Source organism: Hippopotamus amphibius, chromosome 4 (assembly GCF_030028045.1).
Source record: "Hippopotamus amphibius kiboko isolate mHipAmp2 chromosome 4, mHipAmp2.hap2, whole genome shotgun sequence".
Classification (NCBI taxonomy): Eukaryota; Metazoa; Chordata; class Mammalia; order Artiodactyla; family Hippopotamidae; genus Hippopotamus; species Hippopotamus amphibius.
This window is the reverse complement of record NC_080189.1, coordinates 185,978,839-186,240,485: the sequence shown is the minus strand read 5'-3', so window position 1 is coordinate 186,240,485 and position 261,647 is coordinate 185,978,839. Positions and strand designations below refer to the sequence as shown.

The 261,647-nt window shown below is 49.0% G+C and overlaps 6 protein-coding genes, 1 long non-coding RNA gene and 1 pseudogene across 46 annotated transcripts; 4 read left to right on the top strand and 4 right to left on the bottom strand.

The window, feature by feature from the left end:
- The first annotated feature begins 25,369 nt into the window (after positions 1-25,369).
- PPP1R13B (protein phosphatase 1 regulatory subunit 13B) lies at positions 25,370-116,318 on the top strand. Of its 2 annotated transcripts, XM_057730684.1 has the most exons (18): positions 25,370-25,630; positions 60,211-60,358; positions 64,932-65,051; positions 71,384-71,460; positions 91,789-91,890; positions 94,063-94,237; positions 95,041-95,237; positions 96,282-96,422; positions 105,389-105,569; positions 106,913-107,017; positions 108,786-108,955; positions 109,313-109,814; positions 110,946-111,712; positions 112,212-112,349; positions 112,417-112,550; positions 113,105-113,271; positions 114,241-114,440; positions 115,016-116,318. In XM_057730684.1, exons 1-18 carry the CDS (start codon positions 25,622-25,624, stop codon positions 115,055-115,057), a joined length of 3,375 nt encoding a protein of 1,124 aa, XP_057586667.1. In that variant the 5' UTR covers positions 25,370-25,621; the 3' UTR covers positions 115,058-116,318. The 2 variants fall into 2 exon arrangements, with proteins under 2 accessions (XP_057586667.1, XP_057586668.1); XM_057730685.1 differs by lacking the exon at positions 106,913-107,017.
- Positions 79,067-91,337, bottom strand: LOC130851128 (40S ribosomal protein S27-like; annotated as a pseudogene).
- On the bottom strand, positions 116,314-125,734 carry ZFYVE21 (zinc finger FYVE-type containing 21). 4 transcript variants are annotated; one of them, XM_057730686.1, is made up of 8 exons: positions 125,542-125,734; positions 120,142-120,192; positions 119,869-120,037; positions 119,470-119,545; positions 119,296-119,387; positions 118,739-118,792; positions 117,005-117,147; positions 116,314-116,894 (listed from the first exon to the last, which is right to left on the bottom strand). In XM_057730686.1, exons 1-8 carry the CDS (start codon positions 125,677-125,679, stop codon positions 116,859-116,861), a joined length of 759 nt encoding a protein of 252 aa, XP_057586669.1. In that variant the 5' UTR covers positions 125,680-125,734; the 3' UTR covers positions 116,314-116,858. The 4 variants fall into 4 exon arrangements, with proteins under 4 accessions (XP_057586669.1, XP_057586672.1, XP_057586673.1 ...); XM_057730689.1 differs by lacking the exon at positions 125,542-125,734 and adding an exon at positions 124,727-124,842; XM_057730690.1 differs by lacking the exon at positions 125,542-125,734 and adding an exon at positions 124,685-124,798.
- A 208-nt stretch (positions 125,735-125,942) lies between these two features.
- Positions 125,943-139,079, top strand: XRCC3 (X-ray repair cross complementing 3). Of its 7 annotated transcripts, none has more exons than XM_057730368.1 (9): positions 125,943-126,080; positions 129,075-129,191; positions 129,401-129,627; positions 131,520-131,657; positions 131,885-132,097; positions 134,552-134,706; positions 136,639-136,851; positions 136,959-137,005; positions 137,090-139,079. In XM_057730368.1, the coding sequence occupies exons 2-9, from the start codon at positions 129,115-129,117 to the stop codon at positions 137,340-137,342; spliced, it is 1,323 nt and encodes a 440-aa protein (XP_057586351.1). In that variant the 5' UTR covers positions 125,943-126,080; positions 129,075-129,114; the 3' UTR covers positions 137,343-139,079. The 7 variants fall into 7 exon arrangements, with proteins under 7 accessions (XP_057586351.1, XP_057586346.1, XP_057586352.1 ...); XM_057730363.1 differs by having other exon boundaries at positions 129,389-129,627; XM_057730369.1 differs by having other exon boundaries at positions 126,068-126,095.
- KLC1 (kinesin light chain 1) lies at positions 135,480-198,828 on the bottom strand. 18 transcript variants are annotated; one of them, XM_057730341.1, is made up of 16 exons: positions 198,569-198,828; positions 176,430-176,691; positions 174,416-174,646; positions 171,202-171,280; positions 170,513-170,738; positions 166,348-166,435; positions 165,623-165,724; positions 162,731-162,904; positions 162,485-162,584; positions 158,122-158,171; positions 157,966-158,033; positions 156,535-156,643; positions 153,417-153,578; positions 146,492-146,622; positions 142,390-142,456; positions 138,393-141,403 (listed from the first exon to the last, which is right to left on the bottom strand). In XM_057730341.1, the coding sequence occupies exons 2-16, from the start codon at positions 176,688-176,690 to the stop codon at positions 141,293-141,295; spliced, it is 1,959 nt and encodes a 652-aa protein (XP_057586324.1). In that variant the 5' UTR covers position 176,691; positions 198,569-198,828; the 3' UTR covers positions 138,393-141,292. The 18 variants fall into 18 exon arrangements, with proteins under 18 accessions (XP_057586329.1, XP_057586334.1, XP_057586324.1 ...); XM_057730344.1 differs by lacking the exon at positions 198,569-198,828 and adding an exon at positions 185,887-186,029; XM_057730342.1 differs by lacking the exon at positions 198,569-198,828 and adding an exon at positions 180,740-180,860.
- A 3,261-nt stretch (positions 198,829-202,089) lies between these two features.
- Positions 202,090-203,844, top strand: LOC130850894 (uncharacterized). Its single transcript, XR_009053046.1, has 3 exons — positions 202,090-202,197; positions 202,805-203,214; positions 203,620-203,844. It is a non-coding gene; the product is annotated as an uncharacterized LOC130850894 (long non-coding RNA).
- Positions 203,845-215,562: 11,718 nt separating this feature from the next.
- On the bottom strand, positions 215,563-244,641 carry LOC130850893 (cytochrome c oxidase assembly factor 8). Of its 10 annotated transcripts, none has more exons than XR_009053042.1 (7): positions 244,379-244,640; positions 231,425-231,622; positions 230,668-230,731; positions 226,558-226,713; positions 221,946-222,036; positions 221,409-221,805; positions 215,563-219,063 (listed from the first exon to the last, which is right to left on the bottom strand). XR_009053042.1 is itself a non-coding variant. In XM_057730372.1 (6 exons), exons 1-6 carry the CDS (start codon positions 244,496-244,498, stop codon positions 220,550-220,552), a joined length of 684 nt encoding a protein of 227 aa, XP_057586355.1. In that variant the 5' UTR covers positions 244,499-244,641; the 3' UTR covers positions 215,563-220,549. The 10 variants fall into 10 exon arrangements, 4 of the variants coding, with proteins under 4 accessions (XP_057586355.1, XP_057586354.1, XP_057586357.1 ...); XR_009053041.1 differs by having other exon boundaries at positions 221,409-221,727; XR_009053040.1 differs by having other exon boundaries at positions 221,409-222,036; positions 244,379-244,639.
- On the top strand, positions 244,579-247,881 carry BAG5 (BAG cochaperone 5). Of its 4 annotated transcripts, XM_057730360.1 has the most exons (3): positions 245,299-245,316; positions 245,958-246,065; positions 246,295-247,881. In XM_057730360.1, exon 3 carries the CDS (start codon positions 246,323-246,325, stop codon positions 247,664-247,666), a length of 1,344 nt encoding a protein of 447 aa, XP_057586343.1. In that variant the 5' UTR covers positions 245,299-245,316; positions 245,958-246,065; positions 246,295-246,322; the 3' UTR covers positions 247,667-247,881. The 4 variants fall into 4 exon arrangements, with proteins under 4 accessions (XP_057586344.1, XP_057586345.1, XP_057586342.1 ...); XM_057730361.1 differs by lacking the exons at positions 245,299-245,316; positions 245,958-246,065 and adding an exon at positions 244,579-244,824; XM_057730362.1 differs by lacking the exon at positions 245,958-246,065 and having other exon boundaries at positions 244,850-245,316.
- Positions 247,882-261,647: the final 13,766 nt, after the last annotated feature.

The window sequence follows — 261,647 nt, the reverse complement described above, 5'->3', positions numbered from 1 at the left end:
CGACCCGATCTCTGCAGCCACCTCTTTGTGGGTCAAGTTCTTTAAGATTTTAAGTGTGTTCTTAAAGCAACAGAGACTAATAAACAACTCGAATCCAGGGAGCCAGCCTGAGAGTGGACAGGGCCGCAGCAAGGATGAAGCAGGGCAGCTGGCCAGGCGGCCACTGCTCCAATCCAGGGGGCGTGGCAGCAGCACAGGTGCAAAGGAGAGGGCGGGCGTGGAGGGGACTCGGAGGGTCTGCTCCCCACGAGGCCCCAGCTGGCCTTCCCCGTGAGCACCCCACTCTCGGGCAGCAGGGTCTGGCTTCCCCAGCAGAGCCGAGAACAGGGCCGGGAGTCCTGCAGCAAGACCGAGGCAGGGCTGCCAGGCCTCCGCGGGGTCCTGCCTGAGTCCTTCTTCATTTCCTGGATTCTGGGAAGGCTCCCAGGGGGGCAGTGGGCAAGTCCCTAACAGGGTGTGCCCATCCTGCGCTCCAGGCAGCCCTTCCGGTGCCGCCGGAGCCCCGCAGGCAGCCGCAGCCTCTGGGAGTGTCTGGCCATCTGGAGCCCGGGGCTGGCTGGCGGGAAGGCCCCAAAGCCTCACGGGACAGCGGGGAGACGCCTCCCGGACACCAGGGTCACAGAGCAGAGCCCCACGGCTACTTGGGAAAAACAGGCGTGGCCGTGGCCATGCCCAGACTCCGGCCTGCCCCTCGGTGCACCCAGCCCTGACGGGCCCTTCCGGGTCTGAGGGCTTCTCACACACTAGCTTCCTAGTCCCTTCCCGTTGACAAGTTGGGAGTGTCCGAGGTTGTGCCCAGGCGGTGCAGACCGTGCAGTCACCCCGAGCAAGGCCGCACGGACTGGCCCCCCGACACTGGCATGGCAGCGGGGTACCGGGGAGGACAGGCCAGCTGGAGGGGAATTGCAGGGCAGGGGAAGGCGGCAGATTCCGAGGTGTCCGTCTCAGGTTTCTGGGGAGGAGGGGGGCAGGGCTTAGGGGGCAGGGCCGCAGGAGGGCAGGAAGGTGGGGGGTGTCCAGTTGGTTCTGGATGGGAAGAGTTCTGGATCAGGAGGCGGTTCTCGGAGGGGAAGGCTAGTGGGTGCCCTGGTGGTTGACAACTGGGCAGTCAGCGTTTCGGGTGACGGTGGGGGGTGAGCTGGGAGGGTGTGGAGAGTGAAGCCCAGCAGGGAGGCGGAGGGTCCCTGGAAGGAGACAGGGTCAGCCACCACCCTCTTCCCGAGCAGGCCTCTCTCAGCCAGCCGCCCCCTCCATTCAGCTGCTCCCAAAAGAAATGCCAGAGCAGCAGAAACACGGCGGGGCTGCAGCTCACCTTGGGAGGCCCCTGTGCCTCCCAGGGCCGTTCTCAGGAGAGGGCGGGGGAGTGGGGTCTGGGTGGGAGTCAGGCGGGCGGGGTCAGGGGAAGGAGGAGGAGGCGGGGCTGTGGTACCTGCCGGTGACTGCCCCGCAAGCCTGCTCAGTTGCGGGGGAGGAGCCCTGCGTGGGCACCCTGAGCTGGAGTCCGCCCGGGCCGGGGAGCTCACTCCCACACCCGGCTGCGCCCCTCAGCAGTAATGAGAGGTGGGCATCGCTGCCTGGGCCCCCACCTGGGCTGGAAGGACGGGGGAGCCCTTTATCCCAAAGGCTTCTCTCTCGGGGAGCCTAGAGCAAACAGGGTCCGAGGCGGACAGACACCGGCTTTCCCAGCTTCTGGCGGGGGGGGGGGGGGTCTGCTCAGAGCGGGCGCTTCTCGGGGTCCCTCTGCGAACCTCAGAACTACACATGGGGGTGATGCCACCACAGAGCCGCAGGTCCGGGCCACCTTTAAAGCAAATGTTCTAGAAACTATTTCACGGCCCCCAAAAGGCAGGTCCCTCGGTTACCTCCGACGGAGGCCCAGATGCCAAGAGGCCGCTGTGGTGAATGGACCCCTCTTTATTCCAGCTTTATCAGCTAATGGCAGCTAAGAGTGATTTTACACAAAATAACGTCAGAGGTAATTGCTCCTGGGCACAGCTCCCAAATTCCAACCTGAAACCAAAGGCCAGATGCGCCCGTTAATCATTAAACCCCTGGAATGGGCACTGAGGCTGAGCGGCAGGGAGAGGCTCCTGGCGGGGACCCAGCGGCAGACCCTGCCCCGCGGGGGAGGGGCAATGCTGCCCCGATGAGGGAAAGCTAAACATTGTCTGATCCGGCACCCGGACGGCAAACAGGCCTCCCATTGTCTGTCAGGAAGCAGGTCACGGTCACGGCCCAGGCTGCACCCACCTGAGGTCAGGAGGAAGGCCCAGGGAGGCGGAGCATCCTGGTACCAGGTGGGTGGGATGAGATCTGGGGGTGAGAAGGGGGGGCTTGCCTCTACTGCCTTCCTCTGCACCAAGGGACGTTCTCAAGGAAGGTCTTGCATGGCACAAGGGCTTAAACCATGTAAAATGGATGGGTCTACCTGAGCACCAGCATAAGAAAACCTAGACTTGGCAGCAGAAAGTGAACGTGGGCTGCCCTCCCAGGCGGTCAAGAGTTTTGGATTTATACTCTGAGAGGCCCGGGCTCCGATCCCAGCGCTGCCACATTCTAGCTGTCATGTGATGTCTCTAACCCTCAGTTTCCTCCCCTGTAAGATGGGGACATGGTACCTGACCTCACGTCATTGTGAGGCTTAATAAGAGGATGCGTGTGAAACACAGAGCTTCGTGGCCTTGGCACAGGGTGAGTGTCAATAAGCAGCAATTATTTTTTAATCACGTTATGATCACAACAGGGTTCTGATCCTTTGCAAGATGCTCCCCCAACCTCAGCCTCCCACCGTCTGTCAGTGTGTGTTTGCACACGGATGTTGGACAGCGTTCAGGTTCAGTGTTTGGGGCTGCCTGAGGGTTGGGGCTGGCGGGGGGGCACCAGTGACCTTGCCTCCCCAAGGCTGGCTCAGAAGTGATTGTGAACAAATGTATATATATGTTTTTTACTTTTTTTGAAGTATAGTTGATTTACAAAGTTGTGTTACTTTCTTCCCTACAGCAAAGTGATTCAGTTACACATATATACATTCTTTTTCATATTCTTTTCCATTATGATTTATCACAGGATATTGAATATAGTTCCCTGTGCTGTCCAGTAGGACCATGCTGTGTATCTATTCTATAAGCAAGAGTTTGTGTCTGCTCGTCCCACACTCCCAATCCATCCCTCCCCCTTGGCAACCACAGGTCTGTTATCTGTGTCTGTGAGCCTATTTCTGTTTCATACGTAAGTTCATTTGTGTTATTTTTTAGTTTCCACATATAAGTGATTTCATATGTTTGTCTCTGTCTGACCTACTTTACCTAGTGTGATAGTCTCTAGGTCCATCCATGTTGCTGCAAATGGCATTATTTCATTCTTTTTAATGGCTGAGTAATATCCCATTGTATATATATGTATACCACATCTTCTTTATCCAACGAATACATATTTTTACATATAACAGCTTTATTGATATTAACTCACCTAGCATAAAACGCGCCCTTTTAAAGTACCTGATGCTGCAGGGTTTTGCGCGTTCACAAGGTTGTGCATCCATCACTTTTATGTTACTTTCCTCACCGTCATCACCCCACAAAGCAAGCCTGTACTCATTAGCTGTCTGCTTCTCCCTCCCTCCCCTCCCCAGCAGCCCTGAGCATCCACAGCTCTACGTCTACACAGCTACGGATTTGCCTATTCTGGGCATGCCACGGAAACAGAATCGTACAATATGTGGTTTTTTTTTTTTTTTTTTTTTTCCTTTTGGCACACGGGCTTAGTTGCTCCGCGGCATGTGGGATCTTCCTGGAGCTGGGATCGAACCCGTGACCTCTGCGTTGGCAGGCGGATTCTTAACCACTGCGCCACCTAGGAAGCCCTAATATGTGGTTTTGTGTGTGTGTCTGGCCTCTCTCACTCAGCATAGTGCGTTCAATGGTAAAGGCTGTCTCAGTACTTCATTCCTTTTTTACAGTTGAATAATATTGCCTTGCATGAACAAACTGCATTTTGTTTAACCATTTGTCAGCTGCTGGATATCTGAGTTGTTTTCCCCTTTTTGGCCATTGTGAGTCCTGTTGCTATGAACATTTATGTACAGGGTTTTGTATGGACACGTTTTCCTTTTTTTTTTTTTGGCCATGCATGCAACATGCGGGATTTTAGTTCCCCGACCAGGGATGGAACCCGTGCCCCCTGCAGTGGAAATACGGAGCCCTAACCACTGGACCACCAGGGAATTCCCATGGACACATGTTTCATTTCTCTTAGGTATATACGTAGCTGTGGAATTGCTAGGCTATGTGGTAGAAAGAATGTTATTTAAAGTCACCAGAAAAGCACTAGAAGAAGAAAAGGAACCATGTGAATATGAAAAGTAGGAGGGCCATGTACAGTGGACCCTCGAACAGCATGGGTTTGAACTGCGTGAGTCCACTTACACACGGGTTTATTTTTCACTCAATACGTACCGTAGCGCTACCCAGTCCAAGGCTGGTTGAATCCTCGGTGGTGGAACCTCAGAACAGAGGCCCACCTGTAAAGTTATGCTGGGATTTTTGATTGCACAGGATCTCGGTGCCCCTAACTCTCTCACTGTTCAAGGGTCTACTGTGATGTACTTGAATTTCCACCTTTCATGTTGAGGAGTCCATAGTGTCTGAAACTTGGCAAGTCAGAGACGAGAGGTAGACGTGGCGTGTGAAGCTGCAGGGGCCACTGTGGGCCGCCCTAAGCTGCACGAGACAGAGGAGCAGCCCTGGGGAGGGCGGCTGGGCGGGGAGGTGGGTGAGTGCTGTGTGGCTTTGCAGCATGTGCACCTCTGTGTCATTCACCGCGATTGTCAGTGTGTCACTTGCAACAAAAAGACACTTTGTTAATTACAACATGTTTGGAGTCAGAGAGCTGAGAATGTAAGTTAGCAGGAAAACCGGGCTCCGTTTACCATTTGTCAGGAACACAGTAGGAGAGGAGGCAGCTCCGGCAGCTGGCTTTGCCTCAAGATACCATCTGCCTCCCTCCCACTTCCCCCACTAGTCCTGGGTCCATGCCTAGAGCCAGGAGGGGGAGTCCTTGCCTTCTCCCAAGGGAGAGCCCTCCAAACCCTCCAAGGCAGCTCTTCTGCTTCTCTGAGGCTTGTCTTCTGCAGGCTGAGCTTCACCCATCTCATCAGCTGTTTTATGAACAGGCTCTGTGATCCCTTCCTGACCAGGAGTCTTGGGGCACTTACAGTGTGCAGGGAGGCAGGGATGGTCTGCTGACCTCTTTTGGGAATATGATATCTGCTCACCTACCCACCCACCCACTCATCCATCCATCCACCCACTCACCCACCCACCCACCCATTCACATATCCATCCATCCACCCTTCTAGTCACCCATCCACCCACTCACTCATCCATCATCCACCCATCTACCCAGCATGGGCAGACCCCAAACCAATTGTGAGGAAAGTGTACTGGCAGATTCCGCCTTGTGGAGACAACCTTCTCACCCAGCTATAGTTCCAGAAACCTCCATTTACCCTTGAAAAACATCAGGACCTCTCAGGTGTAAGGGGCTGGGGGTGAGTGAGATTCTGCCCTCGTTCTTGGAGGCCCCACCCTGCTCTGGGAGAAGGGCCCCTCCTCAGCTTCCTGGCCCCTCAGGGCTGCAGGTCACAAAGTAGGAAGACTCCGTCCTAGGTCTTATAGCAAAAGATCCTTGTCGCCGAGTTGGGCCATGTTGCTAGAGACCTACCCGTGGCACATCTGATTGGCCTCCTGCATGCCTGGCCTCAGGGACAGCTAAGACACCGTTTTTGGGAGGTCCTGGGTTATGTCTGGGAGGGGATGACAGAGTATGACTCTCGGAGGTGAGAAATTAAACTGGGGTCCTCTCTGGGAGGGGGTACTTTTGAGGCGGGACTGGGGGATGGGCAGGTTTAGAGAGCTGAACCAGGGTGGGCAGCGGGGAGTGGGAGGGGCTGGGTAGAGGCCCTGGCCAGGCGCGATGTCTGCTGCGGATCCTCCCAGGGCGGGGGCCTGGGAAAGGCGGAGGCCAAAGCTCTCTTTATCGTCCACGTTGTCCCTGTCACCACGTCTAGGACAGAGGATTGGAGGGGAAGGGGTGGCTATGGGCGGGGAGGGCCCGGCGCCGTGCGGGAGAAAGAGCGGCAGGACCCGGCCTGGCGAGACAGAAGCCCCCAACGGGAAGGGAGCGCGGCGGGCAGGAGGGGTCCGCGGGTCTCCGAAAGCAGGCCCCCCTCCGACCCCGCCCGCCGAAGCCACGCCCACGCCCGAGACCACGCCCCCACCCAGTGTCGGAGCATCATCTGACCTCTGCAGCCGCCCCGGGCGGCCCCACCGCTCTGGCCACCCTCCTTCCCTGCCCGTCCGCCCTCCGCGGCGTTGCTTCCGACCCCAGCCCGGGGTGTGACCACCAGGACAACAGAAGGTCCAGGGCTGAAGAGGGTCGTGGGCCTACCCTCATGCCGGCCCCAGGGAAGCGCTCCCCGCGCTCCCTCTCGCGAAGGAGAGTCTGCCTCCTTCAGGACAGGATGCTCCATCAGGGCAGCAGGACACAACCTGGGCAGGTGCGCTGCTTGGAGCCCTTCATCTGGACCGCCTCTTGGGGACAGGAAGCCCTGTCCTCAGACATGGGACAAGAACACCAGCCATGGCCGTCACAGTGGCTACCATGGGGACTGCATGCACCTACTGCTCCAGTAACCGTGGTCCTACCTGTCCAGAGGCCATGCTCAGGGAGTGTAGTCCCAGAACGCAGCTAGCAGGTGATCAGAATCAGCAACAGGCATGGGAAGGTGTGCTTGGTCCAGCTGGCAGCAAGACGACGCAGAGCACAGGGCAGAGGGCAGAGGGTACTGGGGCATGGGACTCAGAACAAGGTTTGGAGGACAGAAGACCCTTCCAGGTTGCATGGGCTGTAAGAGGGTCCTGCCTGTGAGCTACAGAGCGGGGACTTACCTGGTCAAGCCCCTCTGGCCTCAAAGCTGGTTTGGTCCCTGGGGCTGGGTTGGAGCTGGGGGGTGGGGGCAGGGAAGAAGAGCCAGTCATGTGGCTCCAGCTGTCTTGGGGCAGAAAGTTAGGCTTGACCTGAGACTCCACCTGCCCAGTCAGAGGCCCAGTTCTGTGCCCCTCGTGCCATTCCGACCAAAGCCACACTGTTTCCGCTGAAGTCGTCTGAGGCCCAGGCCTGGGTGGGAAGAGTTGGACGGTGGAGCCTCAGGAGCTCTGGTTGCTAAGAGACAGTTGGAGGGAAAGCTCGTCCTAGGATGTGGCCCCAGCAGCAAAAGCTCTTGGGAATATCCCACAGCAGCCCAAAATTATCACAGGACACACCATCTCACACCCAGCCAACTCACAGATGCCACCACACGTGCACACCCAGGGCCAGGAAAGCCATGCTCAGCCCAGCAGCTCAGCCCAGTCTGGGAGGCCCAACCACATTCGGACAAGACAGCACCACCACCTCCTGCCTGGGGGACACCCCACTTTTCCCCTCTTAAAGGCAGTCCAGATCCTGGAGGCAGAGGTGGAGGGCCTTGAACACCACACACAAGAGGTAGGACTCTATCCTGCAGGCAACTGGGAGCCAGAAGTCAGGGTGGACTGGTCAGATCTGGGTTTCCGCAGGCTGCTGTGTGGACACTCTGGAAGAGTGTGGTTGGGGATAGGGTGCCCAATGAGTGACACTGGTGTCTGTGAAGAGGGGAAGTAGGGGCCTGGGCTGAATGGGGACTGACGGGCTGTGGCAGTGGAGCTGGAGGCTGGAGAACGTCAAGGCCTCCGGCATTCTCCCCAGGATGCCTGGGGGTGGCTTGTACCTCCAGGAGTCTTTGGGGTCCCTGTCCTGTTCCCTGGAGACCCAGCAGAGCCGGTGTTGCTCCGCTTCCCAGAATCCCTTTGTGGAGTGTGACTTGCTCCACTCCTACCCCAGCCGCCTGGGCTGCTGTGGACACCCAGACCCCTGAGCTCCTGTCTGGGCAGGTGCAGGACGACACAGCAGTGTCCCTACGATGCTTGTCGGCCTGAAACTGACCTGTAACTGCAGCTCCTGGAGCTTTCCGGAACCCAGATCCCTACCTGAGATCAAACCAAAGACCTGGTTTAAGGTCCCTCACTTGGCTTGCAGCCTTCCGACACTGACCCACTTCACTGTGTCCTTGGGTCTCCCCCTGATTCCCTGGGCTTCGGCTTTCCCATCTGCAAAATGAGAGGGACAGAGATGGCTCACTCACCCTCACTCGCACCCCGTGCACTTCAGGGTGCCAGGCCCTTGCCGAGTGATGGGGTCACGGAGGGGTGCAGACACACTGGAGGGGTAGACTAGGAAGGTGACACTCCAGACAGTGGAGACGGAGAAGAGGCGGGGGGAGGAGTTCAGGGCGGGGACATGAGAGTGCTCCTGAGGGCTGGAATGAGGCAGAGCCTTGCCCCTCCCTCGCCACCCCAGCACCCAGCACCAGCTCTTGCCCACAGGCCTGGCGGATGAACAGATAAGTTGTCATCAGTAGCAGCTACCAGTAACCACCAATAGGTGTGAAGCCTATGGAGCTACAGAGGCCTGAGTCATTGCAACTTAGTTTGCCTTCCAGCAGTGCACACCTGGGCCTTAAGGTAAGTCTAAGTTTCTCTAATTCATAAATGAGGAAACGGAGGGTCCGAGTGGTGCATGTCGGTGGCTCTAAGCCCAGATGGGGCAGGGGTGCAGCCCTGGGGGCCTGCGTGGGCAGCGTGCTGAGGACCCCTCCCTGTAGCCCTGGGCAGCCAGTCTGGAGAGGCTTTGGAGTAAAGCCTAGGGCCACCACTCCCAGGCTGTGGGAGTCTAGGGCCCAGCCCATACCTTTCCTCTGCTCTGCCCTGAGTTTTGGAACAGGAAGTGGAGCCAAGTCTCACACCCCCCTCCCGCTGCCAGGCTGTGTCTGGTGGCTGTTAGGATTTCAAGAGATAAAGCCTAAGTGCTTAGCCCTCACAAGGTGAGAAGGAGGGTGGACCAGGGACAGCTTTGCAGAGGAAGATTCTAACCAGAGAAGGTGGAAGCAAGGGCATCCTGGGGTCCGGTGACAGCAGGAGCAGAAGCACAGGGGGATGGGCGGGAAGGTGAGGGAGTGACAAGGGGGAGGCCGGAGGGGAGCGGGGCCAGCCCCCAGAGGAGCTGGAATGGGGGGCCCAGAGGATGAGGAGCCGGGCCCCTTCAACGCATCCTCCACTCCCCGCCCCCAGGTCAGCAGCAGGTCAGTTCTGTGTTGAGCTCTGAAGGGACCACCAAGGAGGCCTGGGGCATCACCACCTCCCAGACTGCACACCGCTGTTGTTTGCCCACAAGGCCAGACCCCAGAGCAGCACACTGTGCCCAGCCAGGACCCAGCTTGGTCGGTGGCCCCCAGCCAGGAAGGTGCAGGGATTGGGGGACCAAGGACCCCAGCTGGCTGGTGGGGGATATGAAAGTCCCTCTGAGATGAGAAATCTGGGTCCAGCACGTAAGCAGAGGGATTGTTTTCTGGCCTCACAGGCCCTGAGCCAGCGCCTGCAGGCCCAGGCATGACTGCCGTCCTCCAGCCCTCCTCCCACCCAGCACTGCCCGGCGCCTCATTCGGCTGGGCCCTGGGCAGAGCGGCTTTGCTGTTGGAACTGCAGGCACAGGTGCTGCTGCCCGCAGGTGTGGGAGCTCCTCGGCTGTGGGAGCCCCCTCCTGCAGGTGTGACCTTGGGTGGCAGGTTATCTATCCTCTCTGGCCTCCGTTTCCTTATCCATCAAATGGGGCTGTGGTAGCAGTACTCATTTCCCAGGGGCAGGAAGTGGTGAGGATAAAAGATAATGTGTGTAAAAGCACCCTCAGGGAGCTGACAGAGGCAGACTCACACAGCCATGAAACCATGGCAGAGTTACCTGACGAGTCTGCTCAACCTCTGGTCAGGTCACCAGGCAGCAGGAGGTGCTGGGAAGCTTCCAACAGGCAGGTTCTGGAACGCAGGCCATGGAGCGCTTTACCTTTCCTCCAGGAACAGGTCCCAGTTCCTCCTCTTCTACAGGGCAGGGTGGGTCCTGGCCCCTCCTTTGAGCCCTGCAGTGCTCATCTGGGCCTTTGGCACTGAATGGCTGGAGCTGCTCACCGCTAGGCGTGGCCTGTCACCCTCAGCAGAGAAGGTCACCTGCGCAGTCCCTGTCCTGGGGCCTGTGCTGCTTTTGGGGGGGCGGGACGTGAATCCCTCTGTGGCCCCTCCCCTGCTTGGGAGCAGCGGGTAGCACTCCGGTCCTTTCAGAGGTACTATCCCCAAGCTGCTTCCTCTCAGGATGAGGGAGGTGGGCGTCACCCTGCCTGCTGAGGCTCTGGAGCTGCAAGTTCTGGCGACACTTGGCCTATATAGTTCAGCCACCCCAGAGCCTAATTCCAGGAACAGTACAGGCTCTTGGCAGAAAGCTTTGCCAGGGCTGGCACTCCCCAGCCAGCTTCTCCAATCTAGACAAGCACACAGCCAGGGGTGTGTGACCTGTTAGAGCCAGAGGCTCTGCGGACAGGCGGGCGGAGGCTCCGGTTCAAGTCCCCGCCAGACACTCGGCACCTGTGCGGCCTGGGGCAAGTCGCTCAACCTCTGCTACTCCTTTCACCCACCTGAAAGGTGGGAGTGACACGTGTAGTATCTTTCTCTGAGAGTCATAGTTTTACCAGGTTGGCAAGTACCTACAAAGAAGCCTGGCCCTTAGGGCTAAAACTCTGAATTTCAAAGGAGGGGCAGGGCTGAGAAAGGGCAAGGGGCTGCTCAGACAGGCTGCCACTTTCCAGAACTCCACAGCACCGAGGGACTGACAACAAGCCCACAGGGGCAGCAGCAGGGTGAGATACAGAGCCCGAGAGTCCAGCACTGGCTTGAAGGTGGAGAGCAGCGGGAGGTGAGCTGGCGGGTCTGAGCAGGCTGCAGTGGATGCCGTCAGGAAGAAAGCCTGTCCATCCACTCATTCATTCATTCACTTTGTTGTTCATTCAGTCTATTTATTGAGCATCTGTAATGTGCTGGGCAGTGTTCTAGGTGCTGGGGAGATTTCTCCCTGCCCACCCCCCGACCCTCCCAGCATCTGTTCCAGAGGTGAGAGGCTTTCTCTAGTTGTGGCGACTGGCCTGGCTACTCTTCGTTGCAGTGTGTAGGCTTCTCAGTGCAGTGGCTTCTCTTGCTGCAGAGCACGGGCTCTAGGCGTGTGGGCTTCCGTAGTTCTGGCACACGGCCTCAATAGTTGTGGCTTGCAGGCTCTAGAGTGCAGGCTCAGTAGTTGTGATGCATGGGTTTAGTTGCTCCGCGGCATGTGGGATCTTCCCAGACCAGGGATCGAACCCAAGTCCCCTGCATTGGCAGGAGGATTCTTAACCACTGTGCCACCAGAGAAACCGGAGAGGCACGTTTTAAACAACACATACAATGCCAGCGGGAGTGCAGGGAAAGGGTGTGCCAGGCCTGGGGGAGAGGGAGCAGGGGTGGCCTCACTGATGAGACAGAGCGAGAAAAGCATGTCCAGGTCCAGCTTCACGGACCAGCATAGGGTCTCACCCCAGGGCTTATGCTCTGCCCGCTGTCCTGAGAGTCTCGATAATTTTACCTTCGAGTGTGTATTTGTAAGTGCAGTCTGACGCCCTGGGGACTGGAGCCAGGCTCACTAACACGCAGCCTTCCTTCCCACTGTTTCCCTGCCTCTTGGCTGCCGGCTCCTCCGCTGGCTGGCGCCCTGGACCCTACCAGAGCCACACCAGCCCAGAACTGCTGGCACCTTCTGCTCCCAGTGGGAACCTGCGCACAGGGAGGGGCGGGGGCAGTCACACACGCCCCACGGCATCTCAGGGTAGGACATAGAGGTGGCCACCCCTGCCCCAGGCTGGAAGCTACACAGCATGTTCTATAGATTTAGCTGTTCTTGTATAGAGGTTGTCACCCCTTGGGGGTCACCCATGGGAAGGGGAGAATGCTTTTCGAATAGGGGTTACTCAGCAGCCTGTGACTTGTGGGTACAGCAAGGGTGTGACCCAGAGACCCGTCAGGGTCTGTGAGTTCGTGGCAAGCATCCCTTTGCCCCAGGGAGTGCAACATTAAATAACAAATAAAAAGCCCTTGGCAGGTCAAGAGAGAGACTCCCTCTTGGAAGGAGAAAACCTTTCATATTTTGGTATATTTAATGATACTTTTTTTCCCTGCTCTTTGAACGAGGAGTCTCACATTTTCATTTCTGCACTGGACCCCACAAGTTACTGAGCCAGCTCTGGTCATGTGGAATCTGGGAGGACTTCCAGGCAGAGGGAAAAGCAAGTACAAAGGCCCTGAGGCAGGAGTGTGGTTGGTATATTGAGCGAGGCAGCTGGGGAGGCTGGGTTAGAGTAAGCAAGGGGAGAGCTGCTGAGCACAGGTTGAGAGAGGGGACGGGACGTGGCATTTGTGTCAACCCTACAGGCTGTGGAGGGACTTCGGCTTTTTGCTGGGTGAGATGGAGAGCCAGTGAGAGTTTAGAGAGAAGAGGGAAATGATCTTATTCATTTTATTTATTTATTTTATTTTATTTTATTTTTGGCTACTTTTGGTCTTCTTTGGTGCTCTCAGGCTTTCTCTAGTTGCGGGCGCACAGGCTTCTTGGTGCAGTGCTTCTCTTGCTGTGGAGCACGGGCTCTAGACATGTGGACTTCAGTAGTTGCAGCACATGGGCTCAGTAGTTGTGGTGCATGGGCTTTGTTGCTGGGATTTTCCTGGACCAGGGATCAAACCCGTGTCCCCTGCATTGGCAGGTGGATTCTTAACCACTGTGCTACCAGGGAGGTCCCAAATATTTTTCTTTTGAACTGTATAATTTGATGAGTTTTTAAACATGTAAATAGTCATGTAATCACCACCACTATCAAGATATAGGGGGAGTTCCCTAGTGGTCTAGTGGTTAGGATTTGGCACTTTCATTGCCGTGGCCGGGGCTCAATCACCTCTCGGGGAACTGAGATCCCTCAAGGCGCACAGCACAGCCAATAAATAAAAAATTAAAAATTAAAGAAATGCCTGGTTTAAAAAACAAAATACAGAACACTTCCATCATCCCCAAAAGTTGCCTCAGACCCCGCTGCAGTCAGTTCCTCCTCATATTTCAGAACTACTGATCTAATTACTGTCATGATATTTCTGCCCCTATAGCTTTTCCATAATGTCATAGAATCATACAGTATGTAGTCATTTGTGTCTCAATCCATTCACTTAGCATAATGCTATTTTTTAAATTAATTAATTTATTTTTTGGCTACATTGGGTCTTCGTTGCTGCATGCAGGCCTTCTCTAGTTGTGGCGAGTGGGGGATGCTCTTTTGTTGCAGGGCACGGGCTCTAGGTGCATGGGCTTCAGTAGTTGTGGCACTTGGGCTCTAGAGAACAGGCTTAGTAGTTGTGGTGCACGGCTTTAGTTGCTCCATGGCATGTGGGATCTTCCCAGACTAGGGATCGAACCCGTGTCCCCTGCATTGGCAGGCGGATTCTTAACCACTGGCCCATGAGGGAAGTCCCAGCATAATGCTATTTGAGATGCATCCATTTTGCTGTGTATACCACTTAGTTTGTCCCCATTTATTGCTGGAATCATATTCCATTGTATAGAGGTACCCCGATAACCATTTGAATGGAGGTTGGGTTATTTCCAGTTTGGGGTTATTATGACTAAAGTTGCATATGTGCAGGTCTTTGCATACAGGTTTTTGTGTGAACTTATCATTTCTCAAAGGTAAATGACTAGAAGTGTGACTGCTTCTTATTTTATACACACACACGCACGCGCGCATGCACACACACAAATACCAAACTGAGAGCCCAGAACTCAACACACCTATGGTCAATTAATCTATGACAAAGGAGGCAAGAATATACAATGGAGAAAAGACAGTATCTTTAACAAGTGGTGTTGGGAAAGCTGGACAGCTCCATGTAAATCAATGGAATTAGAACACTGCCTCACACCATATAACAAACATAAACTCACAATGGTTTAAAGACCTAAATATAAGACATGACGCCATGAAACTCCTAGAAGAGAACATAGGCAAAACATTCTCAGATATAAATCATAGCAAATATTCTGTTAGATAATTTTCCCAAGGCAAAAGAAATAAAAGCAAAATAAACAAATGGGACCTAATCAAAATTAAAAGCTTTTGCACAACAAAAGAAACCATCAACAAAATGAAAAGACAACCTACGGACTGGGAGAAAATATTTGTAAATGATGTGACTGACAACAGGTTAATATCCAAAATATATAAACAACTCATAAAACTCAATACCAAAAAAACAAATGACCCAATCAGAAAATGGGCAGAAGACCTAAATAGATGTTTCTCCAGAGAAGACATGCAGATGGCCAACAGGCACATGAAATGATGCTCAACATTGCTAATTATTAGAGAGATGCAAATCAAAACTGCAATGAGGTGTCACTTCACACCAGTCAGACCGGCCATCATCAAAAAGTATACAAATAATAAACGTTGGAAAAGGAAACTCTCCTACACTATTGGTGGGAATGTTAATTGATGCAGCCACTATGGAGAACAGTATGAAGTTTCCTTAAAAAAACAGAAATCGAGCTACCATATAATCCAGCAATCCCACTCCTGGGCATGTACCCAGAAAAGATGAAAACTCTAATTTGAAAAGATACATGCACCCCAATGTTCATAGCAACACTATTTACAATAGTCAAGACATGGAAGCAACCCAAGTGCCCATCAACAAATGATTGTTTTAAGAAGATGTGGTACACATATACAATGGGATATTACTCAGCCATAAAAAAAGAGTGAGATATTGCCATTTGCAGCAACATAGGTGGATCTAGAGATTATCATACTAAGTGAAGTAAGTCAGACAGAGAAAGACAAATATTATATGATATCACTTATATGTGGAATCTAAAAAATAATGCAAAAATAAAAATTAAAAAATTAAAAATAATGCAAATGAATCTCTATATAAAAGAGAAACAGACTTGCAGATATAGGAAAAAAACTTATGGTTACCAAAGAGGAAAGGGAGAGGGGAGGCATAAATTAGAAGTATGGATTAACAGATACAAATTACTACACACAAAACAGATAAGCAACAAGGATTTACTGTACAGCACAGGGAACTAAAAGAATGTACACATATATGCACACATATATATATAAAAGAAAATGCTAAACTTTTCCAAAGGTGCTGAACTGTTTTGCATTCCCAGCAGCTGTGTATGAGAGTTCCAGGTGCCTCACCTCCTTTCCAGCACTTGATATTGTCAGTCTTATCATTTTAGCCTTCGTAGCAGGTGTGTGATGGTGTCTCATTGATGACAACCAACGAGGATCTTTTCATGTGCTTATATGTCATCTATATCTCTGCTGAAATGTCTCTTCAAAATCTTTTACTCAGTTTTTATCGGGTTGTTTGTCTTATTATTGAGTGGTAAGAATTCCTTGTGTGTGCTGGATACACGTCCTTTATTAAGTTTCTATTTTTGCATAACTCTGTAACCAAAGCCGTAATAAAAACAACAGTGATACTAATAAAGATACCAACACAGGGCTTCCCTGGTGGTGCAGTGGTTGAGAATTCGCCTGCCAATGCAGGGGATGCGGGTTCCATCCCTGCTCCAGGAAGATCCCACATGCTACGGAGCCACTAAGGCCGTGGGCCACAACTATTGAGCCTGCGCTCTGGAGCCCGTGAGACCCATACGCCACAATTACTGAAGCCCGCGCACCTACAGCCCATGCTCCGCAACAAGACAAGCCACCGCAATGAGGAGCCCATGCACCACAATGATGAATAGCCTCCGCTTGCCTCAACTAGAGAAAGCCTGCATGCAGCAACGAAGACCCAACACAGCCAATTAATTAATTAATTAATTATTTTTAAAAGATACTAACACAGCCATTTAGCCTTTGGCATTAGCACCTAAAATCACAGCTAGTCTCTCCACTTTAGGCTTAGCCTTCAGGCTTCTGCTTCCTCCTCGGAGACGTCGACCCTTGAAGACGTTCATCTCTAAAAGAGACCAGTTTCATCAACAATAAAAATACAACCTAGAGGTAGCTTTCTTTATCCATCAAAGACAAAATATTTCAATATGAGGGCATGTCTTTGCAGCTTCTTCGGTCGCACACTCGGCTTCCCTGGACAGATTGAACATGGAAGGGAGTGAAGTGGTCCTACACTACACTATTCTTGCACTAAGGGAAGACCTTTCTGTGGGATTTTTCAGCTTACCTAATTTTTTAAGGCCTTCATATAGTGCTAAGGCCCTCTATTTATTTATTTATTTATTTAGCTGGGTTGGGTCTTAGTTGCAGCATGCAGGCTTCTCTGTAGATGTGATGCACGGGCGCCAGAGTGCACAGGCTCAGTAGTTACTGCTCAAGGGTTTAGTTGCCCCTCCGCATGTGGGATCTTAGTTCCCCAACCAGAGGTCGAACCCACATCCCCTGCATTGGAAGGTGGATTCTTAACCACTGTCCCACCAGGGAAGTTCCCCAAGGGCCCTTTTTTAATTGTTGGAATTCTTGCCCCTGCTGACTTCAAAAACATTAATACACTGGGAAAAATTGCATAAGAACTACCAGACTTCCGGGTTGTACCGCTGCCATGCCCCTGCCTACCAATCACCTGTGAGCTAATATGCATTAGTAAAACACATGTTGTAGCAAAACAGCCTGTACCCAGCATGGCTCAGCCGAGAACAGTGTTTACAGGGCTACAATAATGGACTCCTGAATACTGTTTAAACCAGAAGTATGATATAACTGTGCTGTGAAGAGGGAAAAGGTGTTTTGAGAGAGGGCAAGTAAAGTTGATGAATTCTCATCTGTCACAGTAGAGGAGCAACCAATAATATCTAGAATTGAAAACTCAGAAAATAACAGTATAGCATAATATTTATAAATGTGAAGGTCTCTCACACATGCACACAAAATAAAAGGGTTGAAAGCGGTCGCCCCTGGGGCTTGTGAGTCAGAGATGGGCCTGGGGGTTTTTCATCAGAAGCATTTGCATACTGTTTGCCTGGTTAAAAGTCAAGTCTCCGGACTATTTTGATAAGAATATTAATTAATTTTAAACATAAAGTGAGGTATTTTGTCCAAACAGAACTATTTTTGCACGTTTGGGTTTTCGAATCGGAATTTGAGTCCGGTCTTTCTGACTCTAATCAGCATATTATGAGTAGAGAGCATTAGAAGCCAATTGGGGAGGTGACCAGCAAGTGATGGGCTGTGACCTCTGTGTGTGTGTGTGTGTTGTGTAAATTCCCCTTCTGGCCCAGTGGGTCCCATCTGTCAAGACCAATGTTCTCCAGCAAGACTCCCTCATGGCCTTGACATGCTCTTCACACCTCATTCAGCTGAACCGCCCCCCTTGCTCAGCCAGGCAGGCTAAGGAGTGGGCAATTACCCTTTAGGGTCACTAGGAGGCATGTCCAGTGTCATCCTCATACATTTGGAGGAGTTTCCGGAACTTGTCCAGAGTTGTCTCAGGCACCCCGGTACAGATGGTAGCAGTCAGTCACGTTCTCTCCACATATCAAGAGGGCCAACCCTGCTGCCAGCTGCCTTCTTCGGGGTTGGCAAAAAGAACAGATCACCCTGTTCCGGCTTGTGTTGTGTTGTGTCTGTGTGGAGGAGGCTGCGGTGGGGGGAGAGAGAAAGTGAGAGAGAGAGAGAGAGAGGGAGGGAGAGAGAGAGGGATGGGGGAGAGAAGGCACTACTTCTTAGCTGATGCGCGCTTTTTAAGGTCAGGCTGGCATACCTGGGCATCCAAGGCTGCAGGTCTGTGGATGAGAACAGTGGCTCTGAACCAGGGACCCTCCTGGTCTGGCAACAGCATCTCACCCAGTTCAGGGTAACAGCAAATACCCGTTTGGCATTCACTGTGTGCCACACTCATCGTTTTATGTAATCTAGACAAAAATCCTTGAGGAAGGCACTATTATTATCCCCATTTCACAGATGAGCAAACAGAGGCACAGAAACTTTCCATAAGTTACCCAAAGTTACACAGCCAGACCTAAATAGCAGGTGGTCTAGCTCCGCAGTCCAAGCAGATAGGTTCTATGTGAAAGCTCATTTGCTTAACTTCTTGCTACAAAATATCCAAGTAGTTATTGAATTGGATTCTAAACTCATAAAACAATGGAAAGTGTGTATAGAAGGCAGGATTTAGCTTCAGAACTGTGTCTGAATCCCGGCTCCTCGCCTGGGGAGGCCCATCTCCAGGGCACCCACAGGTTCCTGGCACTCAGAACCGGGTGCATTGGCCCAGTGAAGTGCCCTAGTGGGAGGTCAGGGGGCCTTGGACAGGCTGTCACTTGACCGAATGTCATTGCTCTCAAGGTCAGGCATCCCCTTGGTGACTCTCTTTTTTCATTTGCTGGTGACCTGCCCCCCTGCTTCCCTCCAGCCCTAGGAATGGTAACTACACCCCCCCCCACCCCCGCTGGTCCTAGACGCTTACACTCTCCCTCTGGTTCCCGTACCCCCGCGGCCCTGCCCCTTCGGTAAGCAGTCCCCTTTTGTAAATAATCCTCCTGGAATTTCCCTAATTCGCGGAAGCCATCTGTTTTCCCATGGGACCCTGACTGATGTGACAGCATCATGAATAATGGGGGAATCTGGAAGCACCTGAAGCGGGGGCGGGCAGGGGGGCAGGGCTGATTAGGGGACCCTGCACAGCGGCTGGGCGCCAGGGGATGTATCCCGTGGAAAGGATGTTCCGAGAGTGGGGGAGGGAATGCCAAGGGTAGGATGCTTGGGGAAGAGCAGAAGACTGGAGAGAGTAAATTGCCCAAATTGCATTCCGCCACGACTTCCAACAAGCTCCCTGCGGGCAGGGAACTGCAGCCTGGTAGCCTCAAGTCCAGCGCGGAGGACGCAGTCAAGGTCAGAAATGAATGAATTCTCTCCTTCCCACAGGGGCCCTAGGCGGATGCCAGGAGGACAGGAGAACGCAGCTTAGGCCTCAGACCAGGGCGAGGGGTGTGTGGGGGGTGTGTGTGTTGCGGGGGGGTTTGTGTAGTGGGGTGTGTGTGCCTGTCTCCCGTCCGGCTTAGCCAGGGCGCCTGGTGGACCCTGTCCGGCGGGAGGCCCCGCCCGCCTGGGGAAGCCCCTCCCTCCCGGGGCGGGGCCGGCGGCGCAGGCCGCGCCCCCCCCTCCCCCCCGGCCGCGTCCCGCTGGAAGAGCGCGCCTGGCAGCGCGGCGGCGGGGCGGACTCGTGCTCTGCCAGGTTCGAACCCCCGGCACCGCAGGTCGCCGCCCCTGGCCCTGCACGCGGGGCGAAACCGCTCTGGGCTTCAGAGAACACGTGTCTCACGAGGTCCCCGCAGAGATGCGCCGAGGCTTCTGTGCGGGGAGCACTGGCCGCGTCCTGGGCGTGTGGCCGCCTCCCGCCCGGGCGGTGACCCCGGGGCAGCGACGGGGGCCTGTGTGCGGGTGAGCCCCCGCGCTGAGGCTCGCTGGCCTGGGCGGCGGCAGCGGGGCCGCGGGGTGCTGCGACGCGGCGGCGGACACACCCCCTCAGCGCGGAGCACGAAAAGCGCATCGCTGGCTGCGTTCCTATCAAGTTCTTTTCTAACCTTGATCTCCAAAAAGATTACTTTTTTAATGCCCCCGAGGAGCGAACGGAACCACGACTGGTTCGCAGCCAGGGTTTGTGGAAGCAGGTTACCCCAGGAACCGTGGGGGCGGAACACGAGCCTCCGTCCGCACGGTCCCCACCCCCACCCGAGGGGGACACAGGGATGGTAGGGGTGGGGGGCGGCCTTCGGGCGGGGTGCGAGAGGTAGGAGTTGACCTGGGGCGGGTGGAGGTGGGCGGACTGCCCCGCAGGGGGAAATGAGCCTGGGGAGAGAAAGGCCCAAACCCTCAGGAGTTTAACTATCCCCTGCCCCCTGGAGGGAGCCACTGAGGAGGTCCCACTGGGGCAGTGGGGAGGTATAATTTCCACATTAGAAACAGCCCCTTAGCAGAAAAGAGGCTAGATGGAGATGAGCAGTGAGGGTGGTTCGGGTGCTGTGGGGCAGGGGAGAAAAGGGATGGGGTAGGCAGCGGTTGAGGGTGGTGGACAGAGAGAGGGAGAGGCCCAGGCCATGCCTGCTGCCAGTCTGGAGTGCTGGATGAAGGGCTGGGTGGGGTGTGGGCTCAGCCTGGTCAGAGGAAGAGGAGTCCTGAAATGTGGCCCTTCGAGGATGGCGTGGCAAAGCAGGACATCAGCACTGGGCCTGCTGGTTCCTGCTTGCTAAGTGTGCAGGGGGCTCTGTGGGCACCAGACAGCTCGGTCTGAACCCCAGCCCCCCAGCCTTGGGCATTTCGAAGCCTGGGGGCCATCCCAGGTCCTTCCTTTCACTCCTTCCCAAGTCCCACCCTTCAAAGCACATTCCAAATGGGACCCCCTTCTCTGCATCCAGCACCTCCACCTCATTTCCTCCTAAAGGGCCCTCCTCCCCCACTCTTGCCACAGGCCAGCCAGCCTCCCCATGGTGGCCACTGGGCACTGGAAAACACAGATCTAGTCTCTCTACCCACCCAGAATAATATCCAGGCTCATGGCCCACAAACCCAAACCAGACCTCACCTCCCTCCGTTCTCCCCTGCTGCGGCTGCTGAGCCCCCAGGGCTGCCCTTAGCTCGTTCCTTTCTCACCTGCTCTCCCTCCCCCCTTCACACACCCCTCCCTGGGAGCCCCAGAAGGCTGCCTCCTCAGTATTCAAGTCCCATCTCAAATGTCACCTTCTCCTGGCAAAAGCAGCTGTCTCTGTCACATTAATCTGGCTTTATTTCATTTTTTTTTAAAATAGGCTTACGAGCATTTGAAGTTATTTTATTTGCTTGTGTGCTTGTTTATCATCTTCTCCCTCACCAGAATATAAGCTCCATGAGGACAGGGACCATGTCTGTCTTACTCAAGGTTGTGTTGCCAGGCCTGGACCAGTGCTGGGCACATGGGGGAAAGCCAGTGAGCACTTCTTCCCTAAATGAGCCCACAGGCCCCTGGGGGAGACAGGTATGTCTCCAGGCCTAAGGTAGCAGGTTGTGAGGAGTGAGGCAGGTCTAAGTAGTCTGGGAGAAGGTGGTAGAGATGAGGTCTCCTGGGGGGAATCTGCAAAAACCTTAAAGAAGAGGAAGGATTTGAATTGTGACAAAAGCAGGTAGCACTTCTTGAGGAAATTGGCAAAAATACTTTTGTAGGCATAGGGTCCTGGAGGAGGGGAGGGCCTGGCCTCTGGATGGCTGGGGTATAAGATCAGGTGTGCGGGAATTCCCTGGTGGTCCAGTGGTTAGGACTCAGCACTTTCACTGTCGGGGCTGGGTCCGATCGATCCCTGGTTGGGGAACTAAGACCCCGCAAGTCAAGCAGTCAAAAACAAACAAGACAAAACAAAAACAAAAAAACACACCAAAAAAACCCCACAAAAACAAAACAAAACAAAACAAAAAAACAGGTGTGATGCTGGGGTCATTGGAGATTAACCTGAAAAGGTAGACTGGGGCCAGGCTATGAAGTGTCCGGTTAGGAACTGAATTGTGTCCCCCCAAGATTCCTATGTTGAAGTCCTAACCCCTAACATACCTCTGAATGTGACTGTATTTGGAGATAGAGCCTTTACAAAGGTAATCAAGATTACATGGAGGTCATATGGATGGACCCTAATCCAGTAGACTGATGTCCTTATAAAAAGAGGGGGAGACACCAGGGCTGTGTGCGCAGAGGAAAGACCACGTGAAGAGCTGGAAAGAGGGCAGCCATCTGCAAGCCAAGGAGAGAGGCCTCAGAAGAACCCAGCCTTGCCAACACCTGGCACTGGGACTTCCAGCCTCCAGAACTGTGAGAAAAGAAATTTCTGTTGCTGAAGCTGCTCATGCTGAGATCTTTTGTTATGGCAGCCCTAGCAAATGAATACAGGTCTTAAGATTGAAATTTTTTAAGTTGAAACGAATACAGCTCTTAAGATTGAAATTGTTTAAGTTTAAATTTTTTATTCACCTAGTTCAAAAATCAAACAGAAAAAGTGATAGTGACCAGGTGATCAGGTCAACATCAACCGTGAAATGGCATGTGCCTCTGGTATGATGTGATGAAAATGGCATTTTACTGCTGTGATATTCCTCCAAAAATCCCATAAACTCCATCTAATCATGAGGAAAATATCAGATAAATCTCAAGTGAGAAATAGTCTACAAAAAACCTAACCAGTATTCCTCAAAATTCTCACCATCATAAAAAATAAGGAAGGTCCTTATTTTTTAAGGACCTGTCACAACCAAGAGGAGCCGAAGGTGGCATAATGACTAAATGTGATGTGGTGTCCTGGATGGGATCCTGGACAAAGGACATTAGGTAAAACTAAGGGAACCTGAATAAAGTATGGACTTAGTTAATAAGAATGTCTTGTTAATGTTCTTAGTTAATAAGAACCAATGATATTGGTTCATAAGTTTTAACGAATGTACCACACATATAAGATGTTACTAGTAGGGGAAGCAGGGTGGGGGCTGGGGGAAGGAATATGGGAACTCTGCATTATCTTTGCAAGTTTTCTGTAAATCTAAAACTACCCTACAGTTTATTTTTGAAAAGTAATAGTGAAAATTCTCACTCCTATTTCTGCTTCTAATCCACCCAGTTCCCACTCCCAACTGCAATCGTCACTTTATTAGTGTTCTGGATCCTTCGAGAATTCCTTTATGCAAATATGAATCTATACTGACTTTCTCCCCAAATGGGTCTTTTATTTGCTTTAAAGAGTACTTAATCATTTTTATATAAAATAGTTCAAACATACAAAGTAGAGAGAAAAGGACAATGCATCCCATGTACCCATCACCCAGATTCAACAATTATCAAGAATTTGCCGAGTGAAGTGCCCTTAAGCTATCCTTCCTGCCCCATGTTCTCTCTCTCTCTTTTGCTGAACTGTTTGGCTAGTGCGCATCTCTGAACAACCTGGACATCTTCTTACACCACCCTAAAAACCACATCCCACCATCAACAGTGATTCCTGAAAGGTCTCTTATGATCTTTAATCTGGGTGATGTGGAGACACAGGGCTTCGCAGGGTGTGGGTGTTTGTGTGTGACCTAATTATATCCATGTGTGGGATGGTTTGGGCGTGAAGGAGATCAGATCAGTGAGGCCAAGTATGCACGCCCTTGGTCTAGATACCAGGTGATGGGGTCTGATGCTTGGAGCTTGCAGCAGGATGGAGAGGAAGAGGAGGAGGAGGATTAGCTGGGGAGCCTCTGAGGTGGGCCACTGACCACCCTGGCTTCAGATGGATACCTGTCTGGAGGACAGAGGGTGCCTGTATGAGGGCAGGGCAGCTGCCACTGTCTGTGCTCATAGTCCTGCAGGCAAGAGTGGGAACCCAATGGCCAAGCCTCCCCTTCAGGGGAGTGAACTCACTTTGACCACCTCATCCCAGGTGGCACTTCTCTGCCGTGCCTTGGCAAAGCCTACCCCTTGCCTGGCTTAGTGAACCAGTACCCACTCCTTCATGACTCATGACCCTAGCATGTCAGAGTTGAAAGACCCTCAGAAATCATAGAATCTAACCTCTCCCTGGTTAGAGACGGGGACACTGAGACCCACAGAAGAGATGCAAGTTGCTTAGGGACACACAGGGAGTCAGAAGCAGAGCTGGAATTAGAACCTAGGTCTCTGACTTTCAACCTAGGATCTCCCGTTACCTAGAGCTTCCTCTTCTCTCCAAACCCTGCTCCCAGAAAAAAACGTGTCATTAGCCATTGATGCCCAGTGTGTATGAATTAAAAAATCCCTGCATAATCCCTCTCCCAGGGAATTACCTGGGATACGTTTGTATACTAAGCCTGCTTGCTAAAGATAAGCGTAACTGCAGAAAACTATTTATGGAGCAGCTCCCATGGGCTACAAACTGTGCTAGGAGATTTTCATACGTCTGAATCTTCCTAAATCCCATGAGGCAGGTTTATTATTTCTGTAATCTCCCATTATAGAGATGGGCAACTTGAGATACAGAGAGAAGATGTAATTTGTCTAAGATCATACTGTGAGGGCGTGGCCAAGGCAGTGTCTGTCTAACTGGAAAGTCTACACTCTTAACCACTAACCCCCTTGGCCCCTGAAGATGAGGCCAAGAAGAGGATGGTGGTTTCTGCCTGGCCTACTCCCTCTTCGTCCCCCAGCCCCACCGAGGAGCCTCAGGCCCCTCAAAGGAGCAGACAGCCTAGGGACAGCCTCTAAACACCACCTGCTGTCATCTCTAAGGAGCTGGGCCATTCCCAAAGTGGTTTTAGGGCCGTAAACAGACCCCTGTGCTCTGGATGCTCCAGGAAGTTTCGGAGCTGCCTGTGGAGTGCATCAGTCGCCATCTCATCTCTGTCAGGGTTCGCGTGGATGGCGCAGTGTGGACGGCACAGAAAAGATGCCTGCCCGTTGGGAGGCCTTCACTGAGGGTCTGCTCAGTCCCAGCGCTGGGCTCTGGGCACGTGGGCGGCCCTGTCCTGCCCTCTGTTACTCGGGCGTTCAGACCAGAGGGGGTGGCGTCACGGGGAACAGGGCTGTGAGGTAAGACCCTGGAGAGGAGGAATGGGCGCTGCCCCGGGGCGTTTGAGCATCGAAGGATGCTGGCACAGGTGCGCACAGGCGTTCTAGGCCGGGAGTATCGCCTGCGTGGAGAGCCAAGGCTGAAGAGCGGCCACGTGCCCGGGAAGGTCGGCTGGCCCGTGGGGAAAGGGCACCAGCAGTCGCAGAAGACGCGGGGAGGTGGTGGCGGCGCGGAACAGGTGCCCGGAGGCCGTGCACCACGCCGGTTCGTGGGTTCATCTTGAGCAACGCGGAGCCGGGTCACCAGCATGGTTCCGGGCGCACCCGCACCCTTCCAATCCGGCCCCGGGCCTGCAGCCCCACGCGGCGCCGGGAGCCGGGGGTCAGGACGCGGTCAGAGCCGGGCGCGCGCGCCGCCGCCGCCGCGGGATGCGCCCCGGCCCGGCCGGCCTCCGGGAGTCGGGGTTCGAGTCTCGGCCCTGCAGTGGCTCGCCGCGGTGTCCCGGCTGGGCCCTCCCCTCTCCGGGCCGCGGTTTTCCCACGCCCCAGGCCTGCGAGAGCCAGTGACCTCGGCCCCGCACGGCCAGGAACCCGCAGGCCGTCACGCGGGGCGGGGCAGCGGCCCGGCTTCCGCAGCGCGCCCGCCCCTCCCCCGCCCGCCCGCGGGAGCGCGGACGCGCTCGTACCTGGCCGCGGCCGGGAGCGAGGTTGGGCGGGCGGGGCCGGGATGCCCCGCCCCCGGACCCGCCCCCAGCGCAGGCGGGCCAATCGGAGGGGGCGGCTGGCCCCGTGTGGGGCGTCGCGCTGGGGGCGGGGCCTGCGGGGGCTGAGGAGAGACCGCGGGCAGGCGGCGGGAGGCGGTCGGGCGGAGGCGGTGGCGACGACGGCCGGTCCCGGGACAGCGACGCAGCGCGCCGGCGGCCGCGACAGGGCCAGCCAGGCTCCGCAGCCCGCCGCAGCCGCCGCCTCGCCGTGAGGGCCCGAGAGCGAGGCGACGGGCGCGCGGCCTGTGAGGGCGGCAGGAGCGGCGGGCGCGGCGCCGAGCGTCCTGTCAGGCGGCCGAGGGCGTCGCGGACCCGCGCCGCGATGATGCCGGTGGGTGCGGGCGGCGGCGGCTTCCTCCGCGGGCGGCCGGCCAAGCCTCCTTCCTCCCGCGGCCCCCGGCCCCCGGGGCCCGCGCGAGCCCGGCGAGCCGGGCGGGCGGGGAAGGAAGTGGCCTGGCGGGCGCGCCCGGCCCCGGCGCCCCCCGGGCGGGCAGGTGGGGCGGCGCCGGCTGTCAGCGCGGGCCGGGCCGGCGGCCGGGGGTCCGGGGGCCGCCTCGGGGTCCGGGCGCGGGGGCCGGCGTGGGAGGGGGCCGGTCCGGGCGGGGCGGGGGGTCGTCCCCGGGCCGGCGCCCCCTCGGCCGCGACGCGGCCCTTCCTGCCGAGCCTCCCCGGCCGGGCTGTCGGAGAGGGGAAGCCGGAGGTGAAATTGGAGCCGGTGGGTTTTCCGTCCGTCCTGGCGGGGGGTCGGGCGGGGTGGCGTGTGGCGCTCGCCGCGTTTCAGGGTCTCCGGGCGCCTCTGCCCCCCGCCTGACATTTGCTGGTGTCGTATTTGGAGTCGGCCGTGTGGGCACCCCCGTGTGGTGTTCCCACGCTGGAAGCCCACATTTCTCCGTGGTCCTTTCCTCATTCTGGAATCCTGTTGTATACAGGAATCTACTTAGGGGGTGGATTTAGAGAGCCATTTTAGGAATTCCCTGTTACCGTGCCTTCGAGATGTGTACATTTTGCGTTAACCGGCCTGTTGTCCCGGTGTTTTGAAGGTTGAACTAGGTTCATTTGTGGTGGTGCCGCCTTTGTCCTGCCCTCAAGGATGCGTGCTGCTAGAAAGAAGACAGTGCTCATTAAATTTGCCATTCTCCTACTCCACCTTTTCCTTCACCTGTAACCTGAATAGCAATGAGTGCTGAATTATAATTTTTCTCATCTGGCTTTTTGTGAAGCGAATGTCATGACTTATGAAAAAATGAAGGGCCGGTGGTACCCAGTTGGATGTATTGATTTTCTGAGTGCCTGTGTATTAAAATTCTCAAACACGTTTATAGTAAAGTAACAACAAAATTGTTCTGTTAGCGTACAGTTTCTACATTGAAAATCACATTTCAGAAGGAAAGTACCATTTCTCTGCATTTTCTGCTTGAATGCTATTATTCTGCTATGCTGCACCCAAAGACATTTAGAATTTTTTCCCCTGATCCTTCAAGTCATTTCCTGTCGCTTGATAATCTCTTCTCCCCTGTTTTGATCTGATTCCAACACATGGTGTTTGCAGAGTCTTAAGATTTGACCTAGTTGATCCTTAGATCCTTCTTTGACCTCAGAGCTTGTTCTATTTCTAAACGTTTGGTTATAAAATGAATGATTGTCTTGTAGTGGAAGGAGAACTGGATGAGCATCAGAAGATCCAGAATCAAGTACTGGTTCTGCTACTTTTTAGCAATGTGACCTTGAACAAGTCAAGGTCTCCAAGCCTGGAATTACCTCTAAAGTTAGGGATAAGAACATACCAATATCTGAGGGCTGTCCTGAGGATCAAAAAGGATGATGTGTCCAAAAGTGCTTGTCAAACAGAATGCCATGCAAATATTTATTGTGGTTAATACAGCTTGGAACTGTCAATTTCTAATTTTAAAGTCTGCAAGATAAGGCATTTGGAAACAGCTCCCTCCCTAATGCTCACTGGCTAGATTTGGAAAAGGCATTATGGTGTTGTGGAATTTTGAAACCACTTTTAGTAAAAGCCTGTAGTAGTTGATACCATAGTAATATTGAAGGAGATCTGTACAATTTGGACTGATTTCATCATTGTATGTATGGTTTCATTTTAAATACCCTGTTAAGAAATTTGGCTTATATTTTACATGTTTCCATTCAGACATTTTACTTCTGTACTCCACATGGTAAAAGTTTCTGGTCTCTACCTTACCAGGTTTCCACCTTACCAGGTTTCCTTTTTAAGAAGTTTGCTTAGCTGGCAAATGGGAAATTTCTTTATGATACTCATAATAATCAAATACTGTTTTTAGAAAACAGGCCTATTAACTATTTAAGACACTGCTTTTTTTGTTTTTTCATTTTATTTATTTATTTATTTATTTTTTGAGGTACACCAAGTTCAATCATCTGTATTTATACACATATCCCCGTATTCCCTCCCTCCCTGGGCTCCCCCCCACCCTCCCCGTCAGACACACTGCTTTTATTTTCAAATGCCTTCTAGAAATAGATGGTATTTCTCTTATTCCCTCTTTTGTGATCTTTACTTTTGTATTTCCTTCTTGTTCCCTAAAAGTTCTACTTTTAGGATTGAGTCCTTCCTCTATAAATGTAGTTGGGGTTGGTTGTAAATTAATTACAAGTTTTAAGAACACACCATTCTTAGTCGATACTATCTTCAACTGTGTATCCAAGATATAAATGATATTTTTCTTTATTGTGTATTTGGTGTTCATCTTCATCATCGTGAATCATCAAAAGAAGATTAGATCATATTTTGCATAGTTTGTATAGAGCAGCTCTACCCAATAGGAATGTAATGAGCCACACAAATGTGATTTAAAAATTTTTAGTAACTGTGTTTTTAAAAGGTGGTATTTTTAATCGTATCTTTTACTTAACTCAGTATATCAAAAATATTATTTTAACATGTAATCAATATGAAAAACTTATTAATGTGATATTTTACTGGGTTCTTTTGGTACTAAGTCATTGAAATCCACTGTGAATCCAGGGTAAATCCAGGGAAATTTTACATAGATAGCACACCTCAGTTCAGACTGGGACATTTCAAGTGCTCAGTAGCCATGTGCAGCTAGTGGCTACTATATTGAACAACACAGGTTTAGAGTATATTCTGTTTTACTTATTTGAGAATTGGCAATTAGTGTGTAGTGGCTGTTATAACTTTTAATTGATCAGATGGCTTACTGCAGCACCCAGGCTTTCAGCTGTTGGAAGTAAGTATCTGCCCATGTTCTCATCTGACACAATAAGGTCTTTGTAGAAGTATTTGATTTGCCTGTTACACAGTGTCATGACAGTCTACTTTAAAACAAAGTTATATTTTGGAATTTTCCCTTATTAAAATATCATTGTGTTCTTATATGTGTGGTCATTCAATGGAGGACATTTTAAAACTGTTTCCCAATGGGAAAAAAGGGCTATATTTTAAAGGTTACTTGTTGGCTGGTCCCTAAGGTCTAGACCTGAAATCACTTAGGCCATACATAAACAACTTTGATAGAAATAAGAATTTTAGTAAAAGCGTGGATCAGAGCATGAAAAGGCTGCAAACCTGCCTTGATCATTTTTTTTTTAATTTATTTATTGGCTGTGTTGGGTCTTTGTTGCTGCACATGGGCTTTGTCTAGTTGCGGCGAGCGGGGGCTACTCTGCACTGCGGTGCGCAGGCTTGGCGTGGCGTGACTTCTCTTGATGCAAAGCATGGGCTCTAGGTGCGAGGGCTTCAGTAGTTGTGGCACATGGGCTCAGTATAGTTGTGGTGCACGGGCTTAGTTGCTCTGCGGCATGTGGGATCTTCCTGGAGCAGGGATCGAACCTGTGTCCCCTGCATTGTCAGGCGGATTCTTAACCAGTGCGCCACCAGGGAAGTCCTGATCATCAACATCATTTTTGACTGAGAATGGACATTTTGCAGCTGTGAGACTTTCTGTGCACAGGTGGAATATGTCTGGGAAGTGGCGCTGAGGATACTTTTTTCTCTTCCAAAGGACTGTTGACTTGAGTAAAGGAAGTTCTGTGGCTCTGAAGTGTGTTTTATTTGTAAGAAAGGCACTCTACTCTGGTGGTAGTGTCTTGGTAATGTTAGCAGTGGAACTCCTTACCTCCAGTAGACACCACGCAGTGTGACTAGTTGATTCCACTCATTTCTGTCCTAGGAGCCCTTTCAGCGTATTCACTGTGGGCTGTGGGTTACATTAGTTTGTGTTTAATATTTAGCTCTCATTAAACAAACAGTCACTTGTTTCAGGTATTCACTTCCCAACAATGCAGAAAATATTTTGACGTTCTGGAATAGGTCTTTCACTTTTTAAACCATCAGCTGTCATATAATTGACAAAACAACAAACTGGAAGCAGGGAGGCTTAGGTTCCAGTCCCCACTTGTAAGTAACTGTGTGACATTTGGACTTAATCTCTTTGGGCCTCAGTTTCTCACCTGTCAAATGAGTTGGTTCGGGTGGTTTCCAAGTGTTTTTGGTTGGTCTGGTAGTTGATATATAGTAGATACTTTCAGGAGGGTCAATAATATTCACATTGGCTGCATCAAAGATTGACACAACCTGACACTTGTTTTGGCAGCCTTTTGGTAAACTCATTCACCGCCCAAGTACCTTTGTATGATAGAGCTGTAGAGGAGCTCAGTGGATGCTCACTGTTATTGTTAACAATTAAGTCATTTGATAGGCTTGAATTTACAGCTTAACTCAGTAAACAAAACACGGAGGACTGGAGGAGTTTTTTTTTTTTTTACATTCTGGTTTCTTTAAGACAAAAATTACGAACATAATATTACCATTTAAAATAATAAAACTATTTATAGCCTTTGGAGTGCCCAAAAAATTCACAAAAGGAAAAGCAAAGCTTTGATGTGTAGTCTATAGGGGTTACCATAGTCTATAGGGATAACTCTTTTAAAGGCTGCAGGATTAAGTACAGCAGTAAGGTTTTGCAGCTAAAAAGCAACTCCTGCAATTCAGTTTAGAAATAGCGCTCCGTGAGTGGGGTTTGTTGTCATGTGCTGAAGTGCTTCACCCTGTAGGTTTTGTGGTGGTGTCTCCATTTTTATGGAGAACTGAGACACAGGAAGTAAAGAAACGTGGCTAAGGTCCCCCAGCTAGTAAGTGGTAAAACAAGGTTTGAAAACAAACTGACTCAAAGCCTTTGCTCCTAGCCTTTGTGCCAGTCACTTACTTGCTATGGTCGAGGCACTTTGCTAGAGGTGCTAGTAAATTGAATTGGGCTAAATATTTTCCCCTGATGCTTAGCTCGGATGGAGCTTACTATTTAAAAGAATCTCATGGTGAATCTTTTTGATAAAAGGCGATAGTTTTTGCCATCTTGAGTTTGGGGACAACTCTGTTTTAAATGTAAATGTGTTAAATGTGTCCTTCCTTTCTCAGCATCCTACTTTGAAAAGTCTGTGCCAGCATATATGCCTAAGAGTTACTTAGAATTTTTAGCATGATAGAAACTTAAAATATCACCAGGTTACTGTATTGAAATTATATAACTGGTTGTCAACATGCATTTTTGTGTGTTTGCACAGATGGGCAATAGCTTCTCAGCAAAAGTTCGGTAGGATTTTGATGCCTTGAAGTGCTGTTGCCATAGTTATTTCACAAACTGTGGTTCTAGGGCTGAACAGAGGAATGGTGGTAATCAGGTTCTATTGTGACACTTTCTTGGCTTGATTGCTTTTTTTTATTTCACTGCAAAGATAGTCGTATGACTGTTGTTCATACTAATTGGTAAGCAAAAGCTGCTGTTACTGGATTTTGTAAAATAAAAATCTTTGCATGGTGACATCATACAGAACAATAAAAGACTGGAAAACGAGGTATAGTTTGTTTGTTTTTGTTTGGCTGCACGGCATGTGGGATCTTAGTTCCCCAACCAGGGATCAAACCCATGCCCCCTGCAGTGCAAACGCAGAATCTTAACCACTGGACCACCAGGGAAATCCCAAGGTAGCTATAATTAAAATTAATAAATGACATTCAAAATATTAGTGTACAGTTCAGAACAGGGTCTTGCTAGCAGTCCTGTTAGTGTGTCTAGAGAAAATGTTAACTGAAGTCTTGACAGAATCATGATTTATAACATATGTTGTGATTGTAATGATTGTAGCTCAAGCAAATGCAAAGGCCCTGTGGTAGGAGCATGCCCAGCATATGGAGAAACTGAAGGAGGCCTGTGTGGCTGGATCAAAGTATGTGAAGGGGGAGAGTGGAGGAGATGAAGTCAGGAAGGTGATGGTGGTGAGCGGATGGGTTAGAATCTTGCAGGGCCTTATGAGTTATTATAAAAGCAGGATGTGGAGAGAAATTTCTTTTGGAAGAAATGAAACACAGTGGTTTACTTATTGTATCATAAGTAGTTCTGAATAGCAGGCATTGCCCAGGTGACTTCACTGTAGCAGGTAAGAGTATGGGCCCTGGTGTCGGTTGGCTTAAGTGTGGATTCTGGCATCACCATTTATTGGCTGTCTGACTGTGGTAAAATTACATGATCCCTCAGTTCTTTGTCTTTAAACTGAGAAGAATAATAATAGTAACCTTAGGGTCATTAGGAGGGTCAGGTGAGTTATTACAGGGAAAGGTGCCTGTTGTGTAGTGAGTGCTCAGCAAATGTTCTGTGTAATAAGTTTCGTTTCTTCTGGAAAGCTTTCTCACCTTTGCCTTGGCCGTATACGCCAGTAGAGGCATTCAACCTGGTGTATCTTTGTTTTTTAAAGATACAATTCAAATACCATAAAAGTAACCTCTTAACGTGTACAATTTAGCAGTTTTAAGTGTATTTACGAGATTGTACAACCTTTGCCCACTATCTAATTTCAGAACATTTTGCCTGGTCTACCTTTGCAGTACTGTAGTGCAGCCTGAAACATTTGCTTGTGTGACTGGTAAATGTCTTTCTTGTCCTAGACTATAATTTTAATGGCGGCAGGAGCCATCTCTTTTTATTTACCATTTACCACCAGTGCCTATCCCAGTGACTGGCCACATAGTTGATATTTGGTGACTGTTTTTTTTAAATTAATTAATTTTTGGCTGCATCGGGTCTTAGTTGCAGTACCCGGGCTTCTCTCTAGTTGTGGCGCACGGGCTCAGAGTGCGTGGGATCTGTAGTTGCATCCCGAAGGCTTAGTTGCCCCGCAGCATATGGGATCTTAGTTCCTTGACCAGGGATTGAACCGGAGTCCCTTGCATTGGAAGGTGGATTCTTAACCACTGAACCACCAGGGAAGTCCCGGTGACTATTTGTTGAATGAAAGAAGGTATGATGTGGAAAGTAGTGTCAGACCCCATTGTGAAGATGTGTGGGTGTGCTCTAATGGGGTTTGCCTTTGATCCCATGGGTGATCAGAAACCGCCAAATGTTTTTAAAAAGTGGAGTGATGTTATCAGATTTGTATGGTAGAGGGAGAATTCTGGAGGCTGGAGGCTGGACCATGGAGTAAGGGAAATTAAAAAGAAACAGGAAGAACAGTTAGGAGACCAGTTGGTGCAGGTCAGACTTGACCTGAAGGTGAAGGGAAAGATCCAGTCAAAAGGAGGTAAAATAGATGTGATGGAGTGAGAGGGTGTGTGAGAGTGTGCGAACATGTGAGTGTGTGTACTGATGTGTAAGTGTGTGTGGTTGAGAGGAAGGAAGTACAGTGGCTGGAGTTGAGGATAACAGATTTATTGCTTCAGCAGCCGGGCTTGTCTTTCCTGTAACTAAGACAGAGAACACATGAGAAGGAATAGGTTTCAAGGGCTGTAAGGGAATGAATGAGGTTTGTTTTGGGTGTGTTGAGCTTAAGATGCCTGCTATATCCAGGAAGATGTTACTCTTAAATCTTAAGGTACATTAAATATATTAAGTTAAATCATTTGCACTATATTAAGTGGTTTTTAATGTTGTATGTTTGGTGTTCTAGATTATTGCCTGAGCACTTGTGGCACGCCACACACGTACGTCATCCCTTGTACTTGTCATTTTCCCTGATCAGCCCCACCCTGAGCCCCCACTAGACACAGCTTCGTGGGGCAGCGGCTGGCCTGGGCCTCCTCCATCTTTGTGGAGTTTACATGCACACTTTTTATAGTGGCGTAATCTGTGCTCTGTATTGATAGTTTGTGTTTTGCTTTTTGCTGTATTGCATGCTTTTATTTCTGTCTAATGGTAGTCTTGAAAATAATATCAGTAAATAGTAAACTCTCAAATGATCAAAATATAGACAGATTTTAGTATTAGAAGTAGAAATGAGGTGAGATTTTGTCAAAATGTGAAGAAAGATGAAGTAAAATTTCACAATGTTAGGATTAACAAAAGAAAAACCCAACAGTAAGAACAGAGAGAAATACAGATGTAAAACAAGGGGCATAGTGGTTAACAGCTCAGACTCTAGAGCCAAGACAGTCTGGTTTCAAAGTCTAGCTTTGCCACTTACCAGCTCTGTGACCTTGGACAAATTATTTAAGCTCTTTATGCCTTATTTTCCTCTTTAAAATGGGTTTAACAGCAGTATATTTAAAAAGGTGGTTGTGAGGATTGTCAAGTGCTTAGTGCATTCTGTTAATGTATGAAATAGGCACTCAGTAGTATCTGCTCCTCTTAAGTTTTCTCCAGCAGCCATAAGGCCTCATGGCAGAGAGGATTTAGCCAGAAAAGGATGGTAAGTGCACTTTACCCCACCTAGGTAGAATGCCTATGTTCTTTCTACTGAGAGAACTGGGTGGTAATTGCAAAATCTGTCAGGTTGATAGGACAGAGAGGGTTGGTTTGCGTTTCTTAGAAATGAAAGTTTACCTTCTCTTCCCAGTATCCTGTTATCCAGACCACAGCTCAGAACCAGCTCAGATCACTTCATTCAGTGTTCTGTCAGTGAGCAGAAAAGCTCACCCCCTTCTTTCTGGTCTCTACCTAGTGGGCACATTCCAGGCCACCCTGTATAAAATGCCCCTCTCTGACTGCGCTTCATTTCTCTTTATAGTGCTTATGTCCACCTGGCAGTTGTTTGTGAAGGCTTCATAAAAGTGGGGCTTCATTTTCTTTTCCCACTGCAGGATCCCCAGTGCTTAGGACACGCCTGCCTCTGGTCGGCATTCAGTAAGTGCTTGTTTACTGAGTGGCCTCAGCAGGCATTTAGGGCACAACCTTACATGCTGGGTCTGTGCCGAGGCTAGCAGGGTCCCTGCTCTTAGTGAGCTCACGGTGGGGAACAGTCACGTAAACAAAAAGTGCCATTATGGAAGATAAAGACTGTGTGAGTGGCCGAGCACAGGCTACAGACGGCAGGGCACGGTGATGAGTTTTCTCAACTGTGGGATATCGGGAATTTTCACTGAGGAGGAGACGTTTGAGTGGAGTTGAGAAGGATGAGAAAGAAGAGGTAGAGGTGATGGGGAAGGAATTTGGGGTAGAGGCCTTAATATTTGTGAGGCATTGAGATCTGAATTGGTGTGGTGTGTTGAGGGAAATTGCTTGGAGCCTGGAGCCGGATGAAGCAAGGAGGCTGGAAAGGTAGGTAGAGCTCAGATTCTGAGGGCCATGCATGACCTGCATAAGAGTTTGAACTTGATCCTGAGAAAGATATGAAAGTTTTTTTTTTAATTGTAAAATATACGTAACAAAATTTACCATTTTAACCATTTTTAAGTGTACAGTTCTGTGGAATTAAATACATTCACATTGTTCGGCAGCCATTATCACCATTCATCTTCAGAACTTTTTCATCTCAAACTGAAACTACTGTTGCAGAATTTTAAGGAGAGTTGTAAATGCTCCAATTTAAGTTAAAGTTGGCATTAAGTGTCTCGAATCAATGAGAAGAGTCTATTGGGATAGTCGAGGCAGAAAAGGGTCTCTCAGCAGTCAAAATAGCTGTCAGAGAATCATGCATTGACGCTAACTTGGAAGAGATCCTCCTTAGCCCTCACTTAACCTTGATTCGTACGTGTTGGGTAATTCTGCGTTACCTGGCTTCTACATCTTTAGATGCTGCACCCGAGGTTGCTGGGAGGGGCTGTGGCTGTGGGCAGACAGGCTGCTGGAAACCATAGAAAGAAACAGCTTTAAGAAAACCTGAGGTTGTGGTCTGAGGTCTGCGGGTGGGCATCCTGACCTCAGTCAGCCCCAAAGATATCACTGTGACATGTCACAGACTGCACACAGGATGGTGGTTAAAGGTCCTCATGATGACTGAGCCATCAAAAAAAAGAGTGAATAACATCAATAACGCAGACAACAGCTGCACACATTTTGTATGAGCTGTCCAGTAGAAACATGTGAGCCACATATGCAATTTTAAATTTTCTAATAGCCACATAAAAAAGTGAAAAGAAACAAGTGAAATTAATTTTAATGATATATTTTATTTAACTCACTATATCCAAAAATTATTTAAACGTGAAGTTAATTTTTTTTTTAGTTTTTATTTTTTATTACATATTTTTTAAATTTTTGTTGAAATATAGTTGATTTACAATGTGTTAGTTTCAGGTGTACAGCAAAGTGATTCAGTTATACATACATACATATATATATATTATGTTTTACATTTTCTTCCATTATAGGTTATTACAAGATATTGAGTATAGTTCCCTGTGCTATACAGTAGGTCCTTGTTGGTTATCTATTATGAGCAACCATCTTAATGTATACACAGTGCTGTTTAAATTGAAAACATATGAAAGCATTGTGGATGATTCTTTTTTTTTTGAAGTTAACGTTAAAACATGATTAGTGAGGTATTTTATTTTTTCATACTAAGCCTCTCAAATTCCAGGACACATTATATACATACAGCACATCTGACTTTGAACTAGCCACATTTCAAGTTCTCAATAGCCATGTGTGCCTAGTGGCCGTATCAAATGGACAGACAGCGTAGTTTCAGATTTTGGCTCACAGGGGTTAGATTCTCAGCTATTCAGAGAATGCTATCATTCATAAGAATTAATTCCTCAAGGATTGTACATGACTGATGTTTTATTTTAGTAGTTTTCATTTACTAATTTTTGCTTTTATATTAAAAAAACTATTGAGGTGTAATGCAGTAGTTAAAGAGCATGGATTTGGGGGTGGACTGTCTGGGTTTGAATCTCAACTATTTAAATTCCTACCTGTGTGATGTTGGGTGAGTTACTTAATCTCTGTGTCTTAGTGTCCTTATCTGTAAAATGGAGATCATAGTAGCACCTACCTTGTTGGGTTTTGTAAAGGATTAAACAAGTTATATATAAAGAATCTGTAACAGTGCCAAGTGCATAATAAGCACCATAGATGTGTGCTTTTATCCTCCAAATGTTTAGTATCTCCAAAATGTTAAATGATCTTGAGTCAGTACATTTGAAAGACATTTTTGCTCTGAAGACTGCTTGATTTAGTTAGGTATTTAACATGTTTTCACAGGTGAAAACATGTTAAATTGTAATTTTGTGAGGATACTTTCTAATTGATGTCTTTGGGTAACTAATTTTATTGTTTGCCTCAGCATTGAAGGTGCTTAACAACCACAGAAATAGTGTAATTAATAATTAAAGGATTTAGGATTATAATTAAAATTAGGAAAAGTTTGAAAGGATGATTTTATCAACATTTAATTACTAGTACTGTTACAGTTAAACTACTCTCAGAAATACTTTATCAGCCTCACTATGTGTGGGAAGACATTTCTTTTTTCCATCAGTATATTCTAACACTGAATTATTTTGAGAGTTTCACCTTATTTGTAAATAGAGTAGAAAAGAATAGCAAATGTAAAACCAAAATATAAAAAGATCGCTGTTTAGCACATGGAAGACATTTAAGAGGAGGTCCTTTATCACCTAGAGTGAAGCATGGCTGGAAACATAACCAAATTAGGGTATGGTTATTTAAATGTCAAGTTTTTGGCACAGAAGAAAGCAGTGCCTAATGGGGATTATTTAATCATGGCTGTTTTCATCTGTCATTGATTGGTGGTCTTTGAAACAGTTAAACAGACTCTCTACTTAGAACATAATCTCCATACACAAAAATAAACTCAGAATGGATTAAAGACCTAAATGTAAGACCAGATACTATAAAGCTCTTAGAGGAAAACATAGGTAGAACATTCTCTGACATAAATCACAGAAAGCTTTTTGATCCACCTCCAAGAGTAATGAAAATAAAAACAAAAAAAACACAAATGGGACCTAATTAAACTTAGAAGCTTTTGCACAGCAAAGAAAACCATCAACAAAATGAAAAGAAAACCCACAAAATGGGAGAAAATATTTGTAAATGAAGTGATCGACAAGGGATTAGTCTCCAAAACGTACAAGCATCTCATGCTCAATATCAAAAAAAAGCAAACAACCCAATCCAAAAATGGGTGGAAGATCTAAATAGACATTTCTCCAAAGAAAATATATAGATGGCCAAGAGGCACATGAAAAGATGCTCAACATCACTAATTATTAGATAAATGCAAATTAGAACTGCAATGAGGTATCACCTCACACAGGTCAGAATGGCCATCATCAAAAATCTATAAACGTGGACTTCCCTGGTGGCGCAGTGGTTAAGAATCCGCCTGCCAATGCAGGGCACTCAGGTTCGAGCCCCGTGCCAGGAAGATCCCACATGCTGCAGAACAGCTAAGGCCATGCGTCACAACTACCGAGCCTGCACTCTAGAGCCTGCGAGCCACAACTATTGAACCCGTGTGCCACAACTACTGAAGCCCGCATGCCTAGAGCCCGTGCTCCACAACAAGAGAAGCCACCACAATGAGAAGCCAGCACACTGCAATGAAGAGTAACCCCCACTCCCCACAACTAGAGAAAGCCCACACAGCAACAAAGACTCAACACAGCCAATAAATAAATAAACTAATTAATTTTAAAAAATCTACAAACAGATGCTGGAGAGGGTGTGGAGAAAAGGGTACCATCCTACACTGTTGGTGGGAATATAAATTGGTACAGCCACTATGGAGAACACCATGGAGACTCCTTAAAAAACTAAAAATAGAGCTACTATATATGATCCAGCAATCCCACTCCAGGGCATATATCTGGAGAAAACCATAATTCAAAAGGATACATGCATCCCAATGTTCATTACAACAGTGTTTACAATAGCCAGGACATGGAAACACCCTGAATGTCCATCAACAGACGAATGGATAAAGAAGATGTAGTACATATATACAATGGAATATTACTCAGCCATAAAAAAAGAACAAAATAATGCCATTTGCAGCAACGTGGATGGACCTAGAGATGGTCATACTGAGTGAAGTCAGACATAGACAAATACCATGATATCACTTAATATGTGGAATTTAAAGAAATGGTACAAATGAACCTATTTACAAAACAGAAGTTGAGTCACAGATGTAGAAAACTTGTGGTTACTGGGGGAATGAGGGGGATAAATTAGGAGATTGGGATTGACATATACACACTACTATATGTAGAATGGATAATTAACAGGGAACTCTGTTCAGTTACTCTGTAATGATCTATATGGGAATAGAATCTAAAAAAAAAGTGGATATATATTTATATATAACTAACTCACTTTGTTCTACAGCAGAAACTAACACAACATTGTAAATCAACTATATTCCAATTAAAAAATAAATTAAAATTTAAATTAAAAAAAAAAAGAACATAATCTGCCCACTGCCTGGCTCCCAATCACATTCTCCACTCCCCTTCAAGGCTTGCTCCTTTCGTCTCAGCCTGCGTGTTGCTTCCTTTGGGAAACCTCTGCTGGCGCTGGCATCTGGGTCAGGCAGTCCTTCTGTGGGGTCTCGTGCCACTCTGCAGTTTCCCACTGTAGTTCCCTGGTGTTTCCTCTCTGTCTCGAGGCCCCAGGTTCAGTTGGGGGGGGGGGTGTTGTTGAAATTCTGTGCCCCAAGCCTGACCCAGGGCCATGTTGGGCTCAGCAAAATTTTCCTAAATGAATGAATGAGTGACCTATAAGTGTGTCCAATTTATGTTATATACATTGTAACACTTTGCTTTATGCTAGGGGTTTTGGTTTTTTGTGTCTATTATACTGCAGTGTCTTGTCATAAAAAAACCCAGGAGTCTAATTTTAATCTTCTTACATGGTTATTTGCCTCTAGAATTGAACAGATCCTCAGATACCATTGTTAACAGAGAATATCTCATGGTCCAATTGGTTTCTGGTAGGAGTCCTTTTGGAGAGTTCCTGATAACAGATACTAAGGCTTATATGGGGTAACTGGGAGGGAAAATGGGATATTTTTATAGTAGCAATAACAGCTGCTTGTGCTTTTGGTAGTCTAGTCAAAGTAGCTAAGTTCCATGACTAAATTTAATGGAAAATTATCTTTTGTGTTTTACCAGTTTTTTTTGTTATGTAAAACTGTTATTAAAGTCTCTTAATCTGAAGCTTTAAGGCTAATGATACAATAGAAGAACCCATTTCTAGCAGTTGGTAGTGTATTGGCTAATATTTAGAGAAGTCTGCTGCTAGAGGTTACTAAGGTCAAAATTCTGCACCACTATGGAGTCAGGCAGGACAAGACTGTAAACTTAGGGTTAGTAGTTTTTTGGAGGCTCAAATAGACATTTAGATTTTTGCAAAATTTCACTGCCTTCATGTCTTGCCATCCCCCTGCCCAAGTAATACCTAGTAAAATCTGCTTACAGTGCCTGACACTTTGGTTTTGAAATTTTCAGTTTCTTATGGGTTGAAGCCTTGTTAGTTTGTCATAAAACCATGAATTACAATCTGTATTACTACAAGGCAAGGAGGGGTCCAGAATGAGTTACTACTAAGATCCTTTCCAGTGCTGCCTTCTTATGATGTTGTATTAGAGGTGAATAGAGGGGGTCTCCATGTGAAAGCCCTTTATTAGGGAAGCTCCGGGAGAAGCAGGTGGGCTTTGAGCTTGCGTTGCATGTGAATTCTGAGATGGAGAGAGGCCAAGTGACCCAGGCTGAGAATGGGAGGCAGTTCTATTCTGGGTATTAGATCTATACTTCCAGCAGATATGTTTGTGCCTCCATGATATGCCAGGGCACTGTGAAAGATACGAATGGCACAGGAGGGAAGATAAATGTGGTGCAGAAAAAGTGACTTTCAGCAGATACTTATACAACAAATATTTATTAACTTTTATTATATGCCAACGTAATGCTGGACATTGGATACTTAAAGACACTAATTCAGTATCTTCAGGGGGTTTGTAGTCTAGTTGACAGAAACATTCAGTACAGGTACCTTGTGGGACCAAGTGTTTGAGAACATAGACTTTGGAATTAGGTAGGCCTGGGTCCAGCCTGGCCCCCACTTACTATGTGATTTTTTTGATGTATATAAATTTATGTATTTATTGGTTGTGTTGGATTTTCATTGCTATGCTCAGGCTTTCTCTAGTTGTGGACAGCAGGGGCTACTCTTCGTTACAGTGTGCAGGCTTCTCATTGCGAAGCACCATCTCGAGGTGTTCAGGCTTCAGTACTTGCGGCATGTGGGCTCAGTAGTTGTGGCTCATGGGCTCTAGAGTGCAGGCTCACTAGGTACGGTGCACAAGCTTAGTTGCTCCAAGGCACGTGGGATCTTCCCGGACCAGGGCTAAAACCCGTGTCCCCTGCATTGGCTGGCAGATTCTTAACCACTGCGTCACCAGGGAAGCCCTACTGTGTGATCTTAAGTCACATACCTGTTGGAGCTCTCTCTCATCTGAAAATAGCAGTGCCCCTCTCTTGATAAATAATGGTGTGGCCATAGGGAGAAGTAATATATGGCCTAAAAAAAAGGAGTAGAACTGTGTGAATTCTTGTGGGAAAATGCCCCAAATGTATTGTTGGCTGAAAAATCCATTTTCTACTTAATGTGGTCTCACTGTAAAAAAGAAGAAAAGAGTTTTGTGGTGGAGAGAAAGGTCTAAAAGGAAATATACCAGCTGTTTAAAAGTGTCATTAGGAGGACTGTCTGTTATTTATTACATCTGTTGTTAGATGCTAAAAAAAAATTGTGTATGTTAATTTGCCACCTAAAAAATAAGGATAATAGAGTTAAAAAGAAAGCCTAAACGAAAAACAGAACCTTCTTTCCAGGATTTCTGGCAGGATTGAACAGCATCATGCATGAGGAGTGCTCAGCATTAGGTCTAACACAGTGTCAGTCAGTAAATGGTTGCTGTTACTTTTATTGCTGGACACAGCAGCTGAGGAGGAAGATGGGTGCTGGACGGCAGAACCCTTGAAGGTTGAAGTTAGGTTCTGTGGTTTGAATTTCCAAGGTCAGTTGATTCCTTGGATGTAGGATCTTGGTTGTCCTGTGCGGTCCTTGGTTGTCCCATGGGCCTCAGATCCGGGGACTAGGGTCCTTGTGGTCCATGAGCTTTTTTTTTTTTAATCAATTAATTTATTGGCTGCATTGGGTCTTAGTTGCTGCGCACGGGCTTTCTCTAGTTGTGGTGAATGGGGACTGTTCTTCATTGTGGTGTGCAGGCTCCTCATTGTGGTGGTTTCTCTTGTTGCAGAGCATGGGCTCTAGGCGCGTGGGCTTCAGTAGTTGGACACACAGGCTCAATAGTTGTGGCTCACGGGCTTAGCTGCTCCATGGCGTATGGGATCTTCCTGCAGCAGGGATCGAACCTGTGTCCCCTGCACAGGCAGGCAGATTCCCAACCACTGCGCCACCCAGGGAAGTCCCGGTCCATGAGCTTTTGCTGGCCTTGGCTGAAAGAGAAAGACCCACAGCTGGGTCAGGTGTGCCAAGCCCATCCCCTCTCCCCATTCTCTTCTGAGGATAGGAATAGTGTCTGCCTCATCCTGAAGGGAGGGAGAGAGATGGCCTGCCAAGCTGTGATATCTGTCCTAAAAGAGACCTGGGACCCTCATGGGCCTCGTGGGGTTTGAAATCATCCCTGGGTTTATATTTGGACCTTGAGCAGTGTATCAAGCCTCTCTTGACAGTGCTTCTTCATCTGTAAACTGGGGATGGTGCTCCTGCTTCTTTCACTTGCATGTCTTGAGTGCTTGTTTTCCTTGTTTCTGCTGGATGAAAGCTAGAAAAGAATTTTTTTGAGGTAGGATTGATGAGTCATCTTATAAGGCTTTTCATCTGCCGGTGAAGTAGATAGTTGGAATGAAATCTTCATGGGGAAAAAGAAAAACAAAGATGTATTCTGTAGTTTTTGTTTTCTCTTTAGTCCTGATTTTTAAAATATTTGAAATATTTGTTGCTTTGTAGTATTCTTCTCTTGGGAGTGTTTCGTTGCAGATGAAACAATATAGTTTTCCATAGGTGTGATTTACCCTGGGTGCCCGTACTGTGCAAGAGAACGTCTTGCTGTTTGCCTTTTGTCCTGGCAGTCTGTTTTGTTAGCTCTTTTTTTCCACTCAAAGTGGCCATGTTTGGTTCTTAACTCGATGGGCACCTCAGTTATATCCCAATTGAATGCCTTGGACTTACTTATTTTTAACAAATAGTGTTACTTAGCTTACATTTTTCAGGATCCCATTGATAGTCATGGAGTCATTTTCAAAATTTATTATAGGTTTGTTTTATGATCAGCTACCTTTTATAACTTGCACTTGATAATGTATTCCTGTGTCACTTTTGTTTCATGCTTCTCTTTTGTAATTTAATGTCAGTTCATTTCTATAATTTTTAAAGTTCTGGAGTTTTTCTAACTTTTGCAGTGTCCAGAGTTGTTGCCAGGTATTTCAATAAATAAGAAAAGGAGGAAGTTAGATTTGAGAGAATATTGTATGTCAGGCTTCTTGCTGGACATTTCACAGACCTTCTCATTCAATATTAAGTAAACAGTATAACTAAATAAACTGCTGAGAGGGAGGCAGCCTGCTGGGCTGAGACTCAAGAGACCTGATTTCAGTCTTGCTTTTGTTGCTAAGAAAATGTATTAACCTTGACAAATTATTTCCTTCTCTGGGCTTCTGCTTCCTCACCTGTAAAATGGGGAAAGGGTCAGACAAGGCTTCTTTCTGGCTCTAAGATCTGATGAGTGATCGTTATGACAGCGTAAATGTGAAACTCTCAGCATATCCCTTTTAATTGCATTGAACGCTTTGACGAATGGATTAAGAAGCAAGTGGTCACTTTAAAATAACTCAAATTAACAATATTTTTTATCTTTTTCCCCAAACAACGTTAGTGACTATTGGAAGAAAAAAAAAATTGAGGCACCTGTGTACTGTCCTCTCAGATTTGCAGCTTAAAATGTATGCTGTTCATAGGACGGGTATGAATGTTACCTTCGGGAATACAATATTTTATTTTTGTGTTAAAATATGGATCCTTGTGAGATCACTCTGAGTGCTGCGCCAACAATAATATGTTAACTATTTTCGTGGCCAGAGGGGGAAGAAAACTGTTTTGTGACAGTGTAGGGAGATAAGACCAAAGGAAAGATGATCTGTCAGCCCGAGCCCAAACAGTTGGAGCTTTCAACGTGGTACAGAGCTGGGACTTCCCTGTGTTTGCTGAACAGAGTTGCTGAGGCCCTTGACCCTGTGGGGTGGAGGGAAAGGGGTTTAGGTCTCCGTAACAGGATGATCCTGCTGCTGAAGCCTCATGAAGTGCTGGCCCTGAAGCAGGTTTTCTTGCTGACCTTTTCTCCCTACTTCCCTCCCACTTTTGTTTTTGTTTTGATTTGATTTTACGTGCTCTGTGCATGTTTGCAGGTAGGGGACTAGTCAAGGCCTGAGAGACAGTGTGCAGGCTTGGGAGCCAGGCAGACTTGTGTTCACATCTGAACTCAGCTACCCAGGGGCTGCTGTGCCTTGGATGAGTGCTGAACCTTTTTATGCCTCAGGTTTCTCATTTGTAAAACGAAAATAACTTTAGTAGCTGAGTTGATTTTTGTTGCAAGTACTTTCTAAAATCTTAGAAAAGGGACTTCCCTGGCACTCCATTGGTTAAGACTCTGCAATTCCAATGCAGGGGCACAGGTTTGATCCCTGGTCAGGGAACTAAGATCCCACATACCTTGTGGTGCAGCCAAAAAATTAAAAAAAAAAAAAAAAAATCTTAGAAAAGAGGGGGTTTATTGGAAGGATGCTGGCGGGAGAGCTGAACAACTGAATCTTAACATGGAGCAGGCACTGGGATGACTCTGGGGACCTTGGCAGCAGGGGTGGCGGGCCCTTCTCTGTGGCACAGCCTCTTTCTCTGAGAGTCCACATCCTCTCCATCAGCAGATCCGTCAGAGCTACCTTCACCATCTAGCCAGCTTCTATTCCGCACTACCTCCAGGATTCTCTCTCTCTGCTCGATTCCTGGGTTTGCCTTCTAAGGGGTCTTCCTGTTTCTATGCCTCTTCTCCCTCAGTCTGTTCTCAACAAAGCAGCCAGCCTGAGTCTGTAAATCATGATGGTAAAACATGCCCCTTCTTAGTGGAAAAGCCTCCAAGGACTTCCAACCTCCCTCTGAGCAGAAGCCAAATTAGGAGTTTACCTCTCATCTCCTACTCTTCTCCCCTTGATTTCTCTGCTCCAGCCAAGCTGACTCCTTATTGATTCTGAATTGTACCAGGCATTCCTTCTGTCTCAGGGCCTTTGCACTTGTTCCGTCTGCCTGAATGCTCTCCTGTCAAACTGTCTGTAGCCCCACTCTCTCACGTCCTCCCGGGAGGCCCTTTCCAACCACCTTCCTTAAAATTAAAATTGCCCTGTTCCCAACCTTCTTTGCCTGCTTTGCTTTTCTCCATAGTATACATCACCACCCACTATATGATATATGTTCTACCTACTTATTTTGTCTCTTTCCTCAAACTGTGATGAAAATTCCACAAGGGCAGGAACTCTGTCTGCTTTATCAGTGCTGAATCTCCAGTGCCTGGCACACAGTAGGCACTCAGTGCGTACTTGTGGAATGAAGAACATTTTTCGTCAAGTGGCTTCCTTAGTTTGAGTCCGCAATGGCAAGAGGGGTGGGCATGTAAAATAAGCTTGACCCCGACAACTTGCCAAGTGTGAGTCCCAGAGAAGAGGGGAGAGAATTGTCGTCTGAAAGCCATCCCAGTTGGGGTCTCTGAGAGTACGATGAGGACTAAATCAATTGGTGTATGATTGCCTGGTAGGGGCTGAGAAAATGTTCATTCTTTTCTCTTTCTGAAAACATATAACTTACTGACAGTATTAATACTCAGAAATACAGTCAGATCTCCATAATAGAGCTTGTTGTTTGGAAAGGTAAAAATTTGAATGTCTAATAATAAGAAAATTTGGGGCTTCCCTGGCAATCCAGTGGTTAAGACTTCAGCTTCCAATGCTGGGAGTGTGGGTTCGATCCCTGGTTGGGGAGCTGAGATCCCACATGCCTCATGGCCAAAAAACCAAACCGTAAAACCAGAGGCAATATTGTAACAAATTCAATAAAGACTTTAAAAATGGTCCACATCAAAAAAATATTTTTTAAAGAATTTTATTGAGATATAATTGACATACAATAAACTGCATATATTAAAGTGTACAATTTGATATTTTTTTTCTTATTAGTAATGTATAGATGGCAGTCCCAATTCCCCCTCCCCCCGCCCTCGCTTTCCCCTCTTGGTGTCCATATGTTTGTTCTCTACATCTGTGTCTCTCTTTCTGCCTTGCAAACCAGTTGATCTGTACCATTTTTCTATATTCCACATATATGCATTAATATACAATATTTTTCTCTTTCTGACTTACTTTGCTCTGTGTGACAGTCTCTAGGTCCATCCATGTCTCTACAAATGTCCCAATTTCGTTCCTTTTTATGGCTAAGTAATATTCCATTGTATGTAAGTAATATTCCGTTGTATATATGTACCACATCTTTATCCATTCATCTCTTGATGGATGTTTAGGTTGCTTCCATGTCCTGGCTATTGTAAATAGTGCTGCAGTGAACATTGGAGTGCATGTGTCTTTTTGAATTACAGTGTTCTTTGTGTATATGCCGACTAGTGGGATTGCTGGGTCAGGTGGTAATTCCATCTTTAGTTTTGCAAGGAACCTCCGTACTATTCTCCATAGTGGCTGTATCAGTTTACATTCCCACCAACAGTGCAAGAGGGTTCCCTTTTCTCCATGCCCTCTCCAGCATTTATTGTTTGTAGATTTTCTGATGATGCCCATTCTATCCAGTGTGAAATGATACCTTATTGTAGTTTTGATTTGCATTTCTCTAATACTTAGTGATGTTGAGCAGCTTTTCTTGCGCCTCGTGGCCATCTATATGTCATCTTCGTAGCAATGCCTATTTAAGTCTTCTGCCCATTTTTTGATTGGGTTGTTTGTTTTTTTGATATTGAGCTGCATGAGTTGCTTATATATTTTGGAGATTAATCCTTTGTCTGTTGATTCGTTTGCAAATATTTTCTCCCATTCTGAGGGTTTTCTTTTTGTCTTGTTTATAATTTCCTTTGCTGTGCAAAAGCTTTTAAGTTTCATTAGGTCCCACTTGTTTATTTTTGGTTTTATTTGTGTTACTTTAGAAGATAGGTCACAAAAAAGATCTTGCTGTGATTTACGTTAAAGAGTGTTCTTCCTGTGTTTTCCTCTAGGAGTTTTATAGTGTCTGGCCTTGCATTTAGGTCTTTAATCCATTTGGAGTTTATTTTTGCGTATGGTTTTAGGGATTTTTCTAATTTCGTTCTTTTACATGTAGCTGTCCAGTTTTCTCAGCACTACTTATTGAGGAGGCTGCCTTTTCTCCACATATTCTTGCCTCCTTTGTCATAGATTAGTTGACCATAGGTGCGTGGGTTTATCTCTGGGCTTTCTATCTTGTTCCATTGATCTATATTTCTGTTTTTGTGTCTGCACCATATTCTCTTGATTTACTGTAGCTTTGTAGTATAGTCTGAAGTCAGGGAGTCTGATTCCTCCAGCTCTCAAGATTGCTTTGGCTATTCAGGGTCTTTTGTGTCTCCATACAAATTTTAGGGTTTTTTGTTCTAGTTCTGTAAAAAATGCCACTGATAATTTGAAAAGGATTGCATTGAATCTGTAGATTGCTTTGGATAGTATAGTCATTTTCATAATATTGATTCTTCCAGTCCAAGAATATAGTATGTCTCTCCATCTGTTTATATCGTCTTTGATTTCTTTCGTCAGTGTCTTATAGATTTCTTAGTACAGGTCTTTTACCTCCTTAGGTAGGTTTATTCTTAGGTATTTTATTCTTTTTGTTGCAATGGTGAATGGGATTATTTCCTTAAATTCTCTTTCTGATCTTTTGTTATTAGTGTATAGGAATGCAAGAGGTTTCTGTGTGTTAATTTTGTATCCTGCAACTTTGCCAAATTCATTGATTAGCTCTAGTAGTTTTCTGGTGGCATCTTTAGGGTTTTCTGTGTATAGTGTCATGTCATTTGCAAACAGTGTCAGTTTTACTTCTTCTTTTCCAATTTGGATTCCTTTTATTTCTTTTCTTCTCTGATTGCTGTGGCAAGGACTTCCAAAACTGTGTTGAATAGTAATGGGGAGAGTGAACATCTTTGTCTTGTTCCTGATCTTAGAGGGAATGCTTCCAGTTTTTCACCATTGAGAATGATATTTGCTGTGGGTTTGTTATATATGGCCTTTATTATGCTGAGGTAGATTCCCTCTATGCCTACTTTCTGGAGAGTTTTTATCATAAATGGTGTTGAATTTTGTCAAAAGCTTTTTCTGCATCTATTAAGATGATCATATGGTTTTTATTCTTCAGTTTGTTAATATTGTGTACCACATTGATTGATATGTGTATATTGAAGAATCCTTGCATCTCTGGGATAACTGGCATATGATCATTTTAATGTGTTGTTGGATTCTGTTTGCTAGTATTTTGTTGAGGATTTTTGCATCTATATTCATCAGTGATATTGGCCTGTGATTTTTTTTGTGACATCTTCATAAGATTTTGGTATCAGCGTGATGGTGGCCTTGTTAGAATGAGTCCAGTGGTTAAGACTTTGCCTTACAGTGTGAGGGGTGTGGGTTTGATCCCTGGTTGGGGAGCTGGGATCCCACATGCCTCGAGGCCAAAAAACCAAACCATAAAAACAGAAGCAATATTGTAACAAATTCAATAAAGACTTTAAAAGTGGTCCACATCAAAAAAATTTAAAAAAAATTCAAAACTTATATGCAGCCTAGTGTAATGAATGATGGAATACCTAATTCTCTTTTCAAAAGGAATGGCTTTGAAATTTTGCAAACTGTACACAGGTTTTTATAAAGGTTCTTCTGGTATCTGAGCAGATCCAAATCTCAGGACCCAGGTCAGGTCAAGAAAGAGGTGAAAACAGAGCGGGAAGGCGTCGATTTTCTCTTTAGTCTTTGTTGGTAGGAATTTTTTGCCCAGAGTCAGTCTAGGCTATGGAGTACATTCATCTTTGGATTTTATAATGAATCTCTATTAATTTACTCTTTTGTATTCATACTTATAATGTTTTGCTTTTCAAAGGAACACATACATTATATATTTGAAGTGTTATCTCATTATAAAAAATATAGTTTATTTTATGTTTCTATCTGATAACTTTTGAATAGAGATTGTTTCTAACAGTTTCATAGGGATAAAGAACTTGAATAGTTGTGTGTGTTTGTTTGTTTGTTTGTTTGTTTTAAGGTGTTCACTGCTTTGTTCCTGAGCTATTCAAGTAGAAACTTAAGCTTTGGGGTCAGACACTTTGGCACTTCTTAGTCACGTGACTTGGAGCCCTTCAGTCTGTCTGCAGTGACACGATCATCCTAGCACCTAGCTCCGTAGACCTTTTGGGAGAGTTCAGTGATATAATGTAGGTAAACAAAGGGCCTGTCTGTGAACATAGTAAGCACTGAAATAATAGCTGGTTTTATTATTAATATATTGTAAAAGTCCTTTGAAGTTAAGTAGCTTGTTATAAACTTCATTTTGATTTTAAGCACCTAAGATACGTCTACCAGAAGAATTTGAAAAAAAAAATTGTAGCTCCGTATATGTTCTATTTCCAACAGTCAGTTTTCCTAAGCATAAAATATATGAACTTGGTATTTATTATGAAAACTTATTTTAAAACTTTGAGGTTTCACTTTTTAAAGTTGATGAAACAGGCAAGTCTTATTTTTTTAATTTTTAAAAATTTTATTTGTTGGTTGCATTGGGTCTTCATTGCTGTGCGTGGGCTTTCTCTAACTGCAGTGACTAGGAGCTACTCATCATTGTGGTGCTCGGGCTTCTCATTGCAGTGGCTTCTCTTGTTGCAGAGCACAGGCTCTAGGTGCGTGGGCTTCAGTAGTTGTGGCACATGGGCTCAGCATTTGTGGCTCGCAGGCTCTAGAGCGCAGGCTCAGTAGTTGTGGTGCATGGGCTTAGGTGCTCTGAGGCATGTGGGATGATCTTCCCAGATGAGGGCTCGAACCCATGTCCCCTGCATTGGCAGGTGGATTCTTAACCAGGAAAGTCCGTTTTCTTTCTTTTTTTTTAAATAGTGGGTTTTGTTTTCCTTTTCATAGTGATTTCTAGATTCTGGTTACAGTTGTTATTGAACAGTGCTAACACCAAACTTTTTCTTCCGTGAAACTCACCTAATTAGGTGAAACTTTATCCACCATGTCACTCTGCTATAACAGCAGTGGTCTGTCTTGTTTCATTAGGACATCTTATCATGGTTCATGGCATTAGTGCCTGAATTTAGATTCCATGAGGCCTAAGGGACCTGTATTGAAGTATTTTTCCTTTGTAAATGGCATAGATAATCTCTAGGCACTGGGACTATTGTTTTCTACATTTGAGTTTGCTTAGTTTTCTAAAGATGAGAAACATTTTGAGAATGGTAACTCAGCCCATTATAAGGAAATTCAAAATAGCATCATGGTTTTTAAGAGCTGACTCAAACCTGAAAGGCAAAATGGACAGAGTCATTTGTAGAGAGATAGGAGGGCTATTGGACTTACTTCTTCATAAACTGTATTCTTATTTTGTACAGATGATTTTGCTCTGGTGTCTATACACATGATTATATTAAAGTGTCCTTGACAGACATTACTAATTATCCTTGTTTTGAGCTTTGTTTTCTGCTGGCAAAAGGGTTAGTATCAACTTTTGGTGTTAGCAGACATGAAAAAACAGGATTTGTACAACTATAAATGTATTACTAGAGAAGAGAAAAATATATGCAAGGAAGTGATATTATATTTATTTAAAGTTGTTTCCATTGGGAAAAATATTTTACCGATTGTATAGGTTGAATAATTGGTATAGCTAGATATTTTTTAAATACAGCTTTATTGATATATAATTCACATCCGATAACATTCATACCTTTGACGTATACAGTTCAGTGGTTTTGATATACTCACAGGTCTGTGTAGCTGTCACCACTATCTAATTCTAGAACACTGTCATCACCCTGTACCCATTAGCAGTCACTTCCTATTCCTCCTCCCCCTCGTCCCCTGGCATCCACTAATGTACCTCCTGTCTATGGATTCACCAGTTCTGGACATCTCATGTAAATGGAATCATACAACAGGTGACCTTTTGTATCTGGCTTCTTTCACGTGGCAGTGTTTCTAACGTTGATCTGTGTTTGTAGCGTTCACATCATTTCTTTTTTATGATCAAGCAATATTCCATTGTATAGACAGATATACATTTGTTTATCCGTTCGTCAGTTTGAGCTGTTTCCACTTTTTGGCTGTTATGAGTAAGGCTGCTATAAACTTTTTTGTTCAAGTTTTTGTGTAGACATGTTTTTAATTCTCTTGGGTGAATAGGAGTAGATCAATGTTTTAAAAAATACATATAGAAATATATTTTCTTGAATTTTACAAAGAAATATATAAAAGAGGAAGCCTTATTCTGAGAATCGTTGGTACACCTAATTTAACATTTTGTAAGGTCAAGGAAATTTAATTAGAACATCTGTTATTGAGGTCGTCTTCACAGGTGCATAATTAGAAGAAGTGCATGGTGCTTTGTTCTGGCCCCCTTGTATGATTAACTTTGCACTTCAGATGGTTTCAGCTGTGGACACTACATAAACCTTGGTTAATTGAAAAGCTGTTTAATAATGGAGAGTATTGTAAGTACGAAGGTATTTATTAAAATTTTGCTGTTTTTATTTTGAAATGGTTTAGAGTAGTGGTTCAGACCATAGCTTTGAGTCAGTCAGACCAGGGTTAAATCATGCTCTGGCATTTATTAGCTTGGTGACCTTGGACAAGTTATTTAACCTCTCCAAGCCTCCTTTCCCTAATCTTTAAAATGAAGGGTGGTATTTGTCTCACAAAGTTAGTGTGAGAATTGACAATCTGTGAAGTGCATATCACAGTAGCTAGTAATAAGCCGTGATAAATGTTGATGGTAGTGCTTTCCCCCAGTGTAGTGATTTTTCATTTCATCCTGGTGGGTTTCATGAGGCCCTGAGAACAGTATGTCCGAAGCTTCTTGGACCATGACCCACACTAAGAAGCACCTTTTACAGGGCGAGCTAGTCTTACACACACTTATATATCTCTCTATATGGATATATGTAGTCAGAATTTCAGGAGATAGCACTTAACATTTACCATGTGTAGTGTAGTGTGTTTTTTTTAAATTTGAAATTAATAGACTCTGTTTTTTTGAGCAGTTTTAGGTTTACAGAAAAATTGAGCCCCAACAGTTTTCCCTGTTAGTAACATCTTGCTTTAGTGGGTACATTTGCTATAATTAATGGACTGATGTTCATACATGATGATTAACTAAAGTCCAAAGTTTACATGAGGGTTTACTCTTTTTGTTGTACAGTTCTGTGGGTTTTGACAAATGTGCAGTGTCATTTGTCTACCAGTAGAGTATCATACAGAGGAGTTTCACTGCCCTAAATAATTCTTTGTGCTTCACATACTCATCTTTCCTTCCACCCTCCACTCCTGACAAGCACTGATCTTTTTATTGTCTTCACAGTTTTTTCTTTTCCAGAATGTCGTACAGTTGGAATCATACAGTACGTAGCCTTTCAGACTGGTTTCTTTCACTTAGCTGTGTGCATTTAGGTTTGCTCCATGTCTTTTGTGACTTGATAGCTCATTTCTTTTTATCACTGCGTGATATTCCATTGTCTGCATGCACCACAGTTTATCCATTCATCTACTGAAGGGTATCTTGGTGACTTCCAAGTTTTGGCAGTTATGAATAAAAACCTACTATAAACATTCATGTGTAGTTTTTTGTGTAGATATGTTTTCAGCTCGTTTGGGTAAATACCAAGAATCTTAATTGCAGGATCCCATGGTAAGAGTATGTTTGGTTTAATAAGAAAGTGCCAGACTGTCTTCCAAAGTGGCTGTACCATTTCACATTCCCACCAGCAGGTTCCTGTTGCTCTGTGTCTTCGTCAGCATTTGGTATTGTCAGTGTGCTGGATTTTGGACATTCTGTTAGGTGTAGTGGTTTCTCACTATTTTAATTTGCAGTTCCCTAATGACCTCTGAGCATCTCTTCACATGCTAATTTGTTGCCATCTGTATACCTTCTTTGATGAGGTGTCTGGATCTTTTGTGCATTTTTTTGATTGGCTTCTTTGTTATTATTGAGTTTTTAAGAGTTCTGTATATATTTAGGACACAAATTCTTTATCAGATATGTGTTTTGTAAATATTTTCTCCCAGGCTGGTCTTTTTATTCTCTTAATACTGTTTATTGTGTTTTGTTTTTTTGGTTTGTGTTTGTTTCTTTTTTAAATTAATTAATTAAATTTATTGGCTGTGTTGGGTCTTTTTTGCTGTGCACGGGCTTTCTTTAGTTGCAGTGAGTGGGGGCTACTCTTCATTGTGGTGCGCAGGCTCCTCATTGCCGTGGCTTCTCTTGTTGCGGAGCAGGGGCTCTAGGCACGTGAGCTTCAGTAGTTGCAGCACATGGGCTCAATAGTTGTGGCTCATGGGCTCTAAAGCTCAGGCTCAATAGTTGTGGCACACGGGCTTAGTTGCTCCATGGCATGTGGGATCTTCCTGGAGCAGGGATCGAACCCATATCCCCTGCATTGGCAGGCAGATTCTCAACCACTGCACCACCTAGGAAGCCCGGAAGCCCTGTTTTTTTAATTTTTATTTTATATTGGAGTATAGTTGATTTGCAGTGTTGTGTTAGAATACTGTTTTGTATTGTTCTGCTCCATTAAAAAACAAAACTGGCCCTGAGGGCACTAACTGATTTTACAGCACATTAGTAGGTCACAACCTGTGGCTTGAAAATCAGTGTTTGTTCTGCTTCCATAATGTTCACATGGACAATTTCAGTAAAGCAACCGTCATTCTGGGCAGTGATTCCCAGCATGAATGAACAGCGGTGTCAGAGTGGATGCTGCCCTTTTCCTTTGAGAGGATTCATTAAGTGTTAGTGACTAGATTGAATCTGGTCAGCTGCATCACCTCCACACGTGATGGGTGTAATAGCATATCTAGGCATTACAGGAAGCTTCATGAGTTTTGCATTTCTACAGGGTTTTAGACAGGTTCCCTCAAAATGCGTATGCTTTTAGATACTGGAGGGATTAAGTAAGTAAGGTGAAGGGAAGCTAAGATGTATATTTTGTATTCCCAGGAATAGTGTATGACCAGATTTCACCAATTCAAGCTGGTGAGAGGAAATTTTTATATGATGGAATACATATTTTTAAAATATTAAGTTATTAAAGCAAATAAAAAGTGACAGACTAAACATAATTGATGTGGTTACTGAGGATCTGATTTAATGGTCATTTAACTGTATTAGTCTCTTATTATGAGTAGATACTACTCAAATATTTAAATGTATCTGTCCTCTCAAGAGTGTTAAATATTTATTTCTCATTTATTTAGGAGAATTTTTTCATTGATCTTTCTTCAAAGGCTAGTTCTAGTTCTTTGCCAAAATAATACGAATTCCAATTATGGAAACTGAACTTAATATGATCGTACTAAACTATTCGTTTATTTTCTTTGGAGTTAATTCTTTTCCCCAAAGTTTGCAGGAGTGGGGGTGGGACTCACCCCCTGGCACCCTGCAGCGCCACCTTGTGGAAAGAGGGAAGACTTTAACAAGGGCAGTTGGTGATATCTAGGTTTGAGTAAAATCTGCCAGCTATCACGTACATGTGTACAGGCTTCTGACTTTTACACTAACATTTAAAAAAATTTTTTTCCTTCTTCTCTCTGATGTGGAGTAGCTCAATGATTAGTGGGGTAAAATATTGATCTTTTTTCCTATGGAGACCTTGATGATAAAAACGCAGACACCTACCCTTTGTGACAACCTATTTTAAAAAGAAATTTTTTATATGCTTGGAGTTTATTGAGTTCCTACTATGTACCAGGCTGTACTCCTGGCACTAGTGATAAGCAGTGAACTAAGTAAAATCCCTGCTCTCAGGGAGCTTATTATGTTCTAGTGGGAGGAGACAGAGGATAAACGTATAAATAAATAATCAACATGGATCAGGTGGTGATGAAAGCAAAGGAGAAAAAAATAAAGCAGGGTGAGAGGCTAGAGTGAGATAGAGGAGTGCTGTTTTAGATAGGTTGGTAAGGTGAGCAAATGTTTTAAAGGCTCTGTTGTGTAGATTACTTACATTAGTGGTTGATACCTAGTGATTTTCTTTATGCAGCTCAAATGTTTTTGAGTGAGGATAAGGTGACCTCCTAAGTGATTTGATACAGTTATGCAGTTAGCTGCCTGCTAAGCTGCCTCCATCTTTCAGTTACTGATCACCACTTTTACTTTACTCAGGCGCTGAGTTAGAGAACACAAGTCCTGCCCTCAGTGGCCTTATGGCCATTCTGGGTTTTTTAACAACTTAAAAAAATACATATGTACAGCTTGAGACACACTTAGGTGATTTCAAGAGCAGATCATGGGTCACAGCTCACTTCTGTGAGTCACAAGCACTGTTCCAGTAGAGGAGGTAATCATGAAAACCATTGATAATTTAGTGTAAGAATGTTGTGCCAGAGATAACAACAGTCTTTTATAGGAGAGCAAACGAAGAGGCCTGACTCACATTGGGTCAGGATGGGTAGACAGTGGCATCGGGAAACACTTCCAAGAGGAGGTGGATGTTTGCAGATGATGGAGAAGGATGGGCAGGGTCTGTTAGCGTGACCTGTCTGAGCAGAGGGCATGAGTTTGAGGAAGGGCATATAAGCCATCTTTTTAAAAAATATTTTTTATTTATTTATTTATTTTGGCTGTGCCAGGTCTTAGTTGCAGCATACCGCATCTTTGTTGCGGCATGTGGACTTCTTTGTTGTGGCTTGCATGAGGGATCTAGTTCCCCGACCAAGGAACGAACCTGGGCCCCCTGCATTTGAAGCACGGAGTCTTATGCACTGAACCACCAGGGAAGTCCCTAAGGCATCTTATCATCACATGCTATACTTGTTACAGCACATAGTATAAATCTTTGCATGTTTTTCTAACTGTAGTTAACCAGATCTTTTATTTTCTAGGAAGAATAAACGTTAACTTCTTTTTTTCTTTGTTTTCTTTTGTTACTATCTACCTATCTATCTACCTACTTACCTACCTACATTGGGTCTTAGTTGTGGCATGCAGGATCTTTTTTTAGTTGCAGCATGCAGAATCTTTAGTTGTGGCATGTGGGGTCTTTAGTTGCAGCATGTGGGATCTAGCTCCTTGACCAGGGATTGAACCCAGGCCCCCTGCATTGGGAGCACAGAGTCTTAGTCACTGGACCATCAGGGAAGTCCCTTTCTTTGTTTTCTTTGTCTTCTTAATCCTTAACCCTATTGGGTTTCATCTCTATACATATTATTAAGAAAAAAAACAGCACTACCCGTTAGGTTGTCACATGCTGCCAATTGCAAGATACATTGTGATTTCAAAGAGAGTTTTTTAATGTGCACCTAGGATTAATACATACATTTGTGTTGGAGATTCTTCAGTTTTTTTTAATCTAAGGCAAACTTGCTAGAATAATTGTAGCAGTCCCATGCCTTTTCAGCTCTAATTTTAGGGGATGCTTTAGGGAAGTATGTGCCATCCAGGTCAATGCCAGCTTAATTTATCTCGAAAGCTTTTAAATCTGTAATGATTATAATGAAATTACCTTTGATTGAGTAGTAGAGATTAGGGGAAATGGATTTTGCTAAGATTAGGAAAGATAGGATTTACTAAAGACTATAAAATAGAATTAAAAACTGAAGTGATGTGTAGTGATTTTGGGGTAAGTTGTCTGGGAGTTCTTAGCTTTTAAAAATAAATGTTCAGACTCACAACTCTGCCATTCTTCCTCTCCTCCCCTTCCCCCATAATGTTGAACTTATTCATGAACTAATAATGTCTTGGTAATTTAAAAAGTGTCCCCAAAGAGTGTCATGCCATCATTCATTCTGACAACAGGTTCCTAAAGAATTCTGCTTTCTGAGCAGAGAAGCACAAGCTGTGCCTTACAGATACCAGTGTATGCCCGTGGTGGGTGGTGAGCACGCAAGACTGGTTCTGGCCAAAGGCCCGGCTTCCAGAAGCAGATGGTTGTGTGAACCTTCACTAGCTCACAGTATGGAGAACAAAGCATGGATCCTGTAGTAGGCACAAGGGGTACAGGGTGAGGAATGAGAAGGCTGAAGAACTGAGGGAAACAGGGCCCTCTCCTGGTTATTAGTGAGCTGTAGTTACAGCACTTAAAGAGAAGATAATTTTTAAAAATATTTTCACTGATTTGAAATTTTGATTTATAAACTGTGGTTTGGGAAAATATATGATTAAATCTTGAAAAGCATAGGCTATGAGGGGACTTCCCTGGTGGTCCAGTGGCTAAGGCTCCGCACTCCCAATGCAGGCGGCCTGGGTTCGATCCCTGGTCAGGGAACTAGATCCCATGTGCTGCAACGAAGACCTGCTGCAGCCAAATAAAAAACTTTTTTTTTGAAAAAAAGCATAGGCTGTGAGATCACATGGGAAAATGTTTACTGTTAGAAGTGTAAAATAAATGTGCAAATAAGAATAAAAGTACATTCCAGTTCTGGGGAAACTGGTATAGCATTAAGGCCCTTCAGTTCTGGATTTGCTTGCACTGGATCCAGGAATTACCTATTTTATTCCAGGTTCTATAGATTCTAGGCCATTTATGTTAGTATTTAAAAGACCCCCAACTTTTAAAAAATAAATTCCTCTGTAGGTTAGTGAGCAGCAATAACTGATTTTTTTCTTATAAAATAGAAATGTGTTTATAATATCCTAGAAGAACTGAAGGAAAAATGCTTGTTTATTGAACAGACTGGATGTATCTTACTCAGATCACGTGCAGTGTTTCCTCAGTTCTGTGGTATTTATATTTTGTGTGTCACTCGCGGAGTTGACCAGATTTCACGGTGCCTCCCATACATCAGATACTGATCAGGCACTGGGAATGAAAGATTCAAAAGTGAATTGCTTGGAGGCACATGGAGCCTAGTGAGAGAAGGAAACAGGTTAGTGCTGTGATGTAATAAAGATGTGTGTGAGGAGCTACTGGATCACAAAGGAAGGAGCATGTAGCCTCCCTGGTGAGAGGAGGTGGTGAAGGGAGGTTTTGCAAAGGTGGTAGCATATGAGTTGAGTTTTGAAGGGTGAACAGGACTTTACAGGCTAACAGAAAGGGCACTGGGGCAGAGGGACAGTGGCCTGAGAGAACGTGACTGGAGTTTGAGGAAACAAGGTTCGGTGGGGGAAGACGCTAGGGCTGGAAGGCAGGAAGGTTGTGAGGAATCTGTTTCCCGTGATAGGAGTTTGCAGTTTATCCTGTAGTCTAGGCTTTCTCAGAGGGTATTCTGTGGAAATCCAAGCCTCACAAGGGTCTCAGGGGGGTGGGGTGGGGGGTGGTAAGAGATTCACAAGTGCTCAGTAAAGAAACCAGTTTCCTGTTTATAAACCAGAAGAAATGTTTTGGGAAGGATTGCTATTAGAAGTGCAGGGCTCCTGAATATTTTAAGCAAGGGAATGACTTCACTTGATTTACATTTAGGAAATGAGCTGGCGACAGTGAAGGGGTTAGGTTGGAGTGAAGGGAGATTGGTGGCAAGGAAACAGTTCATAACTGTTACTAGTTTTGGTAATCTAATATCTGGCCATCAGTATAAAGATGTTTAATCTCAAAATGTAGGAATTTAGGGCACTTCTAAGAAAAAAATATTTTTTATATTTATTTGTTTATTGGCTGTGTTGGGTCTTTGTTACTGCGCACAGGCTTTCTCTAGTTGCGGCAAGCAGGGGCTTCACTGTGTTGTGTGGCCTTCTCATTGCAGTGGCTTCTCTTGTTGTGGAACACAGGCTCTAGGCACACAGGCTTCAGCACTTGTGGCTCGTGGCCTCAATAGTTGTGGCTCATGGGCTGTAGAGCACAGGCTCAGTAGTTGTGGCACGTGGATTTAGTTGCTCTGTGGCATGTGGGATCTTCCTGGACCAGGGATCAAACCCGTGTCCTCTGCATTGGCAGGTGGATACTTTACCACTGTGCCACCAGAGAAGTCCCAAGAAAAAAATGTTTTAACAGTGAACTGAAATACTTAGTTGACAGCCAAGATTTTGAGAGAATTTTGGGACAGATGCAGATTTTGATTCTGACTTTAATCAGATATTTTAAAAAATAAATTTATTTATTTATTGGCTGTGTTGAGTCTTCGTTGCTACGCGTGGGCTTTCCCTAGTTGCAGTGAGCAGGAGCTACACTTTGTTGTGGTGCGTGGGGTTCCCATTACAGTGGCTTCTCTTGTTGCAGAGCCTGGGCTCTAGGTGCGTGGGCTTCAGTAGTTGTGGCACATGGGCTCAAGTTGTGGAGCTCAGCGGGCTCAATGGTTGGGGTGCTTGGGCTCTAGAGCACAGGCTCAGTAGTTGTGGTGCACAGGCTTAGTTGCTCTGTGGCAAGTGGGATCTTCCCGGATCAGGGTTCGAACCCATGTCCTCTGCATTGGCAAGGCGGATCCTTAACCACTGTGCCACCAGGGAAGTTCCTAATCAAAGATTAAATAAATATTTTCTAATACTGTCTGATTAAAGAAACTCTTTGGTTTAAATTTTACTTTAGGAGTAACGTGTTTAAAAAATCCCTTCCAATACGATTTCTTGAATTCTTGGATCAAAGTGGTAGGGTTTTTTAAAGATTTTTTAAAAATAATGATGGACAATTTTTTTTTTTAATTTTTCAAATGCATTGTAATGTACCTTCATTTAAGGACCAATTTAATTTCTTTTACTGTGATATATTGTTTCTTCATCCAGTTTTAAAAAATAAATTGGATTTTTGGTCTTTCTGGTACCAATTTTTGGGAGTCCTTTATATATTGAGGAGATTGGCTTTTTATACGTAATATGAGTTGCAAATATTTTTCTCTAGTTTGTCTTTTTTGCTTTGTAAAAGATCCTTGTAATTACTTGAATATATCTTTTCTTATGATGTCTGATTTCTGAGTCATAGTTAAAATAAGGCTCTGTACTCCAAGGTTATAAAACGAAATTTACCCAGTTTTAGTCTTGGATTTTTAGTATTGTGATTTATATCTAAATATTTGATCTATTAGGAACTTATGTCTGCATATGATGTGCAGTGTGAATTCATTTTTTTTCCAGATGGGTATTTTAATTGTTCAAGCATCATTCACTATACAGTCTTCTTCCTTCTCAGTTTTGAGATACCTCATTCATCATTTATCATTTTCTGTTTCTGGACTTCATAACTCGTCCCATTTATCTATTTATGTGCTGGTGCCATTACTGTTTTGAGGCTTTATAATATCTACTAGTGCTAGTTCCCTTCTAATACTCCTCTTTTGGCATTTTCCTGACTTGTCTTACATTTTAATTTTTCTACATGAACTTTAGAATCAGCTTAACCTGTCCTGTAAGCATTTTGGCAGGGGGGAGTGATGTAGGGGGGAGTGGGGAGATGGGGGGATCAATTTTAATTTACAGATTAATCTCTTTATTGATTGATAACTCTAAGTTGTAGCTTTAATGTTTTCTCTTGCAGATGATATTAACCGTGTTCTTAAGCAACAATGAACAGATTTTAACAGAAGTTCCTATAACACCAGAAACAACATGTCGGGATGTTGTAGAATTTTGCAAGGAACCTGGAGAAGGCAGTTGCCACTTAGCCGAAGTGTGGAGGGGAAATGGTATGTATTAGGCTCTGTAAAGATGACTAAGTACGTGAAATCCAATGTTTAGTGAATGCAGAATATTGTTTCTGGTTCTTTGTTGTCTGAGATAATAAGGAATTGGGTAATTAAAGTAAAAGCTGTTTTATCACATGGGGATAGGATGTTATAAATGCTGTTTGCAAAAAGGGGTGTTATGTGATTTGACCCTCACTGTAGCCGTCTGGAACAAGCTGGGAAGGCGGGTCCAGCTTTTGTGTGAAGGCTTTCTGACATCACTCCTGACCAAACTAGAGTTCTCTGACCGCTGAGACCTTACAGTGTTTTGTTTGTTGCATGTCAGGTTGTTCACCTGCTTTTCTTTTTCCTAAGATAACTTGATGAAGACAGAAACATTATCGTGTTCCCCTGTGTACAAAACCTTTTAAATAGTAAGCACTTAGTAAATATTTGTTTATTACCAAGAAGAGTCATTGCTGGCTCTTACATTTAATGATTTGTCCACTAGCTGGGCAGAGAAGATCAGTGTAGGTGAAACAATTACTGAATACAGAAAAGTCTGTAAAATAACATGGACTCTAACGGAGGATGTACTAGGCGAGGGAAGCAGTGTGAAGGCAGGACAAGAGAAGAGTATGCACAAGGTATGCTCCCCAGACAGCACTGAGAGAAGGAGGCCCGGGAGGGTGGGGACCAGACTGGCAAGGTCTCCCTCTCCAGCAGAGGGGGCGGCCTTCACGCAGCGTGTGGAAAGAGGTGACTGTGTGCATACACGGGCCTGTGTCAAGAAGCACGAGAGTGGTCATTTAGGACATGTTGCATTTGAGGTGGACGTCCAGATGGACCTGTTTAAAGGACACTTAGGGATAATTGGTGAATTCTTATACTTTTTAAAAATAATTTTTAATTGAGGTATAATTGACGTACAACATTATATTATTTTGAAATGTACCACATAATGATTTGATGTTTGCATATATTGTGAAATGATCACCACAGTAACTCTAGTTAGCATCCACTACCGTACATAGTTACAGAATATTTTTTCTTGTGATGAGAACTTTTAAGATCTGCTCTCTTAGCAACTTCAAATATGCAATACGTATTATTAACGCTGGTCATCACACTGTACGTTACATCCCCAGTAAGGGTTCTTTATGTATTCTAGTTACAAGTCCCTTATTAGGGACTTAGTCCCTTATTATGATTTATAAATATTTTCTTCCAAAGTCTTGTGCTTTTAATGTTATCCTTCAAATACAGAGTAAAAACTTTAAGGATACATTGAGAGAAACTTGACTTTGATAAATGGTGGACTGTTACTCAAGTAGAGGTAAGAGGCCAGGTCCTCAGTTATTAGTCTGATAACAGCTACAGGAAGAGGCAGGTTAAGTAATTGTAGTTTTTAGAGGACTGATGTTAGAGCCTGGGCGTTCCATCATTGTTTGCTCTTCTCCAGCCTCTTAGCACTCTTGCTCTTTGTGGCTTGTGGTCACTTCTTGTTCCTTATCTGCCTCTTACATTAGCCTGGGAGAGCCCTAGCAGTCCCTGGCCGCTTGAGGATGCTAATCTCCCTCGTGAGTCATTCAGTTGGTGCTCTCCTTGGCTCCAAGGCCATCTGAAATCATAACCCGTGGTCTTACCTCATCAGGAACGAGACCTGCCTCCTTGGAGCACAGGGGGGTCACAGCCACTGCTCCCATTGTCTGGAGCAGTCCTTAGCACCCACCCACCTTTGCCTCTCATTCCTTCCTCGAATCTCAGAGGGTGTTAAGTGTCTCTCCCCTTTGCTTCAACACTGTCATTTTATTTATCAAAACATAATATAGTAGCTTTCATCTCTCTCTCTCTCATCAGACTGAAATTCCTGAAGCAGGGACGTGTTTCTTCACCGTCATACCCCCAGTGCCCAGCCTAGTGCTCATCGTAGGCCCTGAGTAACACTTAAATCTGAGTAAATTAGAGCAGCAAAGCGAGGTTTTGAAGAGATGGTGGTAGATGAGATTCAGAGGAAGGGGAAAAAGCACAGCCTTTCTCAATCCTTTTACCCCAGAGGAACGCTTACAGTAATTTTCAGATTTTGGAGAACCTTTGCATAAAAATTACTTCATCCATAGCACATGGTATCCTCATGTCATCAGTATTCATGAACATAGTACTCCAGTGTAATTGTCAGTGCTTTTGAGGATATTTCTCTGTGGATCTGTGTGTTAGTTTGCTCAGGCCGCCATAACAAAGTACCACAACTGGGTGGCTTAAATAAGAGAAATTTATCATTTTGCAGTTCTGGAGGCAAGAGGTATGAGATCAAGGTGTCAGCAAGGTTGGTTTCTCCTAAGGCCTCTCTCCTGGGCTTGTAGACGGCAGTCTTCTCCCTGTGTCCTTGTAGACATGGCCTTCCCTCTGTGTGTGTCTATGTCCTAATCTCTTCTTAAAGGGACACCAGACATTTGGACTAGGGCCCACCCTGATGACCTCATTTTAACTTATTACTTCTTTAAAGATCCTGTCTCCAAATAAGGTCATATTCTGAAGGACTAGGGGTTAGGACTTCAGCATGTGGATTTGTGTGTGAGAGGGCACAAGCCAGCCCCTGACAGTGTGTTAATCTGGCCAGCTTCTTAGCCTGTCCCTTCCTCACACAGGGTGTCAGCTCTAACGCAAATCAGGAGTGTAGGTAGGACCTTCGGTTTTTCTTTTTGTGATATTTCCTACTCGATTTTCTTTTTGCCTTACCCAGGAATGCCTGAACGTCTTATCATAGATGTCTCCATTACATAAGATGCTAATGAGGTATAGTATGCTATTAATATCACATGATACATGTGGAGTAGTTTTGTTTTCACTTTAAAACAGAAATAACACTTTAGTCTTTCATATTTAGAAAAGGTAGTGAAGCTTAGCTTGTTTTTCTTGAAGTTAATCTTAAAATTTTTTTTATTTATAAAGGGAAACAATTTTTTTAAAAACAACTGGCTTAAGGCAAAATTGAATTTTTAACTTTATAAAGTTATGCTCAGGCTTGATAGATTTAAGTGAAGATTGTAAATTGATTTTAATTAATGTGAAAAAAATTTGTAAGCCTAAGATGCAATTTTATGTAAAACTGAGTCTTCAACATGGGCCTCACAGCTATAAAATTAAAATATACATGTTTTTAAAAATCTTTTTTATAGGCCTATATCCATACAGAGTGTTACTCTCAACTAAAAATGTGGAATGATAATACATCTTTAGTGTTCAATTTGTGCTTGCTTTTTGCTATGCAAATACTCAGTTCAGAGTTGAACTAAGCACACACAGATTTCATTTTCAGCTGAGGTGAGACGATTTATGTCCTTGTCCTTGATGTTTGTTGAATAAGACAAAGCTTGCCTACACATGTAGGAAGATGATACAGCAGCAGCACAATGTGTGTTGCATTTCTGCGCATGGTGGGGTTTTCTTCCTCATGAAGTCTGGCACTTATCTAGGGCCGAGCAGTAAATCACACCTTGAGTGTACGATGAGGCTACAGCTCGCACAGTTCTTTCTCTTGACTGGCTGTTGTGTTCTCAGACTGAGCAGGAGGAGTCTCTCACCCCGTCGTGCCCTTGTGTTGAAAGGAGGGAAAATGCTATTCGGTTTTGTCTCGCTTCTCTCCCAGGTCAGGCCGTTTTCTAAGCCTCGCAACTTGCTGATAACCCTTCTCACTTTCAAGCACAAGCAGCACTGGGAGCATTCAAGAGTTCCTTTTTTTCCCTTCAAATTGAGATATAATTCACATAGCATAAAAATCCCCATTTTAGTGTACAACTTCATGGTTTTTAGGACATTCGTGGTATTGTACAGCCATCTCCAAACTCTGTACCTCTCCATTTCTTCCTCCCCCAGCCTCTGGCAACCACTGTATTACTTTCTGGCTCTATGTATTTGGCTATTCTAGGTACCTCCTATAAATCGGATCATATGTGACTTTTTGATCTGACTTTATTCACTTAGCATGTTTTCAAGATTCATCCATGTTGTAGCATGCATCAATACTGAATTCCTTTTCTTTGGCTGCAAACATCCATTGTATGATATACAATTTATTTATCCTTTCCTCAGCTAATGAACATCTGGGTCGTTCCCACTTTTTGGCTACTGTGGACATTGCTGCTGTGCACATTCCCGTCCAGGGGCTCGTGTGGGCTAGCTGTGCTGCCAGGGCGTGCGGTTGTCCAGCCTGTGTACATCTGATTGCCATCTGTAACATTTTAATGAATGACAAGATTCGGCCAATTTGTTACTGTGTTTCTTTGAAAGAGTGGGAAGTACGCTGCTCCGTGATAAATACGCTAAAGGACATTTTTTTCAGTGTTCCCCATTTAATGTTGCAGCATCGCTTTTACAGTTACTTCTTTGTGTTTATATGTTACCTAAATTATTTCCCGTTCATAGTCTTGATTTTATTTCATTAAAGTTAAAATTTAGTGCTTGTAATATCCTTGAATTCTAATATATATGTGTACATTTATTTAAAATTACTTTCATTGTTTACTGCTGGTGGGAGTCATTGGTCTGTTTCTGGGAAAAGTAAGGTTGCCTGTCTGCTTGTTTGTCTTCCTAGAGCGCCCCATACCTTTTGATTACATGATGTACGAGCATCTTCAGAAGTGGGGGCCACGAAGGGAAGAAGTGAAATTTTTCCTTCGACATGAAGATTCCCCAGCTGAGAGCAGTGAACAAGGTAGATAAGTGCTTTTCCCCCATTTGTTAATTTTTGCTATAAAAATTCAAGAAAAATAGGAATAAATATTAAAATGAACTATTCACATGATTTCCCCCCCTTGTCTCACAAGCGGTGAGAGGGAGAGTTGGTATCTCACGGTTTTTTTTGACCTCTGTTATTGCAGTTTTTGATTAGTTCATTCTTACAGGGTCCCAGCCCTTGCCTCCTCCTCAGAATCCTGAGTCAGTCACATAAGGCCCTGAAACATGTGAGGGGACCTGCTGTTGAAAGGGACTGGTTTTGATAAATATCACATGGGTGAAATCTTTAGATTTTAAGAATAAATGAAACCATGAAAGGATCATAAAAATTCTGGGAAATATATTTATTTATATATTTATATTGTGTGTGTGTGTGTGTATACATATATGTATATGAAGAGAGAAAAACAAGAACGAGACTTAAATGGGGAGTTCCCTGGTTGCCTAGTGGTTAGAATTCCAGGCTTTCACTGCCGCAGCCTGGGTTCAGTCCCTGGTCAGAGAACTGAGATCCCTCAAGCCGCACGGCACGGCCAAAAAAAAAAACCCCAAAACCAAAAACAAAGCGGAACAAGACCTAAGTGTAACTCTAAACCATAACAGAAAACACAAATGGAATTATTAAAGAAAACAACAAAAAACAAGAACCAAAAAAATGTCTGCACGGCAACAACCAGCCTAAAGCAAAGTCAAAAGACAAATTATAAACTGGGAAACAGCATTTATAGCTCATGGTACAAAGGGCTAATTTCCTTTATGTAAAATGATAAGGAAAAAAAAAACAGTAAAAAAAAAAATGGGCAAAATATACAAACATGCAGTTTTCAGAAAAGGAAATATGTATGGCCCAGAAATATAGGAAAAGATGTTCTGCCTTACTCCTAATAAATGAAATACAAGGAAAACACTGAGATTATCTGTTTCACCTGTCACGTCAGCAAAGATTAGAACATTTAATAACACAGTGTTGGCAGGGATGCTGAGAAACAGGCAGCTTTCCACGTGGTTGGCAGCTTCTGCAGAGGGCACTTGGCATTATCTGTTAAGCTTCCAAAAGCACAAAACCTTTTACCTAGCAATCTCACTTTTGCAAATTTATCCTAAAGCTGTGTCTGCACACATACAAAACAACATATACACAGTGTTACTCACGGGCACTGCTGGTAGGAGCAGCCTTCCGTGCTGCCAGGGTGGGTCGGCTGAAGAAGCTGGGGTATATCTCCTCTGTGCTCTGTCGCAAACTGCCTCCTGCACTTGTCACCTGAACCACAGTGTGCACACGTGCTGCCACCTGTGTAGCAGAGGTGAAAGGTAATGACGTGTTCTGTGTTGGCTTGTGTGTATGAAGTATCTTTAGAATGATAAGATAACATGGCTAGCTGGGGGGAAGGCTGCTGGGCAGGGGAAAGAGGGAGGGAAAATTGGTCATTTATATCTTTTTGTTCCTTTTGAATTTTGAACCATGGGAGTATACTACTTTAAGAAAGCGTTTAATGGAGTATAGTTGATTTACAATGTTGTGTTAGTTTCAGGTGTACAGCAAAGTGAATCAGCTATACATATACATATATCCACTCTTTATTAGATCCTTTTCCCATATAGGCCATTACAGAGTGTTGAATAGAGTTCCCTGTGCTACACAGTAGATCCCTCTTATTTTAAATTTAATTTATTGGCTGCATTGGGTCTTTGTTGCTGCTCGAGGGCTTTCTCTAGTTGCAGCGAGCGGGGGCTACTCTTTGTTGCAGTGTGCTGGCTCCTCATCCCAGTGGCTTTTGTTGCGGAGCACGGGCTCTAGGCCCACGGGCTTCAGTAGTTGTGGCTCACGGGCTCTAGAGTGCAGGCTCAGTAGTTGTGGCATATGGGCTTAATTGCTCCAAGGCATGTGGAATCTTCCCAGACCATGGATCAAACCTGTGTCCCCTGCATTGGCAGGCGGATTCTTAACCACTGCACCACCAGGGAAGTCCCTATACAGTAGATCCTTATTAGTTATATATTTTACATATAGTAGGGTGTGTATGTCAATCCCAATTTCCCATAAACTACTTATTTTTGAATTAAAATTTAAACAAAATAAGGGAATTTTTTTTTTCCGGAAAGCATATACACTTACAGTTAAGAAGGAAACCTTTGTTATTTAACAGTGATTGTGGATTACTTCTGGTATTTAAAAAAAAAAAAAAAAAACAGTGAAAGGACATCCTTTTGTAAAAAGAAGATTCTTTCATTGCAAGTCATCCCTCTTTGTTTTGGTTTTTGTTGTTGTTTTTTGTTTTTTTTGCCATGTCAAGCAGCTTGTGGGATCTTAGTTCCCTGACCAGGGATCAGACTGGCGTCTTCTTCATTGGAAACGCAGAGTCTTAACCACTGGATCACCAGGGAAGTCCTTATTTGTATTTTTAATTAAAGGACATTTTGCCTCTAGGATGAACTACTATCTGCTTTGAAATCATCTTTGCAGAGCTGTAAATATCATGCTGGTTTTCACAATGCGTCATTACTTCTGGTTCTTATTCCATTGGCTGCTGATCATCTGGAGTCAGGAGACCAAGGCTCCAGGCCTAGCTTGTCATCCGCTTTTACCGTAGAAAAGGGCCCTGCCCCCTGGGTAGACTCCTCCTCAGGAGGGTGATTAACCTAGCTGTCAGTTAAAGCTAAGAAGTTACTTTAACTTAGAAGTAACTAAGAAGTTACTTAGCACTAACTTAGTGCTAAGAAGTTACTTTAACTCTCTACTTGAGCACTCCAAATATTTTTACCCTCCCTCTCCTGGCTATACTTAAATTAAAAGTGTTATATTTTACTTTTTTTTTAAAGGACTTTTATTGAGATATAATTGACATACAATAAACTGCATATATTTAAAGTGTATAGTTTGATATTTCTTTTCTTATTAGTAATGTATATATGACAATCCCAATTATATTTTACCTTAATCAATATAATATGTGGACATAACCCTTACTGTCTGAGGGTGGGGGGGCCGGGGGGGGAAGGTCTTACTTTATTCTCACTCTGTAAGTCTGGAAGTGTTAGGGATACTTGAGAGAACTGTCTGGAGTCACGAGGAGGAGACAGCACTGACCTTCCAGTTGACCTTCATTGTCACAGTGGGTGCTGCTCGGTCTCGTTGTGCTGACGTGGCAAGTACACATGAGACGAGTGGTATGTGTTGAGCTTTGTGGTGTTAAGGAGATGAGGAGGTGGCACTTGAGACGAGGACCTTGAAGAGGGAGTCAGACCTGGAGGGGAGAGTGCAGAGCTGGTGCGTTGGAGGCAGGGGACCAGGATGAAGGAGGCTCTGAGGGGAGTGGTGACAGAGAGTACACCTTTCTCGCCCTGGGCAGGTACACAGGATCAGTCAGGATTGGAAGAACCAAATCCAATACGTGACTTTCATCACTTTTCACAACTTTCAGCTAAATCCCTGCTTCCCTATTTAAACCCCCTCAGCTTAGCTTTCATGGCATTTGTAATGGGACCCTGCCAATCTCCTCAACTTCACTGTCTCTTCTTTCTCTCTTCTACCACATTGTTTGTTGTGTATTCATTCCCTATCATGCCCTAACTCAGAATTCCGTCTTCCTCCAGCTGTCATGCCTTACCCTCTGCCCTTTTCCCTCTGCCTGTGCTTCTGCGTGTTCTACCTCTCTCAGAACTCAAGAAGAAAGGTGACAGGTAGAACAGCTCTCAGTAAGTGTTCTGTTCCGTTTTGTTTCTGTTCACTGAACTCCTCCTCCAGCTTGTATTCTAAGCAGCCAGATATGAAGGTCCGACTCATGTTTCCTCTCCACTCCCCACAGAGCTGAGGACAAGCCAGTTGTCACTGATATGTATTGTTTAAAAGGAGTTACGTTTGAGTGTTTATTGTCAGTAGAACTGTAAGGTATAACAAGAAGCAAAGGACATCCCCCACCTAAAAGAGTAGGAAGTCTGTATATGGAAGCTAGAGGAGAGTGTGGAGGACGTTTACTTCAATCACTGAGTACAGCCGGGGGAACATAAGCTTAGTGTGTAAAGTAACTCGATGCAGGTCATGTGCAGAGCATAAGCTAGAATCTGGGAGCTGGTGTGATGGAGTTTGGAGTGAGGCTGCCTGGGTTCAGCACCGACCCTGCTGCTTACTCAGTGTGGGCCATGGGCAAGTGACTTCACATCCCTGTGCCTCTGTTTCCTTATGTGCAGGGTACGTAGGGTTGTGGTGGCCGTTAATGAGGTGTCCTGGTGAAGTGCTCACTAAATATCAGCTCTTATTATTTTCTGACTCCAGAATTCAAGATCATCAAGTCTTTTCTTTACCATCAAAGATTAAGTGGCACTTGATATAATTTCAATGTTGCGTGTTTTATAGTATTCTAATTTGATGGTTCGTTAGAGGTAGCAATTGTAGAATATTAAATTAATCCAAGTACCTTATTTCTTAAAAATACTAATAACTAAGAATTCAGCTTGCCCTGTAAACTGATGGAGGCTAGTCTAGGATGTGTATGCATGATTTCTGCTGACAGAAGGTAAAGTGGCTTTGATGAACTGGCTGTTGTATGTTACGCGACTGTGTCTGGTCTCGTGCTCTGTCTTCCCCCTTTGTTTAACCTCCTCCTTCATTATTGCCTCCCTAAGGGCCCTTTACTGGCCCTTTACTGGATGTCACGTTCTTACTTGCCCCTGTCCTCCCCCATCAGATGTATTGTTATCTGTTTGTGTACCCGGTGGCTTTGCTTTATACATAAAAAGGATAGGATTTTTTAATTTTCTAAGAACCAGTCTTCGCTGCCTTGGGGTGATATCACTCTTATGGTTTAAGGTGAAGCAGTACTTCCATAATATCATTTTTCTTCAAAATTTTCAAAGTAGCAGGAAAGAAGTAGAAGAAAAATGTTTTTCTGTTTTTGGGGGGCTTCTTTTTTTAGCATTAGGTCCATGACCTGTTGAAGTCACTTGTTCTGGGTAATAAAGCAGGCTCGGGGAGTGATAATTCTCAGAATAGCATCAAGTAAAAGCTGGAGAGATGAGTGAAGTAGGAGGAAGCATTCAGCACAGACAGTAATTTATATGACATCAGATTCACATGGTACGAAGTACCACTGTGCGGCTCACTTTATTTTGCTCTAAAAATATGACAGGACTTAAGGAGAATATTTCCAGTTTAAATTTGAAGCCCTTAAAATTAAAAAACAATTTTTTTTGAACAAAGAAGAATTCAGAAGATAGTGTCTCATCTCATTTTTAACCCTATTAGTGAAGATCAGTTTTGTACGTCATTTTTTTTTCATTACTGGATATCATAAGTTCTAGTCTATTTTAGTCTCTCTTTTTTTAAAAATTTTTATTGGAGTATGCTTGATTTACAATGTTGTGTTTCAGGTGTACAGCAGTGAATCAGTTGTGCATATACATATATCCACTCTTTTTTAGATTCTTTTCCCATGTAGGCCATTATTTTAGTCTCTTCTAAAATAATAAAAGCTTTAATTTTTAATAAAAATTAATAGTGGTAAAATACACATAACATAAAATTTACCATCTTGATCATTTTTTTTTATATTTATTTATTAATTAATTTGGCTATGCGAGATCTTGGTTGTGGCATGCAGGATCTAGTTCCCTGACCAGGGATCGAACCTGGGCCCCCTGCATTGGGAATGCAGAGACTTAACCACTGGATCACCAGGGAAGTCCCATCTTGACCATTTTTAAGTGTTAGAAACTTCTTGATATAAATCAGTTTCATGATTCTGAAATAGAATATTAGAAAAAATTTTCATTTAAACAACTTTGTTTACAGGTTGATTGTAAAACATTTTTTCTTTCTTTTTTTTATATATTTTATTATTTTATCAGCTGCATTGGGTCTTCATTGCTGCACACAGGCTTTCTCTTATTGTGAGCAGGGGCTACTCCTTGTTGCAGTACACAGGCTTCTCATTATGGTGGCTTCTCCTGTTGCAGAGTACAGACTCTAGGCGCACAGGCTTCAGTAGTTGTGGCACATGGGCTCAGTAGTTGTGGCTTGTGGGCTCTAGAGCTCAGGCTCAGTAGTTGTGGCACACAGGCTTAGTTTGCTCCAAGGCATGTGGGATCTTCCCAGACCAGGGAATCGAACCCGTGTCCCCTGCATTGGCAGGCGGTTTCTTAACTACTGCGCCACCTGGGAAGCCCTAAAATTTTTAAACTGTACTAATTTTTGAGTTGTCCAGCCTGGTATTTTATACTTGTGTTCAATAAATATTTGAACAAGTGAAGAAATGATAAAATATTGTTTTTCTAGTATGTCTTTTAGTAAGTGTGGCCCTCTCATTTCTCTAGGTGGCCGTCAGACCCAAGAGCAGCGAACTCAGAGAAATGTAATAAATGTACCTGGAGAAAAACGGGCTGAAAATGGGGTAAGTAATGGTGAATTAAGTTGAAAATTTCTAATTGCTTTTTATAGGTACTATTGAAGTTGGGTTATAATTTATTTTGTTTATTTATTTACTGGCTGCATTGGGTCTTCATTCCTGCACGTGGGCTTCCTCTAGTTGCGGCGAGCAGGGGCTGCTCTTCATTGTGATGTGCAGACTCCTCATTCCGGTAGCTTTTCTTGTTGTGGAGCACGGGCTCTAGGCACGTGGGCTTCAGTAGCTGTGGCACATGGGCTCAATAGTTGTGGCTCACTCGCTCTAGAGCGCAGGCTCAGTAATTGTGGCGCATGGGCTTAGTTGCTCCTCGGCATGTGGGATCTTCCTGGAGCAGAGATTGAACCCGTGTCCCCTGCATTGGCAGGTAGATTCTTAACCACTGCACCACCAGGGAAGTCCCTATAATTTGTTCTTAAAGAATTATTTTTGGGGTAGTGCTAACCTAAAACAATAAAACAGCCAATTATTATACCAGCAAAACAAGTTTATTTGAGAACAGCAAAGAATTGCATTTCAGGACACGTAGCTATGGACAACCACATGCCACTCCTAAAACAAGGGGAAACTCTTTTCTAGAGGAGAAGGGGAGTTGGGAGGGGCTGTTACCAACTAAAAGTCTGTTGGAAGAAACTGTGAGTTTGAAGTATGGTGGCTTTTCATCGGCTGAGTTGTTGCCAGGCAAGGAGGAGGTCGTCCTTCCTGCTGCTGGTGGTGGTAGAGTGATGTTACTTCCTCTAGGGAAGCGCAGTACGTCTCTTCCTTTTGGGATCTGCACCAATATCTAGTGGTATGTGTGTGAGAGCTCCCCATTGTGGCCTCCTGACTCTATTTTTCTGAGGTTTCCCTTTATTTTCACAGTAGAAATTGTCATTTCTGTTGACTATTTCAAACATTTTTATGAAGTTTTAAAGCGGCAGTCACTGAATGGTAATGGTTTTATCAGTCCACACTGTGGCCTGTGCACTGGATGGTCTCAAGCAGAGCAGTGCCCTCCATGCCCTTTACTTGTTGCAGCCCACAGCATGTCCTAGAGCAACAGCTGCATGCCTCTGTGCTCATGACAATGGCCTGTCCCCTGGAAGCAGATGGTCTCGTCTCTAGACTAAGAGACAGGCAGGCAGACTTGCTTTGTATCTTCAGTGTTGATGTCTTGATCCTTCTGTCAGGTTTTTGTTTTTTGTTTTTTTTAATTAATTTATTTTATTGGCTGTGTTGGGTCTCCATTGCTGCACACGGGCTTTCTCTAGTTGCGGCGAGCGGGGGCTACTCTTCGTTGTGGTGCGTTGTGGTGCGTGGGCTTCTCATTGTGGTGGCCTCTCTTGTTGCAGAGCACGGGCTCTAGGCACGTGGGCTTCAGTAGTTGCGGCACATGGGCTTCCGTAGTTGCGGCACATGGGCTCAATAGTTGTGGCTCACGGGCTCTAGAGTGCAGGCTCAATAGTTGTGGCGCACGGGCTTAGTTGCTCTGCGGCATGTGGTATCTTCCTGGGGCAGGGATTGAACCCGTGTCCCCTGCATTGGCAGGCGGATTCTAACCCACTGCACCACCTAGGAAGTCCCCTTCTGTCAGGTTTTAAAAGACAGAGTGGCTGGTGGGTTGAAGTCTTCATAGGTGTCTCCAGGAGAGAGAGCTTCCTTTATCATACGGTATAGAGTTGGAGAATAGGCCTACCATTGATTATAAGTGAGGAAGTTTTCTAAGTAGAAGGGTTCTTTTTAAGAAATGCATGGTAAAAGAATGAGCAGAAATGAATGGGTGAATGAATGAGAGGACTTTTCACCATGGTCTTTTCTGGAAATTTTAGTAATAACTTTTCCAAACAATTTTCAGGCTAGAGAAACTGGCTTTTTCTGGCTCTGCCGCTCACTAGGTGTGTAGCCTTGGGCAGGTTAATCCCTGCCATAGTGCTTGGCACAGTTGTACACGGGTGAAAAACACGGGTCTGGAGTGTGGAGGGCCCATATTCAGACACTGGCTGCGGAACTTTCCAACTAGCTGAATTTGAGCAAGTTACTTTGCTTCTGTACTTTCCAACTTACTATTATTGATTTGTGATTTTGTGTCTTTTATTGGCTACCATTGTGACTTTAGTTGATATACTTAAATCTCTATTTCTTTGTGCAAGCAACTTTAAGCTGTGTCTCCAGACCTCCCTCTTTGTAAGATGAGGGTGTTAGCACCCCCTCCCTTTTCTCCGTCTCCCCTTCCCTTCTACCTTCCAACTTTTTCAGCTGTACTTTTATGTTGTCAGGGTTGATAATATTTGTGTACTTTTATCTAAGTATAATTAAGGGTTTTATACTTTGTTTATACATTGGTTATAAAGTTGAAAAACAATTTGATGGTGTTTATTATTTTAGATTTTTCAGATATTATGCACTGTAGAGCCAAGTGGTATACTAGATTATATTTTCTTCTTTTTGGTTCCAGTATCCTAATCCTTGTGCCACTTGAGGAGAACTATTCCTAATGTCAAGATTAAAGATTCTCCTTCCTTACCCTCCAGTTTCTAAAGATCATTCTACAATTCCTCTTCTTTTTTAATTAATTAATTTATTTATTGGCTGTGTTGGGTCTTCATTGCTGCATGTGGGCTTTCTCTAGTTGTGAAGAGCGGGGGCTACTCTTCATTGTGGCTTGTGGGCTCCTCATTGCTGTGGCCTCTCTTGTTGCAGAGCATGGGCTCTAGGCATATGGGCCTCAGTACTTGCGGCACACGGGCTCAATAGTTGTGGCCCACAGGCTCTAGAGCACAGGCTTAATAGTTGTGGCACATGAGCTTAGTTGCTTCGCAGCATGTGGGATCTTCCTGGAGCAGGAATCAAACCTGTGTCCCCTGCATTGGCAGGTGGATTCTTAACCTCTGTGCCACCTAGGAAGTCCCCACAAATCCTATTCTTATTCCTGCCTTCTGACATACTTGTCCACTCCAAATCTTGAGCCTCTGTGGGGTTCCGTCAGGCATATGTGCTTCAGAAAGTCTTAAGAAATAAAGGCCCAGGCCCCTTTGTCAGAGCTTTTGATTCAGCAAGTCTGGGATGGGCCTGGAAAACTCATCATATGGCTGTTGCTCTGCCAGGTTTGTGGACCTCCAGGTTACATGTACCCACTGTAGGAAGAGGAAATAAATATATTGAGTAGACTGTGTGTGTTGAGGCAGGGTGTGTGTGTATATGATAAAGCGAAGGGGCTGAGGAGGAAAGGATTCCAGTAATGTAATAAGGTGAGTTTCGATGTTTTGACGTGATGGGTCAGTGATCTTTTCCAGGATGAAGTTGTTTCTTGTTAACATGGAGATGATGTTTACATATCAAGAACAACAAAACTGAAACGCGAAACCAAAATTAAAACTGTGTTTGTAACCTTTACGTGAGCTTATAATTAGAGGCAGGTAGAGAGCTAGTGAGGAGGTGTAACTGTACCAGAAGCATGACATCTAAAGTGTTACTGTGTTTTACGGCACACACACCTGTCTTTTAAGCCTAATAATACGTTACCTTTGTGAAGCACTTGACTGTCTACAAAGCACTTTTATGTGCATTTTTAAAGTTAATGAGATGTTAAAAATATCTTCCTCCAAAAATGTTTCTTTGTGTGCCCTGGGTTGGACTGGGGGTACCTGGCATCTTCTGTCGTGGGCTGCAGCGGCCAGGGGCAGACCCAGCAGCATGTGGGTGGGAAGCAGACAAGGTGCGGAGGTGGTGTGATTCATGCCCTTTGGCAGCTGCTGAGGCAAGAGGCTGGGCAGGTTCTGCCCTCCCCAAATTGCAGGTCATGGAGTCAAGTTGTCTAAGCAATAAAGGCCCAGACCCCACTGGCAGAACTTGTGATTCAGTAAGTGTGAGGTGGGCCTGGAAGACTTCCTGTATGGCGCTGTTGCCCTGCCGGTTTGGGAACCTCCAGGTCATGTGCACACACTGTCATAAGCATTCGGAACTTCCTTTTCCAACAGCATTTTGAAGATCTGGTCTAACTTTATGATATAAAGGCAAATGGATTTATTCTCATTGTGTATACCTGTATTGGGGGTCCCCAGATCACCCCCAGCATCAGTGGTTTGCTCGGAGGACTCAGTAGGACTCAGCATGTAGTCGTACTCATGGCTGCGACGTCCTCCAGTGAGAGGATACAGAGCAAGAGCGTCAAAGGGAAGAGGCACATGGGGTGACATCTGCAGAAACCAGGCAAAGCTCCCAAGGGTCCTCTCCCAGTGGAGTCACACAGGATGCACTTAATTCTTCCAGCAGCTAATTGTGGCACGTGTGAAACATCCACCAGGGAAGCTTATCAGAGCCCTGAGGCCTGGAGTTTATTGGGAGCTGCTCCTTTAGGCAGCCTTTATCTAGCAAGCACGAAAACTCCAGACTCCCAGAAAGAAAGCAAGTATTTATCGTAGGTGTCCTGGAAGTATCAATAGTTCTTTTCTGTTCTCTCAGCCAATCAGGTTGAGTCTTTGTCTCTTTCTGCTTTATTCCTGTACATCCACTAAGTTGCCAAGGCCAAGTGATCCTGCCCCCACCCCTCTCCCATGTTTTCGTCTGAGAGCTTTATAGTTTTACCTCTTATATTTAGGTCTGTGTTCCATTTTGAGTTGTATATGGTGTGAAGTAGGGGGTCCAAATTTATTCTTTTGCGTGTGAATATCCAATTATCCCAGCACCATTCGGTGCAAAGACTATCCTTTCCCCATTGAATTGTCTTGGCACCTTTGTCAAATCAGTTGACTGTATATGTGTTTACTTCTGGAAGCATTTTAGTAATATGATCACTTAGTCTCCTTGTTTTCCATATGTTACGGAGGACTCAGCTGGGACTATCATCTCTCAGGCGAGATGATGTTTCAGTTGTCTAGAGAATAAACTTCTAGACTTCTGTCAGGGTAGGAGAGATCATAGAGTTGGGGAGGAGATCTAGGGATTTTACTGCTTCTTAAATATCTTTCACTCAGTCCGCTTTATTTTAGTTGCTTTACATTTCACCCCCCTCTCCAGTTACATGGTTTTGCCAATTCCTGAGCCTTTTGAAGGTTCTGTGATGTAACTGGGTTGTTTATCCAGTTCCACCTCTTCTTTCTTGAAGTGTGTCTCAGATCTGCTAGGTCAGTTACTTCTCATCCGTTCTCTCTCCAGCTTCCAAACATTCTTGTTATTTCCATTCCTGTTAGCCTGCTTTTGTGGTTTTATATTTTTTGATGTAAAAAATCCCTTTACTGTCATTCAGTGGTTTTGAGATATAATGAAATTACAATTAAATAATTCTCTGTTTTGAGCAGAACTAGGTCTGCATTTCTTTCAGTTTCTCCTATTGGGATTTGTTGAACTTACTGATTCTGAGGATTGGCATCTATCAACCTATCTGGAAAGATTTCTACTATTATCTCTACAAGTATTTCTTCTTCCACATGCTTTCTTTTTTCTTCTTCTGGAACTTTGATTAAACATGTTATAGCTTTCATTTTATTCTTAATTACTCGTTCAGATTTTCACTTTCTTTGTCTCTTTGTACTGTGTTCTGGATAATTTCTTAATATACATTTTTCAGTTAATGAATTGTGTCTTTCACTGTATTTATTTGGCTGTTAGTACATATAATGTGCTTTAATATTATTTGTTATGAAAAGACAAGGCACAGTGTGGGGGAAAATACTTGCAAATCCTATACCTGATAAAGGACTGTACTCAGAATATAAAAAGAACTTTCAAATCTTATTAAGAAAATAACCCAATTTTAGAAGAAACAGGCAAAATATTTGAATAGATGCTTCACTGAAGAGAAGGTATGTAAATGTCAAGTAAGCGCATGTAAACATGTTCAACATCATTAGTTTTTAAGAAAATACAAATTAAAACCACAGTGAGATACTGCCACGCACCCATCAGAATGTCTGAAACTGAAGACTAGTGATAGCAAGTGCTGGCAGGGCTGTGGAGCCTGGGAGAAACGCACATGGCTGCTGAGGATGTAAGTGGTGTGGCCTGGAACACAGTTGGACAGTTTCTTTAAAACCTGAACATAGGGACTTCCTGAGTGGTTTAGTGGTTAGGAATCTGCCTGCCAATGCAAGGGACATGGGTTCAAGCCCTGGTCCAGGAGGATCCCGCATGCGGCAGAGCAACTAAGCCCATGTGCTGCAACTTCTGAGCCTGTTCTCTAGAGCCTGAGAGCCACAACTCTTGAGCCCACGTGCCGCAACTACTGAAGCCCAAGCACCTAGGGCGGGTGCTCTACAACAAAAGAAGCCACCTCAATGGGAAGCCCGTGCACCGCAACAAAGAGTAGCCCTAGCTCACTGCAACTAGAGAAAGCCCGTGTGCAGCAACGAAGACCCAACTCAGCCAATAAATAAATACTTTTTAAAAAAATTGTATAAGCTCTCACTAAAAAAAAGTTGGACATAAATCTGTTATACGACCCAGGAATTCTACTCTTAAGTATTCACACAAGAGAAAGGAAAGCAGATGTCCATATAAACTTGCACATGGATGTTATAGCAGTTTGATTTGTGGTAGCCAAAAATCTAGAAAAAACCCTAACGTCTGTTAACAGGTGAATGGACAAAAAAACCCTGTTATATCCACACAATGAAATATTCCTGAGCAATAAAAAGGATTGAACCACTGTTGCATGCTACACCATGGATGGATCTCAAATCATTACACTGAAAGAAAGGAGCCAGACAAAAGAGTACACACCGTATGGTTCCATTTATATAAAATTCTAGAAAGCGTAAACTAATTTCTAGTAACAGAAAGCAGATCAGCGGTTGCCTGTGGACCTGGGATCTGGGAGGAGGTGGGAGGGAGGGATTACACAGGAGCACAAGGAGATTTTGAGGGTGATGCGTTTGTCCATTTTCTTGATTGTAGTGATGGTTTCATGGTGTGTACGTTTGTCAGAACGTGTCAGATGGTACACTTCAGATATGTACAGTTTATTGTATGTCAACTACAATAAAGTGGTTTTAAACATTCATTAAAAATTTTCAATTTAGAGGTTTTAATTGGTTCTTTTCCACCTCTTCTTGGTTACTCTTTGGTCATATTTTAAACTTCTTCTGTTTCTTTAAACACACTAAACATAGTTATTTTATATTCTGCAACTGATAATTTCAGTATCCACATAGGTCTCTTCTACTGGCTTTAAGTCATGGGTTATGATCTTTGTGTGCTTTGAGTTTTGACAGTGAGCTGCTCATTTTCCTTGGAATTTGACTTGCGAGTATTTTTAAGGTCTGGATGAAGGTGGGATTTTCCTAAGAGATTTGCATTCGCTTTGGTCAGTAACTGGGCATGCAGATAGACTCACTCTGTGGTCCCCTTTGTGCGTCTTGAAGCTTGCATGAGGGCTGTCCAGTGTCTACAGATTCTTAGGAGGGTTGTCCCCCTCCACTCAGACTGTGATGGAGAGAGGCAGGTTTCCCCTGTGGGTTTGAGGGTGTTTCTCACTCACTCACACTGAATCAGGGTCCTGGATGTATGTGGACGTCCCCTGTCGGACTCTCCACCCTGAGTTGGTCTTTGTCTTTCTCTCTCTCTTTTTTTAAATCCAAAATGTGTTTATTAGGATGATTTCCCATTCTTCTTGATTCAGGGTGCTTTTAGTGCTGCTTCTGTCTGAAGGAGCATCCTTCTGTAAGGCTTGCTTTTCCTCTTGTAGGCTGGCAGAGGACAGTAGAGCAGCCGGCACACAAAACCAGTGTTTGTGCATGGCTGGAGATGGTGGTGATTTTATAGCATCCTGGACATTTCACATCCGTGCAGTGGCACCTCTGCACCAGGCGCTTCTTCTTGTGTTTCCTGTTCTCTCCTGGAGAGGGGTGTGGAGATCCATTGCAAGAGGCGTGTTCTCTGGGAGGTCGTCACCACAGGGAAGCCGTCTCTCTCTCTCAGCACCAGGCTTCAGTAGCTCCAGAGGGCACGTCTTCAGGTGGGCACAAGCCAGCTTTGATGTTTCCTCATTGCCCGGAGCTTCTGCTGTCTCTTTATTTTGGCGTCTGTAGCTTCCTTCCTGCTGTGTCAGCTCGGTGATGCTTTTAAAAATAGGCTTTTATGTTTTATCTTGCCATTTAGATGTTGCTATCAGGAATTTAGCTCAGCGTGTTTTGTGGGCCACATTGTTAGAGACAGAGCAGTTACCATCGTGCTCAGCTTGTAGTGCTCATGTGGGGTGCAGTTGGCTTCTTTCACTGGTGTTCACGCTCTTTGATAGCCCTGTTCTCCTGGTGATCTTTCTAGCCCCAGCTGCTCCTAGCCACTTGCTTAGGGTATACATGGGGTTAAACCAAACTGAATGGATATCAGTGAATTTTAATCATAAGAGTGGTTCACGTATAGGATAAAGTAGCATGTTGGAGTAGTATTGCAGGGGGTGGGAGCTGGTGCATGTTTTAGATATGTAATTGACTCTTATTAATGTGTGAGACTTAGTAATTTTTTTAATACGAAATATGCCAGCTCCAGAATACAATGAGATGTTAGAGGGTTTCAATTTTATTGAGTATATTATATGATAAAAATAAGCCTACATGTTTATAATGTATCTTGATATCATTGTCACCTACTTTTTTGTTTGCTAACTAAGCAAGTAAAAATACTCTCCAAACCTGAAACTTTATAACCTTGGAGAGGTAGGAAAAAAGAGGAATGATTTAATGTTCTAGAATATTATGTGAGTATGAATAGATTTTGGCCTAATTATTTTGTCAGCTTTATTTTAAGGATGTTTGTCATTTTTTAAAAAATATTCATTCATTCATTCATTTATTCATTCTGTTTTGGCTGCACCGGGTCTTAGTTGCGGAACGTGAACTTCTTAGTTGTGGAACGTGGACTTCTTAGCTGTGGCATGTGGACTCTTAGTTGCAACATGCTTGTGGGATCTAGTTCCCTGACCAGGGATGGAACGCAGGCCCCCTGCGTTGAGATCATGGAGTCTTACCCACTGGACCACCAGGGAAGTCCCCATAGGGGTGTTTATCACCTTTGAAGTGACATGATACTTGAGAATCCAGTTATACTTTAAGAAACTAGTTATGATTTTAAACCAGTATCTTGTGATGATTAAGTCACAAGATGGGATACTGGCTGTTTGGTCTAATTCTTCTTTATTTCTTTTTTTTTAAATTGAGAAATAAATGTACAGAAGAATGTGTAAAACATGTACAGTTTATTTTTTATTTTTTTAATAAATTTCATTTTTTATTTTTGGCTGTGTTGGGTTTTCGTTGCTGCATGCGGGCTTTCTCTAGTTGCGGTGAGCTAGGGCTACTCTTTGTTGCGGTGCACGGGCTTCTCATTGCTTCTCATTGCAGTGGCTTCTCTTGTGGAGCACAGGCTCTAGGAGCGTGGGCTTCAATAGTTGCAGCACTCAGGCTCAGTAGTTGTGGCTCTCGAGCTCTAGAGCGCAGACTCAGTAGTTGTGGCGCACGGGCTTAGTTGCTCCGTGGCATGTGGAATCTTCCCAGACCAGGGCTTGAACCCGTGTCCCCTGCATTGGCAGGCGGATTCTTAACCACTGCACCACCAGGGAAGCCCCTGTACAGTTTAAAGAATTACTAAGGAGACACTCAGGTAACTACCACCCAGGCTTGGAAGTCCTCTTTTATTCTTTTTAAAACAATTCTCTCCCATTTATTTGTTTATTTGTTTATTTATTTCTTTATTATTGCAGCAAGTTGATTTACAGTGTTGTGTTAGTTTCAGGTGTTCAGCAAAGTGATTCAGTTATACACACACACACACATACACGCACATGTTATTTTCTACAGTCTTTTCCACTATAGGTTATTATAAGATATTGAGACTTCCTGGCGGTCTAGTGGTTAAAACTCACTGATTTCATTGCCAAGGGCCTGGGTTCGATCCCTGGTCAGGGAATTAAGATCCCACAAGCCGTGCAGCACGGCCAAAAAAAAAAAAAAACAACTATGTATTGAATGTAGTTCCCTGTATCCAATTTATTTTTATTTTAGATAGACCAAAGACATTGTAAATGTAAGGAGTTTGACAGTGGCTACTTGAAGTCTACCTCAGATTTCACAGAGAAAGAACAGGTGTTTCTGGAAGGAGGTGTGTAAACATATAAACTACAACACAGTGTGAGGAGTGTGGTGAGAGTAGGATGAGGCACCACAATAACAGGGAGGATCAGACTAGATTATTGAGGTGGCGACCAGAGGCTTCCGCAAAGACAGGGAGGAAGACGTGGGCTGTGTGGCAGCAGAGAATGTAAGAGCGGAGCCAGGGCACAGGAAGGTGGGGCGGTGCTGAAGAGGGAAGAGAACTGGAATGCCCGCCCCAGGGGCTCAGAGCCTGGATGTATCTTGTAGGGGGTTAAGTAAGAGGAAGACAGAGTCAGCTGTGTCTCAGAAGGATCCCTGAGTGTCAGTGTGTGTGATTGTGTGTCTGGGTGCAGGTGGAGTGGGACTTGAGGCAGGGAGCGTCGTGAGGCTTTGCCTGCTGTGCTTTACAGCAGGGCCACAACCACTTGAATCTCAGAGAGACTTACTTTCAAAGAAAATATTTGAAAATAAAAATTTCAAGGTTATGAAGATATAAGCTCAAAAGGCATCCTGTTACCTGTAAACTACAAGTTAAAGAAAATGTCACTTGAGATGCAAACATAAACAAGAGGAGTTATTATTAGCTCACAGAATGATCTTTCTTCAAAGAAATCTTAAAAGAAACATTTGTAGGACAGTGTTACCCTCCAAGAAAAGAAGTTCCTTGAAAATCATCTTTCAAGCAAAATGATCAGACCTGAGGGTTTAAAATTAGTTCTTCTCCTCTTATAATTCATTTATATCTGCTGACATGAAATTGTTCCAAGAAAGCCAAAGATGGAGTTACGCTTTTTTAGACTTCCTCTGGAATAATATCAGCAGTGATAGCCAGGCCTCCTCAACCATCCTGTCTTCCTCCAGGAAGCCCTTCAGTGTCACTGGGCAGGTGACAGGCAGGTGACAGTAGTCCATTTTGTCATTTCTCATAGTCTTCCAAAAATAGTTGCCTAGAGGTCATTCTTCTCTGTATTGTTTTAAATTATTGTGTACTAGAATCAGGATGTCTTTAGCTTTTACATTTTTCTAGGGGGGTGGGAAATAATCCTTTCCTGTTAGATTGAACCATATGAAATAGTTGATTTTGACCATTTTTTGATCTGCAAAAACAGCATTTTTGTATGATTTGAACTAATAATTAAGAAATAGTGTCTAGTAGAGTATCTACCCTTTGATACAATAAATATACTGTTGGTTAGGAGCAATCACATGTGCCTGTGCTGCAGCCTGGTAAGAAGAAAAACTCGCGGGCAGTACCTCCTGTGCAATGGGAAGAGCATCTGGCTTGCTGTCAGGAGACCCGGGTTAAGATCCTGGCACGGGTACTGACTCAACTGCTGGAGTTTGGGAGATCCGGCCAGCAGCTGCACAAGAGACTCAGCTTTCTCATCCTAAACTAAGCTTCTTTTCCCTCATAGGGTTTTCATACACATCAACTAGGATAACTGTAAACTCAAGCGTATATAAACATCTGACATATAGCAAGTGCTCATTACATGTTGTTAAATCTCTAGAGTTTCATATCCATTAAAAAAATAGAGTTCTGTCCCATGTCTGGAAGTGATGTCAGATCCTGCATGTCAGAACAGTTGTGTTAGAAAGTCCTTAGACGATCAGGAAAAACTTTAGGAAGCAGATGGCATTGCCACTAGATCTTCAAGGATAGAGAGGGTTTAGGAAGTAGGGGAAAGGCATTGTGGAAAGAAGGAAGAATGTGGGCAAAACTCTGGGGGGTGGGAAAGGGTTGCTTGTGGAATGGGGAGGCAGGCACAGCTGTGAGGGAGATCAGGAGCTGAGCCACAGCTCCCACTGGGCACGGTGGACTCGGGGCAGAGGTGGTGCAAGAGCTGTTGGTGAAAGTCCAGAGTTGAGGGAGGAAGCCCGGGTGGGGAGGAAAGGAAGGGGTTTGATTTCAGACATGTGGAAGCTGAGATGCTGGCAGGGCGTACAAGCAGAAGTGTGAATTTGGCCATGGGAACTCTGGATCTAGAGCTCCTTTGGAGAGAGGCCAGGGGTGAGTGGCTAGGCTCACCAGTGGGTAAACTGCTTTTTCCTATAGACTAAATACAAAAAGAAACTTGAAAGCTTAGGGAATTTACTTTTTTCCCAAATAATATTACAGTGATGTTCTTGTCTACTTTATAACCAAAAATGAAGTTATTTGGTTGAGTATTAAAATCAGCATATCACGATTAAAGCTGACATCTAAAGTGGCCCATTAGCTGATAGGTGTTTAACTGCTGACAAAATGCACTAGTCTTTGCTTTTAACTGATTACCAAGGAGTATGTGTTAGGTGTGGAGGGAGAAGCAGTCTTTATAGTGAAAGCTGCTATTGACTGCCCTGTTATCTCACTGTCTTAAACATAAGCTCGTAAACCTCTCTTCTTAGGATTGTGCCAGTGCTATTGGGAACAGCCAAACTCCTCTAAGTAGTGAAGGATAGAAGTCCATGGAGTCTTCTGTTTTTTTTAAGATTTGTTTGTTTATTTATTTATTTGGCCGTGTTGGGTCTTCGTTGCTGCACGCGGGCTTTCTCTAGTTGTGGTGAGTGGGGGTTACTCTTCATTGCAGTGCAGTGGCTTCTCTTGTTGCAGAGCACAGGTTCTAGGCACATGGGCTTTAGTAGTTGTCGCTCGCGGGCTCTAGAGCGCAGGCTCAGTAGTTGTGGCGCACGGACTTAGTTGCTCTGTGGCATGTGGGATCTTCCCGGACCAGGGATCGAACCCGCGTCCTCTGTATTGGCAGGTGGATTCGTAACCCCTGTGCGAAATCCCTGTAGAGTCTTTGTGAGGTTTCACAGTCAGTGCATGTGGTGGTTTTTAAATATGTCTGCACGTCGTTTAACATGCCTCCCTTCAAAGGTGGAGCCTAATCCCCTGCTCTCCAAGACTTAGTGACTTGCTCCTTACAAACAGAATGTGGGGAAGGTACGGTTGTGTGACTGCGAGGCTAGTTCATGGGAAACCAGCTCTGGGGGAACCAGCCTCTCTTGTCACGAGGACACTGGAGCAGGCAGCTCTGAGAAGGGGCCCACTTGGAGGAGAACTGCGGCCCCCCACCAGCAGCCAGCACCAGCTTGGTAGCCATGCACGTGAGCCACCTTGGAACCAGATCCTCCGACCTTAAAACGGCCACAGCCCTGCCTGACATTTGACTCCATCTCAGGAGGAATCTCCAGCCAGAACTGCCCAGTCACACTGCTCCTGAATCCTTCACCCACAGAAACTGTGAGCCATGGTGAATGTGTACTGTTGTTTTAAGCTTATACCAAGGTTAGGTGTGATCTGTTACTCAGCAATAGAGAGCAGACGCATGGCCTGTGAAATAGAGAATGTGGGACTGTTGATTCCCAGACTGTTTTCACAGATATAAAATAAATGAGTTGAACGCTGAAGTCATGCTGATAGAAGTAATAACACAGGAATACAGTTGGAACATGAAGTGTCATGCGGTGACAGTGTGTCGTATTTGCGAAAGGAGGAGGACGAGACTTCACAGTAGGCGTGGCTGGTGGAGAGGGATGCAAGAGAATTGTTCTTTGGAATGACTGAAATGTGAATTCTTCCTTTTATATAGTTTTCTTCACCAATTTTTCGACTTTTGGCGATAAATGCACTCAAACTGAACCTAAAGTTATAGAACAGGAGAGCATCTTCAGGGTAACAAAAGCTAAACGAGAGAGCATTTCAAAACAGATAGAGGCAGCCCTGTGCACAATAGAGCAGAGGGTGGAAGAAGGCGCCCCTCAGCCTCATCACTTGGCGCGTGTGCTCACAGCGCACGTGGGGACTCATCAACCATGATGCGCGCTCCAGGGTTGGGCCACGTCTCTTCTCTGATGAGGAGCAGCTGAGGTGAGTAAATTGGTGACTGTTTATTTGCTTGAAACTAATGTCACAGTATCACTTCTCATAGAGCATTTATTTATTGTGTTCTTGGATGAGTCATTATACCAGAAAACAATTGTCTGGAAAATGGCGTCATTTTTTTAGAAACTGTGATGGTGAAGAGTCATTAACTGAACAGATGCTGTGTGAGGTGATGAATCCTTTTGTTTTCATAGGTAAAACTGCAGTCTTGATAGTTTTTGGCATGTATTGGAAAAACACATTTGGCACATGTTGACAGAATGTTTTCAGTAGTACATTAGTTGGGATATAAAACTAAATCTTCTTGCTAATATTTGGAAAGACTAAAAAATTCTACAGAACATGTAATTAGAGACTTAGGATGGAAGATGAGTGTATTGCATAATTGTCTACAGTGGTTTGTTTTGAGACACTTTATTATATGTTTTTAATAACTAAATTATTGTAACACCAGTTTCAAATATATATATCAAAGACATTACCTGAGGAGACAAAAGTACATTTGACTAAAGCCATGTTATCAACTGACTTGTGATCTAAAGCTTTTAACTACAATTATCAAGTGAGTTGTAGTTGTTTAATATCTAAAAAACCTAGTTCTGATAGCCTGTTTGTCAGACATATTTTATTTTGACAGATGTCTGAGTCATGATTCATACACATAATTAGTACAAACAAGGCATTAGCCTGGGAAATATGTAACTTTCGGCAAATCTAGCTGGTGTACTTATTGAAAATCTGATCAGAATGTGTTTGGGGGTGATAGCTTAAAGACATTTTTATGCTTGCTTCTTTTCATTATTTATCAAAATACCATTTATATGGAATTCTTTCTTCACAAGGAGGTTAACATTTTATTTTAAAAGAGGATAATTAAAATTTAAACCCTAACAACACCAAATGTTGGCAAGGATGTGGAGAAGCTAGAACTCATATATTGCTGGTGAGAGTGTACTTTGTATACTTTGTTTACTTTAAAAAAATTTTTTATTGTTTATTGTTTACAATAAACTGCATATATTTAGAGTGTACAATTTGGTGTCCCAGTCTCCCAATTCATCCTCCCCCAACCCTCCCTGCTTTCCCCACTTGGTGTCCATATGTTTGTTCTCTACACCTGTGTCTCTATTTCTGCCTTGCAAACCGATTTTGTACCATTTTTCTATATTCTGCATGTATGTGTTAATATATGATATTTGTTTTTCTTTTTCTGACTCACTTCACTCTGTATGAGTCTCTAGGTCCATCCATGTCTCTAAAAATGTCCCAGTTTCATTGCTGCTGGTGGGAGTATAAAACGATGCTTCATTTTGGAAAATAGTTTGGCAGTTTGTGTAAGTTAGACGAACACTTAACCACACAAACCCCGCCCCAACCCCGCGTGTTCCACTTCTTGACATTGATGACGCACAAGAAGCCAGAACATTTGTCCGCGTGAATACTGGTACATGAATGTTCAAGATGGCTTTATTCCTCATAGCTGAAAAGCGGAAACAAGCCAAATGCTCATGCGCAGATGAAGAGGAAAACAGACTCTGTTCTATCCATACGACCGAAGGCTGCTTGGCAGCAGAAAGGAACAAGCTCCTGATACAGGTAGCAACGTGGATGACTCTCTAGAACGTTGTGGTGAATGAAAGATGCCAAACAAGGAAGTGATCCCATCTCTGTGAACTTCTCGAGGACACTCAGGACTCGGTGATGATTGTAGCACAGCCGCCACCACCCCAATGGCTGGTTTGGGGCAGTGGCCGGCGGAGTGGGGGGTGGGGGTGGGAGTGGAATTGAGTGGGAAAGCACAGTGGGGAGCTTTCTGGGGTGATGGAGGTGTTCTGTCTTGACTGGGGTGGTGGTTACACTGTGATGTGCATTGGTCGGAACTCATTCAGCAGTATACTTTAAATGGTGTGTTTATGGCCTGCTCTATTAAAGTAAACGTGGGGACTTCCCTGGTGCTCCAGTGGTCCCACATGCCGCGGGGCAGCGAAGCCCAAGCGCCACAACTAGTGAGCTCACATGCCTCAACCAGAGAACTTGCATGCCGAAAACTACAAAGCCCATGCGCTCTGGAGCCTGAGCACCCCAACTAGAGAAGAGAAAACCCGCCCGCCGCAACTAGAGAGAAGCCTAGTGCCGCAACGAAAGATCCCGCGTGCCACAACTAAGACCCAACACAGCCAAGTAAATAAATAAATAAATAAATAATTTTAAAAACTTTTTTAAAAATAAAATTAAAAAATAAAAAATAAATGTGAAAAACTTCACTGTCTATTTCTTAAACTAGCCTGTTGTCGTTTCATTTTGTTAACTTATTACCACTATGGATGTTTTTGAAGTTTTGTGTCTGAAATGGATTAGAATATATGCTTATCAATTTTTTAAAAGTTGCTAATCTTAAACTTAGGAACATAAAAATTAGAAAATCATGGGGTTTTTTTTATTATGAGTGTTGTGAGATTATGTGTGTGCATGTGTGTGTGGATATATTTAAACAGCAAGTTCTATTGTCTTACATGGTTTCTAGGGATCAGGAAATCAGGGCATGGCTGTGTGGTTCAGGGTCTCTCATGGCATTGTAATCAAGATGTGGCCAGGATCACAGCCATCCAGGGCTTGACTGGGCTGGAGGATCTGTTTCCAAGCCTGTGAAATGATATTTTTATGAGGAATTTCTGTAAAGTCAGGAAAAATAACGTAAAGAGGGTTTAGCTTCTCATTTGGATTCGTTGTTTTGGGGTAGGAGGTTTTAAGAGGCACTGTTTTCAGACCCACAGTGCTCATGATGGTTGGACCTCAGGTAGCTAAGTGTGGTGCTGTGAGACATTCTGCTTTTCACTCCGGGCTGAGCAGTGCACTTTGACAGCAGTGCCTGGTGCTGCTCCACGTCCTCGTTGCTACGCTGGGAAAATGCTCTTTGTGTTTCACAGTGAGAATATAAGTATGAAGAACTGAGCTCAGGTTCTGTTCCTCAGAGTTGAATTTGGTGGGTAACCGCATTGCTTCCCGTGTGAGATTCTTATCTCATTTGGCAGAATAGAGGCTCATTGAAAACAGGGAGGAACTGCATTTTACCTTTCTATTAATTACAGCGTCTGGGATTATATCTGGCATATCGAGGGATCAAACAGGCATAGTACTCCAAACAAACAAACAGACAAACCCACCTCATTGTCCTGTAGAGAACGCCCGGTGCTGGTCCTCCTCTGTCTCTTACTCACGCTGGGGTCTCGAGCACGTGGTTTTGTTTCTTCTTTTATGAAGCTCCATTGCTACTGCTGCTTATAGCCTTTCCTGGCAGACAGGAGTCAGAGGGGAGGTGATAGGGGCCCAAGGAAAAGTGGGTTCATGAGGTGCTGGGGAAGATCTGTGAGGCAGGTGAAAGGGTGAGGAGCATGGACTCTCGTTAGGAAGACAGAGTGAAAAGGAGTCTGGGCTTTGAGTTTGAGACGATGCTGCCTCTTGTAGGTGTGTGATCAGGGTGTGGTGAAAGGATGCAGAAATAGAGATTAACTTATAAATCCGATCCGCAAACGTCGCTCATTGGTCGGCGCCTGTGGCCACATGCTGGTGCAGGCGCTGTGGGCACCGGCTGCACTGGGGCCTGGGGAGGGTCAGTAGCCAGGGGTGGCGGACACGTTTTCTGTCAGGTGTTTTGTGTATAGTGCAGTACAAGTGTTGTAAGAGGAATAATGGCTCTTAATTCATTGTTCCTGCAAGCAGATTTGTAGAACCTTGGAGAAAGAAGGGGATGATATGCCCAGAAAACTGGTTGTGAAGGCTGGGGGTGAGAGGCTTCTGGTTTTCTCTGTGCTTGTTGGGGGTAGGGGTGGGTGGGGAGTGAGTTAGACCTGGGCAGGGGAGGGGGCCCTGTTTGTGATGGGAGATGGGGGATATCTGTTAGGCTGGAGAGCGAGCCACGTTTGATGGGAACATAAATACCGGCCTGGAATCCAGAGTCCAGGTGGAATGTTCGCGCAGGAGGGGACCCTGAGCCCTGGGGCCCCAGGCAGCAGTCCTGCTGGGAGGATGTTGCAGCAGGCGGTAGGCTGGGAAGCTCTTTCCTTTCTCTGGGCCTGTATTTCAGAAGCCTGTCGGGCTGTTAGGAGAGATCTTTCCCACTGGTTTTACTCGTTGTGGAAGTGACTTGTCCTCTCTGTGACCCGGAGTTGAACTTATCAGATAACTATCGTAATGAGAGACCTCGATGTGCCCAAGGGAACAGGAGTTGATTTCTTCTTATTAGCTTCAGTGAAAAGAAATAAGCGAGGAGTCAGGTCATAGGTTTGTCTGAATAAATTGAGTTCATATGGAGAATTTTGAAATGTGCCTGTGGGGTTTAGTTTACATGGAGAGAATGCACACTGATAGGCCTGTCATAAAAGGATGAAATTTGCATCTAAGGTTTTTGTTTTCTTAAAACACTCTGTGCTATCTGCTAAATTTTCACATTGAATAAATTAGGGAATATGTACTAAAGTGTAAAATGTTGCATATCTGTTGATTTACAAGTTTATGGTAGCTTGTGGTTTTATAACCCATTTAAAATACAATTACATTTCACAGGTGTGTTCATTCTGAAATAATTCACTGAGCTGAACACTGATTTATACAGTTTTCTGTTTGTGATATCTATGTCAATAAAATCTTATTAAATTATGATATATATTAGTATATACATAAGATACAATACCTGAATTACTTATGGCAATAGAGTATGTCTTAGTTTTATAGTTAGAAATACACGTATGACACAACACATACAAAGAGCTCTCTCTTGTTTACAGGTAAGAATAGCAAAATACCTATTCTCTGTCCTCTTTTCATTGTTATTCTAAGCCATTGGTGAGGAGGGGAGACCAAAGAGATTGGTTTGTTTTTTCTTCAAGTTGTAAAATTATGAAATTAATGTAAATTGAAAGATTTGTTGCATGAACTTCATTTTTCTCTAGTCAAAAATATGTTTGAGTAAAGTTCTGAAAGTTTCAAAAATACCTTTTGTTGTGGTGATTGGAATATCTCAGTAGCTGGAAATTAGAATCCTTTATTAGTATTAAAGCAGAAATCTGGGGCATTGTGACAGTTCTGCTGGGCATTTTTGTAGAGTGAACAAATCTCTTTTAAAATGATGTTTCTGTAACTCGGCAGTTTACAATATCTAGTTTTGAAAAGGGGTTTGCTCCACATTGCTTTCTCGGGATCTTAGTTGAACAGTTAAGACCACTGAACAAATCCTGATTTCATTTCGAGGAGCCCAGAATGGGCTTGAACACCATACAATTTGGGGAGGACTGGAGCTGGAGGAACAGGGGTTGGTACCTCAGTGAAGAATTACAAGAGGGCACAAGGGTGGTGGAAGGTGGGAGGGGCTCTGAGAGTACAGCTGAGCCCAGAGGTAGAAAGTGGAGCTCTGAGGAGGGGCCGTGCGCGTGTGTGGTTAGCACAGCTGGGGCTGGAAGAGGTCGGAGGAAGGCAGACGTGGCTGGGATTACAGCTCTGCCCCTTTGTCAACTCTGTGCCCTTAGCCATGTCCCTTCACCTTTCTTCCGGGATTCCTGCCCAGTGTGGGGCTCATCTACCTGACACAGAGGTTTGACATGAAGTTGTGTGATACAGGGTATGCAACATGTCTGGCTTATTGCGCACGCACGAAGTGTGTGCTTAGTAAAGAGCGTGCTGTATGAGATGGTCAAGAACAAGCCTCTGCGTCCTGCTTTGTCCATGCAGACTGTCTGACCTGTAGCACAATTTGAACTTCTTTCTCTCTGCTAATTTTCTCGTCTGCAGAATGGGGACATAATAATACCTACCTGAGAGTGTCATTTTGAGGCTTAAATGAGTTCATAAGTGGAAAGTAGTTGCTGCAGCGCACGTCCGTGATGAGTGCAGTACGCGTGCTGGGTGTAGTTGGGTCTTGAACGAGGGGGTGGGGACATGCTCTCAGATACCGCCAGTTGCCCCTCCTCCAGATGTGTTACCTTTTTGTATTTATTTTGCATAGATAATTCTCTGTCAGTAACGGGGTCAGTCTTTGGTGTGGGCCATACCTATGGTGTTTTTAATGAGCTATTGGTATTTTAGAATCTTTTATGTATTTCAGCTTCTTGAGACCAGGTGGCAGTGAAATGACATTTGTCCTTAGGTGTCCCCTGCACATTTTTTATATTGTGTATCTGTAAACATTTGACATCCCTGTTTACTCAAATAAATTTAATAGAAGCAGTCAACAATTAGGAAAAGTTGTAACGAGAAAGTAAACTAATTTATGTTCTCCTAATGTCTAGGGAACCTATTTAAAAATCTTGATGTGTGTGCGTTCTGACACTGGAGAATATGATTATGCAGACAGACACGCATTCAAGTGTGAGTGTGTCTTGTCCCTTGCAGGTCGGGAACCCGCGTGTGGAGCTCACCCTCTCAGAGCTCCAGGATATGGCAGCCAGGCAGCAACAGCAGATTGAAAACCAGCAGCAGATGCTGGTGGCCAAGGTGAGTTACTCCAGCAGCGGTGGGAGATGCTCACAGGTGTGCTCTTCATCGTTCCTGTAGATCACATGACTAACCCTTGTAAGTAGGACCATGCCACCACGCTGGTAAATACAGTGTCTTTTTAATTATCTCTTCTGTAATAATAAATGCGTACTGCAGCTTCTTGAAGTTGGGAAAGTATCAGAACAAGAGCATCTGACCCTTGACTTGCACACAGAAACCCCCGGGACAGGAAATGGTTGACCTTACCCAGTTGTAGATAAAATTTGGAAAGGAGGCTTTTCATTGTTCCCTCCTTTTTCCTCTGGGTATGCTTTCTTGGCTGGTGTAGTCGGCATTAGTATTCTAGAGGAAGCCAGTGACCTGTGATAAGACACTGGTCAAGGGCCCCAAAGACGGTGGCTTCCCTTTGTCCCTCCTGCGAGGAATTGGTTTGGTTTATTTTGGTACAGGGCATCATCAGCACTCATTATGTACACTGAGGACTAGACTTAGTGCTGCAACTCTGTCACAGGATTTGAAACTGTTGTCCACTCACAGTGAGGCGAAACAAACCAAGATGGAAATGTTGGAGTTTGGAAAAGAGAAAGGTTTATTACAGGGCCAAGCAAGGAGAACCAGTGGCTTGTGCTCAGAAAATCCAAACTCTCCAATGGTTCTCAGGGAAGCGTTTTTATAGGCAAAATTCGTGGTGAGGGCTGCAGGATGTGTGACTTTCTTCCATTTGGTTGGTGGTGAGGTCACAGGCTGATGTCTGGAGTCACCATCCTCCACCTGCCTGGGGGCCTTCCTTCCTGCAGAAGAGCTCAGATACACTGTTATGTGTCTCCCTGGAGAAGGAACCAGGACCCTGTTGTTTCCTGACTGCTCCTCCTTCTCTTATTTCCCTGGTTAGCAACGGAGTCTGCCTTTTGGAGCTCAGGGAAGGGGTAGGAGTCTGAAGCCTTTTCCTACAAAGCAGAAACTAACCAGAAATGGGGAGGCAGAAAGGCTTTTCTACCCAGGACAGCCCCACAGGGTCCTGCTTGTTTTTAAAACTTCTCTAAATAATGGTTTAGTCTTGGACTAAAAAAATCAGACCTATCACCCATGCCTGCTGAAAATGACTCATGTTCTGATGACCGTAAATGCTCTGAAACTGCTGTAGAGAGAATATGTTAACATCACGGCCTAGGTTCTTAACGCTTTTCTCCGTAGAGAGATTTTCTTAAAAACCAAACGTCCGGTTCAGCTTTTCTTCATTTATTGAACGACCATGTAATTCTGTCCACTTTTATGTAAATAATAGTTTAAATTGGACATGTTTTTAAAAGTTGTCTTACAAAGTTTATTGGATTTACAAGAATAAAGAACAATTTAAAAAGCTAAGTAAATTGGAAAGTATTTTCATCCCATTAATAACATTTCTAAGATGGAATATACATGGCATTATGTCATTATAAAATTTTCTAATTCTACTTTTTATTTTCTTTCCAAATATTGATCCAAGAGTATTGCTATTTTAAAAAATCTTAGTTATTTTCAGCAGTGTAACTCACAAGTTAATGCTGATTTTTACGTACTTAAGCACATATTCCCTTCCCTTAGTGGGCAGTGTGTAACGACTGCGTGGTCACACTTAAGCCTCTCCTCAGGTGTATTTTATGCATACAGATGGGACCATGAGTAATGCTGACCGTTATCCTTAAGGTATGCTTTGTAGGGCAAAAACTGTTGAAGAGTATCACATATATTTTTGCTGTAGGATTGTCCTGTACTTGTTTGACTATAACATGTTTGATTACTTTTGAAGGAACTAGTCCTAAAGAAAACAAACCTTTCCTCGAATGTTCCTGTCACTTAGCAGATGAGAGGTTCACCTCCTACTGCTCACCTTATCTCTTTTCAATATCATGTCCTCTGCTGGTCCGTGCTCATTTCCTTTAGGAGGTTAAATGAGGGACCCTGGGAAGCCCCTCTGTAGCAGCAGGAAAGCTGGTCCTGACAGCAGGAAGCTTAGGCTGCTGGGGCTTCACATGCAGGATGGAGATGAGGGCGTTTCTAGCATTCCTTTTAACATTCGTTAGGATAGGAGATGCTGCGGGATCCACTTAAACTGTTTTTAGAGTACAAAAGTTACCATACGTTTCTGTTTTCAAAGTTTCAAAGTCAGCTGTTTTCCTCTCTCAATAGGAACAGCGTTTACATTTCCTAAAGCAACAGGAGCGCCGTCAGCAGCAGTCTGTTTCTGAAAATGAGAAGCTTCAGAAACTGAAAGAAAGAGTTGAAGCCCAGGAAAACAAGCTGAAGAAGATCCGCGCCATGAGAGGACAAGTGGACTACAGCAAGGTCGTGAACGGCAACCTGTGTAGGTGCTGCGTCTGCGGACACCCGCACTCCACAGGCGCCCACACTCCATGGGCACCCATGGACTGAGACAGAGGCCAGCTTCGAGATGCCTCAGCACAAGCTGATGTCAGATCTTGCTGTAGAAAAGCACTAAAGCTTTGCTCTGTCATCTGCATCTAACTGGATGGGTTGGTTAGATTAAGAGATCTTAGAAGATCTTTTGCTGCCTTAGCATGTAGTAGAGAGATGCCTTTGTTACCTTGGTTGCAGCCGCCCTTTGGACTGGGACTAGGGTACTCTTGAGACTCAACTCATTATGAGGGTCTGTCTTAATTGAAGAGCATAAATTTTATCTGTGTATTAAGCAAAGAAATGTTCACTTTTTATTTTTGGGTTCATGGATTGTTACTTTATTAATTGATTCTGTTAGTGCCTACTTTATGTCACAGTGATAAGCAAGGTAGATTTGGATGGTCCTGCCCTCACAGAGCCTTTGGTCTCTTTGGTGCATTGAGATTCTTAAGTGGCTTAACCAAGGTAGCTTTTGTACAAATTGCCCTAATTTAAAAATATTCAATAGTTAGTGCAAACTAATTGTTTCTCGTAAGAGCAGTCACATTATGTGTTCCAAAGGCTTGTTGAAATGTGTTTTGGATTATGGATATTACAACTTTCTCTCCAAGGTCTGGCACTAGATGACGCTAGAGTTGAGTTAAATGTGTAGAAATGAAGAAATCAGAAAACAGAAATAGCAAAATACAATGAAAAGAAGCGTATCAACTAAATTATGGGGTTTTTTTCCTTATTGGTGTGAAATTACAGCTGCTGAAATAGAGAGGTTCAGTGCCATGTTCCAGGAAAAGAAACAAGAAGTACAGACTGCGATTTTAAGAGTTGATCAGCTCAGTCAGCAATTGGAAGATTTAAAGAAGGGAAAACTGAATGGGTTCCAGTCTTACAATGGCAAGCTGACAGGACCGGCAGCAGTGGAGCTGAAAAGACTGTACCAAGAACTACAGGTAACTCACCTGGGTCTGAGGAATGATTATATTAAAACTTCCTAATCTTGTGGGCTTTCTTTTTTTTAATTCAATTTTTAATATTTGGCTGCACGGGCTTTCTCTAGTTGTGATGAGCAGGGGCTACTCTTCATTGTGGTGCACAGGCTTCTCAGTGCAGTGGTTTCTCTCGTTGTGGAGTGCAGGCTGTAGGCGCCTGAGCTTCAGTAGTTGCAGCACGTGGGCTCAGTAGTAGTTGTGGCGAGAGGGCTCTACGGCCCTCGGGCTTCAGTTGTTGTGACTAACAGGCTCTAGAGAGCAGACTCAGTAGTTGTGGTACACGGGCTTAGTTGCTCCACAGCATGTGTGATCTTCTTGGACCAGGGCTCAATCCTGTGTCGCCTGCATTGGCAGGTGGATTCTTAACCACTGCACCACCAGGGGAGTCCATATTTCCAACTTTTTGACCGCAATCTAGGTTAAAAAAAGTACGTATTATCTCCTGTCTATACACATATGCCAGCATGTATGTGCTAGTACATGTGTGCATCTAAAAGAGTTTAACAAGACAAGACCTAAGCTTCTGTGTGCAGTGCATTCTGATGTTTTCTGTTCTCTATTTCATTTTTTTAAGTGCTGGTTACAGCCCATGAGAATAACATGAGAGCATTGTGCTTGGTGACCTGGCCATCCTTGGGGCTGCTGCTGCCACGTGGGGTGGACTGTGGGCAGAACAGACCCTTCTCCTTAGGTCACGGAACACCTTCCTCACCCCTGCTCCTGGGGCCACAAGCATGGTCTCCACGGTCATTGCTACTACTAGTCATTCCACTAGTACACTTTGAAGAAGACATGTTTGCAGATATTTGCTCTTTTTTTGTTCCATAAGGAATATGTTCTGGCTTCATCTGTGCTATACTTGTAAAATATTCAGCACATGGGATGATGCCTTAGTTCACATAAGAACTAAATGTTGCTTTTTTTCTCCTTTTTTGATCCCCCAACAATGAGAATTTGACCGTTTAATTGATACAAACTATAAATGTTGTGTTTTCTGTTTTGCAGATTCGTAATCAGCTCAACCAGGAACAGAATTCAAAGCTCCAGCAGCAGAAGGAACTCCTGAATAAGCGCAACATGGAGGTGGCCATGATGGACAAACGGATCAGTGAACTGCGTGAACGTCTTTATGGGAAAAAAATTCAGGCATGTGAAAAAGAAACTATTTCTATGGGATAAACTACTAAAAATGGTTCATCCCCGAAGTGTACATCTTCACTGTAATAGCATTCTGCTCCCCCGTCTGCCATAGCTGACAAAACACACTGGCCGTAAGCCACAAAAAACTGACAGTAGAAGGCTCTTGTTCCCAAAGACACAGTTGTTTCCTGTTGTGTGGAATCAAAACTGTCCCATCCGCAGCCACGGGCTGCTGTTCCTCACTGTGCATTCTGCCCAGGCAGCTCTGTCTCCCCTCCACTGGGGGAAGCTTTGGCCCAGGAGTTGCAGTGCCCATCTTAAGCTGTGCCATGTGCAGAAATTCCTTGACCTTGTGTAGCCTCATGTCCTTGCTCTGAACTGAGAGTTACTGTAAGGGATCTTAGCACTAACCCATGTGGAAAGGCTTTGTAAACTCTCGAGCAAAGTGCTATAAAAGGGGCTAGTGCTTTTAAAAACCTTTATTTGGTATATTTTGAATTTTAAAGGTAATAAATACTCATTGGAAGAAAGTTAAAACAGTACAGAAATATTTAAAGGAAAATGTGGAAGTCCCTTCCATCCTTCTCATTCTTCAGGGATGATGGTTGTTAATGGTTCCAGTCCTTTGCTTAATATAGACAGAAAAGTGTTCAATTTTTAGTTGAAATGGAATTATAGGAATTATATCATTCACACTGTTCTGTACCTAGTCTTTTTTTTTTTTTTTTTTAACTGCAACATGGGTATCTTTCCAGGTCATTACCTAATTCCTTTTGTAACTTCTGTGTAATACCCCATGTCCCAGGGGCTTGTGGTCACATTACTCAGCCCTGTTGTCAGGCAGGGTGTCCCCAAGTCTTGCAGTCACTCTCGGTGCTTCCCAGGCATGGGCATAGCTGGGAGCTCGTGGGAGGATAAGGTACTGCTGGGTGGGGGGTGTCTCTGGCTGGATGTAGCACTTGATGTCCCGCCAGTGGTGCTCAGGGTTTGTGGGGAGCAGTGCCTGAGTGGAGAGCTGATTGGCACTCTGCCCCAGGAGTGGAAACGGAGCAGGCAGCCAGGTAGCTGGGGCAGTGCCCCCAGAGTCCCCTTATCCAAACTCCGAAACTGGTGCTTTCACAGTTGACAGGTGCCCTCTTGTCATCTCCTGCTGCTCTGCAGGTGGCTCTCAGGAGGCGAGGTGCAGGCCTCAGGGGCTTCACCTGGTGGGATGGGTTAGGCGGACGCTAGAGGCAGAAGGGTACTGCCACTTCCAGGGGCGTTGTGATCAGGGTCTCAGGTGAAAAGTCTCTTATTTACAAATCTACACTTTTTTTTTTTAAACCAGAGTGCTTAAAGGTCAATGATTAATCTGTATAACACCATGATCTCAGATAATGGTTTCCTTTTTCTCTTAATTAAGAACACAGAGACCATGGAAGAGGACACGTGCCCGTGCTCCATGCTTGCTTATGTTACTGTCTTAGTAGTGGCAGGTCAGTCAGGGGTCTCTGGAGAACTGAATCAGTTCTCTGTGCACATGTGTGGAGAGACTGACCAGTCAGTCACCTGATTGTAAGGAATTGCCTCATGCCATGTGGAGGCTGGCACATCCCAGAACTGCAGGCGGCCTGCAGCCGCAGACCCGTGAGCTGTTGATGCTGCAGCCTGAGTCTGCAGGCAGAATTCCCTTCTCCTCTGAGGCCTTCAGCTGACTGGATGCACCCCACCCACATTATGGAAGGCAGTCTGCTTTACTCAAAGTCTGTTGATTTGAATGTTAAAAAATACCATGACAGCAACAGCTAGACACGTCTGACCAAGTATTTGGGATCACAGCCTAGCCAAGTTGATGGGTAAAGTTAACTGTCACAAATGATTACATAAATATCACCTGTTATTCCACCTGATACTTCAGGAGATCTCCTTGAAGAAGTTGGTGCTTCTGCAGAGATGTGTCTCCAACCCAAAGGTTTTAGGCACCTTTGAACAGTTGTCAGAATCATGGACCCTTTCCACAAAATGACACGTGCTCTTGCATGCAGAATTTTGCAAACCACTGTAGGATGGGTGTGGCGCTCTCACTTAGAGCCTGTCTGGGGAGATCTGAGGGTGTTTCTCTAGTCAGATCCCTGTTTTGCATGCTTTTGTTGTTGGGCAGTGTCATGTAACCAGTGTCATTGGCTGTGGCCTGGTGTCCTTGCTGAGAACAGCAGAGCTGCCTTTAGAGAACTGGTCAGAGTCTCACCTGGTTGCAGACCCTGTCACTTTGTCCTGCATGGCTCATTCAGTCCTTACAACAACCCTTATCCTGACTCTTCAGACATGGGCACAGAGGTTCAGAAGTGTTAAATCACTTGCCCAAGGCAGCACAGCGAGTAAGTGGCAGAGCAAGATTTTAAGCCAGGCTCAGAGCGCAGGCTTTGACGATGCCTCTGTGCCCGCCCAGGGAAGGGAGTGCATTCCCCAGGTGAGAGAGTTGTGTCCACAGAGGGGCCCTGGGGGGCTGCTCTGTTACACACTCAGCTCCTGGTTTTTATAACTCACAAACAGCAGGGGGCGGGGGGGCTGTTCAAAGAGCATCACTCATGAGACTGTGGGTTGAGGCCCTTTTTTTTTTTTTTTTTTTTTTTAAAACAATAAACTGCATATATTTAGAGTGTACAATTTGGTATCCCAATCTCCCAATTCATTCCCCACCCCCCAACCCTCCCCGCTTTCCCCACTTGGTGTCCATATGTTCGTTCTCTACATCTGTGTCTCTATTTCTGCCTTGCAAACCGGTTGATTTGTTCCATTTTTCTAGAGTCTGCATATATGTGTTAATATACGATATTTGTTTTTTTCTTTCTGACTCATTTCACTCTGTATGACAGTCTCTAGGTCCATCCATGTCTCTACAAATGTCCCAGTTTCATTGCTTTTTACAGCTGAGTAATATTCCATTGTATGTATGTACCACATCTTCTTTATCCATTCATCTGTTGATGGACATTTAGGTTGCTTCCATGTCCTGGCTATTGTAAACAGTGCAGCAATGAACGTTGGAGTGCATGTGTCTTTTGAATGATGGTGTTCTCTGGATATATGCCCGGTAGTGGGATTGCTGGGTCATATGGTGGTTCTATTTTTAGTTTTGCAAGGAACCTCCATACTGTTCTCCATAGCGGCTGTATCAATTTACATTCCCGCCAGCAATGTAAGAGCGTTCCTTTTTCTCCACACCCTCTCCAGCTTTACTGTTTGTCGATTTTCTGATGATGCCCATTCTAACCGGTGTGAGGTGATACCTCATTGTCGTTTTGATTTGCATTTCTCTAATAATTCATGATGTTGAGCAGCTTTTCATGTGCCTCTTGGCCATCCGTATGTCTTCCTTGGAGAAATGCCTATTTAGGTCTTCTGCCCATTTTTTGATTGGGTTGTTTGTTTTTTTGATATTGAGCTGGATAAATTTATATATTTTGGAGATTAGTCCTTTGTTGATTCGTTTGCAAATATTTTCTCCCATTCTGAGGGTTATCTTTTTGTCTTGCTTATAGTTTCCTTTGCTGTGCAGAAGCTTTGAAGTTTCATTAGGTCCCACTTACTTATTTTTGTTTTTATTTCCATTATTCTAGGAGGTGGATCAGAAAAGATCTTGTGTTATTTACGTCAAAGAGTGTTCTTCCTATGTTTTCTTCTAGGAGTTTTATAGTGTCTGGCCTTATTACATTTAGGTCTTTAATCCATCTTGAGTTTATTTTTGTGTATGGTGTTAGGAAGTGTTCTAATTTCATTCTTTTCCATGTAGCTGTCCAGTTTTCCCAGAACCACTTATTGAAGAGGCTGCCTTTTCTCCATTGTATATCCTTGCCTCCTTTGTCATTGATTAGTTGACCGTAGTTTACCTCTGGGCTTTCTATCCTGTTCCATTGATCTATATGTCTGTTTTTGTGCCAGTACCATACTGTCTTGATCACTGTGGCCTTGTAGTATAGCCTGAAGTCGGAAAGCCTGATTCCACCAACTCCATCTTTCCTTCTCAAGATTGCTTTGGCTATTCGGGGTCTTTTGCATTTCCATACAAATCTTAAAATTTCTTGTTCTAGTTCTGTGAAAAATGCCATTGGTAATTTGATTGGGATTGCACTGAATCTGTAAATTGCTTTCGGTAATATAGTCATTTTCACAATGTTGATTCTTCCAATCCAAGAACATGGTATGTCCCTCCATCTGTTTGTGTCGTCTTTGATTTCTTTCATTAGTGTCTTATAGTTTTCTGAGTACACGTCTTTTACCTCCTTGGTTAGGTTGATTCCTAGGTATTTTATTCTTTTTGTTGCAATGGTGAATGGGATTGTTTCCTTAATTTCTCTTTCTGATCTTTAATTGTTGGTGTATAGAAATGCAAGAGATTTCCATGTGTTAATTTTGTATCCTGCAACTTTACCAATTTCATTGATTAGCTCGAGTAGTTTTCTGGTGGCATCTTTAGGATTTCCTATGTATAATATCATGTCATCTGCGACCAGTGACAGTTTTACATCTTCTTTTCCAACTTGGATTCCTTTTATTTCTTTTTCTTCTCTGATTGCTGTGGCAAGGACTTCCAGAACTATGTTGAATAGTAGTGTGAGAGTGGACATCCTTGACTTGTTCCTGATCTTAGAGGGAATGCTTCCAGTTTTTCACCATTGAGAAGGATATTTGCTGTGGGTTTGTCATATATGGCCTTTATTATATTGAGGTAGGTTCCCTCTATGCCCACCTTCTGGAGAGTTTTTATCATAAATGGGTGTTGAATTTTGTCAAAAGCTTTTTCTGCATCTATTGAGATGATCATGTGGTTTTTATCCTTCAATTTGTTAATATGGTGTATCACATTGATTTGCGTATATTGCAGAATCCTTGCATTCCAGGAATAAACCCCACTTGATCATGGTGTATGATCCTTTTAATGTGTTGTTGGATTCTGTTGGCTAGTATTTTGTTGAGGATTTTTGCATCTAAATTCATCAGTGATGTTGGTCTGTAGTTTTCTTTTTTTGTAGTATCTTTGTCTGGTTTTGGTATCAGGGTGATAATGGCTTCATAAAATGAGTTTGGGAGTGTTCCTTCCTCTGCAATGTTTTGGAAGAGTTTGAGAAGGATGGGTGTTAGCTCTTCTCTAAATGTTTGATAAAATTCACCTGTGAATCCATCTGGTCCTGGACTTTTGTTTGTTGGGAGATTTTTAATCACAGTTTCAATTTCATTACTTGTGATTGGTCTGTTCATATTTTCTATGCCTTCCTGATTCAGTCTTGGAAGGTTATACCTTTCTAAGAATCTGTCCATTTCATCCAGGCTGTCCATTTTATTGGCATATAGTTGCTTGTAGTAATCTCTTATGGTGCTTTTTATTTCTGCGGTGTCCGTTGTTACTTCTGTTTCCTTTCTAATTTTATTGATTTGAGTCCTCTCCCTCTTTTTCTTGATGAGTCTTGCTAGAGGTTTATCAATTTTATTTATCTTCTCAAAGAACCAGCTTTTAGTTTTATTGATTTTTGCTATTGTTTTCTTTGTCTCTATTTCATTTATTTCTGCTCTGATCTTTATGATTTCTCTCTGTCTACTAACTTTGGGTTTTGTTTGCTCTTCTTACTCTAGTTTCTTTAGGTGTAAGCTTAGATTGTTTATTTGGGATTTTTCTTGTTTCTTGAGGTAGGATTGTATCACTATAAACTTCCCTCTTAGAACTGCCTTTGCTGCATCCCATAGGTTTTGGATCGTTGTGTTATCATTGTCATTTGTCTCTAGGTATTTTTTGATTTCCTCTTTGATTTCTTCAGTGATCTGTTGGTTATTTAGTCGCGTATTGTTAAGCCTCCATGTGTTTGTGTTTTTTACAGTTTTTTTCCTGTAATTGATTTCTAATCTCATAGCGTTGTGGTCAGAAGAGATGCTTGATACGATTTCAGTTTTCTTGAATTTACCAAGGCTTGATTTATGACCCAAAATGTGATCTATCCTGGAGAATGTTCCATGTGCACTTGAGAAGAATGTGTAATCTCTTTTTGGGTGTAATGTCCTATAGATATCTATTAAATCAAGCTGATTTACTGTGTCATTTAAAGCTTGTGTTTCCTTATTAATTTTCTGTGTGGATGATCTGTCCATTGGTGTAAGTGGGGTGTTAAAGTCCCCCACTATGATTGTGTTACTGTCAATTTCCTCTTTCATAGTTGTTAGCATTTCCCTTATGTATTGAGGGGCTCCTATATTGGGTGCATATATAATTGTTATCTCTTCTTCTTGGATTGATCCCTCAATCTTTATGTAGTGTCCTTTCTTGTCTCTTGTAACATCTTTTATTTTAAAGTCTATTTTATCTGATATGAGTATCGCTGCTCCAGCTTTCTTTTGATTTCCATTTGCATGGAATATCTTTTTCCATCCCCTCACTTTCAGTCTGTATGTGTCCCTAGCTCTGAAGTGGATCTCTTGTAGACAGCATATATATGGGTCTCGTTTTTTGTATCCATTCAGCCAGTCTGTGTCTTTTGGCTGGTGCATTTAGTCCATTTACATTCAAGGTAATTATCAATATGTATGTTCCTATTACCATTTTCTTAATTGTTTTGTTGTTGTTGTTTCTGTAGGTCCTTTTCTTCTCTTATGTTTCCCGCTTAGAGAAGTTCCTTTAGCATTTGTTGTAAGGCTGGTTTGGTGGTGCTGAATTCTCTTAGCTGTTGCTTGTCTGTAAAGCTTTTGATTTCTCCATCGAATCTGAATGAGATCCTTGCTGGGTAGAGTATTCTAGGTTGTAGGTTCTTCCCTGTCATCACTTTAAATATATCATGCCACTCCCTTCTGGCTTGTAGAGTTTCTGCTGAGAAATCAGCTGTTAACCTGATGGGAGTTCCCTTGTATGTTATTTGTCATTTTTCGCTTGTTGCTTTTAATAACTTTTCTCTGTCTTTAATTTTTGTCAGTTTGACTACTATATGTCTTGGTGTGTTTCTCCTTGGGTTTATCCTGCCTGGGACTCTCTGCACTTCCTGCACTTGGGTAGCTATTTCCTTTCCCATGTTAGGGAATTTTTCAACTATAATCTCTTCCAGTATTTTCTCAGGTCCTTTCTCTCTCTCTTCTCCTTCTGGGACCCCTATAATGTGAATGTTGGTGCATTTAACATTGTCCCAGAGGTCTCTTAGGCTGTATTCAGTTGTTTTCATTCTTTTTTCTTTATTCTTTTCTGCATCAGTGATTATCACCATTCTGTCTTCCAGCTTACTTACTCGTCCTTCTGCCTCAGTTAATCTGCTATTGGTTCCTTCCAGTGTATTTTTCGTTTCAGTTATTTCATATCTATTGCATATCTCTATTTGTTTGTTCTTTAATTCTTCTAGGTCTTTGGTAAACTTTTCTTGCAACTTTTCGATCTTTGCATCCAGTCTTTTTTCAAAGTCCTGGATCATCTTCACCATCATTATTCTGAATTGTTTTTCCGGAGGAGTGCCTATCTCCTCTTCATTTAGTTGTTTTTCTGGTGTTTTATCTTGTCCCTTCATCTGGTACAGAGCCTTTTGCCTTTTCATTTTCTCTGTCTTTCTGTGGCTGTGATTTTCAGTTCCACAAGATGAAATACTGCTGCTACTGCTTGATTCTGCTGTCTGCCCTCTTGTGGAGGAAGCTGTATAGGAGGCTGGTGGGTGCTTCCTGATAGGTGGGATCGATGGTGGGTTGGGCTGGGTGGGTGGAGCTCAGTAAAACTTTAATCCAATTTGGTGGGTGGAGCTCAGTGACACTTTAATCTGCTTGTCTGCCAAAGGGTGGGGCTGTGTTCCCACCCTGGTGGTCCTTTGGCCTGAGGCGACCCAGCACTGGAGCTTACAGGCTCTTTGGTGGAGCTAATGGTGGACTCTGGGAGGGCTTACGCCAATGAGCACTTCTCAGAACCCCTGCTGCCCGTGCCCCTGTCTCCTCGGTGAGCCACAGCTGCCCCCCATCTCTGCAGGCAACCCTCCAACACCAGCAGGTAGGTCTGGTTCAGTCTCCTATGGGGTCACTGCTCCTTCCCCCTGGGTCTTGGTGAGCACACTTTTTTGTGTGCCCTCCAGGAGTGGAGTCTCCATTTCCCCCAGTCCTGTGGAGGTCCTGCAGTCAAATCCCGCTGGCTTTCAAAGTCTGATTCTCTGGGGATTCCTCCTTGCATTGCTGGACCCCCAAGTTAGGAAGACTGATGTGGGGCTCAGAACCCACAGGACTTCTGCAGTATAACTGTTCTCCAGCTTGTGAGTCACCCACCCAGCTTTTATGGGATTTGATTTTAATGCGATTGCGCCCTTCCTACCATCTCACTGCAGCTTCTCCTTTGTCTCTGGATGTGGGGTGTCTTTTTTGGTGAGTTCCAGTGTCTTTCTGTCGATGGTTGTTCAGCAGTTAGTTGTAATTCCGGTGCTCTTGCAAGAGGGAGTGAGCACACGTCTTCCTGCTCCGCCATCTTGATTCTTCTCCCATTTCCAGTTTTCTTCATTCTTTCCTGTAGATTCAGATTTCCATCTGACATAATTTTCCCTCATTAAAGATCTCCAATTAGCATGTCTTGTCAGGTATACCTGCTTGATGGTGGACTCTAGGTCTGTTTAACCTCGATGGTCATGTTAGACAGCAATATGACAGCATTGTTAGGTTTTGGTGAATCTCAGGCCATTTTGGTAAATGCCATCCTATCCGAAGGCAACGCTATACACTTCTTATTTCTGTGATCCTTTTTTTCCGTGGCTCTTGCTCATAGGGTGCTGTGTCTGTAGGCCTGTCACCCAGGACTTCAGGCCAGAGTTCCTAGTGGGAAAATTGAGGCCCTTTTTTGAAGTCTCGCCCTTTCTAGATACCAGTCTTCCAAGTTGATGGAGCTTCCTGTGTATGAATTATTGAGTGTGTGGTTCAGATCTGAGCAGTCTGTCACACTAGGCTTACAAATGTCTCTTAGTTGAGAATCTCGACTCTCATTTCTTCCTGTGTTACAGCTGAGCCGTGTGAATGGCACGTCGTCACCACAGTCGCCCCTGAGCACGCCGGGCAGGGTCGCAGCCGTGGGGCCTTACATCCAGGCTCCCAGCGCCGGCAGCGGTTCTGGCCCCGGAGACCCCGTAAAGCCCCAGTCTCTCACTATCGCCTCGAGTGCCGCCCACGGAAGATCCAAATCGGGTGAGTGGCCTGGGCGCTCTGTCGCGGTGAGCGTAAGTGAGCAGGGAGGGGAATGTGGTGGTGGGGGCGGCAGCCGCCCTCACGTTGCACTCCAGCCTCTGCCGTGTGTCCTCCGAGGCACCCTGTCCTTCAGGGCAGCGTCAGGGGCTGTGTGCCGCCATGGTAACGATGATCCCAGAGCAGGAACAGCTTCTCTTTTCTGGACTCCGTGTCCTTACCACGCAGCTTCTCCAAACACAAGACCTGAGCCTCTCACTGCAGCCCGGCTGCTGCTGGTCCTGACACAGCTGCAGCCCAGGCAGAGGGCTGCCTCCCCATCAACAGAGCCCTGCAGCTGCTCTGCCTTCCCCACCCAGCACGGTCTCTGTCCATCAAAAAGTCCACCATCCATCCCTTTGGCCCTTGACCACCCTGAGTTGTGCGGTGTGACTGGACTCGGGCCCCCGCAGTGCCACGCCTGTGCATAGCTGTCCTGAGGACATGCGGTCCCTGCAGCACCCCAAGCTTCCCAGCGGAGTGGAGAGTCTGCTCTCCTTCCTCAGAGGGAGACGGCTGTGTTTTAAACTGATGCATGAGATGCCAGGGCTTCTTGGCAGTGAGGCTGTCTGTAACGGGGGCTGGTGCGGAGCGCAGGTGCACACGGCAGCATCCCATCCTTTGTGACAGCAGTACTGCTGACCGCGTCAGGCCTGCATTTGGAGTACTTTTCTCAGGTTTGGTGGTGGATTTGTGCTGGGCTCCTGCACATGTTCTCGTCTTGGCACCTGGTCTGAGCACAGGTGCTGCTCCCACTGGAGGACCCAGGGCTTGCTCTGACCCCGGCGGGAGGAGGCGTCCCCAGCCCTCGTGGGCCACGTGCCCCAGCTCAGGTCTCTTCGTGGCTGTGTCGGAAGCCACGTGGGGTGCGTGGTTGGTGTGAGTGAAACTCTGATGGCAGCTTTCTTTGATGAGCTGCTGTGTATAGTTTGAGCCGCCCGGTGGTGGGGCAGGTACTCCGCCTTCCCCATGGCAGAGCCTTAGCATGGTCGGCTCCTGCTCTGCTCAGACGCTCCCCATCTGCTCCGAGCTGAGGCTGGCTCGGTTCCCCCCTTCTCTGTGGGTGTGTGCTGCGCCACCTCACAGAGGCTGCAGGAGAAGTCCCCACGCAGGGCCCGGAGACCAGGTCCCCCGGAGGCTTAGCAGTAGCCTCGCTGCTTCTCTGTGCTGTGAGGTGGGTGGGCACAGGACACCTGTGTCACCCCCACGCTGGGGGCAGTATCTCGGCCCAGATGTAGAGCTGGGGTGAGAAATCTGCCAGGGGAGACTCTAACCGTGCTGTCGGCTGTCCTTCCGGTGTCACACAGATGGCCATGGTAAACCCAGAGTGACCAGCTCGTGGACAGTGTCAGACCTCGACGTCGGGCCTGACTGCAGCTTGTCACAGCGCCCCGCAAGCTCGTTTGCAAACCGTATGTTGGCTGCCAGGCCCGGTGGGAAGCTCTGGTGACACTGCCAAATCAGCAGTTGCTGTTCTTCCAAACTGACAAAGGCCTGCTCCGGGCATTCAGGCTTGAGAAAGGAGCCACATAGACATAATCGGTCCCCGCCTTCAACAGTCAGGTGTGACGTTTGGGCTGGGTCGAAACACCAGATCATCCTCAGGAAGGGTTTGACAGGTGCTGGCCCAGCATGGGTTCTTTGGTTTTGTTTTTACAAAATTAAGATCATTTTCTGAGTTCATTATGAGGCTTTTAGTTTTATTTTCAGTACAGGAATTTCCCATCATACTTGCAGGTGATTGTCCCTTTAATAATAAGAATAAATGATCTTCCTTCTGTACCTCCTGCCTCATCCTCAAGAAGGGAAATTCCTAGTCCCTCTCCAGCCCCTTTGTGCCTGACTGCCGTGAACTCTCCCTTGGCTGTGGCATTTCAGGAGCAGCTGGCGGCCACGTTTCCTGTGACCCCAGCCCCCATGGCCAGCCCCGCCCTCCCTCCGGAGTCGTTTCCCCCTCAGCCTGGAGTTTGCACTTCAGTGCATCCTTCGTGAACCTGTGCATCTCTGGTCTGATGCAACCACGGGGGCATAAAAGCACACACACGTCTTGCCTGGCAGAGCCCGCCCAGAACAGAGCAATGGTTTGGCCTAAGGCCTGGGAAGGCCTCACCAGGGCCCTAGCAGCTGGGCTGGTTGCAGCGATGCAGGAACTGAGCAGAGCAGCAGTGGGCCCAGCGGGCGGGCAGTGCTGCTGCCGCCGCCCGGGCACTCAGAGCCCCTCTCATCCTCACTGCACCCACGCTGCCTTGTGTGGCTGCGAGCAGAGTGGATTGAGGGTGGGCACGTCCTGTTTTATGAGTCGCAGGTTTGGGCTTGAGCACAGCTGTCGTGAGGGGGAGTGACTTCCCTGCTCCTCCGAGGTTGCCCCACCTGCCTGGGCGCTGGGGGTGTTTCCCACCCTAGTCCAGCCCCGCGCGCCACGGAGACGAGCAGGAGCCTGAGCGGGGCTTAGATCTAACCCCACGGCCACGGTGGGTGAGCCTGGCTTACGGGAATGCCCTGCACCCTTTCTCAGTTTGGAAAATGCTGTGTTGAAAAACATACCTTTTCAGTGGCTTTCCCGAAAACGCTGGGTTGACTGGCTTTCTAATCACTGCAACAGAATGATAGCCTGCTACTCCAATCACTGGGAACTTGTGCTGGCCTCTTGCGGTCATGAATTATTTTAAGAGGATGGAAATTTCTAACAGATTAAAGTCAAATTTTTCTTTTAATACTGGAAGCAGTACAGGTCAAACCTGTTATGATGTCGAAAGATAAATTTTTTTATTGCTATATGCAATTCTATTTGTAAACTGTTTGAAAACCAGGTGCCAGCGGTTATTTTCTTCATTGGTGTTGATGTAATGGGTTTGACCTGTATTTCAGTGGGGGCCAAGAATGTTCCTACAGTCCTCTGGCCCCTCGCCCGGGTTGGAGCAGCCCTGTGCTTGGTCATGGACTCTGCACACCGGACAGCCACGCGGGCGCGGCGAGGCGGTACCGGCAGAGGGTGCCCGTGGTCGTCTAGCCCGCCGCGGCCGGTGTACCGGGCGGGGGTGCTCAGCTGTGTGGCTGACGGAGCTGTGGCGGAGCGCGATGCCCCAGAGGGGGGCTTCTGCTTCTGGCAGGGGGTTATTCTTAACGTTCGTTCAACTAATTTCAAGAAAAATTGTACTTAAATGTTCTGTTCTTTTCAAGCCAATGATGGAAACTGGCCAACGTTAAAACAAAATTCTAGCTCTTCGGTGAAACCAACACAGATGGCCAGTGTGGACTGGAAGGACTCGAGCATGGAGGGGACTCTCAGGCAGGGGGCCGTCTCCAGCCAGCCTGTGCCCTTGTCGGCCCTGGGAGCCCCGGAGAAGCCGGTAGGCCGTTTGTCTTTGTCACAGAACTCAAGCTCCTAACCGACTGCATCCTTGCTCAGCCCTCGTCTTTATCTGAGGGGTAGGAGGTGTTGTTGGAAGATTAATCTTCTTGGGGTCCAGATCGTACCCAAGTCTGAAAGGGTTCATGGACCCAGAGCACCTGAGCTGGGTGCAGGTGTGAGGCCTTTGGTCAGGGCCGTTCACCCTGCTGTTTGACCCTCATGGCCTGCCCCGTGCCTGGTCCCAAGCCCATTGGAGGGATTGTAAGTCCTACTTTGTGCTCTTGTGACCGTGGATGGAAACGTGCTTCACTTTTCAAAGGATGACTTTGTCTTTCTTTTTATCATCTAAATTTAGGGCGTCGAGATTGGTAAAGTGCCACCCCCCATCCCTGGTCTCGGCAAGCAGCTGCCTCCAAGCTATGGGACGTACCCGAGTCCTGCGCCCGTGGGCCCGGGCTCGACAAACTCCCTGGAGAGGAGGAAGGAGGGCAGCTCGCCCAGGCCTGGCACGGGCCTGCCCAGTCGGCAGAAACCGGCCCCACTGCCCCCTGCAGGTGGCCCCCACCACCCGGGTTCCTCACAGCAGATTCAGCAGAGGATTTCTGTGCCACCGAGTCCCACGTGCCCGCCAGCGGGGTTGCCCACCTTCCCAGCTGCAGACGGCAAAGCTGAGCTCCCGCTGACTGTGGCCGTCAGGCCTCTCCTGGCTGAGAAGGCATCAAGGCCACAGTCCCCCAGGAGGGGACCCCAGACAGTGAACTCAAGTTCCATATACTCTGTGTACCTCCAGCAGGCCACACCACCGAAGAGTTACCAGCCAGCGGCGCACGGCACCTTAAACAAGGCAGTTAAAGCAGGTACGGTGGGGCTGTACGCTCCTCCTCTTGGGACTAGGACGTCATCCTTTTCCTTCAGAAAACGTTACTCCGTATCCTTACTTTCTGGGCCACGTGCTATGTAGGAGTAAACTTGATTCTTACGTGGTGTGGCCTTGGCATCTGTGTGAGATGGGGATGAGAGGTGGCGTGCACAGAGCACTTCTGCAGGTGCAGCACAGCTCTCCAGCTTCCTGCCTGAGTGCCCCACTGCCCCTGTTGCTCAGGAAATACAGGTCTTGGAAGGCTGGCGTTTCAGAATTTCCTCCTTCTCCTGCTTCATAGTAACTGGTGCAGGATCTCTCTGGGGAGCTGGCATAGTGGGGGCTCTGCCTGGACCCGATTCCCCCGGCCTCCTAGCCGTAGCTGAGCCAGGCCCCTGGGCGAGTGATGCAAGGGGAGGGTTTTGCTGACGTGGGGTCGTCTCCCAGAGCCCGCAGGGGAGAAAAGCCCTGGTTTGGGTGAGGGGACATCGGCTTCGGGCCTCCTGGGGAGGCAGGGGTGAGAGCAGAGCCCGGCTCCCCACACGCGGAGGCTGGCGATCCCTCCCTGTGCAGCAGGACCCTGGGCATCGGGTCTGGCCGGGGCCTCCCTAGACGTTCTTGGGTGTGGGCTGCAGGCTCCAGAACCTAGTTTGAGAATCTCTAGGCAGGCCAGGCCACCTCACGCCCAGGGATCTCCCCGGTGGGTGTGGCGGCACTGACCTGCGGCAGGCTTTGCCTCACGGGGCCCCCAGGAGAACCTTCCTCTCTGAGGTGGCCTGTGTTTTACACCATTCTGCTTGGTCCCAGGGTCACATGGCTTCTCCTTGGCCAGGAAACAGAGAGCGCCTGTGTAGGGCAGGGAGGCAGGTTTGCAACGTTTTGGGTTTTTTTTTCCATTCGAAAGAGCCCCAGTTCTGTAAAAACTGATAATTTAGAGACACTCCACCTTTCAGAAGGAGTTGGTGAGGTTGTGTGAGTAGTGGGTTCCTTTGGAATTTAATATTGGGACTTACATCCCCAGCGGCAGAGTCACAGCCTCTGTAGGAGCCCATCTCTGTCGTCAGAGGTGCTTGATGACCAGGCCCCAGACGCCACAGGCTGCTGAGGGCCTGTCCTCTGTGTCCCCCAGTGTATGGTAAACCTGTTCTGCCGTCCGGCTCCACATCCCCGTCCCCGTTACCATTTCTTCACGGGTCACTGGCTACAAGCGCCTCGCAGCCCCAGCCGCCTGCAGAAAGTGCTGAGAAGGAGCCAGAGCAGGACAGCCCTGCCGCGCCCGGAGACGGGGCCTCCGTGGAGAGCCTGCCGCGGCCGCTCAGCCCCACCAAGCTCACACCCATCGTGCACTCGCCGCTGCGCTACCAGAGCGACGCCGACCTGGAGGCCCTGCGCAGGAAGCTGGCCAATGCGCCGCGGCCCCTGAAGAAGCGCAGCTCCATCACCGAGCCCGAGGGCCCTGGCGGCCCCAATATCCAGAAACTGCTGTACCAGCGCTTTAACACTCTGGCCGGGGGCATGGAGGGCACCCCCTTCTACCAGCCCAGCCCCTCGCAGGACTTCCTGGGCTCCTTAGCCGACGTGGACAATGGAAACACCACCGCCAACGGGAACCTGGGCGAGGCCGGCCCAGCCCTGCCCACAGCCCCGCTCCCCACCGAGCCCGCCCCCGCCTCAGACGCCAACGACAACCGTCTCCCTTCCCCTGAACCGGAGGGGCTCATCTGTCCCCCAGACACCCACCACACAGCTGAGCCTGCCGAGGACAACAACAACAACGTGGCCACGGCGCCATCCACCGAGCAGGTCCCCAGCCCTGGGGCCGAGGCCCCCTCTCCAGGGGAGGAGCACGGCCCCCCTCCGCTCCCCCCCACGGTGCCCCTGCCGGCAGCCTCAACGGTGGGTGTCGCCCTAGACCAGGGCCACGGCTCCCTAGTCACCCAGCCAGCGCTTGTGGCAGACGTGCTTGTGTCGGGTGGTGCTGGGGGCAGTGGGGCGAGGCCAGGGCGCGAGGGGCGGCAGCTTCTTACTAGAGGACCAGCCTGAGGGCCCGAGGTGTCCCTGAGGAAGGGAAGCTGTCACTGGGATCAGAAGGGCAGGCACCAGGGGGAAGGAGAACCTTCTCGACGGAGCCCTGGAGGAGGCCAGTGCTGTAGGAGCAGAGGCAGAGGGCCCCTCGCAGTGGGCAGGGCTGAAGCAGCTCAGCTGGGCTGTTACCCTCTTCGCTCCCTCTCTTGGGCGCCCTCAGATCCAGCCCGGCCTCTGGGGCAGAGGTGCCCGTCACAGCCCGGGCGGGCTGGCCGAGAGCAGGCTTTAGGCCCTCGCCCTCGTCCCCCCTTTCCCCGGGCCTGCTTCCGTGGGACCACCTTGACCTCCAAAGCACTCTTCCTCCTGGTAGAGCAAACGGACCAACCTGAAGAAGCCCAACTCAGAGCGGACGGGGCACGGGCTGAGGGTCCGCTTCAACCCGCTGGCGCTGCTCCTCGACGCCTCTCTGGAGGGGGAGTTCGACCTGGTGCAGCGGATCATCTACGAGGTGAGCACGCGGCAGCCGCAGCCTGGAGGCCTGGGCCTGGGGCGGGGCTCACGGTGCTGTGTCCTAGGTGGAGGACCCCAGCAAGCCCAACGACGAGGGCATCACCCCGCTGCACAACGCCGTCTGCGCCGGCCACCACCACATCGTAAGGTTCCTGCTGGACTTCGGGGTCAACGTGAACGCTGCCGACAGCGACGGCTGGTGAGGGCCCCCGGGGGCGGAGGGGGAGGAGGGGGAGCACAGGGATGGCACTCGGTCCCAGGGCTGCGTATCCTCCCCGCCTTCGTTCGCGCGGCGGTCTTGTTAGAGGCTCGGCCGTGACCACACTGTGCGCTGGCTGAGCGCTGGGGTGGGCTCAGCCCCTGCTGATCCGCGCGTGTTCAGGCGGCAGGAAGCCTGGGGGCCTCGCAGCCGGCAGTGAGCGCGCGCTTGGCCCTGGGCGTCATGGCGAGCCTCAGGCAGCGGCCCGCGTCTGCGTTCTCCTGCTGTGGTTAGCGCCGCAGCCATTGTGAGGGACGTGTCTTTGGCGTGAGGGACGAGGGACGTTGGTATCGGTGCACCGTGAACATGCAGCTCTCAGGGCGGCGCGCAGTCCACTCCCCGCCCGCCCTTTTCAGAAATGCGTGTGGCCCAAAACGGTTACTAGAAATCAAGCCTCTGCAAAGGCAGCAGCGCAGCAGCTCGCTGGGCACTGAGCACGCAGCCTGGGCCCCCGGGGCCGGCAGCGTGTGAGCGCCTCCCTCTGTCCCCTCCAGGACGCCGCTGCACTGCGCCGCCTCTTGCAACAGCGTCCACCTTTGCAAGCAGCTGGTGGAGAGCGGCGCCGCCATCTTCGCCTCGACCATCAGCGACATCGAAACCGCTGCCGACAAGTGCGAGGAGATGGAGGAGGGCTACATGCAGTGCTCCCAGTTTTTGTATGGTACGTGGTGGCGGGGGCGGGCTCCAGAGTCCCCGGGCGCCTGTCCCGGCCCAGGAGAAGCCCCGGGCTTACCTCAGGGGCAGCCCCCAGTCAGTCTCATGGGAATTGAGGTCACCCTGTCCCTTAGGCTCACTCCTGAAGACCTGTTTGAAAATCCACGGGGTCAGCATTCTGTGCCGGGTTGCTAAAGAAACCATAGTGTCCTTGCCAGACATTCCCCTCTGGGCAGAGGAGTGGGGGACGGGGTAGCGGGGATGCCCCAGGGCTGGCAGTGGCCTGGAGAGAGACCTGTGAGGGCCGGAGGTGTCCCAGGGTGGGTCTCCTGTCCCCATCCTGTGGGGACCGTGGGTGAGGGAAGCTCTCATCTTCATTCATTAAGCTGTTTTAGGCGAGGCTGGGTTTTCCGAGGGCTGGAACCTCTGTGTTCTGAGGGCTAAACAGTTACAGGCCATCCACACCACACGTGACTGCAGCACCTTTGGGCCCAGCCTACCGTAGACCCTGGGGACAAAGTGACAAACGAAATGGCAGAGGACAGAGCTCCCAAGACAGAGGCCACACGGTGGGCTTTCCTGGGGACCCGCAGGCGTCCTGGTGTGAGCTTGCTGGGTCGTGGTGGCTCCCGTGGTGAGTGCTTCCCGCCGTCTAAGAGCAGTCACACAGCTTCTTCAGTCACCAAGTTTTGGACACTTGTTCTAGATGTGGGTTGTAAGTTTCATCTTAAACGCATTTTAGAACAACACACCTTTCCGCCTGGACACAAAGCTTCTGCTGCGGTCCTCTTGCCGGGACGTAGGAGGGACTGTTGGTGTCGAGCAGAGGGCAGCCGCTGGCCTGGCTTCTGACCACTGCACCGTGGCCCCCGCCAGGCTGCCTGAGGACAGTGGCGTGTCTCTTCCGGTCCTGGCATGGGGCTGTCTCTGGAGCCCACCCTCCACAGAGACCTGACCATTTGCTGTCCTGTCCCAGGGGTGCAGGAGAAGTTGGGCGTGATGAACAAAGGCGTGGTGTATGCTCTGTGGGCTTATGAGGCCCAGAACAGCGACGAGCTGTCCTTCCACGAAGGAGATGCCCTCACCATCCTGAGGCGCAAGGACGAAAGCGAGACGGACTGGTGGTGGGCGCGCCTGGGGGACCGGGAGGGCTACGTGCCCAAAAACCTGCTGGGGGTAAGCAGTCTGTGCGGCACCCAGGGTCCCCTGCTGGAGCCAGCTGTCCCTTCCCCCTGCCTGTGGGCTGCGGGACATGGGTGTAGCCTGGGATCAAATCCTGCAGGCAGGTGACCGCCTTTCTCCAAGCCTCTTGCGGGGCGTCTGCTCTTGAGGCCCATGGGGCGGCCGAAGCACCCCAATAGGGGCTGCTCACAGCGTGCTCTGCTCGTGGGGTCTGTGATGGGCGCGGGGGACAGGATGCCCCTCAGACCCTGGCAGAGCCTCTGTGCTCGTGCTCTGTACCTGGTGGGGCTGGTGGATGCTTTCATGCCACAGTCCCCGGATGCCGTGGGCCTGCCAGGCGCCTTTGGGGGCCTTACCACACAGTGTCAGGTATTTTAGGTGGTACCAAGTGCCCTGAGAAAGAGGAATGGGGTCTCCTGGGAGTTAGGGAGGTCTCTGTAGGAGGGTGACAGCCAAGCTTCGGCCTGAAGGAGCTGGTGTGCAGCCTTCTGGGGGCAGCCTCGCCTCTGGACAGGGCTCCTGTCCAGTGGGCTGTCCCCTTGTCCTAACTCGTGTCCCTTGCTTCCCAGTTGTATCCACGGATCAAACCCCGACAGCGGACACTGGCCTGAACTTCCATTTGGGGCACCGCACGGGCTCACCAGCAATGAGGAGCCACTGAAGAGATGATTCTGCCATTTCCCTGGGAAGCTGAGGCTAGAGGTGGCTTTAGTGGGGCTCCCTTTAGCAGACGGCGTCCACAGTGTGAAAGCCTGGCAGAGTCTAGGTGAGGCCCTTTCTCCAGTCCGCCCATAGCTGGCAGAGAGACCTTTGCCTCCAAGAAGACTGAATTTTGCCAATTACTGTAAATCTGAATAAATACCCAGCTCTCTACACAACTGCCCCTGTTGCCAGTAACAAGCCCTATAATTAACCCCTGGTCAGTTGCCAATGAAGACAAAAGCTCTTACGGACTTGGGCCCCACGGCCGTCCCTCGATCCCAGTGTCACCCCAGCCCCAACAGTGTAAACTGCAGCCGCTGTGAGGTGCATCCCCTCGCTAGAGCCCTGCCCTCCCGTCTACTGGAAATCACAGAAACCCGGCATCTTTTTCATCCTCACCACGTGCGTTTCTTCTTTTCATCACCAAAGGAGCCCCTGTGTGGAGACTTCTGTCCAGCGGTGGTGCCTGATGTATGGGCTCCACTTCCTGTTTTGGGCCTCAGTCTAGGTCACCAGCAGGCCATGGACATGAGGGACCTTAAGCTTGAGTGACACGCGGTCAGGAGTCTCAACACAGCACTGCCTTCTCTGCAGCCTCTTGCTGCCCCGTGCGGTGCAGCCCATGGGCCAGGGGGCGGGTGGACGCAGGGACACCTGCGAGGCGTGGGGTGGCTGTGGGGCAGGAGGGCAGGGCCCAGGCGCCCCAGTCCTGGCCCTGACGCCGTAACCTCTGCCCTGGTTCCAGACGTAAAGCAAGGAAGGCACGTCCCTGAAGGTTGAACTGTACGTACAGGCTTTTATATGCCAAAAGTATTTTTTGACTAAACCACTCGAAACTGTCAGAACCATGTTGGAAATGTTTTTTTCTCATTAAAATCCAGGCCCTGAGCTTTATTTTCCATGTATGAGTCTTGTGTGTGTGTAATTTATGTACAGACATGTAGCCCCTGGCTGTGGTCACCCACCTTTAAGCACCGATTGTACACAGCATACTGATGAGACGTGGACACGCTGCGGGGCAGCCTCTGCGATGCTGCGTGCACACGCACACAATAAATCGCTGTCTCTCCCCTGCGGCTGCGAGTCTTGTGTTCTGGAGCCAGAACTGAGCCAAGCAGGAAGCTCAGGTGGTCGCAACACAGCAAGCGGAGGCCTGACCCATATTTTCAAAATAGGTTTTAATCGTAAGCTTTATATACAAATTGTTGTACAATTATCTTAATAAAGTGAAATAGTAAGTGAAAAGTACAAAACACGAATCTTGCTCCTTCCCCGTGAAGTATCAAAGGTTTGTCTGTAGCCCCGGATTAGTGACGCAGTGAACGGGCAGGGTGGCCTGTGAGATGCGGTCCAGGCCAGATCAGGCCGAGTCACCGCTGCCCAGATCGCTCCTGTGGAAGAATTCATGGAACCAACATCAAGGGGCCAGAACCTTCTAGTAAACTTGGGCACTCATAAAAACATGGTATGGATTATGCTAAAAATAGTTTAGCAGTAGTGTAGCTCCGTCTCTCCCACCCCCAGTTAGGTGTCAACAAGATAAATTCTAAAGCACGAGCTGTTTTGAGCGTTCATCAACTGTGTACATATTGCACTAGGTAAGCTCTGAATACTTGAGTTGCATTTCCAGCACGTGGAGGGTTAGTTGCGCCTGAGGTGCTCGTCGAGCAGGTGCTGCTGCCCCGAGCGGACCGTCCAGCCTGCGTGGAGTTACTGGTCCCGAGACTCGTAAAGGAGCTTGGCGGCCTGCAAGGTGACCAGAGAGAAACGCGTGTGCCTGGCTGGCACGGGTGGGGGCACCCCTGGCCAGGCGGGAGGTGGGCAGTGCTCCGAGCAGAAGGGTGGGGCCACCGTACCTTGTGCATGGCCACCAGCCACGCTGTCGCCTGCCTCCGGCTGCCGTTTGCATCCTCCCCGGCCATCAGCTTCAGCTGTGTCACGCCCTCCGCCCCGGGTGCCGTGTACTGCAGGGTCATGCCTGTGGCCCGTGCGTTGCCTCCTGGAGGGGGGGACAAGATAAGGGTGCCCCGAGGGGACCCTGAGCACTCAGGGTGCTGCTGCCAGCCCTGAGGTGGTGGCCGGGAGCCTCCTCCCAACCCAGGTGCTGGTCTCAGAGGCGGCCTGCTGGTGGGGCCTGTGCTAGGGGGCGCCCAGTGGACACGAGCTTCCCAGGCCTCTGGTGGACGGCCCCGAGCTCCCAGGGTGGGCCAGGGCCCAGGACAAACACTCGGCACCACGTCGCTGAGAGCCCAGTGAGAGGAACAGCGCCGACGGGAGGGCCGCTGGCCTCACACCCATCCCACTATTGAGAGCCAGGGTCACAGCGGAGGGGGCAAGTGCCACCAACACGCCCCCAGTACACAAGCTCCCGAAGAGATGCGGTGTGGGGTCGGCCTGCTGGGACACGGCCCGTCCTTGGGTTGTGACTCCACGGCCGACCCAGCCCCAGCACCTGCTCGGGAACCAACAGCTCGAGGAACAGACAGCCCTTGCGGCACAACTGCAGTCAGAACACCCCCATGGAGACCCGGCCTCACAGTGACGTTCCCCTACAGCTGCCACTTCATGACCTGGGAGGAAAACTCCACCGTGAGCAGCCACCCCGCTCAGAAGGTTGCTCCCCTCGGCGCAGGCCCGCGGGGGCACATGCTGGTTGGGAGAGGCCCGGCCCACCAGGAGGCCCGCCGCCGCCCAGGGCCTGGGAAGCGCCCCCGACCTTGCGCAAGCCGCGGCCCGACCCCGCGTGTCCGCGGGCTTGTCCCGCCTGGGCCCCTGCGGGAGCGGCCGCGCCCCCAGCCGGGCCCACCGCGCTCTGCCCGCCGCCCGCCTGCTGCTGGGAGCGGGCCACTGCCGGCCCAGCCTCGGCCGCGTCCCTGCGACTCCTGCCGCGTTCTGAGAGCCTGTGGCCGGCAGAGCTGAATGCAGGTCCTGCCTGGCCCTCCACAGAAGCTGCGCGGCCCCGCTGTGAGCTCGGGGACCCGCTCCAGCGCCCCTCCCCGACGGGAACCCGGGTTCCGGGCACGGAACGGGGCCGGGGAACCGCGCGGCAGGGCAGGGCTCGGCTCACCGCACCCCCTGAACCACCGCAAGGGGGCGCGCGGCGCCACAGCCCGGCCCCGCCCACGCGCGGAAGGCCCCGCCCCACCCCGGGTCCCTAGGCCGGCGACCCGGCTGCGAGTACCGCCCTGGCCTGGGGGGTGGCCCCCCGCCTCTGCAGACCTGGACTTTCACACCTTCGACTCAGCCCAGCACGGCGCGCCCTGGGGGGGGGGGGGGGAGCGCTGGCCCAGCCCCCTCCCCTTGTCACCAGGGGTCGGAGTGCAGGGAGGAGCCCGGCCGGGAAGGGGCAGGACCGCGCTGGAAGCAGGGCCGGCGGAGGCTGATGGGACCGCGTCAGGCTCCCCTTGGGAGGGCAGCCCGGAGCAGATGAGAGAGGTTCCTGCACTGAGGCTCTGTCTGCCCATCTTAGACCCAACTGCCTTTCAAATCGACCAGAAGCAGCGAAGGTGCACTTCCCAGACAACCTTGGCGTGGGCCCCTCCCGCCCCCCAAGACACAGCCGAGTGGGGAGGAGGGGGCGGGGCGCTGACCTTCAGAGGCGGGCTGGCTCCCCGGGAGGCTGGTGTGAGTGGGAGTGTCTGTCTCTACGTCAAGAAGGTGGGCGGGCAGGAGAGAGGACCAAGCGAGAGCCGATCAGAAAATAGAAAGCGAGGCGGGTTAAGTCACGCGGTCTCTCAGCGCGCCCCGCACGCCACGGGACACAGACCCCGCTTCCGTGGAAGGACGGCTGCGGACCGCGCAAGTCTAGGTGGGAAGATCCAGACCGTAAGCGCCCCGAGGAGGGTGGTCCCCGCAGACCCTGGGGGCAGAGGTGCTGGGCGGGCGCCGCTCCGGGCGCCGGGGAATCGGGCCGATGCCAGCTGCACCCGGAGCCCTACCCCTGACCCGAGTCCGGCAGTGAGCGAGGGGTACAGAAGCGCGTGGAGACAACACGTTCTGGCAGTTTCCTTCCCGGTTTTACACGTCAGGCCCCAGTCGCCAGGTGGGCTCCTAGAGCCACTTACTCAACACAAGCCCCTGCCACGGGCTGAGCGGACGGCCCCATGGGCCCCGAAAGCCACCCAGGCCGGCGCCACGCGACGTTTACCTCCAGGAGGGAAGCCTTCCGTGAGCATCTGCACGGCGGCGATGCGCGCAACCTCGACCTCGTGGCGGCTGTCCCCGTCCAGGAGCAGGAACCTACAGCAGACAACGCGTGTCCACAGCGCCCCGCGCCGGGCTCGAGTGGCAGCGCGTCGGGGCCAGCGGCGCCCGCTCTTACCTCTGGTTGCTGGAAAGACGACAGACCATCGTGTCCGACTTCTCTGCGTTCCCAAAAGTCACGAGGAAGGTGGCTCCTGGGGACGAACGCCAGACGTGAGGAGCCGGCGGCTCCCGCCCCCCCAGGCCCTCGCCCCGGGACGGCGCAGAGGACAGAGAGCAGGGCAGGCGGCAGCTCTGCTCCGCGGGGCCCTCGGCAGAGCAGCACAGGCCGCGCGGGGGGTCGGGGTCCAGGGAGAGGGCCGCCCCTCCGGGCCCCAGCGCGCCCAGGACGGCGGGGGCCGCACCTCCCGGGGCTCCGGTCCCCCGGCCCCGGCCCGCCACAGGCGCGCAGCAGGGGCAGAGGCCAGGCGGGGCGTCGGGGCCACCGCGCGACGGCCGCGAGGACACAGGCGCTTACCGCTGAGCAGCAGCTTGAGCTGCCGGTCGTAGAACTCGGCCTCGCGGTGGGACACCAGGGCGCACGGCGCGCACTGCCGCACGGGGTCCACGAAGCACATGCGCCGCAGCGCCACCTTCTGGCTGCAGCACTTGTCGCAGAAGCACTTCCCGCAGCGGCGACAGTGGTGCTGGGGGGCGGGGCGGCAGTGAGGACCCCCGGAGACCACCCCCAGCGCCGGCATCCCGGCCTGCCCTCCCCTCCCGCTCCGGCCCCGCCCCCACTGCAGCTCACCTTCCTGGTGAGAAAGTCAAACTTGGTGTCGCACTGCATGCACCTCGGGCACTAGGAGAGAAGGTGACAGGGCATCAGGACCCGGCTGCCAAGGCCCCACGGTCAGCTCCTCTGGGAGCCCCGTTCGCCAGAGCCAGGATCCACCGTGAGACGCCAGCATGCCGCAGCAGGAAGTGACCTACACCGCGCCTGCTAAGCTGGGGGCAGCGTCCAGCTGGCAGAGGTGATGCTAGGCCCGAATGCCCGGGGCCCAGGCAGGGAGGCCGGGGACAGTGCTCCGGGGACAGTCCTCCAGGGACAGGCCAAGGCCCAGGGCTGGAAACGGCCACGTTATCACCAAACCCACCAACCATGCAGAAGAGCTCAGAGCTGTTAACTGATACAAAGCGAGGGTCACTTCCCATCCCACCACCAAGTACAGACGGGCAGTCTCCAGGCCGCCAAGGCTCAGCCTCCATGACGGGAAAGCTGCTTCTGGGCTCGCGTGCCACCCCGCCCCAATGACAGTGAAAAACTGCCATCAGGCACGGAGCCAGACACTCTGACCACGTGACCCTAACCCAGACAGTCCCCAGTCAGTCCTGGCCAACACGGCCTGACCCCAGCATCCTGCCCTTTGCCCTCAAGGCCTGGCTTCTCTGGTCAGCCACACACCGCCCAGGCTCTGTTCCCTACCCTCCCTGTTCCGCCAACGAGGTGCTTGACCTTGATCCCCGCTCTGCACCCCTCCGCCCCACTCCATCCACCCCCTCAGCCGTCGGCCGCCAGGCTGCTGCTCTGAGGAAGTGCACAGCGGGTACCAGGGCCCACCACTGGTCTAACACAGAGTCGAGTGGAGCCAGGACCCTGCGGATGCTTCTGGAAGGAGCCTGGCAGCCACGCACAGGGTGCCCTTCTCCATGGGAGGGCAGGCGTCAAGGCCAACCTTTGAGAAGTCACCTGCGGCAGGATGGCCCCCAGCTCCACATGCCGTGGCCCTGCACTGGGCTCGTGGCTAAGCTTTTGAGATCCCGTGATTAATACTTTCTTTTTCTCCTCTTTGCTCTTAAGCTGCTTTCTGGGCACAGGAGAGTTCAGACGAGGTTGAGCAGGGGCTCTCTGGTGGGTAAGTGAGATTACCAGCAATAAAAGGAGAAACCAGAAAGGGGCCACAGGAAGCCCGGCCTGGATGGGAAACTTCAGGGCAGAAGGGGCCTTTGGGGATTGTGGACAGAGGCCGGGCCACGGGGCTGCCTGGAGCCCTGCGGTCTCTGCCCACCTGTTCCCCAACTGCAGCACAGGGAGCCCCGGGGGTGCCCAGGGCAGCCCATCAGGACAGTCGGCAGCACCATCTCCCCCAAGGTAGAAAAATCAGGAGCGAGAGGGTCTGGAGAGTTTAAAGGAACGTTTAAAAAGAAGTTACTATAAAAAGAAAAGGGGACTTCCCTGGCGGTCCAGTGGGTAGGACTCTGACCTTCCACTTCCGGGGGCGAGAGTTCGATCCCTGTTCAGGGAACTAAGACCCCACATGCCACATGGCGCGGCCAAGGGAAAAAAAAAGTTACAGGAGGGATGCCCACCCTCCAGAGTGAGGCTGCAGCACGAAGGACACTCGTGCCTCCCACACGGTCCTCGGCGGTGCTGGGAGAGACAATACCTGCATACTAGTCTGTTTCTTAGGTTCCTTAAAAATAAATAAATCATAAAAATAAGTTTCAAAATTACATGTATTAGGGACCTCCTATGTGCTGCAACTGAGACCCGGCACATCCAAAATAAATGAAAAAAACAAAATTACATGTATTAACATATCTTTGTTGAAAGACGACCCTTTTTAAAGAGTAAAAGCAGGACTTCCCTGGTGATCCAGTGGTTATGACTTCGCCTTCCAATGCATGGGGTGCAGGTTTGATCCCTGTTTGGGGAGCTAGGATCCCACACGCCTTGCAGCCAAAACACCAAAGCATAAAACAGAAGCAATATTGTAACAAATTCAATAAAGACTTTAAAAATGCTCCACACCAAAAACAAAAACTTTTAAAAAAAGTAAAAGCGTAACTGCTACATATATAAAATGAAGCCATATCCAAGATTTAACTCATTAACTAATGAGGGAACCAGTAAAATGTTAAAAACCAGCTACAGGGGAAAATCTGAAGAGCAGACACACAGCAGCCCCAGGAATGAGATGAATTTGACAACAGGTGTGGGTGGGGTGCCTGGGGGAGGGAGGGGGAGGGGGCGGGACACCTGCAAGCCGGCAGGTGCAGACACCACATCCCAGGAAGCAGAGGCTGAGTGACGGCCTCCGCCTTCTCCCAGCACTGGCAGCAGCGCCCCGCCCACCAGAGGGGCCGTGGGCAGCTCTCCCGGCTCCTCACCACGGGGGACCCGCCTGGGATCCTGGAGGCCAGAGACCGGAGACCCTGCCAGCAGTGGTCTGGGAAAGCGTCCTGCAAAAAGCCCCCTCTGCATGTGCCCTAGAGAAGATGCACAGACACCCCTGTCCACACACCACAAGCCACACGCAGACCACAGATGGGACTGGCTGACCCGTTTGTCCCCACTCAACAAAGTGCCCATGAACCTGACTTGATGAAACTTTCATTAATCTTCTTCCTTCAGGCCCTTGACCCACTCCTTGCCTGAGACAGGCTGTCCCAGGGTGACACACCCCTTGACCCGCTGTCAGATCACACCACCTGGCCCCCACCTGCCCCTCCCACCGTGTTCCCTTCCAGCCTGAGCCGCTGCCCCCACGGAGAAAGCCCCTGGCCGCCTGCCCCAGGAGAGCTTGCAGGTCGCTTGGTTGGAGCCACCCCTCCTACATGAGCCCGTGGAGCACAAATGTCTCCTCACCTAAGTCCAGCTTTGTTTTTTGTTTGGCTCGCTTGGTGCGCTCTCCTCCCTGGTTCTGCACCTGCCCAGCATCTGCCGTCAAAATGACAGCACAGAGCCAACGTCATCGCTGGTTGTGCCCAGTGCGCAGGCTGGGAAGAAAAGGGATGCAAAACTGCACGGACAAGGAAACTCAGTAGTTTGGGCTACTTGTAGCAAGTCCTTACGGCTGCAAGCCCACCCTCCTCGCCACGGGACACTCGGACGGCAGTCACACAGGCCCGAGCTATTCCCAGGCCGCCTCCACGCTCCCTCCACTGCATCCCCACTTCACAAGCTCCCGGGGGGCACAGAGACACTAGGAAAGCGAGTCTCAGTTATTTCTGGGAAGCCGAGAGCTACAGACATACCCACATCCCCAGGTTTTCCAACATCTGTAAGGGATGCCCCCGTGGGCCCGGCTCCCAACCTGGCACAGGGTCAGGCCCTGAGTAAAGAGTGGACAGATGGAGACCGGGCTGGCCGCAGACAGACCCAGCAGAAGACAGCCAGGAGGAGGAATGCAGGACGGCTCCACACGAGACAGTGACATTCATCCCCGCATGGCCAAGTGGGGGGGCAGATGAAGCTGAGGATGGCACGCCCCCCGCCCCATGCTCTACCTATCGCCCCACCGCCATTCCAAACCACAAGCAAACCTACTTCTCAGCACTGGTATCTCCTCGCTGAGTCCCCTCCCCCACACCAGGGTCGTGGGTTCCAGAAGCACCGGACAGGCTGAGCCCAGCGGGCAGCAGGGCGCATGCCCAAGAGCGGCCACAACCAAGGCCAGCCTCATCCTGGCTCTCCCAGCCCAAACGGCCCCACGCCACGGTTCTCTTCCTCCAGAATGTGCCCTTTGCTCACTTCGGACTCTGGGACACGCCCCAGTACATTTCAACACCTACTTCCTCAAACTCACAGAAGTCGTCCACAGTCACTGGAGGCCGCCTCCCCTCCTCAGAGCTCCCCGCGCCTTCTGGGTCTTCTCTGGCTGCTCAGATGGCACACTGGGGGGGTGTTTCTGCAGGGCACCCCGCCATCCTTCCAACCCGAGAAGGAAACCAATGTCTGCTACGGGAGGGCGTGCCACGCGGCTCCCAGAACGTCCACCCAACTCGATCCCACTTTCCCGAGAGCCCCCAGGCAGCTGGGCGGAGCTCCAGACGCACCTCAACACCAGACCCACAAAGGAGGATGACAGATGCAGGAAGCCTGCGAAGCAGTGATTTCAGGAAAGAGCAAAAGGGCCCTGAGAGGGATGGCAGAGGGATCCAGCGGGTAACAAGAGCAGCACGCGGGCCGCAGGGGAAACTGCGCGTCGTCCAGAGGGGCGCTCTCCCGCACACACGCTCCCTACGCAGTGGCCACATCCCCGCTGTGAGCGTTTCATGGGGGATCCGTCAGGGGTCCCCAGGAGTCAGCAGTGGAAAAGGCTGGCACGCTGACCTGGCCTTGAGGACACCCTTGGTGCCCGCTCAGTGAACTCGCTGGGAACACAGTCTGTCCCTGGCCTGGGCTCCCCTCCCCCACTGTGCCAGAGACCAGTGAGCCTCCACCTCCCGCCCCTTCACCTGCCTCCTGCCTCCGCAGGCTGTGCGGTTCGGACTTCTCTGTGCACCTTGACGACACCTGCCCGGCTCCCTCACTGACTCAGTTACGAGGTCCCGAACGCGCGTTCACTTACCCGAACAGGACTCGCGACACTACCTTTTTTCTCTTTAATCACCTTTTAACAGCACCAGCCAAGGAGACCAGGCGGGGAAAGGTACATTCTGTGATTTCAGAGTGCAGGCGCCAGGAGCAAAAGTGAAGAAGAGACAGCGCGCAGACGGGCTGACAGGAAGCCCAAGAGGAGGGGAGGGCACGGCCTGAGCCCGCGGCAGCACCTCGCCCCCTCCGCGCACGGCCGGCAGGGACTCGGCGGCCAGGAGGCCGGCCGCGGGCAAGGGCGGCCGAGGCGGGCCCGGGCTGCGCCCGCCCCGCGGCCCACCCCCGGCCCGCCCGGCCGCTCCCCAGCTTCGCCGCCGCTGCCGTGGAAACACCCGATCGCGTTCCTCCACCCCGCCCCGCGCCCCGCCTCGGGGCGCAGGTGCCGCTCGCCAGGCGGACGCCCCCCCGGAGCCGCCGAGCCCCCGCGAGGCTGCCCCCCGCGCACACCACCGCCCGCAGCCCGCACGGCGCCGGGTTTACACAGGAAGGCGCGGGGGCGGGGCGGCGACCGCCTCCAAGGTTCCGGCCCCGCGGCTCGACCCCTGCGTGCGGCGGCCTCCACGGGCGACCTCGCAGCTGGGCGAGGCCCGGGTCGCGTCGGGGAGGGCGGCCTGGGAGGGGGCGCAGAGGCGCGGGGGCCGGTCTCTCAAGAGCGGGGGACTGCGCGCCCCGGGAAAGGGAGCCAGGCCCGGCGGCGCGCGGGGGCCCGGCGGGGGTGCGGGGCAGGGGGCCTGAGGGGGCGGCGCCGGGGCTGCGGGGCGCGGAGGGCCGCGGAGGGGCGTCGGGGAGGCAGAGCCGGCGCGCGGAGGGCCGGGGCCGGCCGCGACCTACCTCCTTGTCCGGGACCCACTGCGGCTCCTCCAAGCCGAACGGGCTGCCGAAGGCGCGGTGCTCGGGCACCATGCGCAGGCCGCTGGGGGAGCGCACCAGCTTCTTGGCGTCGCGGCGCGCGCCCACCTCGGAGGACATGACGCCGCCCCAGCGCTCGCCCGCCGCCCGCACCCTGGCCCTCGCCCCCCGGGAGCCCCGCCCCTCCCGCGCGGCTGACAGGGACCACGCCCAATCGCCACGCCGGGCCCGGAGCGCGGGCCAATCGGCGTCCGGCGCCCGCCCCATCGCTGCGCTCTCCAATTGGCGCAAGGGCACCGCCCCTGCCACCCTGCGATCGGCCACCAATGGGCAGTGAGGGCCAGTCCGCGCACGCTCCGCCCCCTAGGGGCTACTGAGACTTTGGATTGGCCAACTCTTCTGCGACGTGGGCGCCGCTTTCTCTCCGATTGGTGTGTCCGGCGCGGGGCGCCCGGTGCTCATTGGAAGAGGAGGCTGCGGGGGGCGGGGCAGCGCGAAGGAGCGTGCGGAGGGCGCGCGAGGTGAGGGCGCGCGAGGTGAGGGCGCGGGGCGGTCTCCGGGCCTAGGGCTGGGAGGGAGCCCCGGGCAGGGCCCGCGCGGGCTGGCGTGCGGGGCTGGGGCGGGAGCGCCAGCTTGGGCTGTGTCAGCAGTCCTGGGGCCGTGGAGCGCGGCGGCAGAGGGTGCGGTCAGGGGCGGCGGGCGGACAGCCTCGGAGGTGGAGCGCCCGGGGGGCGGAGCAGCTGTGCGCGGGTGGCGAGGGGCGTCTGCGGGGCGCCCTGCTCCATCAGGACGGCCAGGCCGGGGTCTGCTGGACGCCCAGGTCTGGGGGCGTGGGGAGAGCTCAGAGCCGCCGGGGCTAAGAGGTCCCCAGAGCAGGAAGAGGGTCCTGAGAAGGGAGGGGGGCCGGAAGTGCAGGCTGGCCAGTGCTGGAGCAAGCACAGCGGTGACCCGGGCGGGGAGGACCTGTGTGGCCACCCAGCAGCCCTAGAATAAAGGAGTGCTCGTTGGCGCCCTTTGCGGGAGGGGGAGCGCGGGAAGATGCCCAGCTTTGAGAGTGGGCTGCTCCCAACAGGGCTGGACGCCCCCCCCCCCCCAAACCTGGGGCACGTCAGCTCTGGATAACCGAGTTCTGCAGAGTATGGAGACCAAACGATTCCCTTTGGATTTGTTAGCAGGTGGGCCGTGTAATCAGGCTAATTTGGGTCAGGGGCTTAGAGCACGCAGCCTGGACCTGCATTGCAGGCCAGCCACTTGCTGGCTGTGTGACCTTAAGCTTGTCACTTAACCACTCTGTGTTTCTGTTTTCTCACCAGCAAAATGGGAGTTGTAATATTGCTGGTGCGAAGTTTGAGTTCATACCTGTCACACGCTCGGAAGAGACTAAGTGTTTGATAAATGTCAGCCCTGGAGCTTTCATTACCTTTGGTAATTTTAGGGCAACATCAGTGGAGCTGTATGTACTTTGCCTGAATTTAGCTCCGAACTTGGCAAAAGAAAGAATAACAGTTTCAGTGTGTGGGATTTGGCCTGCCATCTCCTCCAGGGCTCCTCGCGCCCCGCCCAAGCCTCAGGTTCCTCTGGGTGGCTGTCTGGTAGGTACCTCATGGAACAGAGTTGAGTGGAAGAGGCCCTGAACGCGTTTATTTTAGTGCATTAGTTTTGAAAGAAGATCTTCCCTCATTCTCTCTTGTCTTTTTTTTACATACAGAAACATAACTTCTTAAGTTTAATGGAACAGAATTTCTTTTTTATTTTTATTTTTTTAATTTTTTGGCGGGGAGCTGCGTTGGGTCTCCATTGCTGCACACAGGCTTTCTCTAGTTGCAGAGAGCGGAGGCTACTCTTCATTGCAGTGCACAGGCTTCTCATTGTGGTGGCTTCTCTTGTTGCAGAGCGCGGGCTCTAGGCGCTCGGACTTAGTTGCTCCGTGGCATGTGGGAACCTTCCCAAATCAGGGATCAAACCCGTGTCCCCTGCATTAGCAGCCGGATTCTTAACCACTGCGCCACCAGGGAAGCCCCTCCCCTTAAATCCTTAGTGTGAGTTAACTAAAGCCACCAGAAACCTGAATATTGCCCCCAGAGTTGGAGGTAGGCCCGTCCACTGTGGCCCCACCAGCGTGTGTTGGCGCCGCAGGGGTCCTCAGGCCGCCTGAGTGCCCCAGAGACACACAGAGTGATTCCGCCTGGGAAGGCTCAGGGAAGGAAGTAGCTGGACTTTCCTCGAAGTCTCGAGTTTGGGCGCCTGCGTGCTCACCCCGCAGCCCCCGCTGCTGCCTGTCCCCCTGAAAGGGTGCCTGCACGCAGAGGCTCCGCCAGCTGCTCGGCCAGTCGAGGTCCGCCCCGTGCCCACTGCTGGGCGCCGCCCGGGCACGCACCTGTCCCAGCTGGAGAAGCACGGCCTGGAAGGTTCACTCTGGCTCCTCAGGGAGGTGGGGGAGCAGGGCCCCCGCCTGGGGCGCTTGATCCAGCTCCTGGGTCAGTGTCCATCAGTGGGCACTCTGCTTCCGGGGGCCCAGACCCCCACCACAGGCGCTTGAGGCCCTGCGGCTGGTCACCCAGTGGTTTTCCGCCCCGTGTCCAGCTGCTCGTCAGAATCGGAGCTTTACATACAGGCACCTCTCCCGGTCATTCAGAATCCAGACCCCAGCCCGCTCGTCGTGCCCCTCCAGGGCCTACCCCGGGGGGCTTCCCGCGAGTCCAGGGGAAGAACACAAGCACTTTCTCTAGAATTTGCAAGCCCAGGCTGGTATTCCGTCCAGATGTCTAATGCCCGGTGTCTCCCACACGGCCTCAGGCACGCTCCAAGCTACTCAACATCCTCTCGCCGCCTTATGCAGGTGCTACTGGGCCCCGCACTCAGGCCGCCCCCTTCTACTCTGGTGTGCCGTCCTGGGGGCCTCGGTGTCTCCCTCCCTCAGCCTCAGCAGTGATTCCTGTCAGCCCTGCCCTGAGCAGCTGGCCCGGGAGCCCTCTGCACCAGCAGACGTGGGAGCAGCCTGCTGGCTGGGAGAACCCCTGCCCGGACTGGGGGCCCCGGAGCCTCGTGCCCCGCTCCCAGCAGCTGTCTCGGGGGGCCTGGAGCCACCCTGAGATGCGGCATGTGGGTTCTGGGCGGCCCAGCCCTCGCCCCTGCCAGACCTGTGTCTCCCTGACCAGGCTGCGGACCAGGGGGTGTGGTGGCCTGGTTTTTGAAGCTTCCAGAACAACTTGATACCGTCCGTGTCATCCGTGTCCTGAGCGCGGAAGGCCAAGTGCGCTGCTGTGCGGCCTCCCGCCAGCTTTGGGAGCCACCAGGGGCGCGGGCCCTGCGGCTGCTGCTGGACAGTGAGCCCAGCCTCAGCTGAGTGGCTGCAGCCTGGGCGTCACTGCAGCCCCTGCCGGCAGGGGAGGGCGGGCTGCTGGCTGGGCCAGGCACAGCATCCGCTGTTCTCTACTGGACCAGCTCGGTGGTCACAGCGGTTCTGACCTCCAGGGCGTCCCACGGGATCCCAGGTCGCCTTCCGCTCTTTCCAGATCCCCATGGAGACACACTTAAGGAAACTCACACCGGAGAATGCAAAGCAGACCTCACTCGGGTGAGCCCAGCGCGCAGGGGCCTCCAGCTGTACCAGGCAGCCTCGCCCCAGAGAGGTGGGTCAGGGCAGGGCGCCTGGCCTGGGGGGCGTGGGGCTGGGACACAGCCGGTTTCTCCCGCTTTCTGCAGGGGATGATGCGGGCTGACCTGCAGAACGCGGGAGGGCTGGGGCTTCCTTAGATGCGCCTGCGTGTGGGTTGAGGGCTGCCTCCCGGGTCACCGAGCAGGCGCCCTGACACAGGCGTCATCTTAGTGCTGTTTCCAGGACAGTGAAGCCTCTCGAGCTCGGGGCTGATGGTGCAGCCCTGTCACCAAGGGGACTGCGCACCGGACTCGGCCACTGCGCTGCACGCGCTTCCGGGCTGCTCGAGGGGTGGCAGCGCGTTGGAACGTGTATCCCTGGGCAGCCACCCGTGCCTGGTCACCCCGCTAGAGACCTGGATTTGGATCAGTTGGACCTGAATCCCAGAATTATTGCTGCAGTTAAGAAAGGTGTGTTGGGTGATATTTATATCAAATGATTGTGTGAAAGTGTGAACATACCTAAATACGCACTTCAGGTAGAACAGGTTTACGAGGTTGCCCGTCCGAGCCTCGGCAACCCTCTGCTTACTGATCCCAGGACGACTGGCCCTGATCAGCAACCTGATGCTGGAATGTGCTGCAGCTTTTTCAGTTGTGTCTGTGTGTTTTTAACTGAAAGGACTTTTTTTAAGTTAATTTCATTTTCATCACAGCAGTAAATGAATACCGTCTAAAAAGTGAAATGGAACTATTTACCACTTATGAGTCTTTCAGCATTTTTTTGTACTTACATCTGGGTTTCTCACCAGTGTGCTTATGCTGCTGTGTTTGTGTCGTGATTCCTCACAGGCCTCCTGTTTTGGGGGTGGGGGTTGGCTTGCTTGTGCCCTGTGTGCCCCCACTTCCTCCCCCCCTCCCCCCACAGTAGGAACACAGTTTGGGTCACATTAGCCATCAGAGTTGTGACTGGGGACATAATGGCTGTCACTGAACCTGGGGTTATGACTGTCTCCTTTCTTGTACCATCTTTGGTTTTCCCCCCAAAGTTAGTGGTTGCCTCCTTTTTTCATGTGCCGCATTTCCTAGGCATTTCTGCCTATTCCCACATGTTGCTGTAGGTTTGTCAGGCACCAGTGGCTCTTTTCTAAATGCTCAAAGGGTTGGCCAGCCCGCCGCTTCTGCGGGGGTCGGGGCACGTCTGTCCCCAGGCTGCACCGCTCCTCCACAGCCCGGCTGGAGCCCTGCACCCCCTCCATCCTGTCTCCTGGGGTGCCTGTTAGGGATGCTCATTAGCAGGTGACGGGAGCCCTGAGTGCACGCGGGGCTGGGCAGTGGATGCCATCCTGCTCTTCCACCCTGAGGGCACAGCAGCAGTTCTGTCTTTCCCCTTGATCCAGTCTTTGTTTTTTAACTAAAGCATTCGGTGCATACGTATTTCAGTAATCCTGATAAACTTGTGTTTAATTCTTCCTTATTATACTGTGCTATTCATCCTGTTTCTTTTTTGTGTTGTTTTTATTTTATGTCTTTCTCTGGATTGATTGGATGTGTGTGTGTGTGTGTGTGTCTTTTTTTTTGCTGCGTTGGGTCTTCGTTGCTGCACGCAGGCTTTCTCTAGTTGTGGCGAGAAGGGCCTACTCTTCGTGGTGGTGCACGGGCTCCTCATTGCAGTGGCTTCTCTGTTGCAGAGCACGGGCTCTAGGCACGTGGGCTCAGGAGTTGTGGCACGTGGGCTTAGTTGCTCCACAGCATGTGGGATCTTCCCCAGGGATCGAGCCCGTATCCCTTGCCTTGGTAGGCAGATTCTTCACCACTGTGCCACCACGTTCGATATATATTTAGCATATTTTTTTCTTTCTACTAGTTTGAAAAGTAATACACTGATCTAAGCTCAAATTGCTCACTCTCCTCCCAAAACAGCAGCTCCCTCGGGCCATTCGCCCCCTCAACTCTCCCCCAGTGCTGCCACCAGTGTGCCGACTCCCATTTCCTCTGTGCACGCCACTGGCCATCCCACGGCCTGGTTCAGGGGACATTCGTTTGGGCCCCTTCCTGCAGCCCCTCCCTGGCTGTGCACACGCAGGCCTGTCTTGGGAGATGTGTCCGGGTGGGCGAGGGACCAGGCGGAGGCCACTACTCCGGACACTGGGGAGAGGCCCCTCCGTGCATCCGGCCTCCCCAGGTCCCTTCCTTCCTGTCCCATCATGGTCATGTTCTGTGCAGGGGTCCCTGCAACTTCAGGAAGCAGGTGGACTGGCGCCTGCCCACCCGGTCACCAGAACTGGAGGACACTTGGCCCTGCTGTGTCACCGTGCACCACCATGTCTGACCTCGTCCTGTAATTGATTCTATAATTTCAGCCAAACTGAGGTCAGTAAAGGAGGTTCTGCATCTTTCCGGACCAGACCTTCAGAGACTGACCCGCCTCTCAGGCCCTGACGTGCAGCACTTGCTGAGGGCGGCCTCCTCGCAGCTGCGGGGAAACAGCGTCTGCACAGGTGCCCGCTGCCCTGGGGTTTGGCTGGAGCCCCCTCCCTGTCCCCTCTGCCGCTCCAGGCTGCGGGGGACGGTTCTTGGGCCAGACGAGGGGGGCAAGGGGTGCAGGAGTGAGCCCAGAGCCCAGGGGCCGAGGCGCTGCAGCCCCAGGGGCCTCCTGGCCAGCAGGGCCATGGCATCGGCCGGGGGAGGGGGCTCCGCTCACCTGTCTTTCCCCCCCTCAACCCAGCGCTCCACCTGCTCCGGCAGAAAGAGCAGTTCCCCGAGCAGCACCAGCGCCTGAGCCTGGGCTGCCCCGTGCTGGACAGGCTGCTCCGGGGCGGGCTGCCCCTGGACGGCATCACCGAGCTGGCCGGACGCAGCTCCACCGGGAAGACCCAGCTGGCGCTGCAGCTCTGCCTGGCCGTGCAGCTCCCGCGGCGGCACGGAGGCCTGGGGGCAGGTGAGTGCGGCCCCTCGGAGGGGCAGGCGGGGGTCCTGACCTGGTGGCTCACGGGCACCTCCCGTCAAGGTCAGAGGCTGCCCCTGGGGCCGTTTCCCACAGTTCCTGTCTCTCCACACTTGCTCTGCGATTCCTGCCTCAGCAGAGTGAGGGGGGCCAGGGGCCCCTCGGTGGGAGGGAGCCCCTTGCCTGCTGAGCGCAGAGCCCCGGGGCCTGGCCGAGCGGGGACGGAGCCAGCCCAGGGTGACTCGGTAAAGGCCCTGCCGTGGCCTGGCCCACACGGGGGCTCCCCAGACAGCCCCGCCCCGGGAAGGGTCTCGGACGTGCCAGGGAAGGTTGAGGAGGGTCAGACCGTGGCGTTCCTTCCGTCTTGCATCTCTTCTCCAAGTCTGAAATCCTCTCAAGACAGAATCAGGTCAAAATGGAAGCTACACTCTCACAAAGAGGGTGCGATGATGTGGTGTGGGCGCTGCTGGCTCTTCTCCGGGTCCCCTCCCTGCTGTGCAGTGACAGATGTGATGAGAGGAACGGGAGGCTCCCCGTGGCCCTGGGAGCCCTGATGGGGCTCAGGCAGCACTCGGCCAGACCACAGGCCCTTCTTCTTCTTTTTTATTTTGTGTGTGGGGAGGGCTGTGTTGGGTCTTCGTTACTGCGCACGGGCTTTCTCTAGTTGTGGCGAGCAGGGGCTTCTCTTGTTGCGGAGCATGGGCTCTGGGCACATGGGCTTCAGTAGTTGTGGCACACAGGCTCAACAGTTGTGGCTCATGGGCTCTAGAGTGCAGGCTCAGTAGTTGTGGCGCATGGGCTTAGTTGCTCCACAGCATGTGGGATCTTCCCGGCCCAGGGATGGAACCCGTGTCCCCTGCATTGGCAGGCAGATTCTTAACCACTGCGCCACCAGGGAAGTCCAGGCCTTTCTTCTTTACTTAACATTGAGATGTAATCCCATATGAGAAAATTCATTCTTAAAGTGTACAATTCAGTGGTTTTTAGCATTTTCACAAAGTTGTGCACCAGTCGCTACGATCTAGTCTTAGAATATTTCATCACCCCAGAAAGAAGCCCTGTCCCCGTGAGCAGTCACTCCCTGCTCTCCCCTCCCCCAGCCCATGGCAGCCACCCACCTGCTTCCTGTCTCTGGATTCGCCTGTTCTGTACATTTCAGGTAAATGGGATCGTGCAAATGTGCCCTTTCACCCCCATCAGAGTGTGTGTCAGTCCTTCATTCCTGTGTCCACCGTGTGCGCAGACCACTTACCCTTTCATCCTCTGACAGCCACGTGGGTTGTCCACACCTTTTGTTCGTACGTGGATCTGGGGGGACACCTAGGAGTGGGATTGCTGGCTCATGTGGTAGCTCCGTGTTTCACTTTCTGGGGACCCGCCAGCCTGTTCTCAGCAGCAGCTGCACCATTTTCCTTCCCATGAACGATGTAGGCAGTTCCAGTCCCCCCACGTCTGAGCCAACGCTGTCCTCCTGCTGCCGGCGTGGGTGGCTCCCCCGGCGCTGACCGCGTCCCCCTCGTGACGTTGACATCTCCTCACGTGCTGCGGCTCATTCGTGTGTCTCTGAAGTGTCTCTTCAGATCTTTTGCCCATTTGAACGCTTGAGTTGTCTTTTTGTGGTGGAGTTGTAGGAGATCTTTATATAATCTGGATCCTAGACTCTTAGCAGATGAACAATTTGAAGTGTTTTCTCTTTCTGTAAGCTGTCTTCTCACTTTCTCGATGGTGTCCTTTGAAGCAGTTTTCACTCTGATGATGTCCAATTTAACTGTCGTTTCTTGCTTGTGCTTTTGGTGTCATATCTGAGGGTCCACTGCCTGACTCAGAGCACTAAGGTTTACCCCTGCGTTCTCATCTAAGAGTTTCATGGTTTGGGCTCTTATATTTGATCCGCTGTGATTTAGTTTTCACGTATGGTGTGAGATGAGGGTTTACCTGTCCCAGCACCATTTGTTAGAATCTTTCTCCACTGAATTGTCCTGGGGACTTGGTTGAGAATCAGTGGCCCCTGGTTCTTTTCAGCTGCGGGACTCGGGCTGTATCTGCGGGTGCGGGTTCCAGGCCCCTGGGGATGCATCACCTGTGTTTTGTTTACTGGCTTTTCCAGGCACAGGAAAGCCAGTTACCAGCGCACAGCCCAGAACCATAGGAGGAGCCTTGACCGTGGAATTGAGAGAACGTCAGACCAATAGGGCCTGGGAGGGGCATCTCCCTTGTGTCTGCGGGAGGGGGTGCTTCCGAAAGCCCGGAGCCCCCGATCGTCCCACGTGCTCTCACTGGAGGCGGCCCAGGGCACAGACCCACAGGGCGCTGTCCCGTCAGCAGGCCCCCACGCTGGCTCGGAGGGGCAGGCCCGCGAGGGGCAGGGCAGGAAGGAGGGGGCCGTTCGCCTTGGGGCGGGCGGTCTGAGGCCACCCTGCAGCCACTCACCGAGCCGTGGCTTCGCAGGGGCCGTGTACGTGTGCACAGAGGACGCCTTCCCCAGCCGGCGTCTGCAGCAGCTCATAGCCCAGCAGCAGCGCCTGCGGGCAGATGTCCCGGGGGATGTGGTCAGGAAGATCAAGTTTGGCCACCAGATCTTCATCGAGCACGCGGCCGACGTGGTGAGTGTCTGAGGGGACGCTGCTGGGCGGGCGGACCGGGCACACCCCCTGCGGTCAGGCCCCGGTGCCTGCCTGCGGCGAGTCCTGTGCTGGGGACCATGTGTCACGCTCAGGCCGGCGTCACTCGGTACCTGGACTCGGGCCGAACTGGGTATCCTGTGTGTTTCTGTCACCCTTACCACAGGAGAGCAGAGAAGGGAGAGCACCTGACATGCCACCTCCTGCCCCAGACAAGCCCTTCCATCCCCTAGAAAAGGCCCCAACGGGGCAAGCGCCGCAGGCTCCTGTTCACCCAGCCGCAGAGCTGACCACTGCCCAAAGGACAGGACCGGCTGTCCGGACGGGGGAGCCATGTGGGGTGTCACCTCTGCCTCTGAAACGCGGGAGAGCCCCCTGGTCGAGGCCGTGGGCCCCCAGCCTGCACGAGCTCCCTCAGATTGCTGACTGTGCCTGGCTGGGCCGCGGGGGTGACCCCACCTCTGGAAGCCGTCCCCAGGGCGCACGCCCTCCCCTTGGGCGGGTAGCGGTGGGAGCACAGAGGGCGGTGGCCCCCCTCCTGCACCGGGGCAGGCGGTGGGGGGACAGCCAGCCGAGGTCATTTTTGGGGCTGAGCGACGAAGCAAAGGCTTCAGAAGGGAGACGGGAGACGGGACAGACCAGGGTGCCAAGGGTGAGTCCGTACGGCCACCTGCCTGGGCCCTTCCCCCGCTTAACAGTCGTTGTAGAAAGAATTCCAAGTGAAGGATGAGATGTGTAAACTTTTAATTTTTAAAAAATTTACAGTACAGTATCACACATAGCGCGGGGGAGTGACACGGTGAGCAGTGCGCGCGAGCCCAGGCGGGCTCGGGACGCAGGCGGCCATCCTCTAGGGGCCGGCGTGGCCCTGGCTTTGCGGGCGAGTGCGCCCTGCTGGTTAGTACGGACGGCGCTCAGGGCGCATGGATGCAGGAGGGACGGGTTAGTGCCGCAGGCTCCCCGCTCCGGGCCCTCCAGCCTCGCGACGGTCCCCTGGCTGTCACAGGGCCCTCTGGACACACAAGCAGCGCCGTCCCTGTTCTTCCAGGGCCAGTGCAGCTTCACTGCAAAAGGAGGCAGTGGGTCAGAGCCGGGCGGTGGCCTTCCTGAGTTTTGTTCTGGAAACAGCTCTGGTGGAGGAGGCCCCCGCCCCTCCACTGGTGTCTGCCCAGAGACGGGGGGGGCCCTGCCAGAGGGAGGCCAGAGGTGCAGACCAGGGCCTGACGCTTCTGCACCCCGGTGCCCCAGCGCTGCCTGCGGTGACGGGAAGGGGGGCAGGACTCACGTTAAGGTTCGCGTCCTCCAGGCCGCTGCTGCTGCTGTCGTTTTCCACGGAAAGAGGCTCTGCTGGAGACGCCCTGGAGAGTTAAGCACAGAGTTGGATTTCATGCCAGACACTCCACAGCTCTTAGCAGTTCTAGATGGAATGGCCCTGGGTGGCTGCTGGGCACTGGGCCTGAGCGTCCAGGCGGGCAGGGCGACGTGGCCCCAAGGGGCAGGGCTGCTCGGTGCACAGGGAGGGCACTTGGAGGATGGGCGGGGCTGGCCCGGGGGCACCTGCAGCCCCCACTCTGGTCCCCGCGTGGCCTCCTCGTGCGCAGCTAGGCACAGCCTGGGGGTCTCCACATTGGAGGCAACATTGGATGCAAGACAGACTCGGGTCCCTGCCCCCTCCACTGGGTGGGGCTGGGCAGTCCCGGTGACCGTGGTGGTGACAGGTCAGCCTTGGCAATATGACCGGGTCCAGGCGGCCAGTGCCCAGCATGGGGGCCACGGAAGGGGAGGGGCCTGTTCACTGTGATGGCCCAGGGCCGAGGGGTGGGGAGCAGGCCTCCAGGAACTTGGGAAACAGGATGGGAAGGATGTGAGGGGTCCCCTGCATGGTGGTGACGGCCACCTCCCCTCGGCTTCCAGGACACCCTGCTGGAGTGTGTGAGCCAGAAGGTGCCTGTGCTGCTGTCGCGGGGCATGGCCCGCCTGGTGGTCATCGACTCCGTGGCCGCCCCGTTCCGCTGTGAGTTTGATGGGGCGGCCTCAGCCCTCAGGGCCCGGCGTCTGCAAGCGCTGGGGGCCGAGCTGCGGCGGCTGAGCTGCGCTTTCCGGAGCCCCGTGCTGTGCATCAACCAGGTACCCCCCCTCCCCGCCCCCAGGGCTCCAGGCTCAGGGAGGGTGAGGCCAGTGGGGCGGGGCCGGGGTCCTCACCGCCACTGACCCCGATGATCTGGACCTTCCAGGTGACGGAGGCCACGGAGGAGCGGGGCCCGGCAGCAGGGCCGCCCGGGTGAGCGGGGAGCCCCGAGGGCAGGAGGCTGGTGGCGGGTCCGCAGTTTCACACGTAACACGTGACACCTGGGCTGTTTTTCAGTGTCGGGGGAGAGCGGGTGTCTCCAGCCCTGGGAATAACCTGGTCCAACCAGCTCCTGGTGAGGCTGATGGCCGAGCGGCAGCGCCCTGAGGAGGCCGTGTGCACCCCTCCCAGCCGCACCCTCAGGGTGACCTCCGCCCCACACCTGCCGCCCTCGTCCTGTTCCTACACGGTCACCGCCGAGGGGGTGCGGGGCACGCCCGGACCGAGTCCCACGGACGCGACGCCCTCCACCCAGTTACTGTCTCCTTGAGCACCGGGGCTGCGGGAGGTGCCTGGAAAGCCCTCTGCACCCCCCACAACCCCCTGCCTCCGGGAAGCTGGCTTTCCCTCCCTCCCGTGCCTACATCAGCTCCCGCCCAGATGCGGGCCCACAGCCTTCTCTGGCCCCGGGACCCCTGCCCGATGGGAGTCTCCCCCTGGACCCCACAGGTTGTGCATCCCCTTCTGAAAGCTCCCAACACCCACGTGTCAGGCCGCAGTGAGATGGAGGTCAAGACAAGCCCCCCCATAGCCGTCCTCACCCTGTGGTCGGGGTGTTGGCTCCTGGACCCCAGAGCGCGCGCACACACACGCCCCCAGCCTGGCACACAGTGAACACACTGCAGGCCACAGGGTCCAGGAGAGGTGTTGGCAGTGGGGAGCTGTTAATTCTGCGCTGCCTCTGCCACCAGCCACATCTGCCAGGAAATCCGTTCTGGACTATTCAGAAAGGACAGCACATCCCACTGGGCCCTCAGTGCCTCCTCCAGGCGTGGCCGTGGCATCCAGGGAGCAAGGGGGCTTACTTCTGCATAGACCGCGGGACCTCCCATCGGCCAGGGTCCTGCTGTATCTAGCCACAAGCTCCAGAATCTGAACATCTGGTCAAGGCAGCATGAGGCCCCACAGTCACCACAGGACATAACGGTGACCACACAGGCAGGGCTGCGTCCTCTTCACCCCATGGTCGCCGCACCTCTGCCCGCCTCCACTGCGCTGCCCGGCAAAGCAGCCGTGGACCCTTCCCAGCGCTTGCCCTCTGCCAGGCACTGTCCTCACAGCCCTGGGGGCGGTCCTGTCACCTCCCACAGTTCCAGGAGCCAGATGGACACTGGGCCCAGGCTCCCTGGGGCGGGGCCGTAAGTCCCGCCCTCGGGCGCACACTCTGTGCATTCTCCTAGGACAGGGGGATGTGCTTGCAGAGTCAGCGTGCTTGCAGAGTCAGTGACCCTAAGCAGATGGCATGACACATGTCAGACAGGAAGAGGCTCTTTTAGGGTTGGAGTTTCACAGAAGAGCCTTTCCGCAAAAGTACAAGGACTTTACAACAGAAAATAAAACACTTTATTTTTGTAAGTTAAACAGTTCCAAAAGATTTCCTAGGCAAGTCACACCAACAGTGAGAAAAGAAAACTATCGCTCCAAGACAGAAGGCACGTTGCACAGCAGACCCCTTGCAGAGGTGCAGACCAGCACAAGCACACGCACACACAGCCCCTGGGTGGCCGCACCTGCCCACCAGGCTGACAGGCCGTTGGGGGTGCCCTCCCACCAAGGGCCCCAGGATTCTGCAGTGGGGCTTCCTCTCCATGTCTCAGGAACACTGACAAGTCCCAGGGGAGTGCCCACCCTGCCTTTCCCCGGCCTCTCAACTAATCCCATCCCCCAGCGCATGCCCCAGGGACAGCCGGACGGTCCTCACCGGCCTGTGACCCCCAAGGGGTAGCGCCACACCACTGTATAAACTACCTGGGTCCCCCTGTCATGCCGGGGACCTAAGCTGAAACCGCGCACACGTCTTCACGTACCAGCCCAACCACAGCTCACGTAGCTGACTTGAGCCTCTGGTTGGTGCTGTCGAGTGCTGCTTTACTTTCCAGAAACCCCACGACCACACGGCACTTCATTCAAAACCAGGCACAGATGTAAACATACCAAAAGTTGGCCTCATACAGATGTAACGTCCCTTCCCCAGAACATTCTATAAAGTTATAACAAGTGCTACAAACTGTCAACTCTGAATCCTTAGCAATACTTCTGTTTTACTATAAAGACCATTACATGATATTCCTTGAAGCCTTCTCATCAAATATTAAAGTTTCAGAAAACAACTGTCTGAATCCCTGCAGCATGGGGACCAGCGGCTCCCTCGCCCCAGGGGCGCACCCAGAGGGGCGCAGGAGGGTTGGAAGGCCCTGCTCCCCACGCCCTCTGCCCTGGGACACACCCTTCTACTCACTCACGCAGACACTCAGCTCCTCCACTGCCTGTCCCCCCTCTGGCCAGCAGTCCAGCTTGACAGAAACGATGCAGGAATGGGTGCTTGCCCTCCAGGGTCCTCTCACCAGGAAAAGAAACCACCAGCTGCTCGCTGGGAATGTTAAAATCCTGACCCCTGGTTCATCTCCATCTCCATACAAGTTCAAAACTCAGAAACTGTAAATTCCCTGGCAGCATCCCCTCTGAAACACAAAGGCTTTTACAACCTGGCTTCAGGAAGGCCCTCCAGCCTCTCTTACCCCAAACACTGTCTCCACGTGGCCTTGTGAAAGCCACCACAGCCCTCAGGGAACCAGGGCCAGAGGGCTCAAAGCCAGGCCAGGTTCAACTAACGCCCCTGCAAAGAAGGTCTGTTTTCACCAACTGGGAGCTTAAAATTCAGTTCTCAGCCCCATGTTTATTCTTTCTAAATGCCCTTTGTTTTTCCAGAGATAACTGTCACTAAGGGAAACTGGGTGGCTTTCAGATGTCCTGTATCAGCTCTGTGGCTGGGAGGAAACTTCAATGTAGCGGAAGGTGGAGCTGGGACAGCTTGGTCCCCTTCCTGGTTACGATGTGACGATGTGACAGACTCATCACCCCCACTGCACCTAAACCTGAACGGGCCACAGTGCCCACGGGGGGACACAGCTCTGCTCTTTTTCCAGTGCTTTTTTACAAGCCATCAGATTCTCTTAAACGCCTCTAGAGAGCACTGAGTAAATGCCTGATCCACTGGATCCTGCAAAACCTAAGTGGGGTCAGGAGGCCAGGAAAGGAGCGTGGCCAGAGGAGACGGGCCACAGGAGAACTGCCAGCCTTGCGGGCCCCCAGCCCTGGGTCAGGGCGCCTGCTCTAGGGGACACGGCAGCTGTGCCCTGTGGTGACCCATGATTAAATCACAAGAACGTTTAAACAAAATTTAAAGCCCAGCCTTGCTGTAACAAAACCCCAGTATGTTGCCACCTCCAGCCCTCAGCCTGTGGTCCACACTCGGGGTGAAAGGCACGTGCAGTCCAAAGGCACCCCCAGAATGAGCCCCCCAGTCTCCACAGCAAGCCCCCTATAAGTTCCCAATCCCATGTACCAGCCTGGCCCAGTGCAATGTGTGAGGAAGAGGTGGCTGGGAGCGCCTCTGCTGAGAGAAACTAAAATCGAAACCTGCAGCATTTCACAAGGATGCTCACAGCTCTCCAGACCCTCTTTCAAACCTCAGCAGCATGGATGTGCCCTTGTACAGCCGGCGTCATCTGGAATTACACCTTCTGAACCTACCAGCTAAGTCTTACGGATTCCTTTACAGAATAACATCTCAGGGTTGGTGTGAAAATGTTTCTGGGGCTTCCCTGGAGGTCCAGTGGTTAAGATGCCATGCTTCCAACGCAGGAGCACTGGTTTGATCCCTGGCTGGGTAACTAAGATCCCACATGCTGCGTGGCACAGACAAAATCAGGAAAAAAAAAAAGAGAAGAAAATGTTTCTATCAGAACCACCCTGTGTGACTTAACCCTACAAAGAAGAGCTTTTTAAAAGGAAAACGTGCATCTCCACATGCTTAGTGTACAGGGGCTGGGGTGGGGGGAACGGGCTCCACAGGGGCTGAGACAAGACCAGGAGGGTGGAGCCTCCTCGCAGCCACCCCGTCTCCCCTGCTGCTTAACCCCAGCACTGCTGCCACACGTCACCGGATCCTGTTCTCAAAGGATGCAGCTTAGGGTTCCAGTCTTAATGAACAGCCTCAGCACCACATTACAACTGAAAGCAGGCTTCGGTGCTGCGCCGGCTCCGCGCCCGGCCGGGTCCCTCCGTTGGGCTTCGGCAGCTCTCGGCCACTAGGGCTGCAGACCGCTTAACAGAATTCAGGGCAAAACTCCAGCAGGTGGTGGAGGTCACCATCCAGGAAAGGAGGGGACCCCCGGGCCGCCCTGCGGGGGGGAGGGTCCTGGCCAAGCTTTGAGGGTCTCATCGCTCGTTAGCCTCGGGGGTTAATCTAGCTCTGCCTCGACCCCCGAGGGCCAGGTTGGCGTGGCTGGCGCTCAGAGCACTCGAGTCTGCCAGACAATTATTTCGTTCCTGCGTGAGAAAACAAATGGAAAAATTATTCTTAACCAGTACCTCACACGCCTCCAGCAATCCTCACACTAACAGCAGCTGCACGACTCACGTCAACACACACGAGTCCTGATGCTCAGGTGTGTGTGTGCAAAAAACGAGCGGGAGCGAAAGGACTGTGTCAACTCCAGACCTTTTAAAAACAAAAGTAGTTTCTTTTATCGTCACCACCAGGAATGCACCCTCCAGCACCCTGCATCTTTGAACTAGAGGCCTGGCGACAGCACCCCAGGAACAGCTGCCTCCCCAGGGTGCTGGGGGGTGAGGAGGGAGGTCAGCACACCTTACTGTCCGAGACCGTCAGGTAGTTTACCAGCGGGACTGAGGCAACTGGGAAAGCTGCTGCGTTAGCAGGTGTGGCGACCAGGACACCTGCTCCCGGGGGACGGGCAGTCTGAGCCATGTCTCAGGAGAGGCCAGAGGCCTGGCCGCACCCTGACAGTCACACACGGAAAATAAAAAGGCCATTTTTGATGGAGACCAGAATGCGAACAGTTTTAAATGCAAAGGTGACAGGTTTGTGTGAGACTTGGACAGATGACAAAGTGCTACAGATTGTTGTGTCAAAGTGACTGTACTTAGTAAAGTTTTGAATAGTTTTTTAAAACATTAACAGCTTAGATAGACATTATATGAGTTATAAAAACTATTAGAAGCTAAAAATCATACAAATTAATAACGGGTGAAGTTCTGATATTACTTTATCAGAATATTTAAGCGTCAATCACTGTATTTTGAAAGACCATGAATTCATACACTGAGATGCTCACAGCATTCCCATAATTCAGAGAGCCAGGTTCATGCTGACTGTGGAAGCACCATCGTGACGTCTGTTTGCCTTGAATCAGAAATACTGGACTATTCACAGGCTCTGCTGAAACGGCGGCCGTGCCCGGGAACGGGCCAGCCAGCATGTAAAGGGTGTTAAGTGGGACGGGACTCCTTACTTGGAAGTGGTCTTCGGCCGCCTTGCCACCCACGTTAAGGACATTCAGAGAACTGGCGCGCCTCATGCTGCACCCGGGCCGGCGGACATGCAAGGACAAACCGTCAGCGCATCAGTCAACCAGGAGCAGGGAGAACAGCAAAGCCACCCCTCCAAGGCCTCCGTCACCACGGGGGCCTGGGACCGTCCCTAACGGAGAGCAGGCCTTTACCTCTCCGGGACTGGGATACCCACCCAACTCTTAACACGGATGCCCCACATCTACTGTATTTCACACCCAGTAGAAAAAGGTGCCGTTTCTTTGCATCTCTCTCAGCAAAAAGTTTCTCTTAAAGTACCATACATAAACCCCAGTGTCGTTAGTTTCACTTCTTAAAATCTGTCCCCCGCAGCAGCCGAGGCTTTGCCGTGCCACTCGCTGACCCCGCGTGGGAGCCCGAGGAGCCTCCTGAGATGATGCCTATAAAACTCACCCCCACCACGTGACCGTGTCAAAGAGACCCTCAGAGCTCACTATTAACATCAAATGCATAAATAGCGTCTGTACTTTGTACATTTTGCTATATTAAAACTAGGAAAAAACAATCTTTTACTAGTAAAATAAGCTCTGAGGCTAGTATTTCTCTGCTCAGAAACCAAAATATATAACAAATTTCATGGCTTTACATTTACAAAAAAAAGTGATTTAAACATATTATTTACTTTTTTCTCCCATTTGATACCCTTCAAATACTTAATAAAATATCCTACAAATTACCTATAATCTAAATGGAAATTATAGACAGTCGTAAAATTACTGTAATAGCCTACTGCCACCACAGATGACCTCAAGCAGAAAGTCACCTTAGCTTTTAAAGCTAAAAGAACCTGGATTTCCCTGGTGGCACAGTGGTTAAGAATCCGCCTGGTCCAGGAAGATCCCACATGCCACAGAGCAACTAAGCCCGTGTGCCACAACTACTGAAGCCCGCGCACCTAGAGCCCGTGCTCTGCCACCACAATGGGAAGCCCACGCACCGCAATGAAGAGTAGCCTCTGCTCGCTGCAACTAGAGAAAGCCTGTATGCAGCAACGAAGATCCAATGCAGCCAATAAATAAATATATAAAAAATAAGAATAAAGCTAAAAGAACCAATATGAAGGATTATTTTTTAATAAACCTTTTAAATTAAGAAGTGTATCTTGTGACCTCCCTGGTGGTCCAGTGGTTAAGAATCCACAGGAGACGTGGGTTCCATCCCTGATTGGGGAACTAAGATCCCACATGCCACAGGGCAACTGAGCCCTCGCACCACAACTAGAGAGAAGCCCGCGAACTGCAACAAGGAGCCCTAGCCACAGTGGAGGATCCCACACGCCGCAACAAAGACCTCACATGCCACAACTAAGACCTGACGCAGCCAAAAATAAAATAAATTTAAAATAATGTTTATAATAGGATCAATAAATCTGAACTTGAACCCCTACGACATCAACGGCGACCACTATCATTGGCAAGCTGAGGGCGTGGCTGCAAGGCTGAAGCACAGGGGTGAAGGCTGAGCACAGCCACCCCCACACGCGGGGGCTCCAGCTGCAGGGACCAAAGGCCCAGGTCACGGCCGCACGGCAGCGCCACGGGCACTGAACTACACCAACAGCAAAACCATAACTGACTTGCCCCCAAGTAAAGCTCACTCCCCAGATTTCCCAACGAGGACAAGATAAAAACATCCCGACGAGCCCCACACGAATGCTGCTAGAGCTCGGAACACGCTTTCCTCCAACCAGAACCACTGAAGAACAAAGGATAAAACCAAGCCAAATCACAAGTGAATCACATTCTGGCACAGCTAATTATTCTGTTATTCAATTGGCCAGCTAACTTCTTCTAAGAAAGGGACACAAACCTCCTTTTCTTTACAAGATGAAGTGAAAGAACAGCGTGCTCTGGTCAATGACACGTCCGGATCGCCCCCACACGGCCTCGAACCCGTGTGTCCAGAACACGGAGGAGTCCCGCGCTCCCCTGCGCTGCGGACCCTGCTCCTGGGACGCCCACTGCAGGGGCTCTCACGGCGTGGCCTGACCAGCAGCACTGGCGCTGCCTGGGAACTTGCTAGAAAGGCAAACTCACCCCCTCCCCCCCCCCCCCCCTGCATCAGAACCTCAGGGATGTCTGCTTCACGAAGCCTGCAGAGGCTGGGGCCCGCTCCAGCCCGAGAGCCGCTGGTCCCGTGAACAAAGACTGTTCCTCTTCCCTGGGAAGATTACTTTGTTCTCTGCATTTGATGGGATAAACGTTCTACATGACTTAGTTTTTCAAACAGTTCAGGAAGATACCATCCCAAGTAATATTATCTATGAAGAATGTTAGTGCAGCGAGTGTGGGTCTGTTCCTCGCCAGGGTCATCGGTCGGGCTGGCAGAGCACGCCAGCGCCGTGGGCGCGCGCACTGGGGGACGTCCCCACGCTGCACGTGGGACCGACAGGCAGTCGTGAGGAACGAGAGGCCGTGCGCTCCGCCGCGGCGCGGGGCTCTGCGTCAGAAGGCCCCGAGACACCGCGAAGCTCCGGCCGGCGGCCCCGGCCCCGGCGGGACCGGACGGCGGCCCGCACAGCACAGCGCGAGACGCGCCCGCCCGCCCTCAGCGGAGCCGCGGGAGCGCTCGGGGGGCGCCGGCCGTCTGCTCAGACCCTCGCGGCCGTGAGAAAGGGCTTCCCCCTTCCAAACACCAGAGGGCAGGCAGCAGGCTCTCGTTCCAGCTCTGGAAATCAGACGACGCACCTCGGCACTCCCTCCACACCCGGCGCCAGCTCCGCCGGGCGGGCGCGCCCGCAGCGGCCCCGCCCCCACCGCCCCGCCCCACCCCACCGCCCGCAGCGGCGCGGCGCGTCAGCGCCCTCTGCAGGAACGCGACTGGACACACCGTTCTGAGAAGCGGGCCCACGGCGGCACGTAAAAACCCAGCCGCTCTTCTCGCCTCAAAGGCAGCGGGAAGCAAGTCTTTCCGCCAGCGGAGATGGGGGGACGGGGGCGCAGAGCTAAGGGCGGGCCCGGCCCCTCAGCTCACCCGCGAGGCGTGCCCCGGAGGGCGGGCCTGGGCGACACCAGGGGTCCCGGGAGCCAGACCCCGACGGACGACAAGAGGGGTGAGCCGGGACAGGCCTGGCAGACAGCGAAGGGCGCACCTGCAAAGGCGCATACGTTATGTTCCCGTATGTCACCCGAAGGGACTCGGTCTCAGTCCCGAGACAGGAGAATCCTTGCAGAACTTGAAGCGAAGCACTTTAAAACAGAGTCACACTAGGAATCCATCTTTAAAAAGCAGGTACTGTTTTAGGGAGTTCCTGAGTTTCACAGAACAGCTGACAACACAATACAGTGTTTCTGTGAGAAACGCGTCCAAAAACAGGAAGCCATTTGCACCAGAAATAACCCAGAAACCAGGGCGATTTTTTAACACTAACAGAGAAGGACAAAGAACACTTCCTCTGATGAACCTTATAAAAGACAAGGAATAGCTCAGAATCAAATTCCTTTGACAACTTAGAAGTTATTGTTCAAAAGACCCTGAAAGACTCACGACTGAAACCCTTTTCTAAGCACACGCAAAACCTAAGGTTTTTTAAATCTAAAGAAACTCGTTGTAATGAGTCTTGAAATTGTGATCCTTCTATTTAAACCATTTTTCTTCCTATAGTAATACCTGTAAGATGAGATTTAATATAGTCATAGATGACATGTGATTTTAAAGATGAAAACTAAAGGATTTAAACTAACGCTGGTTTTAAAAATGAATCATGCATATTTAGAGAAAACAACTTAATATGTTCAATATTTTAATACTAAATCCCTACTTTTCACTGCTAAGGCTTCCTGGGAACATGTAACAAAGTCAAAGAATTCCATAAATTTCTTCTAAAGGCTTCAGCTCTTTTAGCCTCTAAACAGGAAATTTCACAATTTTTTCTCAACCTACCCTGGGAAAAAATTAGAGTGCAGCTACTAAACCTTTCCATCACTCCCATGTGGGAAGCAGGCTGAATGCTGTCCTCCAGTCTGCCGCAGAGAAGGGTGAGCAGGAGAGTGCGCGCGGGTGGGCAGGGCTGGAGATAGTTACCCAGGGTTCTTTGGCTCACTGTCTCGTGAACTTCCTCCCTTCAGCTTCCTAACCAGCTTCTCACTGCTGCGTCTAATTGAAGCCCGGAGTTTGCTAAAGGAACCACTGCGTTTTAAAGATCCAGTGCCATCCTGAAAAAAACGTGAACAAATGTGAGGCTGCAGATGGTTCTCCCTCCCAACCCCCAAGAGGCAAAACTGAATGAAAACAAGAATTCACATCGTGGTTGACCTCACAGTCTCTGACTTGCTGGTAATGTGATTCCTACCGAAACGACCAATTTGCCATGTGTGTAAATACACGTTTAATAGAAACCTGTCCATTTTAAATTTCATTAGAGAAAATCCAATGAACATGAAAAAGCTCATTCGGACAAAGTAATAAAATCCCCAGAGGAAAGTGAATTATATTACTGTCTTGAAACAAAAGATACACAAAAAGTCTCAAGGAAATTAAGGCAGCTTCTAGGAGTATCACCAAAATCAAACTGCATGTTTAATGAATATAGAAGCATCTGGTCCACAAAATGATACAGGACCCGAAACGTTTGGATTTGACACAGGCAACTTCCTTTTAACAATTTCATCTACATGCAGCAGATACACTGTTTCTTCTTTAAGTTTTAAAGGACAGTTTTATTAAATGTTGATTATAAAAGTAGCGGGAAAATGAAATAGAACGCTCATTCTATACAAATAACTAAAAACCCTTAGATGCCTTGCAGGAAGCAAACGAGCGCTCAGCTTTCATATAACTGATTCAGACATTAATCAGTGAAACATTTGGCAGTATTTGGATATGAAAATCAAATACACAGAGTGAAAAAATGTGTATAGAGCAACTTTTATTCTCAGAATGAATCACTTTAGTATGATTAACAGTAGCCCCGCCCCTTCTAGAAGCTACGGCAATGCTGCATTCCATGGAAAGAGCGAGAAGTTCTACCAAGCAGACAGACACCAAGACACAGGTCAGTTGGAGTGAGTTTATTATAGTTAGAAAGACACAAATACACAAATCACTGAACACTTAAAGATTAGTAGAGAAAAGCAGAATTGCCAAAATTCCACACAAACGCTACACAGCAAACTCTACTTGAGCACGGTCCTAAAGGGAGCGCCCAGAGCCCAGGGTGGTCCCACCAGGTCTCCAAGCGCAACAGGAGCAGCACATGCCCTACTCTGACAGCCTAGCTAGTGTCACAGTCACCATCATGCCATTGCAGTAACACCTGGGGGATACTACTAGCTACCTCTTACCGACGTGAACAGCTAATCGCTCTTAGTTTTTAAACTTGTGTATTACACAGTAAATGGTTTTATTAATACAGTTTATATTACTAAGTACATATCTGGCAAAGCTACATGTATACAGAGATAAGGAACCCCCCAAAGGACAGCAGCACCAAAAGGAATGGCCAGTCACAGAGAGGTGCAGCTCTGACAAGAATCCTAGGGGATGGCTAGACACAGCAGTCAGCACTGGAGGGAGAAGGAAAGCTGGAGGAGGTGCCGCCCGTCATGCAGGAGACAGTGTGAGGGTCACACAGGGCAGCTAGGCCTGTTAGACAGAAACGGAGAGAGAAAGCCCAGGTGAAACGCATGAGAAAAGAGCCAGTTTCCACGTAGCACAGCTTGGCTTACAGTATTTCTAGGTCACAAAATCTTAGCAGCACTGCTTTAGGATTTGGAATTACCTTCTGCCTGCTTCTGTCAGCCCCGTATAAAACAGGTACTGGACCTTATGTTAACTTTTACATAATCTAGACTACTCACTCCTAATCATCATCAAAATAAAATTCAACATTTTTAGAGCACAGACTAGCACCATGCTAGAAATCTCCTTGATACTTACAATAAAAAGGTTTTCAAGTTACTGTACATAAGGAGATTCCAAAGCAAAAAACAGCGACCAAAAGAAAGACGCTGCTATGCACAAGAAGAGTGCAATCATTAAAGCTTTAACTGTCAGAAATCCTCTGCAACCCTAAGCTACAAAGCTCTCTCTGAAATCAGACAGGACTTTCTCTGAAAAACACCAACATTTCAGACATTTCAGAAATTTTAAGAAACACTGACTTTTAAAGTTTATAGCACATTTTAAACATGCAGTTGATAAATCCAAAATGAAAGTAACTACAGAAAATGGATTTCCGAAGCAGCAACGCATCCTGGGTCCTGGCAGATGGGAAGCCCCAGACCACGGGGACCTGAGCCCGCCCGCGCTGACTCACCATGCGACGCTGAGCAAGTCATTTAACCAGCCCGAGCTTCATCTTTCTCATCTTTAAAATGGAAAAATAAAACTTGTTACCAACTCCCCACCAATGCTGGGAGGACAAGAAAACACAAGTTCTTGCTGCTCTTCAGAAAAAGAATGTTAAAATGTTAATATAATTCTATAAATAGTACAACTCCTTCTGTTCATTTCCAAATTCAGTGCTACACTGCAGTAGTATTATTTATAATATTTCTGTACTGAACACTCAGCAGAATACAGAAGAGTGATTTCACTCAGATTCCAAGAGTGTTTCATATACTTACACACACACTCACTCTCGCTCCCCGCCCCCACCTCCCACCCCTGCAGGGCAGGTTGGGCTGGGCTTGGGGAGCAGCACCTGGGGCTGGGGGGGCAGGGAAGCAGGTCTGCCCGCCCCTCTGGCTCTCACCCCCTGGGAACCTCGCCCGTGAGAACCATCGGGAAGGACAGCACAAAATCACCCAAAACAAGGTGGATTTCTACTCAATACAGACTTGAGGGTTGGGAGGTTTCACTGCATTCCAACACTTTAAAAATAGTCTAGATCTTTATACTGCCATGAAATATCTGCATCAAAAAAAAGTGGGTTTCTGAACAGAAATTAACAGTATAACGTATTGGTTAATAATTTACTTGCTGTATAATTCTTATCTATGGGTTTCAGGTGATTTGGTGTTTTTAAATTGTTTTTCTTTGGTATATTCTAGTTGTCTTCCTAATGTAGTTTTTTAAAAATAAAACAAACTATTTCTAATTAACAGTATAGCTCCTTCCCAGTAATCCTGGGAAAGAGTTTAGTATCAAAAGCTTTTAGAAATATTAACATGAGGAGCAGTATGAAAAGAAGGGGGATGGGGGGGGCCACTTCTGAAGGACCGCAGTGGAGAACTGGCACTTGGAAAACAGAAAGGCCAGAGCAGATGAAGGCTGACTTTGGGAGCTGGGGTTGCAATGAGAATGTAAGACGTGTGGTGCTTCCCGGCGGCCTGGTGGGACAGCTGCAAACGCAATTTCGTAATGACAGTGCAGCCCCGAGGCTCCTCCAAGGCCTGGTGGGGACCCAGGACCCAGTGACTGGCACACGTGGGCCTCACAGTTAACGTGAAGCCAGTTTCACCCAGAAAGGACCACGGTGCACAGCACATCTGCGTCTTTAGAGGCAGGACCATAAGACTTCCTTCTTGTGACTTTTAGATCTGAACAGTTTACACAAAAATAACCTTTGATGGACTTACAACTTCAAGTAACAAAAAGAACAAAATTACTTTACATAGGATTCAGTAACTGATTTCTCTGATGAGAATTTTTTAATTACATTTATTGTTGGGTTTTTTTCATGTTATAAAGGTAATATCCTGTCCTATAAAAATTTGGAATATTTCAATAGGTATAAAAAATTTAAATTCAAAGGTAAACACTGCTAACAATTTGATTTATTTTTCCTTTGTTTTTCTACTATTGCAAGTTCAGAGTCTTAGGAATACTTCATCCCTTAACAGTCTCATAAATACATCTTTGATTATGTCTTCCATTATTTCTTCAGGTTGAAATCTTTGAAGTAGAACTACTGGATCCAGGGATATGAACATATCTGAGACTTCTAATATATATTAACAAACCATCCTCCAGCATATTTGTAAAAAAATATATAATCCATAAGTATATTAAGATATATTCAGATCACTGCCCCCTTAACAGCTTTGAATATGATGTATTTGATAGGCAACTAATAAAATAACATTACTTTAATTTAAAAAAAAAAACAAAATTATACTTCCCTAAACAAATTATCTACCATGTCAAGAATCTCATCCAGAAACTTAACATGAATTAGAATATGTCCAGTAGCCCTGTGCTTCTTCTATTTTAATGGCATATGATCATCGGTTCTGTAATGAATGAGACTTGCAGTGCCTGCAGGGAATAACTACTATAACCGAGTCTGTCTTGTCTCTGACCACACTGCCCTTTGTGGTCCATGTTATCCTGAGAAAGCCTGCATGTAGTGTCTTGTGAAATGGTCATCAAAACCTAAGTGAGGGCTGCATGCCTGTTCCCTGCCGTCTTCCGAAGAGAGCTGCTCAGTGCTTTACCTACAGTAGCGGTTTCCAAACTTTGTTTACAGAGCACTGAAATCCTTTTTTAAAAAATTAAAATCTAATGTAGAACCCCAATATAAAATCTAAATAGCATTTTCTCATTATACATGTGTTAACAAGTTCTTACGATAATAAAGTAAACCCGTAAGAACAATGTAGCTGCCTCTCAGAACCTGTGATCTGAAATGTGAAGCTACAAGACAGGTCCAGCCTCAGCACCCACCTCAACTCCCAATTTATTTCTCTTTTATCTTGACTGCATAACACTGAGAAAATCTTGATGCAAACAGGAAAATGGTTGCAAATAGCAACAATTCCTAAATCTGCCTGCCTTGTAATCCCAGGCAAATCTGCCCTCGCACAGACATGGCACTGAACACGTCATCCTCATACCTGGACAGAGACAATGTGGGGCCAGCAGCGTGCGAGCATCTAAACCCAGGTGAGGCCTGAAACGGGCTCCTCTGGTGGCACGTAATTATACCTCAACAGAGCTGAAGTTAAAGAGCACCTAGGGTGCAAACTGCCTCTCCTGCCTCTTCTTAAAACATAAACGTATGCTGTGAAAGTAAAACTCAAGCCCAATGTTGGGGAGCAACACTACCTTCTCAGAACCTCAGGGCTTCCAAAGGAAACCAGTCTGAGAGCCAAGGGCTACTGTGGAGGGGGCGGGGGCTGGTCTGAGCAGTGGCCCCAGGGGCCAGCTCTCGGCTGTCCCTCACCAGTTAACGCAAGCAGTTCTCCAGTTACACACTGCTTCACGTAAGACCTCATCTGAAGGGAGGGTTCCTCCTGCTGCTCAAAGTGAGTTTCGGAACCGCTGCACTGGATGACCTACCATCTAGATTTTTTGTCAACCAAACCCACGGCCAAGCGAAGCGCCTTGGGGTGGATTTGGTCAAAGATGCAGAGCTGCTCGTGTCTAAAAGTCAAGTAAAAAGGTACACAGAACCCAGCGTTTGCACATCTTGAATGATGCCTGTCCACAGTGAGAGAGGAAATGTGAGCTGAAGGGAAAGCAAGCAGGTGCTGGGGGGGGGGGGGGGGGGGCGCCTTCCTCTACCCATCGCACCAGGATTCCCACTGCCTCCCCCCACCCCACGGTGGAATGAAAGCAGCTCTCCCTCACCCCGAGTCTCAGTCTTGAAGACAGTAATAGAACTCTGAGGTGTCCATAATTTTATTATCATGTGATTTCATAGAAAGATTGACCTAGAAATACTGTCTCAAGAGAAAGCTCCTCCAGAACTCCACTCTAAAGTATCCAAACCTGCCCCCTGGCTTCTAAAGACCAGAGAAGGGAAGGGCCCTCTACACAAAACACGCGGACAACAGCCACCACGGGGAGAGTACAGTACACAGTGCGGGCTGGACATGGACACGAGTTGGGGCTGCACTGTCGTCACTGCGTTTTGGACGACTGCCCAACAGGGTAAGTGGTCAAAGCAGATGCTGATTGGTTGTCTTGGCACAGAAAACACCAAAGCGAGGAAGCTGCCAGATAAAGACAGTCAAAAAAGGCGTTCTCCCTGAAAGCCTGGCCAGGAACGTCTTGTATAAGATGTCCATCTAGAATGCTAATCCTTACCAAATTGCTACAGCTGTAGAAAATCCCAAAGAATAAACAGATTTAAAAAGATAGATTATAAGAAAGCTCCAAACTACTAGCTGGCAAAACATCTGCACAATTACAACTAATCAAATCGCATTATGTGACTTCAAAAAAACCAGTGCACCTGAGTGCGTTAAAGCTAAATCCTGCATTCAATCCTCCCCCATAAAAGCAAAATTCCAAAAACAACCGGCTTAGTGTCCAAAGATTTACCCACATGTTACAAAAATTCACTAGAAGGAAAATGTCCAGAAGGCCACAGGCTCTCTGGCAACACTGGAGAAACAGCGCTGGTAAGAATTTCCACGGAGGCAGAGGCAGGACTTGGCCACAGAGGTGACATGTTTCCAATACGGGCACACGTTCGGGACCCAAAAGCCTCTGGCAGGTAACCGTGGACAGCGGTGACCGCTGGACCCTCTGTGCACTGAGCTGGGACACGAAGAGCAGCCACCCTAACATTCTCGCTCCTGACCTGTTCTCATCTACAGACAATTCTGTTTGAATCACCATTTTGCTCTGAAGTATTTAAATTAATTTTAACAAAATCTACAGCAGCCTCGTCAGTGAAATTAGGAGCACTGAAGTTAGCAATGAAAATGGGTAAGTTAAAAAAGCGAGTTAGTTATCTGCCACACTAATTCTAATATTAAAATAAAACCAAATTATGGATTATGCTTTAATAACCAGGACACTCAATCAGCATTTAAGTGCTCAAAGTTAAGCCAAACAGCTTTCATGGAGTCCTAAAAAGAAGAAAATTACCACTTCAAACAAATAACAGACTTCGGTATTAGCAGAAGATGAGAACTTACAAAAAGCTTAATTCGTACTTAATTTGAGAAAAGTAGGCTGCCTAGCAGGTAAGCCAGGAGAAGCTGGACCGCGGTCCAGGTGGGAGGCGGCCCAGGCGCTGCCGGGGCGGGGCAGGCGCGCTGTGTACTGTACTTACCCCGTTCCACTCTACGCTCATACTCACTTCCTCCCCTCCGTCAGGGCCGCTCTCGTACTTGACCGCGTCCACGCCGAGGCTCTCCCGGCTCCTCCGCTTCTCCATGTTCTCAGGGTCATTCAGCACTTCAGCTACTCTCTGTTTGTGAACATTGTCAAGACCCTGCGAGCCAGGCAGGGGGAAAAGGGTTTGATCCATCAGCACTTAAATTTTATTAGGGATTTCTAAGATAATGAAACGTATACCAGGAAAAAAAAAAGTTCTTAAACAAACACTGGAGGGGAAAATCAAAACAGTGATTCTCAGGAATGTACACTTGAGACTTGTGCATTTCACATGTAAATTTTACCTCAAGTTTTAAAAAACTATAAACAAATACGGAGCTCCGGGTAATGCTGGGCAGGCTGAAGTACTTGGGAGGATGTGTACTGAGGTCTACAACGTGGGAAGGCATCCCCCAAAAAGGACTGGAGAATGACAGATGGGAGAGATGCTCATGGCTGAATCCAGGTGGCGGGTACACGAGTATAAAATCCTCTCACCTCTTCTCTCGTTTGGAAAGCTTCATGGTAAGGTGCTGGGAAAATGCCCAGTTTTTAACATTTTAACACTAAGTGCCTGGTGTTCCACGCCTCCAAAATAAGTACATGGCTGAAAACTCACGGATTACTTTGTTCTCAGTATAACACTTCAAAACATTAGCTACTCAGTCACAAAAGGCATTTTCAGCGCAAGCTTTCCTGCCCCTCGCCTCGTTCCTCAGCCTTCGCCCCACGCACATCTGAGCGGCTAACGCCCCCAGAGGACGTCCTCCGCGTGCATTTCAGTGCCGCCTGACGACCAGGTGCAGCAGGTCCGCTGCCCCTCACGGCGTCCCCCTCAGGACCCAATCCCCAGGCAGACCAGGCGCTGCGGTGACTTGCACGTGAGGCAGACCGTGGCCCTCCCAGGCAGGGGGGCCGTTCTCTGCACAGCACAGGCCGTGCCCCTTTCTCAACGTCTGCAGCTCCTCACCCTGCATGCGCCACTGGCTGGGTGAACACCACGCGGCACTGGTTCACCGCAAAGCCCGACGGCCAAGGAGCACCGCAGACCCCCCGAGCCAGAATGCCAGGGCGCGTACCCAGGGCCACCTCCCCCGGAACAGCAGCCCCGTGGAGACAGAAGATGCAGGAAGGACGACAGGACACAAGCAAGGGGCTTCTGCAGGGGCACGAGCTGGGAGAGCAGCGCTGACAACACCTCTGCTGGGCCTTCTCTAATCCCTCTGCACAGATTCTCTTGAAGGAAGAAAAGTTCTAAGGTACCTATGGGTAACTTTAAACCCAGTCAAAAAGTGGCCATAAACCAACAACGGCATAATAGCCTACGGATACACCATTCAGGGGAAAAAGCCATACCTGCCCCTCCAGTCCTATAAATAGAAAACAAAACCTGCCAACTTTATATACATACACATACATAGTAATACAGTAACTCCTTACTCTGAACATTAGTAATTAAAGGGCAAGAATGAAGCCTTTTTCCTGTATGTTCTTTACAAACTGTATTTCAGCATAACTAAAATACCTCAGTTGATGAAGGAAAGTGCTTGTAGTCCTTTTTATTACCAAGTAATATTCCATCACGTGGACATACCACCTCGTGTACCCACTCACCCAACGATGGACGTGTGGCTGGCTGTACGTCAGCCTACTGAAGGTAACGCTGCCACGAATGTACATGCACAAGCGCAGGTGACCCTCATCGCTTACGGAGGCCACGTGCGCTAATTCACCTGCTGGCCGAAATGGACTTGTCATCCCCAAATCAACACTCGCGGTGCTCTCGTGGTCATTCACAGACACACACGACTGGAGGAAAATTCAAGTCGCCCAACGTGCACATCCCCAGCTAAGATCGTACGCGGTGACACTATGCTTTCTTGTTTCATCTCATACTGTAAACAAGTGTCCTCCCGCCAGTCTAAATTATTTGGTGCCGTGTTTTCCACATTTTGATCCGTGATTGCACTGTTTAAAAAGGCCCCCATGAGCAGTGCTGACTGGCATCCTCTGGTTTCCTAAGTGCAGAAGGCTCCGAAGTGCCTTATGGAGAAAGATAAGCTCCCTCAGGCATGACCTACAGTGCTGCTGGCCTTGAATTCACAACATATACTAAATATGAATCCACAAGATATACTAAATATGGTGTCTTTAAACAGAAACACACCGAAGACAACGCTCTGTACTGATCGGTTGATGTAAATGTGACCAGAGGCTCGCAGGAACCAAACTCTGTATGTGCCCAGGAGCAATGGGTCAGTATTTGCTATTTCAGTGTTCACAGCAACTGTACACAACATAAGCACCTGAATAATGAGAATCAGCTGTATTTGTTTTGAGTACCTGTGTCCCACTCTCTCAGGAGTACAACTAGGAGTGGACTTGCAGGATCAGACAGCAATTCTATGCTTCACTTCCGGATGAACCTCAACAGCGGCTGCACCATTTTTCGTCCCCAACAGCGGTGCACGAGGCTTCCAATCTCTACCTCCTCCTCAACACCTAATACTTCTGTTTTGTGTCTTAACTCCAGCCACCCTAGTGGGTGTGACGTGGCACCTCCCTGTGGTTTGCGTGGGCATCCCCTGATGACTAATGATGTTAAACATCCTTCCATGTGCTCGTTAGCAGCTGTGTAGCTTCTTCGGAGAAATGTCTATTCAGGTCCCGTGTCTGTTTTTTAAGTCTAGATCTCATCAGCGATGTGATTTGCAAATATGTCCACCCATTCTCTGGGTGTCTTTTCATTTTTTTAAAATTTTTTAAATTAATTTATTTTATTTTTTATTTATTGGCTGCATTGGGTCTTTGTTACTCTTTTCATTTTCTTGATAGTGTCCTTAAATACACAAATGTTTCTAATTTTAGTGACTCTGACTGACTTGCTTCTGTTGCTTGTGTTTTTGGTGCCATATTTACCCTCACTTGAAAAATGTAATTTTATTTGTACAAACTAAAACAGCAAATATTTTCTATTTCTAAATCAAACTTTCAATAAGTCTTATAAAAGAGAATCATTAAACTCAAAGTTAAAAACAGAAGACTAAGTTAAAAACAGAAGGTTTTTCACTGACCTGTTTACGTGACCTCATGGCCGCTTCTTCCAATGTTTCTGCAGCTTCAAATTTGCCTTGACGTCTGTAAAGTGCCCCAAGGTTTTTTAAAGTAGTTGTAACAGTTGGACTATAAGAAAGCACATGATATACAAAATTATTAAATGTAAGTTTTAGAGCAACCACGACCAACAGCACATAATCTAAAGGACAAACAGACCTACGTTTGGCTAAAAGTACTTAAGTTTCTATGGCACTTTTTTTACCTGTAAAATTCTAAAAGGCTCTTCCATGTCAAGCATCCCCTGCCTACTGCATGGAGCCCTGGGGTTGACGGGACCTGCCCATGTCCTTTCCAGGCCGCGGCCACTCTCACAGACCACTGGGCAGTCTCGACAGAAATGTCTGCGCTGGATCTGCCCAGTGACCAGCAGGCCTCCCCTGGAGGCAGAGCTGACTGTGCCGGGCAGGAAAGAGGACGCATGTTTTACTGCTGCTCTCCACCTTCTTCCTTCCCTCTACAAGTACAGGGGAAGCAGAGTGACTCCAAAACCCATCACCAATGGGATCTGAGTCAGAGGATGTGGTGCGAAGGAAAAAACAGCGTGAACACAGATGGTATGTTTCTGCACACCTGACAGAGCGGTCTTACTAAGAAACAAGAAATAAATCTAGTTCATTTTAGTACAGATATACTTCCAGAGAGTCTTCTTCTTACAAATGATAGGTGCTTTAGAAATAAAGAAGCTATACTCCATGCCTTTAAGACAGCTTACACAGTGCATAGTACTGGGAGAAACAAAGCACATGAAATGCAGAAATTAGGTAAGTGCTATCGGGAACCCAGAGGAGGGCTATTTATTCGGAACTAGGGGTTCAGGGAGTCTTCCTGAAACAGAAGACTGGTGAAATAAGTCTTAAAAGACGAACAAAAGTTAAAATAGGAAAAAGATGGCAGGAAAGGTGCTCCAGCAGGAAGAGGAGGCAGGCCTCTGCAAAGGCTCATGGGATGCTGGTGGAGGAGCCCACACCACCCTCTGCAGACACGGAGACCCTGAGGGCTGCGAGGAGACGGGGTGCGCACCTGGACACACCTGCAGAGTGCTGGCTTCTGCGGGTCTGCTGGCCTGTTTCCCATGAGCTTGCACTACGGCCACCGTAAATGCTATGTCTCTATTTAGCCATCCCTTCTCTTGCAATGTGGTACTTAGCTTTAGACAGTGTTAACGGACGGAACCACTATTGTACCCATGTGACCCATATTACAGTGGGTTTTGTGTACGTAAATTATCTCACAAAGTTACGGAGTTTTTATTGGCATTTGGGGGAAACAAGGGTGTGTGCAACCACACCACCTTAAGGAACTTTACACACGCGGTCGTTCACAGGCTACCTTTGAAGCACTAGCACCTTCCATAGCTGTGTCTTTGTTTCTCAGTTAAGCAGACGCACCTGTCAACTTTGCAGGCTTTGTACCAGCCACCATACTCTCCAAAAGACGTCCCATCCTTTTGCTTTCCCTAAATTATAACAAATAATTTCAAGTGAATAATTATCTTAAGCAATATATTCAAATCTAGATGATCTCTCAAAATAATATGTCCTTACTTTGCATTCTTCTCTTTCCTCAGCATGCATCCAAATGGGTTTATTTTCATCTACGGAAGAAAAAGTAACATACTATAAATTGAAGCATAACAGAGTCCACTAAGTAGAAGCTGTCAAGTTTCAGTGACTGCAAGGTTTGTTTTTAGAGATGACCCTTCTCAGATATTACTTGTCACAACATGGACAGACAAGGCTTCACAATGGAGAATAAAGACTATGAAGACAGAACCAGACCACAAGAAACAAGTAGGAAATGGCCATTCACATGCAACTCTGTGAACAGAAAACACAGAATTGAAGGTACCTACCTAGACAAGTTAGGCAACTGTCAAAAACATGGACAAATCCTAGGGTCCCTATAAGGAAACTTATAATGCTAGAATCCTCATGTAACACTTGTGACTATTTAGAATGTGAGCAATCCAACATTAAACAAAAGTCTAAGAAAAAGTAGTAGGATGTTGGGAGCAAAAGTGGAAAAACTACAAATCAATACTGCTTTACCATCTTCTTCACTTTTGAGAAGGCTGACACGCACCACTCATCCAAAGCTTCCAACAACTATCGCACCGCATCATGAAGCGTAAGCAGTCTTAAAAGTGACGGTTATGGAAATATCTTCATGACATGAAAAATCCTTAAGCTACAAGCATAAAGGAAAATAAGGAGTATACCTGATTATATGTAAAGTGTGGTTTCGATCACACAAATTAATAGGCAAAAAAGGAAGAAAAGACACTAAAAACTTAAAAGATGTATTTGGGGGATGAAATTATGATTCTCATGTTTGTGTCTCTGCACTGTTCTTGAGGTTTTTGGAGAATGAGACCTGTGCTCCCACCCAATCCAACCACTCACCAACCACCCATCCTGGGCAAGTCACTCAGCCTGCAGTGTCCTTGCTCCTAAAATGGAGTAATGTGTGATGCATTTCACAGGACTGTTGAGAAAATTAAATAAGGTTACACATTTAAACCGTTTTTAACTAAAAGACTAGCATGTGGCTAACTGCTGCTGTGATTATTTGGCATGTCACAGGAGAAGAGTGAAACTAGGTTTAAATACTGGTTTTAAAAGAGCGAACATCTGCACAGCAAAGGAAATCATAAAAAAAAATGAAAAGACAACCTACGGAATGGGAGAAAATGTCTGCAAATGATGCAACTGACAAGGGCTTAATTTCCAAAATATACAAACAGCTCTCACAACAAGAAAAACAAACAACCTAATCAAAAAATGGGCAGAAGACCTAAACAGACCATTCCTCCAAAAAAGACATACAGATGGCCAACAGGCACATGAAAAGATGTTCAACATCACTAATTATTAAAGAAATACAAATCAAAACTACAATGAGGTACCACCTCACACCAGTCAGAATGGCCATTATCAAAAACTCTACAAATAACAAATGCTGCAGACAGTGCAGAAAAAACACCTGCACTGTTGGTGGCAATGTAAGCTGGTACAGCCACTAAGGAAACAGTATGGAGGTTCCTCAGAAAACTAAAAGTAGAATTACCATATGATCCAGCAATCCCATTCCTGGGCATATACCTGGCTAAAACTGTAATTCAAAAAGACACGTGCACCCCTCCTATGCTCACAGCAGCACTATTCACAACAGCCAAGACATGGAAACAACCTAAATGTCCATCAACAGATGAATGGATAAAGAAGATGTGGTACATATAGAATACTACTCAGACATAAAAAAAGAATGAAATAATGCCATCTGCAGCCACACGGATGCAACTAGAGCTTATCAAACTAAGTGAAGGAAGTCAGACAGAGAAAGACAAACACCATGTGATATCACTTACATGTGGAATCTAAAATATGACACAAATGAACCTATCTGTGAAACAGAAACAGACTCACAGACATAGGGAAAAGACTTACGGTTGCCAGCTTGGCGCGGGGGGAGGGAAGGAGTGGGAAGTTGGGATTAGCAGACGCACACTATTATACATAGAACGGATAAACAACAAGGTCCTACTGTAGAGCACAGGGAACTATATTCAGTATCCCTTGATAAACCATAATGGAAAAGAATACCAAAAAAAAAAGAATGTATATATATAAATGAATCACTTTGTTGTACAGCAGTAATTAACAACATCGTAAATCAACTATAGTTCAATTAAAAAACAAAACAGGACTTCCTAGGTGGCGCAGTGGATAAGAATCTGCCTGCCAATGCAGGGGACACGGGTTCGAGCCCTGCCCCAGGAAGATACCACATGCCATGGAGCAACTAAGCCCATGCACCACAACTACTGAGCCTGCTCTCTAGAGCTCGTGAGCCACAACTATGGAGCCCATGTGCCGCAACTACTGAATCCCATGCGCCTAGAGCCTGTGCTCTGCAACAAGAAAGCCCACCGCAATGAGAAGCCCACGCACCACAACGAAGAGTAGCCCCCGCTCGCCGCAACTAGAGAAGCCTGTGTGCAGCAATGGAGACCCAACACAGCCAATAAAATAAATAAATACATACATACATACATAAATAAATAAATTTATTAAAAAAAAACCCCACAAAACACAAAAGCAGTGAGCTTGGCCAAGGAAATTCTGAAAAAGAAGAGTAATTTGAGAGACCTTGTCACATCACATATCCTAACTTCACCCGCCTCCCACTCCTGTCTCACTTCAAACCACAACAGCCAATCAGATGTGGAACTGGAACAAGAATATCTGTGTGAATGGAAAGAAACAGTCCAACAGGAAAGCAACCGCCACCGTTACCACTACCATTACCAACAGCAACAAAACCCCCGACTTGGTAAAGAATTTAGAATATGACTGATACGGCCCGACAAATTAGTGGGGAAATGGAAGGGTTACCCAGTTAGTGGTGCTGGTACAATTGTTTACATATTTGAAAAATTTTATAAATTACCTTATAAAATTACAAAAAAAAAGTGAACAGTATTTAAAACTTCATAACACTGTTATTTACTGCAGCTTTAGCTTTATGTACTAATCTAATCTTATTGCTAGAACAGACAAGAATCCACCACAGTCAGGAGAACTAGATTTCCTGACAACCAACCAGGTCATGGGTTTCAATGCTGCACTGTAGCAAAGAAAGCCCTGTGATCTGAAAGTCACGCCCCAACAGCAAACCAGGACACGTGCATCTCACCTAAAGAAAAAATGCCTTTCTGTCCTACCTTTTAACATTTGTGTGGAGGATAAATCCAAGTATGGAAAAGTTGCTTTTAACTAGAACCCAATTAGCTGGACTTCATACTACTATTTTCAGTAAAAAGAAGCTGGCCAAGTCACAAAGAAACAAATCTTCCCCAAGAGTAAAATTTTTTAAAGAAGCATTAAGGAGATGGCCTGGAATCAACACACAACCAGCAAGGCCTCTGCAGGTAGACAAGGACACGAACGCCCCCTGTGAGCTGTAGAAGTCCAGGGAGGTGAGCTGTTACCAATCCCGGCACAAGTGCAAACAGAATCCATTTCAGGATGATGAGCCTGAGGCATTCCTATCTTCTGATAGTAAGAGAGACTTACTGCTTCCCTTGTTAACAGAGGAAAAACTAATACAGTTCTCAAAGATTTTTCAAAAGTGGTTTCTAGAAACTCTCTACAAGAGAAAATATTTCTTAACCAAAACCTCTTTTTCCCACGAGTGCTAAGGTTTCCCACACACTAGTCACAACCGTCCACATTCTGAACTCCTTACCTAGTAGGCAGTGAAGGGGGAAAGATGCCTTACGTAACACACAAATATTGTTTTACTCAGCAATTAAAATCTTATAAAATATTTATCCCAAAACTGTGTATTAAGCACCTACAATACTTCGAGGGATATAAAGGAGACAGGCCTCAGCTCTTTAAGGCCGTCAAATAATCCAGCAGGCCTGGAAAGGGTCGAGAATTTGCATTTCTGACAGGTCCTGGGTGGTGCTGAAGCTGCGGCTTCCTGCAGGCACCTGGAGAACCACTGGATTACAGAACAATTCTAGAAAGCATCAGCGACGCTAGGAAGGCTGTGCCTAAAGTGTGGACTCCGGAGAGGGCAGTGTGGCCCGTCACCCTGACCGCAGGGTGCATGACCCCACTGTCAGAAATGCGGGGGCAGGTATGCAGGTGTTCCCCGTGGTCACTGGATGCTGAGTGATGGGCACTCAGGCTGGGTCACATCCTCTCCAACAAGCACTCCATGGAAAATCATTTCTAAATTTCAAATTAAATTCTATCTTGAAAATCCTGTGATGACCTGGGTATTACCAAGTTCAAGCTGGAAATCACTATTTTTCTTTATCCTTTTGCTTTATGGAAATCACTATGTTTAACGTATCCTACAATTGCATCTGCTTAGAAACAGAAGTATATTTCTTACCATCAACAGAACCAAACTCCCTTTCATGTGCGCGCGTGAGAATCTCTTTGTACAGTGTTTCTGCTTGCTTGAACTTTCCTTGCTTCAGATAGCAGGATGCCTTAAAATAAAACAAAGCGCTTACTAGTCACCATGCGTAAATGAAGCACACATTCTCATTTGTGGGTTAAACTATGAAACAGAGTTCAGATTTCCGGGAGAAAGTAACCTGCCTCCATTTACAGAGCTGTACCTCTGTCAACATACCAGGTTATTTTTCGTTTTGGCCACGTTGGGGTCATCAGGCCCCAGTTTTGTCTGGTAGATCTCGAGGGCCCTTTGATAGTAATATTCGACTTCCTCGTACTTGCCCTGGTTCTGGCACAGCAAGGCCAAGTTATTTAACTGCTTGGCAACATCCGGGTGATCCTTTCCCAAAACCTGAGAATAAAAAACAGTTGTATTAGAACCACTTATTATTTGTTTCACACAGTACCATCCAACCCATTCTCCACCCTATCCCGAGAAGGCTCTTCCTAAACACAAACATGATTGTGCCTTGCTTCCGGGCTCACCATGTTTAAATAGCTCTGCACACACTAATAAAAACAACTTAACCAGAACTTGTTGACCTCTCATTCTTGGGGGGAGGGAGAGAACTGTGCTGATTTCCTTCACACGCTTTAGTGTCTTTTTTTTAATATAAATTTGTTTATTTATTTATTGGCTGTGTTGGGTCTTCGTTGCTACACACAGGGTTTCTCTAGCTGCAGAGAGTGGGGGCTACTCTTCATTGTGGTGCATGGGCTCCTCATTGCAGCGGCTTCTCTTGTTGCAGAGCACAGGCTCTAGGTGCACCGACTTCAACAGTTGCAGCACATGGGCTCAATAGTTGTGGTGCATGGGCTTAGTTGCTCCGAGGCATGTGGGATCTTCCTGGAGCAGGGATCGAACCCGTGTTCCCTGCACTGGCAAGCGGATTCTTAACCACTGCGCCACCTAGGAAGTCCTTTAATTCTTATACTACTACTACATGGTAGGTAATATGCACATTTTCAAGATGAGGAAACTGGGTTTTATAAAGGCTATTTAATGAATGTCAAGTTCTAGAAGTCCCCAAACTTACACCCAGCCCTTTCCAACTCTAACTACATTACACTTATTCCTGTGTAGAACAGCCTTCAAAGGAAACCTCCATTTCTTCAACTCACAGCCTACGGATTCCTTCACATTCAGATCCAGATTCTCTGTGATCACCCCAAACCTCTTTCCTCATATTTCAAACTGCACCTCAGGGCTCTCTGAATTTGAACTTGCCATCCCAGGCGCCCGACACTCTTCTCCCAGCACCACCTGGTCCCCACTCCCACTAACAATTCACTTCTTAGGTCCCCTCAGAGAGGCCTTCCTTATATCCGATCCCCTCAGAGAGGCCTTCCTTATATCTGATCTAAGGGAGCCCCAAGCCCATCCCCATTCAATTAACTCAAAAGCACATCACCTGCTTTTTTTCTTTCTTTACAAGTACCACTACCCAAAACTATCTTATTTATCTACGTAGTCCTTTATCGCCTGACTCTCACCCATTAAAATGGAAGCTTCAGAGTGCACACGCTTTGTCTCAGATGCAGATGTAATGTCCTCTCAGCACCAGGAAGGTGCTGGCACACAGATGGATGAATAAACACTACACTACTTCCTCAGGACCCGCGCCAGCCACCTAGTCTCTCACCTCGTGCCTTTACCTACGCAGCCCCCCAATGAGGCAGGTGCCTCTCCACCCCTTCTCCATCCCTTCTACCTCTCCCTGCCTGGGAAGCTTGGACCTCGGATATTTAAGACACCAAATGTTTGTGGGAGGCCACGCCCAGTGCACTCCCAGCACTGGACATGGAGAAGCCCCTGCTCCACGCTCTCCCTGAGCTCTAGGCTAGAAGCCAAAGCGCCTGCATTCCAAGGTCTGCCTGGTGGACTGTGTTCCCAGGGAAGGGTCTGTGTCTAACTTGAAATCACCAACTCTAACCAAGCAGGGGGCCCCCACGTCCTCAATAAATGTCTGCTAAATGAGTGAATGAAAGAGCAAATACATATTTTGATAGATCTTCATCTACAGTTCATAACCCTTAACTTGATACATTTGTGGTTCTCCCTGACTTTAACCCTAGTCCACTCAAAATCTGAGTCAATAAATAAAAAATAAAATTTAAAAAAAACCATTTTATTTTATAACTATCATGCAAACAGCAGCATGGACAAAACTCTACCTGTGTAATTTGATAGTGAGCCCCTTTTCATTTTCCCTTTCCCAAGTCCTTGCCATGTGACTCAAAACTAAATGATTAATCACTTAGTATCAATCGTAAACAACACAAAAACATCACATTAAAACAACATGGGGACTGGGGCGGGGAGGGTGGGGGGGACTTGAGGCGGGGGGGAGTCAAGGAAGGGAGGGAATACGGGGATATGTGTATAAAGACAGATGACTGAACTTGGTGTACCCCCCCAAAATAAATAAATAAATAAAATTTAAAATAAACAAAAACAAACAAAAAACAAAAACAAAAACAAAACAACATGGCATGGACCTGCCAAGTCTCCGTAACATATGAATACACCTCACACACAGTACTGCTGAAATTAACAAGCTAATTTTAAAAACACCTAATTACTATAAACTGTACTAGTCGATATTAAATATCCATGACACTGACTTAATCTATAATCTCTGAGTTATTCTTTAGTTCTCAGAAACAGTTATTCCATTTTTTAAAATTACATAAGCATATTTGGTGACCATATTTTTTATTTTAATATTTTTCCTCTTGAGAGGCACACGTTCCATTGTCAGTAAAATGCCGTCATGCCTTCCACCTACAGGCCTGAGAAATTCCTTCTTCAGTCGAGTCGTTTCTAGACCTTGGGCTGGGAGGGCATGCACACTCCAAGCTCCGCCCTCTGCACGCCCGCTCCTCCTAAATTCCCAAGTATATGGGCCCATCTGGCTGCACTTGGGGCTGCCTACCTGACTGAAGGGCTTATTTTCAGTAAATGGTCAGTAACGATATATCACAGTGGTCCTATCTCAAAGCTTAAACACAAGTTATTCAAAAGCATGAAACATGGCATCTCAGGAATGAGAACAGTCCTCAGTCGCACCTTTTCTCTGATCTCCAGAGCTCTTTTACACAGCGGCTCAGCTTCTTTATACTTCCCCCTTTTGCCGTAAAGCACTGCGAGGTTATTCAGAGTTGCTGCCACCTACCAACACAGGGAACCGAGAAGAACAGTAAACGGGACAGAGCTGAGGGGACGTCAGACATCACACACTCATTACACCCAGTATGTGCAGGGACGTGCTCTCAGCTGGACGAAGGAACATGACTCTGCTTAGAGGCAAAAGAGCAATTTCACTGTCTGCAGACAGACTGTATAAAGTAACACTGCAGAATATTAAAATTAAACAAATCAATATCAACGTGATCTTGATTTTTTTTTTTAAATTTCACTGGAAGCCACAAAGCCAACCAAAATAGATCTATATGCAAATCTGACCAGATTTTAATAAAAAGAAAACACAAAATCTTTAGGAAAAAATTTATAGAAGTACATGCAATTTGATTCAGGATCAAAAAACACAGTACGTGATCCACTGGAGGTGGAGGGATGAACCGCGTAGTGCACACGGACACCTGCTAAGTGGGAGCGTCACGGGCACTGAAGCGCTCATCACTGGCACTGAGTGAGGGACGTCCTACCTGCGCCATCCACTGAAAAGGCGGCTCTTAAACCTTCCCTGTTGAGTTTAATATTAAAATGAGTTGGGTATAAAATACATTAGGGAAAATAAAATATAAAAAGAACGAAAGAACCAGGATACAAACCGCAGGATGATCTTTGCCCAGAGTTTTTTCACGAATGGCCAAGGCATCATTCAGTAGATTGGCTGCATCTTTGTATTTATTCTGGTCCCTAAATTGAAAAACATATAATTAAGTGTTCTAGATACAGCCTGCTACATCTTTTTAAAATGTAATTTTGGAACTACCAAGAAAGAAAAGTTAAGCTTCAAGTATTAAAAAAATAAAAGTTAGCTATTAAAACTATTAAAAACACTTCTAACGTAGCAGAAAAAGACTCCATCAATAAACGTACTGGCAAAGTGAGCTGGGAGTCAGGCCCAACTAGCTTATGGCTGGCCCCCCACCTAGACGGCTGGGACAGTGCTGCCCCCACACTGCCCGCACAGGGAGCGAGGCCGTGCAGCTCTGCCAGCTGCCGGCTGCATGGCTCAGGCACGTCGCGTGGGCTCTGTGGTCGCAGTCGGCCCACCTACAGAGGGAGGACATGACTCAGAACTGCTCTAAGAAGCTACTGACGCACCACGTGCGCTGGGCAAGCCTGTGAAGCAGAAGCCCAGGATGCCCGCAGTGTGTGCTGGAGCAGGGCAGGGCAGAGGGGCCTGCTGACCACAGGGAGGCAGGAGCACCTCCAGCCACTGCCCCCCTGGTTTAAATGCCACCTGATGATGGGGCTGTGAACCAGTTATTCACTGTGTGAGACTGAGTACACACACTTCCCAACTGAGTAAGAACAGCTGCCCAGCAAGGTTTTGCCTCACAGAACCCAGGCTGCTCACGACACACTGAGAGGGCTGAAAAGGCTTTTAGGTCCTCTGAAGCACGAACTCTGACCAAGTATATAGGCTTTTTTTTTTTCTTCAATCACCTTATCACATAAACTGGCTCAAACTTCTTACGAAAATCAGTGAGTATGAAACAATGTTTTAAAAACTAGTAGACCCTGGGACTTCTCTGGTGGCACAGTTGTTAGGAATCCACCTGTCAATGCAGGAGTCACAGGTTCCATCCCTGGTCCAGGAGGATCCCACAAGCCTCGAAGCAGCTAAGCCCGTGCACCACAACTACTGAAGCCCACCCACCTAGAGCCCATGCTCCACAACAAAAGAAACCACCGCAATGAGAAGCCTGCGCACAGCAACGAAGAGGAGCCCCCACTCGTCACAGCTAGAGAAAGCCCTCGCCCAGCAACAAAGACCTAATGCAGCCAAATTAATTAATTTTAAAAAAAAACCACTACTAGACCCAGTTAAAAATAAGTCACAGCTGCCTCAGTGTTGTGAGAGCAAAATGAGATGAGGTATACCGAGCATGGTCGTAAAACTATGACCTGTCATACAACGTCAGGGACTATTAGTTAGCTAGTAGGGAGGTCACACCAAGAGCAAGAGTGCTGGTTCTCAGGTGTGGCCCCAAACGATAGCTGGAACCAGTTAGAAACCTGGCCCTTACCCAGATGTGCTGAATCAGAAACTCTTGGGGTGGGGCCCCGCCCTCAATGAACAAGCCTACCCAGACATTCAAACTCAAAATGAAAACCTCAAAGTAGACCCTGCAAGCATTAAAATCCTAATACAAACGTGTGCAAGGTAACAGAACATGCACAGAAGGACACAAATGACTAAAAACACACAATCACAGAATACAAATTAATACACAATGCTGTCCTTCTCCATTAACAGAGTAAGAGGCGAGCAGTCCAGCCCCAGGCAGGTGGCAGAGGGGGGGAACATAAGCTGGCACCACCGCCCTCCCGAAAGCACTGGGCAACAGGTCTCTGGAAGCGCGTGATGTTCACACCCTAACCCGCTTCAGCAAGTGACACGTAAGAAAAAAAAATCCAAGATCTTGAGCAAAGCTTGAACAAAACTGGATGTCATCAGCATGTCAGTGCCCCCCTCAAAAAAGCTGAGAATTAACCGTCCCTTAACACAAGAAACCTGAAGCGCTGAGTGAGGGCACAGCTCTAGGACACAATACTGAACACGGGTATGAACACACACGCGGCTGCTAACTCTTCTCAAGCTTTGTGCTGACATGAGTAAAAACCCTCACGCTATAGCGCAAAGGAAAAACACAAGACCACGGAGAGGCCCCCAAATTCCCAGCACAACGATGTCTGTGTGACCATGCATCCTACACGCAACTAATCCCAGCTGCGTCCTATGTGCATTTTCTATGTAACTCATTTACAATAAAAATATCTGCTATTAGCCAGAAACTCTCATGTTCTTCGTAGGCATATAAATTTTTTAAAGATATTTTTGGAATGAAATTTAGCATAATCTACCAAGGTTTTAAATGCAAATACCTATGACTAGGAAATTCTTACAGTATTATATAACAGTAAAAATCTGCAAACCTAAATGTCCACCAGCAGGAAACCTGTCAAAAAACGTCAGGACTACCTACAAAACAGAGTGCTGTGCAGTCATGGGAAAGACTGGGCTGCTCTCCACGTAGAGCCGCAGCAGGATCCTGGTGGCGCTCAGCTTCCTTCCTGTGTTCCTTAGAGCAATCACTTCTCTCTCTGCGCGCTTTACTCCTCTTCCCTTCAACAGAGCCCCCCGCTCCTATCCTCCGTGCTGTCCCCATCACTGCTCAGGTTCCCAGCTCCACCCCCGCCACAGCCTACGCTCCTCCAGGCTCCAGCCCCCGCTCTGTCCTGTGCACTCGCCACAGCCACTCTTCTGAGACCCGACTGTTGGATGCAGCCCGAGAGGCCTCCCTGCCCAGCCCGTCCAGCCCCATCCCTTACTGCTCCGCCTTCAAGGTCCCAGAAAGTGCTCACGACACTCCATCAGGCCTTCCCTAATCCTCTCAACTGGAAGGCACCTTTCTGTTCCATGAACACTTCTGGATTATTTTATTTCTTTATTTTTTGGCCACATCAAGCGGCTTGTGGGATCTTAGCTCCCCAGTCAGGGACTGAATCTGGACCCCAGCAGTGAAGGCATGGACTCCTAACCACTGCACCACTAGGGAACTCCCACTTCTGTGTTATTTTATTAATAACAGTCCCTCTGCTTCTGTAGTTACATAAGAACATAACCATAACCAGCCTGTTCTCTAAACAAGGCTCTCAGTTCCTTCAGAGACAGGTTTAGATGATGCCCTCTGACTATTTTGTGGTGCCTGGTAACACCATGTTTCACATCCCCACAACCTTTCTGAGGCTCAGAAAAGCTAAGGGCTCTGGACAACATCCTCTGTCCAGCAGACACTTAGGAGAGATACAAACTAAACTCTCCTGACTTCAAATTCCATGTTCTGGTTTCTCCTTGAGAACAGGTATTATGTATCCACCTTTAGGGCCTCACAGGTACCAGCACAAAGTTTTTCATACCTTTGAATCTCAAAAATGTTTGCTGAATTGAAACAGCCAAACCAATGAAGAAAAATGGAGCAGTTCACTGAAACACACCACACAAACCAGTCCTGCATGTGAATAACTTCTCCCTCCTCAGGTCCCTACTCACCCCGACCTGCTCAACTTCAGGTCAGTCCCACTAAAAGACAGAAGCAGATAAAGGGCTCCCACGTACCACTGCCCAGTGCCATAGGCAAACTATTTAACTCCATTCAGTAAATTCACCAAAGGCTTCTGAGTTAGCAAACACACTCAAGTGACTCAAGGTAGAGACAAGGAGACAACCTGGTCCTCAACTTCAAGGAATCAGAATTCCTTGAATTCTGAGATGACAAAATTCATATCACACAGAAGCCAAGTACAGAGTAAGTGCGGCGAGAGAGGCAGGGACGAGGGTTTTGGGGCCCGACAGGAGAAGGGGCACGTGGAGCCCTGGATTCAGAAAGGAGAGCTGACGAGGCCTCAGAAAGGCAGGGGGTAGGGGCAGGCAGGGTGGGAAGGCTATTCTGGGCAGAAGGAGCCTGGTATATCAACTACTGAGGGAAAAAAATCCAAAGAGTTTAGTCTGGCCCAAGCGAAGGATGCATGCAGGCTATTCTGGGAAGGCTGGAGGGCTGTTCCCGGCAGCGTCTGTTCTACAGGGTGACACCCTTTGTCAGAGGGCTTGCTAATAAACTAACCTGCGCCTATTTGAAGACAAATGGATGATAAGGCTGGAAAAGTAGCTCACACCAGATTATAAAAATATATATTTAGGGCACGTTCATTAAAAACGTGGTCTCTAGGTAAAGTTCAGAGGATCAAATGAAGACTACTAGCCTGTACACCAGGGCCAGGATGTTGAGCATGGTGGCCACGTCCGGGTGGTCATGGCCAGAGGTCTTCTCCAGGTCCTCCAGGGCCTGCTTGCAGAGGGGCACAGCCACCTCGTAGCGCCCCTGCGAGGCGTACTGGATCACCAGGTTGTGCAGGGTGCGCAGCCGCGCAGGGATCTCGTAGCCACCCTGCTGGGCAGCCGCCGCGGCACTGCTGTGCTGCTGCTGGACTGTACAGAGAAAGGCTCCTTCAGCTGAGGTCAAGGAAATTATTCGAAAGCATCAATTACAATCCTCTGTTCTAGCCCTGGGTTGGCATGTGGGCCCCACAGTATGGAACCCCGTCCTGCGTTCCCTGTGCAGGCGGGGAACCACCCGTACCTTGTCGGGGGAGGCGTACGCCCCCGACAGTGCTGTGAGACTGCTCTTGGCACCAGGAAAACTCCTGTGCCCTTTTCGCTCTGTGAGAATCCACAGATCACGTCTGCACTGCCGGTGCACAGCCCTGCTGACTGGGGGCTGGCTTAACGTGCTAGCACACCCCAACACGAACACAACCTGCAATTCTCTGGGCAGCCACAGGCACCCTGAGTGTGCGCGCGCTGCTGTGACTCCAAATGACAACAAGCACACGCCAGAGGACTGGCCACCTCCCTCCCGCAGGCCGCCGTGTGGCCGCCGCGCCCAGCTTACTCCCTTGACCCGGCTCGTCGTCGTCGTTGGGGAAGAGGTCGTCCAGAGGCTCTTTGGTGGAATCAGTGTCTTTGTCCTCCTACAAAACAAACCCAGGACACTGTTAGTCTTACAAATACTATAAATGCTACACTGGAAATCTTTAACATAAATTTCATTTTCGTTAAACACAGAAAAGATGGTTCGTTTTTCAGATCAAGTGCAGGACTATCCACAATCTGGCTTATCCATCAGTTTAGTAGAGAGGAATAAAAAGCCTGCTAGTCGGAACTCAAAGGACTTGTGCGATGGACTTCCCTGGTGGCGCAGTGGTTACGAATCAAAATACTTGTGCAGGCGGGAGTGGCAAAACAGGTCACAATGGCATCTCTGTGCCTTAGTCATCACCCGTGTCCTACGGAAATTCAAAGAGCAGGGAAGCTCTTACTTGAAATAAATTTTATTTGGAAACCAAATGATGAGAACAGCACACCTCTAAACACCACAGACTGCCCCTCCTCCCTCAGCACTGCCACCGCAGGACCCCTAAGAGCAGTCTGACAGCCTGTGAGGTGCGGCCCCCACAAATGAGCCCTCTGGAGAGGAAAGACAGCAGCCTGCCCAGGCAAGACCTCAGCATCGCCCGGCACAGGCAGAGACACCACGTGCCTCTGCGAGGGACGCCTGAGGGGCACACATCCCTTTTTAACGTCCCCGCCCAGGACGCAGAATCCAAATACGCGCATGAAGAAATACCAGACAAACCCCAACTGAGGAACCACCTATGAAGTAACTGGCCTGTCCTCTTCGAAAATACGAATGTCACGAAGGACAAAGACAGACTTTCTTCTTCCTACAAAAGGATCTGTTCCCGATGAAAGATGACTGAAGGGACATGACCACCACGTCCATCGTGCGGTCCTGAACCAGATTCTGGAACAAGTGAAAAATGCCATCGAAGACTCTGCTGAGATGATCAGCAAAAGTGGAATCTGGGCTGCAGAGGAGAGGCAGCACTGCACCCATGTTCAAACTCCTGCATCTGACCCAGCCCCCAGTCCCACAGGAGAACTCCTCATGCTGGGGAAATGCACCAGCAGCCGCAGGAGGAACGGGGCAGAAACAGGACCAAACAAACACCCTGAAAGGGGAGGCAGGGTGAGCTCACTGTGTCTCTTCTCCAAGCTTAGACATGTTTTCCAAATAAAAAGTTTTAAATGTCTCTGATTCTATGAGACCAGCTTTCCCAAACTCAACGTTATCCAGCTTTCCAGGTGAATCGACTTCTCTACTCTATTCCCACAGCAGCCTACAGGAGCATGTCTTTTAAATTAAAACATTCAGTGGCTCCTGACCTAGAGATGCAAGGGAGAAATACAGGGTGCTATGGACTAACTGTGCTCCCAACTCATGGTGAAGCCCTAACCCCTAATGTGATGGTATTTGGAGACAGGGTCTTTGGGAGGGAATTAGGTTAGATAAAACTGCGAGGGTGAGGCCCTCACGATGGGATTAGTGCCCTAATAATGAGACATCAGAATGCGAGCCCTCTCTCCCCTGCACACACACACCACCACCACCCCACCCCCCACCCCACCCCACCCCCGCCACGTGAGGACATAGTAAGACAGCAGTTGTCTGCAAGCTGGGAAGAGGGTCCTCACCAGAAACCAGCCATGCTGGCTCCCTGATCTCCGACTTCCAGCCTCCAGCTCTGTAAGAAAGTAAATTGTCTGTTGTTTAAGCCACCTAGTCTATGGTATTTTGCTATGGGAGCCCAAGTTAAGACACAATGCAAGCACAGGTCTGCTAGTGCAATGCACAAAACTACTCCTACAGTCTTAGGATGAGGGCTCAGACTGGAGACACAAATGTGGAACTCAAGGGTATACAGCTCATGTAGTGAACATGCCTAGCAATACAGGCATTAAAAAAAATGTTAGCTCAAAATACAATGTGAAATCCTGGATTAGATTCTAGAGCAGAGAAGGGAAGCTAATGGAAGGACTGGTGAAATCCAAATAAAGGCTGTAGTTTTGATAACAGTAATGTAGCAACGTTAATTTCTTACTTTTAACAAAAGTACTACTAGGGACTGAAGGTCTGTCCCCCCCAACCCCAAATTCATGTTGAAGCCCTAATGGTCAATGTGATGATATCTGGAGGTGGGGCCTTTAGGAGGTGGTGTGGATTACATGCGGTCAGGAGGGTGGGGCCACCATGATGACATTAGTGTTGTTTCATGAAGAGGAAGAGACACTAGGTCTCTCTCTGCACACAGGCACCAAGGAGGCTGTGCGAAGACACACCAGAACCCGACCAAGCTGTCGCCCTGATCTCAGACTTCGAGCTTCCAGAACCAGGAGAAATAAGTGTCTGTTGTTTAAGCTGTGCGGCCTACAGTATTCTGGAGACAGACAGTGGCCTGAGTTAACTCAGACACGTACCATGATGACACAAGACGTAACACTAGGGAAAACTGGGTGAAGGGTATATGGGAATCCTCTTTATAATATCACTTCAACTTTTCCGTGAATCTAAAATTATCCTCAAATAAAGGTTACTTTTTTAAAAAGTTAACTGAATCAGAAATAAATGGTAAACAAAAATTAGTCATCAAGACTGGGATGAACATCCCAGATGAGAGCCAACAGAAGAAGAAAAAGACCCAGATCCTTGGCCCACCCTCATAACTGTATCCAGGAACCACAAGAGAGGCCAAGAAGGAGGCATGAGAGAGGGAGCAGGAGAACCAAGTGGTGCCCTGGGGACAGGGGAGAGAGTCTCAAAGAGAAAAGTCCAGATCCACCGTAAACTACAGACATAGCCCCAAGTCTGGATTCCAGGCAACTGGATCGGGGCGCCGCTGAAAGAAAAGTGCTCCAGCAGCGGGACGGGTCCAGAGGCCAGACGGCAAGGTGAGGGTGCCCAGGAGACCTCGAAGAAGACACACCTCATCAAAGGCAACGGCATCTCTCTGCATTTATTTTATATTTACAAAGTATTTTTACATTTTCTGACTATTGTTAAAAAAAAAAACACATACCAAAAAAAAAAACCACTCCAAAAAGAACTTATATGACTTGCCCAAGGACTCAGTCCCAAGACCCTTAATCCTTGGTCTTGTAAAACGCAATTGCTGGAGGGGACAGGAAACACTGTCCGCTTTACTGAAAAAAATCTGCTGCTCATACCATGGTAACTGTCAACACTGCACTCCTAAAGAATCGCTTACCGATGGAGAAATGTCATCATCATATTTTTTTAGCTGATTCATGAATTCCAGATGCTTCTTTTCCTCCTCCAGTTGAGCCACAGACTGCTCACTCTTCTGCAACTTCTGCTGCGTGTTGGCCAGTTCATCCCGCAGCCACTGATTCTCCTGGCACAGACGACGAACCTGTGCACGCAGCTTCTGCTTCTCCGACTCGACAGCATTCAGGTGATTTGACAGGGCCATCATAACCTAGACAGACAGAAACGCTGCCAGCACTGCGGTACCTGACCCAACGAACACCACCTCCCATCTCCACAAGCATCCTGGGGTTGCAGCTCTAGCTGACGCTTGCAGACATGTGCTCCAAAGTACACACCAGTACAATTTGCCATTTACTCCTATTTCCACCCTTCAGGCACAGGCTACAAGCAGGGCACGATCAAGAATATCACATGCTCAGAACATCTATAAAAATACATATTTTTTTCTGTTTTGAAAGCATCTCAAATGGACTAGCAATGGACAGGCAGCTACAGTTCTGATGAAGCTATGTTTTTTCACTTTATCCAGATGGCACCAACAGAATTTCTGAGAGACCCTCTGCCGTGAGTGAGAGCACGTGCACACACATGCGTACATGTGCAGAGCGCAGGTCACTCTGTGAGGAGCTGGTGGCGGAGCGGAGGCTGGGCAGGCAGACAAGCCTTCTTCCCTGCCGCAGGGGAGAGGAGGAAGGCTCTGCGGCCAGCACCAAGAGTCAGGAAGCTCTGCTGCATTCACAAGCAGAGGTCCCTGGCAGGCTCTGCCCAGGATGCACCGATGGGTCTCAGGGACAGGCCTGCCCGGGGGGCCACGGCAAGTTCCTGGGAGGATAAGGGCTGAAAGAGTTGGGGAGGAAAGCCACTTCGGTCTGTTCTCTCTGCAGACCATGCACCTGTCCCTCCCTCTTTATCGTCCTCCTACGTCTAAAACCTCCTTCTTCTTTTAACCCTAATATCTGCCAACTAAAAAAGGAGGTTCACACTCATATCACTTTTCAACACAGAACTTGCAAAATAAGACATTCACAATAACCAAAGTCCTACAATTAGAATCTGTAACGTGGTTAAGATGAAGAATTCTAAAATTAGGGTACGGCAATCACTCTGGTACAGAATGAGTTCCTCTATGAAAGTAGAAATTGGTAACTCAGCAGCCCCACTTCTGCTTCATTCATTCACTATACAAGAAGAAAGCTAAGAAAGAAAGAAGCCAGTTTTTAGTGTATTTAATTTTACCTAAAATATGTTGGCAAAGCTGAACGTTATTGGGGGGGGGGCCGGCGCGACACCTAAATGTTTCCAATTTTTTCACCTCTATGTCTAGCAGGATAGAAACAAAGGTTTAGTCAAGTTCATAAGGCTACCCTGCTTGGAGTACTGCACAGACTAAGGGCTGTTTGGCCAACATTCATTCTCCCTTCTTCCTTAGGCTTAAGAACAGGAACTTTAAAGGGCAAGACAACATTCTCCAGTGTCCCTCACAACTAGGTGTGCCCACAGAACCAAATTCTGGCCAATGAAATGTAAGCACAGTGCCATGCACAGTTCAAGGAAGTAAAGGGAGGAGGCAGGCCCTTCCCGCCCCTACGCAGTCCTAGGATGGGGTCACGTGGCTGCAGCTGGAACTCTGCCTTGGTCCATGACACAGGCTGTCTGGGGTGTAGTGCAGCACGTGGCAGGGTCCTGGGGACCCCTGACAACCATGCAGCTACAGAACATGTCAGGGACAGCCCACCTCAGTATGTGTCGTACATATGACTATGATGTTTAAGCCACTGTTTTTGTTTTTTGATATATGCAGCCAAATCAAATCCTGACAAAGAGTTACCTCTATTTTTGCTCAACTTTTTAAAATCTAGACATGCCCAAATCAATCATCATTTGTATACATACATAACCCCCACATAAGCTGATTTCTATTATTCCATAAGTATCTGCCCTCTAGTTCATTTTCCCAGACTGGCAAGTTCCTGTTCACATCTGAGACATACCTGTGCCTCACTCAGGCCGAGCTCCAACATTTCCAGTGACTTTCGGATCATGTTTGATTTCTCCTCCACCAGGTTACTTTCGTCATCTTTCTTCAAACACTTCAGTGTCTCCAGTAAACTTTGTAAAATGGAATTGTGCTCATTCTTCAGAGCTTCCAGCCCCTGAATTACTTGCTTTGTCTTAGAAATAATTTCATCCTGCGTAAGCTTCTCCAACTTCTCTTCCTTTATGTACACCATTGTGGACATGTTGTCATACATTCTAGGATGGAAAAAGAAAAACAAGACATCTCATTACAGGCTTAATTTAGGTTATACCCTTAACGAAATACACGTGAACACTTTTAAATTAACATTTTTATAGGTGAATAACAAATATGTGTATTGTGATTTATTATCTTGAAATACCATATTCTGTACTGTTTCTATTTTTCCTTTGCAGACCAAATTAATTACTTTTCTGGCTTATGTCTGAATTCTTTTTTATGGAAGAAATGACAGTAACTGAAATTAATGCCAAAGATTAAACGCAGCAAAACATCCAAATGGCACTGCTAAAACACACAGCCTCAGTGAACAAAATCTTCTCTGAATGGTTACAAGCTTTTTTTCCTTAATGAAATGCAGCAATGACAGTAAATTCTCGGTCACATATTTACCAGACAAAACCCTGAGAAGGGGTCACAGCTGGAAAAAGAGAAACCAGCAAAGGAGCACCAGAGTAGCAATGAGAACTGCCCTGGACTGAAGCCTGGTGCCCCCGGAACAGCACAGCAGGATGGTCAGTGCTGTAAGGGCCCCAGGAGGGTGAGGGCCAAGGTGCCTACTGGGTCAGATTAGCCAAGAGGCCACCAGGATGAAATCACATGGTGTCTGGGACTGGTTTTAAAAAACCACAGTGAGAAGGAAAAGGAAAGGGGCACATAAAACAACATCAGCAAAATGGGGATGGCAGCTAAAAGGAAGCGACAGTTCCTCTCACCATCCTCTCTAGTTTTGTGTCTGTTTTTAAATCCCATAATTAAGTGGGGTTTTTTTTGTTTGTTTGTTTTTTTAAGGCCACAAACAGTGATCATTAAGAAAGCCTGTTCAGGGGCTTCCTAGGTGGCGCAGTGGTTAAGAATCTGCCTGCCAATGCAAGGGACACGGGTTCAGTCCCTGTTCCAGGAAGATCCCACGTGCCACAGAGCAACGAAGCCCGTGCGCCACAACGACTGAGCCTGCGCTTTAGAGCCCATGAGCCACAACTAGTGCACCCATGTGCCGCAGCTACGGAAGCCCACGTGCCTAGAGCCTGTGCTCCGCAACAAGACAAGCCACTGCAATGAGGAGCCTCGCACACCACAACAAAGAATAGCCCCCGCTCGCCGCAACTAAAGAAAGCCCGTGTGCAACAACGAAGACCCAACACAGCCAATAAATAAATTAATTAATTAATCAACTTTTTAAAAAAAGAAACCTTGTTCAGGAGAGTGATAGGATGGAACTCATACTAAATCATGTCAGAGTGATTTCCTTCACAGCACTTACGACTACCTGAAATCTCTGTTTTCACATATTATCTTATATCCTCTTGAACGTGAGTTCTACTTAAAAAGCAAGACTTTATCTTGTACCTCCACTGAAAGCACACTACCTAGGACAGCTCCTGACCCCCACAGACCACCTGGTGAATGGATGGACTGATAGATGCTGGGTGAAGGGAAGCAGTGGTTGGGTTTTTCTTTTTTCTTTTTTTTTGGCTGCACTGCATGGCTTGTGGGAACTTAGTTACCCCTGCGGCCACAGCAGTGAAAGCGCCAAATTTTAACCACTAGACCACCAGGGAATTCCCGGGAAGCAGTGCTGAAGCAGTGAATACAGACCACACATTCCAGGATTTGGGAGTGAAGGCTGCAAGCAGCTGGTACCCCCAGGTTCACACTAGAAAACTGATTTTTTTGCGTAACACGAAGACCAAATTTTGGAAATTTAGAAACTGTCTGTAGCACTATTGAGAAAGCCACCTCCATAACACAAAGAGCCCAGAAAACAACCAAAGAACAGAGGCATCTGCTCTACCTGACAGTCTATCATTAGATTTGTTACACAAGTGTTTATCTCACAGCTCTCCAAGTGCGCTGCAAACTCCAGAGAGCAGGGACCGCGTTTGTCTTGCTCAGCACTACATTCCCAGCCTGTCACACAGTAAATGCTAAACATGCTAAATACATATGTGCTGAATGAACAAAGGAAACACTGTAGGACTCGATCCCAAAGATTCAATGCCACTAGGTTAAAGTGCAGATCTGAGCACTGCCTAAGGTTCACTTCCCAGAACTGGTTTCCCTAGAGAAAGGAAAAGAAACAAAAACGAAGGCCTCCTTCTCCACTTCTGGCAATGATATATTTACGTATTATTTCCTAATGATGCAACATCACCCTTTTCTTTCCCAAACTAGACGATACAAGTGTTTTACTAAAAGTACTCTGAGAGAGGCCCTGGGACATACAGGCCGATGAGGGCTTCACCCTCAGGGACACGCAGGCGAGAAGACAAGCTCAATGAACACGTCCACGACTTTGCAGGTGACAGGAACTTATGGTGGGGGCATGGTGGGGTAAGGGGGCAGTGCCGCTTCCACTGCAGAGGGGAGGCCCGCTACATGGAAGAAGTTACCCCCGACACCTGCCCCCCGCCCTGACCCCAGAGCCATTCTTAGCAAATGAGCACACCTTCTCCAGACAGAGTGCGGGGGCACTGCCAGCAACGGGCCACGGCAGAGCTGCGAGCGTGCCTGCTGCCTGCAAGCAGCTGCCTGGGCTGCAGGTCGCTGTGCGCTAGGCCCGCAGTGACCAGACCCGAGACGCAGAGGAGCGAGGCCACAGCACGCCTGCGGTCTGAACGCCAGAGCCGGGGTGGGGGCGGGGCGGGGGGGGCCTTCAGTGACCGTGCCACGGAGCCATCCACCACAGACACACCACACTTACTCTCCAGCCCTCCCTCTGCTGGCCCCAGGTTCAGTGCCTCCCCTCAGAAGGCCAAACATCTCGTTTTCAGTCTTTTCCAACAATATTAAACCCAAAGGGACGCAAAGGAGAGTCGCTAGACCTAATAAGAAATGACAGCAACTTCATTACTCAAACCACCTCTGGAAAACAAAGGCTCCTGGGGCATGAATGGGCAGTAAGTCATATCTGTGCAGATTAAATCCTGTCCAGTTATAAAGGTGGTCAGTGTCACACCTCCACAAGTCACAGTGCTTGCTGAAAAGGGAAGAGAGGGCAGGTTTTTTTTAAATTAATTTATTTATTTATTTTACTGGCTGTTAGGTCTTTTTGCTGTGCGTGGGCTTTCTTTAGTTGCGGTGAGTGGGGGCTACTCTTCATTGTGGTGCGTGGGCTTCTCATTGCTGTGGCTTCTCTTGCTGTGCAGCACGGGTTCTAGGCGCGTGGGCTTCAGTAGTTGCAGCACATGGGCTCAACAGTTGTGGCTCATGGGCTCTAAAGCGCAAGCTCAATAGTTGTGGCACACGGGCTTAGCTGCTCCGCGGCATGTGGGATCTTCCTGGAGCAGGGATCGAACCCGTATCCCCTGCATTGGCAGGCGGATTCTCAACCACTGCGCCACCTAGGAAGCCCTAGAGGGCAGTTTTGTTTACGCAGAATAGAAAGGGGGGTAGAGCGTTTATACAAAAAGTAGGGAAAAAACCACAAAAGGTAGGACTTACTACAGGAAAAAAAAAAAAAAAAAAAAAAATGAGAAAGGTTTATTGAGGTGATGCCTCAATTAAGCAAATATACTTAAAGAAACCCAACTTTAATTCCTTCCGGAATATGTAACAAAACTGGCCACAGGGCACTGCGCACTCACACACACTCGTGTCATGGCTTTAACCATACACAGCAATAATGAATACAAACGTCACCTGGGTGCACACGCACACACCAGAAGAGTCGTTTAACAGTTTTTTTAACTTACTCTTAAAATTAATGAGAATGCAAATGCTCTTGGGGGGCACCTACTCTCCTGAGAAATGAGATGACAGCTGCTGTGGACAGCACGGGGCCTGGCTCTGCCACCAGCCAGCACCGCAGCATGGGGGAGGTCCCCAAACCTCCAGGGGTCCCGGTGATTAGCAGACCTCCCTCACCACGCTTCTCTGAACACGGGCGAGTGCACATGCAGCACTGAGCACAGTGGCTGACGGACACAGAGGAACCACGCAACGCACCTCCCCCCCCTCCCCGCCCCCAACTGGGAGCTAAGGAATCAGGAACGCCCCTAACAAATGACGGCTCAAGGTCTGCACACTCCCTATATAGCTCACCACTCTGCAAGATGGTCAGCTCCTTGTTAGCTTGCTCCAGTATTAATTGGAAAGTTATTCCTTTTGTTGAGTTGATATCTCCCTCCTTGTAACTTCTACCCATTAAGCCAACTTCTTCCCTCTAAAACAAACACAAAATACATTCACTACCTCCACCACAAGAGAACATTTCAAATATTGTGTTACAGGCACAGGACTCTCCAAATCTTCCATCTCCCCAGCTCACACCTCACGCTACTCCTCAGGTGAGCCACAACTGTTAACAGTTTCCATCCAAGTCACCATCACATGAATACAACTTTACACACCTGCGTCTTCAGAGGGAAGCGCACAATGGCACATGTATTAATATTGCTCCACAGTGCTCTCATTTCTAAGCTAAGCCATTCTAATCAAAGGTGGGTTATATAAAAAATAGCGCTGGGACTTCCCTGGTGGCGCAGTGGTTAGGAATCCGCCTGCCAACGCAGGGGACAAGAGTTTGAGCCCTGGTCCAGGAAGATCCCACATGCCACGGAGCAACTAAGCCTGTGCACCACAACTACTGAAGCCCACGCGCCTAAAGCCCATGCTCCGCAACAAGAGAAGCCACGGCAACGAGAAGCCCACACGCTGCAATGAAGAGTAGCCCCTGCTCTCCGCAACTAGAGAAAGCCTGCACACAGCAACAGACTCAACACAGACAATAAATAAATAAATAAAATCTTAAATTAAAAAAACAGCGCTAAGGCAACTGGCTATTCAGGGGGAAAAAAGATGCATCCCTACCCTCACTATACACTAAAATGAATTCCATACTGAATAAAGAATTAAAGGTTAAAAAACCCACACGAAACTAGAATAAAATTTAGGTAAAGGTCTACATGTATATAAGTGAAAGTAAAGAGCGTTCTATGAATAAAATGGCAGAGAACTAAAAAAAAAGACTAAGAGTTTACTTAAAATAAGAAACTCCCAGGGAGATCCCTGGTGGCCTAATGGTTAGGATTCTGGACTTTCACTGCCATGGGCCCAGGTTTGATCCCTGGCTGGAGAATTGAGATCCCACAAGCACAAGATGTGGCCAAAAAAAACCTCCTACTAAAGTTTGATCTAGAAGCTACCTTTCTGAGGAAACACTATTTTGCAGCCCATGGCAGTAAAGAGCTCAAAGGGTTAAGGTAGAGGTCTAGGCGGTCTCTGACATTCTATCTTGTCAGCCCTCAGCCCTCCCTCCAACCCTACTACTGAGGGTGACTCGGTGGAACCAAGAATCAGCCAGCACAGCCCTGGCACGCGCAGGTGCTCAACAAACATGGGCGCAATGACCCGTGAAGCAGCTTCAGTGGCAGCGCATCCAAATCCAACCCCATACCTTTTCTTCCTCTCACTGCCACGTGAACTGGAGCCTCAACCTCGCCACACGTCAAGTGGCACAGACACACCTGACCTGGAACGTGGTAAAGGCTCAAACATACTCCCTGCCCCTCTAAGCAACACACACCACATCTGGCCTCAGGTTATTCTACTTAACTGTGTGAAATCGTTTACTGTGCTTTTATTTCCAAAAAGAGAACTCTTTAAAATCCCATTATTTGCTCTGGGAAAGCAAAAGAACTAAATACTAAATGCATAACCTCTAAGGCAGAACCTGAGAAATCTAACATCTGAAATAAATTCCTAAAATGTTAAGAAGCCCTTCTTCGTATCAAACCTCTTAAATCCACGACCAACAGACAAAGCTATTATGGCCTACTAAGTTCCAAACCTCAGGATTCACATCCCCAACTAATTCTCTACGCTGTCTGCAGATGACAAGAGTCACTAACTAAAACAATGAAGACAAAAAAAGTCCTAAACCTTAAGTTTTACTTTTATTTAATTTTAGGGCTATTTTTATCCCCATTATTTCAGATACTGACTCAATCTCTGCAATTGTTATCGGGTAGTATAACATTTTTGATAGGTATCTTTAATATACATGAATCTCAACAGACAGAGAGAACAGATCTGTGGTTGCCGGGGGGGGGGGGGGGGGGGTTGGGGGAATGGGGGAGGGAAGGACTGGGAGTTTGGGGTTAGCAGATGCAAATTATCACGTATAGAATGGACACACAACATGGTCCTACTGTAGAGTGCAGGGAACTATATTCAATCTCCTGTGATGACCATAATGGAAAAGAGTATGAAAAAGAACATATATCTGTATAACTGACTCGCTTTGCTGTACAGCAGAAATTAACACTACAATTCAGTAAAATAAATTACACACACACACACACACACACGTCTCATGTCCAAGGGTTTACTGCAATCATTCACTCATCTGACCACACTGTGAGGATATAAACTGAAAACTGTTAAGAACCTAGCCTATCTCCACATTCAGACCCCCAATTAAATCCTGACTGGAGCATTTTGTAACCTAAAAATAAAACAATTTTCTTTTTAAAATGCCACTTGAGGGCTTCCCTGGTGGTGCAGTGGTTAAGAATCCACCTGCCAACGCAGGGGGACATGGGTTCAAGCCCTGGTCCAGGAATATCCCACATGTCAAGGAGCAACTAAGCCTGTGTGCCACAACTATTGTCTGTGCTCTAGAGCCCACAAGCCACAACTACTGAGCCCATATGCCACAACTACTGAAGCCCACACACTCTATGGCCCACATGCCACAACTACTGATCCTGTGTGCTACAACTACTGAAGCCTGGGTGCCTAGAGCCTGTGCTCCACAACAAGAGAAGACACTGCAATTAGAAGCCCGCACACCGCAACAAAGAGTAGCCCCTGCTCTCTGCAACTAGAGAAAGCCCCTGCACACCACAATGAAGACCAAACACAGCCAATAAATAAATTAATTAATTAATTAATTAATTTTTTAAAAAGCCACTTGAATGGACTTCCCTGGTGGCACAGTGGTTAAGAATCCACCTGCCAATGCAGGGGGCGTGGGTTTGATCCCTGGTCTGGGAAGATCCCACAAGCTGTGGAGCAACTAAGCCCATGCACCACAACTACTGAGCCTGCGCTCTAGAACCCGTGAGCCACAATTACTGAGCCCACGTGCCACAATTACTGAAGCCCACACACTCTAGGGCCCGTGTGCCACAACTACTGAGCCCGTGTGCTACAACTACTGAAGCCCGGGCACCTAGAGCCTGTGCTCCAAAACAAGAGAAAACACTGCATGAGAAGCCCGTGCACCGCAACAAAGAGTAGCCTCCGCTCGCCCCAACTAGAGAAAGCCTGCACCCAGCAACTAAGACCCAAAGCAGCCAAAAAAAAAGTAAATAAAATGCCACTTGAAAAACAATAAAAACAGACATGCTCCCTGACAAACCACCCACCCCAAAAGGCAGAAGCGAAGAACTACAATGTTATCCTTTCAAAGGGCTGTCCTGCCCTTCGGAAACCAAAAAACAGGCCCTTGATTAAGAAAGTAATTAAGTCCCCACATGCTCAGACTTGAAACAAGATGGACAAGGCACCATCGCTGTTTGTATCATAAATTCTTCCTAACACAGGTAAGGTAAGCAGTTGGACCTTGACAATAACTGATATACAGACATAACACGAATGCTCCACGTTCAAGTACAACAAAGACACCAGACAAAAATATACATCTGCTGCTTTACCTCCACTGTGAAGTAATCCAAGAGAGGTAACACGCAAAACAGAAAACAGCTCCTGCTATATACTAAAATTAATTGTCCTTTTAATCTGTCTTTAGCATAGCTCGTCCTTTATGACGAGAGTAGTTTTTTACTTGCTCTAGCACACCAGTGACGAAAAGAGAAATCTTCAGAGTTACGACAATTACCTCCTGCTAGGAAAAACAGAAACTGACACATTTAGAGAGGACAACTCTGTGGGTATTAGGCTGGTCTCTACGCTGAGAAGTGTGGCTGCTATGTCCAAAGAAGCCTGGCAGGGGACCGCGGGAACTGAGCTAGGCAACACCAGAGAGCAGCTGGCGGACCAGCCTCAGCCACGGCGGGGCCTGCGCAACCCAGGCAGCCAGGCCCTCACCCCCACAAGGGGAAGGTGAGCGATCCACCAGTCCAAAGACAGCAACATCCCTTCACTCAGGAAATATTTATGGAGTCCCCAATTCTATGCCAGCCACTGTTAAGCTTAAGGGTTAGACTTTACCAAAAAACCATTTTTTAAAGAAAATATTGGGTGGGACTTCTCTGGTGGTCCAATGGTTAAGCCTCTGTGCTCCCAATGCAGGGGGCCCAGGTTTGATCCCTGGTCAAAAAAAGGAAGGAAAGAAAGAAAAGAGAGAAAGAAAGAAAATTGTGGTGACAAAAGAATATCCTACATGCTTTGGGGGGAGGTGGATCATGCAGACAGAATTAAAACCACCAGAATGACTTCAGACTTCTCAAGAGCAACACTGGAAGCAAAAGGCAACTGAACAAATGCCTTCAAAATTCTGAAGGAAAATTACCTCCAATTTAGAACTCTACAGCCAGCCAAACTGTCAATCAACTGTGAGAAGAGAAGAAGAACATTTTCAGACACAGGTCTCAAAACATGTTACCTCTCATGCCCCCTCTCTCAGGCTACTGGAAGATGTGCTCAACCAAAACAAAGGGTAAGCCAAGAAAGAAGAAACTACGGAGCGATCACACGAGGAGCCAGCACCAGGAAGACAGAGCCCTGCACCAATCACAGGGACAAGTGCTTGAGACTGCGGCTGAATCAGCACTAACTTAAAAAAGTAAGAAAATAAAAACAAGAAAAGTATTAACTCCTAAGAAAACAAAAGGTTGAAGGGAAAAGTAAGCACAGTTTACTGCATGACTCAGCTATGGCATTTCTACCATCACAAAGATACAATCGGTAAAGACTGACTTAACCAAGGTGAACTCTAATTCTATTGGAAGGTTGTGGCAATGCAAAGGATGCATTACCTTTGTGGTAAGGCAGGGCAGGGAAACAGGTTCGTCCTAAACATCTAGAGCGGGAAGTCAAAACTGAAAACCATCAGGTAGCAATATAAGCATGTTATTTAGAAATGGTGGTAATTATAGAAAAATCATAATTTCACTTAAAAGAAGTGAAAACAGTTACTTCTGGAGATAGGGAAAGGGGGAGCGAGTGAGTGGCAAAAACCCAATCTCATGAAACTACTTGACTCTCTAAAAATGTACGTGTACCATTCTCCTCATGTCACAGCAGGAGTCCAGGCTCTCCACCTGACTTTTAACTAGCAGTGTCCATCTTGGTCATCTTGCTGGGATCGTGTGTGCCGGTCTCCCCCCTGCAGGTCACCTTCCCACACACCCGTTTCAGACTCCACCTGTGGGAAGCAAGTCACTCAGTGCAGCCCGCAATCAGAAGGGCGGGCAGGAGTGTTAAACCCCTCAAGAGGGAATGTCCGTTACGGGCAAGTCTCCTGGCTGGGAGAGGGCCTCTCCTCTGCCTCTTCCCTCCCGTACTTACCATTTATGCCAGTATGGACTCTCAGTATGTGTTTTATCCTTTAGGTTATCCCTAAAGAATACTAATTATTAAAAATACCACACTGTTTTGTTGCTCAGACTGTTCCAGCTCTGGCCATGGGAGTGCTTTCCATTGCTTTTGTGCTCCGCTGACAGGCTCATGCTTTTGTTTTTCGAGCATTTTCTGGCACTACAAGGTATTCCAGGCCCATCTTGTATTCTCCCTAGTCCAGCACTAGAATCAGCCATTAGTCCAAGGCGCCTTGGTTTGTTTGATAGAACGGTTTAGAAACCAAAACTGGACCCAGTGGTCTTCCTCCCCAAATCCATGATAAACCCAGTCTAACCATGAGAAAAATATCAGACAAATACAAATTGAGGAGTATTCTACAAAATACTGACCAATACTTCTCAAAACTGTCAAGATCATCAAAAACAAGTGAAGTCTAAAAGTCTGTACAGAGCAGGAAAAATGATGGCTAAATGCAATGTGATATGGTTTTCTGGATGGAGTCCTGAGATAGAAAAAGAAGAAAACTAGTAAAATCCAACCAAAATGTGGAGTTTGGTTAATAATTCTGTACCAATGTTGGTTCCTTAGTTGTTACAAGGTAGCACAGTAAAACAAGACATTAACGTTGGGGAACCTGAGTGCAGGTGTGCAGGAACTCTCTATACCATCTCAGCAACTTTTATGTGAACCTAAAACTATTCTAAAATAAAAAGGTTATTTTTTAAAATCAACATACAAAGCATACAAAGAAGTATACGTATAACTTTGATAAAAACAGAACGAAAAAATATATATGCAACAGGTGTGTTAAGAACTGACATCAGGGCTTCCCTGGTGGTGCAGTGGTTAAGAAACTATCTAGCAATGCAGGGGACAGAGGTTCGAGCCCTGGTCCAGGAAGATCTCACATGCTGCTGAACAACTAAGCCCGTGTGCCACAACTAACGAGCCTGTGCTCTAGAACCCGAGAGCCACAACTATTGAGCCCACGTGTCACAACTACTGAAGCCTGTGCTCTGCAACAAGAGAAGGCACTGCAATGAGAAGCCCAATTCCCATAATGAAGAGGAGCCTCCACTCTCTGCAACTAGAGAAAGCCAGCATGCAGCAACAAAGATCCAACACAGCCAATAAATAAACAAATTAATTAATTAAAAAAAAACTGACATCAGCCAAGCATTTTAGTTTTTGAGCATTTTCATATGTGTATTGTTTTATAATAATAAAAAAAGTCTGTAAGTAGTTTAGTCAACTAACACTATAATTCCTACTTACAATGGAGGAGACAGACAGTTGAAGGGATTTAAGCTCACATTACCCATACAGGAACAGAATCCAACTTTTCTCCACTCTGCTCAGATGCACCTTTGCTTCAGTAACCACACTGCTGTGCTTCTGACAGTTCACCAATCAGAAAACAGAGTAATACCTAACTGCACTGTCTGGAGTTGCAGGCAATGGAACTTCTTAAACTCTCAAATACAGAAAGGATTTGACACTTTCGCCACAATAAAAACAGGCCAACCTAACACTGAGACAAGAATAGAAACGCTGAGTGCACTGAATATTTCATAAGACCAAAAAATTAAAGCAGAACTGGTTAGATTCTAAAGCCACTCTTTAAAGATCACTCTAGATCATAAAGATTAGATTTTCATCATATCAGATTATCATTTTTCATGTGACAACCTTGTTTCCCTCTCTACCACCTGATCATTTCATGTATCCACACTTTCTCTGGACCACAGACAACGAGCTTATACACAATCAGATAGTCTACTAATTAAGAGGCAATACAACTTTCAATAGTCTGACAAATTTTAACACAAACTTTCCCCTCTCTCAAAAATTAACAAAAATAAAGCGAAGGCCAGAGAAGGAAAGAGCATCATCTTGGTCACTTTACCTCCCCTGGTTTTATTATGTGAAATTCTGCCAGGAGGGAGTAAAAAGCTCATGGTAAAGAAAATTAAAAAACAAAACAAAGAAACCCAAGCACTCAAAAGGGAACGTGTAATTACATTAGTGGTGGCAGTGGTTACCTAACATAGAGAATATACTAAAAAAAATCACTGACTTGTACCCTTTAAAATGGTAACTTTTATGTTATTATGAACTTATATCTCAATTTTTTTAAAAAGTGGGGGAAAAAAGCAACAGGCCTGTATGCGCAGAGTGAATAACAGCCAAGAAAGAAACGTGAGTTATTCTGACAGTTCTTAAGTACGAAATGAAGTTCCTATAAACAAGCAAAGCATAACAGAAAAATAAATGTAAGATGGAGGGAAGAACACAGAGGTCTTCACCTTGCAAAGAATGGTAGCAGAAAATCACATCTGAGATGTTTTTCCAAGAGCTATCTGAGCTGATCTAGTGGGAAACTTTGGCAGCCAGCCAGACCCACAGCGCATCTCTCTACACAAGCCCTGATGAGCACCAGGCACAGGGAAGGTCCTGATGCAGAGGGGAGGGGTGAGGAGAAGCACGCAGAGAGCCTCTAATGAGTCTGTAGAAAACAACTCAAGTTGTATTCAGGGAAATACTCAGTGCTATGATCTGAATGTTTGTATCCCCCCCCCCAGATTCATATGTTGAAACCTAGTCCCTAAGGTGATGGTATCTGGAGGCAGGGCCTTTGGGAGGTCGTGAGGGTAGGGCCCTCAAGAATGGGATTAGTGCTCTTATAAAAAAAGACCCCAGAGAACTCCCTCACCCCTTCCCCCAGTGAGGACACAGGGAGATACCACCTACGAAACAAAAGCAGGCCCTCACCAGACACTGAATCTCTTGTCACCATGACCTTGGACTTCCCAGCCTTCAGAACGATGAGAAATACATTCCTGTTGTTTATAAGCCCCCCAGTTTATGGTATTTTCTTATAGCAGCCTGAACAGACTAAGACATTCAGTATCCTGGAGCCCAAGATTACAGTGTGTTGTGGGTAAAATGATACAAGTGTCAAAACTTAAAAAATTAAATGTATGACCTATCAATTCCCCTCCTGGGTATATACCCAAGAAAACTGAGAACATGTTTATGTAAAAACTTACACGTGAATGGTCCAAAAAATAAAATGCTGGACAAATGTAAAACTTGTACACAAGGGACTTCCCTGGTGGCTCAGTGGTTAAGAATCCACCTGCCAATGCAGGGGACACAGGTTCAAGCCCTGGTCTAGGAAGACCCCACATGCCGCGGAGCAACTACTGATCCTGTGCTCTAGAGCCCGTGAGCCACAACTACTGAGCCCAAGCGCCACAACTACTAAAGCCCACATACCTAGAGCCTGTGCCCCACAACAAGAGAAGGTACCGCACTGAGAAGCCCACGCACCACATGGAAAAATAGTCCCTGCTCTCCACAACTAGAGAAAGCCCATGCGCAGCAATAAAGACCCAATGCAGCCAAAATAAATTATTAAAAAAAAAAAACTTGTACACAAATATTTTGGTATTAATCATAATAATAAAAATGTGGAAACAACCCAAATGCTCATCACTAATGAATGGATAAACAAAATGTGGTATATCCATACAGTGGAATATTATTTGGCAATAAAAAGGAATGAAATACTGATACATGCTACAACATAGCTAACACTGCGCTGACATTTCTATGAAATGTCCATGGAGACAGAAAGCAGATTAGCAGTTGCCAAAGGCTAGAGGGAGAGGAAGATGGGGAGTGACTGATAATGGGTACGGGATTTCTTTTTGGGGTGATGAAAATGTTCTGGAATCAGATGGTTGCACAACCCTGTGAATTTTTTCATACATGAATCATATCTCAGCAAAATACAACCAGAATTTTTTAAAATTAAATGATAAAGATCAAAGAAAACAAAAAACCCCACAAAACCCCACTATGGGACATAATCTATTTTAGCTTTGTCAAGGAGTCACAGCTTCATTTCTCAATCTTTTTATTCTATGCTCCCCTTTTGATAAACAAAAATCTCAAGCCCTTTTCAATGTATTTAAAAATTTCTAAATACACAATACATTACCTATTGCAACTAAAAAGCAAAGTAATCAACAGTAATGTTAGAAGTAAAAACGTGCATACTTTCAGGTTCTGAAATTTCAGAACAAAAATTATACAGTATAGAGTCAAAGGGAGAATACAACTTACTTGAAAAGTGGGACAAAAAAATAATTTGAGAATTTCCAGGGGATGGTTGGTTTTTGTTTTGGTAGGGGCAGGAGAGGGTAAGCAAGGAGAAGGTGTGTCATTCCCCCAGTTTATATAACAAAGTTAAGGTCCGGGCTTCCCTGGCAGCACAGTGGTTAAGAATCCGCCTGCCAATGCAGGGTACACAGGTTCAATCCCTTGTCCGGGAAGATTCCACAAGCCGTGGAGCAACTAAGCCCATGTGCCACAACTACTGAGCCCATGCGTGGCAACAACTGAAGTCTGCACACCCATACTCCACAACAAGCCACCGTAACGAGAAACCCACACATCTCAACAAAGAGTAGCCCCCACTCACAACTAGAGAAAGCCCATGCGCAGCAACAAAGACCCAATGCAGCCATAAATAAATAAATAAATAAATAAATAAAATAAATCTTAAAAAAAAGTTAAGATTCTTATTTGAGCAAAATTCAAAACAGTCTCCTTCAGGGTCTCAATCTTTTTCAAACCATGACATTTTTGCATGAGAATGCAAATGTCATGCCCTTTTGTGGTTTGTATTATAACAGTGAGTTTGTTTTCTAAATATAATACATTATGATAATAAATATATTTTATCCAGCTCTACATGGCCTACCCTTTACCCATTAAGAATCACTATAACCTACTAGAGGGTGTCTGTGCTCTTATCAGATGCCTCCTGACCAGAAATTTCATCTCTGGCTACAAACTGACAGAGGCAGCTGAGAGAGACAATTCCAGAGCCTGCCAAAAAGTGTTACAGAATGGAAACTTTATTGATGCCATCATTTTCTACTAGAACCATCTAATCTTCCTCTGATCTAGCCTAATTTTATCTAATCCTTTTATTTCCTCTCGTAAACTTGAGTCACAAGAATGAACTCAATGAATGAATCCTGCTGGCCTAAAAATCAGAAAAATCTATAAAGTGAAATATTTTAAAATTAAAGACTCCAGGGTTTCCCTGGTGGTCCAGTGGTTAAGACTTTGCCTTCTAATGCAGGGGGTGCAGGTTCAAACCCTGGTCAGGGAGCTAAGAATCCACATTTCTCGAGGCCAAAAAACCAAAACATAAAACAGAAGCAATATTGTAACAAATTCAATAAAGACTTTAAAAAATGGTCCACATCAAAAAAAAAAAAAAATTAAAGACTCCATAATCACAATATCTATTCTGAATTTGTCTCCATTCCAAAACTATAAACCACTGGATAAAACAAAAGCAAGTATTTGCCTCTTGGGTGAGTCTACTGTAGATGCCCTTGCAGAATCAGAAATGAAGGCAGTCAGAACTCTGGGTACTATTCCCCACAATCCTGCTGAGGAAGCTGACTGAGTGTGGTTCTGTTTTGCACTCGGCCACCTCTGTGTACAGAGATCCTCTAAGTCTACAATAACCTAATCACACCACCTGTGGAAGGAACTTTACAAGAAGGCCAGGTCCCCCACCAGCTGGGGAAGCGCCTACCTCTCCCTGAGCAGTGCTCCAGGCCAGGGCCAGGAGTGCATGGAGGTCATTTAATTTGCTGTGGGACCACAGGTCCATCTCCCCTCACACAAATTTTACGTATGAGAAACTACAGGGAAGCGTACTACATGAAAATATAGGAGAACATGTGTTTTCGTAAAACAAGGATGAGTGAGGCCAAATGATGCGGATGTCTCTATTACAAGTCCTTGGCTATGCAAGCAAAAAGGAAAAACAGCTTCATCAGACACGGTGACTAAGAGAATACATAAGAGGGTGTTATGGGTGACTAGGGCAAAAGAATACAGAGTATTCGTTCTGTGGTTAAAAAAGGATTTTTATTTCAAAAAGAAAAATGTTAGCAGATTAACATAAAACCATAAGACTAAGTGTATGTACTTAAGTGCCAGTCAATAACACACATATGGAATAATTTTCTTTCCTAACTAAAGAAAGGGAATTAAAAAAAATTTTTTAATGAGTTCTCTCAGGAGAAAGGAAATGGGAAAAGAGAGACAACTCACACCTTTACATCTTTCTGTATCATAAGTTTTTCCTAAAGAGCATATGTTTTTAATAATTTAAAAGCAGAGAAGGGGACTTCCCTGATGGTCCACTGGTTAAGACTCCACACCCTCAATGCAAGGGGCCCAGGTTTCATCCCTGGTCAGGGAACTAGATCCCACACGCATGCTGCAACTGAGTGTTCACACGCCGCAACAAAGATCCTGCATGCCACAACTAAGACCTAGCACAGCCAAATAAATAAATAAATAAATAAATAAATAAATAAAAATAAAAATAGAGAAGACAACAGAAAACAGGAACCATAAAAGAAAAATACTGATAAAGTGGACTTCATCAAAATTTGAAACTACTGATTATCAAAAGGCACAGTCAAAAAACAGTTAAGCCCCGGATTGGAAAAAATATTTCCAACATATGGCGAAAGACACATACCCAAATAGGTAAAGAACTCCTAAAATCAATAATAAAAAGACAATCCAATTTTTTAATGGACAAAAGACTTGAATAGACACTTCACAACAGCAGGTATACAAAAGGCCAATAAGTATGTGAATAAGTGCTCCTCATCATTAGTCATCAGGGAAACGCTCACTAAACCCATCACAAGATGCCACTACCCAGCAGCCACTAAGATGAGGCAGCAACACCAAAGCTGGAGAGGACATGGAGCAACCAGAAGACTCACACATTGCTGGTGGGAGTGTAAAATGCACAACCTCTGTGGAAAACTGGCAGTGTCTTTAAAAGTGAATCCTACATCTGTTCTAGGAGCAATTCCACTCCTAAGTATTTATGCAAAAGAAATGTAAATGGGGGACTTCCCTGGTGGTCCACTGGTTACAACTCCACAACTCCATGCGTCTAATGCAGGGGGCATGGGTTCTATCCCTGGTCGGGGAACTAAGATCTTGCATGCCACGTGGCACCGCCAAAAAAAAAAAAAAAGGAAAATGTATGTCCACACAGTCCTATACAAGAATGAGTGCTCCCCACCCGAGATGCACATCAAGAAAATAGCTAAACTGTGGCAGACCTGTTCAAGAGAACACTACTCAGGAACAGAAAGGGACATATCACTGACGCACGCTACTGCATGTGCTGAATTTTAAATGGTTATGCTGAGTTAAAGAAGCTGAATGCAAAATATACATATTGTTTAATCTCATTTATATGAAATTCTAGAAGAGATAGAACTAACCTATGGTTATAGAAGTAAGTCACTGTTGCTGGCAGGGGAGTGCAGGCCACCCCTAGGAGCTAAGAGAGCCACACCTCAGCTGACAGCCAGCCAGCAAGAAAACCAGGACAACAGTCCTACAACCAAAAGAACTGAATCCTGTCACAACCAAAATAGCTTGCAAGAGCACCCTGAGCTCTGGACAAGAACTACAGTCCAACACATGACTGCAGCCCCATGAGCCCCAAGCAGAGGATCCAGCCAAGCCATGCGTGGACCCCTCACCCACAGAAACTATGAGATAACAAATGTTATTGTTTTAAGCCACTAATTTTGCAGCAGTTTGTTCTATAGTAAATAGTAAACTAATATAAATGTCACACAAAAAAAGCCTTAGAACTTAATGATGTTTTAGTTACAAAGAATAGAAACTATGGATGAATCTTGAGGACATTATGCTAAGTGAAATAAGCTCATCACAAAAAGACAAATATGAGGTATCTAAAGTAGTTCAATCTATACAAATAGGAAGTAGAATGGTGGTTGCCAGGGGCAAAGGAGATGGGGGGAAACGGGGAGTTGTTATTTAATGGATACAGAGCTTTAATTTCAGAAGATGAAAAACTCTAGAGATGTGTGGCACAACAATGTAAATATATTTAAGGCTACTGAACTTATACACTTAAAAATGGTTAAGATGGTAAATTCGGGGCTTTTTTAACCACAATCTAAAGAGTATAGAAATTAACACATTTTCCCCGTTTGATCAATAATACAAATAGTTTTTATTTTTTTATTGTTTTAAATTATTTATTTATTTATTTTATTGGCTGCATTGGGTCTTTGTTGCTCTGTGCAGGCTTTCTGTAGTCGCGGAGAAGGGGAGCTACTCTTCCTTGTGGTGTGCGGGCTTCTCAGGGCGGTGGCTTCTCTTGTCACAGAGCACAGGCTCTAGGCACACGGGCTTCAGTAGTTGTGGCTCTCGGGCTTAGCTGCTCCATGGCATGTGGGATCTTCCTGGACGAGGGACAGAACCCGTGTCCCCTGCACTGGCAGGCAGATTCTTAACCACTGTGCCACCAGGGAAGTCCCATAATTCAATTTTGATCTAAGAGTATATTAACTAGCAGGCTACAGGGAAGAACAACACAAGGATACCTTGGGAGAAAAAAAATGCAGGTCATCTCTGAATTAGCCCTCCTGCCTTGGAAAGTAATATTCTCAGGAAAAGTTTAAAAGGTCATGAATAGGGACTTCCTAGGTGGTGCAGTGGGTAAGAATCCGCCTGCCAATGCAGGGGACACGGGTTCGATCCCTGCCCCAGGAAGATACCACATGCCGTGGAGCAACTAAGCCCGTGCGCCACAACTATTGAGCCTGCGCTCTAGAGCCTGTGAGCCACAACTATTAAGCCCATGTGCCACAACTACTGAAGCCCACGCGCCTAGAGCCCGTGCTCTGCAACAAGAGGCCACCTCAATGAGAAGCCCACGCACCACAATGAAGAGTAGCCCCCGCTCGACGCAACTAGAGGAAGCCTGTGCAGCAACGAAGACTGAACACAGCCAATAAAATAAATAAAATTTATATTAAAAAAAAAAAAAAAGGTCATGAATAACCCTCCAGAACTAAATTCAACAGATTTTCTGTCCAAGTCTTCCCTTACCTCTTAACCAATTTGATACTGACCTCCTCTTCCCTGTGTCTCGGGCTTCCCGACCTTTATGGCCACTCCACAATCTCTACTGAGTGTCAGAAGCTCTCAAATCTTTATCTTCAGCCTAAATCTCTGTCTTGAGCGTCAGACCCGAATCTCCAATTCACCAGTAATCCACCTGGCCTCCTCACAAGCACTGTGGATTTAACCTACCCACACCCACGCTCACCATCCCCTCCTCCCATTTTCCCCATCGTGGTGGGTGTCACCTGCCAGTGACTCACCCAAGTTAGAGACAAGGAAGTGATTCTAGATGCGTTCCTTCACATTAGATGCCACGCACTGACACTGAATACACCAGACAAAAATCCCCACCCTGCCCTCGCGGAGACTGCAAATGGAAGCAGAAGAGGCAGATAATAAACTATATAAGAAAACAGTTAAGTAGCAAATTCCCTGGCAGTCCAGTGGTTAGGACTCCACGCTCTCACTGCCAAGGGCCTGGGTTCAATCCCTGGTCAGGGAACTAAGATTCCACAAGCCTCGAAGTGCAGCCGAAAAAAAAGAAAAGAAAGAACGAAAAATGTAAAATACTGTAGTATTGTAAATAGTAAGAAGTGCTAAGGCGTGTGTGGGGAAGTGAGGACACACTGATATCCAGAAGAGCAGAACCGGGATGTGACTGTGCACACCTGAATGAGGGCAAGAGTAGGAAGATGAGGGGGAAAGACTGGGTGGAGTGCTTGTAGGACACTGGCAAACACTTCAGCAGAGCAGTGACAGGATCCCACTTAGGTTTTAGCAGTTGGCTTGGGCTTGGACACTGCCTATAGTCTTCTTCTGCCTGCAGCCCCACCTTTACCCCACTCAACTCAGTCCCAAATCAGGACCACCCTAACCCATCAGTGCCTCTCTGATTCATCTGTTCCTCTGTTCCTGCTGCCCTGCCCTAACTCAGAAGCTTTGTCCTCAGGAATTCCCTGTCCCCCCAGTCACAATGCACATGGCCTTTCCTGATGTCATCCATCCACTCCCGCCCCTTCCCAACCTGCAGCACCACCAATGCCAGTCCCATCCCACTTTTCAAGTCTCACAGCCAGAATCACCACCTCAGAGCACTCAGCACAGCATTTAAGCTAACCTGCAGTACCAGACTGTGAGCTCCTCCAGGACAGCAACTGTCCCCGTATCGCTGACTACTCAGCACAGCACCTGCCATTCAGCTGGTTCTTAACAGACATTTAAGACCTTGCTTTCACATCTTAATAGGCTAATCATTTTTATTCTATGCCATGAAACTAACTTAAAACTTCCCTGTACTTTTTTTTTAATTAATTAATTAATTTTGGTTGCATTGGGTCTTTGTTGCTGTGCGCAGACTTTCTCTAGTTGAGGTGAACGGGGGCTACTCTTTGTTGCGTTGTGCGGGCTTCTCATTGCAGTGGCTTCTCTTGTTGCGGAGCACTGGCTCTAGGCGCAGGGACCCCAGTAGTTGTGGCACACAGGCTCAGTAGTTGTGGCACACCGGCCTAAGTGCTCGGAGGCATGTGGGATCCTCCCAGACCAGGGCTCGAACCTGCGTCCCCTGCACTGGCAGGCAGATTCTTCACCACTGTGCCACCGGGGAAGTCCCCTTCCCCTGTGCTTTTGATCAGTACTTTTGTACTGATCACTTCTTTGTTAATAAAGTTCTGGTTTATTATATTTCACTTACATTTCCAGGTTATACGAATGCTACATTTTATTTAACTTTTGACTTTTCCATTTCTAGTTTTCTTTTTATACAATTATATTTTGAAATGGTTTATAGCGCTATATGGAAAGCTACACACTGGCATCTATTTTTCAACATTATGAAACATGCTTAAGGTATAATTTTTTTTAAAGAATGTATAATTTAAGTAACTGCAGCTGAGTTTTTACTTACTATGAGATATTTGGGATACTATGTGCCTCTCCCCAGTGGCATTTCCTCCCTCCTCCCTGCTGGCGATTCCCAAGCAAGTCTTTCTACCTTTACTATGCACTGTCTACAGTACTGTTAGAAGACACTGCCAAGCTAGGTGAACAAGCCAAGCTGCAGTGAGGTTACCACCCTAGGTCCTCCACACCCCTCAGTGACAGCACAGAGCTGCCAGGCACCACCGCAACATGAGGCTGCATTCTTTGATGACTTGGAGAAACTGGCTCTTAAGAGAGGATCCTCACCCTCCACGTATAATCCCACACAATCTGATATTTTTAGTATTTAGTATCACTGAACTCTTAGAGGTACTTAGGAAACAGAACGGGGAATCAAATTTCCCACCTTAACTAAAGCTTGTTGCCAGTCCCTGAAAGAGGGTCGTCCTAAATAAGATTATGAGATTTGAGGAGGCTGTTCCAATTTCTAATGGAACGATTCACTGAACTATTACAATGCTTTCTGAACTAATGATTCTAATCAATGGCTTAGTCATGCTCTACAAAAAAAAAAAAAAAACGTTTCTATATAACTAATAATGCAAAGAATTAACGAACCAACTTCCCCTTCACAAAGTTTAAACGGTGTATCACAAATTCTCTGCCCATATTATTAAAAAACATCATTTTTTCAGGTACTCCTTATCAAACACTTACTATGTAAACTCTGAATAGGCTGTTTAACACAACAGTAAAAAGCAGCACAATACAAAATCCCTAACACAAAATTGCCTGGATCTACAAACCTTAAGTTATAGAACCATCCACTCCACCAGGCATTCAATTCTTTCATGTTTTATTTTAATGTTTTAAGGAAAGAGGTGCACCCAAGTTGACAACCCAGTACGTCTTCCAGGGCCAGGAGGCTGCAAGTTCAGCGGGAGCAACTCCAGCCTAGGCGAACGCCGTGGATGCGGCGTTTCGGGTCTGGACACTGAAGCAAGGGGTCGCGGGGCAGGCGGGGCCCCGCTGGACTCTCGGGAGGGACCCCGCTCGCCTCCGACCCGCCGGCCGCCGGCCAGCGTGACAGGCGCGTCCGCCCAGGGCGGTGCCGCGGGAGAGGGCGGGGGCCGGAAGGAAGGGGAAGGACTCGGACAAAGCGAGCCGGGCCGGCCGCCCCCTCCCCGCGCGCCGCGTCCCCCTCCCGGGGCGGCCACGTCCCTGGCCGCGCGGCTCCCGGGGCCACAGCTGTCCTCGCGGCGGCAGCCCCCGCCCCAGCCCGCAGCCGGGCCGAGCCGGGGGTGCGGGGCCGGAGCGCGGCGGGCACGCGGAGGGGACCCGAACCTGGAGGGGCCGGGGGCCGCGGGCCCGGGCGGCGGCCTTGGCCGGGGGGAAGCGGGACGCACCTGCCGGAGGCCCGAGGCCCGCGGCCCGGGAGGGGCCGCAGGCGGGAAGGGACGTGGGTGCGGCCGGAGGACCGGGCCGCCGCCGACTCACCGTGCTGCTCCCGCGGGGCCGCGCGCTCGCGCTGTCAGCGCCGGGAGGCCGCGGGCGCGTGCGCGGGGCAGGACCGCCGGGGCTGCCGCCTCCGCCGCCTCAGGTGCGCGCCGCGGTCACAGGCGAGGGGCGCCGGCGCGGCCGCCGCGCAGCATCCCCGGCCGCCCGCGCGCGCTGTCCCCCGCGGCTCCGCCTCACAGCCGCCGCCCTGCGCCCCGCCGGCTCCGGCTCCGCTGCTCCCGCCGCCGAAAATGGCGTCTCGGCGTCCCTCCCCCGGCTTGGAGCTCCCGCCCCACAATGCCGCGCGCCGCCGTGACGTCCCTCGCCCCGCCGCCGGGGGGCGGGACTGGGCGGGGACGCGGGGCGGGGCTCCGGGCCAGGCCGCACTGGGGGCGGGGCGGGGCGGGGCGGAGCGGAGGGAGGGGCCTCCGGGGCGGCCCCGCGCGGGCAGCCGCTGCAGGCCGCCTGGGGGAGGCGCTGGCCCGGCACTGCAGGTCAGCACCGCGTCCGGGCCCTCGCACCGGGGCGCGGCCGTCTCCCGCACTCATGTATCAGGAATAGTGTTTACGCACGTGTTTTATGTGCTCCTTTCCAGAACCCAAGAGGGGGCACTCACCAGCCCCTCCAAGGGAAAGGGTCCTGAGGCGCTAGGCTAGGCCAGAAGGCCTTTCCCCAGGAAAATCTAGACTCTCCGGTCGACATCCTGGCCCCCGAGACCTGCACCCTGACAGTTTCATCCCCTCGCCCCTGGGTCATCGGATCTTCCAGGACCGGAACTCAAGGGCACTGTCCAGCCCTCCCCTCCGCCCCTCAGGCTCGTGAGCGGGCGGGATGCTTAACCTCTGCTGCCAGGCAAGAACAGAGATGCCACCCCTGGTGTCGCACCCCACCCACGGGCAGCCATCACCAGGGCACACCCCTGGCCGCAGTGCCACGACCTCCAGCCCAGCCCAAAGGGCAGTACTTCCAGATCAGAGAGGGCTCCTGGTCCCATCCTGCTGCAGCTGGGCTCTGCGGCCTGACTCAGCAGCCAGCCGTGAGGCCGCATGCTGATTCAGTGGGCAAGGCTCCGCTTTCTTTGCCTGCCACCAGCTTGGGAGAACCCTCCTTCCCCTCCCTGCCCCCTCCAGGTGCCTGCAGATGTCTCAAGTGGCATTATTAACCAGGAGGGGTTCCTGTGCCAGCCCCCACCCCCACCCCCAGCCCCACTAGCTTTTGAATTGCTGTGCTTTTCAGATGTTACCACCCCAGGACGCAGACGTTTTAACCCTGCAATTACCCAGCCACCTGGGAAGTAAATGCTCTTAGATTTTCAGAGGGAGATCCAGTTACTTTGCTTTCATTTATAAATGCAAAGTTGAGCTAAAAGTGGGGAAGATGCTACACTGACACAGCAATTACTGGGCAGAGAGAGAAGAGGCAGTTAATCAGAGTCAAACAACCCCTCCACATTCCCTGAGCGATCGGGCCACACTGCAGCTTGGATGTCACCTGCTCCTCAGCAACCACCTTGGGGCTGGGCATGGCAGGCAGCTGTAACCAAAATGCTCTGGAGAAGGGAGGAGCAGGCTGAGCAAGGTTCCCTTCTCCGTCCATGACTCTGGGCTCAGTGACTGTTCCCTCCACTCACTCATCATGCAAATGAGGAACCTGAGGTGCTTATGCCCTCTTCTGATGGCAGCCAAGATTCTACCCCTTTACTACTGCTTTAGTTCATCCCCTCTGCGTCCCTACTGCTGCCACTCTGTTCTGGCTCTATCATGTCGTTCTTTTATTCTCTCAGCAAATATCTGTTGAACTGCGTGGTCACCAGGATCAGAGCCAAGATGCACTGGTAAACAGGATAGATGAGATGCCTGCTCTTGCTTGGCACTGCTTGGCAAAGAATTAAAGAAGATGATGCGACAGGCAGAGGCCAGGTGGTGGGGTGAGCTGAGACCTAAACAATAGGGAAGAGCCAACTGCAAAGCTGGGGCGGGGTGGGGGGGAGGAGGGTCTCCAGGCAGAAGTCCTCAGGCAGGAATGAATCTGAAGTGATGAGGGAAACAGAGAAAAGGCCAGTCATTCGCCACCTCCAGGGACCCTCCTGGAAGCACCGTGATGCACCACATTCTCAGGGCGGTGGGGGGGCGGCACGCGTCCTCACCAGGGTCTCACACTGAGACTCACAAGCATCTGTCCTCCCTGAGAATCACTGAGTGGCCTCAGTCTCTTTCACTGCTCTGACTCTCACAGTAACTCCCAAGAGAAGCACTGCTGTCTCCATTTTACAGATGCTGCAGCAGAGGCCCTGCGAGTTCCACAGGATTTGCTGCTTCCTGAAGAGGGGTTCACTTCCTAACTCCCATTTATGGATCAAATGGGAGTCCCTGGATCTCCTGTCTAGGCACCGGCAGAGCCAGGAGTTGATGCCTTTGTGGTGGGGAAGCCTCAGCAGGGCTACTCAGGGGGCACAAGTCCATCATCTGTCCTTCTCCAGAAACCTAGCGGCAGCAAACACGTTTGCACATCTGTATAGCCAAGAGCCTGCTGGGCCAGCCAGGGTCCTGGAGGGGTGGGGCTGTGCCTTGGGGGGCAGCAGGGATCTCGGGCCGGGGCCAGCCCTGCACCCCACCCCGTAGGGCAGGGCTAGGGGTTCCTCCCACAGACACGAGAGACGTGAACGGCCTCCCTCCTCACTCTTCCATTAGGAGAGGCAGCCTGCTTGGGTGAGCCACCTCCTCCTTCTCTCAGCCTGTCTCTGCCTCTCCATCCTCCTGCCGTGTCCTCTGCCCTCATCTATTTATGTCTCATTCCCACCTTCCACTCCCCTATTCCCAAACCTGAGAAATCAACAGGCGGCCTATGGGTCGAAACAGAGGCTGGGGCTACAGTATAGCCTACAGTGCCCAGGTGACGCTGTGACTGAGGTCCCTGGTCTAGGAAGAGTGGAAACATCCACATGCCAACCTCCTGCAGTTTGCAGGCACCGGGCATCAGAGATAAGCTAGGAGGGTGGTCCATGGTCATTTCACTCCCAGTATTTACTGAGAACCACTAATGTCGGGTGGGAGGCTGGGCAATGGGAGAACAAGGGGCTCCTGCACAGGTGAGCCCACAGCAGGTGGGAGCTGAGACAGGAGGCTGGGCCAGGCGCATCAGGGATCAGGGGACCCCATGCAGGCAGGACACTCACATGGCGGGTGGTAAGGACCCAACAGATGACAGTCCCAGTCGAGGGACTGCAGGAAGAAAAGTGCAGTGCCCAACAAACCGCACAGTCTTCTGTCTCCAGTGGAGAATGGGGAGGGACGTTACTACGGTTTTAAAGCATCCATCTTTTTACTGTGAATGTCTGTGAATGTCTGTGTCCAGGCGCAGCCCTTGGGGAGAGACTGGGATCTGTGCATTACCCTTTGATCCTGAGGGGTCTGCAGGGGGGTGGAGCAGCCCCAGTCTGTGAGTGCCTGAGGAGGAGGAAGGGAGGGAGAGGAGGCGGGGAGAAGGAAGGGAAGGAAGCCTTCCTGCCCTTGGCAGTGGGGAGGGGCAGGAAGCGGTACTTGGGTGGCGTCCTCGGTCTGGAGGGACGACTATCCGGTCGGCCCAGGCCAGAGGCCTGTGCACCCGCAGAGGGACAGTGAGAGGGGAAGGTAAGCACACGCCTTGCGGCCAGGACCCCTCAATTGCCCGCCAGCCCCACCGTGTGCCCCGGCCTCCCTCTCCCGTGGCTGCACCCCTCCCCTCCTCCTCCCCTAGCCTGGGCATCGCCCCTCACTCCGGACATCATCGGGTCTTCTCCAGGCTCCAGAACGGGTGGCCAGCACACCCACTGGGAGGGGCGGCCTGGAGTCCAGCCCCGGCCAGGACTGCTCTGAGCTGCCTGCCTTGCTCTCCAGGGCAGGTCACACCCTCTCTGGTCTCTGGCTTCAGTTCTGAAAATGGCACTTATCAGATTTCCGGGTGCTTTTCCTCTAAAGAGCTCGAGCTGCCGGCATTAAGCTCCAGGAGCTGCTCCCTCAGACAAACGGGAAACCGCAGCACTTGGGGTGGGAGGGGGTGGGCGAGGGAGAGGGTAGCTGGAGGAGGAAGCCCCGCCCTCTCTTTCAGCCTCCCTCACACACACTCCCCCCCCCCCCACCCCAGATGCAGAAGCATTGAAGCCTGAGTCCTGCTGGGGAAGTCTGACCCCACAGGAGTGCCCAGGGCCTGCCGCACTCCTGAATGCTGAATGGAGTTCATTATTTATTTGTTTTTCAGGGAAAACTAACACAAGGTAAAATGTACTCATCTTAAGGAGACCGTTTGATGCGTCCTGAATAATGCTCCCACCTGCACAACTGAGAGCCTGTCGGGAAACGGAAAGCTTCCGTCTCCCCACAAAATTCCCTCATGTGCCTTCTCAGGCAATTCCCCCAACCAGTGTTGTGTTCTGTTGTTTCCTTTGGTTTTATTCGTCTGGCATGTTCTAGCATTTTACAGAAGAGGAACCATACAGTAGCGACCTTTACATACAACGAGTCGTTTGCACGCATCCGTGTTGTTGCGTGTTTGTCTGTCATCCCCCTGTTGATGGAAACTTGGGCTGCCTCCATTTTGGTTAACATGAGTAAAGCTGATCTAAACTTTCTCAGACAAGTCTTTGGAGAACAGATATTTTCATTTCTCAGGTGAATACCTAGGAATGGAACACAGGGCAGGGGTATGTTTAGTTTTATAAGAAATTTCCAGACCTTCTTCCTATGGGACTGACGTATAAGCATTCCACCCATGGCAGTTTGCTATACCAGCATCCTTGAAGAGATGGTCTGGAACAAAGGACAGTCAGTACCCCCCAGCAGGTACCACCGGGTGGCCATTACAGCAGGGGTGGTGCTGGCTAGGCAGAGGTGGTTGCTGAGGGCCATCAAGCCTCCTGCAAGGACGGGACATGGTTCCTCAGCGACAGCCCAGCCCCCAGGTGCAATATCCCTTCATAAGACATCCTATAGGCCAATGAGCCTGCTGTTTAAAAAAAATAATGATTAGGGACTTCCCTGGAGGCGCAGTGGTTAAGAATCTGCCTGCCAATGCAGGGGACATGGGTTCGAGCCCTGGTCCAGGAAGATCCCACATGCCACGGAGCAACTAAGGCTGTGAGCCCCAACTGTTGAGCCCGTGTGCCACAACGACTGAAACCCGTGTGCCTAGAGCCTGTGCTCCACAGCAAGAGAAGCCACTGCAACGAGAAGCCCATGCACCACAACGAAGAGTAGCCCCCAGTCACTGCAACTAGAGAAAGCCCACGCGCAGCAACGAAGACCCAACGTAGCCAATAAATAAATACATACATTTATTTAAAAAAAATAATGATTAAAAACACTGGAATGTGTGCTCCAAATGTGCAGGAAGCGGAGGCGAGGAGCAGAGTGAGGAGGGGACGAGAGCCATCATCGTTGGAGAGCAGACAGGGAGCAGGTGGGTGGCCTTAGGACAGCCCCTGCAGGGCCAGCTTACCGTTTCCAACGCATCTCGCCTCCCACATGCTTCTTAGGAAGTGACTTGACCGTCCTCCCAACAAAAGGTGGAGTCTCTGTCTCCTCCCTTTGAATATGGGCAGGCCTGTGATACAGGGGAAGTGACACTGTGTGACACTATAAGAAGCTAGGCCTTCGAGGTGATTCTGCCTCCACATGGCTCTCTTGGGAAGCTCACTCTTGGGCCGCCAGGCTGCTGGGAGGCCCAGGCAGCCCTGTAGGGAGACCTCGCCAGCTGACAGCCAGCCTCACCGTCAGACACGCGCCAGCCCCAGCCCTGATGTCACCCCAGCCTCTGAGACGTGGAGGAGCACAGATGAGCCACGCTGGCTGTGCCCAGGCCAGACCCTTGACCCACACTGTCCGGGAGCACAGAACGCTGTGTTGCGTGGCTGTTTGGGGTGGTGGGTTCCCCGATGTTAGGCTGGTTCCCCCAGCATGACGCCGTCCCTCTAGTGCTCTTAAATGAAGAGCGCAGCCCCCCGCAGGGCCCTCAGCACCAGGCACCTCCTGCGAGGCCCCCCCCTCCCCACAGCAGAGGTGAGGTCATCCTCCAGGCACCCAGCAGGATATGCGGCAGGGCTGGCACAGAAAGCATTAAAGGAGCGGGGAGGGAAAGAGGAGGAACTGAGCTCAGTCCTGGACTAGGGCCTGTAAGGAGCCACCTTCCTCTGCAATCAGGAGAGTGCTGCTGGAGTCCTGCTGGACTCAGGAGAGCGGGACGCAGCCCTGGTCCACCACTGCGCCAGCTCAGTCTCTCCACCTGTAAAGTTGGAATAATCGTGCTGTCTGCCTGCCCTCGGGAACCTTGTGAGGAGCTGCTGGGTGAGGAAGGGTCTCGTGAGTGCCTGTCCCGCGTTTCACCCCATCCCTGGGGGCAGCTGACCAACGGCAGAGCCTGGGGGCGCCTCCTGGGGAAGGGGCTCAGCCAGAGTCTCCCATGGTGACCACACCCTGGGGCGAGCGCCAGCCGCTCTTCGCTCCTTCTGTGCGGGTGCCTACAGCAGCGCCCAGAGCCTGAAGGGCTGTGGGAGGTTCCAAGGCCTGGGCTGCTGTCCCGACTGCCCTGTGCACCACCCCCCGCGACCCCAAGCTCACAGGTGGACTCACAGCCTGCGCTGACCGTGCAGTGTTCCCTCGCCTCCCCACCCCGCCCACAGTCTTCACATTTTATAACTCAGCACAACTGACCTCCTCCAGGCAATCCTCTTGGTCCTTCTCTCTCCCAGGGACTCTGCTGCCTCAGCTCTGCACGCCCGTGCAGGAGTGCCCCGGAGGTAGGTGGCCAGGCCCTCCGGGGAGAGAGTCTTTTGACTCTCCCCATAAGGCCCTGCTTGTGCGGAATGCGGACGGCCCAGAGGCCCACAGCCTCTCGGCCGCCCCCTCTCTTCACCCGAGACGGCTGTGATCCCGGGAGGTAGACTTGCTCAAGGACACAAGTCTGGGGCTCCTCAGACGGCCAGATGGATAGCTCACGCCTTTTCAGACAAAAATAGCCACGCAGGTGCCAGGTCTGTCCCAGAATCAGCACAGGCTGCAGCCCCCCTCCATGAACAGGAGTCTGGGAACTTTTTTTTTTTTTTTGGCTGCACTGGGTCTTAGTTGCGGCATGCAGGCTCCTTCGCTGTGGCATGGGGACTCAGTTGCGGCCAGCATGTGGGATCTAGTTCCCTGACCAGAGATTCAACCTGGACCCCCTGCGTTGGGAGTGAGGAGTCAGCCACTGGACCACCAGGGAAGTCCCTGTTTGGGGACTTTAACCTCCGGATGCCTGACGGCGCTGGCCTCGCGCCCCCCAGGACTCGGCCTCCTCCCGCCCTCTCCACGGAGTCACCCTCACTTGGTAAGATCAGGCTGTCACGAGTGCTCTGGGGGCACGGACCCCACACTGATCCCTTTCCAGCCCCACCTCCTCCCCACACCCAGGCGTAACTCTGGTTCTTGAACACAGTGGTGCTCAGCCAGAGGGGCTGAGTGAGTGAGCGAACAAGGACACAGTCAACCCCAGGTGCTGATTTCCCACGTCCCAGACAGGAAGCCTCGTCGGCCTCACCCCTCCCCAGCTCCACCTGCGGGTGCCCTTGGACTTCTGGCTCCCACCATCAGTCAGGGGACTCTGTGTCCTGTAGCTTTCTTCCCTCTGCCTCTGTCCGGGGTGTGACCAGGTCTCAGCTGGGCTCTCTTTGTAGGAGCAGAAATGGCTGCAGCAGTTTCAGACATCACATCTTTGCACCTACACTGTTCAGAAGGAAAGAGCCCCTCACCTCCCATCCATCAGTAATGCCCTGGGCTTCACTGGGATTTCACCTCCCAGGTCCCAAGCCCCCTGCGACCCACCCCTGGCCAGAAGAACACCTCTTACTGCTTGGCTTAGCCAATGGGGCCTCCCTGAGGACATGCTGCTGCAGGATGGGGGATGGGAACGGAGGCTGGGGGCAGCCAGTCCTCTCTACAGGGCGCTCTCTGAGCTCATGCAGTTCTGTTTGGGGGTAGGGGGTGCGGTGGGCAACCTCCAAGCAGACCTTCTGCACACACGCATTTCCCAATCAGGCTTGTTGAACCCCCCAGGCCCCATGAACCACCCTCCAAACTGGCTTCCCCCTTTCCTCCCCCAAACCCCCGGCTGCCAGACATGCCTGCCTGTGTATGAAGTGCAATTGTGGGCACTGTTCACACTGGTTTTCTGTCTCTTAGTGGATTTCTTGGTCCCCATATGATCTGGTGGATTCACAATCATGTTTGCGAGAAGAGGGTTAATTATCTCCTCCCACCAGAATCACCTGCCTGTTGGCCCAGCTGGGACCACATGGTTCGAAAAAGGGAGCTGGGGGCGGAGGGTCACCTGTGCAGAGGGAAAGGCCAGGCCTGAGGAAACCCGCGAGCAGGGCAGACCCAGGCCCCCTGTGCCCAGGGAGGGCTCTCAGCCATGCCCGCATGCAGTGCCCTGGACTCTGCAGGACAGAGCAGGGAGGGGACAGGCCTGAACAAGGAAATGTGCAAGTGGATGTGTAACCGCGGCGGGCTAGAAAGGAAAACGCCCGGCCTTCAGGAGATTCCGGGTGAGCCCACCTGGGCGGGGCTGACCGGGTCCATCGACGCTGCACCCTCGGCCTCTACCTTCATCCAGCACCTGTGGCCCCCATCCACAGAGAAGCTGAGTGACCACAGACCACCCTTATCTCACAGGCTGGCACACCCATTCCCCAAGAGCCAGCCAGGGCAGGGAGCACCATCCCACTCTACAGACGGAGAAACTGAGGCTCGAGAGTGGAAACTGGCTGCAAAGCCTCGACTCAGGTCTAGTCCTTGGACCCAAGCCGAGGACCCACGTGGCTGCTGCAGGAAGACGGAAGCCTTTACCGGCGTCCTCGCCTCTGGAGACTGGATTCGGGAAGCAGCTGTTGGCAGGGCCTCTGGACCTCTCACCTGTTGACGCATTCTAGGAGCTGCTGACCCATCAGACGTAAATCTCGCTCTGCTCCTCCAGGGCTGCACGTCGACCCCATCGCATCCAGGATGACGTGCGTCCCTCCTGCTGCTCTCCTCGCTCCCCTACCTCTGGAGCCCATCAGAATAGGATTCCCGTGGCTGCCGGCACAAAAGACCACAGGCCGGGGGCTTAAAACAACAGCAATGTATTCTCTGGGGCCAGAAGTGGAAAGCAAGGTGTGGGCAGGGCTGCTTCCCTCTGGAGGCTGCCGCAGGCCTCTCTCCAGGTTCTGGTGGCTCCCGAGGTCCTCAGCTTGAAGACACGTCACTTCAACTTCTGTGTCTGTCTGCACGTGGCCTTCCTTTTTGTGTGCCTCTTTCTTAAGTCTCCTCCTTTCTAAGGACACTTGTCTTGGGATTTAGGGCCCACCCTAAATCCAGGATGATCTCCCTCTGACATCCTTATCTTAATTACTTCTGCAAAGTCTCTGGTTCCAAATCAGGTCACAATCCCAGGTATGAAGGGCTAGGAGGTGGACACATCTTTTGGGGGCCACCAGGAGAGTCAGGCTCTTCTCAGAACCAGGAAACTAACATGAGCCACAATGTTATTTAAAATTGTCCAGCAGACACAGTAAAAAAATAAATAAATGAATAAAAGAAGGGGAAATTAACTTTAATAAGATATATACATAATTGTTGTTTCTTCAGCAAATTTTATTAGAAAAAAATTTTAATTATCTTTCATTGTGGCAAAATATATATAACATAACATTTACTGTTAGGTACTGTAAATGTACAGTTCGGGAACATGAAGTATACTCGCATTATTGTACAACCATCACCACAGAACTTTTTCATCATTCCAAACTGAAATTCTATACCCATTAAACAACCCCTCCCCCTCCAGCCCCCGGTAGCCACTGTTCTACTTCCCGTCCATGAGTCTGACTACTCCAGGTACCTCATGTAAGTGGAATCATACAGAATGTGTCCTTTTGTGTTTGGCTTCTTTCTTTTTATACAATGTCCTCAAGGTCCATCCAGGTTACAGCATGGGTCAGAATTTCCTTTCTTTTGAAGGCTGCTGAATATATCTTACTGAACACAATACATCTAAGTTTTATTTCAGCATATAATCTATATAAGAGATTATGAGGGACTTCCTAGGTGGCACAGTGGTTAAGAATTCGCCTGCCAATGCAGGGGACGTGGGTTCGAGCCCTGGTCCAGGAAGATCCCACATGCTGGGGAGCAACTAAACCTGTGTGCCACAACTATTGAGACTGCGCTATAGAGCCCATGAGCCACAACTACTGAGCCCACATGCCACAACTACCAAAGCCCATGCATCTAGAGCCCGTACTCCACAACAAGCAAAGCCACTGCCATGTTGAGCCCACACACCACAACGTAGAGTAGCCCACAATCACAACTGGAGAAAGCCCACGTGCAACGATGAAGACCCAATGCAGCCATAAATAAATGAATGAATAAATAAATAAATAAATAAAAATTTTTTTTAAAAAAAGAGAGATTATGAGATAGTTTGCATCCCTTCTCTCACACGAGGTCTCTGCAATCTGGGGCACAGCTTACACTTAGAGCGCAGCTCAGCTCTCACCAGCCGCCTCTCCAGTGCTCGCTACATGTGGCCATGGCTGCAGTGCTTCTTGCCAGACGTCCTGGGAGAAGCCGAGTGGCCGTGCCTGGCTCAGAGCATCTTCTGGATCCCTTCCCCACCGCCCCCCCCCCCCCACCACCTCCGCCCTGGGCTCAGTCAGGTACTGACTCACCTGGACAGCCGCCCTGTCTTCCCAGGAACACAGCCTCTGGCATCCCCTCCTCGATTCTCAGCTCTGTCCTGCCCCACCCGCTGACCAGCCCCACCCGCTGACCAGCTCACACTCACATATCCCGAGCGCCGGCCTCTGGGACCAAAGAAGGAAGAACAGACCTTTCAGCACCTCCTAGGCCGGGACTCACAGAACTTTCTGCAACCATGGAAAAGTTCCATATCTGTGCTGCCCGGTACGGTAGCCACAAGCCGCACGTGGGTGGCTGGGCATTTGACAGGGGCTAGTGCGACGGAGGGACCGACCTTTTAACTTGACTTTATATTCACTGAAGTGTAAGTAGCCACACATGGCTAGTGGCTCCTGTACTGGACAGGCTGCTTCTCACCACCTTCCTGGCTGCCCCTGGTCGGAGCCACCCGGGTCCTGGCAGTAGCCTAGGTGGGGCTCCCTCCCGCCCTGGTCCCCTGGCAGAGTGATCAGGCCGTGGCCTCCCTTGCTCAGAGCCCTGGGTGGCTCCCCTGAGTGCGCTGTGTGATGGCCTGTCTCCTCCCACCCTCCCCCTCTGTGGTTCCGCAGCCCTGCCACGCTGGCCGTCCTGCTGCTCTTGGCTCTGCCAGGCACACTGCGGCCCCAGGGCCTTAGTCGCTCCTGCCCCAGATCTGGGTCAGGCGCCCTTGCCATCGGCTCCTTCCCAAACTCCCTAGCCTGCTTGCTATTTTCCCACAGCACTGAGTGTCTGGTAACCATTTATATGACTTACTATTCATTGCATACATGTCTGCCCCTTCTAGGATTTCTGCCAGTTTTGTGCACGGTCGGCTCCCAGCACCGCAGCAGTGACTGCGAGCCTCCGTGCACTGTTGACTGAACAGGACACTTGGGAACCTGGGACCCCCACAGCATCCACCCTCCCTGCCGGCATCTGATAGGCCAGGGGGCGGGCCTGGGACCAGCTGAGCCAATCAGAGCAGATCTGATTCCAAATTGCCCCAGGATGCAGAGGCCTGCGCTGGCCTGACCTGCCTGGCTCTGCACTCTGAGGGGCCCCAGAACCCCTCCAAGGGCTGTTCTGAGGATGCCAGGAACCCACCTGAATAAAGCTGCAGGAATCATGCCTGGCAGAGAGTAACACCTGCTCACCATTATTACACTGTCGAGCAGAGAGGTCCAGGGGCTACAAGTGCACCCATGAGCACGGCTGTGTGTCCAAGGCCTACTCTGCGCCAGACAGCATGGCGATCACCGGGCAGGGGCGGGGGTGTGACAACAGGGATGAAGGCTACCTCTCCTGGGCCGGGTGGTCACGTCCCTTGGTGACCTCTGGGCCCAATGTCTCCGGGAGCAGATGTTCAAATTCTGGAGTTTATGACCAGATAAAGCGGGACCCTGGCTGACAGGAGGTCCTGCTTTCTATGTGGAAAGCCCCCGGCCATGATGGGGGAGCTGGGTCTGTGCAGGTGGCCCTGCCAGGTGTCCTGCTACGTCTCTGCTAGAGCAAAAGCCCCCAGGCCAGGGCACATCTGACCGCTGTGGCCAGGCCTGGAGAGGGACCAAGAACACACTAAGTTGTTGCTTTCTTTCTTTCTTTTTTCTATTTCTTTCTTTCATTTTTTCCAGGAGGACAACCCTCTCCTTTTTTTTTTTAAATTGATTTATTTATTGGCTGCATTGGGTGTTCAGTGCTGTGTGTGGGCTTTCTCTAGCTGCGGTGAGTGGGGGCTACGCTTCATTGTGGTGCTCTGGCTTCTCATTGCAGGGGCTTCTCTTGTGGAGCACTGGCTCTAGGCACTCGGGCTTCAATAGTTGCGGCACTTGGTCTCAGTAGTTGTGCTGCACAGGCTTGGTTGCTCCGAGGCATGTGGGATCTTCCCGGCCCAGGGCTCAAACCCATGTCCCCTGCATTGGCAGGCGGATTCTTAACCACTGTGCCACCAGGGAAGTCCCTTGCTTTTTATTTTTTTTTAATAAGTTTATTAATTTATTGGCTGCATTGGGTCTTCATTGCTGCATGTGGGCTTTCTCTAGTTGCAGCAAGCGGAGGCTACTCTTCATTGCGGTGCTCTGGCTTCTCACCGTGGTGGCTTCTCTTGCTGCCGAGCACAGGCTCTAGGCGCATGGGCTTCAGTAAGTTGTGGCACTCAGGCTCAGTAGTTGTGGTGCACGGGCTTAGCTACTCTGTGGCACGTGGGCTCAGCAGTTGCGGCTCATGGGCTCAGCTGCTCTGTGGCATGTGGGATCTTCCCGGCCCAGGGCTTGAACCCGTGTCCCCTGCGTTGGCAGGTGGATTCTTAACCACTGCGCCACCAGGGAAGTCCCCTCGTTTTCTTTTTAAAATAAAAATCTTGTTTGCCCACTGACTTTCCCAGCAGATGGACCAAATCTTCACAAGCCGGTGCCCACAGCTGCTTGCTCCTTCATCCAGCTGTGGCTGGTGGCCCCCGGGTGTGTGTGTGCCTGCGTGTGCACAGAAGCAAAGGAATGATCAAACAAGCGGCCTCTCGAGGGCCTCCCCACCACAGCTCTGGCTTGTGTTAATCTTCCCACCCTGCACCACGCTGCTGACCTGTCTGGATGGTAAACTCGAGTCTCTGGGTGCGTGTGCTCGGGGAAGGGGCAGGGGGCTGGGCCTAGGGGAGCTTATAGCCCCTGAATATTTGCATAGAAACCACCCTGAGGCACCTACTGACCTCATCCATCCATCCCATCACCTCCTCCAGCAGCTCTTCCTGTACTTTTCCGCCCAAGGACTGACTCAGGACCCAGGGAAGACAAGCATCACTGCGAATCAACAGCCAGGCAGCCCCAGGGCAGCCTGAGCACTTCTGGAAGATGGACTAATCCATTTTCAATGGCACGAAAAGAAAGAAGTGACTTTCCTGGAAGGCCAGTGAGGTGAGCAAAATGTCTGAGCAGAGGCACTGCCCAGCAAAGAGGGTGGCTGTCCCCACCATGTGGGCACAGGGCACTGGGGCACAGATGGGCTGGGCGGCCCACGAAGGCTGCTCCGTTCCCAGTGCTGAAAGCTGGGCCTGGCGAGCAACAGGTCCTTCCAAGCATTTGTTGAATGAATGAATGAATGAATGAATGAATGAATAAGCAAGGACCCCGCTGTCCTCACAGGACCCCAAACGGAACCCTATCACGTGCCCTGTGCCATGAGGGTTCACCATTCTCGGTCTACAGTGCATTTGAGGTTCAGAGGCTTAATGCCAGGGCTGAGATGGAGAACAAGTCTCTCTGCCTGCAGACAAAACAGTCTTCACTTGCTACAGCATGGATGAGCCCTGAGGACGTCACGCTATGAGAAATGAGCCAATCGGAAAGGTCAAATATGGATGACAGTTCCCCCAGTGCAGTCAGACACACAGACTGCAGAGTGGCAATGCCAGGGGCTGGGGAGGGGGACGGGGAGTTAGTGTCTCATGGAGACAGAGCTTCAGATGAAAGTGTTCTGCAGGTGGATGGTGGTGATGTAAATGTACTTTCTGCCACTGCACTGTTCACTTAGAAATGGTAAATTTAATGTTACGTTTATTTTATCTCACACACACACACACTCACACAGAATTAATTTCATTCCATTTGGCCTCTGGGCCTCGCAGTATCTTTGAGGTGAGGCCTGTCCACTCCGAAGAGAGGAGGGCACCCTGCACAGGGATCAGGCTTCCTAAGAGGGAGGCCGTGGAGATGGGACTCCCAGGACGGGGGGAGGGCACGTCCAGCGTCCACCAGTGCCCCCAGGCTGAGCCAGCTCGCCTCTGCTCAGGTAGAAGGGTTGCTTCCATGGAAGGGAGTGAGTGACAGGCTGTCTCCAGGCCTGGCCTGTACACCCTTTGCTGCTCCTCCAGGCTCCCTCCCTTCCCGCAGGCTGGGTGGGGGTGGGGGTGGAGGGGTGGAGATGGTGCGCAGTGCCTTGGGCCACTCGCCAGCCACGGACATGGAAGAGTTGCGTTCAGGTGGGCAAGTCTCCTAAGCAAAGCTGAGGCACAGGTCACCCTGGGAAGTTTCTCTGGGAAGCCAAGTTTTGTAACACAAGCAAGTCTGCCAGCCAATCAGGGGGCGAGAGCATTGTAGGTGCACCTGAGGCCCCTGAGGTAAGGACAGGGACAGGGCATGAGAGGCGCCTTCTTTGGCAAGCAGATGGAAGCTGTGGAGGGGGGCAGTGCCTGAGAAGGGCTCGTGTAGTTGCCTGTACACCCCCTCTTGACGCTCCATGTTTTAAAATGTGGCTATCCACTTTGCTGTACACCTGAAACTAACACAGCATTGTTCATCAACTATACTCCAACATAAAATAAAGTTAAAAAGTTAAAATAAAAAAATAAAATTTGGCTATCAACTTTACAATGCTATTTCTTTTCTGATACTAGCGAGAAAATATGTTAATCAACTAGCACTTAGATATAATTGCTGTACATTTTAAGTAGAGATGCTTCTTTAATTGAAGGAATGTAATTAAAATCTATGATTAACCTGGGATATAAACACGAAAATCAGATCAACTGGGACTTCCCTGGTGACGCAGTGGTTAAGGCTCCGTACTCCCAATGCAGGGGACACAGGTTCGATCCCTGGTCAGGGAACTAGATCCCATGTGCATGCCACAACTAAGGAGCCCGCTTGCCACAATCAAGAACTGGTGCAACCAAATAAATAAATAATTTAAAAAAAATCAGATCAGTTGATTCCATAAAATATTCCTCATGGTTCTTTATCACGTGACTAATTTTTTCTCTTACCTTAAATCCTGCTAGTCTGTAAGTGCTGGAGCACAAGCAACAATAAACCCTCAGCATTGCAGGCCCTGTGCCCGGCACGGACAGGCCCTCGGGATCTGTGGGATGAATGAACGTTGACAGGTGACCCATTCCCACTCGCCACTGCCTTCAGGTGCAGGAAGCGCACAGCTGGCCAACAGCAGGTGGCGCAGGCCCAGCTGTGGCAGACCACACACCACGATGCAGACACCTTGAAGAAATGGAGGAGCCGGAGCAGATGCAGAAGACCTGGAAGTTGCCAAAAGGCAATTACTTTGAGATAAAAATATGGTATGATGGAATCTGAGAGGGAATCTGAGAGGATTGAAGCCTCCCGGGTGGGCTTGGCCGAGCCCCAGAGGAGGAAAAAGCGCAGTTCCCTCTGGCTCCCTGGTCAGGTGGGCTTGCTGAGCAAAAACCCCCAGCCTCCCCTTTGGGAAAACTGATTCCCCATAAAGGAAGGCTGTTCCTTTGCTGTCTGCTTCTCCCTGCACTGTCCCAATTTCCTAACCAGAGGCATTCTTAAATTTTTAACTTAAAAAATGTCAAAAGAATACGGCTATTTATTCTTGCGTCTTCAGAAGCAGAAAAAAAGCAATACTAGTAGGGAAAAAATAATCAACACACACCAAACGTATCAAACAATTTCCCATGAGTTCTGTGATTTCCCCACCAATCGGAAGTATAAAATAGTCTTTGCAAATGTGTAGAACAAGAGGTCTGTTGTGCAGGTGCCTCCGTGGCTGTGCGCCCTCCTCTGGCGTGGAAGCCCCGCGCCGTGGACGTGGCCTGAAGGGCAGGCGCAGGCCGGAAAAGGGCCCACCAAGCCTGTGTCCTCGGGGGAGGGATGGAGGATCAAAACACAGTGTAAGGCTTCTTGACCGCCAATGCTGAGATGAAGCTGGTGACCACAGGAGTTGCTTGGGGCTCATGTGGGAGGGGCAATCCCCGAAGACCCCCGGGTGCCGACAGCTGCCGACATGCACCTCCTGACTCGGCTCCCACTCAGGACGGCGGCTGGCTTCTGGTCACCCTCCCCCCACGAGGCTCTGAAGTGCTCAGGAACCAGCCCCTCTGAATGTTATCAGTCACTAATTTCTGCATTTGTCAGGGGCCTGTTAAGTGCCGGACACTGTCCCCAACAGGCATGTGGAACGTGCCCAGGGGCTCTGCCAGGTGAGTGTCACTGCGGCCAAGGGAACTGAGGCCAGGAGGCGGGCCTGGGTAGACCCATCGGCTCTGGAAGGCCCCTCGGTGCAGGTCCGTCATAAAGATGTTCCCCAGGACCTCCCAGAGGCAGACTTTCCAATATGCTATTAGGGTTAAAACAGGGAAAGGCGTCTCAATCAGATGCACCATCAGTGACCCGGGGCCAGATGGGCCGACAGCCTTGCACTTCCGATGGCCATCTCTGTTCCTTTGGGGGACCGGGGGGGGGGGGGGGGGGGGGGGGGGGGCGCGTGGCAATAGGAGCAATTAAAACACCAATGTCTACAAATAGCATCCAACACACAGAGGGGGGAAAGAGACTCAATTTTATTTTACCTTCTAATTCATAAAACAGAAGCATTAAATTTTATCAGATTTTTCTGGGAAAAGCAGTATAAAATACATCACTGAGATTACCTTTATTCTGTAATTATTTAAAAGTCTACAAAAATACTTTATTTAAATATGCCTGTAACAGAGAACCATCTTAAAACAACCTAAATTTTTTAAAACTTGGCATCCAAATTTAGGGTCAAAATAACCTTAATTAAAATTTATCTGCTAAACAACAAGGATTTACTGTATAGCACAGGTAACCATATTCAATATCTTGTAATAAATTATAATGGAAAGTAATTGAAAAAAGAATTCAGATACATACATATATAACTGAATCACTGTGCTGTACACCTGAAACTAATACAACATTGTCAATCAACTATACTCCAAAAAATTTTTTATTTGCATTTGTTTGTGACGTAAAGTAACATTTACCACAGTCAATCTTAAATGTTTAAGAATCCAAGAAAGAGGAAAACAGCACTGTCATTTCTCATTAACTCACTAAGCATTTAAGAAGCCAGCAACACGGTTTACACCGAGTCAAGTAACCATTTTGGCATTCAACTAAATTACTAAAAAAAGACAACATGCAGCTACCGTATTTCAACCACACAAGTCCTGAGTTGTAAAACGCTTCTCCAGTCCTCGGTCTGACCACCACTAAGTCGAGTGCAAACAATTGCAGAAGACCCATGCGGGACTCTGGACGCTGGGATGTGGGGGTGCTTTGCATCGCGCCCTGGCCTCTGCTGTCTTCCTATCACTGGGGGCGTCAAGACACCCGAAATTTCCTCCTCACCTCCCAGCCCAGGACACAGCCACTGAGGGCGCTGCTCTTTCTTTAAAGGAAACTTTGCTTTCACCATTTTTACTTCACAAAGTCTAAGAGCCCCTCATGCTTTCTCTTGTCTGAATACAGAACGTATGTTGCTTTGGGCTCACCTTGAAGTCACTCTTAAAGCATCCTTGGGACTGTGACAGCAGCGTCTCCTGGCCGCACCTCTGAGGGGCTCTGGTGGGGATGAGAACCTCAAGTCCCCGCCCAGCACTGCATCGCCCGTCACCCCGAGGGCCCAGGCCAGGGATGTAACAGTCCCTGGCTGGAGGGCTTTCCCCAGTGCAGGGGCCCAGGTGGTCTATTTCTGGAGATCTCTGGCTCCGGCCAGTTACTTGCCCCTAACCCTTGACCAGAGCTTACTTGATTCAAGTTTCTGTTCCTTGAAACCTCAGGAGGCCTGCCCCTAGGAGGTAAATTATGAAAAGTGCAGGAAGAGCTATGGCTGGTAAAAGTTCTTAGACAAGATTAACACTGGTGGAGGGTCACACGCCACCAGGTGAAGGGCAGAATCCATTTGCTCAGTGCTCCCGTAAACGAGCTGTCTGCAGCACCAGACTAAGCGCTCTGGGACATCAGGATCTCCACACCTCAGAGGGAGACTCTTCACACCTGCACCTGCGAGGTCACTCACTAGTCCCACAGGTGACAAACACATGCCCACTTTCCATACTCTCCCTCTGTCTTCACAGAGATGGTAACATATAACAAGAGGTATCTTTAACAGTTGGTAATTGGTCTCTGTGGAAAGTCACTTTCAAAACCTCTAAGAACTGATGTGCAAAAGGAATTAGAAACAGGTGCAGGGAGAAGACCTTAAGTGACCCGAAAGTCAGTCAGCGAGTCTGATGGGATGGGAGAAAGAATTACACGCTAGAAAACAGTTCACGCCTCTGGGCTCGTGCACGTGGAACCAGGGTCCCGCCCGGTCCCCAACCCTGCTGGTGTTTCTGTGCAGACGCAGTGTCACAGGGCTGGTGACAGGCTGTGCTTAGCAGAGACAGTGGTGTGATGAGTGAGATGGGGTTGTTCCTGTGAACCTCGTGTCCCATGCTGCTTGGTGCACGTGCTCCACTCCCTGGGAACCTCTGTGGACACCTGGGTTACAGCTCATGGAGCTGATGGGCTGCGCCGTGTTCACCTGGAACCACCACACTCAGCGGCGCTTGGCTTTCCTCTTCAGAATCACCCTCATCCATCCACATGGCCCTTAAAAGCCTGGGGTGGGGATGCGGATGTGGGGTGGGGGTGGGGGTACGGGGATGATGTGTTTCCTCTGTCCCCGGAATTCCTCCGTGGAGGGCACCTCCAGTGGCAGCAGTTTATAAGCCACAGAAGAAATCCAGCCTTCCCACTCTACTGTCACACCCCATTTTGGAATAAAAACTGCTTGCCAAGTGGCTTTTGGTAAAAGCCAGATGTCTCGTCTGTCCTCAGAGGACAGGTGTGTGTCCTGGCTCTGAGGGCCACTTCCCTGCTGCTGAGGCAGGCTCCCTGCCCCTACCCCACCAGCTCCAGGACACAGTAAAGAGAGCTTCATCATTTTCTAACCACATAATTCTATTTCAAACAATGCTGATTTTACAAGAACTGAAGCAGAGGGACATGATCCACAGGAAGCTGTTCCGGAAATCTTTGGACACAGGCTCTGCATCACTGGGGTAAATGGAGAAAAGTTCCCCGCAGGCGCCTCTGCCATCCCCTGGGTTCTGACGGAGGAGCCGCACCTGCTTCCAGGTCTGTGTGTGCACGCCTCCCAGGACAGCTGCCTGGACCCAGGGACCTCCAACAACCAGGGCCCACCGGTCTGCTGAGGCCATAACACCGCAGCCAGCTTCCTAATCATTCCCATCAGTGGAGCCAAACTTTTCAAGTGAAATTTTATTAATATTTTTATATTGTTCTTTTTCAAATAGGTATAATTCAAAAACAGAGAAAAGAGGCACTCAGTGCTTGGGTTTTATTTATAAATTTATTTATTTATTTATTTATTTAATTGGCTGCGTTGGGTCTTCGTTGCTGCACACAGGCTTTCTCTAGTTGCTGCAAGCGGGGGCTACCCTTCATTGTGGTGCGCAGGCTCCTCATTGTAGTGGCTTCTCTTGTTTTGGAGCACGGGCTCTAGGTGCATGGGCTTCAATAGTTGCGGCACATGGGCTCAATAGTCGTGGCTCACGGGCTCTAGAGCACAGGCTCAATAGTTGTGGCGCTCAGGCTTAGCTGCTCCGTGGCATGTGGAATCTTCCCAGGGTAGGGCTCGAACCCGTGTCCCCTGCATTGGCAGGCAGATTCTTTACCACTGCGCCACCTAGGAAGTCCTTGGGTTTTATTTAATATCACTTTCGTGACCAAGGGTCAGCTTGGAATCCAGTCAGGACGGAGCCACGTTGGCCTCAGCACAGCAGGACCCACGTCCTCCCAGCCTGCCCTGCACTCACAGGTATTAGAGCCCTTGAAAAAAGAGCTCCTATAAGCAGCTGCTTCTTGTGGAAACTCGAACGCCGCTGGATAGGTCAGAGTGGGCTCCTAATTTCTGGTCTTCTTGTGTTTCAGTCTAAGCTTGTTCCAAATCCTCTCCAGGGCCACTTTTCCCATGAAGAAGGTGATGGCAAAATTACGCTTGTACCAGTCCCTACAGAGGAACAGGACAAGCACACGTGACACACGCCCAGGACCCAACGGCCAGCACCCAGGCATCTGAACCAGCTCCTCCTCCGCCCTTCCTCACTGTCTCTGCCTTTTCCCACCCTCATTAAAGCTAAACTGTCCACAAAACCTCCACCTGGACTTCCACCAGGCTGAGCTGCCCTGTGTGCCCCAACCCCCCTTTCCCATTCCTGGAGGCTGCTGCAAGCCTCCTCTGGTTTTTGCTAGAAGACTCCAAAAGAGCCCTCGGAAGCTGTGGGGCCCCAAAGAGCCCATTCTCTCGGAGACACAATTGCAGAGTGATGGGGGCGTGACCGCTTAGAAAAGGACTGGAGGCCCTACAGGAACTCGTGGGGACCCTCCTGGCTTGGGCACCTTATTTGCATAAGAAACACATGACAAAAGCGCTCCATCTTGAGAAGCTAACTTATCGCAAGTGCCAACACCATCAAGTTCCACATCCTCTTTTTCTAGATGATCTGAACTTTTGGATAACTTGTGTCTCTAAAGAGATCATTCCAGAGCTTCTCATACAAATACTGGGATGGAGTTACACGCTGTCGTAGGCTTACTCGCCTGTGAATTACTCTACAGAACATGTCGGAACCTGCACATTCACCACATTGTCAGCAGCTGAATGGGCAAAACTTGGCAAGTTTCCACAACAGAACGCACACATTCCAGACTCAGTGCTGAGCCGCTGGAAGCTGAAATGCCAACAAGTGCCAGTGCTTTTCATCCCAATGAGCTAATGAGGGAACATGGAACTGCTATTCCAGACTGGACCTCAGCAGAGAAGAATGGAGCATAACCAAGGGCTTAAATGAAGCAATCACAAAGAGGTAAAAATGCTAGTTTTCTGGAGCCTTTGCACAGCTAGATAGAAAACCCCTCTCCACAAGAGAACAATCTTTACGTGTCTATCTACTTAAGTGATGCTATAAATGGGAAGCAACACCTTAAATAAGTAACAAAAGCTTCCAGGGAAAAAAAAACCGGTATCCCACCGAGATTGAAGTTCTTAAGTTATTAAGGAAAAGCCAGATTCCACTCCACCGATACAGACAACCTGACTTGATAAAATGAGTGGAAAAGACAAACTAAGCTTGCCCTGTTTGCGTAAGGAAAGCAGAGGCAGGAGGAGGTGTGGGCATGGAGGGCGGCACTCAGGCTCCACTGCTGCCAGACGCTCTCTCGACTGAGTGCCGCACGGAACACATCAAGCTTACCGGAGAGGAAGCAAGGCACAAAGATGCTGTGTCTACACCGGAAATCAAAGGTCCAGGGAAACCTAATTAATACTGGCTTGACTGAATAGCTCAGCTAGTTTGGAGTGACACCTGACAGCATCAGCAGCGACTCTGGACGCTGCAGGGCTGGGCTTTATGCCCGAGCGTCACTCAAGAGCTCCTCCAGCCTCAACCGCCACCCCGCGCTCTCTAGACCCTGCCCCACCTGCCCATCCGACACGGTTACCGCCCTGCGAATGTCACAGCAAATCTCAAACGCCATGTCCTATCATCGCACCTGTGGATACATGTCACTAAGTATCATCAAAAACTGTTTAAAATAAACATAACCACAATACCATCATTGCATCTGATAAAATGAACAATAACTTACCAATACAACCTAATACACAGTCACTGTTTAGTTTCCTCTGTCAAAAATAAATATCCTTTTATAGGTGGTTTGTCTGAATGAGGATCCAAACAAGGTCTACACACTGCATGGTCTCTTTTACTCTATAATAGCTCCCCCTCCTCATTTATTTTTTTTTAATGCTAGTTTTGTTGAAACTGAATCACTTGTCTTGCAGAATTTCCAACAAGGGGGACTGTACCTTCAGGCTATTATTTAAGCATGGTCTATGAACTGCTCTCTCCCCCAACACACACCCTTTTATCTTTTTCCTGTAACCTGGTATTAGAGCCAGAGGCCTGACAGACTGCAGTTCCCTTGTTTTGGTAAGGACACCTCACCTCGAGGCGCAGGCCATGCTCGGTACCTCCTCCCGCACCTCACACTGATGTGTGCAGGCCACTGTCCCGCTCTGCACAGCGTGAAGACGCACCAGGGGTTCAGGCGCCGTCAGCCTGACCCACCCATCACGGCGCCCCATCAGCCTTGCTGCCCAGCGGTTTAGCAGCTGTGGGTGATTATGCCCAGATCTAGTACTGCATTAGGAAAACAGTGATGTTCTAACCCCACCACTCCTTCTGCGTTAGCTGTTATTCTTCTACCAAGAAAATCGTTCCTTCATTTGGCCAGCCTGGAATACAGCCGGTACAGGAAAGGCAGGAGAGGTGCGTGTTCTTTGGATTCACTTACCCACTTTCACAATAACGAGTTGGCGGCCTAGCAACGTCCCGAGGTGACTGTACCTGGTCAGCATTGTGAAGGATCACAAAGATGTCTGCATATTTGATATATTTTTAATCCACAGCCGTCATTTTCTTTGTGTGGCTGAAATGGCCTCATCTGTGGCCTATGGGAGCCCCTCGAGTTGCCTTCTGTGCTGTTCTCACGTGACCCCGCTGGGCTCCGAGCTTCCTCACTTTCAAACACAAGATGCCTCAGCTCCTCTTGTGCAGCTCCTGCCCCAGACTGTGCTTCTCAGTGGAGTCCAGGTTCCCTTCAGTGGGAAGTGCTGTGTAGAACCCACTGTCTAAGCACTAGGGGTGTAAACTGCTATGGGGCTGCCAGGCAAATAACTTTAAGCTGTCAACTTTAATCAGAAGTGCAAAAACTAAGTTGATAGCAACTTCTACTTTTAATATAAACACAAATGTTAAATTCAGGAAGCAAAATAACCCTAGCCAACACGGATGTGATATTCAAAATTTCAGGCAAAAAGTAGACACCCACCTGTTATAATACATGTGCTTCTGAAAATTTTTACTTAAAAATTCCTTGTAAAAGTCAGCCATTTCTTCTGCATTCAATGTTGCTTTTTGACCTGAAAATTAATTTCGATGTAAACGTTAAGACTTAAGGGGAAGGGTTCTACAAACAGTTATTAGAGCTAATAAATGAGTTCAGCAGGGCTGCAGGATACAAGATCATATCAACTGTATTTCTATACACTTGCAATAAACAATCTGAAAACAAAATTAAAAAACAATTCCAGGGACTTTCCTGGTGGCGCAGTGGATAACATTCTATGCTCCCAATGCAGGGGGCCCGGGTTTGATCCCTAGTCAGGGAACTAGATCCTACATGCAGGCCACAACTAACAGTTCACATGCCACAACTAAGGAGCCCACGTGCCACAAGGAAGATCTCACATGCCATAACTAAGACCTGGTGCAACCAAAGAAATAAATATTAAAAAAAAAAGAAAGAAAATTCCATTTACAATGGCATCAAAAAGAATGAAAGACAGGATAAATTTAAGAGGGGAAGTATAAGACAAGCACTAAAAATTATAAAACATAAAAGAGAAGGACCTAAATAAACGGAAAGATATCCCATGTTCATGGTTTCAAAGACCTAATACCGTTAAGGTGGCAACAGTTCCCAAAAAAGACATACAGATTCAACAAAAACCCTATCAAAACCCCATCAAAACCCCAGCTGGCTTCCACATCCTCTCTTCGACCCCAGAAATTGACAGGGAATTCCCTGGCAGTCCAGTGGTTAGGACTCCATGCTTTCACTGCCAGTGCCTGGGTTCGATTCCTGCTTGGGGAATGAAGATCCCATAAGCCATGTGGAAAGGAAGGAAGGAGGGGGCAGGGGGAGAGAAAGAAGGAAAGACAGACAGACAGACTTTGATAAGTTGATTCCTAAAATTTATATGAAAACGCAAGGAAACCCAGTAGTCACAACAATCTTGAAAAAGAAGATCAGAGTTGGAAGACTCACACTTCTCATATTCAAAACTTACTACAAAGCTACAGTAATCAAGACAGTGTGGTACCAGCAGAATGACAGGCTTATAGATCAACAGAACAGAAATAAACCCAAACATTTATGGGCAAGTGGTTTTCAACAAGGGTACCAAGACAATTCAATGGGGACAAATAATCTTTTCAACAAACAGTGCTTAGGACAACTGGACATCTACATGTAACAAAATAAAGCTGAATCCCTATCTCACACCATAAACCAAAATAACCTCAAAATGAAACAAAGACCTAAATGTAAGAGCTAAAACTATACAATTCTTGGAAGAAAACGTGCAAATCTTCATCACCTTGAATTAGGCAATGCATTTTAGTTAGATATGACACCTAAAGCACAAACAAAGAAAACAATAGATAAGTTGGACTTCATCAAAATTTAAAACTTTTGTGCTTCAAAGTTGCACTAGTTGAGAAAGTGAAAAGACAACCTACAGAATGGGAGAAAATATTTGCAGACCATCCTTCTAACACGGGTCTAATATACAGAGTACATAAAGAACTCTTAAAACTCAACAATAAAAAGAAATATAGCCCAATTAAGTCCTTTAAAATAACCCAATTTTATAGGATTTGAATAAACATTTCTCCGAAGGAGATATAAAAACGGCAAATAAAAACATGAAAAGATACTCAATACCATTAGTCATTAAGGAAATTCAACTTGAAAAGATAATAAGAGGGACTTCCCTGGTGGTCCAGTGGGTAAGACTTCAAGCTCCCAATGCAGGGGGCCCAAGTTCAATCCATGGTTAGGGAACTAGATCCCACAGGCATGCTGCAACTAAGAGTCCACATGCCGCAACAAAGATCCCATGTGCCACAACTAAGATCCAGCACAGCCTAAATAAATAAATATTTTAAAAAAGATACTAAGATACCACTTCACACCCACTAGGGTGACTACCACCAAAAAGGAAGATAATAACAAGTGCTGATGAGGATGTGGAGATATTGGAAGCCTTACACGTTGCTGGTGGGAATGTAAAATGATGCAGCCACTTTGAAAAACAGCTTGGCAGTCCTCAAAAACTTACACATAGAGTTGGCATGTGACCCTGCTACCCCACTTACAGGTATACACATGACTGTTCACAGCAGCGTTACTCATAACAGTTAAAAAGTGGAGACAACCCAAATGTTGCTGGATAAACAAACTGTGATATGTCCATACAGTGGAGTGTTATTCAGCCATAGAAAAGAACCTTCACACCACTGATACACGCTACAGCGTGGTGAACCTTGAAAACACACATAAGTGAGAGAAGGCACACATAAAAGACTACATGGTACGTGCAGACCTTGGAGATCTCGAGGGTTTGGTCCCAGACCACCACAATGAAGCAAATATTGCAATAAAGTGAGTTACATGAATTTTCTGGTTTCCACCAATGCATATAAAGCTATGGTTACACTACACTGTGGTCTATTAAGTGTGCAATAGCATTTTGTCTAAAAAAATACATCCCTTAATTACAAAATAATGCTGTTGGAAAAATTGCACCAATAGACTTGCTCTATACAGGGTTACCACAAACATTTTTTTTTTTTAATTAATTTTTTTTTTGGGGGGGTACACCAGGTTCAATCATCTGTTTTTATACACATATCCCCGTATTCCCTCCCTTCCTTGACTCCCCCCCCTCGAGTCCCCCCTACCACCACAAACATTTAATTTCTAAAAAACATATTATCTTCAAAGCACAAATGAGGTATGCCTGTATATGATGCCATTTATCTGGAAATGCCCAAAACAGGCAAATCCATAGAGACAGAAAGGAGATGAGTGGCTGCCAGGGGCTTGGTGGGAGGAGGAAACTGGGAACAACTGCCCGTGGGTACAGCCTTTCTTCGTGGGGTGGTGAAAATGTTCTGGAATTAGCCAGTGGTGATGGCCATGCAGCACTGTGCACACTAAAATCTCTGAGCTGCACATTTTCAAAGTGTGGTTTTTATGGTAAGTGAATTATAGCTCAGTAAAGAAAAAATACTTAAGGGGGAAAAATATCTTTCCTCTACCATTAGACCCTAATGGTTACAGTGTAACTAATTTTCTTCACAATTGATATATACATGGGTGTGTGATGTGTTTTATCACACAAAGGCCAAGGGGACCTGAAGTTTGCAGGAGATGGTAAGCTACCAGTATAAGGGAAATGAAAGTTTCTTGACTTAAATGCCCCCAGGAGTAGACAGCAGCCTAACCATGCCACTCCAAGTTGGTGCGCACACACTGAACCAGGTAGCACACTGGTGCTGGTAGGGACTGGTGACACACAGGGACTGACCTGGTCACCTCCCTCAGTGGTTAGAGATGCCAACCTTGGCACCTACTCTCAGGGCTGCCCCCCACCCCCCACACTCTCACAAGACTTGAGAGGCCACACAGGACAGGAACCACAGCTGCCTAGGCGGGCAGCAGGGCTCCTGTGACGCGAGATACACAGCAGTCCAGGGGCAGTCTCAGGGGCGAAGGAGTTGAGACCATGGGGGCAGGGGCACTCTGGCCTGGAAGCCCTAAGCTCCAAACAGGCATCGCACCCAGGGTTCCTGCATTTGCAGAGCACCCTCATGCAGAGAGGCCCCCGCTCAGGCTCCCCGCCAGGGTTTAGTCCACCCGCCAGGACTCCAGGCAGAGGGCATGTTTCCTGGCTGCAGAGCTGATGCTGATGCTTCAACCCCACCAGGATTGGGGAGACAGAGACAGAGCTGGAAAGGTAACCCCGGGGCACATTTCTACAGAAACAGGAGGGCAGGCGGCCAACCCTGCACTCACACAGCACAGAGGCAAACGCAGACTGCAGAGCACAAGTGTGGCCGTCCCCACACAGACAGAAGACAAGGGCACGTCCCTGCCAGCCCAATCAAGGGCCTGCACGTCGCCTGGATCCCCACTGCCTGATGAACTGCAGCTTATCCCACGTGCCCTCGCTCCTCCAACCCAGCCTCCTGCTGCTCCCTAAAACCTCCACCTAGAAGATCCTCTCTAACCTCCCCCAGCTGCCTCCCCGACAGAGGCCTTCCCCGAAGCCCCTGTTAAAATGCCCGCTCCTCCCCTCCCGCAGCGGTCAACACCCCGGGGGTGCAGAGTACATTCACTGAGCTGCTTGTCTGCTGGTCCCTCTTCCGCCCCTCGTGAGGAGGTCAGCTCCACAAAGACAAGGCCATGGCTCTGTCTGGTCCACCACTAGTCCCCAGGACTAGCCTGAGATGTGGCAGGTGTTCAATAAGCACCTGGAATCATCCATCCAATGGATGGATGCTAATCGGGGAACGAGGGGGACAACCAGCTGCCTGAGGAGGGGAGGGAAGCCAAAGGCTCCCAGGGAAGGTGACAGTCAAGCTGGGTCTTGAAGGATGAATAGGATCCCACAGGGCAGAGAAACAGGAACAGCACAAGCAGAGGAAATGAAGGGTCTGGAGAGGTGGCTGAACCCAGAGCGAGCAAGGAGCGGGGCAGGCAGGGCGGAGCGCAGTGAGGGGCCAGAAGCAGAGCACCGGCGCCTCCTGAGCCGTGAGGGGTTCCGCCAGTCCTCCAGGGAGGCACGTGTACACCCCCCAGCAGCCTCCCGTACCCCTCACAAGAGCTGAAGAGGTGGGAAGTGTCCTCCCTGCACAGCAGTCAGTGGCTCCACGGGATGGGACTCTGTCCATCACTGGCCCTGCGGCCGGACTGTGGCTTCTCCCGTCTCCAGGACTCGGGTCACAACAGCACACCTCATCAAGCTGCTCTGAGACAAACGGAGTCGCAGTCAGTGCGGTGGGTAGGACAGGCCTGGCACAGAGGGGCACTCATTACTGCTGCTGGCAGAACAGCAGGCGCCCCAGGGTTCCAAGGACAGGTCGGGGTGCCACCTTCAGCTACTGGTCTAGCTGGGTGTCCTGCCCAAACATTCCCAGGTGAGGCTCAGCAGAAAGCAGAAGCACCATGAACGTCCACTGACGCACTCAGCGTCCACACCTGTCACCACTGCAATGTGATACTGAACTCTGGTAAAACTAAGAAAGATAGGTGGAACAATCTAATTTATCACACATTTACCGAAAACCAAGTGGGTGTCTCATAAGTACCAGCTGACTCAGTAAATCATTCTTGACGGCACTCGCCCCACCTGCATACACACTTCAGCAGTAAAAGAAATGAGAGGCAAGAATCCTCCCGCAGCACTGCCTGACCTACAAACGAGATTTAATCTGGGGACAGGCAGAGCTGAAGTCATGGTGCTCTGCTCTTTGCACCTGAAATTAAGCCAGTACTTTCCCTATACTGCTGCAGAACATTCCAGGGAACATCCAGGGTACGGTGGGCACCACAGCCTTACCTAATCTGAAATTACTGGATATTTAGATACTTCTCATTGTCTGGCAATGAAAGAAAACGCTACAAGGAACACACAGTGAGGCCTTCTCATGTTTTCCTCTAGGATGAATTCTTAGATATTCCATGGTCATAATTTCCCTGCTTCTTGGCATATGCGTACTTCAGGCAACTAAATCCTTCTGGAAAAGAAGCTGGAAGAACGCCCCCTTGAGCTCAGTAAGCACAAAGCGAGGCCTGGTTGCTGTTTTAATGCGCACTGTGACGTTCAGAGTTGGAGGAATTTTTTTGTGTGTGGCCATGTTACTCATCTGTGGGTGTTTTGTTACTTCTACGCATCTGTTAAGGCTTTTCACAAAGTCCAGGCTGACTCTGCATCTCTGCCACAAACACCCCCCCCCCCCCCCAACGTTTAACACGTCTCCTGGACGTGGACCCCTCTGTCTGCCTGGCCCTCCGGTTTGCTGGACACTGTCTGGGGAGCAGCCGCTCTCCTTCAACAGAATCCCTGCCCCTCGGCCGCTGCCAACCCTGGGGCACCTCCCCAGCTGGCCGGACCCAGTCTGGGAACAGCCTCAGTCTGGCTACTTCCTTGGATTTGGAAGGTATAACTGAGAGGTGGAAAAAGCCCATTTACAGCAAGAGAAGGCTGAAGCAGTGGGAGAGAGAGGAGTTTAAACAAGAGGAGGGAGAATGTCCTGGGGTCCCTTTGGTGCCAGTGTCTGAGTGCAGGCCATGCCTGGGCCCAGCTCTGGTCCTGGGTCTGAAACACTTCCGTGTCCCTCAGCAAACTTCCTTTTCAGGAGAACAGATCAAAGGGAGTCTTAACCAATCCAGATGTTGCCAATTTTCATGTTTGAATCTTTCCACCTTTACTGTCAAGCTCAGGGAATCATCACTCCTCCAGATAACAGAGGGTCACTTTTATTCTATTAGATTTTCTATAACTAGGAGGGATGTTCTTAACTTTTTACGCCATAAACAACTGATTTTTAACAACTTTTTGATCCATTTGGACTATATTTGTATTGTAGGGGGCATGAATCTAAATTTATCCTTTGGGGCCAAAAGCATTATAATTAGTTTCTCCAACATCATTTATTAAACAAAACTCCTCTTTCCTGGGTTCTGTGGGACCCCTACACTCAGGTATTACACATGCGTCTTCTGGCCCACAGGGGTGACACGCCCATTGCCCCCCACCCCCATTTCCAGCACTGGAGGCTGGTAACTGTTTATACAGCTGACAGAGTGGGCACCTCCCTTCATGAGTCCTTTCCTCAATACATTCTTTCCTGTTTTCTTACCAAACTAACCTTAAATCTAATTAAGGCCCATCTTTCAATACTCAGTAGTGCCATCAGTAGGAATCCATGATATTAACATAAGAGAGTGGCTTGTGGGCCTCCCTGGGAACCCACTCTCCAGGTCAGGACCTAGGCCCCTCCACTTACTCACTGTGTGATTTTGGTCAACTCGCCCTCATGCTCCTCATCTACAAAATGGTACAAGTAACAGTACCTACTTCATTGGGACACTGCGGGAAATAGAACAGAATGTATGTGCAAAGGGCACAGTCCTGAAATCAGGGCTGGATGAGAGCCTGCCCTCACCTTGATGCCCCTGCCCCGGCCTCAGGACAGTGCCACCTAAGAGTCTTGCCCCCACCCCACACTTGCCTGCTCAGCGGCCAGCTGACTGGAGGAAGATTCAACAGGAGTGTGTACATGGGAGAGAAAATGTCTTAGTTGTACCTGTTTGTGGTTTGGCTTTGTATTTAAAATAAAAAAGAAAGGAAAGGAAAGGAAATAAATTTGAAACTTGTTTGTCACCATAAAAATAAAACAAAAATTAAAATATTGCCCAGCAAAAACAAAATGAAACAAAACAAACGAACCAGCAAACAATGGACAGGACACAGCACCCTCTCCTGCTCACTCCTGCCCTCCCAGGCCCCCGGTGGGGCCAGCATGGGGCTTACGCTATTGCCCCAGCCCTTCATTCTAGTGAACCCGGGCAAGGCCACGATGAACAGGGAGAGCGACAGTGCTTTAGCCCAACACAGACCTGGCTTTTGGGGTCAATGGTTTCAGATTTTCCATCAGACTGTTGTGACAGCAGACGCCTGTTTAACCAACAGTATAAAATGTTATTCAGGCCTAACATCCACACCAAGAGAAAATGTAGTACAGTTATCTTGAGCACCAGACTCTTAATCCAAAAAGAAAGGACCGCACAGTAGGTAGAGGGAACTGAATGCAGTCTGCATCCCTGGTACATCAAGCGTGCAGCCTGGGGAGCAAGACGTGAAAGAGGTGAGCCAGGCAGGGGCCGGGCAGGCCTCCAATGCAGATGGAGGAACATGGCTGTCAATCTGCCGTCACAGGAAATCTAAAAACCTAAGCCGAGCGGCAACTGTCAGATCTGCATTTTGGGTAGAAAGTCCATCGACACTGCAAAGAATGGATTTTAAGGCATGAGATGCTAAACTACAGCCTGTATCCCAAATCTGGCCTACTACCTGGTTTTGTAAATAAAGTTTCATTGCGACAAGTTCATGCCCATTAATGTAGGTATTTTCTACGGCTGCTTTCACAGAACGACAGCAGAGCTGAGTAGTTGAAGAAGAGACCCACATGGCCCAGAAAGACTCAACGATTTCCTATCTAGCCCTTTACAGAAAGTTTGATAACCCCTGATTCAAAGACTGGGGGCCAGGGAACCAGTTAGGAATATACTGCAATCGGCAGAGAATTAACGAAGGCCTGAATTAATGCCACGTTTAAAGGACAGGGAGTAGTGAAAGTGTTGAGAAACGTGTAAGAGGTAAATCTGGCAGAGACATGAAGGGATGGGGAGAGGCTTCCAGGATGACTCTGCGGTTTCCAGCTCGCGGCTGGTGGGACCATGAACTGCCAGCAGGAACCCAGGGAGAGAAGCCAGGGTGGGAGAGACAGAGGCTGCTGAAGCTGTGGGCCCTCTGGATATGAGTCCAAAGGTCAGAAAGAGGTCATCGATCAGAATGACCCAAAATGATAAGAGGGCTGACCTCACCCAAAGAGAGAAGAGGGAGCAGGAGGAGGACAACCCACCCTCAGAGCGCCTGCCCTGTAGAGCTGTGAGCTGCTCCCGGAGCTTTCTCTATTTCATTCAACATCCTGGGTTTTTTTGTTTGTTTGGCCGCTGCGAGCAGTATGTGGGAATCTTAGTTCCCTGACCAGGGACTGAACTCTTGCCCCTTGCGATGGAAGTGTGGCGTCTTAACCACTGGACCTCCAGAGAAATCCCTGACATCCTTTCCTTTTATCTTCTCATATAGTTACTCAAACAAAAACAGTGTTGGTAGAAAAAGAACACAGAAACTAACCTGATTCAGCTCTCAGTCCCAGGCCTTTGGCTTTTAGTCTTGAGTGAATGAACTCTTCTTTTTCCTAGAAGAAGACAGCTATCAGAACTCCCTTTCTTCGTCTTGCTGTGTTTCCTTCTGGAGAAGTGTGGATGTGGATTTCCTGAGAAGTAGCCCATCTCAAAGCCTGTTTTAAACCACCTGAACTTAGTTAAAAGCTTCGTGCTCAAAATAGGATTTGAAACTGAGACGTTTAATAAACTTTGGGAGGCACTGTTTGTGTATACATCCACAGAACAAGACAAACGCACTCCAGTTGACTTAGCCCGCCCAAACGGGTAAACACACGGCGCCTAAGTCTTTCTTCTGGATTAGAATATTTATATTCCTTTCTCATGGTTTATTGATGAGTATGCTGTTAAGAATTCTGAATTCTCAGGAAGAATGACAGCACATCCCAGACCCCGTATTTTCAAACACACACACAGTGTATATATATGTGAAACTGGCAGTGCTAGTTCTGGCTCTGCTACTCCCTTTACTTCCTTGAAAGTCTCAAAATGTGTGATTCTGTGAATGATCAGTATTTCTTCTTTACAGTTACGTATTGATTTTAAAGTTCTATGCATATACACACACACACACACACACACATATGTATGGGGGAAGAGACTGAGATGCTACCAAATAACTGAAAGGCAAAGCAGAGACTAAAGATTTAGCGCCCCCAAGTGGCCAACTGTAGTATTTCGTGTTCTGAACAAAAACCTAAACTTACCTTATGAAAAGTCAAATTCTGGTTTGCCCAGAACTGCTGGTTCCATTTCTGTGTTTCTTGTCTTAATTCTCTTAACTTTTGTTCCAAAGGTGATTCATTTTCAGGGATGTAAAAGTGAACAGGTCGAAGGTTTGAATATTTATCTGGGGGTCCTATCCAATCATGGCAAGATTTTCTTGGAGGGCAGAATCCTGAGACCTTTAACAAAAAGCATGGCATTAATGTACAACTAAATGAATCTCTAGTATTATAAAATGAACAGTCCAGATTTATTAAAGACCCTTGCTACCTTCCTCTTTTTGAGACCATGTGCCAGGGAACATCCAGATTGAAAGAACTATAATAAAAGCATTAGCATTAGCACTGCACCAGACATGTTCAACAGTGGTGCTGGGGTAGGTCAACATCCTACGGCAAAAAAGAACGTCAACCTGTGCTTTGCACCATTTACAAAAATGAATGTAAGCGGATCAAAAACCTAAAATGTAAAATCTAAAACTATAAAACTTCTAAAACACAATAAAAATTGTACAACCTTCGATTAGGCAAAGATTTCTTACATATAGCACCAAAAGTACAATCCACAAAATAAGAAATAGATTCACTGGACTTCATCAAAGTTAAAATTTTCTGTTCTCCTATAGACGCTATTAGGAAAATGAAAAGACAAGCCACAGACCGGGAGAAAATACATGCAAATCTGTATAAGGACTTGTTTCCAGCATATGTAAAGATTTCTCAACACTCCATAATAAGAAAACAGACAATCCAGTTTAAAAATGGAAAAAAATATCTAAATAAAAGTTTCTGAAGATCTATAGATGACAAATAAGCACATAAAAAATGCTCAACATCTTTAGTCATTAGGGAAACGCAAATCAAAACCACGAGATATCATACACCTGTTAACACGGCTAAAAAAAAATCTGCCAAAACAAGTGTCATCAAGGATGTAAAACAAATGAGCTCTTAAATATTGCTCATGGCAATGCAAAATGGTACAACCACTTTGGGAGAGAAAGCTGGCAGTCCATTATAAAACTAAACACACACTTAACATCCAACCCAGCCACCCCTTCCCAGGTTATTTATCCAAGATGCATGAGAACACATGTTCACACATGTGAACGTGGATGTGACTCTTTGCAGTGGTTTTATGTATAAGTGCCAACATCTGGAATCAGCCCAAATACCCTTCCACCAATAAATGGAAAAAGACAGCATGGGGCGTCCACATGACAGATACTACTCAACAACAGAGGAGACCACAGGTAACACAGAGCAGTCTCAAAGGCACTATGCTGATTGAAGAGGCTGCATACTGGATGATTCTACTCCCAAGACATCCTGGGAAAGACAGGTGCTGGGGTGGAGGAAGCGGTGACTACAAAGGAATTTTCTGGGGTAGTGAAAGTGATCGATATCTTGAACTGTGGTGTACATGTCTGTCGAGAGTGAATTTTACTATATGTGACTTGGACTTCAATAAACGTGATTTGTGTGTGTGTGTGTGTGCGCCGCGCGCACTTACTTTAATAACACTACATTTACCACGTTATCACCATCGAATGTAAATTCAGGTTAGACAAGAGAATTTCACAGGTACAACAAAGCATTCTGTGGTATACCAAAGTTTGTGTAATGTCTGACCAAACCAGCTTGCTCATAAATCACTTCCATTACAGGCAATTTATTTAGTTTAACATTTATGATTCTTATAGAGAAAATAAACATACTGCACGCATTTAAAAAGTGTTCTTCATATACCTTTGCATTAGCACTTAAAATACACATTTCTATTTCAAAATGATATTTAAAAATTATTCTAATGTAACAGCAGCAAAATATAATTCTGCAATTACAAGAGAGCTAAACAGGGATCTACAATTAAGTTATTCTCATGTTTACAACTATGATTCTGAAATAACTACTACTTCAAAGCAGCTCTGTTACCAGCTTTTTAGGTTTGGTTTAAAAACACACATATTGCCGGGAGGTTTATACTGTTGTATTCCATGCACTGTTGTGAAAGGGTTCCTCAAGAGCCAACCAGCCCTTAAAAAAGTACTCAGTCCACAAGTCAGTCAGAAAGAGTTAAATTAACTGGGGTAAACAGGATTCCTACACTACATCAAAAGCATAGGATATTCTGCAGCAACTGGGAGCATATTCAGGATTGGCATGTTGTCCTATTTAGAATTAATTTCCTAAGAATGGATACTGTACCACTACCAAGTGCGTTTAAAAGTGACATGTTTCTTTTGCGCTAATCTGACTCCCCTGAATGACCTAGCTAGTGAACTTGGTCACCAAGCAAATCAAGCCTGCAAGAAAGGATGCCAATATTCAAATTACCATGTAACTGTCTGACCCAAACAATTTATTTTCAACATAAACATATAACCTCAATATGAGATGTCTAACTAAAGCAAGCACCACCAACAAGACCAAGACAGCACCTCCTCTTCTAAGGTTTAGGTTTTTCCCAGAATTCTCGATACATGGAATAGCTCATACCAAGAGTCACTGTTCCCACAACAAAGCCTTGGGCTGCCACGCGCATGTGGATCCGGTGAACAGGCATGTTAGTATTTCCCCTGCTCTTTAACTTATATAATCCCTATGCAACGACTGCTGCGAAACCTGCCATTGCAATGGGGGCAAATAGTGCCTCTCCAGCTTTTCCGGTAAGTTTAGATCCCTGACTTCATCATATGAAGAAAGAGAAACATCTGTGTACTTGATATAGTGACCGAAGAACCTTCAGACAACTACTAGATGTCTCAGGCTCCAACCGGCTTCTGCAAAACCTGATACTAAAATAAAAAGATCAGCTGGGTAATCAAAAGACTAGCTTTCCACTTGTCTGTTAAAAGATCAATAATCCATGGAGGGAAACAGCATTCAATTTGGAAAGCTCTTATAACTTATTTTTTAAACAGCAAGCTCTACCTATAATGGAAAATATATAAGTGAATCACTTTGCTGTACACCCCAAGCTAACACAAAATGGTAAATTAACTAAACTCCAATTTTAAAAAAGCAAGCTCTACTGAGCATGACTTCTATCTCCAGAACAACAGAGTGTCTCCCACCAGCCCTCCCTCCATAAACACCTAGAAAACTACTCAGCAACAGAAAGAAGTAAGCCACTGACAGGTGGAACATGGACAGATCTCAAAACAACAGAAAGGGTGAAACAGCCAGGCACCAGAGAGGATGCTCCATGTGACTCCACCTGTGTGACATTCTAGAAAAAGTAATCAGATCAGTAGTAGCCCCGAGTGAGGGGTGGAGGGGATTGGAATGATATCCTAGATCTTATTGGGGTGACTGCAAAGATTTACACATTTCTCAAAACTCATCAAACGTACACTCAAAATGGGCACACTCATTTGACTATATATAAATCACACCTCAATAGAGTCAACTGAAAGACTGGTACAACTCACAAAGATAAAAACCACTACACTGGACATAATTAAAGGCCCCAGAGGGCCCTTCATGCAGGGTGTTCAGTGCTTCACTGTCGCCACTACAAGCAGCAACTTCCAAGGAACTAAAAATAGAGATGCAGGGTTTGCAAAATTTAAGATAAAGCAGCTCTTTGTCTATCGGTAAGCAGCTTGCTGATAATTTAATCTGAAAAACATAGATTTAATAGCTAATAATTTCACAGCTAACCAGGTGCAGCTATGTGTTTCGCAATGGCTCACTTGGCAGGAGCAGCATGGGAGGAAAGGAGAGGCCAAGCAGACGCTCAGCGACCTGCACAGTCCTCAGCCTTCCCGTCCCTGGTGTGGGTCTGACTATCTTCTAGGTTCCTGCACTTCCCTTGACAATTAAAGAACCAAGTGTAGACTAAGAAAGGAAACCAAGTCGCTACTTAGGAAACACAGTCAGTCAGTTTTCGCTTTGACGGCCACCACTGATCACCACCAACCTACCTACATCAACCATCCCAAGAACCTGGCCTAACAGAAGGAGATCACAAAATGCAGCACCACCCGCTGGCATTCTCCTTGTCTCAGATGCTATGACCTTCCTCAATCTTCTAAATTCCCAAGCAGTCTAAAAACAGGAAGAATTTAAAACACAACAAGGATAGCAGCAGGTTTGGTCAGGAAGTAGGTTACAAAGTCGGGTGCATGAATAGTTCAGACCACAGAGAACACCTGAGGTTACGTCAGCTCTGCCATCACTCCTCAGAATTCAGCTATATTATATGTCAAGTTATATTATAAAATATGCAGGGATATCCACTCATGCAGAAAGCTTTTCCTTATATCTGAAAACATAAGAGTTTCTGAGTTATATAACACATTATAGCTCTGCCTTTAGGACGACACTGGCATTTATAATATTTTATTAAAATCTGTGGTATGTTCAGCTCAGCATTAGATTGCTTACTATTTAGGGACTTCCCTGGTGGGCCAGTGGGTAAGACTCTGAGCTCCCAATGAAGGGGGCCTGGGTGCAATCCCTGGTCAGGGAACTAGATCCCCCATGCTGCAAATAAGTGTTTGCATGCTGCAACTAAAAATCCCACATACCACAACAAAGATCCTGTGTGAGCAACTAAGACCAGGTGCAGTCAAATAATATTTTTTGGAAAAAAAAAAAACTTCTACCCATTTCGTGCTAGCTTATTTCATGATTGATGCAAAGATTTTTATTAAGATGAATTTTTCTCCCAGCTGCAGAAGATGCAAGAGCCTATAGCTGATGAAAGTTAAAGGGGGTCAAATGCTATCTTTTAAGAAGCCTTCTTCTTGGGCTTCCTAGGTGGCACAGTGGTTAAGAATCTGCCTGACAATGCAGGGGACACAGGTTCGATCCCTGCTCCAGGAAGATCCCACATGCCACGGAGCAACTAAGCCCGTGTGCGGAAAAAAAAAAGAAGCCTTCTTCTCTGTGGCTCAGGGAATAAGCTTACAGAATTCCAGGCCCAAGCAACACTTAACTCTGGCATCCTCACACCAAGCCGTCTAAGGATTCAAACAGCTGCAGCGGCACCGACTTCCTCCTGCGCTGCTCCAGGCTAGGCGGCAGGCTGACAGCTCCACTTCAGCTCTGCAGTCAGCTAGTGTGAGCAGCTCCAAATGCCTCCAGATTGCCCGTCCCCACATCCACCAATTCTAGAGACTGCAGCCAGAGCAATCTCTCCAAAACATGCAACCTAACCATGCTACTCCTTCCCTTAAAGACCTTCAGGGACTACTCATCACCCTCAGGAAAAGTCTAAAAGCCTCACCATGGTCTAGCAGGCCGGGCCTGCCCCACCTCTGCTTCCTCCTCCACCCACCGCAACTTCCTTTAATAACAGGACAGCCAACCATCCTTGGGAACTCTGTTCCCGTCCTCCCTGAATCCCTAGTCCGGTCCTTTACAGGCCTCAGGTTCCATGGTGCACCTTCAGGGCATCCTGAGCCCTCTGGGAGGTGAGGAAACACATCTGTTTTCCCCACTAGAATGCAAGCCCATGGGGGCAGGAACTGCATCTCAATCTGGTGGTAACAAGCACTTGCTGGAAGAATGTTCTTCCCAGTTGCTAAAACTCTTTCCTGCTCAGTCTCTCTGTGCTTATGCAGAGAAATCCCATTATCTTCAAAAAGCCTGATTTACATGAACGATTTGGAGAGACATCTAACAAAGTGTACTGGACACGCAATCACTGATAATTAGCACCAGAATGCTGAGAAGTTCTGAGCGCACCAGAAGCCATCACCGCCAAGAGTGTTCCTCTCGTAGCTGCTAGTTCTTGACGAGTTTCTAGGTTTCCCAGCAGACTCTCAAGGCTGGATGATCAGAGAAGCAGAAGCACGCCGAGTGCCTGAGTGTTCTGGAGCACAACTTACATGTGGTGGAAGTGCAGGAGGCACTGGTGCAGGTGCGCAGGTCAGAGCTGCACGGGAAGTGGAAAGCCAGGCTGACCGGCTGCCGGAGAGGGACAGAGGGAGACGGGGAGAAGCCTACACGGCTGTCACTCTGCGTAGTCAGTTCACACCCCACACCAGACTACTGCACCCTACTGACTAGTTCAGCATGGCTATTTCACCTCTTCTTGCAGATTCAAACATTCTTATCTTTGACCATTTTTACTTTTTTTCTAGTTCTTCTAAAAAGTATCTCTCTTGGTGTCCCTGCAAAGCAAAGTTGAGCCATAACAGGCACGGGAGAGTGGAAAGTTCCAAATGAAGGGCCAGCAAGTCCTCAAGAAGGGACCGAAGGCATCCTCCGTGTGTGCAAGTGACAGGGAGCTGCTGGCAGAAAGGCAACCGGATCTGCTGCCTGAGACCGGAAACTGCTCGCCATCATCCGGTGCTAAATACACTGACCTGATACCAGACCGACTTAAAAATCCTTTTTAGAGGCTTCCCTGGTGGCGCGGGGGTTAGAAATCCACCTGCCAATGCAGGGGACACGGGTTCGATCCCTGGTCCGGGAAGATCCCACATGCCGCGGAGCAGCTAAGCCCGTGCACCACAACTACTGAGCCTACGCTCTAGAGTCCGCGAGCCACAACTACTGAGCCCGCATGCCACAACTACTGAGCCCACATGCCACAACTACTGAAGCCCGTGCACCTTGAGTCTGTGCTCTGCAACAAGAGAAACCACCGCACTGAGAAGCCCACACACCACAACGAAGAGTAGCCCCCCTGCTCGCAACTAGAGAAAGACTGCTCACAGCAACAAAGACCCAACGCAGCCAATTAATTAATTAATTAATTTAAAAAAAGAAGAAGAATCCTTTTTAGAAAGTAAAGGCAGGACCATAATACATAGATCTTTAATGTTTTATCCATCATGCTAAGAACAATATACAGTTACCACACTTTCCTTTCCATTTAAAAAAGCCCTTAAAAAAATCCCCACTTTTCTGCAAATACTTCTGGACTTCTCCCACACAGCCGCTGCATCTGTGATATTTAGATATTCTTAGAAACTGAATATTTAGATATTCTTAGATACTGAAACTTTTTGTTATTCACACAAAAAGTCCCAGAGCCAGCCTGGGACCCTGCTGTGAACTTCCATTGCAAGGTGGGGGCTCCTTCCCCTCCTCCAAGAGGGCTGCAGAGGCTGCACAACAGCCATTGGAGTTGTCCGCTCTGCCAGCAGCAAGGGGACAAAGGGGCAGGTTCCACCCTAACTGTACCTGTTTACCTGTTTTACTACCTTCCAGAACTGTACCCCATCCATTCTTACAGGTTCCCTATCAAGAAATGTTAAAGCCACCCAAGCTGCCCACATGTAACAAAGCAAGCTCAAAGAGGTGCTGGGTGTTCAGTAACTTTTCCATATGTATCTCTCAGTTACTGCTTATAAACTAATTTACAGTTTAATGTGAGCTCTGTGAACCAACTCCTCCAATCATCCTCAGTTTTCCATTATAATTTGAGAGACTGTATCTTCAATTATGGCGGAAATAGTTTCTCAGCTCTCCTCTATAAACATATAGTCTGTCTTTGTTCACCCAAGAACTGATACTTAAGAGGGAGGCAAAGAAGGGGCTTGGGGAAGGAAAAGAAAGAATCCCTTTGATGTCTGAATAATTACCATAATTTATGGTTCTTACAGCCAAAGCATACAATGCACAGCTTCCTGAGGCCTGGAGTGGCGGGGATGTGCGTGGGAAGGCGTGCTAGACCTAACTGTTTCACGGAGGACCGCATGTTCTTACTGGTCACACTGAGTTTTCATCACTGGAGGGGTGGAGGGGTGGTGAACCTTCTAGTTTTCTCTCTTTAACTGTGAAGTGCCAGGCTGGGCAGCCCCTCACTGGGCCTCTCCTGTCCAGCTCTGCAGGCCTGGCTCTCATCCCTTCTGCCTTACAGCAGGCCCCTGAGCTCTCCCAGCACTCTCCCACCCTGTGGCCTCTCCTTCTAGAAGCCAGGGTTTGAAGAGGGAGATCTTTTTCTCCAGCGCCCTCCTTTCCAGAAGTGCTTGTACACAACACAAAGCTCCTCTCTGAGTTAAAGTTTCACGGCCAGCCACTGGGAAAACCAACGGGCAACAATGAAAGGAACAAATGTTGGCAAGATCCAGTGTTCTTGGAGTGTTTTCCTGGCCTAGAGTCCTGACCCTTCTGGGATGGAAACTGAAAGCCTTTCCCTTCTGGAGGGCTGGAGCCTCCAGCCTCCCATTCTAGATGGGTGCTAGACAGTAGTTCACACCAAATTCAGCAGTACACAAAAGGGCCAGGGCATCAGGACCAAGCTGGGTTTATACTGGGAGTGCAACATCAGAAAATCAATCACCAATGAAGCAGCCTTCTCAAAAATAAGAAGTCAAATCCACATGAAGTCAAAGCTCTAGAATGCAACTATCTGTTTACAGGAAACACATAGGTCAGGGGAACATGTTAAATTAAACCATGGGACTGCAATCAGGAAAATCCAGACTGTGGGAGGACTTCCCTGGTGGTGCAGTGGTTAAAAATCCGCCTGCCAATGCAGGGGACACGGGTTTGATCCCTGGTCTGGGAGGATCCCACATGTCGCAGAGCAACGAAGCCCGTGCACCACAACGACTGAGCCTGCGCTCTAGACCATGTGCCGCAACTACTGAAGCCCTCGTGCTTAGAGCCCCGTGTTCCACAACAAGAGAAGCCACTGCAATGAGAAGCCCATACACCACAACGAAGAGTAGCCCCCACTCGCTGCAACCAGAGAAAGCTCATGTGCAGCAACAAAGACCCAACACAACCAATAAATAAATAAATAAATTTATTAAAAAAAAAAATCCAGACTGTGGGAAACTCCAAAAGACACACTCCCCTCAGCCACCCCCTCCCAGAGAAACTGCTTTCAAAAAAGGAAGGGGACAGAGGCAAACCCTATGGATTAAAAGAAAGTTAAAAGAATATTAATCAATCACAATGTGTAGACCTTACTTGGATCCTGATACAAGCAAATTGTAAAAGAAAACAGTTATGATATTTCTAAGACAACTGAAGAAATTTGGACTTTGGAAATTTGCTGGGGTTAAGGAATTATAATATTTTTCAGTGTGACAATGGTATTGTTATATATATATATATAAAGTATATACATAGATATATACACATACATGTATATAATTTAAATCCATATCTTTTAAAGATACATCCTGAAATACCTACAAATGAAATATGCTGTCTGCTGCTTTCCACAAAACTACCTGGGAAGGGGGACTGGACAGGGGTAAGGGTGAAATAAGCAGCCACGAGTTATCGTGAGCCATGACAACTGTAGAAGCAGGCGCTGGATAGAAAGCAATTCCTTACATTCTTCTATCTTCGCATGTTTTAAATTTCCCATAAGTAACAGAAAAAGAAAATCAATAAATCAACGTAATTCTCCACATTAACAGAACAAGGGGAAAACATGGAATCATTTCACTAGATGAATAAAAAGCACTTGGTAACATGAGAACCCTGGACTGAGAGTGGGAAAACCTTTCAGTCCTGACTCTGTTGTGTGACACCAGGTGAGTCACTTTCCCCTTCTGCGTCCAATTTCCTCACCTTTATGATAACAGAGTTAAACTACATAGTTTTTAAAGTCCTCCCACCTCAGCTTTTTTTCCCAACTATTTATTGAAAGCCTTTTAAATACAAGAAATATCCATGTTAACCTTAAAATTCGATGACTAGCTCTCTCACCAGTTTCTCATTTACCTCAAGTTTCACCTTCTTCCTATGAGGTTTATTCCAAACCTAAACCTGGGGATTCTGGAGATCATTCTCCTTAATGAAAATGTAAGCAAAACATGACAGCATAAGTTCCATTATCTGTTACTTGTATATACTACCTCTCCGTGCTGAGGGCCTATTTCTTTGTTCTTGTTCATCTAGAACTTACGAGAAGAAACTTTAATTCATTACCATTTGGATAAAGGGACTATAACATGCATATTTCTTATGGGCAAACAACAGGATCTTGAAGAAATTATTTAATCTTACTGTGCTTACATTTCCTCATCTGTAAAATGGGGATGATAAAACACCTACGTGACAGAATTTTGAGGCTTAAATAAATTAAAATATGTAAAGTTTCAGAACAGCGCATGCGAGTGCTTGATAAATGTTACCTGTAAGGATAAATGTCAATGTAACTCAGGACCACAAGCAAATATTAACGCATATAATGTAACAGTGGTTCCCTAACTTGTGAGCGTATTAGACTTGCCCTTAAGAATTCTGATGTTATATCTCAACAAAGCTGGGGGGATAAAACAACAAGACAAATCAAGAAAATAAGTAAGTATCCTGATGCCCAGGCTGCATCCTAGACCAATCACATCAGAATCTCTGGGGGTGGGCTCCAGTGTTTTTTAGTCCTCCACATGATTCCAAAGGTGCAGGCAAAGGTGTAAGCCAGTGACGTAAACAACAAAGGTAAGGAATAAGCAGGTATGAAGTAGCTAGAGAACACGTGATTTGAAAGCTGAGTTTAGGATGGGTTTGGAAGGAAAAGTGCTGCTTAACTCCAGTTCTACAATGCTTTTCTTATTAAAAATTGGTAGCCAGAGATTAGAGAGGGAAATAAATTGTGTAGGTCCTAAAGGCAGGTCTCCTTAACTCAAGTGGAAAACAAAAAATTAATGAAAAAATACATAGGATGACCTAGAATTAAAGAGGTCACCTTCTTTAACATTATTTAAAGAGGATTAAAATTTCTCTCTTTAGATAGAAAAAACCAAAAGTTTACGACCTGTGACTTTTAAGAAGACCTAATATTTAACATCAAAGTCTGAAAGACAACAATCTCGCTATGCTGCAGAAATTGAATCACTGGAGAACCGGCCGTGCGCTCAGGAAGCACACAAAGATGGGGCCAAACACACAGGAACCGCAAACTGCCCTGGGAAAAGATCTGTTCTTTAATGTCCCATCCAATACCCAGTATGATGGGGAACACACCCTAGCAAACAACAAGAACCCGGTCATAACGCTAGGCCTGGGGAGGTCTGACTCACGGGTCAGCTGCTCCACCTTCAGCATCATCAGGACCGTGGCCTCCACAGCAGCAGCCAGTCCCCCCACAGGTGTGCAGCACCAGCTTCCCTGTCAGTTGGACTGCAAACGGCAGAGGTCTCATCTCAAGGATCAGACCCATGGTAAGACTTATTTAACAAAAGGCTATCTGTTAATAGAGAAGGCCAGGGCTTCCTAGGTGGTGCAGTGGTTAAGAATCCGCCTGCCAATGCAGAGGTCACAGGTTCGATCCCAGCTCCAGGAAGATCCCACATGCCACGGAGCAACCAAGCCCGTGTGCCAAAAAAAAAAAAAAGAGAAGGCCCTGCTGGGGAGCCGTTCCTTTTTCCAGCACTTGTTCACAAAATAAGTTGGGCTAAGTCCTCACCCTGGGGACAGTTGTTGGCTGACGTTGTCTGCCCTCCTAGAGCATTTTCAGATACCTGTTGAGTACCTTTCTGTGCAAAGACTGAGATGGTGGTTGGTTTCTATGTTCTAGGAATAGAAGTCAGGACTGCAGTCACTGTATCAGAGAACTGAGCCAGGGGCTTGGGGTCTAGGTGGCCAGTTGCCCTGGTAACTCCCTGTTAAACAGTAAACCAGACAGAACTTCAAAGCTCCGTTTATAAAAAAGCATGCTAATAGCAACAGACCAAAAGGAACGAAAATTTACAGGCAGGCACGTTTTGGAATTCTTAATAGGCTCTTTCCTATCCTCCTTCGATTACCGTTTAAAGGATGCTTTCCAGCCTCCCTCCTTAACCTGCTGGCAAATGAAATGTTAATATTTGTATCTCTTCTTGGGGGAGGGGCGCACCGTGCAACCTGCGGAACTTCACCGCGACTAGGGATCCAACTCGCACCTTCTGCAGCGGAAGCGCGGAGTCTCACCCACCGGACCACCAGGGAAGTCCAGTGTTTGCACGCTTCGTTTAAACACTCTATCTGCAGCCCGTTCCACACCGTGAGTCCACATTTTCATGTGACAGTTGGAGTGGAGGCCTAGCGCTCCCGCAAACAAAACATCCTGCCCCAAAGCAGTGCAATTTGTAAAAACCGCTTGCCACTCTTTGCTGCTACAGATGTTCATCTTCGTGGGTCTCTGGTCAGCAACATGCGTGTATGCACAGTTTCCAAACCAGAAGAACCGTTCAGCGTGAAGTCCTACAAAATACGATGATAAAGCGTGTCATCGCTTGAAGAAAAGCACTAACCATTTCAACGATGCCAAACGCGCGCGCACAGGCCGTGCCCATCAAGAGCTCTTTAAAGGTAAAGGCTCGGGCTTCCTAGGTGGCGCAGTGGTTAAGAATCCGCCTGCCAATGCAGGGGACATGGGTTCGATCCCTGCTCCAGGAAGATCCCACACGCCGCGGAGCAACTAAGCCCGTGCGCCACAACTACTGAGCCTGCGCTGTGAGCCACAACTATGGAGCCTGCGCTTTAGAGCCCATGAGCCACAACTATTGAGCCCGTGTGCTGCAACTACTGAAGCCCACGTGCCTAGAGCCCGGGCTCTGCAACAAGAGAAGCCACAGCAATGAGGAGCCCGTGTGCAACAACGAAGGGTAGCTCCCACTCAGCGCAACTAAAAGAAAGCCCACGCACAGCAAAAAAAGACCCAACACAGCCAATAAAAAATAAAATAAATTTATAAAAAAAAAAAAAGGAAAGGCTCGTCACCCTCCACGAGAAACGAGGCGCGTGTGCGCCTGCCGGCTGACTCCGCGCTGCTTCCCAAGAGCTCCATCCACAGCCCCAGGGCGGCGGCGGCGCGGCACGCTCGCGGGCTCCGAGGCCCCCCACGCCGCGCACGCGGCTCCGCGCCAGGCCCGGGCCGCCTCGGGGACCCTGCTCTCGGGGAGCCCAGCCCACGCCGCCGGCGGCGCGACGCGGGCGAGGGTCTCACAGCATCCCTGAGGGGCCCGGCCCGGGTCTGTCACCCCTCGCGGTCGCTCCGCCCGGCCCCACCTCTCCGGGAGCCCCGCTCACCTGGCTCGGCGCTGCTTCCCTGCGCTCGGCGCCGCGCTCGGGGACGAGCTGACGGCCGCCGCCCGAGAAGGCGCGGCAGAGAGGAGGCAAGGCCCTCCCCGCGCGTCGCAAGGCCGCCATGGCTGCCGTCCGCCGGCTCCCGCGGCGCACGGCGGAGTCGCGACGGCGCGAGGGCCCGCCTTACGGCAGGTCGCAAAGCCCACTGCAGGGGGCGACGCGGCCGACCGTGCACCCGCCCGGCGTTTGACAGGCTGCGGGGGCGGCTCCCGGGGCCCGGCCGTTCCGGGCGGCTGCGCAGGGCGGCTAGCGGCGGGCTCGGCCAGGGGCGCGGCGCGGCGCAGACGCCGGAAGACGTTTTCCCGGGGCTGGGGGTGTTCGGCCCGGGGGCGGGGCTGCGGAGTCGCGGGGCGTCGGCGGCGAAGCGCGCGATGGCGCGGGCGGCGCAGGTGAGCGAGAGCGGCGGCGGCGCGGCCCTTCTTCCCCCGCGGCGGCGGCGCGGCCTCCCCGCGGACGCCCCCTGCCCCAGGGCCCGCCCCGCTCCGGCCGGGCGGGAGTCGGCACCGCCCCCGCCCCGGGTCCGACGCGGCCGGGCCTGGCTTCGGAGCCGGGCTCCCCGCAGCCGGCCGGGCCCGAGTCCCGCCCCCCACCCGCGGCCGAGCGCGGCCGCCCCCTCCCCCTGCGGGCCATTGTGAGCTCAGGCCGGCGGGCGCGTCGTGGGGTCCGGGCGAGACGCCCGGAGCGGCCGCTGCGGCCAGTAGCTGCCGCCGCCGCCACCGCCGGCCCCTTCACCGGCCGCCCCGTTCAGACCTAGCCGGGAGGGGCCAGAGGGATGCGGCTGGGGGCCCAGCTCCGGTGCCGCACCCCGTGAAGGGCCGTTCTTCCACCTGGCCACTTCACCCTCGGGAAGCCGAGACCGAACCAGCTCAAACCGCTTCTGGGTAAAGTGCCGGGAGGGCAGGGCGAGAGGGGAGGAAGGAATCGAGGCAGCCTGCCTTTCTGGGCTTCCAGACGCGCGTTCTTGGCTCGGATACCCAGAAGGGATTAGTTTCGACTGAGCATCCATCCCCCCACCCCCGCCATGAAAGAGCGTAAAAAAAAAAATTCGTGAAGCCATTCTGGACTCTTAATCGGAGGCTGGTGAATGAATTCGTCACAGTTGTGTCAGGCTCGTGGGGTGTGTTTTGCAGGGGAGGGGAGCATGGTAGGGCCTAGGGGGTACTAGGCCTCCAAAGCCCGTAATCCCAGTCGCCTTTCCTGTGGAATATTTTACCTCTGCAGGAAAGATTTGTGAGGTACGGATAGGGTGGGGCGAGAAACAGGGTGTCTTTATACAAGTGCTTAAAGCGTGGAGAGGAAGTAGCAGCGGGGACTTTTGGGATTGTTTGCGAATCCCTGGTGTTTGTTTTGGTGGCTCAGTTCCTTTTGCTTAGTTCCTTTTTCTGGAAACTAGGCATAGCACTTTGGCCATAACATCTGGAAGGTTAAAAGAGCTACTATTTCACATTGCATAAAGGTGCTGTGCTCTTGCCAAAAAACTGTTTCCATTGTTAAGACCTAAGGTCCTTGTGCTTTTCCCAAGCTAATAGTTCAACCTCAGCTTATGAAGGCATGTGCTCTTCTTCTCTTTTACGACTGAGGAAACTTGACGTTCCCAGGCCCGGAGCTCCAGCTCATATTGCACACTGTGGTAAGCTTGGTCTCAATCACTGCCGTGTTTAGGTTACTTTCAGGAGAGGGAGGTGATTAGTCACTCTAATTTGTGTACTTTAGTGTGACTCTCCTTGGGACTGCAGTAACAGCAAGCTCTATTTCTTAAGCGTATCTTTTTAGAGTGAGAATTTTAGAATGAATTAATATACGATTACCATCCTGCAGGCTTTGTGGTGTTATAAGTAATCATTTTTGTCATCTTTTAGTGCTTGTGAAACTGAACACAACAAAAGTATGGAGATGGGAAACCAACATCCTTCTATTAGTAGGCTTCAGGAAATCCAAAAGGAGGTAAAAAGCATAGAACAGCAAGTAATTGGTTTCAGTGGTTTGTCAGATGACAAGAATTATAAAAAACTGGAGAGGATTCTAACAAAGCAACTTTTTGAAATAGACTCTGTAGATACTGAAGGAAAAGGAGACATTCAGCAAGCTAGGAAGAGGGCAGCACAAGAGACAGAGCGTCTTCTCAAAGAGTTGGAGCAGAATGCAAACCACCCACACCGGATCGAAATACAGAACATTTTTAAAGAAGCCCAGTCCCTGGTAAAAGAGAAGATTGTGCCATTTTATAGTGGAGGCAACTGCGTGACTGATGAATTTGAAGAAGGCATCCAGGATGTCATTTTGCGGCTGACACATGTTAAAACTGGAGGCAAGATCTCCTTGCGGAAAGCACGGTATCACACTTTAACCAAAATCTGTGCAGTGCAAGAGATTATCGAGGACTGCATGAAAAAGCAGCCTTCCCTGCCTCTTTCCGAGGACGCGCATCCCTCCGTGGCCAAAATTAACTCTGTGATGTGTGAAGTGAACAAGGCCAGAGGCACTCTGATTGCTCTTCTCATGGGAGTGAACAACAACGAGACTTGCAGGCATTTATCCTGTGTGCTGTCGGGGCTGATGGCTGATCTGGACGCTTTAGATGTGTGTGGGCATACAGAGATCAGAAACTATCGCAAGGAAGTTGTGGAAGACATCAACCAGTTACTGAGATACTTGGATTTAGAAGAGGAAGCAGATACCACTCATGCATTTGACCTGAGACAGAATCATTCCATTTTAAAAATAGAAAAGGTCCTTAAGAGAATGAGAGAAATAAAAAACGAACTTCTTCAAGCACAGAATCCTTCAGAATTGTACCTGAGCTCCAAAACAGAATTGCAGAGTTTGATTGGACAGTTGGATGAGGTAAGTCTTGAAAAAAACCCCTGCATCCGGGAAGCCAGGAGAAGAGCAGTGATTGAAGTTCAGACCCTTATCACTTACATTGACTTGAAGGAAGCTCTCGAGAAAAGAAAGCTGTTTGTTTGCGAGGAGCACCCCTCACACAAAGCGGTCTGGAACGTCCTGGGAAACTTGTCAGAGATCCAGGGGGAGGTTCTCTCGTTTGATGGCAGTCGAACTGATAAGAACTATATCCGGCTGGAAGAGCTGCTCACCAAGCAGCTGCTCGCCCTGGATGCCGTGGACCCGCAGGGAGAGGAGAAGTGTAAGGCTGCCCGGAAGCAGGCAGTGAAGCTCGCGCAGAACATCCTCAGCTATCTCGACTTGAAGTCCGATGAGTGGGAGTACTGAAGCGCTGGAGAGCCCACGGCTGCTCATTCCCGTCTTGCACTTTACACATACTTATTTGTATTTATAGAGAGCTTTCAGTTCATTGAGCCTAAATGTGATTTATACATGCATATATCAATCTCAGTATTTATGATTTAAGCAAATTATATTCAATATCTCTGCTGCTTTTGATGTTGCAAAACAAATATTACAGCATATTAACTTTTCCATGTGGATCACTGTCCGTATGTTGTGGTGTGGTTTTTTGGGTTTTTCTTTTTAAATCAGAAAATGGAATAGGGAGAGCTTTTAACACATTTTTAATGGGTTGTTCATTAAAATGCAGATATTTCGGAATCTAGAAATAGCCATAACCTTACATAATAAATACTAGGACAATTATGAAGGAGGGGGAAATTTTTGGTTAAATAGAAGTAAGGACCAAGCACAAATGCAGTACAATGATATGTTTTATTCTGAATAAAGCAGGATTTTTTTCATTTATAAAACCCAGTTGGTCCCACCCAATTTAATAGGGTCAGAGTTTCGTTTTTTGGGGAGGATGGTGGGTCCTTTCATAAATATTTTTTGTTTGAAATACAGTGTCTGTATTTTCCCCTGTAATCTGCATTTAGAGGGGGGTGTCTTTTTTTTGGTGCAACGTAAGAAAGTTATGAAAATTAATAGCAAAAACACCTTTGGGACTGCATTGAAGAAGGGATAAAACACCAATTAATACCTTCAAGTTGTTTTTGTTTGTAAAATCTAAACTTATAGTTTCCCTTAGAAGTTAGTAAGAATGGGCACATGTAAATAAAGCTAATGGACCTTCCAAAAAAAAGGCAACACCCACACCCAGAGTCGTATGATGAAAAGTGGAAATTAGTTACCAATTACCAGGTTATGCTAAAATAAGCCAAAATGCCTGTATGTAGCACATAATGGACTGCTTCTGCCCATCAAGGCGGCATGATGGACAAATCTGTTAAACATTCCTGATGCTGTTTTACAGTGTATGAGAGCAGAGAGCAGCCCTGCAGGACCAGATCTCTTTAGCGCATTCAGCGGAAGCAAGCGTCAGTTCCTCGCAGTCCAGGCACCGGCTGCACGTCTTAGCTCATGTTATTGGCACGTGGATGTGTGTCTAGTGCCTGAAAGAGCCAGTAGAGTCTATCAGTGCATGAAATTTTTTTTCTCTGCTAAAGGGTGTACATATTTCTGTACTTACTTTTTGAGGATCCAATTTTATAGCTGCCTGTTAACGTGAGCAGAAGAATTTCCCAACGTTCTGAAGTGCCTTGGTAACGTGCTGCCGCAGGATTACAACTAACAGACTGCTCTGTAGTCACTGCTCATGAAATAATCTTACTAGAGTACATCTTTTGAACTCCAGAGCAATTTGTTATTTTCTTTCAGAGATATTAATTTGATAACTCTGTAAACAGCTAAAAATAAGATGGATAAAGGAATAGCCCTAAATACCTAAAAGATTATGAACACCTAGCCCTAAAACATTTTCACTTTGTCTCAGTACTGCCCAATAATTAAAAGCCCTTGAGGTGTCCTTCCTACTGGAAATGTTCTAGGTTCGTTGGCTAGTGGGGTCAGAGGGCAGTCAGAAGTCTCTGGGCGATGACCCTCCCGTCTGCACGTCCTGTGGTAGCTCCTCATGCTGACCAGAGTCATCTTAGGATTGCTCTTCTGTATCGCTATTTTAGGGTGCTCCTAACATCTTGTGGAGTTGTTAAATTCGAGCACGGTTGGCTACTGGGCAGTCGAGGCTGCGCTCCAACCCACGTCCTGCACCAGGCCCCGCCACGTCACGTTAATTTCAGATTTGAAAGTTCAGTGTCAGCGTTTCCTTTCAGAGCACCCACTGTTGTTTGAAAGCAGATCTTCCCTAGCGCGCCTCCCCAGCAGTGTTTGTCATAACTGCAATCTTCGCGCATCAGGGTAAGTATAGGGTATCGAGCTGTCCACGGTCATCTTGGACTTCTCACGGGGATTCTTTGGGTCATTGAAATAAATCAGCCTTGAGTGACTGCTGAGGAGTGACACTCGCTGTCTTCAGTCTTCTAATTCCTTGTACCTGATGATTCTGTTCCCATAACGAGCCCTAGAGACGCGGGGTTTAGCTTTTCTCGTCCCTCCTTGCGAGGTGTCTGTTAATATGGGCTGCTGCATGCAATTTTTAAATTGGGTTCATGACTTTGTGTTGTATTTTTATGATCTTACATGAAGAGAATCTGTACTGGAAGTAAAACCTACCCCCTAAAAATGTTTGGCCTTGGGTCTGCATTAAACTGTATAATCCATGTTCATGCAAAAAAATGGCTGGGAATGTTTGCTTTCTTTACCTTCCATTCAGTCAGCATCCCTTTCAGGTCATTCTTCATCCAAATAGATTAATCAGCCTATAATGAAGTAGTTATGAAAATAAATGTAATGAATGTGTCTATTAAGTACAATTTAATGTTTTATTTTGCTAAACTGCCTTGGTATAAGATATTTGACATAATTTAGTATATTTGAAAAGTTTAACTAGTTTTTCTCATTTGTTTTATTTGGCCAGTTTTTAATCTGGTTTTTGAGGGTCTAAGCTTATCCTGTACATACAACTTTTTTTAAGCAACGCTTTTTACTCTTAACTTTAACTCAATGCGTAATCGGAGAGCTGTCTGCTATTGATGGTGATGTGTGACACAGGTGTGTCACTGCAGTGCACTGCTTCTCGTCCCTGCCCCATGAACTGTGTGACTATTGTAATACCGTGTCCTAAATAATTCAGTATTATTTTGAGATATACGTACTAGTATACCCTTAATTACTGATGAAATAAAAATCTCTTAGCTTATCTTTGTTTTTTTTTTTAATTATTTATTTATTTATTTATTTATTTATTTTTGGGGGGGTACACCAGGTTCAATCATCTGTTTTTATACACATATCCCCGTATTCCCTCCCTTCCTTGACTTCCCCCCCTCGAGTCCCCCCTACCCTCCCTGCCCCAGTCCTCTAAGGCAACTTAGCTTATCTTTGCAGTGGAGAAAGGATGTGAGTCTGCGGGCTGCGTTCTGTTGTCATGTTTTCACCTTTGGGTACCGTCTGACTTGGATGTCCCCTGAGCAGGCCAGGCCCGGGCAGGGGGGGGCTCCTTGGCTCCAGTTGAGAGCGGTGATGTGAGGAGGTGACAGCGCAGAGCACAGACCTGGATCCAGTTGGTTGGGGGTGAAGGGGTGACTGCTCCCATTTAAACAATCCAGGAAGTTCAGGGGCCAGAGGACCCAGAGCAGATGTGGCCTCACGCTCTGCTTCCCTGGGGAGGGTGCCCGTGGGCCCTTGCACGCAGGAGTTGCCCTTACTCGTAGGAGAGGAAACTGGAAGCATTCTGGAAAGATCCTCTCTGGGGAGAAAAAGTCTTTGAGTTAAGGTGTGCTGTTGAAACTCATTAATTGGAGACGTATTTCTGACCCTTTAAGCGTCTCTTGCCAGGTGGCTGTGTTTTCCTGGCCGTTTAGTCCTGCCAGCATTTCTGACGTGCTGTGACTCGGGCTTCCTCGTCCCCCTCCGAGCTCTGCCTCCCCAAGGACCTGTCACACTCATGCTGGCAGTTCTCTGTCGTAAACCCAGTACGTGGTGGCAGCAACTGCGTTTGCCTTTTCCCAGCCTCTTCCTACAGGCCCTTCTGCCTTCTCTGCCCGCGTGTTCCTCCCTGGTGATCAAGCAGAGACACAGCGCAGCCAGCCCCACTGGGCACATGGGTGATGTGTGACAGGCCAGACGCCAGGAGAGAAAAATCGTACAGAATAAAAAGAGAGACTGGGGGGACGTTTGACATTTTTAATCCTCTGCCACCTACCAAGATGCGCTCTGCCCCTAATGGGCTTAGGTTACTTACGGCACATTAGAAACTGTTATCAAGCTCTTGCTGTGTGCTTGGTGCTGGGGGCTGGGAAATGTCCATCCTACTGTGTCTCAACCAGGTGTGGAGGTGGTAAAGGACACTGAACCGGTTGTCCTGCATCTGTCTCGGGCATAAACACTGGGATGTCAGAAGAGCAGGCAGGTGCTATGTGAGCGTTGGAGAGAGACCGTGGGCCACCAGCCAGGGAGGCTGAGGGACAGGGCTCGGGACCCCCAAGGCTGGTCAGGAACAAGACAGGAGAAACCCTGGAGCAGCCTGGGCAGCAAGGATGCACAGGGGCTGAAGGACACAGCCCTGGCGAGCTTGATTCTTACTTCCAGGGTGCAAAAGCGCTCGCTGGGGGGCGAGCGAGGCCCGCATCAGGCCTGGATGCAGGGCTGCGGGTGCCCGGCTGTCAGGGTGTGTCTGATGGGGAGGGTCTTACATTGCTTCTGCTGTCATTTAAACACTTCATGTTTCAAGCTATCGTTGAGTGAACCTTTCTACGCGCAGGCCCTGTGCAAAAGGTCTTACGTGCTTGTTAAACTCTGGGAACGGTTCCAAGGCAGGTTTTGGTATTATGTGTATTTCATAGATTTGGACTCTACAGTGATCACTTGCCCAAGGCACTGCCTGAGGCCACATGGCAAACTGGGAGGACAGAACAGCCCTGCAGGCCCACGCAAGCACAGGGTTTACCTGGAGGGTCCCACCCCAGGGGCTCTGATTTCATCAGTGTGGGTGCAGGCTGGATGGCGGTAAGGGGTCCGGAGCACTGAGGGTCGAGGACTCGTCCAGTTAACACGTAGTCGGTGTTTCCCCCTTAGGATTCACAGACCTTCTGAGCTCCCAGGGCCTGTGACTCCCAGTTTGAGAAACAGTGACTGCCCCACCTCATCTTCACTCCACGGTCACAGCAAATAGCTGATGTTGTTTGTATGATACTCCTTTCAACTCCTGCCCCATTCCCCTGTAGCCTCTTGTTTCCTGGTCCTCACACCCACGTGACGGTCCCACCTCATCCTCCAGGAGACTCAGGACTGTGCCACCTGTGCGCCTCATCCCCATCCCTGAGACAGTGGGTGAGGCCTGGTCCCTGCCGCCCTGCCCCCGCCCCATCCCTCACTGCCCGCGGGCTGCTATGGTGCCTTCCAAGGCAGAACCATCTCTCCACCTTCCCAGCCTCAGGCCCTGGCCACAGGAGGCACTCGACACCCTGTGGATGAGGTCCTCTTTAGAAACAGTGTCCTTGGCTCCTGGCATGTAATACATATTCCTGAAAAACCTTGCTGAGTAAGTAAATGGAAAATCTCACATCTTTAGGTTGCTTCATAAAGTGTTCAAAATCAGGAGAGTTCCCTGGTGGTCCAGTGGTTAGGATTTGGTACTTTAACTGCCAAGGGCATGGGTTCAATCTCTGGTCAGGAAACTAAGATCCTGCAAGCCACATAGTTCAGCCAAAAAAAAAAAAAAATTAATAAAATCAGTGGCCCTTCTGCTCATCAGGATTCAAAGTAGCCTGGTCTGCTGTACCTGCGGCTGAAACCATGGTACCACCGTCAGAAACTCACTTCATGCCCACCTCGCCACCAAGGCCTGCGTGGCAGGAAGGCCAGCCAGGCTGCATGTCACCACCCTCTGACCACCTGCTCTTGGCTGAGCGCCCAGCTGGGTGAGAAGCCCTAGGGACACAGCAGCCCCCACATAAGGGGCCCCAGGGACGCGCACGGTGGCCTCCTCGGTCACCTCGTCCTGCCGGCCAGGCTGGTGGACGAGGCCCTGTGCTGGGGAGGCAGACACTCTAGGGGCACACCCTTTACACTGAGACCCCCGGGGGGAGGGCCTCCCAGGTGAGGGCGCAGCAGGCGTAGGGGCCCAGAGTCTGGTGCCAGGTGCACCTGAGGGCCTGGGAGAACCTCAGCAGGGAGCGGGGGCAGAGCACGGGTGCTGGGGCGGGACAGTGGTTGAGCCAGGGGAGGAGCTGGGGCTTTGAAGACAGTAGCTTTGCTGAATGCTCGCCCTCGTGGCAGAAGTGGGGGCTGAACTGGGGACAATGGCCAGGGCAGGGGGGCCAGGAGGGAGGGTGGGACAAGAGAAGCAGGCAGAGTGAGGGACCCGGGGGGAGGATTTACAGGCAGTGAAGGAGGCACCAGGGGATGGGGGCTCCCAGGGTTCTGGCCCAACAGCAGAAGGGTCCACTCACAGGGACAGGGTGGCATAAGCTCTGCAAGTGACAGAGCCCCCTCGGTCTAGCTGAATAAGAAGACGAGCTGGTTATTAAAGGTGCATAGAGGAAATTCCCTGGATGTCCGGTGGTTAGGACTCCACACTCTCACTGCCGAGGGCCCGGGCTGCATTCACAAGCCGTGCAGCACGGCCAAAAAAAAAAAAAAGCAAAGAATCTAACAGGCAAGGAAGCCAGCCTGGGGCAGCAAGGCACCCAGCTTCCGTTTCTTGAGCCTGAGGTCTTGCCACCATCTACATCTGTGGCCTCACCCTGCCGCCCTCCCCGCAGGCCAGCTTAGGCAGGCCCAGGCCACCCTCAGGGGCCCTCAGCTCCTGGGTCCATATGCCTCATTTTCTTGGGAGGCCCAGGTTCCAACTTTCCAGAAAAAAAGGCATCTTCTGGGCCTCATCCCCGACCTAGCCACTCAAAGGAAAGGCAGGTGTCCCAGGACCAACATAGACCAACATGGCTACCGGAGTGGCCCAGGAGGTAGGGGCCATGCGAGGGTCTGGGGAAGAGCGTGAAGGCAGACCAGTAGCTAGTGCAAAGGCCCTGAGGTGCAGCAGCTCCTGTGGTTGGAGCCAGATGAGAGGCCAGGGGAGAGCCTGGAGGGCTGGATCCGCCTGGATGCTTCTGGGGAGGCCCCGCCAGGCCCAGCGCACAGCAGCTCCACCAAGCCCGGCCCCCTGACTTTTGCCATGGACGGCTGTCCAGGTGCTACGCCTGTGCTTGGACCAGCTTAGCAGAACGCCCCTGCGCGCGGGGCCTGCCCGGCTGGGTGGCAAGGCATGACCTAGATAGACGCGCCCCAGGTCCCCGCCCTCCGCACAGCGCGGCCCGCACCGCGGCGCACCTGCTCCCACGCGCGGCCCCCGCCCTTGGAGCGCGGTCTCCCGAGCCCGGCGCGCACCTCCCCTCCGCGCCCCGCACGTTTCTTTTTTCTGTGCGGCCGCCAGGCGGCGCCCGCGGCCCAGTCTCGCGGAGCCCAGGACCCGCCCGCGTGAACCGAGCAGCCGGCTGCGGGCAGGGGCGCCGGGCGCGCAGCTGTCGCGCCTGGGCCTCCGCCGGGCCCACCTGCCCTCGGGATGCTGGACAGGTGGCCGCGGCGCCGCTTGGCTGCGGCTTCTGCCCCCGAGCTGTGCGTGGTGCTCCTGCTGGGTCCCATGACCCGTCCCGCCGCGGCCACGCGCTCTGATGGCTCCTGGTGGAGGCCTGTGGATCTCGCAGCTTCTGACTCACCCCTCGGAGCTGGGGGTCTCGGGCCCTGGTCAGCCCACCCCCCCCACAGCTCATGTGGCATCACACCATCAGGGTGGAGCTGGGGGCCTGGCAGGCAAAGCAGCCCTGCAGTCTGCCCCCATCTCCACGCAGGCCCGCCTTCCCTCCTGGGCAGCTGAGTTCCACCTTCTTGTCGGAGCCAAATGCCACCTCCTGCCCCCCGCCCCATGTGCTGGCCCTCGGGGCTCCAAGATGCTCTGGCCTTGGACCCACAGCCCCCACCCCCCCTGAGCTGGGTGATCGCAGTCCCATCCTCTGTTCTCTGGCCCCACTGGGGCTGCTGTGTTTTGAGCTCTAGGGCAGGAAGGCTGAGGAAGTCAGTGGAACCCGAAGAGAAGGGAGGAACTGGAAGGTCAGCAGCAGGTGGGTGAGCCTGGGCCGGGGGTCTGGGCCCTCGGGGTCAGGAAAGGCAGCGGGAAGGGAGGGCTGGTCCTCACCCTGCCCTGGCCTGCCCTGGCCCTTGAGGAGCCCTGTTCCCCCTTGCAGGCCTCCCAGGGCCTGTGATGGCAGCAGCCAGGAGAGCTCAGGCGACCGTGCGCCAGGCAAAGGTCTCTGTCACCGTGTAAGGCAGGCCTCTGGCCCCACGCCACCCCCAGCAGCCGGCAGCAGGTGGGGCAAAGGCACCAGCTCCAGCCGCCTCGCTCACTCGCTGGGGCCTGGTGGGTAGCCCAGGGTGCAGGGGTTCCTTCACTCCCAGCCTCCAGCCTGGCCTCACCGTGGCACTGGCCTGTGCCCAAGGCAAGCCTCAGTGCCACTGTCACCTCAGCAACAGGAGCATGGCCCCCCCCCCCCCCCCCGCCTTCGCCGCTGAGGTGGGGCCGCCTCCTGCCTGGCCCTTTCTCCCCGAGGACTGCAAGCCTGCTCCTGCCTCCATTCTACCAGCCGCCCCTCCACAAAGCCCCCCTCCCTCTGCTGCCCCTCCACCATGCCCCTGCCCACAGAAGATTTGGGGGGCCTCTCCAGACCCCCCTCCTCTGCCCCGAGCCCAGCTCAGCCTTTCGGGAGCACCCCCGGGCCCCTCACACAGCTTCATGGCCCGGAGAGGCTGCGCGCCACCCGGGCACTCCTGGGCCGGGGAGGCCACGGTGGGGGGCTCGGAGGTAGGACCCTCAGCAATGAGCCTCGGCCTCCTGGGCCCTCAGGCGTTGGTACTGAAGGGCCGCCATTGCTAAGAGCTCAAGGCCTTTCCCCGGGCCCTTGGGATTCTAACAGACAAAGTGGTCACCCCGAAGGACGGAGGTGCTCACAGGGGTCTCCGCAGGAGGCAGGTTGGAATGACACAGGCCCTCCTGTTAGTGAGGAGACAGCACCTGCACGGACGGGCTGTGGGGACCCTCCGCCTGGCCTGTGTTGTCAGACCGGGAGGCAGGGGCTCACAGGGCCCAGCTGTGACCCTGAAAGGGGGCCTGGGAGCCCCCCCAGCCCCTCCCACCCCGTCCCTCCGCAGGGAACTCAGTTCCTGTGGCCCCCTCCCTGTCCAGCCTCGCTGGGGTCCTTGCCGGAGGGCTTCAGGGACCCAGGGGTCAGCTCCCTCACAGGGCCGTAGGGCCTCTCTGTGCTCCCTGGGGCCCCGGAGAGCGCTGGGGGCCTCAGCCCAGGCCGCTGCCCACCAGGGCCTCCCTGGGCCACTGTCCATGCAGCAGACGGAAAAAGCCACTTATCATGCGGTTGAGCCCAGCGAGGCACACACGGGATGGTGGGCGGAGGAGCCCAGCGGGTCCCAGGGGCGGCCCGTGCGGACGCACTGCTGCTCCGCTCAGTCTCAGTCTCCCTTTAGGCCCAAAGAGCCCCCTCCCCTCCCCCTCCTCCAGCAGGGCAGCCAGGCTGGAGGCAGCCCCTTGCCAAGGCCTCTGAGGCCCAGCTCTGGGCTCCGCAGCCTCTCGGAGGCCAGCGGCCTCTTGGAGCTGAAGCTCTGCACTGCAGCCCGCCTCCCACCCCACGCGCTCTTCCTGGGGCTGAGGAAGCGCTCCTGCAGCGGCGCCGTCACCGAGCGCCCCGTGCGGCTGCGCGTGTGCTGTGAGTGTGCACAGGCATGTGTGTGCTGTGTCCACGCACGTGTGTGCTGTGTGACGAGATGCGACAGACACTCTGCCACGTCCCCCCAGCGGCCTGCGGGTGGGCAAGGGGCCTGGGGTAGAGGAGGGCTCGGGGGCGGGGAGCAGCCCTGACCGGGGACGGGACCTGGGCCAGGCTGGGAGGGCCGCCTGGCGGCGAGCTCGAGGTGTCCTGGGAACCGGGCCCAGAAGGAGCCTGCACAGCAGCAACGCGGCGCCATAGCAACGCTGCACAGAGCGCCGGCCTACTTACACCCGCCCCCGCCCCGCCAGCTCTCTGTGCCAGGGAGGGGGTGCGGGGCTCTGGCGGGCTGCGCCCCAGCCTCGGGGGCTGGGTGCCCTGGAAGCCTCAGGCCTCCTCCTGGTCTCCTCCCCAACCATGGAGACTGTTTCCTCATCCATAAACGGGGCTGATGGGGAGAAATGTCCAACACCCAGTCTGTGTGCAGTTGCGTAAAGGTTCCTCCCTGTCTCCTGCTGGGCTGTGGCCCCAGTGGTTGCAAAAGGGCTGTGGGAGTTTCCAGGCCAGGAATCTCGGAGCTCTCTGTGCTGCTGGAGTGACTGCGAGCCCCGAAGTTCTCTGACCCCAACCAAACAACTCAGGCCAACTCCCCCAAGTCAGGACAGCATCTGGGTGGGAGAGGCGGCCAGGAGCGCCGGGGACAGAGCTGTGAACGGGTGTCCTCCACACACTCAGACACCCTCTCAGCCTCTGTGCTTAGTGTGGACAGGACTTGTGGCCAGATTCCGCGCGTGGCGGGAGGCGGGAGGTAGGGAGGGCTGCCACTCTTGGAAGGAGACCCCCTGGGCCTGACATAAGCCCCGCTGACAGTACCAGCTCTCCTGTGCCTGCCTCCCAGACTCAGTCTGACATTCAGGGCCAGCTCCCCTGTTGCCTCCGCCTGCAGGAAGCCCACCTGGCCTGGGGCCCTGGTGCACTCAGAGCCTCGGGGACAAGGACAATGTCTCCAGTGCCTAGGGGAGCTCAGCAGGCAGCAGAGGAGATCTGGGGCATCCATGGGGCTGCCCAAGGGACTCTCTGGGTGACCTGTGCCAGCCAAGCACTGTCTGTGACGTCCACAGGCCCTGCCAGCACTGGTCACCCTGGGCTACCTGACCCAGCAGGGCCTCACGCAGGGGTCATCTCTGGTGCAGGGGAGGTGCCCTGAAGAGGGAGGGCCACGGCCAGCAAGGCAGTGAAGATGCTTTGTGGAGCATGGGGCCCTGGGGGCAGGAAGCCCTCGGCCTGTAGCGGGTAGATGTCACCCGACACCACTGATCTCATTGAAAACCAAATGCTTTCCTGACCTCACCTGGGGAGCTGGCCAGGCCGAGAGCCTGCTTAGTGACCTCAAGCCTGGCCACCTGCTGGGCCTCGGTTTCCCCACAGAGACAGACATGCAGCTGTGGGTGTCCGAGTGCCTGCTTGGAGGGACGAGCTGCCTGCCCAGCCCTGGAGCCTGGGGGCCACGGTGACCGGCTGTCCCAACTCCCCCTCCAGGCTGGGAGCCCCGCCCATCACCCGTCCATTCACTCCTTCATCCACCAGATGCTGTTCTGCATCCCAGGGCCAGGGCTCAGTGGCCATCTGTGGAATGAATGAAGGAGTAGCGATGAATGAGTGCGTGAAGCTCGGAGGGAGCAGCTCGTGACCTGTGCGAGTGGGGGCTGGGGTGGTCCCTCTGTGCGCACAAGGATGCGTGTGCCTTCCTCCAGCGCCAGCTGCAGTCGCCCTCCCCTCCCCCACCTCAGTCCCCCCTAATGTATGCCACGAGGGGGGCCCGGCCACTCACTGGTCCCCTGCCAGGCAGCAGCTTTGTCCCAGGCAGATTCCCAACGGCAGCCTTTGGGAAGAAAGGGCCCTTCTCTGGCCGGCGGTGAGGTCACCAGGAGGGGCCCCGTGTTCACAAAGGCCGCAGCCCCCCAACCCGCCCTGCTGGCAGCTGCCTCTTTGTCCTCCGCTCTCGGCCTAGAAGAGACCCCGAGGGGCCCCTGCTTGGCCTTGGAGAGGCCCCGGCTGCCTCCCTGGGAAGGGGTTGGAGTGGGGGAGGGGAGAGGAGCAGTCTCCTCCTCTGGTTTTGCTCTTGACAAGTCAGGGGTCCCCAACGCCCGGGCCGTGGGCCGGTATCGGCCGTGACCTGTTGGGAACCGGGCCGCACAGCAGGAGGTGAGCGGCGGGCGGGCCGGCGAAGCTTCATCGGCCGCCCGCGTCGCTCCGCATCGCTCATGTTACCGCCTGAACAATCCCCCGCCCCACAGCCCTGGAAAGATTGTCTTCCAGGAAGCTGGTCCCCGATGCCAAGAAGGCTGGGGGCCACTCTGATTGATGACAGCGCCTGTCGAGAGGCAGAGCCCACCCCAGGCGCCTTGCTGGGCCCCGGCAGCTGGGGCGGGGGCCTTGGCCTGGTCTTGGGGGAGGTCTGTGTCCAGCTGTCTGTCTGGGTCCCCAGGACAGGCAGGGAAGCTTCAAGGATGAGGGCTGCAGGAGGGGGAGGGGAACCATGGGGCGTCAGGAAGCATCCTGGGGAGGGGGGGGCTCTGAAACCCGTCTCCTGGATCCCACGACGCCCGGCATGTGCGCCTGTGTGTTCATCTCTGCACGGGTGTGCATGTGTGGGCTGGGGTGAGGGGCTTGCAGGCCTGGGCATGTCCCCATGCGGGAAGCCCCTAAGTCCGGCTAGGGAGCTCCTGCGGGTACCCTGCCCCACAGGGGCTTGGGGGGTGCGGCCGGGAGAAACCCACACGCTCCTGCCAACCCTCCACAGTGAGGGCGAGTCACCGCACGCCAGGCTCGCTGGACACCTCCTCGGGCAGGGGCCAGGGGGCGGGCCCGGTGGCGCGTCAGCAAAGACAGAGTAGCAGAGACAGAGACGAAAGCTGAGAAAGTACAGGCAGTGCCTGGTGGACTCTGAGGCCGTATCTGTGGACACAGAGCTTGGACGCAGTCAGGCCCCCAAACACCTCACTGTTCAGCTGGGCCCCTGGCACCACCACGCAATAGGAGACAGGCCTGGGTGGGGTCCTGGGACGTCTGTCTCTTGGGGATGTGGAGGGACATGGGGGGGCTCGGCTGCCCTGGTGGAGGGGCCCTGGACCGCTGGATGCGGGAACTGTGAGAGTGAAGGCCTGTGTGGCTGGACCAGGAGCCCGGTGACCATCAGCGGGGGGTGGGGTGGGGAGGGCCGCTGAGCCCCCTCCCCCGGGCGCCTGCGGGTGGCCCTGGGCCCAGAGCTCCTCAGCAGTCCCTCCACGGAGGGAGGAAGTGGAGCCTGAGGGGAGCCAACACAACCCCTTGTCTTGTCCCAGACAAACAGAGGCCGCGCTGGACACTGGGGCTGGCCACCGGGGGCCTGGGGCCCTGCCAGGCCTGGCCGCCTACAGAGCGAGCCCTGGCCAGGTGAGGCCCAAAGCGGGGGTGCCGAGCCTAAGAGCTGGGGACCCATGGAAACCTCTAAGGTCTGCCCGAGACCCCGTGAGAGCCTTGCGCTTGAACCTTGGGGGACCAGCCAGGAAGTGTGGTCAGAGGAGGCAGAGGCCCAGAGGAGGCAGCCGGCAGGGAGGGCCGCGTCAGCCTGAGCTGCAGAAGCCCGTGCGGGCCACCCTCCCACTGGGGGCCCTGCTAGGGGGCCTGGGTGTCAGAGGCCCCGAGGGGCCAGGCAGCCGTACGCCTTCCTGTCCCGGGGGACAGCAGAGCTGGGGGCGGGGGCAGCCTGGGCGCCCCGTCCTTCTCCCGCCGAGCAACGTCTCCATCCCTGCTGCCTGGTGCCTGGAATGTCCATTGTGCCCGTAGCTTAGCAACGAGCCTCTGTCGTCCCCACGGCCCCCGCCCCACAGCCGGCCACCCGCATTCCCTGGCAGGGCCCCGGCCCCCGCAGGCCTGGGCCTTGCTCACCCACGTGTGTCCAGCGGCTCAGAGCCTTCCCGGGGGCGTGTCCAGCAACCTGGCGGACGGGGGCCACGGGCACAGGCGGCCGCGGTCCCGCCGAGTCGTGTGCCGGCTGCTGGCCCTATCGGTGTTCCCTGAGACCACGGAAAGAGGCCCAAGCTCGGACCTCACCTCCTCCCTTAGTTCACGCCCCCGTTTAGGTTCGCTTTCTCGCCAAATGTAGTGGCAGTGACAGAGAGCAGCGGAGTGGCCGTCTGGGGCGGGCATGGAGACAGACTAGGAAGGGGCGGCAGGGGTCCCGGGGGCCCACACGTGGGTGCAGCACTCCTGGAGCTGGACTGTTAGAGGGGTCCCTCCTTGTACGTAAATTGCACTGCAACAGGATGCATTCCTTAGCCATTTTCTGGGGGCACAGGATGAGGTCAGGCTGCTGGTGGCAGCAGGGCGGAGGCAGGGGTACGGGGCTGCGGGGAGGGTCTGGAAGGAGAGAGAGGGTGGCTGTCTGCAGGGCCGCCTGCTGGAGCTGGGACAGCACAGTCTCTGAGGCAGGAAGGGAGGGGGTCCTACAGCCCTCCCCCTCCGCCCTCCGCGGCCCATCCTCCACCACGGCAAGCTGGCTCCTGGGTCTCTGGCCGCGGGATGCACGCTGTGGG

Coding starts and splice junctions, on each gene's coding strand:
- PPP1R13B (XM_057730684.1), top strand. Junction 94,238..95,040: donor GGTCGTGAACGGCAACCTGT/GTAGGTGCTGCG, acceptor GTGAAATTACAG/CTGCTGAAATAGAGAGGTTC. Junction 114,441..115,015: donor TGCCCAAAAACCTGCTGGGG/GTAAGCAGTCTG, acceptor CTTGCTTCCCAG/TTGTATCCACGGATCAAACC.
- ZFYVE21 (XM_057730686.1), bottom strand. CDS start 125,679: ATGTCCTCCGAGGTGGGCGCGCGCCGCGACGCCAAGAAGCTGGTGCGC. Junction 119,546..119,868: donor GCTCAAGCTGCTGCTCAGCG/GTAAGCGCCTGT, acceptor GTTCGTCCCCAG/GAGCCACCTTCCTCGTGACT. Junction 117,148..118,738: donor GAGCCAGCCCGCCTCTGAAG/GTCAGCGCCCCG, acceptor CCCCCCCTCCAG/GAGGCAACGCACGGGCCACA.
- XRCC3 (XM_057730363.1), top strand. CDS start 129,115: ATGCAAAGCAGACCTCACTCGGGTGAGCCCAGCGCGCAGGGGCCTCCA. Junction 129,192..129,388: donor GGCAGCCTCGCCCCAGAGAG/GTGGGTCAGGGC, acceptor GCGTCATCTTAG/TGCTGTTTCCAGGACAGTGA. Junction 136,852..136,958: donor CCGTGCTGTGCATCAACCAG/GTACCCCCCCTC, acceptor TGGACCTTCCAG/GTGACGGAGGCCACGGAGGA.
- BAG5 (XM_057730361.1), top strand. CDS start 246,323: ATGGAGATGGGAAACCAACATCCTTCTATTAGTAGGCTTCAGGAAATC.
- KLC1 (XM_057730341.1), bottom strand. CDS start 176,690: ATGTATGACAACATGTCCACAATGGTGTACATAAAGGAAGAGAAGTTG. Junction 142,457..146,491: donor AGTGAGCCAAAGAACCCTGG/GTAACTATCTCC, acceptor GCCCGGGTGCAG/CATGAGGCGCGCCAGTTCTC. Junction 141,404..142,389: donor CGGCCGAAGACCACTTCCAA/GTAAGGAGTCCC, acceptor TTTCTCACGCAG/GAACGAAATAATTGTCTGGC.
- LOC130850893 (XM_057730371.1), bottom strand. CDS start 244,498: ATGGCGGCCTTGCGACGCGCGGGGAGGGCCTTGCCTCCTCTCTGCCGC. Junction 222,037..226,557: donor CTCTTCAGCTCTTGTGAGGG/GTACGGGAGGCT, acceptor ATTAATTTTCAG/GTCAAAAAGCAACATTGAAT. Junction 219,064..221,945: donor AAGCACATGTATTATAACAG/GTGGGTGTCTAC, acceptor GTTCCTCTGTAG/GGACTGGTACAAGCGTAATT.